Here is a 288,358-nt window from a genome sequence, read left to right on the forward strand (position 1 = left end):
GCTTCTGATAGTTCCAATTCAAAAATAAACTTGGATGAAAATTTTTTGTCGAATACAGATTTCCGGACTGGATAACAATAAGGTTGAAATCATTCTAGAGAAAATATATTTTTATTTTATTCGCAAAAAACCATATCGGTTGATTTGAATATGTTAGTCAACATTTAATTTCAATCATAAACTGAAGGGTTCGATACGTCTCAAGATGCAATAGCTCCATGAATCGTAGAGAAGGAGAAAAAGTTGAAATTGAACAGCTATTTATCGTTTCAATTTTCTCCGATGATGTCGAAAATTCCATCAACCGTCTGCCGTCATTGTAACGTTCTGCGAGATATTCTGGAATATAAATTTAATTGAAATTTGCGAGAGAAAATTCATTGAAAAGGATGGCGACGCTTGAAATGGAATTAATGAAATTTGATAACCGATCGGGTGGAAAATGAAATAGGGAGGAAGTTACCGCCATAGTAAGGATGGTGAAATTGATGTTGCCGCGAGTGTTTGTCACGTTTCTCTGCTTCAATTTAAACGATTTTTTTAATGGTTTTACACCTCAATAATTTTAGAATTACATTAGTAAAAATTGTGAAAAGTAATAATGGCAAGTTTAATGGACAGAATTTTGAATGCTTTGTGGATATACGAAAGAATTGTTCAGCTGTGATCGAATATAAGGATTGTGGTAAACCACAATTTTCTTCAACTCTCAAAAGTCTATAGGTATTATTTGAAAAATTGACAACTTTATATTCGCTTTACCAAGATTAATTTCTTGAGAAAATAAGTAAGTGAGTATAAAATTATAAAAGTTTAATGAGTCTTCTTGATGAAGGATATTTAATATATATCAAATAATTTGACAACTTTGTGTCTACAGATATATTATTGTGAAGGATTAGGCACAAAGTTGTCAAATTATTTGATATATATTAAATATCCTTCATCAAGAACACTCATTAAACTTTTATAATTTGATGTAATCATTTATTGATTGAAGAGTCAGTATCAACCAATTGATTAATTCTAAAAATTCTAAAATCTAAAGTCAAAGGTTTTCGCTATTTGTAGTCAATCAATATTATAGAGGATTTTTTCGATGTTCAGAAAATCAGGAATTTATATGGAGCTTTCTAAAATTCAAACAGGATACCTACTTTCTAACAAATTCCATTGAAATCGGCTCAGAAATTGACTCTACGTATAACATGAATTCATATGGCACGAAATCGTGGAGGGAAAACACCTCTAATCAATAAATCTTCAAATTAATTTAAATGAGAATTGGTTACTTCAAACAAACATGAAGTCTCAAATAACTCTTGAATTATTGAATTTGAGAACATAATCATGTTTGAACACTACCCTTAATCTCCTCCGTAGAATCCAACGCAATAAAAAAAAAGCATTCTAATTTGAAAATCAAAGCTATGAAAATTTGGTTCACAAAATTTTTGGCATAATATTTGAAACACACTATGATGATATTTCTTTAATTCAAGAGATGTGAGATATTGCTTCATCATTCTAATTCGAAAATTTGAATGGAGTTCAGACATAGGATATTTCAAGTGAAATTAATTCACATGATTGGGACTATGAATTTTCTTTTTTTTTATTTTTTTTTTATGTTTTGAAAGTTATTAGGACTAGAGGAAGGCGTGATTGATAATATTTAAGAAATGAAATGAAAAAAAGTTTTTTTTTGAAAGTGGGGTTATGGGTGAGGTCATGTTGTTATTGATAATTTTTCAGCAGGGCCGTAAAATTCTTTGCTTCAGGCGCCAAAATTACTCGCTCCGACCCTATATACATATAAATAAACTGAACAGTTGATTTGAATTGAGTTTCAATTGATATCAATCCCTATTACAACTAACAGTGAAATTAAATGTAAGCACTGTTTCGATAGATTGCACAAAAAAACCGTTTTTCTTTTATATTTTGGTTCCCACGAAGAGAGATATCCTGTAATGTTCAGAGAACATCCTGAGAACGAGAACCAAGGGAAAATGGTAGATCTCATTTTGGAACCATTTGCTTGAGGCTGGTCTCAAGAAGAAGCTAGATGTTTGGTTACCACACGAGTTAACGCAAAAAAAGCTTAAGGACCAAATTTCAACAAAATTGTCTCATTTTTGAAGCGGTTGGTGAAAAATATGGATCACTTTCGATGTCCAGCGAAAACTATCATGGTCGAAACTCGGTGAGCTGGCAGAAACGGCCAAGGAAGGCTTTGCTATGTGTTTGGTTGGATTGGCAAGGAATAGTCTATTATAACTGTTAACTCGGAACTGTACTGTCAACATTTGGATCATCTGAAGGAAGCAATCGCCCAGAAGCGGCCAACTTTGGTCAATAGGAGAGGAATTCTGTTCAATGAGGACAACGACAGGCCACACACATCGATAGTGATTCGCCAGATGTTCCGGGAGCTTGGTTGGTGGGGTCTTTTTCATGAACCTCATAGTTCACACTTGGCACCAATTGATTAACATCAGTTCCTGTTCATGGCGAAAAATTTTTCTGGAGAAAAATTCACTTCAACAGAGGCTTGTGAAAATGGACTGTCTCAATTTTTTGCTAGTAGGAACGAGTGTTTCTGTGAGATTGGCATAATGATATAACCTTAAAAATGGCGACAAGGTATCGTACGAAACGACGCATATTCGACCTACATCGGATCGTTCTGACTATGGTATTCGAAGCCTTGTTTTTCATGCCAAAATCAAATACATTGCATGAAATCCATTATGATTCCTATTTACTTCACTTTATTATTATGAAATGAATTAAATTCATATTATTCAATTCATGAAGTTGAATTTAATAAGACAGTTTATGGAAAATATTATTATTATAATCCATAAACTGTATTATTAAATTCAACGAATCAAAAGTAGAATAACATATTCGTAAATAATAACATATACTTACCAGATAACGGAGAAGTCCCTATAAATAGAGAAAAATATTATCGCTCTATTTCCCAGACCACTAATCGACGAAAATAATGTCCTTATATCTAACGTTCCACTCTGACCAACAAGCAGAACAGGAGATCCTCGTTCATCCTAGCTTATCTCCTCTATCATATACACGGATTATGTTTCATGAAATATGAAAAGCATTATATATTGAACACTTCCAGGCATATTTTACAGTATCTCGAAAATTATTAGGGTTTAAATCATTATACGGCATGCAGAGGTGAACTGCTGGACGCATTAAAGGAAGAGTTATGGTAATTGAATTGGGTGTACTGTGTCAAAGCGGTCAGAACACAAGAGGTCCTGCGACCTATGCCTAAATTATCATCCTGGCTTTTGGGGGTTTTTATAACCCCCGAAGGAATCACGTTTTTGTTGATGATATATGCGGCCTTTCTTCGGAGAAATATCGAGGAAACGCTGGTTTTGGATTATTTTTTCGATAACAGACCTCTATAATTGCTCGAGTAAAAGAAAATTTAATATCTCACCGTCATTTCAACTAGAATAGAGTTTTCGCATTCAATAAATGCTTATAATTTGGGATTCATCAAGTTGAGTATGTAGTTTGATATTTCAATCAACGCCAGCATTTTCAGCATTTGTGCCAGAATTGCTCAGAAACCAATAGATTATGCGAAAAATCCATGTGTCTCATGTGACTAGATCCTGGATGGATAATCAAATAATGATTGGGGTTTCTCAATACTAGGAGAGTTTATATTTTTCTTATTTTATATTTTGTTATGTTTCATAGTGATTTCCTCTGTGTTTCCACTTTAAAATAATTGATATTTTTGGTTCTTGTATGAAATAAGTTTCATAAATAAGTGTTTTTTCAATATTCCATCTCATTTCTGAAATCGAATAATTCAGATCTGAACTAGGAAAATTTTAGAATTTTTCTATTTTCGTGAATATTGGATCGCCCTGAACCATGATGATAATATTGAATGGTGGCAATCATTACGATTTTTTAACATTTTTGTAACCACAAAGAATTAATTCATAATAAAAGTTCTAAATCTCTGCTTAGCTCCGTCACACAGGATGATCAATAAATTTTGAACTAATGGGTAGTATTATTTCGAATTTTGCAGTTTGTTATTTGTTACGAATGACTTAATTGAATTTTCCTCAAATTGAAAAAACAGAACCGGACTAGCAAAATTTTGTTCTACATTTCCGGTGATTCGGATCACCCTGTACGTACATGGTATTCGCTGTTTTTTATTCTATTCATTATTCAGTTTGTTGATTGAAACTTTTTTCAAATGAATTCGTTTTATTCATGACCTTATGATTTGTAATCTTAACCTGAAACTTGAACACTATATTATCCCTTTTCAAGCATAAAAATTGCAAAAATCATAAGGTTCACGTGAACATTATAACAAGAGATAAATTGAAAATATTTGAACTTAAAAACAATCAATCATAAACAAAATAAATGAAAAAAATGTTCATTCAAATATTGTTCATTTCAATACATTTTTCAGCTTGTTGATGAAATTGATTTCTCTATTGTATTAAGTTTGAGATTTGATAATATAGCAAGCATCAATAATTCTTTGTTGCGATTGTGCCTTATTGTTAATCTGTACCGCATAGACCTCTTGTTTAAGCGCTCCCCATAAAAAATAATCCAAGGGTGCCAGATCGGGGGTTCAAGTGTTAGTCAATTATTCGAGCGCTTATCATGATTGTGTGTGCAGGAGCTCTATAAGATATGTTGCAACCACAATGTTTCCATCGGAATGTTTTCTAATAAACCAGGCAAATTAAGTTCCAAAAAATTTTTATAAATATCTTTTTCTGTCAAACTATTTTCAAAAATATGAGGACCAATAAAACGATTATTCTAGATACCGCATCAGACATTTATCGAGAATATTAGTTGGGAATTTTTTTGAATTACCAGTTTAGGATTATTGTGAGCCAAGTTTAAAATAAGGATAGTAAAGGCTGAAAAAAAGGCCAAAACTTGAGATAATTCGGTTGATTAGTTGAAGAGTTATTAAACTGTGAAATTACACTTATGAGATGAATATCACCCTGTAGGTATGTTACGTATAGCCTAAACGAAGGCACTAAGGCGATTGAAACCTCTTGATACGAGTCCTCCATGATACCCTCATTCATGTGGTATCCGTTTGTCGCATTTTTCCGAGACACCTTGTATTTAGATATGACTAATAAATCACTTGTCATAAATGTATACCTATATTTAACTAAACAGTTAGGTTATATCCAAGGGAGCAATTTCCACAGGAATAACGAGTGTTCAAAAGCTCCTGACTTTACTTCAGTGTTTTCTTCAGTATTTTTATACGTTATACGAACCAAAGTTCAAATTGGAGACATTCTTTCCATATCCTTCTGCCCCCAATTATCAATTCCTGTCTTCCGAAAACCAATTCCAACTATCGACCTGGATCAACGAACTAAAACAAATCTATCGTCAAACTCATTCTTAGATAAATGCGGATCCTTAATTTCCTATCAAATCGGGTAATGCCAATTTGAATTTTCCTGCTGACTGTGGAGTTCAGATGCAATATAATCTCTTTTATGATTTTCAATTCGCAATATCACTTAGGGGCGAGTCTACGAGATCCGCAATCAACACAATTCGCCCAGATCTCTAACTAGTTAGTTCTTCTGTTTTCCAAGTTTGATTGTACGCCCACGGGACTGACTCTCAGAAAGTAATAGGAATCCTCTAGAAATAATGGAAACCGGGGAGGACTTCCGTAATAACAATAATGAATTGGAAGTCTTGCAGGTTTTTCGAGAAGTTTTATGATGCCATATTTCGAAATGTCCCCATTAGAAGAGATTCGTTTTCTGGGAGAGTGTACAGTGAGGTTATTCCATGAATCAGAAGAGTCACATAGATGTGAGAGGATACTTCATATTACTTACTTACGCATGAGACATACTGAATCACTGCTACCACGAATTTTGCGCATTGGGAGATGTAAAAAAACGAAAATCGAATGGAATGATTATGAGGATGAGTGAAATACCTACTAGTCAAAAGTGATTTAGAACACAAGAAATGTGTGCTGAAAAAAATTTAAATGCTAATTCCCAGATTTACAGGAAAAGAAAAGGACAGTCAACCACATTTTTATTTGTGATTATTTCACATACAAAAATTATATTTCAATCAAGTCTGATCTATTTTCGTAAGTTATATCAGAGAGCATCTACTTTTTTCAACAAAACATGTTGCTGAGTAATACATATTTTGAAAACAAACATGAGTGTTGTAACTCCACGAAAATTGATACGAGAGAAATAGTCTCCAAAATAGCGTTTTTTTAACTATTTCTCTCGTTTCTCTCATCTTGAATTTCCATCAATCACAAACGAGCAATTTTGAATCACAAATGGTTTCTAGATGGAAAAACTATATGACACCTCCTGTCAGTAGTTTTTTCGACTTTACCCGCGCCTAAAGACACCAAAATACAATACCATGAATAATCAAGTTGGTAGTTAATTAAAACCTACATATTTAATATACAGTATGGTGCAAATGTATGGAATAAATTAATTTTCTCCCTCGTTTTCTCCCAAAATAACAAATTTTGTGTAAAATGTAAAACTAGGATGTATTACATGTTGAATAAGAATTATTATGATTTGAAAGTTGGTATATGAAGAAATGAAAAGTGAATTTTTATAGAAATTTGCCTGCAACTTCCCAATTCCATAATTTATGTTTGATAAATTTATTTCAAAAACTTATTCTTCTTTTCCTTAAGAAAGTTTTCGTTAGAATGCAGGCACTAATTTTGTATCAGCGTATTTCGATTTAAAAGGGGGATGAACTAAAGTGAGGAAAGTAATGAATTAAATATTTTTTATTGCAATTAAACACAAAATTTCACTAGGAAATATATTCATAAATTATGTGTGGAATGACCTTCACTATTCCTTATACAAGCACGTGCCCTATTCTTTATCTCTTCAGTTTTTACTTTCCACCTGAAATTTATTCTCAATGTTCTCCGCACTTCTCTCTGGCCAGGAAAATAATTTAAAGTCATAATCAAATTTGGTCAACGTAAAAAAAAATTAATGATAAATGAGTAAGTAAGAGATATAAGTAAGGTTAGAAGATTTTCTGGTTATCACTAAATATGGCTCATATCAGTCAAAATTCACCTCTGATTTGGAAAACTTAAGAATTATCTTCTCGATTGGATTTGTGTCGTAAAATTGAGATTTATGATTTCCTTTTAATCAATTGAGGTGTTGTGTTAGGGAATGTAATCAACCTGAATTGTATATTCCAACTAAAAAAACTAATAATAATAAAATCCCCCTTATAACCTAGACCACGAAGATGAAATAGATAAAACAGGAAATAACCCCCCTTCATAAAGAAATATCCAACAAACAACACGCCATATTTTCCGACCCATACCAAACAAACAAACACTGATCCTCTCCGTAATAAATTCCCGACATCTCGCGAAATTGTTACAGTCTCAGGTCTCCATTGTGCGTAACGTACACCCACGCACACCTATCTCCTTGAAAACCCCTGACAACCCCTCTGGATATTTCTCATGCACACTTGAAACGGCACCAGACGTAGGAATTCTATTTCTTGGAGGTCGAATTGAAACTTGAAAGCACGCGTCAAGTTGAGAGATAGATAATCTTATTTACGCAAACCCTTCCTTTGAACTTTCGTGGCTTGTAACGTATCCTGCATGGTCGGAGGAACGTCCTCTTTGACGTGCCCGGATCAATGGATAACGCCAACAAGATTCATTATAGATTCAGGGCGATACATCTATCGGATTACATAATTGATCTCCTATCTTTCCCTTGACAGGAAACTTGGAAGACGCACAAAAATATATAGATGAGATTCGATGCTTATACGAAACCTCTTGTGTAGAAGGTTGGAGCCATTATTTTGTCCTTTCTGATTCGCCAGAAAATAGGACATGGGGTGTCATTCATGAGTAATAGATTTCAATGAATGACAGTTAATTACTTACATTGATTATATAATTATTGTTTTGATGAACCAATAAAATCCGTAAATTTCCCATAGTTACGTCGGCGTCGTATCGATAAGTGAATATACCTTGACGTCGTGGTATAATCGTTTTGGTGTTTCATCTCCGGCCATATTGTGATCATTTCCCTAGTAACGATCTTTGTCGTTCGCCAAAAAAATTGAAATTCAACGTAACGTATACCACTCGAGCATAGACAATATATTTCGATCATACGAACCTTTTCACTCGAGCTGCGCTCTCGTGATGTTTCGCGAACTACGTCTCGTGAATCGGTGTATAATCGAATATTGTCTATGCCCTTGTGATTTTATAATTAATTATACAACTCATGTTCTGATGAACCAATAGAATCCGTAAATTTCCCATAGTTACGGCGTATTGGTAAGTGAATATACTACTTAACGACGTAGTATAATCGTTTAGGTGTTTCGCCATATTGTGATCATTTCCATAGTAACATTCTTGGACTTTCGCCAAAAAATAAAAGTCAAGCTCAGTGAAACGTCATTGCAGTGCTTTGGTTAGAGTTATTGGAATTATTCGTTATATAATCGTAACGAATACCACTCGAGCATAGACAATATATTTCGATTATACGAACCTCTTCACTGAACGTAGTTCGCGAAACATCGGTGTATAATCGAATATTGTCTATGCTCTTGTGATATTACAACTGATTACATAACTCATGTTTTGATGGACCAATAAAATCCGTGAATTTCCCATAGTTACGGCGTATTGATAAGTGAATATATCCTTGACGACGTGGTATAATCGTTTTGGTTTTTCGTCTCCTGCCATATTGTGATAATTTCAAAAGTAACATTTTTGGACGTTCGCAAAAAAAAAAGAAAGTCAAGCTCAGTGAAATGTTATTTTCAGTTATCGAGAGATCGAATTTTAATTTCTTTCTGTGCTATCCGGAAGTCACAGACTACTCCACACAGTTAGAAATCGCGGTTTTACCTCATTAAAAGTTCTTCCTTGATAACTTTCGAAGAATTCATTTTATACGTAGAATTAACTGAAATCATGAGAAATATAGGTTCTAATTTGAAAATCTCGAGTTTTGATGAATTTGATTTGTCCAAGTTCATGATCGTCTGATAAACACCCTGTACATTCTTGGTCCAAACCGGAAACACTCCTTCAATACTACGTAGACTACGTAGTTGCAGAATGAGAAATGAAAAAGGTTTTTCGGAAAAAAAAATTCTGCAGAATTTTTCAAAAAAGTCTGAGTCTTCGTCGCCACTATTTTTTTCATAAGAATCCCATCAACTCATGAACCGTTGAGTTTACAGCCAAGGTAAGGCATATTGCTGAAATTTTCATCAAAAAAGCTATTTGAAGATGCAATAATATAATGGATGCGCCAATTGAAATAAGGAAGTAGTAGTCTATTTCCTGTATAACCGAGGATTGAAGAGATCTGAGAATATTTTAGGCAGAAAGATCATTGCAAATAGTAATTATTTGTGAAATTTTTCATATTCATTATTAATCGAACTTATGGCAAAATAAGTGCTCAGTTCTTGAGTTATGGTGATTAGTTTAGCTGGATTAGAAAATTGAAATCTATTTTTCTCCACACTGAATTAAAAAAAAAATTGAAAGGAATATTCTTGTTCATTTCTGATGATCGTCTGCTATATTGATTCATCGCCTAAGGTTCTTATCGTTCCTCCACCTCAAAACATATTACTTCTGTAAATGATTCTTGTTTCTTCTTTTTCATTTCTTCGTCATAAGAGAGAATGAACATTCATATATTTGATGTTCTGAGATCACAAGAAAGCCTTAAAATGAGGTGGTATCAAGGAGAATTTATATATCAGAAATACATTAAAAAAATTAGCTAAGGCCAGGTCAGATGCTTTTAATTTCTAATTCAGCAAAAGTTCAATAAATTCAGGGAAATTTATTCAATTCTCAATTTTTGCGAAATATTATTCTTTAGCATTCTACTGAGTTCATTTCTGTTGAGGCAGCAACTTGAGTTTCTGCCTAGGACGACAGTTTGCCTAGCGACAGCTGTGCAAAGTTTCAAAGTCAATTTTTTCTTATAACAAGAAAGTTGAAAATAGCATAATATGCTATTTTTTTCTGAATTATATCTGTTCAAGTAAAAATAATATATTTATGACTATGAAGGTGTTCAGATCAGATGCTCAAAATGTCGTTTTTTCTCAAGTAAATGCAATCATAGCCATCCTAATTAATTAGGCGCCTACCTTCTCAACTTTTATCTATCTAATATGAATTGAGCTGCGAAATTATCGCATTAAGGTATAGGAAATACTTAGTACATAAAAAAGTTTTCAAATATTTCACAAATGAAAACTATACCTATGGAAGAGAAGATCTCTATACTTGAAGAAATTTTTTTGACAATGTAAATGCTGCCCTTTGCTATCCGTATTACAAAATTTACAATAAATAATAAAAAACTTGAAAAAACAAAATTCATGAAATTCATGCAAACCGATCATAAGACAACTGAGGTGTTCTATATTCAAAACTCACTGCAAATTTTGTGGCCTCCAAGAGCGTAATAGGTGTATTAAGTTCAAGTCAGTGCTTTTCTCAATTTTGTAATTGACTCACATCTCCGGTGGTTGGTCGTTGTTCATAAAATAGCTAAAGGTTCATCCTAATATTTTATGAGCAAATAATGGATCCAGATTTAATGAAATTTTGACAGAAATCATTCGAATATTTGTACGGACGGAAATCTGTATAGGTTGTTAGCGTAAGAACTTTTCAAATCTGCCAATATTTGAATGAAGACAATTTTCGGCGAAATCGAACAGAAATCGAATTGAGGAAATTACTCTGACAACCTGTATATTTAAGAATATTTCATAGCAATTTCCGGCTGGTATACTTCAAAGCATCGCTGCATCGGTTGATTCTCATTTTAGGCTTCGTCCATCCAGAGTTCGTTAACCAAAACTCTCATAATCTCTTGTCCAAATATCTGCTCAAGTCAAACACAAAGAGAGGGGAAGCGGAAGCCTTGAAGCTCGATGAAAATCAAACCAAACAAAAAATTGAATCTTCTTACAAAGTAATAGGGCCGCCTTGGGGTGCCGTCTTTTCTATTGATTGTTTTTCATCCTAAGGAAAATAAACGGCCTCTGGATACTGTCTCAGTTTCTCATGATTTTCCTGAAGGAAATTCCCTGAGCCCTTTGAGTGTCGATGAGGAATTATTTCGGGGGTCTCTGCAAGAGAAGTTCAAGGAAACTTCAGGGTTACTGTGGAATTGCAAATATATTGCAGGTTTTCAAACAAATAATGATGCGTTATTTATTGGGTGAATATTTCATTATGTATATGCAACAATGAATCAAAATCACATCTCACAGGAATATATCATTATTCTGAGTGACTTTGGTCAATTGATCCTCCTGATTAAGAGGAAAAATGGATTTTTCAAATCTTTTTTCGTCCTAGTCTCAATAGTTTCTGACACGAAAATCAACCACAATTCGTGAATTGTGAATTTTGCAGTGCGTTCTTTTATGTCGTTATAGTATTAGTAATTTTCTCATTTGAGCCGGGAATAGTCTAAACACTCTAAACTATAATGTCCGACACAAAGATTACGAATTCAACTTCAAACTCGATTCTGTGTGTCTGTCCGAATGTGGCAGTTGAGATAGGTAATGGGAATAATTCAACTAGGGGTTTCGTAATTTTCATCATTGAAAATTTTTTTCCTGTTAATTTCAAATCTATATATTCGATCCAGATGGAAAATCCTGAAATTGGATGTATAATCACAATTTCTAATCCTTTTCGAAATTTCTTAGAAATCGCTTGATCAGGACTATATAAAATCGAAGGAAAAAATTTAAAAAATCAGCCGATATTTTCGTGACCACAAAACTGATGCAGTTGAAATTTTTGCGTTGATGTGAAGAATAAATTGAAAAATGTGCGGAATTTCAACCTGATCGTATTATTAGAATCATAGAAAATTCATATAGAATGGCTCAGTCGCAGAACCCAAAGATTTGAATGTCGGAGTTCCACAGGGTTCTATACTGGGACCAATCTTATTTAAACTTACATCGTTGATCTATTCAAAAATGTAAACTCAGATAAGTCCTGCACTAAGGATATCTATGGACCTAGAGAGGTGCTGCGGAGGAAAACGAATTTCTGTGACGAGAGCATGTGTAACTAGTTTTCTGCGAATGACTTCCATCTGAATTCGAAAAAATGGACATAAAATCTGCATTAATCGAAGAACTCCTTTATATCATAGATTGTCCTCATCAGCAAAGTTTCTTTCACTCTTCTTCTGAATTGTCTACTACTAAGGTTTTTGACATCGCCTGGCAGTCGGTTGTACAATCTTAGGCAAGTTTAATTAGGACTTCTCTTTTTGTGCGAAGCTGGGGTAAAGCATACTCATTTTTTTTCTCTGGTGTTGTGACAGTGAATTTTTGTGTGTCTTTGTATACTTGGTTCGCATGGACATAATTAGCAAATGTGAGAATGAAGACAGAAAGAATTGTAAGTATTCCTTGGCGTTTAAAAACCTCTCTGCAGATTTCTGTCCTTCTCATGTTGTATAACGTTCTAATGGCCTTCTTCTGCTTCAATAGTACCCTCTCCGCTTCTTTGCTTTGTGCCCACATTATCATATCATATGTCGCCAATCAATGGAATGCAGAATAATAAACATATTAAGCAGTGTTCTGGTCTGCGGCCTCTTTGATGCGACGTAACATAAATATAGCGATTGATAACTTTTTACAGAGTTCGTCGATATGTCCGTTCCATTTTAGGGAAGGTTGGAAATGTAGGCCCAGGTAAACAATATCATTGTCACTAGATTCCTTCGTCGTGAATATTAACTTTTGGGTCTTATCTGCATTGAAGGCCAACGCATTTGCTGCTATCCACGAGCACGCATCCGCCTCAGTCATCCTGGTTTTCTCCTGCAGAGCAGCACGCTCTCCCGATCTGTTCAAAAAGCCGGTATCATCAGCATAACAGCATGTTCTATATGAGTAGATATTCAGAAATAGGTTGTTAATGAAGATCAGAAACAATATCGGACCTAGTATGGAACCCCGCGGGACACCAGATTTCAAATCTTTCTGATTGGATGTTTTGTTGTTGTAAACGACAGCCTCTTTTCTCCCCGTGAGGTAGGATCTAAATAAGTTATTGACTTTTTCTCTTATAATATAATGATGGAGTTTCTTTAACAGGATTTCGTCATCTACTGTGTCGAAGGCCTAGGCATTTATTATCTCCTCTAGCACTTCGATCATCGCTGCAATAATCGACCGATTTTATCTGAATCCATTCTCATAATCGTGAAGTACCGAATGCTTTTCGAGGAACCCAACGAGTCGGCTCTTCAGGATCATTTCGAAAACCTTTGACAGAGCTGACAATAGAGATAAGGGTCTGTAATTTGTAACATAGTCTGTGTCTCCTTTCTTGAAGACTGGACATACTTTAGCTACTTTCAGCTCGTCGGTAAACACCTCTTGCTCTATGCAATCATTGAAAATCTTGCAGAGTGGTGTGAGGAGCAAGAGTGTAATGAATCTGCGGCTAAGAAACTGCGTTGAAAAATATGTGGAGTCCCATTTAAAGAACATCAACTCTCCTCTTTAAAACAGTGATTGATTTCTATGATCTCTTATGAGTATCGTATTATAAACCATAGAAATTACCGAAGAAAAAAGTTTAAGTGTTTTTCGAATGTTTCGAACAGAAAAGAATATACAGCGAAATATTTGAAACAGTCATTTTTCAGAGACCCCCATGTAATTCGAGAACAGATCAAGATATCTTTGATCTGCTTTCTGATATTATTTCGAAAAAAGAGATCGGGGTCTTTGAAAATTTGTTCTTATAGTTTTCGAGATGATTTCAGTGAGCAACGAATTTGGGACACCCTGATGTACACGGTGACCAGATGGATGGTCGTACAGAATCGATTTTGTCCTCGAATTTTTTATTACTGAGTCGAAGCTATTGGGTCATAACACGAAAATTATAAAAATTTTTGTCAGAATGAGGGACCACGTTACTTAGAAAGAATTCGAGGGCAAAATCAATTTTGTCCATCCATTCATTTGTCCACCGTGTATACGATAACGGAAATTTGAAATATCTCGAATTGGGACCTGAAGTAACCACTCTAGCATATACGGAATACTTATATTTTTTTATTGATCATCGATCATCGATTGAGCTAAAATAGTCGTCCTAAGGTAAAAAACAAATTATCATAATTTTCCTAATTTTGATCTTGAAATTTTATCCGTTAAATACTCTGTTTGTTAATCAACTTTTTGATTTCCAACTATTCATCTATATCCGTTTATACATATATTGACTGTTGAAGTTGACAATATTTTGGAGAAATTTCGTATTTAAATGTGAAGAACTCCTAAAAGAGGGGCAAATCTGCTACAAATCACACTTGAAAAAGAATTCCTCCTCACTTTTCAATATTTTATGACGATAAAATGTTTTTTTCTTTCGTAATATTTCTGGTTGAAGAAAATTATAATTTCCTTCATTTAATAAACCATCTGTGGAGGGGCTTTCTTTTTTAAGAATGTTTGAGATTACCCTGTAGTATTATATACATATTTCATTCTGCTTGATATTTCAATTCATAATACAAATATATTTTTTGTCTTCCCTCAAACATTGAGTATTTACTGGATATTTCCGATATTTCTAATTCTTCAGGTTTTCCCAATTTAGTCGAACAATCCTGCTGCGAAAGGTACTCAACATAATATTGAGTATTAAGTTAGCGATTCCATATTTATATAAATAATTGTTAGTATATAGGCTCTTGTTGATATTCTTGAGTTTTAATTTCGAATTTAGGCAATGGTGCACATTGAAGTAGTAGATGATTTCTAATTTCATTCAGAGTTTGGCCAAAGATTTGGGATAAAGGACTTAGATTTTAGGTTAATGGCCATCGATAAATTTAAGTGAAAGTAACAGTTTCTCTGGTACGAATTCATATATAGAACACAATTACGACAAGTTGTCATTGATTTATTTCTTGTTCTTTTTGTGAAACACAAGTACAAATCGACATTTACAATTGAAACAACAATTTTAGAAAATTTTTATTTATTATTTGGTTGACGTTGACTCTTTAATCAACAAATGTTTACATCAATATATATTATAATTAACAGTTGAATGAGTATACTTCATGAAGGATAATTTATCCATCATCAAGTATAAAATCATTTAACCGCTACATATCTGTTCAAATAAACAGCGCCTGTTAGACACAGCCATTGGCAACAGAAGTCAAGATTATGGCGCAAATTGTAGCGGTACTTTCAGTTTCATACATTGATTCAAAATAATTTTTATACTGAAGCATGGAAGTTGGATTTTACAACCGGAGCAAAACTCCCATGCTTTCATTGTGATGAGCTTCCCCTTCCAATATACTGCTGTTGTCTCTACTTGTCGCTATAGTTTATGTTCCCCTAGGTCGTAAGCTTTTCAGGTCATGCGGACAATGCAGAGTTAAGTGAGTGTAGGAATCGATGATTAACGGTTCCTAACCTTCAATATTTCTCTCAGAAACTCATTTTTCTCGTGAGGAATTGCCGTACACCGAACGGTTCGGAATCAGTCCTCCTTGTTGATATTCACACTCGGGCGAATATTAATCGAGATGTTGGTTGTTGAAACGTCGTGGGGTGTGAAGAGATATTCTAAAATCTTCACGGCACTTGAGCCGGAAGCCTCCGCCAAACTGCTACGTATAGAGTGAATAATAATGGAATCTGTGCCCTCGTCATGTCTTTGTATTCACGTACCTACCGAAATATTTGGTCGAAAGACGATGGGGGGTGAAATTCTATATTTTAATTTCACTTTTCGACTCTGGAGAACGGGAGTCTTCGAAGAGGTTTCGAGAGATCCTTATCGGAATGGTCGAGATTATTTATGAGTACCTACTTGGAATTCACAGGTGGATGATGGATCGTTGAATTTTATCAGACTGACCAATATAAAATTGTGAACTCTACATTTAGGAGCATTTTTGTGTACGTTGATACTTTTTGAAAGATCTCTTATCTTTAATTTTGGTCTTTCCACAGGTGTTTTTGTTAGTTGTCGTCTATGGTTTGACAGTTGAGAATGTCAAACTGTGTTGACATTTTTGTTCGGTAAGTTTTTTGGCAATTCATCATGAATCGTTCAACGCCAAGACAAAGCTTCCAAATTGTGGAAATCTATTCGCGAAGATTGGATGGAGCACTAGATGGAGTCCACTTTACGGTCAAATTATTCGGCCTAGAGAGCAAGCAATTTTACTCTTCTCGATTTAAAACCATCAACAAGACAAAACATGTGATTACCGAAGAGAATATTGCTGCTGTTTGTTGAAGAAGACGCCGAAATGTCATCACTTCGCCGTTATCAAAGTTGATAACGGCGAAGTAATGGCATTTCCCTGTGGTCGAAAACCAAGGTCAACACTTGTTGGCCTTGGGAAATTTTTACTCAAAACTTTCGGCTTACGTGCCTATAAAATACAGCTCATGTAAGAATTAAAGCCAAATGACCATCGTTTACGACGCATTTTTGCTGGTTGTGCTAATTTAAATTGACCGAAGATGAGTATTTTTATCGAAGGATTGTATTTATGAGGATTATGATTAAGATTATGAGGATCATTTCTAGCTTCGTCAATAAGCAGAATCGCCGTTTATAGAACAAAAACAATCCTCGAGCCATTAACCAATCTCCATAGCATCCATTAAAATTGACTGTTTGGTGTGGTTTACACGCTGGCAGCATCATCGGTACTCAATTCTTTCGAAATGAGGAAGGAGCTGCAGTTAGGATGAATGGCGAGCGCTATCGAGCCATACATACAGGGTCTTTCACGAGGAACCTCACCCATATTTATACGGGAAACTACTGAACGTATTTTCATGAAATTCAGCACTTATAAGTATTTCACGATGCTGATGAAATCTAAAATATTTTCAAGGCATGAGCACCTCCGGTTTTTCCGGAAATGACGTCAACTTCCGTTTTTCAAATTAGAACACCATTTTTTTATTGCAGAAATAGATTCCTTAGAAAATTTCAAGTTATTTTGATGCAACATTTTTCAGTTTTGGTTGGAAAATTCTCTCTGAGCGGGAAAATTCGAAAAAAAAATCGAAAATAGAGCTCCGCTGAAACAAGAATAACTTCGAGGTTTTTGGATGGAAAATTTTCATTTTTGGGATTTTTCAAGATGTAAGATTGATGTATCCACTTTGAAAATCGAAATCGCGATTCATGATACAGGGGGTGAAAAATCGCTTTCAAAGTTAGGGATGACAAAATCGTGAAAAATCAATTTTTTTCAAATTAGAACCCCATTTTTTTATGACAGATATTGAATCTACGTTAAAAAATAATGTGAGTGTATGCATCACACCCTTGCGTTTAGTGGATATTTTCTGAGTTATTCACAAAAAACTGTTTTTCGTCTTGAATTTTCAGCTATTTCTTTTCCCTTCGCGCCAAAAAGATGAAATTTTCAGGAACTGTTACTTAAACCATGTTTTAGATTTTACTTCCCTAATATGCAAGAGAAAAAAGTTACAGGTTGTTCATAAATAGATGGCGAATTTTGATTCGAATTTGTATCGGAAACCTCTTTATTTCAACTAATCGGCCATCGGTTTTCTCTCCAGTGATAAATAAATAATTCCTTATGAACCATATGCAAAAACTTACCATGTTTTACATTCTTTTTTTTTCAATGATAGATATCATTAATTACATCTGCCAAATTCCTCTATATTCAGTAGCATTTTGTGTTTACTATTAATTTGGTGATAATTCGTATTAAGTTATAAAATCGATCACTATGCCTAATTTTACCAATGAAGATTATTTAAATCTCATTCTACTTCATGGAGAATGTAATAAAGTTGTAGATAGAACGATTCGACTGTTCATTGAGAGGTTTCCTGACCGACCCAGACCAACGAGAGTTACCATTAACAGAACCATGACAAACTTGGGAAATGTCGGATCTTTCGTTAAGAAAACTATACAGAGAAAAAAGTGTAGTAGAAGATGAGAACAACGAAATTACAGTTCTTGCATATTTTCGTGTGAATCCTCAAAATTCTCTCAAAGATGCCGAGATTGATCTGGGATTATCTCAATCGAGTGTTTGGAGAATATTAAAAAAACATAAAATGCACCCATATAAATTCAATAGGGTACAGCATTTGAAGGAAACTGATTTCGTCAGGAGAACAGAGTTTTGCGAAGCTATGATGATTCGATTTCAAGAGAATGAAAACTTTTTGGACTGTATAATTTGGACAGATGAATCTAAATTCACAAAGAATGGTTCTTTCAATAGGCATAACAGTCATTATTGGGATGAAGAGAACAACCACCACTTCAGACAATGGAACTTTCAAGAGACCTGGAGTTCCAATGTTTTTTGCGCCATCAAAAATAATGCAATTCTCGATGTTCACATTTATGATGAGACTTTAACTGGTGAGATAGAACACTACACCTGTTTGCATTATTTAAAGAATGTTCTCCCTTAGGAGATAGATATTCTGACATATTGACTCAAATAATTGAGCCGCTAGTACAGAACCATAAAGACTTATGGTATCAACAAGATGGCGCGCCTCCACACAATTCACTCAATGTGTCAAATATCCTCTATAGGCTATTTGAAGATCGATGGTTGGCGAACAATGGTCCACATCTTTGGCCACCACGTTCACCCGATTTAACTCCTTTTATGTTTGGGGTAGGATAAAAAATATTGTCTACTCAACTCCCCTGACTGATAAAGATGACTACATAGAACGAGTCAGAAATGCGTTCAGGTTTGTTTAGATTTTTAGATTCATAGTTTTGAAACTCAATTTGGTTTTTAAACACTTTTGCAGATCTCTTCCTCCCGATGAAATAAGAAGAGCAACGCACGAAGCATTCCTGAGACGTATAAATAAATGTCTAGAAATTAACGGTCAAAACTTTGAGCATCTTCTCTAGTTATAACTGCGAGAGTTTGCCATGGTTCTCCTAATGGTAACTTGAAGTCGGTTTCAAGAAGGGGTGAAAAATCTACAGCATGGTTCAAATAACAGTTCCTGAAAATTTCATCTTTTTGGCGTGAAGGGAAAAGAAATAGCTTAAAATTCAAGACGAAAAACAGTTTTTTGTGAATAACTCAGAAAATATCCATTTTAGGGCAAGGGTGTGATGCATACACTCACATTATTTTTTAACGTAGATTCAATATCTGCCATAAAAAAATGGGGTTCTAATTTGAAAAAATTGATTTTTCACGATTTTGTCATCCCTAACTTTGAAAGCGATTTTTTCACCCCCTGTATCATGAATCGCGATTTCGATTTTCAGAGTGGATACATCAATCTTACATCTTGAAAAATCCCAAAAATGAAAATTTTCCATCCAAAAACATCGAAGTTATTCTTGTTTCAGCGGAGCTCTATTTTCGATTTTTTCTTCGAATTTTCCCGCTCAGAGAGAATTTTCCAACCAAAATTGAAAAATGTTACATCAAAATAACTTGAAATTTTCTAAGGAATCTATTTCTGCAATAAAAAAATGGTGTTCTAATTCGAAAAACGGAAGTTGACGTCATTGCCGGAAAAACCGGAGGTTCATGCCTTGAAAATATTTTAGATTTCATCAGCATCGTGAAATACTTATAAGTGCTGAATTTCATGAAAATACGTTCAGTAGTTTCCCGTATAAATATGGGTGAGGTTCCTCGTGAAAGACCCTGTATATTAATCAGATGAAAATCGACGACATTTGGTTTTTACAAGACGGCGCAACAAGCACTAGTAACACCAATTTACAAAAAGAGAGATAAACGTGAAGCAGAGTATTATACTCTGGTTCCGATTGTGGCAAAAGTATGCGAAAAGATTATCTTGAATAGTATCCTCGAATTTGAACATAGCTATAGAGCAACCTTATTCTTGAATGTCAACACGGCTTTCTTCTTGGAAGATCATTCATTACCAACCTCCTTGAATGCATAAATTCCTGGTCTGAGTCTCTAGATAAAGCTTATACATTTGACGTTGTTTATCTGGATTTTTTTCGGGCATCTGACCGTGTACCCTATGATTTTCTCCTACATAAACTCGAACATCTTGCGATTCGCGGCCGCCTGCTTTCTTGGATTAAAGCATTTCTTACCTATCGAACCTTCCAGGTTCGGGTAGATAGATCTTTCTCTTAGGCGAGACCTGTTGGAAGTGCAGGGTTTTGTTTTGGGTCCACTATGTTTTCTCCTCTACATTTCTGATTTACCCAAGATCTTCAATTCTAGTGTTCCCAATTTGTCGACGATACCAAATTATTCGCTAACCCCAACGTGGCAGCTCATCTGATTCAGGAAGACCTGGAGAAAGTGAACCGTTGGTTCACCGTTGAAAGTGTGTTGTTCAGCACTCGAGTGCTCGTAAACCCCGTCTGTCTATATCTATCGCTACCTGTTGTAGTCATGCTGGCCTTGGTGTTATTCTGACAGAAAGCCTTAGCTGGTCCGACCGCATTCTTCAGGCGGTAAAGAACCTTATTCATGATTCAGAAAGCTTTTGGTGGATGTGATCCCTACACATGAGCTATCCTTCACAAACTTTACGTTAGACTCATATTGGAGTTTGCTGGCCTTGTGTGGGGTTCATCATTTAGTAGAGACTCAGCATTGTTGAAGAGCGTCCAGCGACGGGCAACTCGCCTACCCTACGTCATCTTAAGTCCCAGTTATAGTGAAAGACTGTCCATCATGAATTTATCTACGTTTAATGACAGGAGGCAGCATGGTGATCTCATCATAACTTTCCGTGCTCTCCACAACTTTTTTTGGGTTAACCTCAGTGGTCAGTTGAACCTGGACGACCATCTGCGAGGTCACGCTTACAACCTGAGGAAGGAGAGATTCAAAATATCGTAAAGACAGTTCTTCATATCAAACCGCGTGTTTTCTGGTTGGAACTTTTTACCTTCTTCGGTGGTGAACTCATTTTCTGTGAATGCTTTAAAAAAAAATAAGACACCTGGTTTCGTCGCGAGTGAGTGCTACTTCTGGAGCTGTGAATCTCCTTTTTATTTTGTAATGCATTCTTTCAGGTATCAGTGTATTTTTGCATATATCTAATTTTGTGGGTTTATTGGCTTGGTCTCAACTTTTCACCTTATAATAATAATAATGATGCCAAACAGGGCGCTTTACCAATTCATTGCAAAATTAGTTTAGTTTCAATTTTATTTCCAGAAGTGGTCCTGTTTACTGGCCCTCCTCATTCGTGCTATTCAACGCCTCTCGATTTCTTTTCATGCTAAAACATATGCTGATCGCCATGGTGCCAGATTTATTAGAAAAAGTAGTGGAAAGTTGGAGTGATCGAATGGACTATGTAACTCTGAGCCGCGGCGGACATATGCCAGAAATCATAGGTATATGCCATGAAATTATCTATATCAGATTATATGTGATATTGTGATGATAATAATTCATATCAACTATATTTCTGTTCTCAACCTCTCGAAAAAACACAACTTGTTTCGTTCATATATTTTAATTTTGATCGATTCGTTCATTACTCTAAAAAAATTGGAACCCTAAGACTTGGGAGTTTTGTTCAAAAACTAGATATCTGCAGAATAGACCAAGTTTGAATGAATGAATGAATAGAATAGACCAAGGCCAAGCAAACAGGGAACTTCCTAGCTAAAAGAAGAAGAAGAAGAAGAACTAGATATCTGGGTACCTCTGTTGCTTTTTTTCATTCGAGGACCCAAAAACTCATATTGAGTATAATTTTTGATCACTGATGGAAGACCCAAAATGATAAAGTTTGATCCTGTATTCTGTTTGCTCTTAACATTATCGCTATAGAACACAAAGAAACATTGAAAATTCTTCAGGTTGTAATATCATGAATATTACGAAATAAACCGTAAGCCACTGCTTCCAACAATTAGTGAATACATCTGCTTTTGGAATGAGGCACAGACAATTGTGTACTGATTCGTTGGTGTATATAAATCGATTCGATTCAACCTCATTGAAAAAACAACGTTTGACCTATCCCAATTGAAACCTCAGTCATAATTCATCGCCGAGTTAAGTAATTGCAAAAACGGTACAAGTCGTTTGCCAACAAATGGAGGTTGAACTATTTCTCGATTCCCCTTTTGCTCCCTTGATGGTATGTGTTTAATTAATTTAATCGAACAAATTTGTTGGACTGGTTCAACTCCAGGGCCGCTACCCTATGCTTCTTATGTTGTTTTTTTCAATTTAGGCTGTTGATTAAGGAAGTTTCTGGCAGTAAGAAGGATATATAAGGCTGAACACAATTGATACAGTTACAATTAAATTCGAGGAAATTCGTGGTGTTTTTCCGGGAAACCGGAAACAATAGTCACAAGAGTTCATCCTGCACTTGATGCGACTGCAGGAATTGGGGTGGGGAGACAAGATGAGTGTGATTTAAGCATTTATAGATAAAATATCCTTGCCATCGACAAAGGGAATATATGTGATCTAATCAGTTAAATAAAATTTTGGTAAAGTACTAATGCTACTTGAATTGCACAATATGGAAGAAATCACTTTAAGAAAGTTATCCATTTTGAGGTTCCAAAAGTAAACGTGACTGAAACACATTCATTTAAAATATTGATGCTTTATTGATGGCTAAAAACGAAATGGACCTACAACGACTACTAAACAGATTCCAAATAATACCCACAAAATTCAACATCAAAAAATCATTAGAAGAAACAGAATCGATGGTAAGATCGATGATAAGAGAACCTATCAGAAGCAATTGCCTTCAGTGACAAACCTGTCGAGTAAACTATGCGATGTACAGGGTAATTGTTTATATTTTATTCAATAGCAAACTCAGTTTATAGTAGTCCTATAAAAATATTTAATTGGGCAAATATGAATTCATTACTAGGAAATACAAAAAAGCATTATAAACCTAAAAATTTTATGTGAACGGGTATTTTTAAAATGGAGAACCCTGTATATTAATTTCCTAATCGGTAGATCTCTCTTCCATTGAAAGCCCATTGGCTTCCAATGTACATAAAATGCAGATCAGCACTGTTGACCATGTAGTTGTATATATAGGGTGTTTCCTAATTGAATGCCAATATTTATGGGGTGGTTTCCGGCCTATTTTAAGAAAAAAACTTCATATGAACGTCTTACCTTTTGAAATACAGGGTGGTAAATTTTCAAGAAGGCGTCATTCATTATTAATATCTACAATACATACAATACTTCAGATATTGTAATGAAATTTGTCATACATGTATGGATGAATCGAGAGGCATTTTTTTAATGTATCACTTTTTCTTAATTTCCACCAATGGCGTTCGTAAGTAATTTGACCTGCCTATTTTGGTAGACATTGATTTTTCCTGAAATAAAAACCATTTTTGAAATTCCCAATAATTTCTTAACAAGTTTGTCACTTGACTTGTTTCAATCCGATGCACGGTTTTCGCTCAAAAAAATGATACCGTTTCTCTGCATGATCATATCACCATGCAGAGACATACGTAGATTTGAATTTTTCAGATGAAAATTAAGAGGTCAAATTTGATCATAATTGAATACAGATTTCATTTTTTTTTCAGAAAACTTTTCCACCCTGTATCTCAAAAGGTAAAACGTTTGGGAGATATGTTCATATGAAGTTTTTTTCTTGAAATGGGCCCAAAAATCATCCCCAAAAATATATTCAATTAGGAAATACCCTGTATAAGACCGAAGCTTTTCGCTGCAGGTTAAGCAAACGTAGCTTTGAGTAGATTAAAATCGATTGAAGGTCTGCTTATTGAAGAGCTAGACTGTTATGAACGCGCATGCAATATTAAGGCATCTTTAATAAAAAAAGGCTCTGATTTCCATGCTCTGATGAGGCGAAAAAAAGTTCAAAACGTCGAAAATCCATCTATGCATTTTCATTATGAAACTCATATATTTAAAACCTTGTCGGGAGATTTTTTATGCAGGGACTCCAAAGTGTAATAGACGACCTTGAACTTGTGTTAACCACTAGGTTCATTTTCGTCATAAATACTCATTTATATTTGTCACAATCAAATCTCACAACAAGATTTCATCAATTGCATAATTTGAATGCATTGACGGATTTTCTTCGATTTTTTGTATCCTTTTTAGAGCATAGAAATGAAAATAAATTTTTAAAAATACTTTTTGACTATTTATTCATTAGTTTCCCATAAAACTACATATCTGTGACGTAACAAGAGAAAGTCCATAATACTTTATAACAACAACCACTCAAAGTCAAAGTTGATCAGTCACTATCTAATTCTATTTCATGAAATTAAATCAATAAATTTGTTGCTTTTCTTTTGGATTGATATCACGTCGATCACGGGATAAATTAATATTGGCAGCGTCAACGCTTGCGATGTAGAAATACTTTTGGCCCCCTAATGATATTTGAGCTGGTCTTCATAAAACATCATCGAACAGAAAAAATGGCCTGATGAAATATTCATTCACCCTTCGAAATATCTATTTCTCCTATCGCGTGGGTGGAGATACCATCGTGGAAATGGGGACTGTCAATACCGTGAAGAATTAGATTTTTTTAGGTGAGCAGATGAGTACTTCGGAATTATTTCCAATGAAGTTATTGCTCACTGCAAATAGTATCTAGGTATCCATCAAGTATTTAGATAATAGAGAAAGTTCTAGAGAGGTTTTTTATCGACGTTCAGCACATTCACCTTCGATCAGTTGTGGAAAGTAATAAATGAAATATGATTTCATATATAAAGGACGGAATATTGATTCGAACTCAAGTGTGAGTGGGTTAGGCTATTTCTGTTCAGGGGGAATAAATTCATCAATGATACAGGGGCGGATCCAGAGGGGGGGCCATGGGGGCGATGCCCCCCCCCTCGCAGACCTTATAAATATAAAAATGTATCCTGAATCTTCGAAAAAAATGCGTGGGCACTTAGAAGGGTGAAAGATTGGATATGATCTAGAATGGTTGAATGGATCTAGAAATGTTGAATGGATTGATATTAATGCATATACACAGGACCATTTGCAGCAGTCTGAATGTTGAAAATATTATCCAAAGATACGCTAGTCAAAAAAATAGGAGACTAGAATTTGTTATTGAGTTTTTAATATTTGATCATATGTTTTTATTTAATAGTGCTGTAAAAAAGGATCCATTATTTTTCCAATAGATGGCTTTAGTTATCTGTATCTCGCGTTCTACGAGTCCGATCGGGTTCCACTATATGGCGTTATAAAAACGAGATTTTGCTCTACAAAATAATTCTGACAGTTTTGTGATAAGTTGACTCAGTTAAGTTTGAGCGCGCCACAAAGATAAACACAAGCAAAAAAAATACGCTTTATTTTATAGTTTTTCTTAGATAGAGGCAAAAATACAAGCCAGGCTGCTGAAAATGTGAATAGTGTTTATGGACCTGATACTATAATAGTCAATCATGTGCAATATTGGTTTCATCGATTCCGTTTCGTAGTTTCGATGTCAAAGATGCACCACGCACTGAAAGGCAAATTGTCGTAAATATAGATAAAATCATGGACATTGTCGAGTCCTGTTTCGATTGCTCAAGAGCTTAAGAGTGCACAATGAACTGTTTGGAACACTTTCTGCATAAGGCTGATCTCAAGAAGATGCTGGATGTATGGAATCCACATGAATTATCGCAAAACACCGCATGGACCGATTTTCCACTGCGAATCACTGCAGAATCGCAACAAAATCGCCCCATTTTTGAAAGGCTTGGTAACTGGTGATGAAAAGTGGATCATTTACGACAAAGTCAAGCAAAAACGGTCGTGGTCCAAACGCGGTGAGCCATCGGAAACGGTCGAGAAGATTTTGCTGTGTGTTTAGTGAGATTGGAAGGGAATTATCTACGAAGAGCTGCTCCCCTAAGGCACAACTGTTAACTTGGATATTTGACCTAAATTGGATCATTCTTACTATGGTAATTGAAGCCTTGTTCTTCATGCAAAAATAATGGATTTCTTTTAACTACTCCTTATACTTCCATGCGCCTGAGTTTTCTTGTGAAATAAATTTACATATGTTAATGAAATATGTGAAATTTTTTTAATATAAAAATTTTGGAAACTGAATATGATATGATTTACAAAAATACATCTTTCTATGAAAAAACACAGTACAGTAGGTACCAACAAAAAAATTCCGCCATTTTGTTAACCTATATGAGCTGTGACTTTCTATGGCCCTCCCCTCAAACATCGGCAGGATCCGCCCCTGCAATGATATAAGGAAAGTAGTTTCTATGTTGTTATGTTAAACATTGCGATAGAACACTGACTGCCTAGGAGAAGCTACATGCTTAATTGAACTGTTTCAGCGATTACTAATTGGTGATCATGATTATAAAAAGTTCAATTATTCCTATATTTTTATTTCCTTTATTATGGTCTTAACAATTTGGGGATTACATTTTGTAACCACATAGTTTCGAACTTATTTCTCTTTCATCATCAGACACTGCATGGTTACACAATTATTGCCATAATTTTGTTATTAAAAACAAATCTATTTGTCATCTCCCAATCGGAATAAGTTACTTATACAGGAATGGAATCTCTATTCCGTTTCCTATGTGGCTAGCGCAACTAACACATTTCTTAACCATGCTTCATGCGAACCTATATTCTTATTTTTATGTTTGAAATGATAATTTGAATTTTTTTCTTCATAACAGGCCTATTTTAATTGGGTTTTTATTTACTTTCCCAATTTATATCGAATATTATCGATTATTATTAAATGAAAAATATTTATATATAAGGTGTCTCATCAAAAAATCAAGTGAAAAACTGAATATTTCTCAAACGGGTGATATTTTTGAAACACCGATACTCTTCGGAAAATCGGGGGTACCTATTCATCAAAAACATTAAGTCAAAAGTGTGCTTGCAACGAAAGGTATTGGGTCTTATTGCACAATATAAGAAGTGGTGCCAGACAGTTTTTATTCATTTGAACTGACTTTTTTCGAGTAATTCAATCAACTAAAAATTCAACTGTAGTCTAAATAAGAAATTTTTATGGAATAAAACGCATCAATTTGAGATTTTAAATTATTCAATAAAATTTCTGTAGGTAGAGTATAAAAATTAGGATTGTTATTCTCAAAAATTAGATATTCAAATAACTTTGCACAGTATCTTGTTTAGTATGAATACCGGCTTCCATTTACATTTATACCTACAGTTGAAATGAAATATTATTGAAGTTAACGTAAATCCTCTATCTATTATTTGTGCATAAACCAACTATTCATAGAAGAATAAAAAATTGAATTTTGTTGCCATTGTATCGTGGGGAGAAATGAAATATCCAATGATCTGAAGAATTATAAATTCAGAACCTATTAAATGAGAGAGCTAAATTGAGAAATTGAATAGAAACAAAACTAAAATAAGCCCGATCTAAAGAAAAAAATTTAAATTATCATTTTAAATATAAATATGACAATATAGGTGTATATGCAAAATTTTATAACATGTACGCAGAAAGCATTGTTATTAATTGGGGGAGTTGCGCTAGGAAACGGAAAAATGCTTCCGGGATACTGGGATGCACGTGAATCCGAAATGTCCAATATTGCAAATCAAAAAACGATGTATTGATCTTGAGTGTCACACAGGAATTAACCGTTCGCTTCATGAAATAAATCAGAAGCTGATCGTCTTTGCCCCTACCACTTTCGACTTTCGTTTGGCGCTAAATTCAAATGATTCTGGAGTATAGGTGTACCGTAAATACCACTTTAAGCTTCATAATCGAAAATATGAATTTGAATTTGCTGAACTTTGAAAAAAATTTTTTTTGGACAAATTTACAGTTGCACCATGTCTGATAAACATTAAAATAGTGAAAAAACTCGTTTTTCAATGGCCAATAGTCGTTAAAGTACTACACAGCCGTTCAGATTATACTTTCTGCTAGAAATGTATTGTTGCAATATGAAAATGGTCGAGTGATTTGTCCAGTGGGTAGGATCCGTATTCATAAGCCGATGTTCGGAATTTCGAGCTTCGGGCCTAAGAGGTTACGAGGAAACTCTCATCCATTTGCTTTTGCGTGAAAAACGAAACAGTTAGGTGCCTGAAGTACCTCATAGAACACAGTTGCAAACAGAAATCATCCGTTTCTCCTAACTCATACAATCTCTAAACTTCTCAGCTTTTACCGAGGCATTGAAGAGTGGGAATAGAAAACTATTTCATCAACTATACCAGAACTAACGCATATGGAGACAATTTCCATCGAATTCTAGGTTTTTCGATATCATGCCACAGAAGATTTGAAGTCGGCGGCTCATTGCAGTATTTTAAGTGCGTTGCAAAGCAAAATTTAATTATGATATATTGCTTCATTTTAGTCAATGAAAAATTTCGAAATGACTCTGAGAATAACTTTTTTTTTCTGTCTTGTGCTATGCTCACCCCTGAATAATTTATTGTCGATTTTCATAAGTTTGCAGCATTGCATTTTCAGAAAATCTTCAGTCCTACTGAAAGATAGTTAAGTGTCATTTTATGTCTCAAACTATTCAACTCGAATTGCATTATTTCCAATTCCCATTCGTACATTTCTTTATTCAACGGACGACACCTGCATCTTTCACATTTTTCACTTCACGACAAAGATGGCGGTGTCTGATTAAGATGAAAACAACTCCGAACAATATTTTCACCAAATTCGTAGTGAAAATTTTCCCGACGAGCGCCCGCAGGTTCTGTGATGGAAATTTTAATGAAATGCCTTCGTTACCTGCCAGATGAGGAACTATTAAAACAAAGAAAGTATTAAACTTTTCAGGGACTTGCTCGACATTTCCATTCTTGTCGAAAACAAAGGATAATTCCGCGCTAAACCTTTAATATTTCTTCCAGGTCGGATCCTTTCTTCGAATCGAGCTAAATTGGATTTTTCCATAACCCACTTAGCGCTCGAATTCCTAAGTCAGGGTATTTACACTATTATGACATGGAGGGTGTTGAAATCCTCACTAATGCCTCTTAGTCATGTTTTTATGTTCGAGCCAGGTATTATATTATAATTTTCATGAATGTTGAATTCAGCATGGCGATTCTCGACCTAAACGCTGCATTAATTACCCCCTGGGAATGCTTAATTGGTACGATACATAATTTGAACATTTTTTATCGGGATTGAGGCGAAATGAAAGGAGAGATTAGATTAGATGAAAAATAGTGGTTTGATAACAAAGCAGCCATTTGATCTTTTGTGCGTGATTATATACTTCTCAGCGAAATTTTTCTAAATGATTCAAGGTTGCAGAAGGACAAGAGTCGACGGACCCACGCAAGGACTTAATATACATTTACATTTACATGAGATGTGGTCCAATACACTGGTTGTGAGCTGTAACAGATTTAAATATGTCTGTTCAATTGAACCCCAAGAAATTTCACGACTTCGAATACTATCGACTGCTATTTCGTAAACCAAGAATAAAACAATTTTTGTGCATGAAGAAATCACGTAAAGGCAGTAGGTAGGGGAAATGCGGACAAAACGACATATGCGGACAAAATGAACTTTTGGATTTTTTCAAAATTGCGCCGTATACCTCGGTATTTTACAGTAATTCAGGTCTTGCTTGTGATGATGACAATCCTGCGACGAAATTGACATCCTACTGCCTGTTTCACTGGTGCAATAGCCACAAATGTGTTTTGGCCGGTTGCATTTTTTTGTTCACTTGGTTTCTAAATTGCTTGTGGAGAGTGTCATGACAATATTCGTTATATATTGAATGTATTCTTGTTATTACGGTTATGACGTAATATGACGAAATTGTGCTTCAATATTAAAAATACTATCCTGATGGACAAAACGACATAGTATGTCATTTTGTCCGATACATGTGAAGAAAATATATATTTGGTAATAATATAGAATTTTAAAGATTGATTTCCATGTGAAACTGATGAGTTCATTTTCATGTTATTTTGTACATGATGAGTTCATTTTCATGTTATTTTGTACATGATGAGTTCATTTTCATGTTATTTTGTACAGGGTGGGCAAATTTCGATGTTTTAGCACTACAACTTTTAAACCAGATGAGATAGACAAAATCTGATACCCCATTCTCGGTCTCTTTTTCTGAGAAACTAACAAGGGTAGTATTCATTTTTGGCCACCTTCTTTTGTTTTCGAGTTATAAGCGAAAATTGGAAAAATGGCGATATCGAAAAACATTTATATCTCCGCTAATACTGATGATAGAGCTCTGAAATTAAAACATTATACAGGCACTTTTTTACGTACAATCCAGTGGCGTGCTCGTGTTTCCAAAAGGGTTTCTAATTACGAAGCTATGACCCAAAGTTATGTTTTTCCAAATGGGAAAACTAGATTTTTGTGCCATTTTCTGAAAGCTAAATTTTTTCTGATTTCAAAAATTCATAACATCGTATGATTCGTATCAAAATGAATAACAGAAAATAGCCAAAAACCTTTTTTTACTCAAGAGTCTCAATATTTCTATGGTTTCAACTGTTGATAAGCACAGAAAAATTGAGCTTTCTATAACAAGAGCAGTGTCCTTCCGTCAATCTGATTATTTCTATGCTTTTGACTTATTTCTACAATATTCGAATTTATATTTATTTTATACAAATAGTTTCGAAAAGATAAACGAACTTGGAAAAAGTTTCTTAGGTAGCTTGAACACAGTTTCAAATATTCATCTATTGAAATATCGAGAAGAGGTGTCGATTTGCATTGCGCAATTGTTGTCATTATTAGGTTAAAAATCATTTCATGTTTGTCCCTTCGTAATTAAATTGTTGAGTCCAATCATATATGCATTGTTTCATATGCTGTTTAAAATGGATTGGTTCTTGTGCGTATTGATTCTGGAGACCTATGTAAATATTCTTCTGATACATGCATCTCAATACAATTCTTTCGATTGGAAGATTCGATCTTGTGGTTTCTCTGTTATTTCCAAATCAATTTTTAGATAAAAAATTTATAAAACATATCTAGATTCGAATTTTGTAGAAATAAGTGAAAAGCATAGAAATAATCAGATTAACGGAAGGACACTGCTCTTGTTATAGAAAGTTCAATTTTTCTGTGTTCATCAACAGTTGAAACCATAGAAATATTGAGACCCTTAGGTGAAAAGAGGATTTTGGCCATTTTCTATTATTTATATTGATCCGAATCATACAATGTTATATATTTTTGAAATCACGAAAAATTGAGCTTTCAGAAAATATACTTTGGATCATACCTTCGTAATTGAAAACCCTTTTGAAAATACGAGCACGCCACTGGATTCTACGTAAAAAAGTTCCGGTATAATGTTTCAATTTCATAGCTCTATCATCAGTATTAGCGGAGATATAAATGTTTTTCGATATCGCCATTTTTCCAATTTTCGCTTATAACTCGGAAAAAAAAGAAGGTGGCCAAAAATGAATACTACCCTTGTAATTTGCTCAAAAATGTTGAGCCAAACTGAAGTTACAGGCATTTCAATCAATCAGATTTCTCCCTTTCCCCTACCCTTATGTGATGTCGTAAAATCTAAAGTGACAATTCAAAAAGATAAAAAATTTTTCAAGGATTGCAGTGATGATATTTTTTCTTTAACTTCATATGAAACATTTTCGAGTAAAATTCATTTTTCTACTCGACGGTAGCTATTACGCCCTCTTGCGGTATGAACTTCAAAACAATTACCAGTGTGTTTTCTTGTATACTTTAGTGGTAAAAATGTTTATTTATATTCATTTGCCCACCCTGTACAAGTCAAAGACACACTCTGTATAATATATCGGTACAATTACATCTAAAATGAATGAAATATCAAATAGGGGATTCACATAGCTTTGAAGCCAAGGAATACCAACAACAATTCGTCAGTGAATAATAATGGGAGAACTGAAAAACCAGAAAGGAATGAAGTTTACAAATTGACTTATTGAACAAAAGGAAAAACACGAGGACACTCAAAGAATCATAGAACTCTCAAGAATTTTGAGACTGTAAAACAATTACAGTACCTAACACATATCTTAAAAATAATGCATATGGGTTTCAGAATAGATGATAAAAGTCGAAATTTTATTCACCTATGTATTAATGGGATTATCGATGAGATCAATAAAAAATATCACAGTTATTTTATGTTAAACACTCAATAATTTCATTGATGCTGATGATTTTTTTTTGAAATGTTCATTGAAACAAAAATAGAAAAAACAAGAACATGAACTAAAAACATGTTATAAGATTGAATTTAACGTTTATAACTTATAATTTGAAGTACTTAACCATTTCTTGATTAGAGTCAACATTAATCAAAAGATAAAATTTAAATCAACATATGTGAGAACAATATTTGCAATTATTATAAATGTTTGTGTTAAAATTTCGTTCTTTTTAAGAGCACTCTTTATGAGCAGACATCTCTATAATATTATAGAGTTGTCAAAATCAGCAGGTTTCATTGTATATGATAACAACAATTTCTGAGCACTTGGTTATTAGCATGTCATCGTAATCGAACTAAACGAGCCAGAAGTGAAGAAGCACCGAGATAAAAAGTGGATCATGTTTCAGAAAGATTTATTTTTTTTTAACGCCATGGGTTCTCATAACTCAAGCAAACGCATCGTGGAAGGTCGATAGATAATGATTTGTGATAAGTGACAAAAATGAATTCAATGATAAAAAAAAAATCCAGGAACCTTCGAGAAACCTTATGCCGATTTTTGAGATTCAATAGAAGTCTAACGATTTGATATAAAATTATTCATATCGCTAGACATCAACAGATGTTATTGTCAAATAAGGCAAGAGAACTAGTATTTCTATCATTGGAGGCTCATATCTTGATTACTTGCCAAAAACGCAAAAACTGAAATACGCATACATAATACTGTACTTTTCAAATGATGTATACCGAAGAAGATTTCTGTATTTTAAAAATACAAAAACATGCCATTAACACCGCCTCAAGCAGCAAGCTTACACTTGTTGGCAATTGCATTGTATAACTAAATCACTAGCGTGCCGTTACACACTCCAGTGAGTGTAGCATTAACAAAAAACTTCACGTGAATCAAATTTTATCAGTTTCCTTAATACGCGCTAAAAAGGAACTCGTGACTTACAGAGGAAATATCATGTAACCATAGAAAAACATCATGAATATCAGTTATTCCATTTGCATAGAAAATGTACGCATCGAATATTTACCATTCGTCGCATGTTTAGGGGAAAATGTGCATAAGTTTTCCATTACATCGAGCTACAGAAGAAGTTATGAGGAAAATTGAAATAATGGAAACACCGAACCCACCTCCTCCCAGCCACCCCCTACCAAGTTGTTCGCACGTATTTCACGTGACAATATCACGTGGTAGACGGCGTTACCGTGAACGCGCTGCATTATCGGAGGCAGAATTTTTTCGTCGAAATAAATTGACTTGTATAACTCATAACAGGTTCATATTACGTCAGGGTAGTTTGTAAAAAGTCAACACACGAATATTGCATGAATATAAATATACGGGGTAACTTGACTATACATATATGTATTCATTTCGAAAGTCTGGATTGCACGCGAGAATTTTTTATCTGGCACGTAACGCTTTCGGTCTTTTCACGCCATGTCGAAAATTGATGAATTTCCGAGAGATGTTTATTAAGATCAAAGTTCATGGTAATTTGCTCCACGTGAAAAGGGGTCGTTATATTTTTTCTGTCTTCTACACATAACAGGTCAATTGAAAAGTTCTACCATAGTAAAACCTTTTTTTCTGGAAAATTCGATTTTATTATTCAACATAGTTACCTTCGACGGCGATTTAGCGATTATAGCGATCTTCCAACTTTTCGTTATCATTTTTGTAGTACCATTTGTCCTTCGCTTCAAAATAGGCCTCAGTTTAGGCGATTAATTCTTCATTGGCGCTAAATTTCTTTCCAGCGAAAAGTCTTTTGAGATCTGAGAACAGGAAAAAGTTGCTGGGGGCCAGATCTGGCGAATACGGTGGATGCAGAAGCAGTTCGAAGACCAATTCATGCAATTTCGCCATTGTTTTCATTGATTTATGACACGGCGCATTGTCTCGATGAAAGAGCATCTTTTTTACTGAAATGGGGCCGTTTTTTAACAATTTCCTTCCTTTAAAGATCCAATAACGCTATATAATAATCGCTGTTGATGGTCTGGCCCTTTTGGAGGTAATTAATGAATATTTTACCTTGCACATCCCAGAATACTGATGCCATAACCTTGCCAGCTGACTGTTGTGTTTTTCCTCTGTTTGGATTAGGTTCATCGTGTGCAGTACCCTCAGCTGACTGTCGATTGGACTCCGGAGTAAAATGATGGAGCTATGTTTCATCCGTTGTCATATATCGACGCAAAAATTCAGGTTTACACTTAAACAGCTTCAAACACTACTCAGAGTCATGAATACGTTGTTGCTTTTGATCGATTGTAAGCTCGCGCGGCACTCATTTTGCACACAGCTTTCTCATGTACAAATATTCGTGAATGATGTATGATGTACACGATCAGATGATATCTTCACAATGTCTGCTATCTCGATCAACTTCACTTTACGGTCATTCAAAATTATTTTATGAACTTTTTCGATTTTTTTAGTCGGTGACAGTCTCTTTTGGGAGTCTACTGCGTTCACCTCGTTTAAACTTAGCATACAAATCAATGATGATTGATTTTCCTGGTGCAGACCCCGGAACGGAACCTCTTCATCAAGCCAAGATTTTTCTTCAAGTGTATTTTTTCCCTTCAAAAAACAATATTTTATCAGCACACGAAATTTTTTTTCATCTTTTTGCAAATAACAAAAGTAGCCAAGTGTAGCTTGCGTTGTGAGTGCACAACGCAATATATCACAAACTAATGGTCGGACTGCTGTCAAATTAGGACAGGTATCGTTTGATGGTTGGTACTAACTGAAAATCAAATGGATATAATACTAGCACCGCCATCTGTGCATCAGACCGGGGACTCTTCAATTTGCCTAATATCATCAAAAAGTACATGCTTCTATCAATCATTATGGTACCTATTCTTCGTCAATTGTATTGATACAAATGAAAGGTCAATGTCAGCAATTAGATAATATAACTTTCCTCTACAAAATTTTTTATGCCAATATTTCAGAGCGGCACAGTTATTTTTTCAAGGCAAATGATTGACAACAACTTGAACATACAAACTTTTCAAATCAGATTCCTTTCGAAATGTGACATTTTTGGAGATATTCTAAGCAACTTTTATATTATCTCCAAAATTTACAATTTTGAGAGCTAGAACGAAGGGTTAGAACTATTTAGGAGGACACTACAGGGATATCGAAAATATCAATGTATATCAATGTATCATACTCTACAAAAATATCGAGTCTAGCTACGCAAATTTGAACTTCATTATTATTTTTTTGTTTGATTAGTAGGCTGGTGCCAGATAAATAATTACTTTGTTCACTTGTTATGTGGAATCCTCGGTGAAATTATCACATAAGTTTTGTAAAACCCTGATTCCTGTTTGATAAGTAACGTCATATCAATTACATAATTATGCTGATACCAACACTCTACATAGCGTACAACTGGCAATGTCTATAGAAATTGTTCTAAAAATTTTAAGAAACTCCAGTGATGGTTTCACCGAGAATTTCACATTCCTGGCATTTGCCTTTCATTGCTATCAGCTATCAGTTTCAACTGTATGTATCGTAATGTTACAATTGCCCACTTTGGTAAAAATTGTCGAGTTAAGATTCTAAAACAAATTTATATGGATGATTTCGCTCATTTGGCATCGGAACTCACATTCATGTTTTCACAAAGAAATTTTTGATAAAATACAAATTTAAAATTTTCGACTTTTTCACTCTGAAAAAATTTGATTTCACTGCTTCTTGACTTTCTCCAGCAGATGTTCTTCATCCTCTAAAATGCCAGATCTCAACAGGAAACTGCAGTAATTCAATTCTTATTCACCGAGGTTTCCGTTATAAAGCCAGAAACTTACTTCAGATACAATTCCATCCACATTCTCAATTTCAACGAGCATGTATTTCAGGACCATGAGTGGTTTGATTTACATATTATGTTCTATTCCAGTTCTGTGATATATCAATCCCTAGGTAGGTTTTCTTTTTGATAATTCAATACCAAGGGAACTTCTTTGAGAGCATCGACCATGATATTAAAATGCATGAAATACAATTTACAGCTCTTCCTCGGATTGCTCACCAAGAATTTATAAGGAAACATTTCATTTATCAGAATATGAAACTGAAAGGATTTTTTTTTATTGTTTTAAAGAATAAAATAACCTTGCCTAACCTCAAATATGTTTCAATACAAACTGGATGACATTATGGTATCGAAATAAATTAGGTTTCCAGATGAGATCTTAACTGTTCAATGCAAATATCAAAGTAAACATTCATCAGGAATTTTAGTACAATTCTCGCCGATGTATTAAACTATCAATCAAAAAATCAACTAGTAACGGCTGGAAACTAAAACAACGTATGTCTTTGCTTAATTTTCCGGAAGATTTTTTCAAATCGTGTGGAATGAATAGGAGCGTAGAAAATCTTGGAAATTAAGTTCTGCCTTCTTTGAAACATCAGTTCCAATTGAAACTGAAAACGAAACAAGGAGTCGATGATTTTGATGCATTCATCTGATCGGACAAAAAGTTCTGAAACATGTAACGATACTATGAGAGGTTGCAAAATGGCGAATGAGCCAAGTATTGTTAGGGAATTAGAGATGCTTTATACTGTGGAGGAATCATGAGTGGATACATTTTGTACCGTAACTCTGTAGATCCACTATCTTATAAATCTAACTAGCCCATAGTTTCTTTTGGCTCATAAATACTCATAAATATATCTTGCCAACAGAATTGTCTGATCTGGCTCTTTTTTTTTCTCCATTATAATAAATACACATATTCATGAGAGTACCAGAGGAGGTTTACTCAAAGAATCACCAACAAGTACATCTACTCAAGATTCACAAGTTATTTCGTAAAGAACAATAATGTCATATATAGAACTATCTAATCTAGTACTCTCAATGGAATTATCTCAAATCACCTTATATGCACAGCTATTGATAACGGAATATAGTTTATAAATAGGTAATCATTGACGACATTTAACAAAGTATTGGCAATTCACCAATGCATTACAATTGTCTACCTTGTGGAGATATCACTATTGGGCTTGAACTTTAACCTACATTAAACTTCCTCCGCTTGAAAATCAAATTTTTTCTATGTTAATAAAATAAAAATTCCAAAAGACCTAAAACGTACACTTAACTATTTACATTTTCTTAAAGCTATGTTCTCAAATTTCCTTAATACCTACCATCTGTACATATTGTCCGAATTATTATTATTATCTATATGGAAGAAGTACGATTTTACCCTATTTCATGCACTTGATTCACTTTATCGTTTTTTTTCAACACAACATTAGAATTGTTGGCATTAATTATTTCGTATGGCCCGCTGAACAAAGCATCCACTCCATTATCAATATTCTTGTTTTCTAATAGTTATTTATAATACAAGTGCAGAAGGCATTGATATTCTTCCACGAGTTCAAAACTCAAAAACGAGCCACGAAGTGGCGAGTTTTGGAATGAACGAGTGGTAGAATGAACCTTCTGTACGAGTATTATACATTATTTTCTCTAATTCATTGCATTTTCATTGAAATTAATGAAATATTTCCATAAATATATTTTAGTGATTTTTGCATTGAAAAATGTTGGTTGGCAGAACTGATTTCTTTAAGGCAAATTCATGAATTGACAGATAAAGCCGTGGCGGAAAGTTCGGAGCACCAACATAGAATAATAAAATATAACCATGAAAACTGTGCGTTTCTGATATATTCTAGCACGATTTTGTTCTACAAGATGTGGAAGAATGAACGGAATTACCACAGTATTAGAGAAAAGTACCTTACCCCCTTTTTTGTAACTTATTACAGTTTCTATAGAAGGTTTGGTTTCTTTCACCAAATTTTGTTTTGGCTTTCCTAAGATTTTCGCAACTAATAGTAAGATCACACTGAATTGTAAGGTAACATATATGATAATCATTCAAAATCAATCGTCTCAATTCTGTATTTTCAATCCGTTTGATATTTCTAACAATGTTTATCGTTCAATTGCAGCATTACATATAAAATGCTTCACTCAACTTTTTTCCCATTTGAGATTTTAGGGATTGCTGTCATCACGGTATTAATTGATTGGAACCAACCGAATTAAATGTCTTCCTATGAACCAAAATTCAACTCATTTCGCATATTTCTGATTTTCATGAGGGCCGAGATATAGGGAGTGATACATTTTCAAATTGACACACTGAATCAGTGAAATTCAGTTATCTTCGAGTTTTTGTATCTGAAATATATCAAAATATACAGTGGAACCCAGTTGAAAGTGTTTTCATTTGAAGAATTCACCATTGAAATATGTAACTCGAAATAGCAATACAGAACAAAACAGAAATAGAATAGCTTGAATAGCTTACAAAAAATAAATCTGGTACTAAGCAATACAAAAACTCTAACATTCTAATAATTGCTACGAAATGTAGAGGTTCAGTTTTTATTATAACGAAATACTGCAATGATCACACTCTAATCCGCTGTAAGTTTCGAAAAGAATGTTGTCATCTTAGGAAACTAAAAGTTATAGTAACTGTTAGTTTTTGGCGAGTTTTTGGAGATGACATATTTGAGAAAACGTGAATTAAATGTTTGTGAAGATTCAATGGATTAAGTTGTGGTTACTACAACTCCAATAAAATAATATGTTCATTGTAAACTAGAAAAAATTCAGATAACATGATAGTCAACCGAAAAAACCTTCTCCAATCTTGTTCCATTATAATATAATATTATATTACATAAGATCGTATTCCTGCTTCGATGTCGTTACATCATTTATCACACCCGCAAACTCTACAAGATTAAATAGATAATTCATGTTTCGAATAATGCTGACAACGTAATAATGTCCTCTAAAATGAATTAAAAAGTCATCAATACAAATTCCAACTCGATAATTTCCCCCGGAGTGTTGCAGCGAAGATGGACACTTGTTCAATTATTCACAATTTGTCCGCTATTATGATGAATAATAACGGAACTTTTCCATTACAGTTTCGAAACAACATCACCTGCTCTGTCGGCAACTTTATAAAAACAAATGATTTTCTCACAACTGGGAAATTTACAAGGGGGATCCGAGTGATATATATGCTCGTATAAAGAAAACTTTTTCGATGCAGATGTTGAAACTCGGTATGTATCAGGAGAAGTAGTTCTACGTGATGAATTCGTTTTGTTGCGAGTAACATTGTGAAGTGAATAAACATAAGGATGTAGTCGAAAGAGAATTTCTCACTCGGAGAATATTAGAGAGCATTGATCGTTTAAATGGATTCTTTACGAAATTTCATACGAATATGAGCTTTCACGGGACGTGCAACAGGGATTGAATATGGGGCCTTTATTGTTTATGATTTATTTGATTTATTTGTATGATCTACTGGTCTCTCTTGGTTGTCCAGCACTACTTGAACAGCACATTTATTGAACAGCACATGCAGATGATTTGAAGACAAACCTGCGGATACGTGATATTTCAGATATGAAGTTACTCCAGTATGACAGTTTGAAATGAACTCGCAAATTTTTTTACAGAAAAAAAATATTTTTCCTATAAGTTCTATGAAAAGTAGCGTTTTCTTCATAGCTTATTCAATTTCAAAACTATGTATTGCTCATACTGTGGGAAATATTATTTCTCACGGCATTTTGCCCACCCTTCGCTTGGTAGACCAATGAAATTGGGCTTTTGAGTCGTTTCTATGCTAACGCAATAAATTAGCACACACTGTCAACGAAGGCTATTTTGATTTGAATCAGGTCCATTACTTGAATTATTGAAATTTGTGCAGTTGTAGGAAAAGTATAGTGTGCAACATGTGGAGAAAGTTCTTTTCTCGCTTGTGTGTTTGCGTCACTCGCCTTTCAGGCTCGTGCCTGAAAAAAAAAGTTGGACTTTCCCCCCTTGTTGCACAATATAATATTTTTTTATATCACTTTGAAAATTGAATAATTTTTCAAGCGTATCTATCTTAATTATTTCGTGGATAAATTCAGAAAATTTTTCATTATCATGGAACTACTAATTTTTCTAAAACATTACCATGATCCTATTGTCATTTATCGCTTTTTTATTTGATAATATTTCCATTTATTGATATTCTGAATTTTTAAATTGAATACACAAAAACTTGTATTTTTTTTTAAACTCTTGATGGCATGTTTTTTATTTTTTCATCAAAAAATAAAAATTTAAAAAAATGTTTGAATTCGTCATTGAAATAATTAAGATTCAATTAATAAGCCTTTCAAATTTTATATTAATTCAAAGTAATATAAAACAAAAACTATAAATTTTCTGTAAAAACAAATCAGTGAATTTATTCTTAACTGCAATACCAAGGTTTCTTTCAAAAATTGAAAGAATCGATTTAGCCATTTCCGCAGAGAATCAAAATGAATCTGCACTGAAGAACAGAATGGTAGTGTACCTACACCCTTATGGAGATAATGCTTTTGGGTAATTTACTCTAGACAGTCGTAATCATTGCATTATATAAATAATTATAGTGCAATGATTGCGACTGTCTATCTCATCCGATGGAATGCAGTTGAAATAATCATCTTATCCAGAAGAAACATGCAATTTCAAAATGTCTGTAGGTATTCGGGTGAAATAAGATAATATGCATCATATTCTTTGAAATCTGTCACTACGAAACAATTTTAATGTTAAGCGAAACCGATCAATAATCTAGAGATTAAAATGACCATATTCAAAATGATTCGACATACATATATCACATATTAAATACTATGAATTAAAAACACTCAAAATCCCCACAAATGCAGGGTTGGTCTCATTTGACGTAGTAAATCTTTTTCCATCTATACCAACTACAGAGGTCGAGTACTTAGTGAACCAACAACTAGATGAAAACCCTTCAATCACTGTTTATATGAAAGAAGAGACCATGAGACTTCTTAAAATATGTCTAGGGCAAAGCTATTTTAAGTTCAATGAAAAATTCTATCAACAATTAGATGGTCTGCCAATGGGTTCCCCTTCATCAAACTTGTTCAGTGAAATATTCATGACAGCTTTAGAAAAGAAAATATTCTCCCCTGCGAACGTTAATTTGACTGATTTTGTACTATACTGGAAGCGATATGTGGATGATATATTTTGTATATGGACTGGCTCAACTTCAGAACTAGAATCCTTTTTAGAATTGATAAATTCTTTTTATAGTTCAATTCAGTTCACTTTAGAAATAGAAGATAATAATAAGTGTTTAAATTTCTTGGATATTCAGGTAAAGATAATAAATGAACATCTTGAATTTAATATATACAGAAAACCCACTTTCTCTGATATTCTGATTCATAACAGCAGTTCACACCCTTATAAGATCAATATGTCAGCATTCCACACCCTAGTACATAGATTGATCTCAATTCCATTGTCAGCAATTAACTTCGATAAAGAAATTCAAATTCTAAAGGTGTTAGCCAGGAACAACGGCTACCATCCTGATATAATAAACAAATTAATTTTTAAAAAACAACAGAAGAGATTGTTAACTTTAGTATATTCACCTCAGTTAGAAAATCAAATGAAAAAATTTGTATACATCAATTATATCCCATCTCTTAGTGATAAACTTTGTAAAAGAATCAGAAAAAACGATATTGATGTTATATGTACGAATAAGAAAAATTTAAGAACAATGTTTTTTAGTGGTAAGAATCGGCTGAACATTTCACAGTTAAGTGGTGTATATAAACTGTTTTGTGATGAATGTCCTGCATTTTATATAGGTCAAACCGGTCGATCTCTTGGAATTAGAATTGAAGAACATAAAAGATCGATTCTTCAAAATAAGTCAACAACGGGTTTTTCTAATCACTGCATCACTTCCAATCATTTTATAGATTTCAATAAAACAAAAATTTTACACAGAGGTGATAAAGGTAAACGTTTGGATCTCTTGGAGTTTTTGGAAATATCTTCAGCTCAAAAACAAAATCTCCCAATTGTGAACGATCAATTAGTATTTCGCCTGTCTCCGGTTTTAACATCTGTTACGTAGAATTTATATGTACTTGTGTGTATATTTTATATTTAGTTTTGATAATGGGATGAAACCCGAAACGTGCATGTCAACATCATTACATTATTTATTTTTATTAAAATTTGTGGAACGTATAGTCAAGTGTTTTATTTATTTTATTGATATTAAATACTAAATAAAATGTGAATACGGAATATGGCAGAAAATACAACTGGCTTTTTTGATAGAGTAATTAAAGTTGTTAGTGAGCATTCATTTGTTATTTGGAAAATGATGCACAAGGTGTTTTATTTTGTGATAATATCCAAAATATAATTCCACAAGTCAGGCTGGCGGTACCTACTGATTATTATTGAAATTTTGATATTGATGATAGCTTTCATTCAATACTGAATTTCTCATTAAAATTTAGGGAGGTGTTCGAAATTTATGAGGTTGAAAGTTTTCAGTAAAATTCATAAACAACCCTGTTTCTCAGCACTGTTTCAGAATATCCAAATTGTCCTTTATCCTCATTGAAAGCAAATGCAGTTATTCTCAGTAAATTATGCATTTATGTTTTTTTTTTGAGAAAATTAATTTTAAGAATAGTCTGACTGAGGCTCATCGAATATTCTCAAATACCTATGGTGAGGCCGCTATTAGTGAAAGAACGTGCCGACAGTGGTTTCAACGCTTCAAGAACGGTGATTTTGACGTCGAAACCAGCATGGCGGTGGAAGAGTGAAGATTTTCGAAGATGAATAATTGGAGGCAATACTTGATCAGTTCGGACCAGCTCAGCGTAGTGTATTATGAGCTGTTAAGTTTATTTACATATTCGGATTCAGAATCGTTTGAGCTTTCAGAAAATATGGGAAAATATTATTGAGTATGTTTTTCAAGAAAAAATTTTCTGTTTTCTAGAACTGAAAGTTCGAGTGAAGAAACAATTGGTGCGAAACTGTCTCTAGAACTTCTTATTTTGAAAACCAGTCGAATTTGCAAAAAAAAATTTTTTTTGGAAAAATTGTTTTTCCTCAATAACTTTCCATGCCTTGGTTCGATAGTTTTTCCGATAACTTATTCGGATAGCCCGTGAAAAATACTATCATTGTGATGGGTCACTTTTCAATATTGCTCGAAGGATAAGCCGCAAAATCCAGTGGCCCGCTCACGTAAAACACCCTATACATAGGTTTCAAGTTGAAAAAGAGCATATTTTGAAAGAAATCAATGGATGTTCGTTTCATTGTGAAGAGGCAGATACCATTAAACGATAGAAAACTATATGAGCCAAATGGCCGCTATGGCTACGATTGCAATACGATATCCTTTCAAGGCAATTTTCCATGAACAATGCGCATATATGCGTCTGAAGGTATATCCTCGATAACTCCACTAATTCCATCTTGAATCGATTGCACAGCATTGGCATAGACCATGTCGACCCAAAGAACAAGTCTATAACTGTTATATTAAATCACAAGATCTCGGCCAATTGTAATCACCTCAGGAAATTTTTCTTGAAAATTCTGATTGTTTCGCTGCTTCTGGGGCACGTAGCGCCAATTTGTCGAGAATAAACTTTGTTCTCAAGGATATCTTCCAATTTCAGTTTTGAAAAAAATCATCGACAATCCAGGGTTTCCATTAACACAACGGGTTTCAGCTGCAATAATTTGACTTGTTCTTGAGCAAAGCACACGTTTTCGATTCTTCATATCACTAACTAGCCCCACAGCTCAAATTTTTTCACCAATTTTCAATATTGTCGGCCGAAAAGAAGCGTCAGACGACCAGTTTTGCGAATAGTAACTGTAAAATTTTTAACGTTTTGTATCAATTCGTTTTTAAAGCATGTATCATTCGAAAAAATGCTAACAAACAGTGTTCATCTAGATTCGAAATGAGAAAAATTGAAATCTCTTCAAATAGTCCATCATGGAATGTGCGAAACCACTCTGTTCATAACGATTCCGAAACAACTAGATCCGCAGCATTGTCTGTGGCCTCACCGCTCACCCCTGTCAAAGGACTTCTTTCGTTTCGTCGGTAAATGTTTACCATTTCATAGAGAACGGAGAATGAAACTTTGCCCTTCTGTGGTTCCTTTATTACGAGCTCTGAAGAACGAACTATTAATCCTTAACCGCCATGTTTCAAACGATGTACATTCCGGAGCTACACCTGAGAAGCGACTACATCCTCTGTATTGTCTGCTGCAGACAGGAAACCCCTCCAGAGCCCTACATCGCTTTCATTATTGTGGGCTCAACTGCCTCCATTAATTTATCAGCCTACTTTGTCGACCCGTTTCACACGATATGCCTTGTTAATGCGCCCGCAATATTTCACTTCATTAAACTATTTTACACTGACAAAAGCCAACTATTTTGATAACACACAATTATATAAATCCCCTATGGCTCATCGGGGCAATTTGCTGAACTTTGCTAATGGAAGCGTAGAAGGCTTTTCATCTTTATCACGCAGAGGAATGATCCCTTTCTTCCCGGTTAATATCCCGAAGTTTCGAAATATGCAGATTGAAGGTGTTACGATGAAGCGAAACTAATTAATAGAGGATGGGCGTACCTGCTTTGTTGTTTTTGCTGAATTATGTGAATTGTTACATGTAAGGAACAACAAACTAGGATAACCCCTTTCAGCCATTTAGTGTCTCATGCTTTCTTCCTTTATGCCATTATTGTTTGAAGGTAATTTTTGTATTGGTCTATATCAAAGAATATTATTATTATCTTTATATAGTTTCAATTCTAATTCTGGTAAATTTTCACCTCGTTGGAAGATGAAATGTCGAACGCACATAATGGTGATGATATATAATTTCACTGTACGGCTTCTCTACCTTCAGAATGCATCTTTTCTTTCCAGTATGCTTTAATTTTAGAAATTGAGAATATAATCAAAAACTTTAAAAATAAAAATTTGTTGGCATTAATAATATTTCAAATAGGCTCTGAACAAGGTTATTGCTATGATAAGCGAACATCTCACTCATACAGGGTGCCCTGATGGGCATTTCTTCCCATCAAGTTTCTGACATTTTTTGTTTATAAATATATCACGATCTCTGTTGTGGGGTTTTGGTGTTAACCTATGTTATAGATCTTTTCCTTTTGATATTTGGAGTTGAGTTTTACCCAATTTCTGTTCTGTTTCCAGTTCTTTTGTAGCTGACCTCTTGGTCTCTCATGATAGGTCACTAATCTTTTTAGCTCGTAGTTTGGATGTTGACTTTTCTTTTCAAAAAACTTTCCAGTACTTTCCTTTAGGAAATCTGTCAGTTTTTCACTCTAAGTCTTGTAATTGAGAGAATTGATCATTCTCAGATTGTTATTTTGGTTCGTTTGGCCCTTTCTTCCAATGAATGGGTCTGCTCATTGCTTAGTTTTGCAAATGAGTTCGAAATCGGCGAAATTTTTTTTTTCATGTGAAAATGATGCCAATGCTTTTTCTATGTTTGGTAGTCATTAGCAAGGAAAATGATGAGACACTGACCTGAAGTCAGGAGCATTTGAGCGCTCGTCATTTATGTACCAATTGCACTTTTTGAGATAATAAAGTATATTTATATACATAGATATCTATGCTATACACTAGCCTATACATGTAGTTTTCAAGGACGGAATTGGTGCATGAAACGAGCGCTCGAGTTACCTCGAAACTTTATAGGTTTTTCTGTTCAAGAATTTTGGTGCTTATGGACCAACAGACAACATTTTTCGACTCAAACTACAGGCATTATGTCAAAATGATATTGATTCTATTGTTCCTTGTATTCATCCAATTAACAATGCCATCGAGCATAAAATGTGTCGCTCATTGAAGGAAAATCCAGAATGTCTCACAATCTGGAATGATTAAATTATCAGAATGCAATACTCGGATGACAATAGGATAATTTTAGCGCAAACATACTCGTATATGATGATAATAAATAATTATTTTGAGGAAAACCCCGAGTATAGAATCCCCCCACTGTAAGAAGCAAACAATATTCCATAATGTAAAGCAAACATGAGACCAAAAAACCACATATAAAACAACGTTATGTGAAATTCGCAGATGTTATCCATCAAAGTATTTGAATTCATGAAACGAGATGGTGCAAATCTTCCGCACTTCCAGTTCATACAACACGGATGTTGCCTCATCTTCATTTCGAAAGAGCTCACATAAAGCCCTAACAACACACGGGGTTTCATTCATTACTGCTCTGAATATTGAATACTTAATTCTTTTGAAAGATTCACAAACCAAAGTGTCTTGTTGTGTTTAAGTTTTACCCGAAGATCTCTGCAACCTGGTTGTTCAATTGCTTCATTTGGAGTATGTAAGTAGTAGGAATTGAATAGATGGATTTCGTTTATTCCACCTTTGTTCTCTATTTTACAAGCAGTTCATCAAATACGTTTCTGAACCTTCGTTAGCTTATGTTTTCATTGTATATTATTTTCATGCATATGTGGTAGCGACGAGGAGACAGAAATATAATGTGAATTTATGTGGAATGAGGCTTTTCATAAAGATTAGGTATGTATATGAAACTGAAAGGACAAGAAAACATCGAATTCAAAAATTGAAACTGAACTCAATTATCATCAGTTTCCTTCTCCTATAAAATTCTTTTATCATCATCACAAGAAATATCAGAAATAATACATATGAAAGTCAACCGTTTTTCTCGTAGATAGTTGCTACCCTGAGAAATCATTTGATTCAATGATGCACTACTTAGACTCTAGATTCTTAGACTTCTTCTTCCTCAATCGAAAATTTAGTATTACATAGTTTGAATAAATTAATATAAGTTTTTGAATCGTATCAAAAACTGAATCAAATGAATGATCAGGCTTTCATATGATTCAAAAATATTGAAAATTTTTGATAGGATATTACATAATAAAAATGGTAAGACGCATATTACGCACGACTAGAAAAAGTTACGCATGAGCCGCAAAGCGGCGAGAGGGTAATTCTAGGAGGGCGTAATTTTCTTATAACTCAAGTTGTGTACTGAATTTTTCCTACGATCGCATTCATTTCCATAAAAAATAGGATATTATTATTATCATAGTCTTTGACTAAACTCCGCCTCGGCATGGTTAGTCCAACATCTAAACATGTCATATGTCTTTGTACATATTTCATTGAATAAGGTCGATTTATTATTATTATTATTATTATATTAAGACAAAATGTTTTGAATCAATTAATTGAATAACTACAAAGATCATTCAACTGTTATAAGTTACTTCAGTTTATATTAGTTTTGAATCTTTTGATTTCAATAATCATTAATTTTAATTTTGCAGTTATTAAAAACAAAAGAGTGCTGGTTGTTTGTCTGATTTTTTGTATGTCAAGAATGATATCATTGTTTTCTCTTATTATAGCAGTTTCATTAATGGCACATGTAATTTTTGATGAGTGGGCAGTCATGTTTTTCATATAATTATCTACATATTTAAAAATTAATCGATTTTGTAAATCAGCTTTCAATCCATGAATTTTCGATAAACTGTTTCGCATCTTACAAGAGATTTTGCGGGTATGAATTATATTATGGAGCATATTTTTCTCTTTCCATTATATAGGGTGGTGCACACCATTTTTCTGTTCCTATCTAAATATATACATTCACTTTTTTGTCATAATCATGTGTTATAGCCAATTTCATACTTTCTGACTCATACTTTCTGAGAGTATGAAAAGTTGATGAGGCTATAAGGATAACTATAGTGTGATGAAAAATGGGATAATTCGTTAAAACACAAAATGTTGAATTGAAGAATTACCGTCAAATTTCGACCATGTCGAAAAGTCAGAAAGACATTGCGAACTTTTACCTACCTTGCACCGGTTTTATATAGCATCTTACCTTAAAACCTAAGAGCAGTAAATTCTTGAACACTTTTCACCAGAGGAATCAAGACATGGATCAGGTCGCAAGATATTGAATTTTGGAGGAAAATTTTCAACAGGGTTAACTTTGTTTAGAACATTTGTTTTGTTGTACTTATATTGTATTTGTTTTATCTGAACTCATTGGTAGTTGTTTTTTGGAGTTTATGGTTTTTATATTATTCCCCCACGAACAAGTATATACTTTTGTGGGTTGTAAATTGTTCATTGATGCGTGCCTTACGAATTATTGGTATTTCAGAAACTGATTTTCGTTATATATTTTTTTGCTTCAATGAACTTATTATCATGTGTTATATGACATTTCTTGTTGAAAATTACATGTAAAATCTCGCCTTGAAGTTTTGGACTTTTAAAAGTGGACACCCTGTATATTGTAGTGAAAATATTCCATAGAATATTTTTTGTTGGTATTACATTATCAACATCTCTATCGAATAGTAAATCAGTCAAATCACTTTTCAAAATATTTGCTGATGGAAATTCAGAAAGCAAGGTTTAATTTTTCCATATGAAACAATTTCGATGGATAATTATGTAATATGAAGACAAGCATTCCAGATACCTATTGTGTTCACAGCGGCAGAATTACCATTTGGTTTAGCGGGGCATTGCAATCGAATGATCACTCCAGACTAGTCACCACCAAAAACCTTAATATCATCACATCAAATGCGGACCAACCACCCTGTACAATTATACCTTCAAGGGATGTCGTCAGCAAGGTGAATTCAAATGACGATATTAGTATTTGCATCGGGAACGCGAACGTCATCTGTCGTTCAGTGTGGGTCCCCACGACATCTTAATCAAATTTTGCGTTTATACCGACTGAATATTGAATGGGATTTTCGTGTATGGGGACACAGAGGTATCGCCAGGTCTCTAATAAACATTCTTGACATGTAGGGTATCCTAGCAAATTCTACAAGGGATTAACTCTTCAGAAATTTCTGACAATTTCAGCCTGGATGTCACCTGAGATGGGGATTGGCCAAATAACATCAATGCTGTATCCCTTCGCTTCTTTTCTGAAGAAACTGTTATTATAGTATAATATCTTATCCAACAACATAGATCACAATGGTTGATATTTCATACACATTCGACTGAAAGGCTTTTGAAAGGAAGAATCGACAAAAGAAGGAAGAATCAGAATCATTCTCTTTTGAAATGTTTATTCTTTTTATACTTTGTCTTAATCCAAACCTGAAGCTTGTATTGCATTCTTTATGTATTAGCTATCAAAAAACTTTCATGTAGAAGAAAGTATTCGGAAATCGTTGCATTATTCAGCCGTGAATATACTGAGGTTCTCAGAGTAGAGGTAGGTACCTTATAAAATACCCAGCATTTTATAATATAAGTATACCTGATTTGTAGCCAAATATTGCATGTCTTAGTAGTTATGATTTGTGGGTAGGGAAAGAGTAATAAATGTGGTTGTTTGTTATGATGCGTACAATTCTGGAAGAACGATCAAAGATTTTGCAGGAAACTAGTGAGTGAGTTGGCGTTTGAAAGAGATGAAAAAGGCATCTCTCTGAGCTGAACATAAGTTAATGAAAAATAAGCAATGTATTATCCATCAAGTTCAATATACTGCCTTCGAAGTAGGTCCCTTATGATGAAATGAAAATCTTATACCAACGGATAACTCAATCATAATATCATTTTCAGGAATAAAATTTGTATAAGCCTAATTTATATAAAAAGTTTATATTAATAATTCTTTCGAATTTTTATATATTCTATAGAGAAAAAGCAGGTGACTCTGTTGTTGAATTTTCGATATAAGAAATTGGAATCGTTATACAAAATTCATGTTTTTTTTTCACGAATCTCAATGCTTTAGCAAACAAAACTTCAATTGTTATTCTAAATTCAGCACATATTCTTTCTTCCGAAATATTCTTGGAAAGATTGAAATTAGATTATGGTGTGAAGACACAGAAATTCTCGATTTAAATAGTAATAATATCACTAATCATTTCATTGTCATATCTTTAATTGTGTTTTTGATATTTAAGAATATTTTTTTCATTCCCGTGTGAAAATTGAATAATTCATTAATCTTCATTATATGTATTAGGTAACAACATAAAATTCTATGGAAATGAAGACGTAAATCAAGTAGTTTAGTCTTACAATTATTTTGTGTTTTTCGTAATTAATGGCGAAATATAGTTTTCATGAACAGTAACTAGTAACGAAAAATGAAAATTTTCTTATCCTTGATGAGTGTCCATTCATATGTCCAAATGAGGAACAATAATGTGATATCACGCCAAGAGGGTTTCATTTTGAATAGCCCGCTGTATGTGGGGAGCTGTCATCTTTAGACGTTGGACAAGTAAAAACTACGCCAACTAAAAATGGAACGAAACACGCTTCAACAACGCATTGAAATTGTTAAAATTCACTACAAGAATGGTGAAATTTTTGCAGTTACAATTCGTAAAATTAAAGGATCTTTTAGTTTTGATCGTCGTAAAGCACCGTCTCGGCCGGTAATAGTGGAAATTGTTAGTTGTTGGGACAAGTTAGTGATGTGAATAATCGAAATCGTGTGTGCTTGAGAACAACTGAGTACAATGATGATTTACGCAAAATCCAGGTTGATTCCTCATCGATCTTGAGAATTAGGCCTACCAAAAAATATATTACACCGTATTTTGTCGGAATTAGAAGCTATTGATATGGACGTTTTTATTTACAACAAGATGGCGCTACGTGCCGCACAAGTAACGAAGTCATCATTTGTCCGTGTAGTCTCAGATCTTTATTTCTCTAGATAACATCCCGTAGGCATCCCGATATAAAAGCTGCTTTGTTACCTTGTTTTCGGTCCGTTGCTTTTAGGTCTCCTAGTCAAAATGAAACCTCTCATTGGAAAACTCTGTAGATGATAAAGATAAGCTTCTTAGGATAAGGCCAACCAACGATCATTTTCGTCCGAAAAAATTTAAAACACATGACTATAAAACTACTTCAAATTTCAATGATATCTTTATGATCTGAAGACCAAAGTTAATTTTGTTCATGGGCATGAAATTGACAACTAAAATTAGATCAGAAAGGCAAAATCTGCATGAGCTCGTATTTTTAAATCTCTATTTTGAAATTTTTAAATTTATTTCAAACGGAGTTTAAGAATTCGATATATTCAATAGTTCTTTTTTTCTCTTTCACAAATCGAGTAGTGGAATGTATCTCTAATTAGATGAACAAGTAAGTAAAATCTTCTGACACCACATCAGTAAATTTCACTTATTTGTTTTTTTTTGTGAATTCATCAGAGGATAGTTAAATTTGTCATTTTGGGATAATTTTTCAAGTGATCTGAAAATAATGAATGACTTTTTGTTAAAATATACCCTTTTTATGTCCAATGACCTCTAAAATATGAATCAAATAATCGAATTTTTCTCCAGCAGAAAATAATTGGACGTGTTCTATTGCCAACGGGTATTTATATTGTCCGCTATCATAAGAACCGTTAACAAGCTCCACATTAACCCTCTTTGTTTCGAAAAATTAATGATATCATTGTTCGGCTCTAATGAAAATTACCCCGCATTGTTTGTACAATAGGTATTCAATTTGGGACTAATTAATTCAAAGATAGATACCCATTTGTTATTATATGATCAAATTTATGAACTGAATCGTAATCCGCGATCCTTCTGTTTTATTATTCGTACCATTCGTGCATACAGCGATGTTGGTTTGAAGCAAAAATTTGTCACTGCATCAGACATATTACAAATTGCAACAGGAACAACGCACGTTACGTCAAGTTTCCTTAGGAGTTTTCCCTCGAAATTTATGTTGTCGCTAATTATTCACAAAGTTTCGTTTTATTGGCCATAATTTCGCCAATTTACGACTTCCTGTAAGTGAAATCAGATTTCGTTGACGAGCTTTGCCATTTAATGCTACAATATCCTATCGTTAGTGCTCTTGAATGAGGTGCCCTGGTTTATTGCTTGAATTTTTAGTGGTTTTCCTCGTTAAGTTGAATGAACGTCTTAATAGTTGTATATGACGTGTTCGGATGGAACTCTGAGAAGTTTCAGAGTTCATAAGATTTTTACAATTTTTTTCATTTTTCAGGATGAAACTTTTAATAATAATAATGACTATTTTCACAATCAATTTTTTTTACAGAATATTATCTTCAAATAGATTTATTTTGTCCTAACTGATTTGCATTTGTATATGCATGAATGTCATTCATTGGTCATCATTGATATTTTCTCTCTGAATTCGCAGAAGGATCAAACAACATAAAATATAATACTCAGTATAGTATATCCACTTGGAGGAAGCTTTAATATTTCGTTTATACAGGAGTTGTCCAGGTTTTCAGTAATTCATTTGGGGACAGGTAATTTATTACCTAATAGTAGGTACTTTCAATAGAACCCCAGTATTTAGCAGATCGTGACTAGAAACATAATCTGTCGATTGGGTTGTTTTTATTGGATGAAATCTTAGAATATAGAGAGAAAGAACGGAAAATAAACATTTGTGCTCGATTCCGAATACAAGAGAGATGGAAGTTTAGTGTCACCAATCACAATAGAGCCCCCGATTGTGTGTGCGACCCATAGGAATGGAGAATCCTGATTTAATTGTTGAATGCTAAATATTAATCGATGAATAAATAGCTAAATCATTGGATAGACTATGGAATACTGATGGAATACTTCAATAAATGGAGATTCTAAGTGAACTCATCGAAAACAGTTGCAATCTACTTCGGAGGAACAACAGTAAAAAAAGAGAAAGCAGGAAACGTCAGAATAGGAAACCAGACGATAGAATTGAAAAAGAAAGCAAAATAAGCAAAATATCTGGGAGTAATACTGGATGAAAGAATGAATTTTAACAAACAGATAGAAGAAAACAGAAAAAAGACAAGGCAATTGCACGGCAGACTGTACCTGCTGCTCAACCCTAAAAGTAAACTTTCTTTAGAAAACAAGATGAACAAAATAAAAATACTGCTAATACCAGGAGTTACCTGGTTCAATACGAAAGACAATAATAAGGATTGTTAAGTAAGATTGTTGCAAAGTACGCTAAATTCAGTAATAAAAACAGTGGTTGGCACCCCATGGTATATAACTAACCAACAAATCAGAGAAGAACTGAAAATTGAAACTATTGAGGAAATAGTCAATAAACAAAAAAAGAAGACAATACAGACGAGAAAAGAGCACGAGAATAAGGAATTAAGAAAGATACTACAAATCAAAATAAGAATGACAGATAAGAGGAAATACCTCTTTCAAAGAACTAAATAGAAGAAAAAAGTGACATGAAGTAGGGAGGAAAGTCTTCCGATCAGACAACATCAGAAAATAGGAGAAATGAAATTAGAGGCGTCGGTAATATAAATTCCTGACCTTAAACAAAGAGAAGATCTGAGGTAGCTGAATCATTAAACTGGAAAAAACATTGACCCTTGTGAAACACGAAAAAATTTTTATGAATAAATCACATTATAAACTATTTTTGGGCATGAATTGATAATTTCGAAATTAATCAAATTATGTTACGCAACTACTATAGTGTCGCGTCAGACATGGAGTGACGAATGATGCCATCAAAACAAATGCAACAGTTACAAGGCGATTTCCGTTCCTCTTATTGATTTCCTAAGGATGAAATAGTCCACGTACCGCCCAGGTGCCGATTTGGTACTAATTCATCTTTCTTATAATTCGCATCAGTGCAGTCTGTAGGGGAAGTAATGAAATGAACAGTTCATCCGGTTTTAGTTCGTTGTATAACTGTTTTTTTTGTCATTTGGATGCAGTATATTCAAAGTCACAACAACGTGAACAATAACGTTTGGATGACGAATTTTCGCATTTTTCACCCGGTGGCTATGTAAACAACCGAGTTTGTCGCATATAGGGCAGTGAAATCCTGATGTAACTGCCGAGAGATCATTACATCCGTATGGTGTCAAGTGGAGTGATTGGCCTGTACTTCTTCGAAAATGATGAAGGTGTTACTCAAAACGTCATTTCTCATCGCTATAGCCAAATGATCACCGATTTATTTCTGCTTGAAATTAATTATATGGAATTGGAAGAGATGGTGCAATAAGCCACACACGTTTTGAATTTGTGGCTATAAAAATTCTCAGGGCGTAATTTTTCATATCGGCGATGTTATTATGAAATAAAAAAAAATGTAATTTATTACAAATAATCGGAATGTTTTTGTTCACCATTTCTACTTCAATTATTAGAGGTAAGGTGGAAGAATAGAGTCTCGGGACTTATTTTCAAGTAATGGTACCTGAGACAGCGCGAACTAAATCGCCCTGAAATCTGTGCATTTCTTTTGTATCATGCTTTCAATAATTAAAGGCTTTTATTATATTTTATATAAGTTTGACTTGCATTAGGCGTGATCAATATTCAGATAGTTTACCATTACCATTACTTTTGTTTACATGGTCATAATATTCTCATCGCTGCTTTCATTTCCATCCAACCACATCATCGATCTCCAATTAGTTCTTTTTGCCAGTAGTTCTTTTCATATATCTCAGAGTGTAGCCTGCTATATTTCTAGAGGGTTTTCATTTCTGTTGTTTGTGGGATGTTTCTTGTTCTTTCGTTATCTGATCGAGTTTCTATGGTATATGTTAGCAGAGGTCTTATGCACGTCCTATAAATCTTGGTTTTCATGTATGTACTTCTTATCCCATATCACTTTCCTCAGGACGCTAGCCGAAGTGGCTTTAAATGCTTGGTCTCTCACTTTATTTTTCTTGTTCTAACTCAATAGTTGGAACAACAACAAAGTAAGTAAGAGTGCAACTTACCAAGGTAAGTTGCACTACCAAGTAGTGAAAAGGAGTGCAACTCCATTATTCATCAATCATTCTACAGGATTGCCTTCAACTACATGTATATGTACTACTACAAGTATATATCTTAGGGATTCTTTAGCGATGACGAGTGTTTTGCTTTTCTTGGTAGATATTTGCATGTTGTATTCTGCAGACTTCTGATAGAGCGCGTGCAAGAGTTTCTGCAGGTCGTCCTCGTTGTAAGCTACGATCACTGCATCATTTGCATACCATATGATCTTTATTTCATCATTAGTGATTATTTTTCCTCTGACGGCTCTGACTACCGGCTTGATGTGAGGAATTTTGTTCATGTTGATACAATTGAGGGCTTAGAGACTGTGAATCATCGTGTCTAATTCTAAAGAGTGTTAGAATATTCGTTTGCAAACTTTGAATAATGCGTGATGAAGGACCACCCTTTCGGTAACGAGAAATAGACTGTATCGGGTTTTCGTGTATATTTTGCTTGGTTACAAGGTTTACAACTGTGGTGGTGCGGCGCGTAGTTACTTAACGAGCACGTGTTGATGACTTGAAGGTCTGTACGAGAAGGAAGGACTCTCTCAGTACTCTCGTACTAAGGGTGTAATTATTGAGACAGGAGGGGTTTGCCACGTTGCCACGTTGAGCTCAGTGGCGCCACATCTAATAATCATGTTTGACCACGGTATAAATTCTATACACTGTGGCTTGACTGTACAAACTTCTGGTTGAAATATTCAAAGTCATGGTTTAATAAGCGAGTTAACGAGTTCCTGACTATATATCAGTTGAATTTGTTCATGTTTTTTGTAATTGAATTATTCTAAATTAATTTAATATATATTTCGAAACCATTATTAATCCTTAAATGAAATCCATTGAAGAAGGAAATTAATATGAACAAAATTATAATATCATCGTGCCACAACCTCATCTATTCGATAAATTATTTTTTGTCTATAAAAACAATCTAATATTTATTCAACAAACTTGCTTTCAAAGATCTCGTAGAGTAACTGAAGGAAACTTTTATATGGTATAGAACTTCTCTTTTACTCTCCTGTGGAATAAGTATACAAATCAACATTTACAAAAAAAATGAGAATTTGGATAGTTTCGTTTTATTTTTTGATTGATGTTGACTCTAATCAATACATGATGACTCAAATAAGAGTCAACATCAACCAAAAAATTGAAGTCATGGTTATTTCAATTGAATTCGATCATTTATATACCTATTTCACAGAAGATTTGAAAAAATTATCTATGACTACCTGTTGAACTTGCTTTCTGTAAATCCGTACGAACAGTTTCTTTCGGAGATTCCCATGCACCTGTAACATCCATATCAGCTGCAACAGATGCTCTTCAGCCACATTCTACGAACGAAGAAAAATGCGTTGCGGAATATTTAACTGCCGCTCCTTTGAAGGTGAAATCTAAGCCCCTGAAGAAATTCACTCTTACTGAAGTTGGTTAGGCTATCGAAAAAGTGCAGTTGACAAATAATAGTATGAATGAAATAAGTAAATCTTCTCTCCATGCTGACCAAAACAAACAAGTTCGGAATGGAATGTGGTGAGAAATAAGAGCCGTAAACCAAGGAAATACACTGGGTATTCACCCAGTGTATTACTTACAAACTGGATGAATTAAAGTTATTATTAGTGGAAACAAATAGTGATGTGTTAAGTATAGCCGAGCGTTGCTGTTGTAGATAAATTTGTGGCCTTTCTGTCTAAATGCAATTTTACTGATCTTTATTATTATTGTGATATTGATATTTGTAAATGATATTCAATACTATTTTGAACAATGATGGATATCACCTGATATAATCCAAAGTAAATGCAACTTTTCAAAACTTCATTGACTGCATAGGCATATTGGTTCCTCTCTGACATATAATAACTACAAACAGACCAAACATCAACATCATAAGTCACTTATAAAGACCTCAAAATATATATTTTATATTTCAACTATCGTTTCTTCCCTAAATAGAAATAAGACGGTTTGGAATATTTTAAATAATCTTACTGGAAGATCGAGTGGTTACCGTAATGATGGGATTATGTGTAGTGATTCAAGTCAGTTAGCTAGTATTTTTGTAAAACATTTGTCCACAATTGCTGGTTCGAAATTGATAATTCGTTATGGAGATCAGTTATCACAATCTTGCACATTGACTCCTATGGTAAACAGTAGTTTTTTCTTCAATCCTGTTTCTAAAATGGAAGTTGAGGATGCCATTAACGATTTAAAAAATAAAAAGGCGTCGGTATCGATTTCATATCTGCTAAAGTTCTGGAGGCAAGCCAAATTATTAGTGAATACTTTGCATATATCATCAATGCTTCAATTACAATGGCGAAGTTGCCAAATGTTCTTAAGAAATCCATAGTAATCCCGTTATTGAAGAAGATCAATCTGAATGAAATAAGAGTGTTTTCCAAAGAATTCGAAAAAATATTTTTCACCAGGATGGTGTGTTTTTTGTGTATTTAACATAATCCATCCTGCTCAACACGGTTTCAGGAGCGGTTATTCAACCCAATCAGCTTCTGTAAATTTTTTCGTATCCATTTATGGGTGTTTAGATAGGAACCTGTCAGTGGCAGGTCTATTTTTTATTTATATTTGGCTTTTGTGACACTTTCTTTCGAGTTCATACTCGAAAAGTGCTATAATTTGGGCTTTAGGGGCGTATTCCTGGACTGAATGAAAGAACTATGTCTGTTAAAATAGGAACCTAATTATTCTGAAAATCGCGATATTGGATTTGGAGTTCCTCAGGGATTGGTGCTAGGATTCTATTTATATTTTTTATAAATGATTTGCCTGTAAAATTTAGCTTCTTTCTTAATAACGCTATTTGCTGATGATATGTCTGTGGTGGTTTCTGGCAGGAGTCCTGATGAACTTCAGAGTTCCTATGAATTTATTATGAGGCAATTTGTTAACTGGTGCCGCTCAAACAATTTGATGGTGAACGTTGATAAAACTGTATGCGTTTACTTCTCTATAAGAAATAATGAAATGAGTACCTTTAGTTTGGAATGTGGGGACAATACTATCACAACATCAGAAACTGCAAAATTTCTTGGAATCCATGTGGAAGGAATTTAAGATGGACTACTCATATTGACGTATTATGTAAAAAATTGAACAGTTCAGTTTTTGCAATCGATAGAATTGGGAATGTGTGTATACCATAGCCTGGTATATAACATTATAACATTTTGCTCTGGGGAAGTAGCCCTGACTTCTCCAGAGTTTTTGTAGCTCAGAAACGGGTATTACGTACAATATTCAACCTCCATATGTTGGCATCTTGTAATCCAGTCTTTATTGGGAATGGAATCTCAACCCTACCCTCTATATACATTTTCAAATGCTTGCTATATGCAAAGGAAAATGAAGACAGATGGATTAAATTATCAAGTCATCATAATTATGTAACTAGAAATATGCAATTTAGGACATAGGACCCATAAATTTGAATGCTCTTCATTGTACCGAAGTATCAAGTTATACAATAATTTGCCACCATCTGTGAATTCTGTTTCAAATTCTTCAAAAAAGAAATCAAGAACCTACTTTAAAAAAAAGGTTTCTATTCAGTGAATGAATATTTATGTCACTCCTTAGTTGTTTAGTTTTCTTATTGTGACCTGTCCTATACACCATGTAGTCTCTTAAAGGATTAAATAAAATTATTATCATTATTATTATTTCAGTGCTAACTGAAAGAACTCGTAGGCTACTACTAATTCCTAAAATGCAAGTTCGTGAAAAAAAATACAAACTGGTAAATTCAGTGAGTTTTTTGGACTGTAGGACACTGATCTTGAATAATTTTAATATTCTGTGAGTTCAAACAAAAAAATTAAATAGTGGAGATTTCAGCACCACGATGATAATTTCGATATTTTTTTTATGAATCTCCATAATTTAAAGAAAAATTAATTTCGAGGAAGAAATCCTAGTAAATGTAACGTTCGAAATATAACTTTGATGTTTTCGCCAACGTCAATATTAACGGATCGTGATCTACAGGCATTCATCCACTACCTTCTCGACATCTCAACATGCCAAGCCATAAAAAATACAGATTATAGAGTTAAACCCCGAACACACAGGTTCGCAATACGCAAATCCTACAGGCACGGGATTTACCACAACAGAAATGTTCCGGATGTTTCCCACGGTATCACAATGAAACATTTCCGATGGAAATTCCGACAGTAGAGTTTCCCTTCCTTTGGTCGCCCAACGCGCAGGCGCAAGTTTAAATGGAGTTTCCTCGCATCTTCTGCGATAGTTTTCCTCCGACTCCGAAAGTCACCGGAGGGAGGTTTTCCTGAAAACTTTGCGTACCGTCATCACGGAAATCGGGATATCACAGGAACGATCGAAATATTATAATTTCGTGATAACTTAATAATCGTTATAGTAGATTGGGGGAACTTTTGGAGTTTATGGCTTCGATGAAATAGCGTGCAGCGCGTGTTTTCATAATGTGAACACACGATGTATTATAATGAGTAGTGGGAATATTAAAACAAATGTGTATTTTTTTCTTGTAATAGGTAAGTTTCTGAACGAAAAAAATTTTGATTGATGATGACGATATGTAATTATGAATTTTACTCTTTTTTTATTTTTCATTAACAACGAAGATGACACGGAAAATTCATTCAAATTTATCTGGAATTTTCTGTGCAATAAGAAGAAAAAGTCATTAATTAATAATTTGATTTTCAGAAGAAAATAATAACATTGTGATACACTATTTTTCTATTGGGTTATATCTCGAGAATTTCAACATTTCAGTATGAAGAGTTCACTTCACGGAAATTTAAATTTGAAGAAAATTAATTGGTATATCAATAATATTTCAGTGGAAGAAAAAAGCATTTAAATATTCTTCGAATTGAATCATTTACAGTTGTGAATAAAAACTATACCCTACTTCCGCTATTTTTATTTCTACGATAATTGTTTCGTCATATCATGATTTCTTTTGGTGAGTATTGCTGGATATCTGAAGAAGTCATGTTATGACGAAACAATGCTAGAAATAAAATAACGGGACCAAAATATTGTTTTTTCATCATTTCAAAATGAACTTTCGTCAAGTAAAGACCGAAACAATCAAATAAGTAAAAACAGGAAAAATTGTCATCATAATATGTTTATCTGACTTTGTGTGATTAAGTTGTGAACAGAAAACAATTTATTTCTCATTTAGACCATTTCCTGATGAAAACTAAAAAATTTGTCGTCCTATAATGTCGAATAATTTGGATATGGATGCTCAATTGCTTCATTGATAATTGATATTGCATCAGTTTCTAAGTTCTTCTGTTGTTATTTGTTTCAATCATCTTCTGTTAGATTTTTTTCTCATTTCTTTAATTTCTCACACGAAAACTAAAAAATCAGTCAGTATAATGCTGAATAATTTCGATAAGGTTGCTCGATGTCCTTACTGATACTTCGAAAAAAAATTATAGCAAATAGGCATCAGTTTGTCAGGCTACCTGTTGTTATTTGTTTTTTCATAATCATCTGTTTCAGAGATATTGTCAACTATAAAAGAATATTTTTTAGTCCATTATCCATAACTATTATGTATATGCTCTGTTCAAGAGCATGTTTTTAATTTGCAATTTTAGTTCTTTGTTTCTCACCTGTAAAAACACATAGATCAGTTTGACAATGGCTATAACTAATTGGGAGATTCCTTTTCTAAATTATGTCTCTAACCAACTTGTGGTGTAATACAAGAAAAGCTTTTTGTGACGAACTAACAAATGTTATTGAATTGAAAATTCCCCAAAAAATGTTCACGGCTGGTAGAATTTTCTCCTTGAATGAATCATTCAATTGAATAGCATGGGTATAATAAATAACAAAGGGTCAATAAATGCAAATTGAATTCTTCGAAGATATAATAACGAATGAGAACTAAAATGAATACTCGAAGATCTGATTATTTGTACGATCTGCTAGCCTAGTCAATGTATTAATTTAAGCTAAATATCTTTGATCAGACTGAATCTTCTTATTATCTTATTAACAGCAATATGAAATATATCGAAAGACTGAGCACCTTCTCATTGAATTTCGGATATTGAAATGGTATTCACATATTTCAATTCAGAAACTAGATTTATTCGATAATCGATCAGTTTACTCATCTAGGTTTCATGAACATAAGTGTACATTCAACGAGGATAACTGAAAAATTACTTTTATAGAGAGTGTTTTAATGGTAAATGCAAATATTAAAAACGCTTCTAGATATACTACATTTATTGCTTCTGAGTGTCTTTTTTACTCAGTACTTGTAAGTACTTGTTGTTCTGATAAGAACATAATTGATTAACTAGTGATTTGATTGGAAAGTGATTGTTCTGTCGGTTGTCTCGTCACCTCTCTTTCCTCTATTTTTTTCTTAGTGACAGTAACTCTGATTTCAAATTGAAGAAAAATGTGTAATAGTTTTTCGTCCACATTGATGACTTGTCTTGAAGGCACAGTCAATTATAGATCCATAAAGTTTAGTCGTTTGACATGGTCTTTGGATGTAAACCTTGTCTCCTACCCTCCAACATAAACACCCTGCTATTTATTAAAGCAGTTAAATTCATGTTATTATTGCTACCATCGTGTGGTAGAACATCAGCATCAAACCCCATGATTGATTCACGATTATGATAATTTCCTATTAACTGATACAGTGAAATGTATGAGTGTAGAAAAACTCTTTTTTGGAATTTCTTAATTTTCTCAGTCGAATTTTTGACCCTAGGTTGGTACCTTCTCAAGAACTCCTAGAAAAAAGCTTGTAAAATAAAAATTACCCCATGCAAAATTTAAAACGCACCACATTCGTATTGTTTTTTTCAAATTTGTTTAAGTTTTATTAAAGGTCACGTAAAACTTCATAAAAAGACAGCACGCGAAGCAATCACTGGTAGTCTAATCACATACAACATTCTAACAAGGCTGTAATTCAATTTTTCAGAGTATGTCGTTGTAAAGTGGTAGAAATACCATTAAAAATGGAAAACGATATCAGCCAAATGGCTGCAACGGCTACGTTTACAGCACAACCTTTATTATTTTTATGAAATTTCCATTGACCAATTCTCACATTTGCGACTGCATGTCCTCAATAACTTCACGAATTCCATCTTTAAGGCTTGAATCGGTCGTGAAGCATTGGCATAGATATTATATTCCATGCGGCTCAAAATCTGAAGGTCATCATAAAATCTCAGTGGCCAATTGTGATCACCTCTTCGAGAAGAAATAGGGACAAGACCTTTTCTGTAGTAGTAAAATTGCGATTGTTTCGTTGCACCTGTGGAACGTTGTTGGAAACAAACGTCGTCCTCATCAATATCTTTCATCAACTCCGACTATAAAAAATCAATAATCATAGCTCCGTAGCGCAATCCATTCACTGTTAGAATTGCACCAGCCTTCTTTTCGAATATGTGAGGTCCAATCACACCACCACCTAAAAAACACACCAAACGATTCTTCACATCACTAACTTGTCATGGACCCCCATTCTTCTATCCTCCTTTCGTTTTTGGAAATGTTCTTCTTTTAGAGCAATCGTAAGTTTCTGAGCACTTCAAGACATATTTGCAACAAACCCAATTCTGGCGGTGAAACGGATAAGATATGTGCGATACTTTAATAAAAAATCCGTGCAGATCCGTCCTTTCCCTTCAAGCCGCCTATCCGATGCCATTGTTAATGCTTTTACTTTGAGGTAGGTATTCACTGGCGAACCGATCTTTTATAAAGCAATGAAAATATAATTAGTTCCCAAGGTGGACACGCCCGAAGTGGCTTGAAGCTATCTTAGGATTTTTCTGTTTTCCCCGGTTTTGTCCCCGGTTTCTTTTCCAGTCTCGAAGGAATTAATTAGTTGCTTTGGGGAACTACTCTAGATCGGGCTTTGTATAGCGGAGATGTACACACGTACACACTGAAATACAGTAGCTGCGAGTGCGATCTCAGGTTTTTTGCGTATCTTCTGAAGTGAGTGCCCACCTTTAGGAGTTTATATCACATACCAGTTATGAGAACCGGTTGGGTTTTATGTAGATTTTGTTACTGCGTTCCTTTGCCAATTCGGCACAGCACTGCTAATTTTTGATATATAAGCGGATGTAACCTGTGACCGAAAATTTACTTTCCAATTTATAGGATAAAACCTAACCACTCTACCAACCTACCATATAGCACTGTTAAGAGAGGTTTATACCACGTGGCTTTCTCGTAATCTGCCAAAGTTGAACTATACCTCTCTCAGCGTTTTTAAGAATTCACCACATTACAGGATGATTGAGTCAAATTCAAACGTTCCTATGATTCACCGTCTTCTTCCACCATATGCAAGAATTCGAAATACGTTTTTACGTCTTCATTTTTAATGTTAGAAAAACCGTTTTTTCATCCTATGACAAGACTTTTTGTATGATATTTTGATGTGAAAATTCCTAAAAAATAAATGTATGTTCGGAAAGTTATATCATGCATATATTTATTAGGTATTCAATAAAAAATTCATCTGTTCGCTTTCGTTTTTATTTCGCAAAAATTAATGAGTAAGTACTTTCCGCAATAACGTACTCTTGAAAAAAATATAGGTTAAAACCTCATATAAATCGATATAAATCGATTTTCAGTCTTTGACAAGACTTTTCATATAATACTTTTATGTGAAAATTCATCAAAAAATTAATGTTTGTTCGGAAAGTTATATAAGGCGTTTATTTATTCTTAATAAAAGTTCATCTGATTATTTTGGTTTTCATTGAAAAAAAATTAAAAATGAGGACTTACCACAATGACGTAATCTTGAAAATAAATAATAGTGAAAACCTCATATAAATTGATATGAATCGATTTTCAGCCTTTGACAAGACGTTTTATATAATTTTTCATGTGAAAATTCATAAAAAAAATAATGTTTGTTCGGAAAGTTATATCATGGATATATTCATTCTTCATAAAAGTTCATCTAATTGTTTTTGTTTTCATTTCAAAAAAATTTATAAATGATTACTTTATGCAGTGACGTACTTTCGAAAATTAATATTAGTGAAAACCTCATATAAATCGATATAAATCGATTTTCAGCCTTCGAAAAGACTTTTTATAGGATATTTTTATGTGAAAATTCATCAAAAAATTAATGATTGTTCGGAAAGTTATATCATGCATATATTTATTCTCAATAAAAGTTCATCTAATTGTTTTTGTTTTCATTTCAAAAAAATTTATAAATGAGGACTTTCCGCAATGACGTACTCTTGAAAACCTCATATAAATCGATGGACTCTAGCGTAAAATGAAGCTTACCAATTTTTGAACTGATCACTGAAACCTCATTTACCTCTCTTAATTGTTCGCCCAACAGCGAATCGTTGAGCAGACTCTGGTAACAAGATAATGTCTCACCTGATTCGGGGCTGATTCCTGATTTTTAGTTTTTTATACGGTACTTTAACCAGTCATCAGATAACATAGATCTCTATTTTGTTTCAGGAACATTCGCTTTTGTCGCGTGTGTTAAAATAAATAAACTTCAAGTGCCGGAAGTGATACAACATGGAAATGCTGCTGTGTTGGACTGCGATTTTACACTGGAAGAAACTGACGAAGACTTAGTGGTCAAGTGGTTCTTCAATAAGAATAATAGAACACTAGTCTATCAATGGATACCAGGTGAGTTCAATCAATTATGGAGCAAATGAAAATAAAAAAAATATTGCATTAGCCATGCATGTAGGAAGAATGAAGATTACAACTGGAATTGCTTGCAATTCGACTTCGAAAATAATTCATTCATCCTTAGCTCATATCATATTGTCGCAATGTATTGTGTGGTATACCGAACCTTTCTTCAGCAAATACTATAAGTTTCATAGGAATTACATAGAGAGTTATTTTTCTTCTTTGTGTGCCAATCAAGACCCCTTGACGTTGGCGATTAACATGGTGTATCCTTATACTGACTTATTACCTTGCTTTTGTTTGAATGCGCCAGTAAGGTTTGTTAATCGGCAGATCCGACCAGCAGTTCAGTATTTATAATCATGGGATATATTTTTTCCAAATAATTCGAAAAAAAAAGAACCTTTTTCGTAATGTTCGATATATCTGAAAGTATTCGACAAAATTCGCCACTTTTGTGTCAAAAAATACGCGTTTCCAATAAGTATAATCTGGAAATTTCGGTTCATAGCGGCATCAGCAAAAAGAAACTACGATACTTTCTAAATACAGATCAAGTAAACATATCCATATACAGGATGTGCCATGGTCAATGATACCCTAGACTTTTACAGAGACAGAAGTTATATCAAAAAGTACTAACACCTTCGATTTTTCAAATCCTGTATATAACTTTTGTCGAGTCTTTCTCGAGCCAAATTACAAGGTGCGTTCCCTCCCAGGGGTTTGGTGTTTCGTCCCGAGATCGCTGTTGGACTCGTCAGTTAGGCTATCCAGCGACCCCTGCCCAAGACACACGCTTCCTCACCATCGTGGAAAGGTGAGACTGTTGCGTTGCAATAAACCCTTTAAATCCGCTGGGGTCGAAGTAGTTTGGTGCGAAAATCCACAGCGCCAACTGCGAGCAGACAGAGTCACTACAAACTTTTTTCGAATTGCCGTAGCCTCTTGATTTTAATTGATTGATATACTTCTTTTTTGTGCAAAACATAGATTCGATCAAATTTCACTTCGGAATCCTAGAAAGCTGATATTTCAGATATGGATTACCGATATCCCTGTTTCATTTACATTTAATAAAATACGAACTACAGGATTATTCAAAATCACAGGATTCACCTTTCACTGATAATTCGATGGAGTAACTTTTCTCTCGTGGTAATTGGCGTTGAATCAAGCGCGATCCCAGGGGGGGGTCAAAGAAGTTGATATATATATATATAAATAATTGAGATGGCTGCGGCAATACGAACAACGTAAAACATGAAATGCGAAGCATTTTGAAAACTATTCATTTTAGGTATTCAATTCTACTTCAGGGTTTCCAACAGACAAAAAAATTCTCCAGAATTAAACTGACGTTGACATATCTTATGTACTTAATAACTTGATTACTTCAAGAAAATCATCAGTGATGGACAAAATTTTCTGATCCACTCAGTCTAGTTTATTCACCTATCTGCTGAATGAACGATCGAGTTGGTAATCAACTATTCCGGAATTTTAGGAATCTGGATATATGCAGCTTGATAAGAAATAAATAAGTACATGAGATATGACAGTTTGAATCAGGAGATGTTAACATATTCAATCACAATTATCACAAATACACACACAAAATATCTGAAAACGAATGAAATTCCACCGATCAATTTTTGGAAATCACTGAAGAAATTGATATCTTTGGATTCACCCTCACCCACCCACATCTTCTGTTCCTGAATCATTTATCTCTATAGTTGACTTCTATCGGCTGTATGAATAACCGATGCATACTTGATTTGATTTATATATTCGAAAAAAAATTTTTCACGATGGTCATTTGAAATTTTTGAGGGATTATTTTAAAACCTTATATAATCTTAACGGTTTTAACTGAAGTTAAAGCTTAGTTCGCTGGGCGTACATTTTTCCCTAAAAATTATGTGTATCCATGAAAATCACAGTGAAATTGGATGTGAGCTTCATGAGAAAAGATGAGGAAATCAATTTGAAAATTTATACAAATCCATTATTGCAATATTCAGATTTCAAAATTTTTCAAAAGGCATTTGGCTCACCAGTATTCGGAGATAGGAACGTAGAAAGGATCTTTATAAAAAATTCAATTAATTCAAAGAAGATCTTGTAGTTCTTCGAAAATCAGTTGAAGTGAATCAACTTCTACTAAGCTGAATATGGAAGTAGTCCCTGTGTAATATATTTTTTCGGCAACCGTCCGGGAAGTGCTCACTTCCCGGACGCTTTTTCTCTGAGAAAGTAGCATTTCCCGGACTAGGCCGGAAAAGAATCATAGAATCCATAGCAACCGAGATAACGGCTGACAGTTCATATGAAATTAGTTGTCAAAAATTTGCATGTTTTTTTATCGCAATCGCAATAAAATATGGAAAGCAGCAGCGATAGTGTTATTCTACATGGTTGCCGAAAAAATATTGTACGCAACACGCCCGAAAATGGTTTTTTTGGACTCACAGACTTCCAGGACTCGCTTACGCTCGTCCTGGAATTTTGTCTCTTCGTCCAAAAAAATCCTATTTTCCGGACTTGTTACGTAAATTACTATTATTTTATACTAATGATTCCATGACAATATAACAAACGGTAATTCGCAGAGCGTTTTGAATTTCTTATTGTCCAGGGAAATATTATTGTTGAAATTTTCCATTGCACTCATTTCGTCTATTTTCCTGCAGATTTGAAATACTATCCGAAATAATTCCCTGAATGCCTCAGGCTCAGGGAAACTTGCCAAAATCAGAGAGCTGCAGACTTGGCAATTGGGCCAATTCAATTCAATATGATTTATTGGTTTCAGATTCCGAATACCATATCCCGAATTCCATAATTAACTGAACAATATTAGTAAAGCTGTGCGGTGGAACTGAACCAATACGCCATGCTGTTTATATTATTTGGGCAATGAACAGTTTTAAGTTGATATCTCAAAAATCATGGAAGCATTCAGAGACAGAATTCATAACCTCATCTTCAGAGATGAATAGCAATTCTGTCTGTGTATGCTCGATGGTTGCAGAAGGCTAAGATGGCATACAGAAAGTAGTTATATTGGGTTTGTTTTACACAGAAGTTTGTGTTTCAGGGTAGTTTGCCTATGATCATCGTTCAGCCAAGTATTTTCTTATAAAACATTTAACTACTGTATGTAGGTACAAATATCCTTGAAATAAAAAAGAAAACTCTATACCTAGTTATGAATTCATGACAACATTTGTTCTGGTAGTGTACGAAAGGAGAGAAAATACTTCAAATGACCATCAAAATATCTTAGATTTCCTTTCAAACTAAAAATATTCACATAAAAATTTCAGAAATTGTTGCATATTTCTCAATTTGAATGAAACAATTTATTTGGCAATCATATTTTCAATTTGTTCGAAGAATCATCTACGTAGCTTCAAATGCACTTCGTAATGTAGATTTAATATTGCTCCACTAATTGATTGTTATCATTTATAGATTATGTAGTTGGCCTTGATGACATTCGAATTATATCATATACCTATACTATGTTAATTTTAGAAATTAATATTCATTAATAGATGATCCGCATCTAAATCACAACCCTTGCTTCCTCAATAACCCATTATCTTAGAACGCAAGGTAACGTTGAGGCACAAACCCAAGAGTAAGTATTTGCAGAATATTTCAGAAAAATCCAACCATTGAAAAAAAGTTGAACATGTGTTGTGCCCCACCATATCTTGCATGCACTAAGAAACACGTCTGGGCATACTCCTAATTAGAAAATCGATTTCCATGTCGTCCAAGGCTACATTCATCTAGTGCCTTCTGTAAGGGATGGGGTGAACGCAGTAATCTATCCATAATATCCTAGACGTGTCCAAGTGGTGAAAGATCATGAGATCAAGGGGCAAAATCAACTTGATTGTTGAGTTTGGTGAACATGCCTTTCCATAGAAAATAGATATCATTTTTCACCGATTCGCATTATCACCCATGTACAGAAACCATGCATGCCCAAAGAGAATATTTATTCATCGCTAATTTGTCGAGGCGTTCCCAAGCCTATCTCGAAGGTATGCTATGAGTATAGCGGAGTTTCATTTCGGGATCACTGATGGAATCATCAGGCTGGCACTCAGTGATCTCTGCCAAATAAACCTTCTACCTTCATAGCAGAGCATGTTGAATCTGTGGTTTGGTTTATATACCAAGCGGTGCCAATTTAGAGAGATATGCTCAGCCTACGACGCCATCCCCTGAGCCCGCACCAAGTCAGTACACACTGTACTAACGATTTATCAGAGAATGAGGTACGGCGGTATATTTGAGGAGAGAGAAAGCACAAGCTAGTTGTGGGGGCGGAAAAGCAATGCTTTGAGTGCCATCGGCACTGTCACTGCGAAGCCGCAATATGTGGGAGTGTAAGTCGTGTCCTGCGCTGCACATGTTGACCGCTTATGTTTTATAAAGACGCTAGGAGCCGTGGCGTTTAGAAGGATAATGAATCGCCATCAGAAGACACAATTTAGTTTTTCAGTGCATCAGTTGAAGAATATCTTTTTTCGGCCATAACTACAGAACGCCTGAAGCTATCGCTTTGCGACCTTATGGTTTTTTCATACAAATTTGATGGGATTTCTGTTTTTGTCAGAACCTCAACACACAATTTGGTTTTTCGCAATGCATCAGTTGAAGAATATCTTCTTTCGGCCATAACTCCAGAACGCCTGATAATATCGCCTTGCGACCTTCAGGTTTTTTTATGCAAATTTGATGTAAATTCTGTTTCTGTTAAGAAAATCCTATCATTACATTTGAAATTTCGGAATGAAATGAACAAATAGTGAACTTCTGACATAGCGCCCTTTATAGAAAGCAGCAAAAACAAATTTATCTTGAGTATATTTTGTCCTCAATCAACAAGATGTTATCTTTCAGACGAGATCTAATTTGCTCAAAAATGTTGAGCCAAACTGAGGATACAGGCACTTCAATCAGTCAGATTTCTCCCTCCCACCTACCCTTATTTGATGTAGTAAAATCGAAAGTGATAATTCAACAAGATAGAGAATTTCCAAGGATTACAGTGATGATATTTTTTCTTCAACTTCATATGAAACATTTTCGAGTAAAATTCATTTTTCTACACGACGATAGCTATAACGCCCCCTAGCGGTAGAGGTATGAACTTCAAAACAATTTCCAGTGTGTTTTCTTGTACACTTTAGTGGTAAAAATTTTTACCGCAAGTCTCTACGATGAGCGGATCCTGAGATATAGCCGCTTACCTCGCTTAGTTGGCCACCCTGTACATAATAGGTATTATTGGTAACTTGTGTATTCTAACGATTGGAGAGTTTTATCGGCATCCAAAAAAATTGTCATTCATGAAAAGGTTCATATGATTTTCATGGCGGAGCAGTGCCACAGAAACTGTTATCTAGTAAATCGATTATTATTACTGATCAAAATATTGTTATTAAGAGGTCAAAGTGATTTCCGAATACAATAAAATTTAGTTGAATTTTGGTAAAGATGAAATGGTTTATATGATTTTCATGTTGGGGCAGTGCCACCTCCTCCCTATATTTTAAGTTTTGAAAAGTTCTGGAACATTATGGAAAGGAGATTACTCTGTTTACCTTATCCTCCACGGACTCTAAAGGCACTTCAATACGAGGTGCAAATGGTCTGGGATGACGAAGCTCAAGAGGAAATCGATCATCTCATTAGGAGTATGCTCAAACGTGTTTCCAAGTTAAGTATCTACATAAGACATCGTGCAGGCCCAAACTGTAATTAAATTTTTATATTTTCTTTTCAACGGTTGGAATACTCGGAATTTTTTATCAATTACTAACCAAACTCAAAAAAAAATTTGGTCTCCCAATCGATCGCTCTATCGTTGCGTCACAATGTCTTTAATTATACAGACTTTTGAGCTGAAATGGGTCTGTACTCTAAATATATATACAGGGTGTTTCGAGTTCGACGGCCTATTAGACGTTTCTGGAGAACGGGGCCGATTTGAAATCTAAAAATGAACATTGTTCATGATGCCCTATTCAGCTAAAATATTTTCCAAGTTCCGGTTATAAAAGAATTGAAAAAAATGTTTTCAAGAAAACTTTATTTTTCATTATATATTTCAGATATTATCAAGATTTCCATTCTCAATTACTCTTCGTTAAAGTTATTGCGTTAGTCCTCATAGTTTTCAAAATATTGAGAAAAACCGTAAAAGAGAGAGAATTTCCTTAGTCTTAATTACGTGAATTATTTTTACTGTGAATATCCAATGCGTATACTCAATTCACTTTCTCAAACTAGAATGATGTTGGAATATCGTGCATATTTTGAATTTGAAAAATATCATCACAGTGTGTTTCAAATATAGTGCCAAAAATTGTGAACAAAATTTGATCATAACTTTTGATTTTCAAATCAGAACCCTATTTTTAGTGATTTCGTTGGATTCTGCGGTGAAAAATAAGGGTAGTTGCCAAATCCAACAAATCTCGTCCTTGCATTCAACTCAGGAAATAGGGATCTTGGCTTCAGGACTGCTAATAGGGTGAATAATACACTCAGTTTCAACTGTCAACGTTTCGATCCTATTTGGGATCTTCTTCAGGACTGTAAAAGTATTTATTAAGAATTATTGGACAAATGAACAATCTGGTTACAACAATACGAAAAAAAATACACAAAATCATTTAAAAAACGGTCTTATAGGCTTATACTATACTTCTATATACAATCATCAATAATAGTGAAAGACAAGAAATGACTAGGATTCAGGTGGAATTAGGTTATTTTCTTTTCGATTTTTTATTATATAATTATTATGAAATGAATCATACTTTTTCCTCCACGGTACGAATAAATATAAACACTCACCAATTTAGTCATATGTATTACGATGCGGGTGGAGTTGTTGAATTCCATTAGACCTATGTTGAGGTTTTCTATTTCGTCAATAATCTTATTTTTAATAGTTGGTTTTTGCCACGAAACTTATGCGGTTGTTCTCTTTGCTTGGCTGATATGATACTGGTGTTTTGTATTCGAGTATAAATATGTTATCATTGGATTTTCAAACATGTTCTGATGATATTCTTACTGACACGAATTCATTATATTTATTTGATTTCTCTTAATAAATTGTTGTAAATTATACTTAATTTTTGAGTATCTGTTCTAATATTCATTGTGTCATGTATGGAAATGTGTATCATTTCACTGATACATCTTTTATGATAATTGCATTCTTTATCCAAAATTTTCACTTCATCAAAGTCCAAATAATGATTTTCTTGGAAGTGGTGCACAGCTAGAGCGGTTTTCTCATTTTTGTCTACATTCTTTCCCTGGCAATCGTACTTATGTTGACGTATACGATTTTTTAGGTACTGTTTAGTCATGCCCACATACGATAGGTTGCAATCTTTACAAGGAATTTGGTAAACCAAATTAGATGTCATTAATTTCGGAACAGAGTCTTTTAATTTTGTGTATATGTTCTCTAGTTTTGTGAGTGGATAGAAAGCAAGCTTGATGTTAGATGCTTGATTTTTTATCAAATTACCAACTTTTTCCGATAAACCTTCAATGTATGGAAATTTATAATAGATGATTCCATCTTTTTCCCTCCTTTCTGTATTAATTCTTGTGGTCTCAACAAATTTGTGTTTATAGGAATGCATAATTTTATTTATTAGCTTTCTGGGGTAATTGTTCTTTCTTAGAATATTTTTTATTTTCATTTCATTCACTGGCCAAAATTCTTTACTGCTGAGACTGTAACATCTAAAACATAGGTTCTTTATGGTATTGTTTTTGTGGATTTGTGGGTGGTGTGAAAAGTAATTGAGAACTCGGTTGGACGCAGTTGCTTTGGTATGCCAATTGGTCAAGATTGTTCCATCGTTTTTTCTGATAAGCTGGACATCTAAAAATGCTATTGAATTATCTACTTCCTTTTCTAAAGTGAATTGAATGCGTGGATGGAAAGCATTGAATGTCTCGAGAAATTCATCAATTTTGTCATTTGGAACAGCTATGAACGTGTCATCTACGTATAACTTCAACACTGGTATCACAAATCCTCCTTTACGAACATCACTACAAATCATTGTAATGCAATGAAGAGAAACAACAAAAAGAACAACTTATTCTTAACAAACCTTATTGCAACAAAAAAATTTCTTCAGGATCATCCTGAATGCATGGTTTCCAAATCAGACAAGGGAAACAGTACGGTTTTTATGTACAAAGATGATTACATGACAGCTATGAGTGAATTAGTGAATGATGAAACTACTTATAGGACTTTACGCAGAGATCCAACCTCAAATTTTCAAACAAAAAGTAACGATTTAGTTAAAGACCTTTTTAACCAACAAATGATAAGTGAACCCACAATGAAAAAACTCAGAACACACAACTCCTTACCACCAAGATTGTACGGACTGAGAAAAACGCACAAACCTAATCTGAGCATGCGACCAATTGTCAGTTGTTTGAATTCCCCCACATACAACTTATCCAATTTTATTCACCAAATTTTATCTCCTTGGACTACAACTTTTGACTATAATGTGAAAAATTCTTTGGAGCTTGTTGAATTCTTAAAGACAGTGCAACTGCCCCCAAACTATGTGATGGTGTCACTGGACGTCGTTTCATTGTTCACCAATATACCGAAGCATTTAGTTTTGCAAATCATAAAAGAGAACTGGTCACATATATCAGCCTACACAGAATTAGATAAAACCATGTTATGTAGGATTATAGATTTTATTTTCGAATCGAGTTACTTTGTGTTTAATGGACAAATATATTTACAAATTGAGGGCTCTGCGATGGGCAACCCAGCGAGTCCTACTTCAGCAAACATAGTGATGAATTACCTTATTTCTAAATGCGTTAAAAAACTTTCATTTGTGATACCAGTGTTGAAGTTATACGTAGATGACACGTTCATAGCTGTTCCAAATGACAAAATTGATGAATTTCTCGAGACATTCAATGCTTTCCATCCACGCATTCAATTCACTTTAGAAAAGGAAGTAGATAATTCAATAGCATTTTTAGATGTCCAGCTTATCAGAAAAAACGATGGAACAATCTTGACCAATTGGCATACCAAAGCAACTGCGTCCAACCGAGTTCTCAATTACTTTTCACACCACCCACAAATCCACAAAAACAATACCATAAAGAACCTATGTTTTAGATGTTACAGTCTCAGCAGTAAAGAATTTTGGCCAGTGAATGAAATGAAAATAAAAAATATTCTAAGAAAGAACAATTACCCCAGAAAGCTAATAAATAAAATTATGCATTCCTATAAACACAAATTTGTTGAGACCACAAGAATTAATACAGAAAGGAGGGAAAAAGATGGAATCATCTATTATAAATTTCCATACATTGAAGGTTTATCGGAAAAAGTTGGTAATTTGATAAAAAATCAAGCATCTAACATCAAGCTTGCTTTCTATCCACTCACAAAACTAGAGAACATATACACAAAATTAAAAGACTCTGTTCCGAAATTAATGACATCTAATTTGGTTTACCAAATTCCTTGTAAAGATTGCAACCTATCGTATGTGGGCATGACTAAACAGTACCTAAAAAATCGTATACGTCAACATAAGTACGATTGCCAGGGAAAGAATGTAGACAAAAATGAGAAAACCGCTCTAGCTGTGCACCACTTCCAAGAAAATCATTATTTGGACTTTGATGAAGTGAAAATTTTGGATAAAGAATGCAATTATCATAAAAGATGTATCAGTGAAATGATACACATTTCCATACATGACACAATGAATATTAGAACAGATACTCAAAAATTAAGTATAATTTACAACAATTTATTAAGAGAAATCAAATAAATATAATGAATTCGTGTCAGTAAGAATATCATCAGAACATGTTTGAAAATCCAATGATAACATATTTATACTCGAATACAAAACACCAGTATCATATCAGCCAAGCAAAGAGAACAACCGCATAAGTTTCGTGGCAAAAACCAACTATTAAAAATAAGATTATTGACGAAATAGAAAACCTCAACATAGGTCTAATGGAATTCAACAACTCCACCCGCATCGTAATACATATGACTAAATTGGTGAGTGTTTATATTTATTCGTACCGTGGAGGAAAAAGTATGATTCATTTCATAATAATTATATAATAAAAAATCGAAAAGAAAATAACCTAATTCCACCTGAATCCTAGTCATTTCTTGTCTTTCACTATTATTGATGATTGTATATAGAAGTATAGTATAAGCCTATAAGACCGTTTTTTAAATGATTTTGTGTATTTTTTTTCGTATTGTTGTAACCAGATTGTTCATTTGTCCAATAATTCTTAATAAATACTTTTACAGTCCTGAAGAAGATCCCAAATAGGATCGAAACGTTGACAGTTGAAACTGAGTGTATTATTCACCCTATTAGCAGTCCTGAAGCCAAGATCCCTATTTCCTGAGTAGTTGCCAAACATGATTATGCTCTAAAATTCAATAATTCAAGAGATTTCATTCATTCGTTCTATCAATATTTCTATTGCATTCATCGTGAATATGGAATTAGATATTTATAATAAAAGTGCAGAATTTATTGATTTTCTTCCAGAAAATGAACGAGTGGTAGAATGAGTCTTCTGTACGAGATTCAAACATTATTTTTCCGAATTCACTGCGTTTTTATTGAAATTAACGTAAATTTCCATAAATATCTATTAGTGATTTTTGCATTGAAAAATGTTGGTTGGCAGAACAGTTTTCTGTATCACAAATTTGACAGATAATAGATGAATCCGTTCCAGTTAAGATGTCTAAAAACATGGTGAATGCACTCGTCAAATTTTGAATGCAATGACATTCCACCAAATTGCAAATATTAGTTTTTGTTCGTGGCGGCGCCGCAATGTCCTACTTGTCATTTCGATCTTTTTTCGTTGTTTTTGATTGGATACATTAATTAAAACCCGATACTGACCAATCAAAAGCGACGTGTAACCGAGTATGATCGTGCAAAGTCGTGAAACAAAACACGAAACGTTTACTGGAATGAATTCAAATATTTGTAATAGAGAGAGTTTATTGGTATTTCAATTATAAAAATAACTTCCATATATCATAACTATAATGAAAGATATACATATAGGTACATAATGGCACAAAACTCGTAGGTAAATAATAAATAACAAGAATCTTAATTTGTTAATAGCGCTACCTACAGTTGACATAACGAAGCTTAACTAATATTTTCAAAATTGGCAAAACAAAAGCTAATCAGTTCATACACCTGGTTTTTAGACATCTTAGTTCCAGTCTATTTTGTTCCACAAGATGTGCCGGAATGAACTGGTTTGCCACATAAATTAGAGGAAAGTATATTCAGAATTTTGTTATTTGAATATCGGAAATTCAATTCGTGAAATGAAATTATTGTAGCTTTGATAATGAAAACACCTGTCACATGTAAAGTAATTAGAAATTTAAATTTCTATGCACGGTCATAGAGTATCATTGCTAGTCTGTCTGGAAACAGATCGAATGAAATTGATCCTACGTATAACATAAATTCATGAAATCTCGAATAACTCTTGAATTATTGAATTTGGGAGCATAATCATGTTCGGACACTTCCCTTATTTTTTACCGTAGAATCCAACGATATCACAAAAAAAATGGGTTCTAATTTGAAAATCGAAAGTTATGATCAAATTTTGTTTACAATTTTTGGCACAATATTTTAAACACCCTGTAATAATATTTCTTAAGTTCAAGATATGCACGATATTCCTACATCATTCTAGTCTGAGAAAGTGAATTGAGCATACGAATAGGATATTCACAGTAAAAATAATTCACGTAATAGTGACTATGGGAATTCTTCCTTTTTTTTCGGGTTTTCCTTAATATTTTGAAAACTATAAGGATTAACGCAATAATTTCAGCAAAGAGTAATTGAGAATGGAAATCTTGATAATATCTGAGACATAAAATGAAAGAAAAAGTTTTTTTTGAGAATTTTTTTTATTTTTGTATAACCGGAAGTGCTGGAACTTCGAAAATATTTTAGCTGAATAGGGCATTATGAACAATGTCATATTCCGAATTTTTAGATTTCAAATCGGCCCCGTTCTCCAGGAACGTCTAATAGGCCGTCGAACTTGAAACACCCTGTATATATATTTTTTTGAGATAGAGGAAAACAAAAAATTATCAACTTTCAACAACAAAGCATGTGTAGAGGTAATCTCAGTATTATCAGAGGAAATGTAAACGGGGCATCATACATTTCAACTTATGATACAAGAGAACAGATAAAAACCTCAGCAAAAACTCTGTCTCCCCGTATAGGTGTAGTGACTGGTTTGTGTATTCGTTTACAAAATAAGGTACCATATTTATATTGAAGGGCTTCCTCTTCATCCAAAACAAAATCTTCTCCATCCTTTCTCTTCACCAACGGTTGACGACTATATAATTAAATCCTAAAACAAAAAAAAAGAACCAGAAAGGAGTACTAAATATTAGTTTCCATTATATTGATTTGAATTTAGCGACCCATTTCAAAAAAAAATCTGAAACTGAATGGATAGTTTGGAAACCACCATGAAATTTATAAATTGGACAATTATTCACCAAGTGGTCAATGGTTTCTTTTACTCTAAATGATTAAGTTCGATTCACTGAGAACGAATCCTATCTGAAATTTGATTCCGTTAAGCCAGTTGTATGTATAAGATGATTTTCGAACGGAAAGACCTGGTAATAAAATTAAACTTCTCACGGTTGGTATATATCTTTATACATATACCTATTTTTAGTTGGTTAATGAGCAATATACGACTTGGGTTCTCTGAAAATGTCCATTAAAAATTTGATTATTTTCATTTAATTGAATAATAACAAGATTTATGTTAATCGTAGGACCAAAAGTATCGAAAATGAAAAAAAAAGTACCCAATACTCCAGTGACTACAAAACTGACGGAGTTTCCAATTCAAATGCATATGAAATAATAGCTCCATATTCAAATTTCAAAATTCTCATATAATAAAAAGAATAATAAATCTAAGGAGGATGTTCCAATAATTTCTTGAGTAGAAGCAGGGGCGTTATACCTATAGATAAAATAACTATTTCAATCTTTTCACCAAATTTCAGAGCAGTAAATTAAAGAAAAAAATATATATATGAAAGTCAATAAATTCAATAAATATGCTCCTATGGCTACCCTTACAATGTTTAATCACTGAATATTCTGAGGAGATCATAATATGTACCCAATGAAAATAATTGTTAGAGATGATTCGAAGGAGATCATTTCCGATGATATCTCTAACAATCTTCTAATCCGAACAATTGTTTCCTCAATGTGCCAATGGAACTCCTAAACTTCGAATATTGAAGTGTGAAATAAGAGAAACTGTATCCAAATTCCGTTGGAAATTCCCAGGGAATATTCGGATTCTGTCGAGTCTACAAGAATTCTAGCTGAACCGAATGTTCCTGACTGCCCTCATCTCATTTCCGACATTTTCAGAAGTTATGCTTTATATCTTTAGAGAAAAAGTGTCATCGGGTGCAGAAGCAGTTGACATGATGGAAAGGGGGTTATTCAATATAGTAAGCATGTTCCGAGAAGGCGTGGAGACCTTTATTGTATTTAAATGTTAGTTCGGGGATCTGGGTACTACATAACCAACTCTTTTCGACACATTTATTGAAATGTACAATCTACCTTACTCAAGTATTAATTAAATTTGATTATTTGTAAATTAACATGAAGACGTTATCAATCAATATCGATACTTCTGTACAATACTTCATTTAAAGTCAAATGGTTCGTTGTAATTTTCTGTTGTTGAAGGGGTTCCGAGGTAGCTTCCAAGTTTTGATGATATTTAATTGAATACATTCTAATTTCATAATTGAAAAATGGTATCGACTCATAATGTATGGTGTAGTTGGATATATGTATACCATGGCGAATCTACTATTGAGCGTAGTATTTTGGATTGAAGTGATTACTACAATAAACAATTGGAATGTTCCATTATATCACTTATGTCTAATTTTTGACATAAAAAGTTTTTTTATAATATTTGGATTGGATTGGAGTTCTTAGCACATCCCCATTATTGAATATCGTATGTCCATATCGGTTCAATTTTTGCTTTATAGATCAGTATGTTATTCTGAAGGGACAACTTCGATATTTTATCTTCCAAGTGAAGGGTTGGTCCAGGTGTACTTATGCCAAGACATTTTGTTTCCGTTCGTATTGGTAAAAAATTTCCATTTATTTTGACTGGAGGACAAACGTTTACTTGAATTATTCATTATTTAACGACTTCACCTCTTGTTGAGAAAAGAACTAATATTTAACAACCCTTATCGACTTCATGGATCAGAGTTGTTGAATGATAGTTTTCTCTTCTTTAAGAAGAGGCAACGTCGTGAAATTAAAAAGAAATTGATTTTGTCCTGTTACTTAGAGGTCTTTACCTTATACAATGAATTGAAATTGAGCCACAAATGTGAAGAATGTGTCTGGAAATAAAGAAATAATTATTGGCTCTTCCACTGATATTCTGTTTTACACTTAATTCAAATCAGGCTCTATTCAGACGGCTGGAAATTGCAAATGTCAAATTTTAAGGTTTTTCAAAATGAATCTCACGCAAATACAAGCATATTTTTTTATGTACCGTTTTCGAATGCATTTACCAAATTTGTATAGACGACTCAATTAGAAAGCATATAAATGCTACCTAGCTTGTAGATCTACATAGTTGGGAGTTAAACATCTAGTGATTGCAGTCAATTGATCAAATGAACTGATAGATCCACAGCAAATTTTCTCCACATATTGTATTAAATGAGACCCAAATTTTCCTAGACGAACAGAATTATGCTTTTTCAAACTATAATTAATATTAATATTTATTGATGATGACCCTCTAATTCCGAAAATAGCGGAAGAAGAATATTGTTTCTATTCATTATTTCAACCCTGTAATGTAAAGACCGAAACATTCAATTATTGTTTTTTTTTCATTATAATAGTGTATCCTACTCATTCTAAAATACTAAACGAAAACTTCAGGTGAATAAGGACACACTTGTTTATTCACCTTTCAAAAGATGTATACCTGAAGATAATAGAATTTCATGAATGTCATACTATAGGCTATAGTCCTAGGACCATTTTTTCCAATGTGAAATATCAAAAAATTCTTGAAACCGAAACAATAAAAACTACTACTCTGTAGGAAGTACTGTCGTGATGAAATATGTCTTTGATTTCTCAATTCGATTTTGTTGAAGAATTACTGAATTAGAAGGAGCAATACGATATAGTGATCAATTGTTGTACCGAATCACATGTTTATGTTCTTTATTTTCCAAAAAAAAGTTTTGCTCATCGGTCGAATCTTTCATTCAATGTTTTGATTCTACATTTTCAAACCATTAGGTGACTATGAATATTTGAAATTGACAGAATGAACTGAAATAATTCATGGCAATTATGAACTTTGAGTATCCAACATTTAACAAAGGTGGATTATTGGAAACGTTCGAATTTTTTCATTTCTGTTACGCACATGACATGGGGGACAATCATCCCTCTCAAAATAACGTTGAGGTTTGTATCACAACAAATCCAATCAATGCAGAGATATTCTGTCCTTTCAACCTAATAAGTTTTTGCAGAAATCTGTGAAATCGGATATATTTTCAATTATGTTGGTTGCTAAACCTTCCTATCAGAAAATGGTTCAATACGTCGTTAGAAGACGAGATGAACAGCTTCATCAAGAATACAATATCCCTTTCCCGAAAACATTTCACAAGGCACTTTATTTCCAATTCCCTTATGAAATCCTTATGCTCAGTTCGAAATAAAGGATAAACCTCTAACCACCCTTTTTAGATTACAGGATTTCGTTGGTCGCTACATCTTGCAGATATGGGGTTGTATTATCCTGTGTACTTGGTCCGAAAATAACTGGGATTAACTCGCTATATCTACTCCTTCGTAGCATATTGAATTTCTTGATCAACTGCTCTTGGATGGTTTTCGAGAACCAATTATGGCAGCTTGAATTTGGATCAATTCGGAAGTATGAAAGGAATTATTGAAGTGTGGAATCTATTCTGAAAATATTTCTTTCATTATAAGTTCTCGGGGATCAATGTTAGGTACAGACTTGAATGAGATTATTCTTTGAAATAGAAGTTATATTTTTGGATTCATACAGATGAATTAGTTAACTTCATCTGATTATTTAATAAATTTCCGGAATTCCTAAGACGACCCATGTCTAAACTATTTAAAAATTCAATCTTCGCGCTTTCATTCTTCTATAAAAAATATTGAAATGTTGATTGAAATCCTGTTTTTCCGTTATTGAGTATACTTCTTATCTTATTTTTTCAAATATCAAAATCAACTATCTTATATACTAACTGACAAAAAAACGGCAACACCCAGAAGGAGCTGTTTATCCAACGCGATTATCTATAAACTTCCCAGCACGTCTCGGCATTGATGCAATGATATGGTCTATTTCTTCTTGAGGGATACTATTCAAAGCTACCTGTGATTCATGTCTCAGAGCCGATGAAGTCCGTGGGGGCTAGGATAAACTTCCAAGCCCTCTATATCCATGATATCCCAAACATGCTCTATGGGCGAAAGATCGGGGAATCCGGGCGGCTATGGCGAAAGATTCACATGGGACGCTCCGAAAATGTTCAAACTAACTCAAGCATTATCTTGCTGAAATTCTCGAGCTGGTTCAGTTGAGGGAAAACATATGGCACCACTATTTCTTGTAGGTTACCTCGAATAAAGATTAGAGGTGCATGTGCAATAACACTCCATACCATAACGCTTACTGTCCGCTGTACGTGACGCTCAACATCAAACTGAGGTTCACGTCTTGTTCCCGACGTCATCTAACACTTCTTCGGCCATCATGTGCACCCAAGGAAAATCAAGATTCATCAGAAAAGACGACCTGATGACATTCCACTGTAATCGTTGCCGGCCGTTAATGGCCATAAGTACCGATAATATCTAGCTGTCCGTACCTTCCGTAGCGATTTCTCGAAATGACAACCCCGCCTCCCGTAGACCAATAATTGGATAGTAATACGATAATTTAACTATGCAATTAGTTAGAAAACTTACCCAAGAACGCTCATAGAAACGAAAAGACAGAACGTAGAAATTTCAGATACGGCATTCTCGCTCTGCACGGCAAAATTAACATAATTTCATTCAAATTTGAATCAACAAAATCATCGATCCATTGTGAAAGAATATGAATGATTTTGATCAGCTCACTATATTCAATATTATCGATGATATTTAACTATGTTGTCATTTCCCGCAGTTCAGAACATTGAAGTACACATAGTGCAAAAATTGAATGTTAACTAAAATCAAATACAGTCTCAGGTTCTGGCAGACTCGAAAAGTAGTTTATTATAAGCGATGAAGATAAGGAGAGAAATTGCATGATACACGAACTAGAGTGAAACAGTTCGACAGACCAGTATAATACCGTTTAATGAGTATCGTTTGAAATCCCAGAATGATGGATGCGTTGAAGTCCAGTTACGTGTTTCAACTATGGATTTGGAATAATTAAGATCGAAAATGTGGAATAAGCAGTTAATCATCCATTTCGAATATGCTGACACGAATATGCTTGTTGAGAGTCATTTCCTTCCTTCTGTATCCAAACAATTTTCGGAAAGCTAGATACTTAGATAATGTTCTACACCTATGAAAAAATCTGTACCTTCCCAAGTACATAATGTATAATCGGAATGAAAAACATTGAGAATTTTATTCTATGGTTCAAATTTTTTCTCTCTGATTCGCTCTGATAGGTGATTGAAAAGTTTGATTCATTTTAGCATGTTTGTTTAAATTTTGTGGTTCTGTGAATTGGTACTTATGTCTGGTATCATACTTGTAATATTCAGAGCACTTTTTTAGCCTATGTTTATTTTGACAAATGAACAACAAGGAATTGAATGTATAAGTCCCAGAAAAATAAAGTATTCGATACTTTTATCCTTTGATGGTCCACAATACTCTCGCGGTGTCAAGTCGAAACTCAATCTATTCTTCTAATTCTTCTAATCTATCTAATTCTTCTATCCTATCTAATTCTTTACTGAGAATCAATCTGAGATCAATACCAATATGAAGATTGAGAGTGTCAGTGTGAACCGTCATATATAAACAAAGGTTCAAACATTTTATTTTTTTTAATTTATTCATTCAATAAACAGTACAGAACCTTCTTCATTCAAGATTATCTTTCACCATACAAAAGTCATACCATTAAACAAGTACAGAAAAAATACATTGATCTATTGTTTCAGTTGCGCATTATTACTGTGAGAGACTGACCAGTTTTATCAAAGAACTTTCAGAAACGTCACAAAGGTTTATGGCTTATTTCAGTAAATACTGTTTAATATATTTCGCGGAAAAAACTTATCATTATGGATACTATGAGAAGGATTGAAAAAGAAATTCCTCCCTCATTTTGAAAACTCAAAGACAGCAAATAAATTCTGCTGTGTTGCTTCAGCTTCCACCTATCCTTATTGGGATAGGTGCTTGATATTTCGCAAATAATTCGATGATTTTCTAGCGAAGGTATACAGGGTGTTTCCTAAACATGCGGCAAAAATTCAGGGGGTTGTTCCTTGGACTATTCTAAGAATATTTTGTCCTTTGATGATTTTTGAAAAACCTATTTGTTTCAAAGATATAGGGGAAACAAAATTTCAGATAATAACATTTTATTATGAAAAATTACATGAAAATTCAACTCAACCTACAAAAACTGTTGAAAATGACCACCTCTAGTAGCGATTCATAATAGTCAAAGATAAAATGTTAATTGCTAATACATCACAAAACGAATTCAAATGAAAACCGTGTTTAATCTGTATTCCTTTACCATCTGCACTTATCAATTTTTAATCAAAAAAATGACCGTTTTTAGTAATTGGAATGTTGTTGAACAAATTTAAAAATAACTTGTACCTACTTAGTAAACACAGTGCGGTACGCATTTTCATTTAAACTATTATTAATTTTAAAAATATGAAAAATGTTGTTCGCCCTGTATCTTCGAAACAAAGAGGTTTTTCAAAAATCATCCAAGGACAAAACATTCTTAAAATAGTCCAAGGAACAACCCCCTGAATTTTTGCCGCATGTTTAGGAAACACCCTGTATAATACGAAAATTATAAGCAGCAGAGGAAAATACTTCAAGAAGCTTATCCTCCATCTAATAAGACCTTTCATGATGAGTTTCGAATCTCCAACTTTGAGGCGTGAACTCCCCGAAACTATATTGCAGATGCTCAAGATACTCGCTTTGGAAGAATGTCCTATAAGCAACCTTAGGAAGTTGTAGGTATTCTTTTCTCCAAAGAAAAAGAACGTAAATCGAGGGATATTAGTGAAGTGTGCTGAAAGTTCATTTGTTTGAATCTTCACAAATGAAATTGTCTAGTGTGTGTCAAATTGATATTTCAATTTATTTTTTTATGAAAGTGTTTGAGGGGGACTTTGTTTGAGTAACTTTTTCTGTTAAAAAGAATGAATTCTTCTCTTTTAGATCGATCTGCGATATTACTTATCTGTTTAATTCTAAAGAACGCCAGTGTACCAGATCCCAATAGTTAACTATGTAAGTGTAGCTTTCAAAAGTTACTGAGCAAAATCCGTTCAGCAGCCCAAAAAAAAGATACCCGGAAGCAAGATCATTCAGATCAGATTAGCAACAAATTCAGTGAATAAATACAGGCATCGATTAAAGTCAGAAATATATTGCCAAATTTTAATGAACTAAACTCTAAGCTAAGTTATTGATATTTCATTTCTTTTTTACTATAAATTCCACTTTCATTTTCTCTCCTCCAAAAGAGGAATTTGCTTATGTGATAGTGGCCTCGACTGTATCTCCTCGTTGATCATCTCTTGAGCAGTATTTTGGGAATTCAATGAACGAATTACGAATCGGGTCATCACTTGACCCGGTTTAGGTTGTCGTTTCCGCCTATTCCTATTCTCTTCATAAGTAACACGTACAAAGCATCCATAACCGATGAGCACCTGTGTTCTGCAAAAAAAATTTTTCTATGGTTATGTATATGAGAGCAAGGTTGACCGAGTCAAAGAGTCCTGAAATTATTACTTTATTTTGGAATGTCGAATTTCGTCCGTGTTGTAAGTCGCTGAGCCAGTTTTTTTTCGATTTCCAGTTCTATTGAAATTATTCCAGCAAGAACTCCTGCAGCATCTGTTGATACTGAGCTATAACTTTTTGTTTGTATTCAAGTAATGGTGCCATAGATTGAATCGTACTTCCTGCTGACCTTTGAGTAATGAATTATATCAATCCAGTGGTGGGGTGGGATCCTTCAAATGTTTTATTGATAGATACATTACCTAATCGGTACTCCTCCTTTTCCCTCATCATAGTTTTTATGATGAGGCATACGCATAGCTAGGATTTAGTTTCCGGGGCGTTTTCTGATTCAGACTGCGGCTGCGCGAATTGGTCGACAGTCATGCCGCACGACAGCTCGCCACTTTTTATTTCAATAATTGGTGACTACCTAGTATATTTTGGTTTAGTACTTCTTGTTCCATTCTTCCATTTCTTCCCATTCTTTGCGGACTTGTTTAACTAATGGAGTAAGGTATAACTTCTCATCTTCGTACTTTGCCCATTGGTCTTTGGGCAGAATATTCTTCTGAAGAGACAATTGTGCAGCTCTAATCAAACGATAATTCCTCTCATCAATGATTTTTGGATCTAATCTTTTGAGGGCTTCCCCCACATCAGCTCTCGAATCATCGAGCAGATCATCCCTCAACAAACCATATTTATTGAATCCAGACATGTTGTACACGAATTTTTGCCATGCTTTACTAACAAAACGTTTTTGCATGTGCATTACAGACATCTTTACAGTATTTTTCAATTAAATATTTTCTCTTTACGTAATACAAATCGTAGTTGTCTTATTAGTTATTTGGAAATGTCTACTCCACATTTAGGTTAGTTTTTGAACCCTCTGGGGGAAGGGTAATGATTATTAATTGATTTTTTTTTCAACATTCTTCTTGAATTTTATATGGTTCTGATCTGTATTCGCGATCAACAAGAAATGTTTCAAGATGCTTTCGATTGTTATTCTACATCTTAAAGAAAATTTGTCAATTTGATCCAACCAAAAGTTTCAAAATTGGTACGAACACAAATTTTTGAACGGTCATAGTTTTGGAACCGCTAGTCGGATTTTTTTCGAATTTTACGAAACTCCACATTCGAGATCCTAACCCTACACTTCTCGAATTTTGTTTTTTGTTAACAAAAATATAATTTCGATTCGTAGTGTTGAGAGGAAGTATAAAAAAATAATAAAAAAATTCTAGAGTTTGTATTATGTTTTATTTTTGAAAAACATTAGTATCAAATTTGATACATAATGCATATGAGAATACATGTTCCATTTTCAAGGATAGTGGAAATTAACAAAACAATTATTATTCTTGTTGAGACACGAATGAACACCAAATTTTGAACATTTCAAATGAGAGAATGATTTGCAAGAAGGAAATTTACATCTTTGTCTCACATCATCATAGGTAGGCCAGTGGCCAATAGAATCGGTCCTGACGTCCTTCGGAGGAACATGCGAAAACACTGTGGACTTTTTCTTTTTCGCAACAAGCATATTTTCGACGGAATCCTTGCTATTTCTAGCCGAACATCAACCTGTTTGAGCTTTTGCTTACCAATGCTCTTGTGGAGCAACCATGTATTTACTAAGGTCATGTCGACTAAATGGTAAAAAAGACGAATATACAATTTCTTAGATCTAACTTTAATTTTATTTCTGCTAATATAACTGTCCATGGCATTGTATTCCTCCCATATGAGCATTGTATTCCGGGACTAGGTTTGGACAATCAATATTCACATATTTTTTTGATTTTCTGCCCCACCTTCTCACTTCTTTTGGAGGCATTTTCCCTTTGAGTGTTGAAAGAAAAGAACTGGCTTATTATCTAGCCATACTACAGATGTTATGTCAACTCTATCGATATTGCAGATATATTCATGCGAAGAGCCTCTAGGTTCTTTCATCAACTCTTTTTCAATTCAAATATGCGCTATGTATCAAATTTGATACAACTGAAATTATGTCGAATATAATAATATCACATGGTATAAATGAATGAAATTATGTTATATTTGATATATCTTACCTTTATCGAAGTAAAAACAGTTTTTATAATGCAACTTTACGAAAATTCGAAGGATAAACAGATCTGAATCACCTCACACTGGATATGATATCAACTAGCTACCTTTTTGAAACATAAACATGCCACAGATGGTATTAGCGCGCGGAAATGTATTATGAACCGTATTGAATCTTAAAATAAGGATGTATCAAATATGATATATGTAAGAAACTGCTAAATAAGATAACTTTAAATGAAGTTTATTTGGTTGTATCTGATTTGATACAATAGGCAGTGTAGGGTAAGTTTCAAAATTGGTACGAACACCAATTTTTGAACGGTCATAGTTTTGGAACCGCTAGTCGGATTTTTTTTTAATTTTACGAAACTCCACATTCGAGATCCTAACCTTCCCTGAAAGTTGTTCTAATATCTACTCTAGATCCTTCCGTACGAATGTTATGCTGTATATCTCATATAGTTTATTTATGTATTTATGTTCTGAATAAACTCTTATTATTATTATTATATGAACGGCTATAGACGGATAGACGGACAAATCAAATCTGAGGACTTTTTCATCATCAGTTAGTCAAACCTTATGTTTCGTGACCATTTCCGGCTCGAAATGTTGAAAATCCAGACAGTGTAACGAAATGATGAATCAATCGGTTCGAAGAATGAGTGTTAAAAAATCTATAAACAGTTTTACTTACAAAAGAATCCCACAAAATGTATATTCAGGTTTCGAATCAGAGTCCGGTTTTTGAAATGACAAGCCTTATAGAATTCTGTAACGATTCATGATATAATTTTTTTTTCAGCGTCCAAAAGCCGGCCTCAAGTGTTAGGCATCCTAAAGGATCGTCTCAACCTGGAATATGCTGCAAGTGTGGATGCAAATAGTATACATAGAGCCTTACACATTCTTCAAGCAGGGCCTGATTTATCAGGGGAATACACTTGTTCTGTGTCAACTTTGCAAAGCGAAGATATCAGAACGAAAAGTATGCTAGTATTTGGTGAGTATTGATTTTGGTAAAATTCTGATGGAAAGTTGCTCCAGTAATGCGATTATAACTATTGCTTTGTCTTTTGAAAGAATGTATTCATGAACTGCGATAATGCAATGAAACATTAGGACTAACTCATACTTTCCATTTCTTATGGGTTTTGAATTCTTAAACAAATTATGCTGTATACAATGAATATATGAAAAATATTGAAGCGATAAACTGTGTTTGAAATAACATGATATTCGTTTAACCCAATTTGATATCTGATATATTTCGTTGAAGGAATGATTTTGTATCTCAAATTATTTATGAAGCTGAATGTCATTTTACTTTTTTTTTGTGTATGAAAACTACTTTATCGTGCTGTTTTTCGGACTGTTTTTCAAAATGTGGAGATTCATTGAAGTGTTTTGTGCATAATGTTTTAGAAAATAAATTCCTAGTGTTGTACCAAAATTTTTGAATTTTTGAAAATATATAATGATATAGTTATAATTTGATAAAATTCAAAATGCTTCGTCATATTTTGATAATTTTTTAAACGGAAAGCTAACCTTGTCCAGAGCAAATGTCAAATAATCATCTAACTTTTATATTTGCTGAACGTCAAGTATTTAAAATTTTCAATAATTCTTTCATGTCTAGATTTCAATGAGTTTTACTGATTTCAAATGAATAAGTTCCAGAAAGGAGTCTCATACTACGCCGCCTTAGCTCAGACGAAGGCTCGCTGAGGGTTCAATGTATAGCAGAAGGAGTTTTCCCTACTCCCATTATATCATTATATTCTCAAGATAGGTGAGTTATTTGAGATGAGCTTTTATTTTTCAAGTGTATTTCTGAAAGTTTTCGAAGATGATCTAACATGAGAATTAAAACTCTCTGGTCTGAGATGAGTTGTTACTATTTTGGAAAATCTTTTATGAATGAGCGAATTTTTCAAGCTTATGTAGGATATCTGCGTTCCGTTGTTATTTTTCATTGAAATAATAGTTCTCAGTCAGTCGATATTCTTGATTGATCCGCTAGAGGACTAGCAACTACCTATATTTGGAGGTGCAGTTGAACCACCACTCGTACATAAAATCAGAAGTTCATAAATTATTACTCAACGCAAGTTCTCGCTTATTATTAATTAATCGCCTTACACCTTCCCTTGAGGAGACAGTGTCACTACACACTCCGCCACCAGCACCGACGACCTACCAGAGGAGCAGGTGCGCAGGTATACTTAGGGGGAGAGAGTGCAAGCGAGGTCTGAAGGCGGAAATGCTTGAAATAGTTATTTATGTCGAAGAACCTCAAATGGATCGGTTTTGTGATCAATGTATTTTCAGTTTCCAATACTTCTTGTGAGTTTCCTATGTTTCTTGAAAGTGATATTTCATATCAATACCAATCTCGATACCATAGTTATTGTTGTTGATTTATTTCGATATTCTTCTTGAATCTTCTACTGTTTTGGTTGAGCGATTGAAGTCATATATTGCACAAAGCTTGATATTATTTTACTACATCTAAATACAAATTTTCGTGTCGAGCCGATATGCTGATGAAAATTTAACAAGAAGAGAAAATTTCAAAATTTCTGGGTTTGTTCGTCGATAGCTGTCGTGTTTAATAATGGACGGACAAAATTGAATTTCAAGGCGGATCCGTCGTCGTTTGAGATCATATCAAGCTTAAAATTATAGACATTCTGATGAAAAGATGAAGGGATATGTTCAAAGAACGAGCGCACAAAAAACTATGAAATTACCATCGTTACGTGTTATTCCCTGTTAATTCACGTTCTCGTTCAAAATAACACGATATCTAACTGGCCCAACTAGATTATATCCAAGCTAGTACATAACGGAAGTGTTTCGTTCGTTATTTGGATAAGTTCCATCAGCTACGTGATCCCAATTACCAAGTTTCGTTCGTCGTGTATGGGTATGTAACTGAGTAGTTGGCCTGTTGGCTGCAAAGACTAGCGAGATTTCAGGAATGATATCTTTTAATTGAAGCACGAACAAATAACAATTACTCGAGAAAATATAGCGCTGTAATTTAGCCGTAGGTGGGTTATTACCGTTAAAACGGAGTCTTTTAGCGCCAACCTGGGATATTACAGGGTATATTGTGGAATGGATGAGGGTGGAGATTTTCTTACGTTTATGATTTCACGTGAAAATATTAGAGAGCTGATGCATGTTCGTTTATCTCTCAATTTCGGGTTTTCAAGTTGTTTCGCTAGAAGGCACTGCACATTCAATTCACATTATGATTTTGTATCAACCTTCTAGAAAGTGAAATCATAGATTTGTATTAAATTTTTATTTATACAACGCAGAGTGATCAATTGAACAACGCGCATATAGTGAGATTGAGGGTGAATGAAGTACATCGAGTTGCTTCTAAATGGTAATTTAGAATGATGATCGAGTGGACTATGTAGTTCATTCGATCGTTCTAATTGTTTTTTTTTTTTAATGAATCTGGTCGTAAAGCGTCAATGGTGCTGGTTTTCAATGCTGGTTTTGTCGGCATAAACCAAAAAGCTAACATAGCCCCCTAAAAAGAAATCGAGCTGCGTTAAGTTTCACGAATGACGGGATCAGTTTACAGGACCACTTCTGGAGATAAAGTCGTCACCAAACTGATTTTGCAAAACATTGATGGTTAAGACACTCTTTGGCAAACTGCGATGTCTTGTTGGAACCAAATATCGTCGATATTTAGCTGATTGATTTTTGTTCATTTTCAGTCAGCTTAGCTTGATAGCTATCGCCATTCACCCTAAACACAGATCCTTTCCCATTTCAAAAGAAATAAGGACCGATGATGCCACCAGCGTGTAAACCGCACCTAAAAGTCAATTTTGTTGGATGTAATGTTGTTAATGACTTGAGGATTGTCTTTCTCCATGGCAATTTGGCTCATTGATGAAGACATTTGACCAGAAATGAGCTCCATCTCTAAACACAATTCTTAGGTAAAAATTCTCATCTTCGGTCAGTTTCAAATTAGCCCATTCAGCGATGATTATTTGGCTTCGAATTTTGCACGAGCAGTATTTTATACTTATGTGAGCCAAGATCCTTACATAAAATTTTTCACGTAGTCGAAGGACAAAGGCTAACAAGTTGAGAATAGCGACATATCGACATTTTGGCATCTTCTTCAATACTTCGCGCTTCATCACTGATATTCTTTTCGGTATTCACATTTCTTTGTCCAGTTTTGAATCGAGAAGAGTAAAATCAGTAATAAGTGCGATTCATCAATAATATTGATGAATACATTATTTATTTTGGTACTTATTCACCCAATATGTAGAGAATATCAATAAAGATTCGATAAACTGATATAAGATTAAAAGAATCACATTATATTCATTCTTCCTAGAAGCTAGCAAATTCAACATGCACATATCGATCACAAAAACAAAATCAATGGCCATAAGCGAAGAACCAAAACGATGCAAACTTGTCATTGCAGACCAACCTATAGAACAAGTTATGTCGTTCAGATATCTTGGCGTGGAGATATCCTCGAACCAAGATAAAACACACGAGGTTCGTAAACAGGCAGATAAAGCATGCAGGGTTGCCAGTGCACTTCACGACGTCATATCGTCGGCTAAGAGTGTAAATCTGCTATGTCCATAATGAACAATTTCACAGGAGACCGAAAAAACCGTACAGTACAGTGTTATAATAATAATAATAAAGGTGTTTATTAATGAAAATACATTCAATAAACTCTATTGAATGTATTTTCATGAATAAACTCTCTTATTATTATTATTATAACACTGTACTGTACGGTTTTTTCGGTCTCCTGTGAAATTGTTCATTATGGACATAGCAGATTTACACTCTTAGTCGACGATATTCAACAACAAACATATGAGTAAACATTCGAAAGCCAGGATCTACAAAACTTGTGTTTGACCCATCATGACGTACGGCATAGAAACTCGAGCAGTTAACAAGAGAACAAAATCCATCCTAAAAACGACGGAAATGAAGATACTGAGAACCATATCTGGGTACACACTGAGAGATAGGAAGAGGAACACAGCCATCCGAGAGGAATGCCAGACTCAGGACATAGTTAAATGGGGAAGAAAACGACGACGATATTGGAACGACCACGTCAGCAGAAAGGACGCAGGCAGAATTGCTAGGATAGCCCGAGGCGAAATCCCAGGTACCAGAAGACCAGTCGGCAGACCCCCTAAGCGCTGGAAAGACTCCTGGATATCTACATCCACTGAGGACTAAAGTGGAATATACAAGCCCTCGGCTTAAATTAAGACGAAAAAGAAGAAGATGTCTAATGAACATGCGCAGAACCTGATTTGCACGAAGAATTGAAAGTCTGCCAACTTATGACTTTCTTAAACCACTCTTATGTCCTTAAGTCGCGTGCATAAACATTACCATAAAAAGAATAAATTCATGTTAAGTTAATGATTAAATTGTATGAGTGAATTCGCCATTAATCGATGTCTAATAACTCAACAACGGTATAAGATAGGGGTAACATATGGTATATTTTTGAAATTAGGTAAAAAAGACCATTCCAAAATTTCAATAATATACAAGATATTCCATTTGAAAAAAGGCTAAAAAATTCCTGAAATCTGCACGCCACTCGGTTTTTCATAGCATTTTATCAAAATTTAGTCACAAGCACACAAATTTTATTTTCAACTTTTTTTCTGTAGGCAATAATAACGCTGATAAGGGGTGGGTAATTTATAGTGAATAACGCCGTACTACATATTATTTTGTAAAGAATGGGGAAAATTGAATTATGAGAATGAGGGAGTATTTTTAAAGATCAGGAAAGAAGGCCGAAGATGATTTTGAAAAAGTTAAAGTAAGCGAATTAGAAAAAATGTCTCTATCACACAAAAATATGAGAGTATAGGGATATGATAATGCGAGTAATGATTCCAATCCTGAAATGAATTAAATTTTTTGTGCTGTTTTGAAATTGTTGGATTATTGTTGAAGAATATATTCTTCAAAATTTTTCAGAGATTCCTTTTTTGATTTCTTGCATAATAGACGTTAAGGCATCAAATTAGGTCTTCGCCCATGGCGATAGTATAGGAAGCGACGAGTCTGCTCATTTCCAACACCAAGTAGCAAACATTTTCTGGCATTTCGTACAACCAACTCTCATCCCAGTAACCAAATCTCACGAGTTTCCAAAACTCGATGTCCTTTTCACTCCTCGGGATGATAGAGCTTTGATTCGACTTAAACTGTACAACGCAAAACGGAATCGCGTTCAAACTCTGTTGCATCATAACCCTCCCAAGAACTTTCCCAATCCGCCACTGCATCGATCGTCGATTAGTTTGTATCTAAGTTTGCCAAGTGGCGTCGGCCAGCTCCCCCAGGTAAATGCCCCACACCATCCCAAGTCCTTCAGTTCTCGTGAGCCAACGCTCTTATTTACTACTTGGGCCGCACGACCGGAAGCTCTTAATTCCTTCCGCCACAATACGCCTCCCGACAGCTCCAACGGAAGAACAATTGAGAGGTCACCTGTCAAATGGGCGCTGTAAAGGCTGAGTTAGATGAAGCGGAAAAACTCTGATTTTTCCTCTATTTTCGTACTCTCGAAACGGGCATCGATTGCGGACAACGGAACGGTTTGCGGAATCGGGCTTTTTCGTATATGATTGACCTGTTTTTTTTTCGGTTGGGGGGATTGGAGTGCCTTGTGGGCGTAGGAGAACGTCATCGACATTCAAATCAGTGATGGATTGTGTTGCATGCGGGTTTATTCTCAGGAAAATGGGTTCTTCCGCTTGGATACAGCGTTAGTATGGATAATATTGTGTATGATGTTTCTGAATGTCTGAGAGTTTCTTGGTGTAGACGGTCTATTCTTAGGTGTATCATATTTCTGTAAGCGGAGACGTTTTTGTGTGGGGTACTTATTTTCTCCACGAGTGCTATAGAATATACTCCTTTTCAATTTCGAATTCAATCACAAAATATTAGTATTCCATCACTTGATATAAATAGGAAAACAGGGAGAGATGACACACCTTATGGAAAATGAGCCGGAAATCTATTGTTTTGAACTGATCGTGGTCCTAAAATCATAAATAATTTTTTGGTTATTAATCTTTTACATTATAACATCAATATAAAAAAAAACTAAAACATTCTCCAAAAATAAAATAAAATACTTACAAAATTCTGATTTTGGCAATCTCTCCCGCATTCCATGGGTGAGACGACGCATTAGGTTTGGGAGAGATTGCTCAAGGGGCTTAACATAACACCCTTACTTTTTGGCAATTGTTTCATTCCCACAGGACATACAGTAGTTTTTAAAGGATGTGCACGTGTCATAAGGCCACCTGCATCAATTCACGTACTGAATCCATTTCACTGTAGATTTGGTATTTTCGTAGCGCTCCAAGCAACCTAAGCATTCATTTTCATCAAAAGTGAAACGCTACCCTCGTAAATCATGAGAGTGTTTTCATCTTCATCTTCAAAAAGTCAAAAAATACAGTTCTCGATTCCATTGGCGTTTATACTGCAAAAAGGCGTAATCCTTTCGAAAGCGGTCCATATAGAATGATTCTATTCAAAAAACATAAATAACTAGATCAAATCAAGGAATTTCAAAAAATTTCCTGCAGTAATTCAAAACTCATAATATCATTAGAAATTCAACGTTGAGATATATGAAATGAGAAATCTCTTTAGAGCTTAATGTTTATTTATATAATATGTTTAGTTTCAGAGTTCAATCAACGGAATATTATCAATTGTTTTTTGAAAATTGAAACGTAACGTACAAGTTCACTATCACGTCATTGTTCATTCAAAAAATGAAATCAATCGTACCTGTATTTTGGAAGTTACAATGTTGTAGATTAGTACTGGAATATCACTGGCATGAACAAGGTATCGAACACCCTTACCCTATGTCCTACGTCAGCGACTAATCTTACGACACGAGCGACGCGAATTTTACTACGCGAGCGATGCGAGCAGCGCGACTTTTAGTGTCCTACGTTGAAATCTACAAACACGACACGGCGAGACTAATATATGGTCGAGGTTGGGATTGTGCATTGCGGAAGATCAGTCACGCGAATTTCGCGCAGAAATATTGAATAATCAGATCGCGGACATCGCGTGAAATTCGCGTCAAACAGTTTTACGACCGATACGATTGTACGTAGGACAGCGCTATTATATTCCAAGGTTTGATAAATTCGCTTTGGTCGCGTCGCTCGCATCGCTCGCAGTAGTTCGCTCACGCAGGACACAGCGTTGTTATTCCTCTGTGTGAGTGGAAAAAAGTGGTTCAATTTCGCAAGAGTGTGCATTCAAACCCGAGCATACTTCCCTCTGTGTGAATTGGGCTTTTAATGCTTGTCATTATATTCATATATGTTATTATTGAAATTATAACTCTGCATCAGCAATAGTTGCATTGAGTAACTTGTTGGTATAGTGTCGGACGGTCCCTAGCCCTCTTGTGGAAGAGTGAGACTCACTGGTCACCGAGGCCCCATTCTCCAAAATATATTGTAAAATGTGAGCCGCACAAAATAAATAGTGACCAGTAAAGGCGGCCACTCACGATCCGCCCATGTTCGAGCGTTCGGATAATTTTACAGTCGGGCAGCTCGGGACACTACCGCACGACTGTAAATCAGAGAATGAACTTGACTGCCCGACTGGAATCTCTTGAAAGCCTGCTACCAAACGCTCGAAAAAACGCTTCGTGAGTGCCGGGCATAAGTGTATCACTTCCTCCTTAAGCTGTATTCACACCAGTCGGTCGGGTTGTGTGGTCAGAGAATTCCGATTTTCGATGATTTTACACTAGGCCAGAGGAACGCGAAAGAGATTTGGATTCCAGTTCAAGACAGCAAGTTGCCGACGGCTTTGAGCTCAGGGTAATAAACATGTTTATTACTCTGATACAAAGGTGCCGACGTTGCCTTGCCCTTCATAACGATAATATTTACAGCTCGAAATAGCGGTGCGCTCCGATTCTCTTTGAATTATTCTCAGCCCCGACCTTCCTTACCTGGTCTGAAAGGTTTTTCTACTACAATTTGCATTCAATTTCCCGATCACCCTGGTGTGAATGCATCTTTACCACCCCTAGTATTCGACCAAACTGATATAACCTCAGAGTAATAAACATAGATAGAGGGAGTATATGTCTTCTTCAGTCAGAAAATTTTGCCCCCAACATGAACTATCAAATTTGACAAGAAGCGGGCGGAAATGAAAACATATCAGTGATACGATATTTCACTCAATTCGCGAGTTTCTCCACAAAGAACGCACTTCTTATATCCTATAGTGAATCAACGTGTCATATTAACTCAAAATACATATATTGAAATAAATACCTGAATGAAAGTTTATTCAGAAGAAGGTAACAGAAAATCATTCAGATTTTTTTGCAATGATCACAAATTATAATAAATTTGTAAAATAAACAAAATTTTATGAGCATAAATTGCAGAAAAGAAATCGACCTAAGCTAAATAAAGAAATGTATCTTGTGTGCCAATTATCTCTCCCCAAAGAATTAATATTTTAATTCACAGGCTATGAGATGAAGGCGGTGGTAGCGGACCGAAGAAGAAATCCAGAATGAAACCATGTGTAATGATTTTTTTAGAACAGTTCACTTAAATAGTTCTGGTGCGTTAATTAACATTTTTTTATTTTGATCTTAAAATTTGTAGGATTTTGATAACTGTTTTCAAGCTCTGCAGGCAACCTTTTTGTGAAGAATTGGACCATAATATGATATGAATTTTTGGGTGACGTTTGTAGGTTTGAACGGAACACTTAAAGTATTTTCCCTTGTAGATCTTGTATTATATTTTTCCAGTGCTGTTTCAACCTGATAACTTATTTTATTAAAATAGGTAATAGCTGAGTGAACATAGAGATTTCGGATATTCAATACATTGAGGTCACCATACAAAACATCTGAAGATAATCAATATGGTATTTGAAACAATATTTTTAAAGATGCAGTCTGGGTAATTGATAGCTTTTTCAAGGTGTTGTTGTAGGCACATCCCCATACTACAATGCAATATGTCAAATTCGACTCTATTAGTGCATGGTATAATGTTTTCAGCAACTTATAGTTTTCAATAAAATTTATAGAATATGAGAATATATTTCCAATTTTTTTATTTAACAAAGCAACATCCCATTTTGGGTGATTATCCAACACAACTTCAAGATACATTATTTTGTCAACTTTTTTTATCCTAATGCAACAACATATATTTTATCTGAACAGTTATTATTATGAATTCTGATTTCATTTACAATCGGCTGATCTACTGACGTGGTACGAAATGTCATAAAGAAAGTTTTTTTTTATAATTGAGGCTCAACAAGCATACCAACAAATATATCAGAAATTCAGAAAACAAACTTCAAGCGTGCCAAACGACGTGAAACAACCGATGACACTAGGAGAGCAAAAGTTAACAAACCTTGGATTTCAGCAAGAAGATTCAGAAAATAATAAATATTCTGCTTATTATATATTCTACAGTTCGGAAAAATATTGGATTCCGAATATTCAAATTTGTATATTAAGTTGGGAATCACTCAAATAAATATATTTCATTCAATATAATATGCATTCATAATGATAAGTAAAATTGTGGATCTGAAAATATATCACAATCCGACAACTGAATCTAACCATGTTTTGGGTACATGTAAAAATTGCTAATACCTTCTCTATCTATGTTATTACTCTATGGGTATAACATAACATTCTATCTGAAGTAAATTGACGTTTGACGCTCACAGAACAGCCGTTCAGTAAAAAAAAATTAATTAAATACTAAAACTATCAACATGAATTCAGATCAACTGAACGTCACTGATTTTCCGTTTTCCAATATATTCAATGAACGTTTCTATTATCTAAATTGCTAAACCTTATATATATTAATTACTGTGTGCCATGAATCGAATAGATAAAAATGAAAAATAAATCTCATGTATCCAGCATATACGTATTTGCGTACAATTTTGAAACTACATATGCTATAAAATGAGATTAAACAATATGAAAACCTTTTCCATCAAACTGAGGATTAATTTTTAATTGGAATTGCGTTGCGAACTTTGAACTATATGTAGACTGCATATTTTGTGATTGTGACGTTATTGAATCAGCGAATTTTCCGTCATTTCAAAAATATAAATATCTGATCAGAATAATTCGAACTTTTAAAGCTTTATAGGCTGGAATTTCAAAATTATCAGGTTGGTTTCTGTGGTCTTGCATTTGCATGAAATAAATTTTCACTAGAAAATAGGAAAAAGAATTATATCGTTTCAAATAGTTCAATGGGAAGCAACTCATAATATTGAATAGATTAAAGAATTTTCCACCAAATAACAATATCCCTAAATTCTCCGGATAGGTACTCAGTATGTACCTACATATACTGGGTCCATAAAGTATGGAACAAATCCATTCTTAGCTAAACAGACCATTTTATGAAATAATCCTGAAACACGTCGATTTTTTATTTTAATTTATCGTATTTTAAAATAATAATTTAATATGCAGGGTGAATAACTTTCGAGTAATGACGTCACCGTCATTTTTTTTTAAATAGAAACCCCTGTTTTGTCTCAATTTTCGGATTACTCTAGCTGAGTTGATTCCAAAAATGTATCACATGTTGATTCCAATTGGTGCAGGGTGGACAAAAATAATAAATAATAAAAAATAATTTTTACTTCAAATTAAATCTAAACAATAATTAAAAAACGATTTCAGTATTTTACGAATACCAAAAATATTGTAGTACTAAACTGTCATTGAACACCAATAAATTACTAAACAAATAATGACATTTCACGAAAAACTAGACGACTATGTTTTTTTTGAATTGATAAGAAGTAATTTCTTTCATATTCTGTCTGCTAGACCACAAGTACCAAACATGTTTGGAAACAGCTCATTTTTATTAATATAAAAATCTAACAAACTACAGGGTGTTACATTCAAACCAATTACCGCTAGACAATAAGTATTTTTGATAATATTGTTAATTTAACTAATAATAGTATATTCTAAAACAAGTTGCAGAATGGGCTCGCTTCCATTCCAAAACGAATGCGAAATTCAAAAACGATCGACGAAGAGCGAGTTTTGAAACGCATGTGTGTTGGAATTGCCTACTGCAACGAGTATTAGACGACATTTGCTCTATTTCCATGAAGTTTTGTGAAATATTGTCGAAATTCGATGAAAATTTCAGATTATACCTACATGATAGTGACATTTGTATTGTATCTTGGCACTCTTGGCAGTTGGTGTGACTGTTACGAAAATTGACAGATTGCGGAATTTCAATTTGAATCGTACATTTCGAATTTTGAAATAATTTATAATTACGCAATAAAATCGTCAATTATGTTTGACGAAATCGATTTAACACCAACAGAATCAAAAAAAATTGCGAATATAATGTCGCAAATCATTTCACTAAATCCAAATTATATTATTTTGACAATTTGACGTGTGTTGAATTTTGATAGGATTGGAAATCTGTGTAGACAACCACAAAACGAAAAATATAACTGAAAACAATGCTGTAATGAGTTCATTACAGCACTGTTTTTAGAACTTTAATGAACTCATTACAGTTCATTACAGCACTGTTTTTAGAACTGTAATGAACTCATTACGATACTGAAATAGAGAAAGAATGTTACGCCTTACTTTATAAGCACACACAAAACGATTGTATTTTTGTCCACCCTGTACGAATTGGAATCAACATGTGATACATTTTTGGAATCAGCTCAGCTAGAGTAATCGGAGAATTGACCCCCTTGACCCCCTCCCTGGGAACGCGCTTGACAGGTTTAGGATCATTGAAAACTGAAGGAGTCAAAATGTTTTAATATTAGCGGATATAAAGTGTTTTACTTTTTAATCATATTAAAATGAATTTTCATCATGTAGAGACCGAAACAATCAAAATTTTTTTTTCTTCTCAAATCCGTGAGTGTAGTAAGCAAAAGAAGATACGAAACTATTATTTCAATTATAGGTACTAAATATAATAATATGTCGTACTTACAAACAAACAAAAATTGAAGAAATCAAATAGTCAGTCAACACTTCGAAAGCTTCTTTTCCTCGACATTTTCGAATGTTCTTTAAAACAGTTCCTTTTTAAACACCAGCAGTAATCTGCCATCATGTGCAAGTCCTTTCTTCCTTGATAGCGGTAATTTTTAGGTAAATAGTCTAAATAATGTATTGTTTCGAGTTAGATAAGTGTCGCCTGCCAAAGTTATTCAATGATGTAGGGGTGATGATTCTTTGAAAAAAAAATAATTATATCATTTCTAAAATCAACAGTTTCACTAAAAAAAAAGGTCTCTTGGTATTTTTCATGGAATGTAACGTTTAGTTATTGAAATAAAATCTGGCCCATTTATTTGATTATATCATTATTTCTACATTCGCATGTTATGATTAATAACAAAATATACGTGAGAGAAAATCTTCTTTATCTTCTTAGCACATAAGGAAAAACCCAATTAATCACTTTTTTTGAGAAACCCATTCACTATGACAAACACACTGGAAACAAACCGATACAAATGAGCGTTATTGTATCAAGAAATGGATGAAAATCAGTTATGGAAGAATAATAGCGAGTAATACAATAGGGTTGTTTGTTCAATATCGATTCCATTCTGGAAATAGAAAATTACTCGGATGTTTAATTCAAGCTGTACGCTTGTCAAGCAACTGACGAGGGGGTAATTATATAATATCGGATATCCCCCTCAGAGCTGCTCGATTAGTGTAATGAAATTAGTAAAATGTGTTTCCATTATCTTTCCGATCTCCCTTTATAATTGTGAACAAAATAGTTATTTATGCAACGAGGGTATTGAATAAGATGTTAATCCCTCGAGGACAATGATCTCATAAACTAGCAGGTCTATAGCCTTCATAACGTTGGAAATACCACGTGTTTGAAAAACACTCACTCGATCAAATGATTCAAAATTAATATTTATTTATTATAAAAGAAGAATAAATTCTTTACAGAAAATTTATAGTTTTTGTTTTATAATACTTTGAAATTTGAAAGGTTTATCATTCGTATCTCAATCATTTCAATGACGAATTTCAAAATTTCTGAAATTTGTACTTTTTGATGGAAAAATTAAAAACATGCCATTTGGAGTTTGAAAAAAAAATAACACGTTCTGTTTATTTCAATTTGAGAATTCAGAATATCAATACATACATTGAAATATTATCAAATAAAAAAGCGATGAATGAAAATTGGATAATGATAGTGTTTCAGAAAAATTGATCGTTCCGTGATAAAAAAAAATTTTTGGAATTCATCATTGAAACAATTGAGATCCGATTGAAAAACTATTTTTTTTTCGAAGTGTTATAAAAGAAAAGTAATTTTAATGAAATAATTTTGAGAGATAATACTGAATAAAAAATCGTAGTTTCCAGATAAATAATAATCAGACCATATTGAAGCATTTTTAACTATTAACTCCTCAACATCTCGAATTGATGTGAGTGTTTCAAGTCATGTTTGTTGTTATTTTTGTCTTACTGAATGTATATTTCAGCTGCCTGAAGATGGTCACAATGATGACCGAAAGCTAGGATGGTACAATAAATGAGATAGATCTTATAGAGTTTGACTACCACACCCGACATCCTTAAATTGTCAATTTACTGTAGTCGATATGAATAAGTTGTTATAAAACAAAAACTATGAATTTTTCTGAAAAAAAATCTGTGAGTTTATTCTGAACTATAATACGAAGGTTTCTTCCAAAAATTGGAAGAATCAGTCAAGCCATTACTGCACAGAATCAAAATGAATCTGCACTGAAGAATCTAGTGAGAAAAGTAGTGTACACCCTTAAGTTCTTTTCTACCCTCACCTCTCCTGCATCAATAAACTGCATGGTCCATCGTCCTAGACTTGGTCGTGTATTATATAAAGGGTGCTCCTAATCCTGAATCATTAAAAAATGTTTTAGGAACATTAATCAGCAAACGCTTTGTTTTCGAGATAAAGAGTGTTAAAGTTTGATTTTTTTTTCTAATAGCACCTTCTCTTCACAAGACATTCAACTTAAATTTGGCCGAGATATTCCAACTCGATATTTTCATCATGTGAATATGTAAAAAAGTGTCCGTGAAGTTGCAACCCACTTTTTCGAAAATGAAGAATTTTTTTTTTTGCATTCGTTAGTAACTGTTTGTAATACGAAAATTTTTGTTTGTAACCTATAATGAAAAAAAATCATTCCTACCCACTTTTTCCAAAATTACATATTGTTCTTCAGCTTCCGATAGTACCTTTTTCGTTATCAACTATTTGTAACACGAAAAATTTCGTTTGTAACCTAAACTATAATGAAAAAATAGAACCCCTAAACTGCGAACTTAGCAAATTCAGTTTGAAAGTTCATCAGTTTCTTCGATTTTTCTCGAAAAAAATTTCAGTTTGAAAGTCCATCGTTAGTAACAAAAATTTTCGTTTGTAACCTAACCTATAATAGAAAATTAAAAACCCTGAAATAAGAAGTTAGCACCCACTTTATCAAAAATTATATATTTTCATTTTACTTCCGATAGTAACTATTTGTAACACAAAAAATTTAAATTTCGTTTGGGTACTACCTTCGCATTTTAGGAGTGATATTTTTTCATTATAGGTTTGGTTACAAACAAAAATTTTTATGTTATTATCGATGGACTTTCAAACTATGAATTTTTTTCGAGAAAAATCGAAAATAATCTTGAAGTTGGCACGCCAGCAGAATGCGATATATTTCTACCAGTATCCTTGAGGTAAAAACGAAAATTTTTGTGTTATAAAAAGTTACTAACGAGTTACTAACGAATGCAAAATTTTTCCATTTTCGAAAAAGTGAGTGCTAACTTCTCAGACACTGTGATATGCTACTTTCGAAAGAAATAAACAGGGTTATATTTTTATCTTCTTTCTGGAACAGTGCTTGCTTCGTTCCTCCAGAACTCTTTGTTGGACCGCTGGTAGTTCAGAAAAATGTGAAAATAAACTTTGGTCCTGTACAACACTTTTTGGTTTCTTGTAATTTTGTCCTACCGATTTTGAGAAGAAATTTTCTAATCATTTTTAGTAATCGTAAAAATTACCAAATTATCATTAAGATTCATTTGGTAAGCTGAGATGAATAAATTAAATATAAGTTTTGGTACTTATTTACCTGATCTGTAACGAAGATTGATAAAGATTCGATGAACTGAATCATCACAAAAAACTAGGACTACAAGTAACACCCTGTATCTCGAAAACGAAGCATTTGAAACTCTTTTTCTCAAATTTATACTTGGAATCTCATTTTCCGAACAATCTGTGTTGCAATTATGAAAAAACATAATTTGGGAATTTATTTCTTGCAAATACTGCGTCCAAATGTCTACCGTGTTCACGAGGCTCCTTCAATCTTATCTGGCTTGTGTTTTTTTTAGAGCTATAGAACTTTAAATTGCAATAAAATAACGATGGACTATTCAATTGACATACATTTTTTGATCCGCAAGATAATCTTGTGGCATTACATTTTAAATATGATTTCTGGCATATGACCGCCACGGCTGGCTCGGATGTAGTCCAATCTGGACGTCCAATTTTCGATGACTTTTTCCAACATTTGTGGCCGTATATCGGCAATAACACTGCGAATGTTGTCTAGCGGTGTTAAATCACATGATCTTGGAGGCCAATTCACAGGTCCAAAACGTGAAATTAGGCGGTCACCAAACGTGTCTTTCAATAAATCGATTGTGACACAAGCTGTGTGACATGTTGCGCCGTCTTGTTGGAACCACAGCTCCTGGACATCATGGTTGTTCAATTCAGGAATGAAAAAGTTAGTAATAATGGCTCTATACCGATCACCATTGACTGTAACGTTCTGGCCATCATCGTTTTTGAAGAAGTACGAACCAATGATTCCACCAGCCCATAAAGCGCACCAAACAGTCTGTTTTTCTGGATGTAACGGTGTTTCGACATACACTTGAGGATTAGCTTCACTCGAAATGTGGCAGTTTGGTTTGTTGACGTAGCCATTCATCCAGAAGTGCGCTTCTTCGCTAAACAAAATAAAATACACGTAGTGCGCGATACGTATTCCGCACAGAACCATTATTTTCGAAATAAAATTGCACTATTTGCAAGCGTTGTTCAGGCGTCAGTCTATTCATGATGAATTGCCAAACCAAACTGAGAATAAATCACTTGACAGCTGTTAAATCGGTCGCCATCTTGAACAGGAATGCCAACTTAAAGTTATATACTTCGAAAAAAAACACCCGTTATAATAGTTCAAAGTTCTCAAGCTCTTGAAAAACACCCATTATGCTCTATTGGATATACACAATCAACGCTGCTCTTCAAATGAAGAGTTCTTCTAACAGAAAGAAATGTGTGAAAAGCTCTTCCATGTTGTATACCAGAGGGGAAGTGAAATTCTGTCAATTGCGTGTGCTTACACGAAACGCCTTGAGATATCGATAAATTAATAGTTGGATACGTAAGCAATTGGATTTTCATGGTCCCATTATTCATTTTAATATCAATTCCAATTAACGCAGAAGGTAGGGTTGAAGGCCAACGCAAACATCCATTACGCGCTGACTTCTTCGACTTGCAATTCGACAAACTCCGGTGCGTCCCTGTATTCCAGAAACCGGTGAGTGTTTTCTCCATTTTCCCCAATTAACTGAGCGAACGTGTTCTGTTTACTGCAGTCGGTGCATAAATCTGTCAGGAGGAAAGCGCTACCATTCAAGAAGGAAACGATTCCGAAGAGAATTTAGAGGTGGTGTGAGATGAATGGAGGGAAAAAGCGCTCTCTGTTCCGGAGCGGCGATCTTTCCTTAATTCCAAATGAATTTCTGAGTTTGGACAGGTAATATATCGTGCCGGTTGTGTTATTGACCATCGGGGGGAACGATCGAATGATTACATATTTCGCGAGCTCACTACTTCTTGGGAAGTATAGTATCCCTTTTAATGTGGATCAGTTGCTGCATGTGACCTTTTTTGTTGATATAAAAAAACAATAAAACACAATTCAACGTTAATTATAACATATCATCCTTACTCTCTGACATTTATTTCGATAACATACACATTTGTGTTCAACATTATCTCATTCTTCATGTTGAATATAAGTATCTCTTAATAAACCTTTTTTGGTGATAATGAAATATCCATTTTGAATCCATAATAATAATACAGGGTGTTTCCAAACTGAACATGAACCTTGGAGGACGTGTTAGTATGACTCATTTGCTGTCGTTTGAGCCATATTTAGTGATAAACAAAAATCAACAGTTGACGAAATATTTGACTTCTTGTGACTATCAGAAGATTTCTCACCTTACTTCATTTTCAGTCAATTTTTTCTACGTTGACTAAATTTTATTATAATTTTGGATTATTTTCGTGGCCAGCGAGAAGTCCGGATCTAACACCGTTAGAAAGGATGAAGCAGCGAGAGATTGAGAGCTAATACAGCATATTTTTGCTTTTTTCATACATATCATATCCTTTTCTGATGAGAATATTCCAAAGTTTAAATCAACTGGGTAAACGTAGAAAAAATTGACGAAAAATGAAGTGTGTAGAGAAATTTTTCAAAAAACTCCAATATCTAGGAAACTGTTGATTTCCGGTTATCAATAAATATGGCTCAATCAATAGCAAATGAGTGACACTAACAACTCCTACAAGGTTCACGTCTAATTTGGAAACGCCTTGTATAATCAAAATCAAGCAAGCACCTCAGACGTCTACAATACAGTGTGAAGCAGACGAATCAACAACTTTACATACGCAGACGAATCAACAACTTTACATACGCAGACGAATCAACAACTTTACATAAGGAGTAATTTTTATACTAACACCAGACAATTCAAGAAAAACTACAAAGATGGAGAGAGAAACCCCTACATGGACGATATTTCAACGAAGTGAATCAGGATCATGTCGAATTTGAAGCCTTGAACTATTGAGGTGCGAGATATACAGAAACGGAAGGATTTCTTTTAGCCATCCAAGATCAAGACAAGGGCGTAGATCTTTTTCTTTCTTGGGGGAAAATCAAAAAAAAATTGACGACAACGTTTACTCATATCTGTAATATGGGAAAAGAAGGTTTGATAACGAAGTTTCAAACAAATTACTCGAAATAATTTTTTATTAACAATTCGTTTGTTCTCATCTTATACTAGGTGTTGATGAATTGGAGTTTCGAAGGAAAATGAGAGATTCCTTCGGTAATTTTAAGAATAAAGTGTCCCATTCACATGATCCCGCAAACGTTTGTCTTCGAAGTACAAAGTGTTTCTTGGAGTCCTACTTTTTTGTGATGCTTAACCACTTTATCGAATCTTTATTAATTTCAGCTACAGAGTTGGTAAATAAGTACAAAAACTTATTAATTAATTCATTTATCACAGCTGCCTAACTGGATCTTTATAATAATTTGGAGTTTACTGAGGAATACTATAGAGAGCTGTTAGAAATTTTTCTCGAAATCGATAGCAGATGCGACAAAACTAGAACAAACAAAAATTGTAGTAATGAACCAGAGTTTCTTTTAAATTTTTCTAAACTACTCGTGGTTCATAAAAAAATAGTTCTGGAGGAAAGAAGCGGGCAACCTTCCAGAAAAAATACACCCTCTAGATTTGCATCCAAAATTAGCATATCACATAATGAAAATGGAACATCTATGCCAATTCAAGTCAAATATCTTGTGAAGGGAAGGTGCTATGAGAGAAAAACTTATACTTTGTCACATGTATTTCAAAAACAAGGAGGGACTTATGTTATAGTACTTCTTTTCTTGAAATAATCCGAGAAATATGTCATTTTCATTTGTGCCTCCCATTTAGGTACACCCTGTAAATAAAGTCAATTTAAAACTGATGTCTTCACAAATAAATTGCAATTTGAATGAAACACAATAAATTGCGAAACAGACCACACAATTTTTAATGCGAATTATTCAGTTCAATTATTTGATAACTACAGTATTGAAATGTTGTGACGAGAATGATACAGAAAACGACAAAACACCACTTACGAGGGTAAGTGTATACCGATGGCGAATTAAAAAATCACAGATGGCAAATAAGGGGCGATGCCGGGAAACCGAATAGATAAAGGAAAATAATAAACCTCAGACAGAGACGAGCTCGTAGTGCAATAAAAGTATTCATCTCGAAAGTGATAATAAACCCATAAACCGTAAAGGGGTCTGATTTCTTACTGACGTGTCGATTTCAAAAGACAGTAAAATAATAACTGGTTCATTTCATGGAAAAATTTTCGTTCATCATCTTTGCGAGATTTCTCAAATTTCATATTTTGGAAATTTTTGGGGGTAATTACCCCCAGTTCCCCCCGCCCCGCCATTTCTTCGCTCTTGGATCAAGTGACCTCAACGAGAAATTCGATCATAAAGGATCGAACTATTATTGACGATCGATGGCGATATGGGCGTCCAACGAATGAGACAATCCAACATATCACGTGAGGATGTCAAATGCTTGCAGGAAATGAATATAAAGAAAGACACGATGCAGTAGAGAAGATACTACACCAAGAATTGGCAACTAAAATGAGAACCAATTCAGTCTGAGAAAGTGCCATACTACAAGTACCGACCGGAGACAATCCTGGAAAACGAACGCTAAAAACTGTACTGGGATCGTACAGTACAGACTGATAAAACAGTCTCTCACACCAGACCAGATATAACACTAGTCGATAAACATCAAAAAACAGCAATATTCATATACGTAGCAATACCAAATAACAACAGCATGCGTCAAAAGGAGGTCGAAAAAAAAAGTATAGGGAACTCGAATTTCAGATGAAGCGGCCGTAGGGAATGATATAATAATAATAAAGGTTTTTATTCAATTAATTTCATGAAAGATAATCACAAAACTCTTACAAATATAGAAATAATTGAAAGGCCGAGATCCAGCACACTGCATTGAGCGTACCTAACCCCCTGATTCATTGACAAAAAAACAATTGAAAAAAGCACATCGTAACAACAATCAACGAGAACTATTCCAATTATCATCTCAACAATAGAAATAGTACACAAAAATCTCAAGAGAAATATCAAGCAACTAGCTGTTCTTTAAGGTACTGCAAGGACAATGAGAAATTGGGTATCAATCTGATTCCTATAAAGGGAACCTAGTCTAAAGGTGTTAAATCATAAGATCTCACTGGCCAAATGTGATCAACTCTTCGAGAAATAACACCACTTGCAGAATTGCAATTGTTTCGTGTGCCACATAGCATCATCTCATTGAAAATATGCGTTTTCAACATCAATATCTTCAAATTCCGGCTTCAAAAATCATAACTCATACCTCGGAAGCACGGTCTATTGACTATAACAGTTGTACCCAGTCACATTTCAGAAAAATTTAGGTTCAACCGCACCTTCAGCCTAAAAACCGCACCAAACAGTGACACGTTGGGGATGGAGAGGCTTTTCAACTACCATTCTTGGATTTTCCTAGCCTCAAATGCATATTAACGTAGCTTTCCGTCCGAAGCATTTTGTTGCATTTTAAGGATTCAATTAGTGAATATACGACGTTACTGGTGCTGCTCGCTGGTGATCGACCGGCTTGAGTTCTTGTGTTAACTAACTTCAAAAGCCTCAAGACTCAAGTCTACATGCAAAATGCGGTGTAATGTATTTTGTACGAGGGAGGTTTGATAAATCAGTGACTTTTTCAATAAAACAAATTTTTTTTGGAAATTTAAACATTTTATTTATCTTCATAATTATCTTTTAGCTCGATACATTTAGTCCAATGTTTTTCAAATTTTTTCATTCCCTTCAAATACTAGGTTTTCGGTACTCTCAAAATGAGTGTTTGTTTGGGTAATGACTTCTTCATTCGACTCAAATCTCTTACCGCTCAGCCATTTCTTGAGGTTTGGAAACAGAAAATATTCGCAGGGGCTGAATCTGGAGAATAAGCTGGATGAGATAGCAGTTCGTAGCCCAATTCGTGGATTTTGGCTTGATCAGCACACGAAATTCACTTTTTTCAATTTTCTAAAAATTCACGAGGTTGTCTGCTTTGAACGGCTCTAAAACAGCAACTGCACGTCGTTACTTGCTCAAAATTAGAAAGCTGCCCACTGATAGATTACAGTTGACGGCAGCACTGATGCATCTGAAGTAACTGGGCGGGAAATTCAAAAAGTCACTAACTTATCAAACCTCCCTCGTAGAATTTTTAATTCTCGAGATCCACGAGAAATCGACTAGCCTGGGTTTTCCTCAGAACTACGGGCTACAGGCGCTACAGCAGTATTTGTGATGACGCACACGGTTTCGATTTTTCACACCACTACTATATTTCCACCAGTTCCACGATTGCCGGCCTAGAAGTTTCTTTATACCAAACCAAAATTTCTTTTGTTTTGCGAACTGTGACATTTTATCATTTATGTAGTGACTCTTAACGATTTCAATGAGTTATAAAAGCATGTACCGTTCCATTTTGAACAATGACATAGTTTTCACTTGTCGAATATCAAAAGATTACAGGTTCAAAAGTTGAAGTTGCCTAGATAGCGAGCTGTTCAAAATGAAATCTTTTATTGGAAAACCCATTACGAGGAGAAGAAACTGAAAAACATCCGATATCCAATTCATCCTGAATTCCGGCCCGTTTGACCACAAATCATCCCTGCCTTTCCACGGTAATCACACATGGAGATTTCCTGCCAGTTGGAGTCATTTCGCTGAATGGCCCATCTGTCTATTCACCGAAATACCGATCTAACCGACCTTCCGTGCCGTTGTGAGGTTATTAAAGATTCGAGCAAATCCCTCAAGAGTCTCCCAATTGGCTCATAACAACCCATTCAGATCTCTCGGACTTTGGGAACGAGACGTTTTGAATACCGAAAATCGATCTCATCTCGCATTCCTCACAACCAGTGGCGTTACCCTCTCTCAAATATCTTACGGAGAACAGAATGGTCAACACTGAAAAATTTTTCGTGTGGCGATATAGAAAAGCAGGTAGTAATCTTTTCAAAGCACTATCTACGAGTTAGAGTTCTGTTGGTGGAGAGATATGCATCTGCACATCCAAGAATTTTGTAGGATTTCAATTTTCAAAAACTGAAGGGTTTCCTAAAAACTCCGAGACTATTCCTTTCACCATCTTCGGTTAACTAGATATCACTGATAACATTTATAACAAAAAATTAGCTCACACTATATGGAACAGTGGCATGAATTATGGAAAACTACCCAAGACGACAAATACAACCTGATGTCAGATCTTTCTACTCTGCTATCAACCTTTCGAGAGAGCAGATGACCAAACTACTTCGTCTTCGTATAGGTCACATCCAACTCACACAGGGATAGATATCCACTCTTCTCAGAAGATTGTGGGAAGATTGAAATTTTACAAGAAGATTGAACTTGTTATATCACATATTAACGGAACTCCTAGTCACTTTTGATCTATGAAAAAACATAAGCATCCAACCTATCCTGAAAATTTCTAGGTTTTACCGATGGACGATGAAATCTTTTTATGTGTATTCTACATCAGTGAGTTGAACTATAACACCATTTCCGGTACAATATTCCAAAACTGCAGTGGCTGCTTATGAAGGGATCAACCTTCTTTGGCAAGTCTGTCTCGAGCCAAGTTAAATGTGCGCCCTCTCCTAGGGGTTTAGTGCGTCGTTGACGACCTCCCTGGGTTTCTATGAATGAGTAGGGTAGTGAACAAAAGATTTGCATGGTCGCAGTTCCCGGAAGGCTTACCGAAGCAAAACGACCCCAGTTCAAATAATAATAATAATAGCTGGTGGACTCTTCAGTTAGGCTATCCAGCGATCTCTGCCTAAGACACACCTTCCCACACCATTTGGGGAGAAGTGAATCGGTGCTTGAAGGAAAACAACTGTTCCTTCAAGCACTGAATCGGTTGCTTCGAGTCGACCCCTTTAATTACGCCGGGGCCGATGTTGTGTGGCGCATTACCACCATGGCGCCATCTCTGAGCAAACCGAGTCACTACACTTCTTTCATTGCTGTCAATCTCGATTTTCACATCTTTTCTCATGTCTCTTACATCAAATTCCGCAATCGTTTCTATGGAATCATAGAGTGCCTTCAAAGGGAAATAATGATAATTTCGCACTTTCGTTTCTATGGAGATAAGGACATTTTAGTCGCCCCTCACGAAATTATATAGAACTTCCGCCAATGTCTCATCCGAGACGCCAAATAATCTTAAACAAAATCAAAATGGTGAGCAAACCAGTATTTTCAGGCATCTCAGAGTAATAAACATAGATAGAGGGAGCATATGCCATTTTCATTTTGTGTAAATTTTGTCCACAACATGAACTATCGAATTTGACAAGAAGCGCGCGGAAATGAAAACGTATCAATGATACGATATTTCACTCAATTCACGAGTTTCTCCACATTGAACGCACCTCTTATGTCCCATAGTGAACCAACGTTTCATATCAACTCAAAATATAGTGAAATAAATACCTCAATATATTAAGAAAATAAAGTCATCATTATTATTATTAGATATATCTGAAATTCAGAAAACAAATTCAAAGCGCGCCAACGACGTGAATCAAGCGTTGACACTAGGAGAGCAAAAGTTGCCATATTTTGGATTTCAGCAGGTAGATTCAGAAAATAATAAATATTCTGCTTGTTATAAATTCTAAAATTAGGAAAAATATCGGATTCCGAATATTCAAATGTGCATATTCAATCGGGAATCACTCAAATAAATATATTTCATTCGATATAATATACATTCATAATGATATAGTAAAATTGTGGATTTGAAAATATATCACAATCCGACAACGTAATCTAACTATGTTGGGGATATGTAAAAATTTGTTCTTTTTCCGTGTGATAAATTAACGTATTTTCCTGAGTACGTTTCCATCTACGACACTGTACTCCGCCGTTGTCAATTCAGCCCTTTATGAATCTGGGATTCAATTCCCCGTAATCTGAGTTCATTCTCTTTTTCAGGGAACTGACTGAGGCCCAGGTAACGTCAAGACAGCGTGGGCAGCTGTACGACATTTCAGCGACAGCGACATTAGAGGCTCTGAAGGAGCCCGAGGAGTTTTCCTGCGACCTAAGGATTCCCGAGGCGAACTACACGGTTCGCAGAGAGACAGTTATTTACCCCGGTGAGTGGCTTTGTGGTATTATGGGTCGGAATCCGGGATATGCATGCCTCATGCAAATTTGTTTTTCATTACGTTTATTCTCGGATGCGAGCTCCTATTGTATTTGTTTGAGATGAGACGGTATTTCGGATATTTTATAAATATAGGTATATTTGAAGAAAAAAAAGTTGAATATAAACAGTAGACCGACTAACGAAAATATCGATTAATATGGCAACTAAAATTTCGTCCATAGTTAACTTCAACAACATTCACAAAATAATATATAACAACTGACATAGAAACTGCAACACCTAAAAGGAGCTGTGTAAATTTAAATTTTTTTTGGAAAAAAAATGGTATAACGAAGAGTAAATGATTGAAATTTGGAGAAAAATATCTTGAAGGTTTTTTCATGTGAACAATTTTAGTTACTTAAATATTGTTGTCGTTTTTTGCAAGTTTTTTAAATTTCGAGAAAATCCAAAGTCGATGTTTAGTTGATGTTAAAATGCCTAGAGTACGTGTACGCGGAATTTATCGCCAGCTAAGTGAATTTCAAAGAGATCGAATTATTGGTCTACACGAGGCAGGCTTGGCATTTCGGAAAACCGCTAATGCTTCGAACAGAAATCCAACTACTATTATGAGATGTTGTCAAGCGTGGTTTGATAATGCCCAAAATCGAAGAAGAGTAGGCACCGGACGTCAAAGGGTCACAAATGAAGTTCAAGATCGACGTCTAAGACTTATGGCCATTAGAGATCGATTAGCGACAACTCTTTGGCCGAAGAGTGGTTAGGAGAACAAAGCCATCCTGTAACTGTCCGAATGGTTTACCGGCGAATAAGGTCTTTTGGACTGCAGCACTATCGATCCCATCTTGTGTTACCTCTGATGATTGACAATCGCAACGATTACAGTGATATAGAGAATTAGACATGGGACATTGGAATGTGGATTGACATCAGGTCGTCTTTTTTGATGAATCTCGAATCTCTTCGAGTGCACACGATGGCCGAAGAAGGGTTGGACGACATTGGGGAGAAAGACGTGAACCTCAGTTTGATGTTGAGCGTCCTGTACACCGGATTGTAGGCGTTATGATATAGGGTGCTATTTCCCATGCGAGTAGGTAACCTTTAGTCTTAATTCGAGGTAACATGACAGCGCTGTGTTACCTTCAAGAAATAGTGGAGCCATATGTTCTCCCTTACCTTAACCCGTAACCACAGACGAGGGGTCAAATTTACCCTTTCCAGGTTTCAGATTTTATATTTCTCCTCAATTATGTCTACCTATCACCTATTTTATTGACAAAATGCATTGATTTGAATCTATTGAAATTAAAGGATATTGAATATTAGATAGTGAGGGAATATTGAATACAGATGGAAATGAAAAATTTTAGATTTTTGAGATAATTCCGATATTTCTATCGAGGGGGTCAAAAAGACCACACGTTATTGCTGCGTGGCAATTTTTTCACGTCTGTGGTTAAGGCTCGAGAATCCAATATTTCATCAAGATAATGCCCGACCTTATGTTGCCAGAGGTAGCTTAAACTTTTTCGAAGGACCCATATGAATCTTTTGCCATGGCCGCCCAGATTGCCCTATCTTTCATCCATAGAGCATGTTTGGGACATCATGGGTAGAAGGCTTGGAAATTTACCCCAGCCCCTACGGACTTTGGAGGCTCTGAGACAGTGCAGTGGGTAGTATTCCTTAAAAAGAAATAGAACTTCTTATTGCATCAATGCCGATATGCGTTGGACAAACACATTATTTACAAATTTATTGAAAAAATTGTAATCCCTTCGTTTTCTACTATAAATTTCAATCATTTACTCCTTGCTATACTATCTATGTTTCACAAAAATTAAATTGAATTCAAACAGCTCCTTTTGCGAATTGCAGTTTCATTGTCAGTTAGTATATTTATTCCGTTTGTCATGTTGTCTGAAGAGGCTTGTTCCACTGAGGACGATATCAACAACATAATGAAGCTGTCTGGCCATTGCAAAATTCTTTAGATATTAGACCAAGATGATTTCAGCAGACGTTTTGATGTCGACGTTTGGGAAGGAATTCTCAACAATGTTTTGATGTTTATAACAGTAGATGTTATAAATGTTCGTTTGGGTGCTGATTTGTAGAAAATATTTTGGAGCACAACTTTTCTGACATCATTGATGATCTAGAATTCAACGTTGATGGAAATATGTGGTATCATCACAATCATACGTCACCACATACAGAGCCATCTCTAGGGGGGAGGCCGGAAGGCGGTGTCCTAGGGAGGCAAAATTCAAGGGCAGCATTTCAAGCTTTATCAACAAGAATCATATATTGTATAGAAATTCAAAGTACCAAATGAGATTTAATTCGGTCAGCAACAACAGGAGGAATACCGACAAATTGAATTAATATCAAAACCTTCAAAGGTGCCGCATTATGCGTTATACTATACTCATAAATATCCAGATGTCGCGTAATACCCTCATATTGCTGTTTACGAGTTATTGACGCTAAAAAAAACACATGCACTCATCAGGCTTGTCGGCGTTCACTTTGCTAAATGTTACCGAATTTTTTATCACCACTAGGAGTGGCTTCTGGATTATTTTTCTTTTCAATTCTCTATCAGAATGTTGATTCCTCAGAATGGAATGCAAAATATACGAGAAACAATTCCAATTCACCATTTACATTTTATCCTTCTTAAAAAATATAAGAAGTTTTATTATTGCATACCACATACCATTATAGGTATTATAATATTATTAATTTTTTCATCAAATTGAATAGTGTTTGACGTGGGCACATTCGAATTCAAAATAATGGTTCATCCGCATAATCTGATTGTTCCACTCGATAATCTCAAAGAAAAAAAAACAAAATGTTCAAGCTTTTTATGAAGTCAAATGTGAGCAGAAGAACCTGAAACCGCAAGGCCTGCTCCAGAGGGGCGGCAAATAATGGACGGCGGCAATATCTACTTTTCCGAGAAATCTGAATCCCTGGGATAATGAATGGAATAATAATAATAATAATAATAATAATCCTTTATTCATGCTTATATCTTACGATTTACATTCGTCATCTTTACAAATTTGCTGTTACCTATATTTGCTTAGCAAAGAATTCTTCCAATGAATAAAAAGTATTATCAATGAGATATTTCTTAATGGTAAAACGGAATTGTTCCTTTTGGTTTCTCATTGATTGAGGCAACTTGTTATACAGTTTATATGCCCAGAAGTTCGGACCATTTTTTGTTTTTGATAATCTGAAGAATTCATTTCTGACCTCCATGCGTGCTCTGGTGTTATAATTGTGAACATCTGCATTTAGCAGTTGAGTGTGGCTTTCATGAATATAATTCAGACATTCGTAAATAAACACACATGGAACAGTCATAATTTCAAATTTTTTAAAGGAAATTCTACAATCCGCCTGATAGTGTAAATTATCCATAATACGGATAACTTTTCTCTGCAGTGAAAAAATTTTTCCTGCATGTGTGGTGTGACCCCATACTAAAATACCATATTTCATTAAAGAGTGACACAGAGCATGGTAGGCTGTCAGCAATGTTTCAATCGAGACTTTAAGTGCTAGAGTACGGATAACAAAAATATTTTTGCTAAGTTTTTTAGAGAGTTCCTCACAATGAACATCCCAAGTGAGCTTAGGGTCCAAATGTAATCCTAAAAATTTTACATTTTCTTTCAAGTTCTCATCTATAGATCTTAATGAACAAACTAAAATATTAGTTTTTTCTTGATTCTGCATCAATTGATTCGAATTGAACCAATTTTTTGCACTCGACTGTACCCCACGCGAGTCCTCTAGCAGCTGACTGAGCACCGGTCCACTCAGAAGGAGTGAAGCGTCATCCGCGAATAAAACACATTTTACTGTGGTTGGTAGACATGATGGAAAGTCATTTATATAAATTAAAAACAAGATCGGTGCTAGAACCGAACCTTGAGGTACTTCTAATGTGATATTCTTCAAAGTTGATTCCTTTCCACCCACTGAAACTTTTTGGCTTCTATCGGAAAGATAAGATTGGAGCAGTTTTATACTGCTCTCCATAAAACCATAATACTTGAGCTTAGTCAGAAGAATCAGCGGTGAGACACAGTCGAATGCTTTGCTCAAATCTAACAATGATACCAACGTATAATCACCCCTTTCAAAACCTTGCATAATAAAACTGATTAGATTCAAAATGGCCGAAGTCGTACCCTTATTTTTTCTGTAGCCAAATTGGCAGTTGGAAAATAGTTGATTATGTTCAAAATATGACATTATCTGCATGTTCAGAGCTTTTTCAAATATTTTAGAGAATAGAGGCAACACTGAAATAGGCCTGTAATTTGACATATCATCCTTATCGCCATCTTTGAATAAGGGCACCACCCTAGCCACCTCGAGGTCAGTGGGAAAAATTCCATTTTTAATACATTTGTTTATAATTTTTGTGAGAGGTATAACAATAGTATTTATATTGCGTTTTAAAATCTTAACAGAAAGTCCATAAATATCCTTTGATGTAGAATTCTTCGAAGAGTTGATTATATCTCTTACATCACTATAATTTAGTACTCAATTTTCTGTGTTCAAAATTAACATAGTTAGAGCTCGGAATATCTTTAACTATGTTGAGTGCCACGTTAGAAAAATAGATATTGAATTCTTCAGGTAGAATGGATGATGTTGTAGGTACTTTATTATTTCTATAATTATTAATAATTGTCCAACCTGCTCGAACTTTATTATTAGAATTTTTCAAAAAATTTTCCGTGGCCAATTTTTTAGCAGATGCTAATAATAATAATAATAATAAGGGGGGGTAGGGAGGGTAGCGGTAGGTGAATTCCTAGCGATTCACCTATCAGGAGAGTTGAATCGACTCCTGCCCACCGCAGATTCCAGGAGCTCCCTGACCCGGGAAGCTGAAACCTGTCGAAGGGTCCCTGTCCAGGGTAACGGAAGTAGCCGTGTGGAAAGCAGCTCAAGAATTCTCCCACCGTAGCTCTGCGGATCGTAAAAAGCGATCAAAGGCCGTCTCCCCCACGACACGGGGGAACCCATGAATGATGGTGAATTTGAGGAATAGGAATATAGAGCCGCTGCCTGAGGTTCGTCAGGGCGTGTCTGGAGCCGGCGCTGGACATGACAGTATGCGGGACGTCGGTGACAGAGTGCTTAGGAGACGGGCGTCTGTCGAACAAAATGCTACGCCTCCACAATCTCAACATTCTAGGAGAAGAATAACACGAGTTTCTCCGACCGCTGAAGGTGCTGCGCAGGATCCCCAACCAGCACTCACCCAAGCAGGTCTACTAAGAAGACGCATGAAATGGACAAGTTCGATAAATGAAACGATCATGCGCATATACTATGAAGTGACTAATATGGAAGAGGATAAAATAGGCTACCGGCAAAAATTATTTGCAGAATTCCAAAGAAACTATCCCGAACTCCAAGTTTCTGAGCAAAGAGTAGCCGACCAATACCGGGTCATATTGAGAAATAAATTTGTACCCGATGAGAGACTTAACACCATAAAAAATGAAGTCCAACTGAGGCTACAGAATAGAGACCTCACTAGCAACGAAAGGACAATTGAAGAAAACTACGATTGTGCTGAAAACCAACAGAACATCAATGCACAAATGAACACTGAGGAACAAAACAACGCAGATGTGATAGCAATAAGTGATGCTCAACGACGGAATATATATGCTGCACCCGTCGAAAATCCAGAAAAAGACCAAAGAGAACTACTGGAGCGATTATCTGCCACAATGAATAGATGCGTTATAGATTTTGAGGGCACAGATCCATTGAGACGACCGATTCTACCAAGATTGAGGACATCCAAGAAACTATCTCATCTTCTGGTCATGACCAACAAGGAGATTATACCAAAGTATCTTTCTGACTACCATGATCTCGAATCATTACACCTCATCATATACTGTGCAGCATTTTCAATAGCAACAGTGCTAGGTGTGAAGCCAAAACCTAAAAGTCAGCAACCAGCCAGAGAAAAACAACAAAATAAACCACATTGGCAAAAAAGGCTAGAAAATAAAGTGCACAGCATCCGCCAAGATATTGGGAGGCTCACCCAATTTGCAAAAGGTTCGCCGTCTAGAAAATTACAAAAAATGGTGAATATAATAATGGATCGTCACCGGCAACATACAACATATGATCCAAACAATGAAAATGCTCAACAAATTTTAGACACACTGAAACAAAAACTTAGTGTGTACTCCGAAAGACTCAGAAGATACAATGAGAGCTATAGAAGAAAACAGGATAATATGATTTTTGAAAACTCCGAAAGAAAATTCTATAGGATGTTAAACAACAATATGGCAGCAACACCAGGAAGTTATCCAATCGTCGAGGATATTGAGAATTTTTGGACAGATCAACTGGCTTCACCAACCCCCTACAACTCCCAGGCTGATTGGATAAGAAGTGAAGAGAAATCCTGTGAGACAATAGAACACATGCCGCATAACGCAGTTTCTATAGAAGAATTCCATGAAATATTGAAAAACGCACACAATTGGAAATCACCCGGCCCAGATGGAATCCACAACTTTTGGTTGAAGAAATTTTGGTGTATACACGGCAGGCTAGTTGAAACCATAAATGAGGTTATGAGGAATCCAACGGAAATGCCCAAATTTCTAACAACAGGGACCACATATCTCCTACCGAAGGATCTGCAACACACAGCGGATCCATCGAAATACAGACCCATTACATGTCTACCAACAATATATAAAATCATCACATCATGTATAGCATCTCGTATCTACAAGCATTGCGAGACAAATAACATAATGACAGCACAGCAGAAAGGATGTTCCAAGAATGCACTAGGATCGAAGGAACTGCTGATCATAGATTCCATCATATGTAACCAAGCCTTCAAAAAACACAGAAATCTTTTTATGACATATTTTGACTATAAGAAGGCCTTCGACTCTATTCCACATGGGTGGCTGACAAAAATTTTGGAAATATACAAGATCGATCCAATTACAATAAACTTTCTGAAGTATGCAATGTGCAACTGGAGAACGAATATCGAACTCTCTACGGCGAACATAACTACTAAAGAGATTCCAATAAAAAGGGGAATTTTCCAAGGAGATTCATTGAGTCCCTTATGGTTCTGCTTGGCGCTGAACCCCCTTTCTAAACAACTGAATGCTACTGAAAAAGGTTTCAATGTCAAAGGAAATGGAAATACCATTGCACTCAATCATTTGCTATACATGGATGACCTAAAACTTATAACAGGCAACAAAAACCACTTGCAAAATATGGTCAAACTAGTGGAAAATTTTTCGAAAGACGTGGGGATGAAATTCGGATTGGACAAGTGTCGTACGATTAGCGTAGTGCGTGGAAAAATCCAAGATGAACCGATAGCTCTCTCCAATGGACAGGAGATAGAAGCAATGAAATCGGACGATTTTTATAAATACTTAGGAATGAAACAAAACCGACGAATAAACCATCAAATAATGAAGGAAGACTTAACAACTGAGTTCATTAGGAGAATCAACAAAATTTTAAAAACAAACCTCAACAGCAAGAACATGACGAGAGCCATCAACACATATGCATGTTCAATTCTCACATACTCTTTCGGTATCATTCCATGGAGCAAAACAGATATGGAAAACCTGCAACGCAAAATGAGAACCTTGATGACGAAAGCACACAAGCACCATCCGAAAAGTAGCATTGAGAGGACGACACTGCCGAGGAATAAAGGAGGCAGAGGTCTGCTGGACATCATGGAACTTGCCCATGGTCAAATTGAATGCCTACGAACATACTTCAAAGACAAATCAGGCACGTCAGAGATCTACAAAGTACTGTGTGAAGCAGACGAATCAACACCTTTGCAACTGCACAAGGAGCAATTGTCATACAACCACCAGACAATCCAAGAAAAAATGCAAAGATGGAGAGAAAAGCCCCTACATGGACGACATTTCAACGAGGTGAACCAGGATCATGTCGACATTGAAGCGTCGAACTATTGGCTCACATCAGGTGCGATGTATCCAGAAACGGAAGGATTTCTTTTAGCCATCCAAGATCAAGTGATCTCAACAAGAAATTACTGCAAGCATATCATAAAGGATCGAACTATTACTGACGATCGATGCCGTTATGGCTGCCCAACGAATGAGACAATCCAACATATCACGGGAGGATGTCAAATGTTTGCAGGAAATGAATATAAAGAGAGACACGATGCAGTAGGAAAGATACTACACCAAGAAATGGCAACTAAATCAACACTAATTCATTCGGAGAAAGTGCCATACTACAAATACCGACCGGAAACCATCCTGGAGAACGAACGCTATAAACTGTACTGGGATCGTACAGTTTTGACTGATAAAACAGTCCCTCACAACAGGCCAGATATATTGCTAGTTGATAAACATCAAAAGGCAGCAATACTCATCGACGTAGCAATACCCAATAACAACAATATGCGTCAAAAAGAGGTGGAAAAAATTTCAAAGTATAGGGACCTCGAATTTCAGATAAAGCGCCAGTGGGGAATGATATCAACGAGAACTATTCCAATTATCATCTCAACAACAGGAATAGTACCCAAAAATCTCAAGAGAAATATCAAGCAACTAGGTCTTAGTGAGTATATATGTAATATAATGCAAAAAGCTGTTCTTTTAGGTACTGCAAGGACGGTGAGAAAATTCCTAGGAAGCGAAGGACAGGTCCAAGGATCACGTGTGAGAGGACCAGAAGTTCAACGAGAACCAGGGGGACCACAACGACCGGACACGACCGAGCTCTGCCCTTCTGATATTTTAAATATCTGGGATTGAGTGAATGTTCCTCTTAGCGAGGAGTGAGAAGCCGACGGCGAGGAGAAATCCTACGCGTATAGGCAAAAGTCGGGATAATAATAATAATAATATTTATTGATCCTGTGGATTGTAACATAACAATATAGAACAAGTCAATTACAAGGAAAAAAGGCTCAAAAAAAATAAACAAGAAAAATTACATAACAAAAACAGCCATCCTAGCTCTAATGTAACTCATTATCATTGAGAAACTCTTGAACACAATAGTAACATTTTTTTATTAATAAATTTCTTACAGTATGTTTAAAGTCAATTTTATTCTGCAGTTGCTTAATCGAATTAGGTAACTTATTATATAATACAATACCCATATAGGCAGGGTCATGTTCAAATATGCTCAATCTATGTCTAGGTATAGAAAGCTCCCCACTGTGTCCTGTAGGATAATCATGGTAGTCACAATTTTTCCTGAATCATGATACTTTTTTCTGAATCGATTTCTTAAATTTTTCATTTCTAACTGTTTGAAATCGCGGTACAATTCGTTAAGAAAATGTAAGTGATTTCTCATATTTTTCAAATCCTCCGTGAACCAATTAATACCCAGCTTATTATTTTCACCAGTCCTGATCAACCTCTCAGGAAAAGAGAAATTAAAGACATTTATAAAGAACTGATGAAACATGTGAAAACATTGATTTGGGTCATCTACAAAATCGATAAAATCCCAGTTCATATCAGACAATATTACATGCATTCTATTGAATCCTATCTGTGTGAGAGGCCTACATTTTTTAAAGATGGTCTCATTGAAAGTACACGGAAGTTCTACTATTAATCTTTGACCCCTATGATCCGAAAAGTCCAAATCGATTATTTCCGTCGCATAACATCTAAAATTGAAATTTATGAAAATGTTATCTATACAATTTTTGCCTCTAGTCGGCCCATATATTGTTTGCTTGAAACCGAAAGTCGAGAACAAACATATAAGATCATCAGACTCTTTCGGATCACCGAAGTTCACATTAAAATCACCTGTAATTATACAATTTTTCCTCAACGTAGATAGAATGTTCAAATTTTTCTCAAGTTCATTCAGAAAAACTGATAGATCTCCTGATGGCGAACGATAAAGAACAACTACGTTTAGATCATAAGCAGGTAAATAAGATGCAGTGATCTCGATATCTTTCTCTATACATACCAAATTTTTTATGGTTGTACTATTCTCACTTACCTAATGCTTTATTACATAATAACATAACTCCACCTCTTATATAATTCGTTCTGCAGAAGAAAGATACTGTGTTCCATTCTTCCAATTTGAAGACTGACGACTCCATTTCGTCAAGCCAATGTTCACTCACACACAAAATGTCACAATCACTCAGTATAAACGATTCCAGGTGGTTAGATTTATTTCGAATTCCCTGGGCGTTCAAATGCACTATTCTTAATTTTTCATCTCCACTTGTTGGTCCTATTAGATTGTCATGCTGGGTGACCTCTGGCGCTTTTGAAAAAACCGTGAAATATATGCTCCTTTCGGCCAAATGTTAGGGTTCATAGCTTTCTCCAAGTTAACTAAATCGATCATCACCTTGAATGAGCTATAATATTCTGGATATTTAGATGTCAGCTTTTCACATTTTACTTCTGGAAAATCTTTTCGTAGATAATTTTTGATATCATCCACTGTCGTGCTAGGGGCAAAACAGGATACATGAAGGAAAGCTTTTTTTGGTACTATATAATAATAATAATAATAATAATAATCTTTATTCATTCCCTTCAGACATATAACAAGTATGTATGGGACAAGTCAAAATACAGTAAACAGAGAAATACATTCTACTAAAATAAAAAATAAAAAAATATTATCTTAGCTATCAGTTTTACAAATTATCATCAATATATTCTTTAATACTATAATAAGCTTTGGTATATAATAGCTTTTTCATGTGCTTTTTAAAGGCAGAATACTCAAGCATTCGAATCTCTATTGGTAGATGATTATAAAGTTTAATCTGCTGATAATATGGGGAACTCTCATATTTAGAAGTTCTATGCCGAGGAATAGAGAGAATACATTGTTTCCTGGTGTTATATTTTGTACCATCAGATAACTTCGTGAAGTTGCTGAAGTTTTCCTTCACATAAAGAAGACATTTATATATGTAGATGCAAGGAACTGTCATAATTTCATAATTTACAAAATAAGGTCTACAAGAATCAGGCACGTTCACCCGAAATATCGCTCTGAGTACCCGCTTTTGGGCAATTAAAATTCTGAGTACACTCACCCACAATAATATGTTGTAATTCAAATGTGAGTGAAACAAGCCATAGTAGATATTTAGAACAGATTGAATGGGAAGTGTGTCTTTAACTCTACTGATCGCATAGTACGCCTTATTTAGTTTATTACTCAAGTGTTCGATTTGAGTATTCCAACTTAGCAGTTCATCAACATAAATTCCTAAAAATTTCACAAATGGCTTTGAAGTGAAAATAATTTCATTATATATCAAAGTTGATGAAGAATTCTGAGATCTCAACTTGAAAAATATCCACTCAGTTTTGTCAAGATTAACAATTAGGGCATTCTGACGACACCAGTCATTGAAACTTTGCATCAATAAGGCACACTTTCTCAATAACTCATCTTGGTTTCGAGCCGATATAGCAAAGGAGGTGTCATCGGCAAACATAGCGATCAAATCTGCTATTACATGATCAGGCAGATCATTGATGAATAGAATGAAGATGAGCGGTCCCAGTATTGATCCCTGCGGAACACCCAAAAATATGCTGAACAATTCAGAACAGCAATCACCGATTTTAACAGTCATAGCTCTGTCAGTTAGGAACGAGTGTATCCATTCCAGGAAAACACCCCTGAAGCCTAAATTATATAGTTTATTCGCCACAAATTCAATGTTGAGGCAATCAAAGGCGCGTGAGAGGTCGAAGAAAAGGCCGGCAACACATAAACCATCATCTAAACAGCGATAAACATAATCGACAAATGAAAGTGCAGCTGTCTGTGTTGAATGTGCCCTGCGAAAACCATGTTGACTGTTTTTTAATAGCTTGTGTTTATCAAGGAAGTTTACAATTCGATTATACACTAGTCTTTCAATCACCTAAAAAGTCCACAATCATTCACATCTTTCTGACCAATCAAACCAGTATTCTTGTTTTTGCCTTTTCTGTTCCGATGGATTTTTTGAATCCATTCAGATTCCACGACATTTTGCTGCTTTATATTTACTGATGTCGAAGGTTCAGTGATTTTGGTGTTCAATCGGGGAACAGATTCCAATTTTGATTCCGACCTATTTACGTCTTTCTGTGTAGGTTGTTGACAATATTTGGTGGAATTTGTCATAATTGAGTTTGCAGATATCATAGCAGATATTTCTTTATGTTGTGAAGATTTGTTTTTATTTGCACTTAATTTTTTTCCATTAGATTTATTCTGAAGGTCACCTGTTTTAGTTCTTGTTTCATTTGAATTAAATTGATTCTTGAACAGATTGAATTGTGTATCAAGGGTTTTAATTTTCTTTTCTAAAAGAACATTTTTCGACGACAATTCATCAACAATTGGAATGGAATTTTTCATAGTGCCCTAATCATTTGGATTGTTGGATTTTATTTCTCGTTGAAGAGAAACATTGGACGATAAGAGATGAATAAGTTGTATATTCGATTCCCTAATATTAACAACCTCTTCTGATAGATTTTTCAATCCTGAAGAAAAACTTTTTACTAATTTTTCAATTTTACTATCGAACAATTCCTCCATTAATTCAATAGATGTTTTCTCCGATTTCTTAGAGCAATCCTGGCAAAAATAAAACAAATTCTTCTTTTGTAGTACAGCGGCCCTCATTTCGGTTGCTGTTAAACCGGAACAAGATTTGCATTGTTTATATGCACACTTATCGCAAGTCGCCAAATCTGTCACAGCAGACAATTTACACTTATCACATTCCATCTGGAATGAAAATTTATCGACAACTAGTGGTCTAAAAATGAAGGTTTTTCGTGAATTTCACTAGGGATTACTACCCCAATCACTTCAAGAGTTTATTCACCAAACAGGTCTTATCTTTAGCAACATATCGGTAAAAGTTTAATCCCGAATTATTGCGTATATCACTAAAAAAATTTCAATTCACACAGAGCGAGTTTAAAACACGTCTATATATATACTTCATTATTAATTATTGGAATTAATGTTCTTATTTCAATGAAATCCACGATTTTTTTTTACAAATTCACTAATCTCGAATATGTCTGCAACATGTATTCGAATTGAAACTAATGGTTCATCCGCATCATCCAGTTGTTTTATTCGATCATATTAAAGCAAAAAAAAAACAGAATGTTTGAACGTTTAATGGAACTCAGCAGAAGAATCTGAAATCTGAATTCAATTAATACATTTCATCATTTCTTCATAAGAATTCAGTTGAGCACGTTTGGTTTATTACATTCCTAATGTTTCCTATGGTTTCCTAAACCACCTATACAACTCAAATTTAAGTCGATAAACAATAATTTCACTTGAAATATCTGCCTAGGGCGGCAGTCTTGCTAGCGACGGCCCTGACCGGCCTGACCACATAGAAAGAGACAAATATCTGCTTAATTAAATGGAAATTACCCAAATAAATGGATAGGTCGAGGGGGACCAATAAAATGACCACCTCTTTCACCGGATGTCAATATATTAGAATTTTTATTTATGGGGACATATGAAGCAGCTTCTGTTTCATGTTGAAATGTCAGTATAGTATGCAGGGTGTTTCATCATAATGTATCCTGTTTCGATGTATTGGCAGACTAGAAATAACTTCTCTGACTTCTGTCATCGTCTTCATGTTCTGTATCGTTTTTTATATTTTCATTTTAATTTTTCCCCGGTCGTACCATTATTATTATTATCATTATTAAAAAAATCATATATGGTCGGGAAGATGACACCGAAAATTTTTTGACCTATAAAATATACCTCGTTTTCGAAGCATAAGCGCGATACAGGGTGCACAACGTAATTTCTGAGCAGTATTCAAATGAGTGTCATCAGTTATGTAAAACCTTTGAGGTTACGATTTCTGGTTACATCATATTATTTTTGAGTGCTCAATTCAAAAAAGGTGAAGAACCCTGAAAGAAATTTCGAAATGTCGGAAAACCTACAATGTCCATGATTTCTTTTTTTCCAAATTAAATTTCATTTTCTTAATAAATTCAATTTTCTATCATAAGAATTTCTGTGAAGTGTTCAGAGAAATGTTCAAGAATAAGGACGGCTCTGGCGAAGTCAAAGTGAAGAACATATTTGAGAAGAATTTAAAACACATTTTACAGATTGAACAAGAGCAGTAGCGAATCATTTTATTGTTTTTTTTTTCTGATCCTGTGAAAAATTTGGAAACATTTAGATATACCTCATTAGCAAGCTAATGAAACATTGAATTGATGTTTTTCACCATAATTTGAACCCCCCTTTAACTTTGTTACTGAAGGAGGTACAAAAAAATTTTTTCTACGAAAGTTTCACGAAATCGACTAGTGTCTTTGAAATGATTTGACAAAATGAAATATATACAGGGTTGGCAACATATTGATTGCAACTTCATTTTTCAAATGGAACACCCTGTATATTTTTCTTTATTTGACTAGCTCTTATTCCCCCTATTTCAAATTATAACGTATGTTTGGCCTATCTCTCTCATTCTGAGTATCACAGAGTTTCAAATTTCAAGAACCACCTGGCAATCTCAGTAATCAGTTTTCAAGTGGTAGGCTGCGATAAATTAAAATGCCGTTTTTGAGTTATCTCGTTGGCTACGATATCTGACATACGTTTGTCATTGAATGAAACTATTCATCAAATATGCACTACACAGAAGCAGAAAAATTTGTAAGATTTTTCACTTTATGTAAAGAACAATAAAAATAAGAAAGCTGCATGGAGAGAATATATGGAGTTGCATCCAAATCATCCAATTCCAAAAGAAAACACATTCATTAATACTTACAACCATGTAAGAGACTTAAAAAATTACTGAGCTTGCCAGGTGGTTCTTAAAATCTGAAACTCTGTGGTACTCAGAATGAGAGAGATAGACCAAAAATATATTATATATTTGAAATCGGGGGAAGCTAGTCAAATATAGAAAAATATACAGGGTGTTCCATTTGAAAAAATGAAGTTGCAATCAATATGTTGTCAAATCATTTTAAAAAACACTAGTCGATTTTGTGAATCTTTTTAGAAAAAATTTTTTTGTACCTCTTTCAGTAACAAAGTTTGAGGGGGGTTCAAATTATGGTGAAAAACCCGGTACCTACTTCGTGCGACAATGATTTTTATTTGGAGTATTCAACTGATTCAGAGAAAAAATGTGACTACGTAACACCAATTATTTCTAAAATGCCATGAGTTTTGGGTAATCATTCTCCTTTCTTCAGTAAACCCTCATTTTAAGCCTTCAAGAAAGCATGAATTTTCACATTCTAATCGTTTTTACACAATGAATTCTTTTTCGAAACAATTCGGATATTTTCAGAAAAATCGAAAAATCGCTATAGCTCAGTAACCATCCAAATTTGACTCCTAGTTGACTGAACTTAATCAGTTGCAAATAACCTTTAGTATGAACTTTTCAAGGATCACGTCAAATTAATAAACACCCTGTATACTGTGCAGAGTTAATATTGATTTTAACTCTTAAAGTTTGTTCAATGTAATTCTTGAATAAACAACACATTACTGACTTATGGTTTGATCATAAAACCGTATGGATGTTACAAAACCTTCTCAGTCGGTTTATTAGAGAAAATCAACATAAAATTCTCTCTCGCGATAACTTCAAAGCGATTGTATGAGGTTTATCGATCCAGTCGAACTTCGTGCATAACGTCGAACTATCCCTATAAAAACAATTTTCAAGTTGACAGTTGCTTGAGACTTACACAGATAGGTTCAATATTGACCCAATATCGGAGGATGAAAGCTGTCCTGAATGTCGTTGTTAATTCAACCCTCCAGGGATGTCAGTATCGATTCATTCTCAATGTAACATTTTTCGTTGCTCAGAAATGTCGACGAATTTTCGCTTTATTTCGACAATTTCTTATCATAACGTCCTGAACTTTTACGAACCTTTCCTTATTTCTTATCTCGTACAATAGGTACGTTCGGTGTTCTGATTCAGTCACTAGTCAGCGTTCGAGATTGACGTTTAGTTTTTAGAATTTGAAGGTGCATGTTTCCATTCTATGAAGAAAAAATTAAAAATTAAGAATGAATTTTATTATTTTCACCAGTGGCCTCTGTATGGGTCTGATGGGAATATTTTTGGAGAAAAAAAATGTACTACACTGCTTTTTTCCTAACTAAAAAATCATTTTTGAAAGTCTCAATTTTTTTTAAACAAATTTGATATCTTGATCCTACTTTTCCGGCGCATGGTTTTGTCTTCAAAAAATAAAAATCGCTTCACTTCAAAGGCAAATTTGCTAAAAGTGTCATGGGGTTATTTATCTATAGAAATTGTGTTTTTGAATATATTCGGGAGGATTGAGATGTAGTGGACTGTATTAATTTTCATGAAGTTCAAAAATACCTTCAAATACTACCTTATTCCTAGTCCTAACCTTAAGTGTGATTATTCTTGAATCGATGAAATTTGTTCCATTCACACTCAGGCCAGAGTTCCAGTGTTCTTAATGCCGGAAAATCGTCGATCTTGAAGTATTTGAAAATGTGAAAATGTTGAGAATGTAGAATAATTATATCGCACTGAAATACAGGATCGCCGCAGTCGAGAGTTTTTCCTTTTAATTGAATTTTGTAGCATGTGTTTTCAGAACATATGTCCTCCTCGCACATCGATGAAGACGAAATTTGAAGGCATGTACGGTAGAATACTGAAGGAAAATGATTAGTTGAACTTGATTGGAAATTAATTGAGAACTATTGTATAAAATTTTGAATTTAAAAGAAATAATGATATGTTATTGAGAAAAAAAATTAGAATAAATCTCGCATGGTCGCAACATTTACATTTGCATTCAATATTAAATAATACTTAATCAGTTAATGAATGTGAAAAATTTATATTCAATTCAGTAAAGATAAAAATGCTTGATAAATTTGAACTGAGTTATGTAAACTTGTGTATGTAAGTACTTCCATCAAATAAAATAAAACTACTTTTATCCCCCCTAAAATTATAATTTGGAAATTATTATTGTCATTTTGGAAATGAATGAGAATTTTGAACTCAATTTTTGAATTCGGAAAAATCGTCGTTCCATTTTTAACTGCAAAAGTATTCAGTGTATTAGCCATACAAGCACCACTGGTGAAAATAACAAAATTTTTTGTATCCATATCAGAAATTGATGCAGTGAGAATGTGTTTCAAATTTCATAGGAATATCGGAATAGCATCATTGTGGTTATAACAAAATAATTTTTTTTTTCTGTATAGTTTACCACTTTCTCAAAAGATAGCACGTTCATATGAAGATTTTTTCTTGAAACGACTCCAAGAATCGCTCCCTAAAATATTAAAATATCATTAAAGAACATCCTATATAATTATGAAAAATAATCATTTCAAGGTTCATGCATAATTTCGTGTTGATAGCTTGAACAGAATCAAAGTTAATTGATATCGAGTTTATTTTGAATAACAATTTCAACCTGTGTTCGAAATTTTCAATGGATCACATCAACCGAACTATAGCAAATACAAGAAATACGTATATATCACTGAATCATTCATTTTATAATAACTTTCAATAACACTGAATTATATCAATTTTATAATTTTTGAGATCGAACAACTAATTCAACTACACCATCTCAAAATTTTCACAATGACACTTCCATCAAAATCCTTTGTTATATTTTCCAAATATCCCTTATTATTCATTCATTGTCGTCTATCTGAATATTTTACTAAAATGTACATGAAACAAACTGAGATTAATTTTACCTGAATTCAGATTGTGTATTTTGATTTAATACTTTATAAAATTACTGGATCCATCAATTTCAATACATTATAATGAATAATGAAAATTTTAATTGAAAATCCAAAACAATATGGACCTATATGTACGAGATTTTCTCCTGTGAAGATTACTGGGGATGAATTACCTATAATAGGATTACTATTGAAATATTGAAATAATATTTGATATTACCTTTTGATGATTAAAATTGAATTATCTTTTTATTCAATCTGTTTAGAAGCGGGATTTTTTATCAAACTGCTATGTAGTCGATCAAAATCTCTCTATTGACTGCGTTCATCGAAGAAAGGCAGGTAATTGTATTATCCACATTGTTTGAGCTAACATTCGAACGTTTCGATTTACGAATGGTGAATGTATGCGTGCTTTGATTCCGACATTTCAATCAACTTAATGCGAATATTCAGCTCTGGTATTCGAACAGCAATATTGTATATCCAATCAATGAATCGTTTTAGAGTAGTTTTCGTTCGAATGAAAACATAAAAACTATTGAAATCTATCCAGGAGCGGACAAATTGCATGAAAATCAACATTTTACCTATAACGATATAACTTTCCATTCACGTCCTATATGTATAACACAATGAAAATGAATACCCACCAATTATTCGAATGTATCTTGTCAACAAATAATGTATACGCTGTCACGATTTTATTTCGAAAGTCCCATCATTTAATATGAATTTTGCCTGCTATATTCACATGATATAATTTTGTTTCGAACGTTATATAAATCACCCTCGTATATCGAATATCAACTTACGTTCCTATATTACCCATTTCATTTCTATTATATTGCAATCTGGAACGTTCATTTCAATAATGGTTGTATGAATTTAGGTAGGACTCAGTGAAGGGAAGAACATGTGGTAATATTCCAATGATACACAGCACAAATATTCATAATCTAGAAGAGAAAACTAAAATTTAGTTCACAATCAACATTCATAAAATGATAAACGCAAATCACAAATGCAAGAGTATTGGAATGAAATACTTATTTGATGCAGTGGTGTTATTTTTTCCTGAATAAACCACATAATCTTTTCAATTTATGGACCTACACTTCGTAGTGTGATTGTGCAAAAACCAAAGATGAAAAGGAATCACTAAGATAAGATTTCTCACAGAAAAAAGTTTCTTATTCTGTTTCTACATGAGCCCATAATAAAAAAAATCAGACATGAATTCGAAGGTTGGATGATAAAGGAATATAATTAAAAAAAATAAGTCCGGAAAAAAAATTAATGACATGATAATGTAAATGTCGTATTACCTACTCAAAAAAATGTTGGATCATATTTGAATTTCAGGACCGATTGTTGCGTTAGTTCAAAAAATTTTGTAATATATATTCAAAATTTTTCAAACCACCCACTATTTGCGTATTTCCCGAATAATGAAAAGCCTTTTTTTAGTTATTGAAAATCCACATCTCACTCTAATAAATAATAAATAAGATAAGAAATTCAGTGTAGTATAAGACAACTGTCTTGAACCAGTTTGGCAAATAGTTTTTCCGTTCAAAATATTGGGGAAATTCAGAGTAAATAATTATTAATTATTTTCCTATTATTGAAAATTATTTACAAAAAAAGGATCAAATCAAATTTACACCATTTTTAAATTGAAAAATAATCGTTTCGCTAAACTCACTTTATCAGATCCTACATTTCAATTCTTTCTAAGACGTAATGAGTTGCATCGGAGCTTATAGCTGTGAATATAGAGATTTATTGAAAACACCCTAACGGCTCTTTTGATAAATAGTTAGGTATTGGTTTGTCGGTTTTTCACCTGAAAGTTGACTGGAACACCAATTGAAGATTATAAAAATATTTTTTTAGGAGCAATATCTTTTTATTCTCTCCATCTAGAAATTTATTTTGGTATATAGAATTTCGTTTCTACTTATCATTAACGTTTTTTTTTATTTTCTCTCTCTGATTTGATAAATAATAAAAGTTGGTGAAGGTACAGTGGAACGAAAGGCTATTTTTGAATTGAAAAAATCATGAGATTTGGGGTTGATAGTCATTAAATTTTGATTGGTGGTTCCCTGAACAGATCGAATTAACAATTAGTCCCGATAACTGTTATTTTCGGATTTTGATCCGGGAATAATCTGCTACGAGAAAAGGTTCTACACTCTGATGAATTTGTAGTCAAATTCGAAGATGTGAATACGATAAATTCTCAGATTAGGACAGTAAATTATCGTAAATTTGACTATGGATTCCGTAAATACGGTCGTCCCACATATTGTTTTCCTGTTAATTTCAAAATTGCAGATTGCATCAAGACGAAAATTTGCATTTGGAGGTAAAATGACAGTTTCAAGCGGATCACGTCTATGGAACTATAGATATTTCAAGAAAAATACCTAATATTTCCGGGATTCCGGACCAATGATTCCACCAGCCCATGAAGCGCACCAAACAGTCAGCTTTTCTGGATGTAACGGTGTTTCGACATACACTTGAAGATTAGCTTCACTCCAAATGCGGCAGTTTTGTTTGTTGACGTAGCCATTCAACCAGAAATGTACTTCATCGCTAAAACAAATTTTCTGATGGAAATCGGGAACAACGGCAATCTCATTTTGGGCCCATTTGACGAATCTACGCCTTACTTGATGATCGTTTGGCTTCAATTCTTGCACGAGTTGGATTTTGTAAGCACGCAAACCAAGATCCTTCCGCAAAATCTTCCATAAAGTGGATGGACACAGATCCAATTCCTGTGCTCGATCGCGGATAGACTCATTCCGATCTTCCTCAATGCTACGCTCTACAGCAGCAATAGCTTTTTCTGTACGCACCGTACGGCGTCTCTGGGGATGCGAGTTATCAATAAGAGTCAACGTGGTGCGAAAACGTTCCATGGTTAATCGAATTAATTACTCTGATGGACGATTTTGTCGACGATAAAATGGACGTAGTGCACGATACGTATTCCGCACAGAACTATTATTTTCGAAATAAAATTGCACTATTTGCAAGCGATGTTCAGGCGTGAGTCTATTCATGATGAATTGCCAAACCAAACTAAGAATAAATCACTCTACATCTGTTAAATCGGTCTCTATCTCGAACAGTAATGCCAACTTAAAGTTACCTTAAAAACTTGTTCTTTTTCTTATCCTTTCTTTATTTTACATAGGTGTACAACTTTGATTCCGTCATTTTTTTCCGAAATTCGAGGTTTTTTTTGTAGAAAACTGGTTATACATTTATGATTCGAAGTATTTTCCATCGCTGGCCACTACTTCCTTCCATTTTTTGGGCTACGTATGAATCCCGCTTTTGAAAAAACTGGTTATATTTTGAAGCGATCCACGAATCCAATTTTTATTTCTTCATAAGGCCGGAAGTGCTGGTCAGCCAGGTCGTTTGCCATTGATCGAAACAAGTTATAGTCCGAGGGAGCAACGTTTGGAAAATACGGCGGGTGGGGTAGGACTCTCCATTTCAACTTTTCCTTGACCACTTTCGTAACATGGGTTCGAACATTGTAATGCTGTAAAATCACTTAATCATGTCTCTCGTTGTATTGCGGCCGTTTGTCTCTCAATGCTCGGCTCAAACTCATTGATTGCGTTCGATAACGATAGCCTGTGGTTGTTTCAGTCAGTTCAAACAACCCATAGTACACTACGCCGAGCTGGTCCCACCAAATACTGAGCATGACCTTGGAACCGTGAATATTCGGTTTGGCCGTCAACGTGGAAGCATGGCCTGGATATCCTCATGATTTTCTGCGCTTGGGATTATCATAATGAACTATTTTTTCGTCTTCAGTGACAATGCGGTGCAGAACTCCCTTCCGTTTTTGCCTCACAAGCAAACAAACGCCGTTCCACATCTCTCGGCTTCAACTCGTACGGCCCCCAATTTCCTTGTTCCTGAATCATTTTCATGACTTTCAGGCGTTTTTGAAAAGATTTGTTGCGTCACTCCCAATGATCCTGCCAATTCTTGTTGCGTTTGACACCAGTCTTGATCAAGTAACGCCTCCAATTCTGCATTTTCGAAAACCTTTTTCCTTCCAACATCATGCTGCTCTTTGACGTCAAAATGACCGTTCTTGAAGTGTTGAAACCTCTCCTGGCACGTTTTTATTTTGATAATGGCCTCACCAAAGGTATTTGAGAGCATTCGATGAGCATCAGCCGCAGATTTTTTCATATTGATGCAGAAAATTGGAACCCCCGCAAATGACGAGAATTTGGCCGGTAAGCTGACATATTTAATCGAGAATAACTTCATGATGGAGAGACAAATCGACTTATATTTCGATGGCGTTTATGTTTACAAAATAAACTTATTGTATGACATCTGCGATCTATTTATTTCGACTTACACTTAACCCTACATCCATCTATTTCAAAACGGCGGAAGCAAAGTTGTTCACCTAATATTTTTTTTAGAAACTCTAAATAAACTCCAAATAAATTCGAGTGTGCCTATGCCTTTTCAAAACGAAGTAATAATTCTGAGTAACATCAATAAATATCAACGACATAAAGCCCCGGTACGTAGACCTCATAGCGTGATCTGAAACGAATGCATGACATGGAGAAAAATCCCAAGGCTTTCAAATGCAAATGAAAACCATACCGAGTTATATTAACAATCTCTTTTGTTATTCGCAGAAATTAATTTAGATAAGGGAGTATCTTGAAGCCATATTATTATAACTTGGAAAGCAATGAAGCAGACAAAAGAAGTAGAAAATTGGTACTCCGATCATATCGTTCTGTCATAATCAGAGAAATGGTTTTTAAGGATGGAATTAATTTAGGAATCCCATCTTGACGATTCAGGGTTTGCTATTTTCGTTTCATAAAGAATTATAAAGTAAGAACCTTCTCATTGAGTGAAAAAACAGACCGAATTTTCCTGGTTTGTTATTTTTAGTTAGAGTGTATTCAGACATGAATTTTAGTTCAGGAATTGTGAAGGGAAGGAATTAGTTTAGAGGCTAGTTAAATAAAATTCGTAAAGCCTCAATTCGAGGGAGTCTGTACGTTGGTGATGAGACAGCATTTTCATTCTTAGACACTTTTATTATTATTAAAGAATTCATCTACATTTTGGTTAAGATATAAAGACTCCTGTATACTTTACAATTGATTTTTTATTGAGTATTCTGAGATATTTCGTCTACACACTTCATTAGAATTCAGTTTATGTGCATAGTCCTCAGCTCTTTGAGGATGATTTTTTTTGGTAATTTTGAAATCTAATTCAAAACAGGATCAACGTATCTACAGTTATTTTTACTTTTTCATAAAAAGCCATACAAATTTGAACTAATTCAGTCATACTGAAAGAGCTGTGTAAGTTTGATTTATTAGTGTTTATAATAAACGATGGAATTGATCCGAAGAGATGACAATTCCTATTTTCTCGAAATTTTTCATTCAGTTTCTCGAGAAGTGTGAAAACTGAAATGCAAATTAATCGAATGTTTTTCAAATTGTTATATCGTAAATATAATGACAGCACTTGTAGACGGAAGCATGAAAATTATATCTACAATACCAAAAATTCAAACGCTCCAAATTTCAATACATATATTGAAAATTTCATTTCGAAGTTTATGAATACAAATGAAAATATAATTCTCCTGCTTAGAAAATTTAGTTATGAAAAATAATTGCTATAGCAACGAATATATGAATATCAAATTATAAATTGAACATCAAAGAATCAGATCGAAAATTTTTATTCAGCATAAGCGGTTTTTTTCTCTATATGGAAATTTCCTATAATCTTCTACTTCTTTTGCCCCTATAATAAAATAATGAAGCCACACAAAGAATTGCTCAAATACTGGACTGAAATCTATGGTCGTGTCCAAAACGTCCAAAGCACCAACCAACTCAGATATGCAACCCGAAATTCAATACTTCAGGAAAATAGAAGATTACAGAAACATCATAATTTCGGTCGTTTGCAAGAAGGAATTCTATACCTACTGACAAGAGAAGTTATCAAAAACCGCTTTGCAAGAATCGGTATAATTTGAAGTGTACGAAAAAATACTTAAGGTTACTAGTTAGATAGTTCCCATTGGGAAGAATTCCAAACCGAAACACTTCACTTCATAATTTGTGCACTTCTGAATTACTACAGCAAGTATAGCAATTAGCGAATTTTCTTTTTTTTTTTCTTGTCTGGGAGAAAACGGTTGTGAACCCCCTTTGTCCCAAAAAACTATAAAAATACAATCACTGAAACGCATGCAAGAGGTCACACAGCGGACTAGGAGAGTCCGGATAGAAAATATAAAACAAAAACAAAATTTTTCGATTGAACGATTTTGGTTCACGTATTGATATGTGTAATTTTGACGAAGGACATTTTATTTTCTATGGGAATTCAATTCCAAATTGAGGAAAATAAAATTTTTCACAGGATTTGAAGGAGGACTAATTAATATTTCGATTCCACGTGACTAAAACGGTGGTAAAATGAACATTCATAGCTCATGATTCTAATAATTACATGGAATGCTCGGCTAGCTTCTCTTGATTATTCATATAGAAGATTAAATTAGAGGAGGGTAGAAAATTCATCCGACCTCACATGAACCTTAACCTAAAGATCTATTGTGCATCCCCGCGTTTTTTACCAGTCAGGCAATATCGTCCCGACGTTCTTCATCTGGGGGCTTCAACCATCACTTGTTCCGACTTCAAAAACTAAGAGCCAAAATGTAGCCTTTTCCGGTGAACATCCTCATATTGTCATAGCAAGTCAAGCAAGTGTTTGGCTGTTTCAGGCTGTGTCTTCAGGCGCTTTTCAGGTGTTTTTCAGATGATACCTCACCAGATAGTGTCCCGTGACTTCGCCTGTCAGTTTTCCCAGTTCCTGTTTACTGGATAAGAGAACTTTTTCCCCTTAACTCAGGGCAAAAAGAAAAAGGCTCCACTGATGTCGCATACTATATATTTTTTTGCTCTTCGGTAGTTGCGTTCTGTACAGAGTGCAACGCTTTTTCTCATGGCAAAGATTTCTGCTTGGAACACGAAAGGCAGAAACAAATTGGTATGGCAAAATGGATTGAGAGGACGTGTACACCGGCTCCCACTCTTCTATGGCAATTTTTGAACCATCAGTATAGAACATCGCAGACCCTTTAAGGAAAACCTCTGCATTTTATGCCTATTGCTCACGACTTGGAAATGTCGTGTTGAAGTTTTTCTGAAACTCTGGTCTCAGTAGTGAGTTATCTATGACCACATCCAGGAGCTCCTTGTATTCATTTAGAATGCTGAGATGCCCTGGGTCGTCGCCAATTTTCAGTTCACGCTTCTTTGCCACCATGAGAGTTCATTTGGCTGCTTCACTTTCCAGAAAGAGGAGGCAGCTCCAAGATAACTTGGATCGCAGCAGTAAAACAAGAGCATGATGCATCTGTTTGTCTTGCTCTTGGCCACCAGCTGCTGTTTTGCAATCGAAAATATATCGCCTAACATATGTATATCATAGGTGGAATACCATAAAGAATTGCAGAATATTTGAACCTGTAAAACGGTCAAGTTCACACTGGACATGCATAGTCAAGAGTAAAAATCACCACCACGTGGCTGCTCAGTCAAAAATGAAATTAGAGATACTTCTTCTTACAAATAATGGATTTTTATAAGGTTTTCACATTAATTCCTTGAACAATATAATAAATGGAAGAAAGTAAATATTTTCAATTTGCGAATGAAAAATATGAAAAAAAAAATTTTTTTTCGAGAAAAAAATTGATGATATGTACTTTGTACAAAGCACTGATGTATTTTCAAAGTATTTGTGAAAAAGAAACTACCAAAAATCATCACAAAAGGGGTGAAACTAAAATTTCGTGAAATTCTTAGTACAGTGCTGATCTCTAATATTTGGCTCTGAAAAAAGGAAGGATATGAATTGAATGCTCAACTCCGTACACCCTACGAAGTTTGGCTATCGCAGGAATGCCAGAGGGGAAATGAATAAGTACCAAAGTTGGACTGATACACGAAAAACCACGTGGTAGTAATCCCTCTTAACGCCATTCGTTAATAACCATGATGAAGATGGCAGTCTTCAACTGTGACTGAATGATACATTGAAGAATCGATTAACAGGAAAATAGAGGTATCTAACGAGTATCTAATGATTTACCAGTATCGCTGACGAAAAGTTGCCCGATTCAACCGATTCTGCAGTAGACCATTTTGAAATGCATGAACTTCTAAAACACTCCCAATCGTTCTATTCATAAATTATGTCTAGAGTTGTTCGACACAGGCTTTTTTGCTCCATAGAAAATTCCCCGAATACGTCAGCAGTAATGAACAATCCACAACAACTTATGAGCAGAATGTGATCAAATCAGAAAACAAGGCGAAATTTTCCAAGTACCTACATATATGCAATCGAAGTTCAACAGTAAAGTCTCGATCCCTATAGTCATTGAAGAACATGGTATCCTAGCAAATAATGAGTCTGAGTCAGTTGGTATTCTTGCTAACTCCTTTTTCTCTTCCTTGAGATGGTGTCTTATGCCTGTTATCAACAGTCCCAGAAACGAGAAATCATTAGAGAGAATTACAGTTACTGTGATGTGTGTCCATGTTGGAGGAATATCTTTTCGGATTGGATATTACTGATGGATTTTCGCCAACTCTTTTCAAGGCATATTCAGCTTCACATAGTGGATCATTTTTTGGACCCATTCTATGGGTTATATACCTTCATCACGGCGGCAATCGACTGTTACTCCATTTTTCAAAAAGGGCTATAAATTTGAGGCCGAAAACTTCGTGGCCAAAGTTCTTAAGAGAGTAATATGCAAACGGGTGCTTCAGTTCGTATTGCAGAAATCCATTATTCCACCCTAGCAGCAAGGGTTCGTTCCAGGAAGATCAATTATTACCAACCTTCTGAGATGCCTGATTTAAAAGTCATTGAATGCTAGAATTCCGAAGGATTTAATGTATCTCGATCTTGCAAAAACATTTGATCGAGTGCAAATGAGGAGACTACTTCATATATTGGATCATTTTGGTATTTGAGGATTTCTAGTCAAGTTCATCGATTCATTCTTATCAGATCGTTCCTCCGTTAAGGTCGGTAACATATCATCGTCTTTGAGGGAGTGCTGAGCTGTGTACCACATCTTGAAGGTTTTCTCGATTGACCTTTCCAATCAGTGGCTTTCAATCGTCTAATTCATTGAAATATAAAGCGACTACAGACATACCAACAGAATTGAGCTTCAAGCTTCATCACACGAACACTGAGAATATTTCAATTTTTTTAATAATGAATTCAATTACGACGGAATTCTTGGGGCTTGCTGCATCGTAACTCAGTTCAGATCGCGAATGAAAACGGTCGGAGACAATGAAGAGGCAGGTACGATATTTCTCTTTTGTTTTGACAGAATAAACTGGAAGTGAAAAGTTTAAGTTTTTCTTCCGTAAATTAGTTTTCCAGCTTGTCGGGCGAATACATTAGCACAATGGTCTCCTTTATTCAAATTAAAATTCAAATTTTGCCAGTACCCGCCGAGATTGTTGGAGACAATGAGATATGACCCTCCCAGTCCGCCCTGGTGGGTTCATCCTCCCCCTTAAGGGAAGATAGATGTGGAAAATAATTATACACAGCAAAATTATTCACGAGAGCAGTTTAGTTTTATATCTATGGTTTAAATTTGCCCCGCATCCTGAATACGAGTTTAGGGATTTTGAGTTGACGCAAATATTATGAATTAATTCTGAAAAAAAAAAATTGGTGCCCCAGTATAACGATCCTGTAAAATTGCAATTTGTTTAATATTTTTATAGCTGATATATTCCTTGGAGGCTATAATAAATATTTTCTGAATGTTTCAGCTATAAATGAGAGGTGGGTTATGAATTACTTTTGCTAAGAAAAATTTGCTGTCTCCTTGCAGAGACTTGAAAACATCAAAAAAGATTGGATAGTTTTCTTACATACGAACATATTATGTGAATAACGATATAGTAAAATTATATCCTTGTGTGGTGGGGTGAAAAAAAAATTTTTTATATTTAAAAATTCAAAAGTGATCACACAACTTCTAGGATGTCAGAAGAGTAACTTTCTAATTGATTTGAAATAAAGTATTAATTGAAACATTTCTAGATTTGCGGGAAATGATTAAGGCAAATAGTAAACTACTAGCTATCCTTGGAATGGAATATCCAAAGTCCTTTGGTGAAAACCAGAATATTTCGATTATGCAAGGGCTGTTCAAGTTTCCAGAAATTCCTTTGGAGCGTTTTTATGGACTAGTTTGGATATACTACACTATGAAAATTTTGCTGTCGACTGCAGATACTTCCATCTATAAAAATGGGTTGGCAATTTTTACTAAACTTAAACATATGTAAATGAGAACATATTGAAATCATAGCCTTGTACGTTAGGGTCAAAAAACCCTAACTAAAACTAAAATTCAAGAGTTGAAGAAGCAAAAGCGGGATGCCTTCCTAAACTCCGATAATAAATAATAGTTAATTTGTTTTTTGTCTCTGGAAAATGAGTTCAATGAACCGCCAGGTCTTAGACTATTTCATACTTTTTTTGATGTTGGTACTTAGAACTCTCTTGTCAAGGTTTTATCTATTATCTGCAAAATTTGTGATACAGAAAACTAATCTGCCAACTAACATTTTCAATGCAAAAACTAAACGATATATATGGAAATATTTCATTAATTTCAATAAAATTCAAATTTGAGGAAATAATTTGCAATACTCATAGAGGAGGCTCATTCTAACGGTCATTCATTAAAAATTCGGCATTTCGTGGTTCATTTTTAAAATTTTAACCTGTGGAAGAAAAGTACCTTCTGCACTTGTTGTGCGAAACACTGTTGCGTATTTTCTCTATGGAAGTGATGTAAACCGTTAAGGTCTTTTCTCTCTAGTCCTATAATGAATTACTAAAAACGATTTTTAACGGAGTACTTTCTAAAAAGGAACTCATATTGAGATGAAAAAATAAACATACCAATGTGCAGGACTGATGCAATAATAGGTGATAACCTCCTGTAAATACCATACGTGTTGATCTGTTCTTATAACATATTAAGTAAAAAATAGATATATTGGAATGGATATACCATAAAACTTTTTCTACTCCATCTACAGAAAGTCACGAATTTAGTACATCTTACTAACTGTAACTGCCTTATTCAAGTAGGGTGCAACGTGAACCTGTGCCGTTTATTTTACGTAAACAGAAAGCACGATCAACAACCAATATGCTTGGATCTGTAAAGTAAATCGCACGACGAATAACCAATTAGATAAAAATCTTTAGTAGTTGCCACGGAAACGAATTAATAACACCATGAGTAGCCGATACCTTTTTGACGTTTCGTAATTGTGTCTCGATTTGCCACCAGTTTTTGGATTTGCAAGAATTTTGATGGAAATGATTGCGGTCGTAGAAAAAGTAAAGTACACAATTCGAGTTTTAAGACGATTACACACTCCTTAAATTACACGAGGTGTTGTTTCTAAAGCGTCATAATAAAAAATACAAATCAGATAAACTGACATACTTAAATATCGAAAATTTTGCAAAAAACATATAGGATAAATGTAAAAAATTGTAACCAATAGATCAAACACCGAAAGCGGAAATCGTGAAGAGTACAGGAAGGAGCCTGCTTTTCTTCACTAGTAATACTAGTATGGTTTCAAAGTTTAATCTTTCGAAATAATAAACAAAAGTCTCAAATGTTATACCTATAAACAATTCTTGTACGATGAAAAACCACCTAGTAAAATATAGCCCTCATATTTTTTCGAGATATTTATACAAGAATAACATTAAGCCGTAAATATGAGCAGTAAAGAGCGTGTCCAATATTTTCCTTCAATCTCATTATTCATCGCGTGCTCCTGTTGTACTATAAGATCTCGAGATCTCACGTTATTATATGGTGGAAAAACGTTTTTTTCTGAAACTCAGCCGGGTCACGAACATCGTGAATGTTTGCTCCATTTACACTCATTAAGTAGGATATTGCCAACGGTTTCTGACTGCGAAAAACCCAGTTCCCGAATGGATAGCGTGAAATCAAAATATTCGGCCCATAAAAGCTTTTTTGCAGATGTTTACTGACTTGATACAAGCGTCAGGACTTATAATATCGTGAAGGCGCTTGTTTTATGTGCGATCCTCAAGAAATTTAGTTTCGCTTTTTTGAAACCAGATTCTGAATTTCAGTTCCATCGGATTAATGAAATCGACTAATTTCGAGTTATTAAAGTTTGGTCAAGGTCGTAGCTCGCTATACCCTTGTTAGATACGGGCAATAACTACCTTAATTTCTCCCGAAATAATAAATGTCATTACGCTGGCGAATAATCTTCAAAAAAATTATTTGAACGCATTTTGAAGAATCAGAACTGTTTGAATCTCCCTATTCTATTTTATCGACTTGATATGGTACTATCCAAGTTAGTTTTCCAGATTCAGAAACAAATTGTGTAGACCATATTACGGAAATTCTTTGAAATGATATATCGAGTATTTGGAAAGACTGTCGGATTTCTTTATTCATCTTTGGATGCAACACATTCCATTCCATGTTAACTCTGAAAAATTCATAGGGAGGGATTCAATTTTCATTCGACCATCTTCAAAGGTTAATTATGGAAAATAATTAATCCAAACAAAGTACAATGTCATTTGACATTAGATTTTCAATAAGCCCATCTAACTTTGAAATCCTAAGTTATTTTTCATTGTTGCAGGAAATGAAGGACCTCCTATTCGAAGTGGTAAAATGATGATCATATCAGCATGCATACTGATAATCTGCAAGTCTCTCCCTTTCAGAGGTAAGCTCAGTCAATATCCATCATTTAAGACAACGAAAATTGTATAATGACCTTCTTCAGTTATATCAGGTATATTAACGGGTTGAGGTTAGTAAAACCAAAGGTTTATTTGGAAAAATGTGCCGACGTTTCGATTTATTTGAAATCTTTTTCGGGACTCTGAAAGATTCACAATACACTAATTAACCAAGCACAACAATATCATTATAAAAACACAATATACAATATTAAAATCAATTGGAAGCCACTTACATTTCCAGTTGGCCTTGTTGGTCATATTAAGAATTAAAAATCGTATTTTACGATGCATGAAACACAGAGCGATACAGTTAAACCACAACTGATTGTTATCGAAGAACAGGCGGAACATCAAAGAAAGCAATGATATGACATATGCTGTACGACCGAAAGGACGAAATTCAAATTTCGTTATTTATTCAACCCTTTTCTTTCAGTTTGCCAATTAAGTTGAAATACGCTGTGTTCAGGTTGTCAATATCGGTTCTTTTGTTACTGATCCTTTGCACTGTTTAACCTACACCATTTCATATATTAAACGCTTTATCTAGTTGTTTTCAAAACCTATAATAGAAACTTCGTCGAAATTAAAAGAGTGCAATTCCTTGAGGGAATGTTCCGCTAGTGCTGTATTATTATCTTTCTTTTTAAGGGTATTGTGTATGTTAATGCTATCACGATGATGTTCGGATATTCTAGTTTCTAGATAACGACCCGTTTGTCCAATATACACCCGGTCACAATCCCGACAAGGAATTTCATAAATAACTCCCGACATCATTAATTCAGATGTTGATGTCTTCAAGTTAGAAAAGAAATTTCTTCTAATTGTGTTCAGGGATTTTAGTGAAATGTTAACGTTCCTCGATTCAAGCAGTGTTTGAATTCTCTCTGAGAGCCCTCGAATGTACGGAATGGAAAAATACAACAACATACAAAAATACTTGGTGGGTTCGTTTGAATTTTCAGGTAACTCCTCTCGATCATTTGTACTGTTGAATAAGATTTTCTTTATGATGGTGGGGGGATAGTTATTTTTCAGCAGGTACGACTTGATTTTGTTCAAATTACCATTTTTCCAAATAAGCCTCTGGTTTTACTGACCTCAACCCGTTTATATACCTGATATTAAAGATAACATTCGTTCAGTTACAAGAGCCTCATTTATCTGAGAAACGGATCGCACAATTTTTATAATTTTGGTGTCCAATGATCTTTTGATATTGGCGATATTATGGTGGTATATACATTGTTGTCTCTACTTTTCCTTCTTCTAGAATAATAATGAAATTTATTATTTGAAATGGATCAACCTGTATATTTTGAGCCTTTTGAAATCCTTAATAAAAACTGAATATTTTTTATACAATGCACTCTAAATGCCACAATTTCGGAGTTGAAGCTTTTCAATTTCGTCTAAATTGAAAAAATACAGATGACTATCTTGACTAAAACTTTGATTGACTGATCAACTGGTTGATTGAAGTTTGAAATCTGTTGAAGTGTCAAAAATTAAATGGAACTTAACATAGAAATGATTCGATTGAGAAAATCATCACGATAAAAGTTTTATGAACCCACCATTTTGTCTAGTAAACATAGCAAAAGAAGTGAAGTCTGCTGGAAAAAATTCCGAACTTGATGAAACTTCTACAGGTTGTTCGGGGGTACTGTTGGATGACTCTGTCAATTTGTTCAACACGAAAACCCTGTGATAACTTGAGGAGGGCAGAAGAACCTCAACATCTTTTGGTCATAACTTCTGAACTAAGTAGTTTTTGACCAAAACGTTAATTTTCGAAGTTATAAAACATTAAAATCTCTACAATTTTATTTCCACGAATTTTTTCCAAAACCTTGTATCATCGGAGATATAGGCGATCAAAATTAGAGGAATTTTCTCCGAATGACAAATATTGTAAAAAACAAGGATTTGGGCCCTCTATTAAAAACCTTCGTTTCTTTAGTAATTACATATACTTATCACTCATCAATATCAACATACAAAAACATGAGGAGGTTGACTTTGACATGTCAAAAAGGAGTCTAAGAGTGAAATCTTCCTCACTCTCGTCGTCAGTATCAACTTCGTTGGTGCCATTCGAGGGCTGTCTTTACATGCTGCGCCCACACAGTGCATGCATTCTGCGGAACCGCCTTCTTCAACGACAGCCAGCGGTAGTGCACCTAGTTGTGCACATGCAGCGTACAATGCGGAGAGCTGTTTTGGGCCAGCATAAATTTTTGTGATAATGGAAATCATACCCATAAACATCATAAACATATGAATGAATACTGTTGACCCTGTCACAAGAATGAATATATTGATACCCACCTCGTTTGGTAATCTTTCATCACAAAGCAGCTTTTTATGTGACCCTTGACTTTCCATCCAAATTTAGACCTGTTGGTAAGTCCTAAATGAATGGTTCATAGCGGCATTTCTGGTTGGTGCTAGTCTCGCAAGTTGGTATTTTGGCTTTATCACGAAAGTGGTAAAAATTCAGAACCTCAGGTCATCGAGGTTGTCACGTTCAATGTTCCCTCCATTCAGTTTCAACAATAACTTTTCTCCAACTTCAGCAATTTCAGCTGGAGCTGCCTGAGGATCCTTGAAAATCTCCAACATTGCGGAGAGGCTGGGATTCATTTTATACAGGGTGACCCGGGAAGAATGCGACAAACGAATACCATAAATTAAAGTCATCATGGACGACTCGTAGCAAGAGGTTTCAATCGCCTGAGTGCCTTCGTTTGGGATATACAGGGTGATTTTCATATTATGAGTGAAATTTCACTATTGAATAACTCTTTAACTAATCGCTCGAATAATGTCAAATTTTGAAGTTTTGTCACCCTTTGCCTTCCTTCAATATTTCTGAATTCGAGTAAATCAGATCCGGACTAGAAAAATTTCAGACTTTTCCTATTTTCGTGCATATTGGATCACCCTGTACGTGAACATTATGATTTTTTTCCGTTTTCGGAACCACAAAGAATCAATTCATAATAAAAATTCTAAATCTCTGCTTGGCACGGTCATACAGCGTGATCAATAAATATTCCCTTATGAGTGAAATTTTTTTTATTTCAATAACTCTTCAAGAAATCCACCGAATAATTTTTTAGGTTTTGTCGCCCTTTACTATCGCCTTCCTTCAATATTTCTGAAATCAAGTGAATCAGATCCGGACTAGGAAAATTTAAGACCTTTTCTATTTTCTTGAATATTGAATCACCCTATATGTTGATATCATGATTCTTTTTCGTTTTCGTAACCACAAAGAATTAATTCATATTAAAAATTTTAAATCTCTGCTTGGCGCCATCATTCAGAGTGATCCATAAACATTTCTTCATGAAAGAAATTTCATAGTTCAAGATATCTTGAATTTATCGGTATAATTATTTCGAAAATTGCAGTTGTTTCACCCTTCACGAATGTCTCACCTTAATTTCCCTCAAATTATTTGAGAGAACTTTTAATCAACAAACTGGATACAGAATAGAACAAAAACAGCAAATAAATTGAAAATATTTGATCTTGAAAACAATGAATCAAAAATAGAATATTTTCAGAACAGCAGATATTGTTCAAAATGATATTCCTCCATTTTAATATATTTTTGAGCACGTTGATATCATATAGTTGTTTCACAGATTTCGCTATCTTATTCAGTTGAATCGGTTGTACTTCTTTCATGAGGGAATGATTACACAGGCCAACAAAATGAAAAAAAAAATTTGGTGCCAGAAATCTAACATCTGATTTTAGATGTTTTTAATGTGCTGATTCCAAAAATGCCACCAGATTTTTTCTATCAGCTCTAGTTTTTGAGATACACGTTAAATGATATATATATATGATATGATATCTTATAAGAGACCTGAATCTCTCAAAGGAATCCGCTGAATTACTTGCATCCAAATTAAAAGAAAAAAATCTACTTTGTCGAGGTACTAATATTACATTTTATCGTAAAAGAGATAAGGATCTGCTGCCTTTTTTCACTCAGGAAAATGACTTGGTATTCTGTAACAATATAAATGGGCTCTTAGAAAAAATAGGTTTGCCTGAATACACTCCAGATGATTGGCGCCTTTTTATTGACAGTTCAAAACGTAGTTTAAAATGTGTTCTTTTACATAAAGGTAACAAATATGGCTCAATTCCTATTGGTCATTCTACTACCATGAAGGAAGAATATGAAACAATAGCATTAGTTTTGAGAAAAATTAAATACGAAGAACATCAGTGGTCATTTTGTGTTGATTTAAAAATGGTTAACTTCCTCCTTGGACAGCAGAGTGGTTATACAAAATATCCTTGTTTTTTGTGCCTTTGGGGCAGCAGAGCTAAAAATGAGCACTGGGTTAACAAAAATTGGCCTTCAAGAGATGTCATGATTCAAGGAATACAAAACGTGATCAACGAACCTTTGGTTTCAAGAGAAAAAATCTTACTTCCGCCCTTGCATATCAAGCTAGGCCTAATGAAGCAATTTGTGAAGGCCTTAAATCGAGATGGAAATTGTTTTGGGTATTTGTCACGTAAATTTCCTGGCATTAGCACGGAAAAACTAAAAGCTGGTATATTTGATGGTCCTCAAATAAGGCAACTTGTTAAAGATCCACAATTCACCACATCAATGAACGAGGCTGAATCTAACGCTTGGAATTCATTTGTTCAAGTAGTACAAAATTTTCTTGGCAATCATAAAGCAGAGAATTACGTAGAATTAGTGAAAACTATGCTTTCAAATTTTAATATTCTCGGCTGTAACATGAGTATAAAAGTTCACTACCTCCACAGCCACCTAGATCGTTTTCCAGAAAACTTAGTTGATTGTAGTGAAGAACAGGGGGAAAGATTCCACCAGGATATTAAAACTATGGAAGATCGTTATCAAGGACGATGGGATAGCCACATGATGGCGGACTACTACTGGAGCCTTCAGCGAGACTGCCCTAGTATATAAACTCCATTCTAGAAAATCGTATGAAAGAAAATTTTTATGTGATTAGTGACTAATGTAATTATGTAAATTAAGTTTTTGCAATAAATACTTAAATCCATATGTCTTTGTTTTTTTTCAACTGTCACTAGTAATATTATATATTATAACAGTTATAACATAAATTATATACACAATTTTTTAAGAAATCTCAAAAACTAGATCTGATAGACAAAATCTGAGAATTTTTTTACATTCTGCATCCAAAAATTACTCAGGAACAGTTAAAAAATCGCAGGCACCAAAATGTGTGTTGGCCTGTGTTATTGGTCACCCTGTATGACGGTGTCAAGCTGATTTTTAGAATGTTGATTATGAATTAATTCGTTGTGGTTACGAAAACGAAAAAAATTATGATATTGACGTACCGAGTGATCCCGGAGTTAGTCCGGATTTGATTTATTCGATTTCAGAAATATTGAGGGAAGGCGATAGTTAAGGGCGACAAAACTTGAAAAATTGAAATTATTCGGTGAAAAATTGAAATTATTATGTTGAAGAGTTATTTAACTGAAAAAATTTCACTCATAAGGGGAATGTTTATTGATCACCCTGTATGATCGTGCCAAGCAGAGATTTTGAATTTTTATAATGATTCTTTGTGGTTCCGAAAACGGAAAAAAATCATAATTTTCACATACAGGGTGATACAATATTCATGAAAATAGGAAAAGTCTGAAATTTTCCAAGTCCGGATCTGATTTACTCGAATTCAGAAATATTGAAGGAAGGCGATAGGAAAGGGTGACAAAACTTCAAAATTTGAAATTATTCGGTCGATTAGTTAAAGAGTTATCGAACTGTAAAATTACACTCATAAGATGAACATCACCCTGTATATCCCCAACAAAGGCACTCAGGCGATTGAAACATCTTGATACGGGTCCTCCATGATGACCTTAATTTATGGTATTCGTATGTCGCATTCTTCCCGGGACACCTGTATATCCATATCACCATATTTTTTACAATACCACAGGGTGCTGAGTTGGTATGGTCCTGTATGTCCTGAGACCCGTGTTTGGAAGAGTGGAAAAAACAAAGAAAGGTTGGTGTGTGACCCCTTCCACTTTTCTAGAAGTAGGCTTCCATCTTTGAAATTCCCAAAGCATTAATCTAAGTAAGGACTACACTGTCGTACTCTTCGGAAACTAAAACAGCAGTAAGCAAGTTCAGAACATCGTCTTCTACTCCCTACTCGACTTCGATCACCTAGGTTTTCAGTTCACTCTTCAACAAAATAATAAAATTCACCTTGTTTGTGTCTGCGTGATGATGACTGAGGTTGTCTTGGAAAACACAAACTTAGTGGACGGGTTCAACAAGGAACGTTGATCACGTTTTACTACCTTGGTACTTATCCCACCATCAAAAACCACCATGGCATTACTCTCAAAGTGCCTTTTGATGTAGTCCTCGTAGTTTTGACTGACTTACTGGAATGATTATTCACTTGATATCGTCCACTCTATGGAGCAGAAACCCTCCATCAATAATATTGCTTTTTTGGGCACCGAAGTCTACTTCACCGGCAATGAAATGGAATGCATCGTACAACCTTGTTTTTTGCCAATTCGGTATCTCGGTTGATATTAGGTCTAGGAAATTGTTTGTGGGTACAAAATTCTAAAAATTCAATGCGGTACAACTTTGAAAACGAACTTTTTGTCCGAAAAATACTTAGCTTGCAAGTTATGAGCAAAAAACTGAGGGGTGTCCGAAAATGTTCGGGTTCTTCGGCTCTCCTCAAGTTAGCACAGGGTCCTCGTGTCGTGTTGGATGAATTGATAGTCATCCCAGAGCACCTCCGAACAACCTCTAGATGTTTCTTCGAGTTCGGAATTTTTTGCAGGTGAAATGTACATATCTACTGGACTAATTAGACTGCTAAAATATTTTCATCTAAAATTCCTAATTTTTTTATTACTCAAATATGGACATACCTCTAACATAAAACAAATATTTAAAGATTATTCAAATTAAAATCATATCCATCTATATATGTTATTTTAACATAACTTTGACGAAGGTAATTTTTATAGTTATAACTCCGAAATTAGGGTATTTAGGTATAGGGAATATGCTATGAAAAATATTTAGTATTTATTATGGATTACAAAAGGCAAAAAATATACAGGCTTATCGATTTGCAACGGAAAATTCTATTATTATTCAGCGAAAAGGAAAGTAAGAGACACACTTGTAAATACAACAACCATATCGACAAGACCCTTGCACCTCAAAAGCTAATTTTTCAAAAACTAACATCTTTTCATCAATGATGTAAATTCCAATAGAAATTTATGTATGAATTTAAGCTAAAACCCTATTACATGAATGAATTCAATAACATGTAGCTCATACATTGTATATCTGTATTGACACTATTCCTTTTTGCTGTTGTTGTAGTACCTAGTACCTAGAAATAAAGATATACATATTTCTATACTGAATCGTACTATCCGTTTCCGAGATGAATGAGGCGTTCGAAAATTAAAACTTCTCTGTATGTATTGAGGAATACCGAAAAGTAACAAGGACTCTCTTTTCAGAAATCATTAAAGGGACCTGGTGATCTACAAAACTGATCTAAGATGAGCATGATTTACTACGTTATAATGAATAAAATATCGATGTTGAAATAAATATTTTTCTTTGAGACGTTTATATTGTTTTCGCTGAATTATATTGGGAGAAATAAAGTCAATTTATAAGAAATGTACTTCCTTATTCCTGAACAGCCTCAACGTTAAAATAATAAACGGTTCCATGAAATGAAGTCCTGGATTGTTCAAAGTTGAGTATTGAATGCATATTTTCAACAATAACAAATATCCAAATTAATAAATGAGTTCTGCACTTTTCAGTTGTGATCGGATCAATTTTTGCTCACACCTGTAATAGGCATCTTCGGAGGTTTCGAGGTTGTAGATTTCTTCTCGACTTGAAAATTGTGGCACAAATTTAGACAAAGAGATCAACATTAAACTATTTATTCTGCATTTGGTAGGTTAAGAATAAATTGAAATATTCTCATCTAGATTATGGCTACCCGTACAAGAAAATTGGAAATTGTGTGCTTTAGAACAAAAATTGAATCAAAGTAAAATACTCATAAAAAAAAGACCCGGCAGATATTTAGTCCTTTTACAAGAGAAACGATACGGCAACGAAATTATCGGTTGTAAGTCTGAATTTCCTATATCGATAATTTCATTATAAATTTGAACTTTGTTCCATTATTAACTGTACACTTTTGCTTGATAAATTGTATTTTACATGTAGACTCTGTATATTCCATGAATAAAAGGCCAATTGAAAAACCCCGGTCTAGGTCTAGCATAGTTAAACATATTTTTTTGACAAAATTCGAATTTATTATTCAACAAAGTTGCCTTCGAGGGCGATACAGCGATTATTGCGATCTTCCAACATTTCGATATCATTTTTGTAGTACGATTTGTATTCCGCTTCAAAAAAGGCCTCACTTTCGGCGATTACTTCTTCATTGGTGCTAAATGCCTTTCCAGCAAAGCATTCTTTTGAGGACTGAGAACAGAAAAAAGTCGCTGGGGGCCAGATCTGGTGAATTCGGTGGATGCAGAAGCTATTCGAAGGCCAATGCATGCAATTTTGCCATTGTTTTCTTTGATTTGTGACACGGCGCATCGTTTTGAAGAAACAGCACCTTTTTTTCTTCAAATGGGGTCGTTTTTCAACAATTTCATGCTTTAAACGATCCAATAACGCTATACAGGGTGGCCACTTTCTCAATGGGATTGTATTGGTAACTTTTAAACCATAAGAGTTAGAAGGTCGGTCAAATCGAGAAAAAGTTGCATGCATAGAAGCATTATCAAGCAGTTCAAACAAATCGAGATTATCATGGCCGGTTTTCGAGATATCATAAGAAAATCAAATTATGTCATTTTGATTTATTTTTTTTTCCCACTTTATTTCAAATATTATCAAAAAATGTTACAGGAATTTCTTATTCGACAGTAAATTATCCTCAATTTGACGTAATCAGATTTCGTATCCAACGTTTCGTACTCTCTGGGCCACCCTCAACCTCATTTTTTTCAATACGGACCTGCATATTTTATGACATTTTTCGAAATAACTTTTAACGCTGAATTCAACGATATCTCATACAATGTCATTCAAAGTTGATTTTCAGGTGATTTTGACCCTCGATCAACTTCATTCTACGGTCATTCATAATTATTTTGTGAGTTTTTTCGATTTTTTCGTCCGTGGCAGCCTCTTTCGGGCCTCTTTCGCCTTCTTCATTTCACCACATTTGAACTAATCAATGATGATTGATTTTTCTGGTGCAGACTCCGGAAACTCTTCATCAAGCCAAGATTGTGCTTCAACTGTATTTTTCCCTTCAAAAAGCAAAATTTCATCAGCACACAAAATTCTTTTTTTTCCATTTTTTTTTCAAATAACAAAAGTAGCTACACTCACAACGCAATATCTCACAAGCAAATGGTCAGACTCTCGTCAAATTTTGGCACGTATCGTTTGAAGTTTGGTATACTAACTGAAAATCATATGGATTTAATTCGAGCACCGCCATCTGGACATAAGACCGGGGACCTCTCAGTTGGCCTAATAGTTTGATATGTTCAATAAATGGAAACCCTAAGTCTAGAGATTCGTCCTCTTCGTCATCATCTTGCAGTAACTAAGACCGACCGTGTTGCCCAAATTCACTAGTTTTGCTTTAAAAATGTTCAATCATTCCTCATTTAACCCTTGCTTGGTGCCAGAATGGAGCCTCTTGTTGCAATATGGTAGGTAAGTTTTTATTCCTTTTGGTCAATTTCAAATTGCCGAAAGAATATCCTCCAATTTTTTCAGTGTGACCAAGAAATAATAATAATAATGAGTTTTCAAACAAAAATTTAGCAAACAATACAATTCAAATGGAATGACATATTAAGTAAAAATGTATAAATTCATTTGACATTTACTTCGATAGAGTTTTTCTTTCATTCTCGCATGCACATCTCACCTTATCATTATTAAATCTGCATCATAACAATATCATCATAAACATATCATCATAAACAATATATATTATGTTTCATGGGATCAGATTCCAAGGCATTTCCACCCTTTTCTTACTTACTCACTCACTTACTTATTTTTCAACGATTTCATCATAATTGTCCCAGAAAAGCATTTTAGAAGAAATGCTCATCACATGTTATGGAGCCAGTCGGAAAACAATATGAAACAAAAACACAAAATGGGGACAAGAATCCTTCATCTAGATATCTCTGATATTTCTAAAACATCTTGATACAAAAAAACCTCGATACACTTAAAAATTTAAATTTCCTTGAACAACATACATTGACTGGGTGTTTTCATACTAAAAACAAGTTTCAAGTAACCTATTATTTTGTAATTAAAAGTAACGGTCAATTTAATATTCAACAGTGCGTGCTAATGCTATATTTAGTGATTACTTCTTGTTTGTTTGAAAAAGTTGCAACGTTTTTGTGCGATGATGACCTTACTACTTAGGATGCCTTCAGTGAGTAGTTGAATCCATTTATTGACAAGAAAAATTGCATACCTAAATATTTCGACGTATACCAATAATTTGTTAATCATTCTATATATATAATGTGAATTTTATCCTTTATTTTCTAATAATGAAGATGAGAAATCGTTGTTCTGAACAAATTGAAATTTAATATCTTAGCAGACACAAGAATTTGTGATAAAATTTAATCAAAGAATTCGAAAAAGCAACTCTGATTCCTTTGTTTTCTAGGAATTCAGGAAATAATACTCCATGGCATTGTTCTGGAATACTGTAGACTTCATTACTTCTCTATAAATATAGGTTTGATGATGAGAATGAATTTCAACAAACAGTGTAAGTCTGTGTAAGCGCTCCAAAAATTAATTAAAGTGGAAAATTTACCATCAACTCCTCAGAGTAATGAGAATTCGAGTCCAATCGAAATTTCACGGAGGAGAATCAAATAGGAAGTTCATAAAAGATGACCTCTGGATATCGATATAGAAAATCTATCGGTAACTTCATGTAAATTATATTTTTATTCGGAAAACTAGCGTATTGTTATTATGATACGCTAGTTTTTTTCTGAAAACAATTATCATTATAATAAGCTAGTTTTCCGTATATAAGCTTGTGGTGTCGATTTGAACTTTTTCCTCCTTTTTTGCATTTGAAACTGACTGTTTGATCTGTTGTCGCTCAAAGATAAAAACATACTCTGAAGTTTACAAACAAAAAACAAAATAAAATTGATCCCTTTCATTTGGATTGATATCCTTCCCATTGGAATATCGCATCACCCGATGAGGATTTGATCGTTTAAACCATCAATTAAACTGAATGCTGTACAGTTTAAGCCCAATTCAGATACTTGTCGATTAGTATTCGAAAACAATTGCATTCAAATGATTGCGCATGGATTTTCATCCTAATTGGACGGAGTGGTTAATGTTTATTCCTTTTTGAATAGGTGTATTTGGTAGAGGTCAATTTATTTATTGAGAAATGAACTGAAGTGATTTCCAATAAGAGGTTTCATTTTGAACAACCCGCTATGTAGGCAGCTGCCCCTTTTAAAGCTTTTATTTTTCGATATTTGACTAGTAAAAATTTGTCATGACTAAAAATGGAATGTGATAGAGCGGATCGCAGAACTAAAATGGCAATGGGTAGGACATATGGCGCGAGAACATCCAACAAACTGGCTGACACACTGGCGAGTGGCGACCAAGAATGTCAAAGCGAAGCACAGGTAGACAACAGAAGAGATGGCTTGTTGACATAAAGAAGCAAACAGGGAACAAGTGGTTTCAGACGGCACAGCATGGAGAAATTCGAAAGAGGCCTACGTCCAGGAGTGGATGACATGTGGCTGATGAAGAAGAAGTAGAAAAATTGAACGATACATTCTTCAGCAATGCATTGAAATTGTTAAAATTCACTACAGTTCACATCATAACTGAAGCCCTTTAGGCTCGTCGTGAAGCAACTTCTCGGACGGTAATAGTAAAATTGGTGAAAAAATTTGAGCTGTTGGAATAAGATTGTTATGTGAAGAATCAGAACCGGGTACGTTATTCAAGAACAACTGAGAATATTGCTGCTGCAGCCAGTATACTTGACGAACACCCAGGTTTGTCGATTTCTCGTCGAAATTGGGAATAAAGCATTCGCAGACAACTTTACGCCACATTGATGTGGACGACGTTTAATATCAACAAGATAGCGCTACAATTTTGCAACAAAAGTTTTTTGGGCATGTTATTTTCAGAAAAAATGATCAAAATTGGCCATCAAAATTTTTGGATTAAAACTTTTTTGAAGCACTTGAAAGGTAACGTCTATACCAATACTCCACAATTGATTGAAGATCTCAGATATAGAATTCGTGACGTTATCGAGGATAGACGGCCACAAATTGGCGAATTCGTTACAGAAAATTTCATGGAAAGGAAAAGCGCACAACCGTAGCCGTTGTGGCCATTTTGCTAATGCTACTTATGCTTATGCTTATTATTTTTATCAGTTATATTGTGTAGTCTGCACATAAATAATGATGAAAATGAGAAGGAAACTTAGAAAAAACACTTTCATTCATTGAACTCCTTGTATGAAAGATCCAAAAATATCAACTTTTCAAAATTAAAACACAAATCGAATCACTATAAATCCTAACAAAATGAAAAAAACAGTTTCTTAATATTGAGAAACCTCCAAACACTGTCTGATTACATGATTTGTCTTTTAGGTTCTGCTAGCTCATTGTTTAGCTAGCTGAACCCACGATTTATCCGACAATTTGAGAGCAACAAATTTTTAATAGGGTAATGAATTCGCCTAAAATTATGGCCAAGAAAAATTCGAAATTCCAATGTGCTTCGGCTAGCATTACTGGGGTTAAGTTCTGTTCCCTAATAACTTTGAGATTTCCAAAAGAATGGTATTACTGCCAAAGATGTACAAAATAAAATGATTAATAAAAAGATTCTTTGAACATGAGTGTTCCAGGTTCTAGTTAAGATTCATATAACACGTAAATTGTGCATAAAAATACTTTTTCCTGGTGAACCAGTGTTAGTTTGAAAATAAGGAAAATTTTCTTCATTTCCTACAAAACTCTTTGATTTCAGTTATTTTTTTTGCTTCGAAAAAGTTTAAACTAACTCTGGCAACATGAGGTGGGCATTATCTTGCTGAAATATTGGCTTCTCGAATCGGTTAAGGTAAGGGAGAACATATGGCTCCACTATTTCTTGAAGGTAACTCTGCGCTCGATATACTACCTACCTACCTCGAATGGAGACTAAACGTGACCTACTTACATGTGCAATAGCACCCCAGACGCTCAACATCAAACTGAGGTTCATGTCTTTCTCCCCGACGTCTTCGGCCATCATGTGCACTCAAGTAGAATCGAAATTCATCAGAAAAGATGATCTGATGCCATAACACATTCAAATCTTGACATTTTCTGCACCACTGTTATCGTTGCCGGTGATGCTCAACCGTCAGAGATAACACGATGGGGTCGATAATGCTGCAGTCCAAAAGACCTCATATCCGGTGGTAAACAGTTACAGAATGACCTAGTTCTCCTAACCACTCATCAGCCAAAGATCGAGAGTTGTCGCAAATCGGTCTCTAATGGCCTTAAGTCTAAGATGTAGATCTTGAAAATCATTTGTGCCCCTTCGACATCCGGTGCCTACTCTTCTTCGATTTTGGGCATTATCAAACCACGCTCGACAACATCTCATAACAGTAGTTGGATTTCTGTTCGTACGGTTAGCGATTTCTCGAAATGACAACCCGCCTTCCGTATACCAATAATTCGACCTTTTTCAAATTCACTTAGCTGGCAATAAATTCCGCGTGCACGTTCTCTAGGCATTTCAAACACAACTTAACATCAGCTTTGGATCTCCTCGAACAGCTGGTTTGTTGTGAAATCTGAAAAACTCGCAAAAAACGACTACAGTATATAAGCAATAAAAAATTTTTACATGAAAAAATCTTCACGATTTCTTCTCTTAATTCAATAATTTACTCCTTGCCATTCTATCTGTTTCTTCACAAATGAATTGAAATTTAGACAGCTCCTCCTGGGTGTTGTAGTTTCTTTGTCAGTTAATAAATGACGTTGCTAATTGTACGTTTGAAAAAAAATCTTAACAGAATATACTTACTCAATTGAGATATATTCTGTTTTTTTTTGTCCCGTTCGGCATCCATTGAAAACAAAAACCTCTGACTGACTGAAGTTACCAAAGTTACAAGTTCTATGAAAATAATGACAAGATCAAACGTCCACATTTATCACCGCCCATGTTAAATTCCAAACATTGACGAATATTTTAACAAACACTTGATACGATAAGAGTTATAAAAAATTATCAACCGGTAACCGAATATTTAGTAGAATTCCTGCTTTGATCAGTGAAATACATATTTAACTCGTGATTTGTTTATAAATTTGGGATTGCAACTAGAACAAATTAATGAATATCAACTATAATATTTACATATTATGAAAACCATATTCAGTTCAGCCACTTGACAAACTTGAACTGCGTTTTTCTCTATTTCCCTCCAATGATCTTTATCTACTAGATGAGCACGATACAGTGATGGACGGAATCATTGTGATTAAATTTTCGCCAATTTTTGGGTGTAATCATAGTAACGAATTTTTTGTCCCCATAGACCTATAATAATATGGACATTTGAGTGGTTTCTACTCACTGCGCTTCACGGATAATCGAAGAGGGAGAGGTGTTGAGAAGGATGGAATAATTAATGGCAAAACATACGAATTGGCTATAAGAATAACGAGTTTTTAAATGTTTTTTTTCCTACGAAACTTAGCGTATTCCTCATAGCTTACTCAATTTCAAAACTATGAATGCTCATACTGTGGAAAATATTATTTCTCACAGCCCACACCTCGCTTGGTAGACCAATGGAATTGGGCTTTTGAGTCGTTTCGTATCGAAACGCAATAAATCAGCACTAGTGGGAAAAGTATAATGTGGAGAAAATGTGGAGAAAGTCCTTTTCTCGCTCGTGTGTTTGCGGCACTCGCCTTTCAGGCTCGTGCCACAAACTTCCACACTCGCGAGAAAAGTTGGACTTTCCCCACTTCTTGCACAATATACTATTTTTTAATAGAAATATTGAGTTATTCGAGTGGGAATAGTATTGAAGAAGCTAAATGGCTATGGGATTGAAGCGTTTTCATTTTTTTAAATAGAAATATTGAGAGATTCGGATGGGGATATGTAGTATTGAAATAGCTAAATGAATTAGGAACTGTTTGGTACACATTTTCATGATATCTAAAATTGGTGAATTTCATTGAGTGCCAGGTATCTGAAAAAAATATTTTTTAATTTATCTTCCAGAGTTTTTAGATAATCCAGTATATCAATAATATTATTGATAATTGAATTTTTATTCGGTATAATGTAGCTACAAGTAAAGGGTGTTTTTTTTTAGCTATAGAACTTTAAATTGCAATGAAACAACGATGGATTATTCGATTGACATTAATTTTATTTATCCGCAAGATAATCTTGTGGCATTACATTTTAAATATGATTTCTGGCATATGACCGCCACGGCTGGCTCGGATGTAGTTCAATCTGGACGTCCAATTTTCGATTACTTTTTCCAACATTTATGGTCGTATATCGGCAATAACACGGCGAATGTTGTCTTCCAAATGGTCAAGGGTTTGTGGCTTATCCTCATAGACCAATGACTTTACATAGCCCCACAGAAAGTAGCCTAGCGGTGTCAAATCACAAGATCTTGGAGGCCAATTCACAGGTCCAAAACGTGAAATTAGGCGGTCACCAAACGTGTCTTTCAATAAATCCGACGGAGAGATTCAAATTAGGGCTTCGAAACCTGAAACATGGTTCTCAATATTATAATTGTATGGCTCCTTCCTTCTTGACATAATAGTTGTCTGTTTTGAAATGATTACTACATATTACCGCTGTGGCAGAAGGTTTTTTGTCTTTATCCCCCATTTCATCAATATCTCGAAACCAGTGAAAACATCCAATAAAATAAACGATGAATCACTTCTCGTTTTCTCACCTATGAAATGTCACGTCCAACCCTTTTTTGTTTCTAAAAACACAATTATAAGCTGAACACGAAGCAGAGATACTTAAAATTGTTTATTAGAACTGAAATAAGTAGAAGAATTACAACAAACACTTAGTGAATCCGATCTTCACAAGAAAACACACACAATCAATTCACGAAACCAATGTTTTGCTATTAGCATTTCCATCCTTGTCACAATACACCGATTTCAATGATCTCTACCTAGCGCCCAGTATATGTTATTAAAGGTCTATGGTTATCCCCAACTAGATCTGAGAACAGTGAAATTGCAACACTCTAATGTTTTTTCCCTATTTCGGTGTCGTAATGAGTTCATTACAGTACCTACTAAAATCAGTGCTGTAATGAACTCATTGGAGCATTGTTTTCAATTATATTTTTTGTTTTGTAGTAGTCTATATTGACTCCCGATCCTATCAAATTTCAACACACATCAATTGTCAAAATAATATAATTTGATTTCATTAATGATTTGCAACATTATTCGCAATTCTTCTTGATTCTGGTGGTGCTAAATCGATTTCGTCCGACATAATTCACGAATTCACGTGCGTAATTATAAACTATTTCAAAATTCGAAACGTACGTTTCAAATTCAAATTCCGTAATCTGTCAATTTTCGCCAGTCACACCAACTAAACAAGATACAATACAAAGTTCACTAGGATGTATGATATGAATTTTCCTTTCAATTTCGACAATATTTCACAAAACCTGACTGAAATAGAGAAAATATCGTCTAATACGTTGCAGAAGGCAATTCCAACACTTAAGCGAAAACTCGCTTCTTCGTCGCTCGTTTTCGAATTTCGCATTCGTATTGGAATGAGAGCCCATTCTGCAACTTGTTTTGAAATATACTATTCGAACACTAGGTAGATACATTTCTTCTTTAGTTGATTGAAACTAATCAGGAATCCTCAGACAAGACAAAGCAGATCTATAGCATGATTAAAAAGAGTTAAAATCCTCACTAATGATCCCCGTATCGTTTCTTCAATTATTATGTGCTCATAAACTCGGATAGCTCTTAATGTGACAAGATACAAGCCATCAAATTCATTTGTGCTCGTTTCAGATCTGATTGCTCTATCAAAAAGACAATTAAAACGAACGAAATGGTACGTTCTACTGACTAGGACCGTTGGAGGAGTGTAGTAGATAAAACGTGTCATTTGCATCATTAATCTCTAATGAGACAGGTAAAACTGAAAAATATGCAGCATCACGTCCTTATTATCAGGAACAAAGGCCCAAGTATGGCTTCGTTATCTCGGTCTTTTTATGGTTGCACTGAAAGTGTAAAGGATAAAAGACATCGCAATTTGATTTAATAACTGGCAAAGGGAGTCCAATCGACCGTAGGGAATCCACCAATACCTCTTTCGGATCAAGGTTTCACTTTTCAGTCTTTTTTTTAGTATTTCAGTATGTGATTACAGAAATAGATATTTAGGTATGTTCGATAGATATTTAGGTATGTTCGAAAGATATTTAGCTTTATTCGAAAATATATAAAATAAAAAAATATAAAAGTCTCGGGCGATTATTCTGACATTAAATTAAAAAAATTTTAAAAGCACTTGATGTGAAGTCACAACATTACTAAATTCTTCTTAAGGTCATTCAAGCTTACAACGAAACATACCACTAGGTACAAATATTTATATGATTAAGATTGAATACTTCTTTTCTTTTGCTATTCTATCAATTCATTCCAGATCAAAAGATTGACATACTTTCAAGAGGGCCATAATTGTTTTAATGTGAAAACAAATGAAGTGAGTTGAAAGAAACAGAATATTCACTTGTAAATATTTATATTGAAAACTTCCAGTTTATTTTCAATGCCAAAATCAAGATGATTCAGGTACTAGAATCAGCTATGATGTACACTTCATAAAACAAATTTGATTACAAGTGGAGCCTAACTTATCCATTTTCCGTTGAATACATAGCCATTTCATTTCCATATTTCCGTTCTGATGGTTTCAAAAATATTGATGCACACCAATATTCTATCGACATATCAGAATCAGATAGTTGAAACAAATGAAATGCTTCATTTTATAAAGGAATTACTAGCGATCAGATTGCACATTGATTTATTTTGGATCCACACAATACTTGGGAAACAGCACTATACGGAACAATATTCAATTGGGTTTCTTCAAATCTTTTTTGTCATTGTAGAGAAATTTCAAGTTCTTCTTCTTATTCTTCTATCCTTTATAATGTGCCGGGCAGGTCGCCATCTACACATGAAACATATCCAGTTGTCTAAAACTTCTAACTTTCTAGGTGGTTCTTCAATTCTTCTATCGACTCGAATCTTCAGATTACTCTTCGGAGGGATCACCAACAAAAGGACAGGTACATGTTGTCTATATGTAGGACGTAGGGTTGAAACAGCGCCTACCTCAACTCAGATTCTCAAAAAGTATAGAAACTAAAGGTCTGCCAGGTACCACAGTTTAATTTAAAATCTGTTTAAATGTTGAAGGGGATTGGGTTTTTGGAACCCTGTTTAGCAAGAGCGTATGCTCTTTCATTTCTCTCAATGTTAGTGTGGCCCGGAACCCATACCAATTTGATGGAGAAATTATATTTGTGGAGATATTGTAAGTTAGATCTGATGAAAAGAGAAATATGATCGTTCTAAGCCGAAATAGACCTGTTGGCGATCTTTTCCAAGGAACTCTTCGAGTCAGAAACAAATTTCAAGTTCAAACTACGAACTTTCACAGAATAATATCATTTATTCATTAATATTAAAATGTAATGTTGAATGGTTGCTAATGTACAAAATGAAATGAACAGCGATAATAAATGAATGGTAATAAATATCTGAGCTAATATGGGTGGTTGCGAGCTTAATTCGTTATTATTATCGAGAATGAAACAGAAAATCAAGATAAAAAAAAATTCAATCTTTATCGTCAACGATATTGGGATAACCCATTTATTCTATTTTAAATACTATTTCATTCAACTAATGGAATGTGAAAAGTGAGTTAATGATGGTTTTTTAATAGAGTAGCTCATTTCCAAGGTTCATATGGTATAGTTTTATGCTTAGAAAACTTCAGAATGCAGGTTTTCAGGGGTGACATAGCATTACGAAAATTTAAAATGGCTATATCTTTTCATCAACGCCGAATTGGAAAACTTGGTAAAGGAAAAAGTGTTCCTTATGACATCAAGAATCTACTTTTGAAATATATGTACATGTTGAAGACTTTTCTTTGAAAGAGTTATTTTCTGCGCTGGAAATCTGGAGTGATTAGAAGTGGATATCATTCATTTATTATATTTGGAGATGTTTTCATCTAACTGTAGATAAGGTTTGATAGAACTACTATTACCATGTCCTTCTATTTTAATAAGTTCTTTTTCCGATACACCTACTTTAGACATTCGTGCAAAGGAGATGGCTCGGGGAAAATGATTTGAAATTGTTTTGTTTTTTATATTTAAATTTGACAATTATGTAGACTTTCTGGTCCATTTACTGATTTCATATATCATTATTTCATAGTTGACATATTTTTGTAGCAGCCAGAAGTTTTTTTCATCTATTGTTAGGATTTATTGTCAGAAATAACGTATATATTTAGAAATTCATGTTTTTGCTTCTTTCAATCATTAGTTTATTTAGAAGTCTCACTAGGCAACGAATTAACGTATTATACTCGTAGTTGGATACTAGTCGTTGTTGGCACACTATTTTGCGACTCCCTGTGTGATTTTTGTGAAAATAGTATTATATTGCATTTCACCACATGGGGTATCATCATTTCCAATTTCCTTTTGAAAATTATGAGTTCGAACGTTTTTAAAATCATTCATTCGAACATTTCTAAAATCAAACTACACTGCTCAACAATTGATAGGGATCACTTACTTGTTCTAAATTTATTTCTGAAATATTCGCTCCAAGATTATAAATTTAGTCAGATATCAGAGTATTTTCAGTTGATAATATGGTTCACTTGAGAAAAGAATGAAAAAATGGAAAGTTGGAGAGAAAAAAAGACTTTATTAGGAACACTCAAAATTCTGTGTTTGAATAACATAAAAATTTTATGATGAAACCACAAGAAGGCTGAAGTTTCGGTTAAGCTAGTACCTAGTTAGTCCCCCACGAGCTCGTCTCAAGCATTCTACCCTACGAGGCATACTTTCGATCAAACGATTTATAAAATTTTGGGGCAAATTCGTCCAAATATCCCGTAAAGCGTTAGAAAGGTCCTCCAGGTTATTGATCGGTTGTTCTTAGGTTGACAATTGTCTAGACATCTCAGAACCAGACATGTTCGATGCAATTCATGTCTGGAGAGCGAGCTGGCCAGTCCATCCTATCAATAGCATGAGTTTCTAGCGCTTCATTAACCAGACGACTACGGTGTGGACGGGCATTATCGTCAATTAAAATGAAATTCTCGCCCACGGCAGCCGCAAACGGAACAATTATGGGTTCAATAATCATATCGTAATATCTCTGGCTGGTCATGGTGGTGTTCTGCAGAACAACCAACTCTGTGCGTTGGTTCAAACAAATGCCTCCCCATACACATATAGAACCTCCGCCAAAAGCTGTTGTGCGTACCATAAACTGTTCTGCATACCTTCGACCTCCTTCCCTTCAAGCAAGAATACGTATATCGGAGTTGACCAAACGAAATCTAGACTCATCCGTAAATAAACATCGGCTCCAATCTTCAAGTGTCCAATTGCGGTGCTCCTCAGCTCATTGCCGTCGATGAACCCGGTGTTCCCTATTCAAACGGGGATGTTGTACCCTCCTACGTGCTCTCAAACCACGAACATGTAGTCGTCGTCTTACAGTCTGGTTCGAAATTAGAACTCCTGTTGCAACTCTCAGTGATCTATTGAGCCGCGACGCCGGGTAAGTGGGATTTCTCCCAGCATTGGGGATCAAAAGACGATCTTGGGCAGCTGTTGTACTGCGCTGCCGACCTCCCCCATGAACATAAGCTACTGAGTCGTTTTGGATGAACCTATTCCAAGCCCGACTCAAGACACTTTGCGAAACATTCAACCGCCGGGACACTTCTCGCTGGGACAAACCTTCCTGTATCCACCGTATGATTTGGTCCAGTTGCACAGGAGCCAAACGTCTTCTCGGCATGACTGATAAGCTGATATTGTTCTCATTTCTTCAATTATTGTCACCTTATGTGTTTTAACGAGAGAAAAAACAGATTTAATAACTAATACCACATTGCTTTTCACTCCTCCTGTAACAGCCTACAGATAATAATCGATTTTGTGAACAAGAGCCGATGAAGTGAGGAAGACTTTGATATAATCAACTCAAAACATCTTACTTTTTCCTTAGAGAACATTTAATGTACAGATATTCACGAGATAACTTGAAAAAAATACAAATGAAGAGAAGTTCATAAGTGATCCCTAGCAATTGTTGATCAGTGTATTTCTCTTCAAGATCTTCGGATTTGAGCCAGATTCAGTTGTGAAGTAGGTACTTTGGGGAACATTTTGGGGATGTAACTCATAAGGCTTATTAGCCGATATTCTGAAAATTTTCTTGCTCCGCTCTGGTCTCTAGAAATTGTGAATTTGGTCAATTTTACCCGTACCCTGTAAAATATCGTATGAGCTACATACCAACCGATTAATTCCGAATTCTAGGCAAATAACGTTTATATGTTACAGCTCTGAGCAATTTTCAGAGCGGAATTTCAGAAGAGTTGAATGATTATTTCGAAGAAATCCTTCAAATCGAGGAACTTGGAAGAACATCAAAAGTCTATCAAACCTCATTTAGATATCAAATGAATTCAATTTATATGGTTTGGACCATGAAAGCTTCATATTACAAAAAAAAGGAAAGAACGCTATTATTATTATTGTAACCATCTCATCACAGTGTTATTGGAAAATATCGAGGGATGAATTTAGCCATGCCACGTAAGCCCTATGGCCTTTTTATCAACAGTTTTCCGAATGTGAATTATTGCCTGAACCTGGGTTCTCGATCTGCAAGGATGAGATTTTGTTACGAGTATTATTTACCCTATCGAATTTCAATGCACATCCCGTTCTTCTCGCCGATGAGGTTACTTTCTAGTCATCCCACGTTTCCAGAACCCATTCGATGAAGATTTTCCCCAAAATTGGTTTTGTTAGTGGGATAAGAAGGAAAATATTCAATTACTTCCTTGTAACGAACTCATTGAGAAGCAGATCCCCTGCTGTTTATTAAGACGACAGTGATATTTGAGTCTAGGATATACCTAGTTTGATGAATAACGTTTTAAAATTGAAATTTTCATTACATCTTTTATCAGGCCTAATGTTGGATTCGATATTTTGTCACAACCTCAATACTCTTTATTCAAATCTACTTAAAATTTATTATTTGATACCACTTATTGGTCTTCCATCTTAATCCTGAATCCGTCAAATTTTACTCGGAATTAAAATTAAAATATATTTTGTTTTCAGATGAATATTGCTTAATTGAGAAAAAAATAATTCGAAATCCTTGTTCTGTTTGAACTTGTACTGTTTGAATGATCATTATATTGATTTGTCATTTTGATGCTTATTTATTATTGAGTTTACTTCTGTTGATAGGATAATTCATAATAATTTTTGTTTTATGATTTTTGATTTATTTTTAATTCCACTTCGAACTGGTCAGTTCGAATTATTGGATAAATATATTGAACACATTTGGTTCAATCAGCTTATCAAATATCAGAATTACTCACATTTTCATGTATCATCTTCAGAAATTTAATCTTATAATTGAATTCCTTATCAGTGAGTCTCCCCTGATAATTTGTAATTATATTTGGCGAGTGTAAAATATCACAGTTATTTGCAGACTGGGCTCCTAGAGTCCTGGCATCTAGGATGAAATCACGTGTTGAATTTAAATTTTTTTTGTTTTTTTGTTTATTTTTTACCAATTCAATCGAAAAGATATAACTCCATATCAGTAATATTATTACGTATCTGCGAAAAGATATCTTCCTCAGTTCATTTGTTTTTGAAGCCTTACAAAAAATGGTTCAAAAATATTGAAATTATATTTCAAATGCAGGCTACTTATAACATTAACATAAATATGATGTAAGAATTAATGCATGATCGGAAATAACATTCACCTGAGCTATCGAGCGATATTCACAAAAAGGTAAGCTCGCAGTACACTGAGACAACGAAATGGGGAAATTAAAATGGAAATTATAGATTTTTGTGTCCTCAAAAGATCATTGGGATTTTATAATGAAAAAAAGGGCCTATGAATGAAAAGAATTCACAAGGTGAGATTTCACATTATTTTTTGTCGGTGTGTGATTTTTGAAAATTAAGTTTTTTATATATATTATAATAATATATCACATTATATATCGTATGTTAGGGATATTTTGTGAATAGGAATGTTGCGTCATATAATGAAATCAAATGAATTGAGGACCGTTTTAAAAATACCAAATTTATTATTATTTATTTTCATTATCTTGTTCAATAAAATTGATTTAAAATGTGTTGATTTTTATTGACTAGCACGCGACTACGAACGCCAATCAGGGCAATTTGACGTCATAGCACTAAAACGTTTAGAACATAGACAAACTAATCTTATCTAGAACTAGTTTATCTATGGTTTAGAACGTCAGATGATATAATCAAACCGACTTGACTGTCAATATCAGCTACTATAAGTTCAGTTTGACGGACCGTTAGCACGCAGTGATCATAGATAAACTAGTTAGTTTGTCTATGGTGGTGACTCTTTTATGCAGTGACCTTACCATAATACCGTGACAGAAACTTTTTTTATTTATTATTTTTTTATTTATTTTTTATTGGTAATTTCTATATTTTTTTCGTGTTTATATAGGGCTTATCTACAAATTAAAAGCAATTCCAAAATATAGACAACGTCCCTATAATATATCCTGTATAATCTATATAATAAACTAAGTTTTCAAAAATCACAAAAACGGAAAAGAGATAATGTGAACGCAGAAGCACCTTGTGATTTTTTTTCATTTATAAGCTCTTCACTCAAGTTATCACATCTAAAATCCTTTTCTTAAAACTTCTTGAAATAGGTCTAAGTCCGAAAAATTTGATTCATACATATGAACAGGACTGAGATATCTCTAAATTAATCATGAAACGTGTTATTCTTCCTTAAATATCATCTAGAAGGTCAGGAGCTTCAATAAACTGCAGTAATCAGTCATAAAAATAAAAAAGAAAACGAATTGATTATTTATATTAAAAAAAATTATTTGCAGAGTTTTTTTAATTGAAAACCATTTACTAATATTTTCATTGGCTGAAGGACTTCGATCGATGGCCTTTTGGATTGTTCCAATAAAGAACTGTTAATAATATTTTCAATATATATCGCAACAGTTAATTATTTTATTCAACTAGTCTCTACTAGATGTATTCAGCATTAGCCATATACTTCAATTCTCCTCATGGGAAATAATCAAGTTGGTCAAGATCTGGAGATCGAGAAGACCATGAAACGGGTCTTCCTCGACCTATCCATCTATTTGGTTAAGTATTTTCAAGGTAATATCTCACTTCTGAACCGAAATGAGGTCCATCCCCATCATGTTGAAAATATATTCCTGTAAAAAGGCCTTGTAGCATGCCGGATTGAAAATTTTTTTTAAGAAATCAAGTGAATCGAACTTGCCAAGCGACCGTCAGAAATTTGAGTATTAAACACATCATCTTTGGTGAACTGAGCTTCATTTATTTCCTTTACGCATAACAATTAAACGAACATTATATCAGCATATGTTTATACCCTGTAGCTTACAGATAAACCATATTATTATTATATATTCTTAATTTGTTTATTTGATCATTTTGATAATTCCTAAATTTTACAACAATATGGAACACAACCAATAAATAATTACTATATCGAATTTCAGTTGCCATCATGTTTTTTCAGAATAGAAAACGACCACAAAAAATGCTTCGAGAGATTGATATTTTGTCTTTGAGCATATTTATTTCTGCTGTTTATTGTTGTTTCACTGTAGAAAAATTCCATATATTAGCAAATAATCATCTATACTCGACGTTCACTGTGTTTCAAAGAAGATTTTTACTCTTCATATTCATCACGACTTTTACAAGATACCTCACTCCCGAAAAACTTAATTTTTCTAACCTCATCCAATTTCAGAAATTTATTAAAAAAGAGTATTAGATGTGATAACTTTGAATGATACCGCGCATTGAAGCTGAATTTATGTCCTTTTTGAAAATATAAACAGTGATTTTTAAATCGAAATACAAAGTGATATATTTAACCTGAACTCATTATATGAGAAATAATGAGTCCGGTCCTAGAATATTGAAATGATTTATTATTATATTTCTGACTCGACCTCGGCATGTGTCAATTATATCCCAAGTTCCAATAAATTCCGCCACTAAGTTTGGTTGTGATGATAGTTTAATTATTTACATAAATATGCAAACTCACCTTGTGGCTTTCTTGGGAAAGGCAGAAATTAATTTTTTGCAGTCAATCTATACTCACCTAGTCCTACTCTACCTCTGGTAAGAGCAGTTATAGGTACATCCAGGAAACCCTGTGGATACAGAATTTTAAATGACATTCAATAAGAATTCATTCCATGGAATTGCTGGCTAAAAAACTTCCAAAATCCAAATGCTGACGATGATAAATATTCACGAGCTCCCCCTGCGAACAAAAGTTCAATCATCCAAAACCCCATAACGAAAACATTCTTTAGCTGATCCTCAAAAACCCTGAAAATTTCCAATATCACACGCCGAAAAAGGCCCACATCGGAGCATATTCAAAAGAACAGCAATATGGCTTTTTCAATTTGGATAATTCGATTGCATCATGCATCGCAAACTTCAATAGGCCAGCAAAAATTGTTATCCCGCCGACCTCGCGCACTATCTGGATTTCGACTTTGATACAATGCGGAAGCAGCAGGAGAATAAATTGAAATTTTCATTCATGAAGAAGCACCAACATGTCTGCAGGGATAAGGCGGGATAATGGCCATTGTGCTGAAAGGGTATGTGAAATACTTGAGAGGCAATTTCGGCAACAATATATTATGAGGAAGATACACAAACACAAGTGCAATATATTTCCTGGTGGCGAAGGAAGGGCAGGAGGTATAAGAAGTCTATACATACTTCATGTATTTCATATTCTTTGCATTCTTCATTATGAAATACGATGCTGTTTTCGCTACTGTGGGAAAACGAAATGCTTTGCCCCTTTCAACTCTGGTAACTCGATGAGCATAAGAATGATGTCTCATCGTAGCCATTAATGTTTGATGAAAAGAACGAACCCGTGGAAATAACAAAAGAGACGACTTGTCTGTTTTTATTTTGAATTTATGTCAACATTTTATGGGTCGTGTCAGATCATTGACAGATTTATCATTCAGGATGATATTTAAATTAATAGTAAACTCCCTCCTTTGGGTCTGATTTTATTAGGCAGTGTCTATTATTATTCTTTATTCGGTATTTTTCAATATTGTCCCTTTTTTCAACGGTTGGTATATTATACAGGGTGATTCCTAACTATGGTACAAAGCTTTAGAGGGTGATTCGTTAGGTAGTATTTAAAAGAAGTCGTACGAACATATGTTCTGAGTTGCTTTCTTCCGAGATGCAGGGCGTATAAATAAGGTAGGTATTTGTAAATTATCGTAATTATTCTTGAACCGATTTGGTTGAGATTTGGTAAAGTTAGTCGCAATAATAAGACCTTTATTTAGCCCTAACCAGATTGAAATTGTTAGGTCCACTTGGCGTCTCAACTGGGACTACAGCCAGAAATAATGAGGAAAAAAATACGATACTGATCTCTTTTCCGAGAAAAGTAATAGCCACTCTATTTCATGTCATGACCACCTGGTTTGGAGAGCAGCTAGAAGTGATAGTATATTTTCATATCTCGACAACAAAGCTTGATATGAAGAAGATACACCAAAGTGTTGTATAATCAGTTATTTAATTGAAAAAAACTAAAAATGTACGATAATTTAAAAATACCTTAATTTTTTTTAAATTTCATCTCTCAGAAACAAGGCAAGTCCGGACAAATGTTTTTTATTAATTTGATTTATTTATTAATTTATGTTAATAAACCTAATATTGTATCAAAGAGAAGAAGCACAAAAACTTTAATTTGGGCTGCATTGTCTTATATATGGAATATATGTTTATTTGAGGTATATCAATGAGAAACATTTAATATTTACTATATGTCGAAAAGGAGGTATATATTCGTTTTTTATATGCTTTTCAGTTCACCTAATAAAACTCCAAAAAAGTGATGCATAACATTGTGTTGAATTTAATAATTTTAATTGATTTATTTGAAATAACGTCAATACGTTACTTCAAATAAGTCAATAAAAATTATTAAATAAATCATCAACACATGGGTGATCAAGCAAAAAAATAAGATGAAGCAAAGAGAAGTTAGCAATTATACAAAAAGAAGTTGAAAATTTATCGCCCCAAATCGAAAAAAAATTTGCATTCAAATTTCTCTATTTCTAATGAAAAGTTTTTTTTATTGTTATGTACGCATTTTTTACAATTGAATATTCCATAATATCATAATATTCGATGGCAAACAGACTCTGAATAACACCAGCGCCCCACCACTAAGCTACCGTGGCAGTTAAAGTTCCAACCGCATACGAGGAACCGCTTCTCCTGGAATCAAATGTTACTAGTATCCTCGGTGGCTTAGTGGTGAAGCGGGGGTTGCGGTTTCGGTCCATGCTTGAGGAGGTACTTTTTTCGGGATTAAATTATTGTCTGTTAGTCATCAAATATCATGCTATTATAATTAATTTCAGACATCAACCAATTTTTCTGATGGAAAATTCCAGTTTTTCATCACAAACTTGACAATTTTTTTGAAATAGAGTAAGTATTGCCTCAAACCATGACCTCAAGATCAATAGTATCTTCATCAGAGCTCTTTTCACTACTATATCATTTACATCCTAGCCTACAAGCTTCAGAGTACTAAGGAATATTTTTTTGCTTGCTTTGATTATTCGAAGTGACTAGGTTGAAATTTAGTTTAAACATGTTAAATAACCCTTCGAATTATCATGCCAAACTTTAAGAGAATCATCCAATCAGAGCTCCTCACCTTGATGAACTTACAGACAACAATGACATCATGATAAATTACATCTCATTTGGATCCCCAAACAATGGGCAAGAAGAGACCGATATCAAAAATTCCTTCCGAAATAAAAGACCTACGATAATTTTGGGAGACTTAAATGCGCGGCATTCTGACTGGAATAGCAGGAAAACAAATCCCAAAGGAACAAAACTGAGTGCTATAGCAGACAAATGTAATCTGTTAGTACTAGATCCAGAGATCCCACTCATATCCTCGAAACCACAGGAACGATGGACGCACTTGACATAGCATTAATGGAAAATATATCAGCGAATTATGAAATAGAAACCAAGATGAATCTCTCATTGGATCACAGCCCAGTGATCTTGACCTTAGAAATCGGAATAGACAGACTACCCACGGTCCGAAAATCAATTAATTGGACAAAATTCGAAGAAATCATTCAAACAAAAGTGTGAAGATACAAAATAAAGGACAGCTAGACGAGGCAATCGAGGATCTAGAAAAAAAATGATCGAAGCTGAAGCACAGTCCACCAAGATAAAAAAAATACCGAAGAAGAGTCCGCTCCCTCTAGACGTGAGAATTTGGTTAGAGGAAAAGAAAAAGGTGAAGAAACATTATAGACACACTTTGAACCCCGGTGACAAAACTATACTCAATAAATTGACCAACGAAGTGAAAAACAGAGTCAGGAAAGTGTTCAAAGAAGACTGGGACAAGAAGCTAGAAGAAGTAGATACGGAACACCAATCACTGTGGAAAATGACGACAGCACTAACTGGAAAAAAAACGAAAGCGAAGATACTAGCACCAAAGAAGTACCTAACTATCACAAATGAAAAAAAGGCAGAGATGTATGGAGAATCACTGGATAATCAATTTAAGCCGAATGCAAAAATCAACGACGACCAATTCAACCATCAGTTGAAATACACGGAAATATAACAGACGACGATCACAATGAAATGAAAGAAGATCCAAAAGAAGTGACTCAAGAAGAAATTATCAGAGCATTGAAAAATAGAAAAGCATAGATGGAATACACAATCAAGCAATTAAAAACTTGCCAGTAGAAGATCGAGAATAAATCGTTCAAATTGCCAGATTCAAACTAAAAATTGGATAATATCCAAACAAATGGAAAACGGTGGTACAATCTCAATTTAGAAGAAAGTAAAAAGCAAAAAAGACCCAACGAATTATCGACCCATTAGCCTTTTATCGGCAATAGTAAAGTGGTAGAAAAATTAATTCACAGAAGACTAACAGATTTCCTGGACGAAAATAATGACAGATCACTAGTTTTGGTTTCGCGAAGAGCATTCAACGATTCATCAACTGGTACGACTAAAGAAAAATATTAAGGAGCAAATGAACCTCTTTACAGATACGGGTGCAATATTCTTGGATATAGAAAAGTCATTTGATAAAATGTGGCATCAAGGTTTGATATACAACATGAAGTTGTTGAAATTTCCAATCAAACTTCCGAGATTAATACAATCGTAACAGGCATATATATATATATATAAATAAGAACAAAACGAAAGTTATGGTGATAGGAGACCCTGAAGAAATAAAAATAAGGTTGGATGGGACAAGCATAGAACAGGTAAAGACCTTTAGATGCTTGGGAGTGGAATTGAGTGAGGACGGGAAACAAGACATAGAAATCAATCGCAGGATAGAAAGTACAATAAAACTTTACCACATCATGAATAGCAGTTTCATAAGTAAGAAGGAAATTTCCCAAGGCACCAAGATAAAAGTATATAAGGCAGTTTATAGACCGACATTGACCTTTTCCTGCGAGTCATGGGCATTGAATAGGAGACAGAAAAGTAGAATCAAAGCAGTAGAAATGAAATACCTCAGAAGAGTGAAGGGAGTAACAAGATTGAATAAAATAAGGAACGAGTCAATATGTCAAGATCTGGAGATAGAGCCATTACAGGATTTTGTAGAGAGAAGACAACTCAGCTGGTGGGAACATTTAAATAGAATGAACAACGAGAGGCCTGCGAAGCAAATATGGCAGGCCAAAATCCAAAAGAGGAAGAAGAGAGGAAGACCAGAGCAAACATGGAACAACACCATCACCGAAATAATTAATGAGAGAGGACGAACATGGAGAGAAGCAAGAGATATGGCTGTGGGTAAAAGAGCATGGACCAAATTCGTACATGGGGGAGAAATCCAACAATGAAGAATTGAATTTTTTTTATTTATTTGTTAAATTGTTGAAATATTCTTTTATAATGTAATATTGCACCCTACACCATTTTCATGGTAATTGGGTTTTTTGATAATATATATATATATATAACAGGCATATAGAAAATTAAGGGTGAATATCGATAGTACAAGGTCGATGACCAGAGAAATTGAAGCTGGAGTTCCTGAATCCTGATCAACTTTTACATGGCAGCAATACCAAAAAAGAATAGATGCAAGATAGTCCAGTTTGCAGATGACACTGCCATATAACACAATAGAATTACTAGGCAGTTACAGATAGACCTAGATAAACTGATGGAATACTTCAATAAATGGAAATTCAAAGTGAATACTTCGAAAACAGTGCAATTTACTTCGGAGCAGTAAAGAAATAGAAAGCAGGAAACGTAAAAATAGAAAAACAGACGATACAATGGAAAAAGGAAGCAGAAGATCTATGATTAATACTAGATGAAAGAATGACCTTCAACAAACATATAGAAGAAAACAGAAAAAAGAAAGGTAAAAGCACGGGACACTGTACCCGCTGCTCTACCCCTTAAAGTAAACTTTCCTCAAAAAACAAGCTGAAGATAATGAAAATAGTGCAAATATCAAGCATTACGTAATCAGGAGTAACCTGGTATAATACGAAAGACAATAATAAGAATCTGTTTCAAAGTACGCTAAATACAGTAATCAGAACAGCGGTTGGCGCCTCATGTTATATAACCAACCAACAAATCAGAGAAGAATTGAAAATCGAAACTATTGACAAACATAGAAAGAAGACAATAGCAACGCTGAAAGAGCATGAGGATAAGGAATTAAGAAATATACTACAAATCAAAATAAGAATGACAGATAAAAGGAAATACATGTTTCAAAGAACCAAATAGAAGAAAAATGTGACATGCAGTAGGGAGGATAGTTTCCTAATTAGACAACAGTAGGAAATAGGCGAAATCAAAGTAGAGGCGTAGGGAATAAAATTTCAGTCCTTATGCAAATAGAAGATCTGAGAACAGTTCTGTGGTCTGTAACGGCACATGCATGAATGAGCGTTCCAAATCTCCTTATGCCAAGTCACTGTTTTTTTCACATGCACTAGTAGGACTTGCTATATTTCATTTCAAGTAATCATCTCTGGATAATAAGATCCGGAATCAATCAAAGTCTAAACTAACACTAAATTGATATACAGTCATCCCACGCCACGTATCACCAGCAAGTATTCCCACCATCCACCAAAATACCAGCGCAATCATTCCCTATTCAAATAAAACTACAGACTCCCGCATATGCCAGTTGAGCCGGATGCATTAGATACGAAAACACCTAAAAAACCTCATGTACATCGCATCACCTTCATATTCAACCGCATTCCGCAACAAATATCCAGATATTTCTCTCTTGGCCGTTTTATATGCGTCCCCAGGGCTACGTGTTTGATTTCAGACCACGGATTGGTTATAATTCATTTTATTTGTGCATGAACGTAGCATCTGCTCCCCATCGAAATATTCATTTCGTGTTCATGAGATACAAAAAGGAATTTCCAATGCACGTCTGATTGTCTGTTTATCTTTCCGACAACCGACGTCCTCGACGTCGTCGTCGTGTCAACTGCAAACAGCTGTGCTGACGCGTTGGTTCTATCGGGGGCTAAGAAATCGACTACGACGCTTTTTTCGCAGGGAGGATTGCTGGAGATAAATTGACGGGAATTTACATACTTGTGTATTGAGGATGTCAGTGGCGCGGACTGGAAATTGATTCCGTCTGAAAATATGAGATGAGAAAGAGTGTATTGGGTTTGCTGCTTCTGAATCACCCAATTTTCCAACAAGAATTATTGATTCGTTTTAACACGAAAACATAGCTATGGGTAAGTAAGGGGAAATCGGGATGAATCAATACTTATTAATTCGTTGCGTTGCACACCCTTTATCTATAAAGCAAAAAAAAAAATATTCTCCAAACAGTGTGTGACGGCATTTCTTCAAGAAACGAAAGAAATGTTAATTGTATTAATGGTATTCTAAAAACGAAACATACGGGACAACCGGCGTTATGAACTCATTTCAAAAAAATCCTCGGTCATGACGATTTTTGATTCGAGAGCTACAACTTTCAAGTTCAAATTCACATCCATATCGCTTCAGCCCTTAGTGTTACAACCCCAACCCCTAAATTTCGAATGGGGAATATAAGGTAGATGATAACTCTATTGAAAGGTCTTTTTATCCTGAGTTCAGCATATTAAATTTTTTCTTATTTGATCCATTAGTTTTTATGATATTCATATTTGAATTTCGAACAACACACACATTTTCCCGTCAAGCATTCTGTGTAATAAATCGAATTGATAATTCATTTATTCTGTAGTTTTGATGCAATCCTTCCATCAACAATAAACAAGAATAAAGGTATATGAATGTTTATGGATTTTAGGCCTACAGTGAAAGAAAACGATTTCAAAAGGCATGTTTCGAGAACTTCCATTTAAAAAGCAACATAGATTATTGCTGGAACACTGTAATATAGTAAACTATCGGGTAATTAAATGAATATCAAATTAATTGTTCAAAAGGTCCTCCTCCCTAGCCCATACACAGAGATTCTGCTCGAATCTAGTCTTCCCGTTGGGCGGCATTATTGGCGTTATTTCCCATTTTTTTTAATAATTCGTAGACTTAAGGCCCGGTGCACACATCCGACTTTTGCAGTTACGACACCCGTTGCGGTGTCGTACCTATTCAATGCACACTACATACTACACCGGCGTGGTTGCGGAGCCGGATCAATTCAATGCGCACTAGTTTCCCATTCAGCATCGTGAATGTAATACTTTCTGGACTTATTTGATTATAGTATTTGTTGGATCATAAAAATTTAAAACTTTTCCAGTTTTTCATGATTTCTACGAAACTGTCCTCATATGATCTTGAAATCTCTAGCTGTTTCAAAAATTGAATTTAAATTTTTATCAATAAGAGTTTGAATAAGACACTTTATTACTTTCGCAATAACTATAGACAATGATAAAATCATTCGGAAGAAAATATATAGGCTACCTGCGGACTCACCGATCATGAGAAATAGAGATGACTTGTTGAAAATCCTGTTGTTCGAAGAATTGATGAGAACAACATACTACTACCCAATAAATTTTTCTTATGACATCATCTCATTTTAGTTTCTTCAATGAAGAACTCGATATCCAATTCCCTCATCTCTACCATTGTGCGAACTCACGACAAAAGTCGTATGTGTGCACAGGTCAATATAGAAAAGAGTACTGAGAGATCGCATGTACGACTGCGGCCTAGAGGGACATGCTACCAAAAAACGACCGCATGGTGGCAGTTACGACGTCGCAACGGCACGGCGGGTAGTGTGCATGCTCCCATTTGATTCTTTTTACCACAGGCCGCAAGTACGACACAGCAACGGTGTCGTACGGTAGTGTACATGCTCCCGTTTGATTCTTTGTACCACAGCCCGCATGATGGCAGTTACGACGCCGCAACGACACGGTGGGTAGTGTGCATGCTCCCATTTGATTCTTTGTACCACAGCCCGCAAGTACGACACAGCAACGGTGCAGTGCTGCCAACCCTACCTAAATTTAGGTAGATCTACCTAAATTCGAACTAATCTACCTTTTTTGAGCTCGATCTACCTTAATTCAGCTCCACGCGAACTTTACGGTTTTAGATCAACGACAAACCGTTTTACCAGTAACGTGACTATGAAAAAAATCTATTCCTTATTAACGCTGTCACATCTTAATTTTTACGCACGCCATTGGATACGAAGATCTCAGGAGATCAGCGGCGGAGTTTCAGAAACATACAGATGCAAAGAAAGGACCGAAATGGGTAATGAACTAATAAATAACGATGGCTGCGCCTCAATACGCACTTGCTTGATAGAAAAATAGCGATAGTAAATATGGTTGCATGTACGTAGGAAAAATAGATAGGTTCGTATTGCTCGCAGATTAATTGAATCGATCCTTATGCTTAAAAAAAAACAGAATAAAATAAGATCGTCGAAAGGAATGAGATGAGACCCTCTGAATGCATCGAAGGCTGCCGTCGGGAAGCAATAAAAGACCCTTTTGGGTGTTAAAATAATAACAACTTTCTTCAAAGCACGCTGTTTTAGTAGAATTGCTGAATCGGGATATTGCGATTTTGAAGAAACAGAAAAGGTGTCGTTTTGTATAGGTAAGTTTTTTGCTGAATTTATCGAAAATATGGGTGCCAGGAATAGTGGAGGCGAAGGAACAAGTCGTGGTCCATTACCGAAGAAAAGAAAGTATTACCAGACCTATAAGAGTGATTGGAAAAAAATAACATTATATTATATATATTTAAATTTTAATTTTAAATCATTACATAAATACATATATTTCTTTGTTTTTCAATTTTTTTTTATTTTGTAAATTCTTATATTTTTTCATTAATTCATCAATATTTATCATTAATAAAGTATAATTCTATGGATTCAGTTCTTTCAAAACTCCTAAAAAAAAAGGAAAAAATAATCTACCTAAATTTGGCAACATCTACCTAAATTTCGAACCTCTATCTACCTTTAGGCCCGGTGCACACATCCGACTTTTGCAGTTACGACACCCGTTGCGGTGTCGTACCTATTCAATGCACACTACATACGACACCGTCGTGGTTGCGGAGCCGGATCAATTCACTTCAATGAAGAGCTCAATATCCAATTCCCACTCTGCCATTGTGCGAACTCACGACAAACGTCGTATGTGTGCGCAGGCCAATTTGGAATAGAGTACTGAGAGATCGCATGTACGACTGCGGCACAGTTGCGGCCTAGAGGGACATGCTACCAAAAAACGACCGTAGGCTGGCAGTTACGACGTCGCAACTGCACGGCGGGTAGTGTGCATGCTCCCATTTGATTCTTTGTACCACAGGCCGCAAGTACGACACAGCAACGGTGTCGTAACTGCAAAAGTCGGATGTGTGCACCGGGCCTTATTTGAGCTCAGTAGGTTGGCAGCACTGCAACGGTGTCGCAACTGCAAAAGTCGGATGTGTGCACCTGGGCTAACTCTTCAACTGCTTCTAGCTGCGTAGCGTGGATTCTGCTGTTTAGATGACTGCAGCGAAAAAATGGAACGGTGAAATTTTTGTACAAGCTTTGAGACGTATTTTATTTTGACGTGCTTTTTTGGATGCACTTTATTATTTGAATCTGCTGTGCGATTCTTGCATTCATTATTTTTGAAAAATAAATAAATTATTTCAAGTCTTTCTACCAACGAAACATTTCTGAAATGAAATATTTTTACCTTAATTGTTGATGAAAGTAATAGAAAGTAATTATTCAAGACAGTTAACGATTATCATCGTACCACAGAATAAATTAGTGAAAATTTGATTAAATCACTTACCATGCTTGACGGAATAACCAGTACCTACTGTAATAAATTCAAATTTGAATATTTCGAAGATGAATTCCAATGGAAAAATAATAATTAATATGCTGTAATTTAGGGGTTGGTGTTCTAAAACCAAGGGTTGAAGCGAAATGGTTGTGAATTATATCTTGAAAGTTGTGCCCCTCGAATCAAAAACCTACGTCTTCAAGGATTTTATCGAAATAAGTTCATTTCGTCTGTTATCTCGTCTATTTCGTTTTCAAAAGCTCATCCTGTATATCATGTGTTCATCATTCAGAAATCTTTATTTTCAATTCTTAAAAAGGTTTTTCAAAAGCTTGTGGATGGTGGAGGAGAGTAAATCTGTTATTTATTTGGTTCTGTGATTGCAATATTCTCGAATTATACAGGGTCTAACTGAACGACTACGGAAATCTTAACAGGATGTAGATCCAAAGAATCTCTACTTGCTATAAAAAATCCTGTTTATGGAAGTTTTACGATTTCCGAGTTATTCTTTATCATTACAACATGGAATTTTTCTTATTCATTTTTGCAGTGGAATATTATTGAATATTTGTTTGTCAAAAAATGTCTTCCTAAAAGTTCTGATATGAACATTACTCACATCCTCTCTCTAATAACTTCGAGAATTCATTCAATGTAAAAATTAGAATAATAATTCAACAATATTTCATTGAAAACATAGATTTGAAAAGTGTTGAATTGTATTTGAAGAGCAAAAATTTCTACTGAGGGTAAAATAAGTTCATTAAAAAAATTGTTCCTGATGCGGCAAGACTTTCATCATGGTGATTTTTTCACATCTGCTATAGAATCTTTTTATATACATTTTTAGGGTTTGAGTGGAAGAGCAGGGGTGTATGGCTTCATCACCATCTGAACTCCGCCCTGTGATTGATTTTTCTGATATTTTTTTTGGAATTGTAATATCTTTATTCTCTTCAATAAAGACATTATTATTATTTTTATTATTTTTCCTGAAGTTTGAGGTTGTTTTGCGGGATATACTGCATAAAGATATATTTGTATTCCTTTCGATTTATCTCAATTTGTGAATAATAATAATAATGAAGAAAATTCAAATATTTATTATTTATTTATTAAAAATAATAATAATAACTAGAATGATCTTCGAAAAAATGTCAGTCATGTCCTGTTATAAACTAATCCATTATTTCTATTGTGTTTTATTTCCTATAGTATTGTATTTATTCGTATGCAACAGTGGAATTTTCATGACTTGAAAAATACCTTGACGACAATTTGTGAAGTAAGTTTGGGGACTGTTTCGACCTTCAGGCATAGAAACACTTAGTTATAAAACACTAGTTTTTCTTATACTTGAATTCAAGTCATCTGAAACAAATAAAAAACTTCGTATATAATAATATTTTATCAAGTTAATGCATTCTCAAATTACCTATTGTATAAAACAGGAGTTTATTAAGATAAATAAATCTGCACTAAATTCTATGTGAAGAGAGACTCAGCTATGATGAGTTAGGTTGAAATAACGAATGATAAATTAGTGGAGTAAAACCACTGTTGAAAGTTTACAGCATGAATAATATTATACCGCTGACGTTGAATTGGCTTGGCGCAGTGGAGAACCAGCTGCCTCCTTTTGAGACATTTTTCGAGCGGTCGTTCTCCGAACAGATCATTTCTTCAAGAAGACAATTCAACTCACTTGAAATTTTGAGGTTAGGTTAAAATCTCATTAATGGTCAAATCCCATTAGAAAATTTTGTATTCCTGATTATTACGAAATACAGAGTCGATCGAGATGAAATATTATTTCGATGTGGAATAACAGTTTCAAGCATCAAATAAATTTAATGTCAATCGCTCAACTGGAACCAGATAGAATACAAGAAAAATATCGTCAAAAATACTCTGTGATCACAGATTCTACCGAGTTGAGATGTTGCGAGCAGTTGATGAGCAACAAACTCAAGCTCGATGCGAAAATTTTTGAGGATAGCAGCATCAGAAAAATATATACAAAATTCAGATAGGATTCGAAACAAAACAATTCAATGAAAACAGATCAAACCTAGTGAAAAATTTGTATATGAATGAACAATGATGTAAACAAAACATTATGTGATCGCATCATTGGAACAAAGAACTAGATTTAAAACGAAAATGGTTCAATAAAAATAAACCAATAATTATTTTACTTTTCAAATCAATGAAGGAATGAAAAAATGAATGAATAAATAAACGAATGAATGAATAAATAGATAAATAAATGAATGAATAAATTAATCAATGAAAGAGTGAACGAATAAATAATTAAATAAATGAACGAATAAATGAATGAATAATCGAATAAATAAATGAATTATTGAATGAATAAATAAATGAATTATTGAATGAATAAATAAATGAATAAATGTGTACGAAACGTAAAGAAAATACCACAAATGATCATCATATCATATAATAAATTTCCTTTCAAGCTGATAATAGTCACATAAAATTATTTCAACAGGTATTTCATATTTCCATATTCATATCGAAGTACGTTGTCTCCAAAAAAGTCTGGATGGTTGTATTCTTTTGAAGTGATCATAGCCTTCGCAATTGAAATTGGATTCTCCAAATTGGCATCGTCTTCGAGTAGACGTTCTCTTATATTAGAATATCTGTTATCTATATTTGATATAAAAATATCTCTTATGAGAAAATCACGTGAAATTCCAAATTCACATTCATTCGATAAATTTATCAAACATGTGAAAAACGTGTCGATTGTTTCAGATGTTGATTGTTTTCGATTGAAAAAATTATGTCTGTTCAGTCAAATTTCTTTTTGGAACAAAATGATTCGTTAGTATTTGAATTACCTCATCATGTTCGACGGATTTTATGTCAAAGTTGAATGAATCATAAATTTCCAGTCCATCAGGTCCTATATTATGAAGTAAAATCGCAACTTTTACCTTTTTTATACCTTTGTAGCCATGTTGAATTCTTCAAATTCTTGTTAATTTCAGAAAAGGTATTGTTGACGACATGGCTCTGCCGTGTTCATGTCATGACATCGCCGGCATGACTTTTTGCTCTCCTCCATCACGGAATGTTGAGATTAATACACAATCACTATTCAATCAAAATTAACTTTGATTTTGAAGAATTAATGATTGTTTTTTGGTTTAAACATTTGACTTTAAGGTTTAACACCTGAAACCATGTTTCTTATTTAGATATTATATTGGGGAATGGATAATAAAAATTTGACTTGTTCTTTATGACGACTCTATTCAATCCTACAATTGTATCAGGTTGGCTGCGTCTGAAGCGTATATTCATTTACATATATGCGCATGACATATATACAGTAGGTATACTATATTACCGTAACAATATGCACGTTGAACTGTAGAATTAATATTTCTTACTTGATCGAATGTCATCATATTTAATTTACGTCGGTCATGAGGTCATTAGAATTATGTTATATATACTTTGTTAGTTTAAGAAATAAACGGTCATTGAGACATGATCCGCATTTAAGTCACAACCCTTGAGTCCTCAAGAATCCATTATCTTAGATCCCAAGGTAACGTTGAGATATTAAATCAACAAAATAAATAAACAAATAAATACATGAATGAAAACATAAAAAGTATGCATTTTCCACAGTCTTCATTCAATTTTGAGTGAAACTCGTTTTGAATCCGGCAAAACTAACCGTTTTCAAGATGATTGTGCTTTTCTGAATACAAACATATTAGTAATGAAAAATTTGTTAGGCAGAAATGAATTTCACAATGCCAATTACTGGTTCAAATAAGAGCTGGATATTCAACCAAAAAAATAATGACACTTTCAACCGCTTTTGCTTTTCGGAATATACTGATTACCCATTGAAGGGTTTCGACACCATATGAATACTTCTGCAAGAAAGCAGCCTGTCGTGAAAGTGTCATTATTTTTTATGGTTTTTTGTCCAGTTGTTATTCGGACTATTAATTGAAATTGTGAAATAATTTCTGCCGATGAAATTTTAATTACTGGTATGTTTGTATGCATGAAAGCGCAGTTTTACAGAGAACGGTTAGTTCTTCCGAATTCAAATTAGTAGACATTTTTTACTCCAATTTCAATTGAATAAGAATTGCGAAAAATGCATAATTTTACCAGTGGCTTGAAAAATTGGGGAGAAAAGGAATTATTATGCCAACCTTGTACGTCACTGGTGGCAACTGAAAATGTAATTTTTTTTTAAATAAAGCACCTATTCAACACAAAAATTCTTTCAAATTCAATTGAAAAATTTTGCCGTTAAAATTCTGAATGAAAATTACTTTTAATTTTTCATATTCAACACCTAGTACCTCTGCAACGAACTACGTTTGACAGAATAAATATTAAGAAAGTTCTATATTTTTCAAGGAGAATGTTCTGTTTCAATTTCGCACCAGTTTCAAGACACCTTGTATAAAAGTATGTATAAAAGACAAAAGTTAAGAGGCTGAATTTCTCATTCACTTCAGCCCGAAATCAATGGATAAATACTGCTACGCATTAATATTGTTTAATGATCATTTTAGTATATTTCCAATGAAACCGTACCGATTACCGAAAACGAAACTCTTAATGCGAATTAAATGCCATGGCATCATTCAACGGAAGGCAACTACCAATTTGTGTTAGCGAATATTATCGAAACATATATTCTGCGGTCGGAGCTAGACGATAAGATTGTTTATATTGTAATATACCAAATGTATGTGAATCTCTAATAATTGTAACGATTGATAAAAGGATATTCAAGTTGGAGACGAGCATGGATCTAATACTATTAACTACTAGATGCTCCTCTAAGAGGATAATAAACACTACAGAACTTTGACACCAATGTTCAAGAGAGATAAGGTTTACGGCGTCGAGTCAAACTGAAAACATACCATGCACGAGAATATCATTGGAAAGTATCACCTATATTTATCTGAACTTCAAGGGCGTATTATCTTAATTTCAACATGAAAATGATGAATATGTTTTCATAAAGCAATATTTCAATTTTTCTCTTGAACAACACTCCAGAAGTTTCATGGACTCTTACCTTAGAGGGCGCGAAATCTCAGTAAACCTGAATGGTCCCTGCTCTGGGTGGGTGGGTGGTGGCAAGGTCGGGTGTTCCGCAGGGTAGTGTTCTAGGACCACTTTTGTGTACACTTTACATTTCCTCATTGATAGATAATATTCAATGTAATCATCACCTCTTTGCAGATGATCTACAAATCTATAAACAAACTACCATTGAAAATTTCTCTCGAAGTGTACAACTAATAAACGATGATCTTTCTAGAATATCTGCGGCAGAGGATATTCATGCATTGTACTCATTATTAACCCCACTAAAACCCAATCAATTGTCATAGGGACCAAAAGAGGCTTGAATTCGGTTGATAGGCACCAACATCAGATCAACCTTAACGGTGTGAAGATTCCCTATTCTTCAAGTGTCAGAAATCTGGGACTGACTATGGATGAAACAGTCTCTTGGGATACGCAAATTGCCACCTTGAGTAAATAATTCTTTTATTGCTGGAGTTAAATTTGTCTATAATTCAAGGAAGTTCGATCACGTCAGTCAGTTTAAACAAGACCTAAATTTGTTGACCATGAAACAACGCCGCATTTGGCACACGCTGCTCTTGGGATATAGGGTTCTGGAATCGCAGGAACCTTTTTATTTATGTTGCAATCTGCGGTTTCTTGGAGATACCGATCGTCAGACAAAAGCACTTGATAATTTCACTTTGAGAATACCTGCACATCTCACAAATATTTTCTTTAATAGTTCCTCAGTAAGGTTTCTGCAATTTTGGAATCGTGTTCCAACAGAGATTGTCCGAAAGCCTTCTCTCAGTTCGTTCAAGCTTAGTCTTAAAAGGTATTTAGCTGGTACAAACTTTAATATGTGAGTCCCTATATGTCTATATATATATTTTTTTTTTCTAGAAATAGTTCTTTAGATGTATCTCTCCCTTCTTTTCCCCGTCCCTCTTCTTATTTCCTGCTCATCGTCCAGTATTCAGTCAGGAGTTATTTCAATTTTTGTCATGATTTGTTTTTTGTATGTGTATATTGAACTTGAAAAACTCAAATTGGTATTACATTAAGTTGTAGACTATTCTGTAAAGGTTGGCAGGAAGACATCGCTTTGCGATATGCTCGCCTTTTACACTTTTTTTCGACAAGCTATTGTACAACCTTTTATGCAATAAAGAGTTCTAATAATAATTATAATAAGAAACTTAGGCACCAAAGGTCTATCCTTGAACGAATGGAATTTCGAGTCATAAATTCAAAGAATTAATTACAACTCCTCATGGAAAGGAAAATCAAAAAAGTTGCATGTGATTGGTCGAAAATGTCACGTAGCATTATGTTCATAAAGTTCCTCTCAATTTCATGAAAATGAATGAGGAAGAATTAAGTTATTTCCCTAAAAAGTGTAAAAAGTGATACTTTTCCGCAAGAGACGGCATTTGACCGAACTACGCGAAGCGGATTTGAAATTGTTTTGTTTGAAATGACAACGAATACATTTGACAAAAAATTATATCAAAAGAGGATCGAATAAAGGATTAAATTCATGGCATGCCTTTGGCGTTTACCTGTGTTTATTTTGATAAACACAGGTGTACATATAGGTTAATAATATTAGCTCGTTGGCAAGGTGGAATTAATAGGTGTTTTTTAGAAGCTTGAGAACATTAAATCTATATGTATCTACATGTAAAAGAGGATCTATGGATATTATGTTTGGGCATCAGGTTCAAACGACTGCATCGAATTGAATAATTTTTTTTTTATTGTGTTCATTGTCGATATAAGAAGGTTTATACAACAAAATGTTCCAAAAAATCGTACGGAAAGAAAGAGGCTTTGATTCTTCCTCCTACCGAACGAGCAATCATAGAGTATGATTTGACACTTCGAAGGATATATTTCGGGTTGCCTGACAGAACGTGTAAAGCCAACTAAAGTCAACTAATAATATTATAAATTATTATAATCTGGTAGATAATTTCATGGCATTCAATTCTCGAATAAGATTTCTGGTATATGTCTGCTGCGAGTTACATAGTCCATTCTTTCCGTTCAATTTTGCCCATTTCAATTGTAGCTTGAATATCGGCCCCCAATGCTTGAAGAGTGGCTAGTTTGTCGGCATTAGCCATTGAATTAAAAAATAACCGAGAGGCGTTATGTTGCACGAACGAGGGAACTAGTAGTGCACCACTTTTGGAAATGAAGTTAGGTCCAAATTGATTTTAAAATAAATTGATGGTTGAACGCGCTATATGGTAAGTTGCATGTTTGCCAGTCTTATTGGAGTTAAATGTTGTCGATGTTTAGCTGATTAATTTTTGTGAACAAAAAACCAGTCAGCATGGCTCGATAACGCCCGCCATTTACATTAACCGCAGTTCCTTTATTTTTCCGGAAAAAATAAGGACTGATGATTCCCCCTGCGTTTGAACTAGTATCAAACAGTCAATTTTAATGCATTTAATGGTGATTCGTTAATGGCTTGAAAGTCTTTGCTCCATATATGGCAATTTTGCTTATTGACGAAGCCATTTAACCATGAATGAGCTTCATCATTGAACAAAATTCTTCCGTAAAATGTTCATCTTAGGCCAGTTTCAAACAGTAGTGACGCCAGCTGTCAAAAACAGGGGTGGCCGGATTATTTTGTTTTTGGGGAGGGGGGCAAAATTAATCGAAATTATAGTTTTGCTGATCTTGAAATTATTTTAGTCTTGGTATGTCAAATTTTAAGGGGGCCAAGAGAATTTTAGGGAAGAGGGCGGCCCCCCTGCCTCCCTATCGTCGCCACTTTTTTCAAATCATCCTAATCAGCGAAAATGCAACATCATCGATGGTCATTTGCCTGTAATTCTTGCCCCGTCTTTATTCAATATGCACCACAGCCAAGATCTTAAAGTGAAAATTTTCACGTAATCGAAAGATTAATTCCAATGAGTTGAGAATGGCAACGTATCGAAATTTCGGCCTCTCCTACATTTCACGCTATAGCAGCAATATTCTCTTCGGAACGCATATTTCTTTGACTTGTGAAATTGTGAAATGATGAATAACTGCACGAATTGCTTGCTGACTAGGCGTGAAATGAACTTCGCCAATAGATTTATTTTTTCCAAAATAAATTTCTATAATTTGGAAACGTTATTCTGGCGTTGAACGAATCATGATGAATTGATTAACCTTACAGAAGAGAAGTGTCAAAACAGTTTTACATTCTCAACTGTCAAAACATACACAAATACTATCGAAACTTCTCATGCAGCTAAAATACACCCATTCATCTTTGTTCAATTCGAAGAAGTTTCTTCAGGATAATAAGTATTTTGTTTTTCCGTTCGTACCACTCTTTTACGGATTCCAGACATATCCAGCTCACTATGGTTGGAAATTGATGAACCCCCTTTCAAATCCTCCTTTTCCCCTAGTGTATACGTAGCATTATCCTCTCTAACGAACTCCCAACAACTTCTGCGTTCCACCAGGCAGAACCACGGACCCCATAACGAAGAACTAACAAACCCATAAAGGTCACATCGCATAAGACGAACAGGTTGCCAATTTGCGACGTCGGAGAACTGAAAGATATAAACGATGCCACGTCGGGATCCGAAGATAAATATACTTCAAATCGAACGCCCAGGAGATCAGACAGACGCATATCTGTGATAAATATCACGAAAACGAAAATGAATATCGATAATGACGCCAGATATTATTCACTTCCGGCCCGAGACTTCCGGATAGTGTCAGGTCGGATCGTCTTTCTCGTTTTGTTGATGTACGCGTAGAAAAACTCCCGCAGAAATTGAAATTAGAAAAAATAATCCTTGGTAATTTTTTCAGTCATTGTTCATCGTAAGTTGTGTTCATATAAAGTATACATAGTATTGAAAATTCTCCATCTTTCACAAAATATTCTTGTCGAGATCTATAAAATCTCAAATTATGAATTAGTTATTTTTTCATTAGGAAAATATTGAAAAGAATAGTCTGGATTGCTGCATTTCAATTCAAATAGATTGTCTCAGTATTCAAATAATGTAACAATTTGATGATAGGGGTTTTCCAATCTACAGTTCTATTTTGTTATCAAAAGAAACGAGTGTATTTTAAGAGAAATCAATTGATGTTCTTTTCATTATGAAAAAGATTTTATAACATTATCGATGGAAAACGATATCAACCAAACGGCCGCCATGGCTACCGTTGCAGCACCAAATATTTTTCATGAATTCGCACCTTTACGACTTTTTTCTCGATAACTTACGAATTCAATCATTAAAGACTTGTATTGTGTAACAGTGTAAGAATGGCATAGAACCTATCTAATCTGAATATCTTAAATCACAAGATCTAGGTGACCGATTGTAATCACCTCTAACAGGACAGGACCAAGAAACTTTTCTTAAAAATTACGATTATTTTGCACTGTGTCGCACGTCTTGATTTTGTCAGAAACGTACCCATTTGGATAAAAACAGCCATATCTTTTTTCTTTGAATGAGAAATGACTTGTGTGATACCTCTTTGAAATCACTATAAAATAGACAATTCATTGGTGTAATGTGCAGCAGTAGCTCGGTACATTTTTTTTCCACTACGATGGGCTAAACTTCATGAACAAAATAATCCACTACCAAAATTTCCAATAAAAATATTTCTCATAGCCCCCCTTTAAAATGTTCGGAGGATTTTTTTAACGTAAACGTTAAAATCATTCTTCAGCAATATTTTACTGAAAAAATTAACCAAAAAAAAGTAAAATTGTACCAACCGTAAGGACAAAACTATTGAAAGGGGCAAAAATTCATTATTTTCAAAAAAAAAAAAATATCTCGAAAACGGTAAGACTTTCATTATGGGAATTTTGTCATAGCAGGTGGGTTATCCTTTGATCTACATTCTCCCTCGGTTTGACGTGGTCTTTACGGGACATCCTGTATATAGGACTTATAGGATTTTGATTCCCTACATCACTAGCTTGTTCCAACAGCTCTAATTTTTTCACCAGTTCTGCTATCGCCGACCGAAAAGGTGGAATAGTGATTTATTCCATGAATATTTCTGTTCAGGAATTCAGGAATATCGAAAAAACAAATTTATGTCTGGAAACTTTCCTGATGTGATGAACGAATTGATTATATGAGTAAAAAAACGATCGATTGTTGGAGCCATTTTTTTAGGATTCAAACCGAAACACGATCATATTCTGTACTCTTTCAATTCCTCAGATTAATTTTCAATTCCAAAAGAGAAACAGAATAAAAAAGATATTGCAAGCATTTGAAGGTGTGATCAACCCAGTGGGCACAGGTACGTTAAAATAATGTTGTGAAATGGTTGTGTAACCAACCAATTATTATCAGTAAAAATGTCGCGAGAAACAACGTTAACTTCCTCGAAGTATATTCATTAATTATACAAAATAACGTTTAAAAGTATAAGATAAAAATTAGTTTCAAAACTAACCGTTGAAAAAATACGTTGAATATATCTTCATAAATTGGTACGTATCTGAATTATGTTAGATTCTGAAACCAGAATGACGAAGTTGAAAATTCAACCGGTAAAGTTGATTTCAACGATACAACGTCAAATAAACGTTGAATCAACGTACTTGTGCCCATTGGAAAGCAAGTAATAAATCTTTTGCGTAGTACTTGTCTAGCACTAGTAGTCTAGCTGCATGATAGCTGACTTTTCCCTAGAACAGCTACCTTTCAATAATGAGATGAGACAATATTATACGTTAATATTCAATCAATTTTTCTCTCGTAATATTCTTTCGTGATTAAACCAAATTAACGAATTAATGAGAACGAAATTATCTGCTAGAACTGGTAGGAATGATGAGACGACAATGAAATCCCAAGTGATCGCTAGTGAATTGCACTCGACCAATGTTCTCGCTTTCGTCATCTGGCCGTCGAATTAAAAGCCTGAATAATTCTTCCCTTATTCGCTTATTCCGCTAAGGCGACGTCGGTTCCGTAGACGCGGAAAGCTCGTCCCAAATTCTCCGTTGCACAATTTCCTTTTATGTCGTCAAATTTTCACTTCATGTGATGCTGGAGAGGATCGAACGCTTGATTGAAAGCTTTCGGGATTTGTCGCCTGAGAATTTCGGTCTGAATTTTTGTTGGTTGCGGGTGCATCCATGGAAATTTTTTGTTTTGCACTTTGTTCGGGTATTACGATGTGCCATTGCTCGTTCTTTCCGAGAATTATTGGGAATGCTGACGTCTGAGGTTTTCAAGCGGACGGAATTGGGCGGGATTTTTCCACGTTTATATTTAACTTGATAGTTATCGACAGAACGAAAAGTTTTTCATGAGAAAAATTAAACTTTCTTCATTGACAAAAAGAGAAAGACTAAGTTTCAGATACAAAACCCCAGCAAAACCGACAGCATTCCCTATAATTAATTCTTGGACAGAACGAGCAACCTGACACAACCTAGGATTGGTCGAAAAGTGAAAATTTCTCAGATCACTTCTGGTCAGATACTTCTAAAGAGTATTCCAATAATATATTTTATTTTGAATAGCCTTGATATCAGAACAATTATCACTTTCGGAACTATCATCTTTTGACATTTGACAAGTTGAAATTATGCTATTACTGAAAATGAAAAGATATACATTTCAAAAACTCGATGAAATCGTTAAAATTCACAACTGAGAAGGTGAAAATCTTGCAGTAAAATTCGCAAAACTGAAGCACTTTTGGGTTTTCGTGGAGCATACCTTCGCGACCGCCAATAATGAATTTGATGGAAAAATTTAAGTTATTGCAAAATGTGAATGATGTGAAGAATAGTAACCGTATGCGTCGCTCAAGATCAATTTAGAATATTGGTGCTGTTGCCCCAGGTTTGTCGTCTTGTCGATTCCTCGTCGACCTTGAGAATTAGGCATTTCGAAAACGACAGTACTCCGTATTTGAGAGACCTTGGTCTCGAGGATGTTGAAATTCTGTTAACATAAAAACTAAAGCCGGTTAATCAAAATAAACTCGGAAAATCCAAGAATGATTGTTGAAAGGCCTCTCCAATCTCAATATGTCACTGTTTGTTTAGGTTTTTGGACCGATAGTGGTATTCAGGGCCGACGCTAAGGAATAGGCAACGTAGTCGGTCGCCTACGTTCAAAGGCGTCATTTCAACCTTGATCAACAAAAATTACATTTGTCGAAATTCAAAATAACAAATGAGATTTCATTCAGTCAGCGACAAAAGAAAGGAATACCGACAAATTTAACTAACCATCAATATATATCATTATATATAATACTCATGAATATTCAGATATGTTTCGATCCCCTCATAGTGCTATTTACGAGGTATTAACACTAAAAAAAAATACATGCGCTCATCAGGCTGGTCGGCGTTCGCTTTAACTTGCCGAATTTCATTGCCACTTGGGGTTCTGGATCATTTTCTTTTCAATTTTCTAATCAGAATGTTGATTCCTCAGAATGGAATGCTAAATATAAGAAAACAATTCCATTTCATCACTTCTTTCTCAAGAAATATAAGAAGTTTTGTTATTTCATACCACATTCCATTATTTCATAATATTTTTAATTTTTTACATCAAATTATCTAGTGTTGGGCTTGGGCGCATTCGAATTGAATTATCATCCGATTGTTTCACTCCATAACCTTAAACAAAAAAAAAACAAATTTTCAAGCTTTTTCTAAAATCGAAACTGAGCTAGGAACCTGAAACTGCAGGGCCCACTCTAGAGGGGCGGCAGATAATGAAAGAGTGGGAATTTTCTACTTTTTCTGGGAAATCTGTGTTTCTGAAAGAATGAATTGAATATATATTTTAGATTTGAAAGAATTTCACTTTTGATTTTTTTATCAGATTTACTATCTTAAACATCTTTGCATCATGAATATCTGTAACATCTATTCGAATTTAAAATAATTGTTCGCATCATCCGGTTGTTCAATTAAATCATAACAAAAAAAAAACGAAAAATTCGAGCGTCATATATTGTCAAAGATCAGCAGAAGGATTTGAAACCTAAATTCAATTCATATAAAATGAAATGATTTATTGATCCTCTTTGACACAAAGTGTATAGGATAAGTCTAAAAAATACAGATATACAATGCTAAGATTAAATCTACATCAAGTTCGTATCTATCAAATATTCATTTATAGTATAATAGGCTTTTTTCGCCAATATTTCTTTCACCGTTTTCCCAAACTCTCGCCCATTTAGTGCCTTCACCCTTTGTGGTAAATGATTGTATAGTATTATGCCCTTATACATAATGGAAGACTTAAATTTGGTGGTTCTATGCACTGGAATAGCGAGAGTGTCAGTACTTCTGGTCGAATAATTGTGGAAATCAGACAGGATGGTAAATCTATTTATATTATTTTTCACATAGATCAATGCTCTATACATATATATACAAGGAGCAGTGAGAATTTTGTTATCTTTAAAAGTTGTTCGGCAAGAAATGCGTGGATGCAGACTAAAAATCAAGCGTATTATACGTTTTTGGGACACCAGAACTCTGTTAAAATCAATAGAATCACCCCAGATCAGAATGCAATAGTCTACAGGGTGTTTCCTAAACATGCGGCAAAAATTCAGGGGGTTGTTCCTTGGACTATTTTAAGCATGTTTTGTCCTTGGATGATTTTTGAAAAACCTCTTTGTTTCGAATATACAGGGCGAACAACATTTTTCATATTTTTAAAATTAATAATAGTTTAAATAAAACTGTGTTTACTAAGTAGGTACAATTTATTTTCAAATTTGTTTAACAACATTCCAATTACTAAAAACGGCCAGTTTTTTTCCTATAGGGCCATCTAAAATCATTAGATTATACCACTCCAGTAGAAAATGTGGAAGACTTGCGAAATCGGATCATTGTTGGGTGTAACTTAATAAGAAATGATCCTGGTGTTTTTGAAAGGGTTCGGCAGTCAATGAGGAGAAGATTGGATGCTTGTATGCTGGCTAGAGGTGGTCATTTTCAACAGTTTTTGTAGGTTGAGTTGAATTTTCATGTAATTTTTCATAATAAAATGTTATTATCTGAAATTTTGTTTCCCCTATATCTTCGAAACAAATAGGTTTTTCAAAAATCATCAAAGGACAAAATATTCTTAGAATAGTCCAAGGAACAACCCCCTGAATTTTTGCCGCATTTTTAGGAAACACCCTGTATATTACTATATACCAAGCCATAATAGAGATTCAGCAAAACTTCAAAAGGGAGGGAATTCTTCAAACGGTATATAATGTAGAAAGATGAGCTAAGCTTCTTACAAATATTTTCAATAAGATGACACCACCTCAAATTTGCGTCAACATAAACACCCAAAAACTTGACAACTTCTTTCGCTTTCAATGATATGTCATTGTAGCATATATCAAATGTGCTGTCACTCGCAGTTCTTAGTGAAAATCGAATACATTCAGTCTTATCAACGTTTATAATTAGTGCATTTTCTCTGCACCAGTTTTCAAATTGGTCTATCAGAGACTTGCAGATGGCTTTGAGATCCTTCAGGTCTGAAGCAGAGACAGCAATTGAGGTGTCATCAACAAAAATGATCAATTTGATCAAGATTGCTACCAGATGTTCGGGTAAATCATTTATAAAAACAATGAAAAGCAGTGGTCCCAATATAGAACCCTGCGGAACTCCTAGGTCGCATACATGCCTGCTTGACCACTGGCTGCCCACCTTTACAGACATGGTACGCCCTGTAATGAAGCTGCAAATCCAATCCAGGAAAACTCCTCGAAAGCCCAGAGAATAGAGTTTACTCAGAATGAATGTGGGTATAATACAGTCGAATGCTCTCGAAAGGTCGAAAAACATACCTGCCACATGGTGACCCCTATCGAGAGACTCATAGACGCTCTCAAAAAACTCAACAGAAGCGGTCTGGGTCGATCTTCTTTCCCTGAATCCATGTTGGCATCCCGTCAACAGGTTATACTTATTGAGGAATCCAGACATGCGATTTAGAACTATTCTTTCTATGACCTTGGAAAAGACACTCAGCATAGAGATCGGTCGGTAATTGGAGATATCTTCGGCATCATTTTTTTTATGAATTGGTATAACCGAGGAGTGTTTCAGTGAATTTGGGAAAATAACAGATGATACCGAGAGATTGATTAATCGAGAGAGGGGCTCAGATTTATGTTCGGAAATCGCTTTTACTATTTTAACCGATATGAAATCAGCACCAACACTCTTTTTATTTTTTATTGACCTGATCGTATCCAAGACTTCGCACTGACTTACGGGATGAAAAAAGAATGTATGTTCATGTAAGGAAGATGTTGTGCATGAACAAGATACATTATTCCCATATCGTCCAGCAATACTTCTGCTACAGACGAAAAGTGGTCTGCAAAAGACTCAGCTATAAGTAGAGGGTCAGAAACTTGAACACCAGTTATATTCAAGGTCATGTTCAATCCCTCATAATTTGGTTCCCGGCCAGTTTCCCGTCTGACTATGTTCCAGGCTGTTTTGCTCTGGTTATCCGATGAACATAAGAGTTTGGTATGAAATTCAAGCTTAGCATATTCTAGAAGCTGTCTAAAGTGTTTTTTAGCGTCTCTGTATATATCAAAAGAACGTTGACTCTTAAGATTAACATGGAGCCAGTACAGATTTTTGAGATTTTGGCTAGCCATTTGAACATCTGACGTAACCCAACCCGAATTTGGACGATTTGAGACATTTCGATATCTTAATGGACAGCAGATATCCATGTAGTAATTTATTATTTCCATGAAAGAATCATAAGCTGTGTCAACGGCAGTGCACAAATAAACAGTCTGAAAAGAATCTCGAGAAATAAGTGAGCTGAGCTCATTTAGATTGTTAGCTGAAATATATCTACATAATTTATTAACTTTACTCTTGTTCGGCGGCTTAACAGAAATACAACTGAAGGTGAAATTCAGAAAAAGTGCTTTGTGATCGCCAATATGAGATTCAAAAGTTGACGTTGAACAGTTTTCGGTGGTTACATTGGTTAGTATATAGTCAACCTTTGTAGCTGATATACGGCCATTTCTGTCGATAAATACTCGGGTTGGCTCTAAGTTGGTTACAATTAGTTGAAAACAGTCTAACAAATCATTGAGAAGCGATTTCAGTCTGGAACTATCCTTCAAAAAGTCTATATTTAGATCACCACAAAGGAAGATGTGATTCACCATTGAGTGGCACTGCTGGAGAATATATGAGGTCTTTTCTAGAAATACCTGGATGTCTCCTGTAGGCGGCCTATATACACTGATGACACCAAATTTAACCCCACCAAGAACGAACTTCACGGCAAAGAATTCGCATTCTAACTCCTGTGACACTGCCGATATGTTCAAGTCACTAACCTGAAGACCGATTCTAGATTAAATCGCGGTTCCACCATGCTTACGTGAAGTTCTACAGAAGAACGACACCAATGTATAGCCAGGAATCACCATAGTAGTCATCCCATCGGGATCACACCAGTGCTCAACTATGCTCACTATGTCAATTTTTTCATTAGAATTCAGTTGAGCAGGTTTATTGTTAATTGCATTCCAGTTATCCTAAATCATCTATTGGATTGAAGTTTGAATCCAAGAAATACTTTAATAAAAAAGTGTGGAGTTTTTCACACTTCCACACTGAATCTTTGAAAACAATTTTCACCAAACCAACATCCCCTCTCACCGCTCTTTTGCTTAGTACAAAATCCCAAAACTGAAAGGGTTCCGATTTGTATTTTTGCCGGTAGAAACGCTTGAGCAGGGCTGGAACCCGATTATACAATATTAATATTTTTAATTATTCCATAGCTTTTGTGGCATACTTATTTGAGGTTATGCGCCTGAATCGAACGCAATTTTCATAAAACAAATGAGAGCTATAAGAACACTAGTAGGGATCACTAAAACCACTTCTTGTAGAGAATATTTCAAAAAGTATGAGGTACTGACCTTTTGATGCCAATTCATTTATGCTTGTTTCAATCATATTCATGAAAATAAGAATAAATATATAATTATTATTATAATAAATATAAATATATAAATATTATTATTATAATATATAATTATTATTATTAGTGGCGAATTACATCAGTGCGCCACATGGAGGAGAAATGATCTTTACATACCAGACCATCAGAACTCTCAAAAATGAAAAAAGTTCAGGTATAGATAATATATCCGTCAACGTGATGAAAAGTATTGGAGTTCTTATTGCTGATCATTTCGCCCATCTGATTAATGTTTCGGTTGATAGGGGGAAATTTTCTACTTTGTTGAAAATGGCTTCAGTAATTCCTGTTCATAAAAAAAGGATCCTCCTAATATAACTTATTACCGCCCCATTTCAATTTCAAGCGTTTTTTCCAAAGTATTTGAGAAAATTGATTTTGGCCGGATGATTACTTTTTTGTTTCGTTTTGAAATAGTAACAGACAGCCAATATGGCTTCAGAGAAGGTAGGTCCTCTCAAACAGCTGCTTTCTCATTTGTCAACTTCGATTATAAAAAATTAGACGAGGGGCTTTTCGTTGCAGGCCTCTTTTTCGATTTGTCACGTGCTTTCGATGTTCTCTCATGTGAGTTCATAGAGAGTAAGCTATACAGGGTGAGTCTTTGACTTGTACATATATTTTAACCGAAGATTCCTGAAGTCAAAAGAAACACTTTTTTCCTTTAAAATTTTTTTCCGATTCGACCCGGTTACAAAGATACAGGCTGTTGAAAATCGATAAAAAAATTTGATTTTCGGCTATATCTCGTAAATGGTTCTATTGAAGGAAATGATTGTTGGAATATGGCTATTCCTTGATGTGATAAATCTTTACCGAACACAAGATTCCCTACACATCTTTCAGTTTCTTCATTATGAACATTACATCCCATAAAAATACCAGAAATTCAAAGAATCCAACTCTCAAAAGTAATTTGAACGTGCATTGAAGTATATTTGGCTAACTCGCTCTGCTCGCCGAAGGGGCTCTGCCCCTTGGACCCCGTCACTATGCCGGTAAATCCTTCACTGGGTATCCCTCTAGAAAATAAAAGATTTTTTTCGGAAACCTTGTATCGTTAGCTGATTTTAGACGATTCACTCGGTATCCTATGCTGATTCTAGGGTAGAATTCTATATGACTTCTTTCCTAGAACATACCATTTCGCCCTTGCTCACATGAAAATATTTGATGCAAATAACTTTCCATGACGACAAATCAAGGGCGGTCCTAGCCTTAAATTTTGAGGGGGTTCGCCGTTAAGGGTTTCGAGTTTTTCTATGGTACCAAATCCCAGATTACACCGATATCGAGCTTAACCTCTCAAAAATATTTATATTTAGATATTTATATGAATATTTATACAGGGTGTTTCATGTTCGAAGGCCTATTAGACGTTTCTGGAGAACGGGGCCGATTTGAAATCTGAAAATTCAGAATATGACATTGTTCATGATGCCCTATTCAGCTAAAATATTTTAGAAGTTCTGGCAATTCCGGTTATACAAGAATAAAAAAAAATTCTTCGAAAAAAACATTTTTTTCCATTTTATGTCTCAGATATTATCAAGATTTCCATTCTCGATTACTCTCTGCTAAAATTATTGCGTTAGTTCTCATAGTTTTCAAAATATTAAGAAAAAACCGTAAAAAAGAGAGAATTTCCATAGACACTATCACGTGAATTATTTTCACTGTGAATATCCTATGCGTATACTCAATTCACTTTCACAAACTAGAATGATGTCGGAATATCGTGCATATCTTGAATTTGAAAAATATCATCACAGGGTGTTTCAAATATTGTGCCAAAAATTGTGAACAAAATTTGATCATAACTTTCGATTTACAAATCAGAACCCTATATATTTGTGATTTCGTTGAATTCTACGGTAAAAAAATAAGGGTAGTGTTCAAACATGATTATGCTCTCAAATTCAAAAATATTTCAGCTGAACAATGTCATATTCCGAAATTTTAGATTTAGGCGTACAACTTTGCTCCTGCCGTTTTGCAATAGCTGGCTGTAACGGTAAGTGGTAGTCGAAATAAATATATCGTAGATGTCATACAATAAGTTTAGTTATTTGTGAACATAACGCCATCGACATGTTAGTCGATTTGTGTCTGCATCATAAAGTTATTCACGATTAACCATGTCAGCTTACGAGCCAAAATCTCGTCATTTGAGGGAGGTTTTAATTTTCTACTGAAATATGAATAAATCTGCGGCTGAGGCTCATCGAATGCTCTCAAATACCTATGGTGAGGCCGCTATTAGTGAAAGAACGTGCCGAGAGTGGTTTCAACGCTTCAAGAATGGTGATTTTGATGTCGAAGACCAGCATCGCGGTGGAAGAGAGAAGGTTTTTGAAGATGCAGAATTGGAGGCAATACTTGATCAAGACTCATTTCAAACGCAACAATAATTGACAGGATCATTAGGACTACAAGCCATTTCAAAACGCCTGAAAGTCATAGGAATGATTCAGAAACAAGAAAAGTGGGTGCCGTACGAGTTGAAGCCGGGAGGTGTTATGAGTTGTTAAAACCGACTGAAACGATCACAGGCGATCGTTATCGAACGCAATCAATTGAGAGAAAAACTGCCGCAATACGACGAGAGAGTAGATGAATTGATTTTACTGCATGACAATGCTCGACTCCATGTTGCGAAAGTCAAGATATACTTGAAAAAGTTGAAATGGGAATTCCTACCCCACCCGACGTATTCTCCAGACGTTGCTCCCTCGGACTATCACTTGTTTCGATCAATAGCACACAGCCTGGCTGACCAGCTGACCTATCTTATGAAGAATTAAAAACTTAGATCGATTCGTGGATCGCTTCAAAAGATGACCAGTTTTTTCAATTCGTACGCTGCCCGAAAGATGTGAGAAAGTATAGTGACCAGCGATGGGCAATATTTCGAATCATAAATGTATAACCAGTGTTTTACAATAAAGCCTCAAATTTCGGTAAAAAAATTTGTGCGCTTATGTATTTGTTATATTATAATATATTTATTTACTTATCACGGTTTTAGCCATTCAGGTAGAAATTAAAAAAAAAATAGTAAATCTATTGTTTCATATGAAAAAAAAAGAAGACAATTGGCAAGTATAACACAAAATCTAATTTGGTCTGTGAACCCTTTGAAAACCTTGTAATCACAGCGTCCTCGTCAACATCAATGTCCCTGTATATGTTCAGGAGGACTAAACTGAATCCGATGCCAATATCGAAAAAAACACAATAACACCATATGAACTACCATTTATTCATTACGGAAATAAACTTGCCGAATTTTCTGCTCGAATAGCTGTGCGAAAATTATGAGTTTCCATACAGTTTTATAATACGTCATAATCTCAAACAATCTATTAATATGAATTTCCACCAAGTAAAAAACCGATCCCATCAAGAAGATCTGGCATTCAGGCAACGTCGCAGATTATTTCGCATCTGACATCTGACAGTCGTTACGTAATACGTATTAAACATGATGGCCGCCGCCATATATAAACAATCGATAAAACCATCGATTTTGACGAAAAAAAGGCATTTTTATTTCAGGGAAAGCTTGAAATGTGATTAATTAATCATTTCTAACGAGAATCAGTTAATAAAATACAAGAAAACTAGCTATTAATGTGGATAACCTCACCTTCATTAGGCCAATTTCACAATTAAAAAAAAAACTAGCTCGATTAAGGAATTTATGACACCGGATTCGTGATCTAAGACCCAAAATAAGTAGATAAGTCTTCAAAATTTCATCACTTTTGAATCATTATTAAAATTAATTCTATATAGTAAACATTGTGTTTCTTTTCAGAAGATGGATTATTTTCGTTTGGATGGATAATTATACAGGATATTTATTTGTCGAATATCAATTAGAAGTGTCTAGAGATGTTGGACCAATTCAAGTCTGAAAATTGAGATTAAAGCTTCAAATTATTGACTAATTTGTAAAGAAATACACAATATTTGATCAACAATTATATAGGGTGTATATATTTGAAGTAGTAATTAGACATTTTAAAATCTGAAATTCTCATTTCTCTAGAAATGGCAATTTCTTTCTTCTTAAAAAAATTTGGGAAAAATGCATAATCAAAATGTGAGAATTATTATCAGTCAATAGAAATACTACCTGAAATAAAGAAACTGCATTCAATGTTTATTTTCAGTTTTGACAAATTTTGAATTTACATAATCATTTGATAAGATCTATGAAAAGACCTACAGTGAAATTTTGTTTTAGGAATATTCAGTATAGCTATAATAAACTGAAAAGAGGCAGAATGAATAGATCTACCTTTCAAAAACTCATGTCTAATGTTGCCTTACAAGCAATCCTAATAATATCATATATTGGTGTAACATCTTTGAAAAATCAGGTTATAAGAAGTCCCTCATTTCCGAGGTTCATCAATACTTTTTTCAGTTGAGCAACAAATTATTCTTCTATTTCATAATTTATTAAGAAATACAATATTCGATCAACAATTATATAGGGTGTATATATTTAGAATACAAGGAAGGACACCTTTTGAAATCTAAAAATTTGGTTAATAGTAGGTTATTTTCCATAATTTATAATATTGAAAGACCAATTGGACATTCCTGAAGAACTAAGGCGTTTTTAGAATCTGAAAATTGGATCGATGAATTTCGCATACTCTTCTGTTGCATATTTCTTGAAGGTATATGGACAAAAATTATTTTTTTGGGTTCTGGTGAATGATCAAAGGGATACAGGTAACAATTTCATTAATACCAGTCGCGATGTAGTTATCATAGATAAGGGATGATATAGAAATTTCACTAGATAATTCTGATTCAGTGGTGGACAGCTGAATTAAAGCTTAATCGTGATGGTTCGTTATGTTATAGAGCAAGCTTGTAGCTCTGGGTTTTACTCAGAAGTAAATTAAACAGGGCAATATATATAGTAAATGAAATTTTGACAGATATAAGTTAAAAAAGATCAACAATTGAGCATTGTATTTACATGAAATCAAACTGCTAACTGTTGTTACATTGTACGTGGATGACTTTTTTGTTTTAACAAATGTTAATTCTGAATGAATATATCTGATAGAAAATTTGAGTGATAATTTTATCATAAAGAATTTAGGGAAAGCTCAAAATGTTTAGGGATGAATATCACTAGAAATTATGAAAAAGGTAGTATAGTAATTGTTTATATTCTTCAAATATGTATTGCAATAATTCAACATGTCTAATTGTAAACATGAAAACTCCTTTGAAAACTTAATTGAAATTTGATTCAACAAAAGACAGTTGTAATGATGAACCATATAAGAAATTAATAGGTTTATTAACGTCTTAAGTAGTATTAACTAATCCTGATAAAGCATACTCTGTTAATCTCTTGAGTCAATTTAATAATTATCTCATTATTGAACACTGAAAAAGTGCAAAATTCATTTCAAGATGCAAGTAAAAAAAGATCATTGTTCGATTTTTACTTCAGTCAGAAGATGTGTTCAGTATTTGAAATGACTGCCTCGGTACTAAAATTGTATCAGCCAATACTATTGACCCATTTAGTGGTACACTGACTTGATTTTTTTCAAATGTTAACTTTGGATCTCAATTAATTAATAATTTAATTTTTACCAAAATTAAAAGCAATGAATAAATCAGTAGGATAGCATTTTCGAACTGGCCATAGAGCAATTATTCCTATAACGATTGAAAACTTTAGTGAAATAGGTATCTACATGTTTATAAGAGTTCAATCATTCAGTCATGAAATGGAAAGTTTTAATGAATAGTTACTTTTTGAAGTATTTTATACCTACATTGAATTGCTGGAAAATTGATACCAATTTCAAAAGTAATTGCCATGTTGAAATTCTTCATGTAGTGAATGTTCCTTTAAATTTTATTTCTGTCGTTACATTTTGACTAGTATTTCAACTGATTTTTTATATGTATATCCTAGTATAGCTATAATAAACAAACTAAAAAGAGACACAATGAATAGACTTGCCTTTCAAATACCCATGGCTTATGTTACCTCATAAGAAATTTTAATATCTTGGTGTAACCTTTTTGAGAAATCAGGTAAAAAGTTTGAGTCTCTAATTTCCAAGGTTTATTAATACATGTTTCAGCAAATAATATAATAGATAATATATAGTTGAAATTATTCCTATGGAAGATTTCACAACGATTTTACTTATTCATTATAAATTCAACAGCACTGCACTCAAATTCTTCAAAAACGGATTGGTCCTTTAAATTTTTGCACTCTTCTGTCGTAAAAGTGTATATTTTAGATATTCAAAAAACACATGGAAATTTTTGAATGTCATCTGACTAACTTGGCTCTTTTTCCAGTAATAAAGCCAATTGTGAATTATCTATAAGGAGTTTTTCTATCTGTTTAATACATGATCAGATGAAGCTTCTGTTCTCTTTTGTAGTTCCATCTTCTGTCGCAATAGATTCAAATTCTAACGAAAGAGAATGTAGTTTTATAGTTTGTGGAAAATAAACGAAAAATTCCTGAAATAAAGTAACATTCATATCCAACTGAATGATACAAATACTTAAAACAAACCTGAAATGAGGAAAATGCATTCGATGATATAAATGTTCATTTCTAAATTTTGACAAATATCTATCGAATTTTCGATTCGCCGAAGACTTTGCATTTTATCTGTCGGCATTTATTTAAATATTGAATAACAATTTTGGAAACTGCAAACTTTTTCAAGAACTTTCATATATCGAAATGGAATATTTATTATTAACATGACACTGACAGCCAAATTGTCCACAGATACCACAGAAATATGGGACTTGAAATGTCAAAATGATCCGAAACACCCCGTATACTCGAAAACCGCGGGGAGAATCGAAGGTTCGGGATTTTTCCCGGGATCTCCAGACGATTTTGAGGGGGGTCTTATTCTTGTCATTTTTGCTCTAGATGGTCCCGTTTGGGCTGTGATTTTACGTTTAAAGTTTGACGTATATGTGCAAGCGGTTTTATATATACTTAGACTCGCTCTGCTCGCCGAAGGGGCTCCGCCCCTTGGACCCCGTCACTATGCCGGTAGATCCTTCACTGGGTATCCCTCTAGAAAATAAAATATTTTTTTCGGAAACCTTGTATCGTTAGCTGATTTTAGACGATTCACTCGGTATCCTATGCTGATTCTAGGGTAGAATTCTATATGACTTCTTTCCTAGAACATACCATTTCGCCCTTGCTCACATGAAAATATTTGATGCAAATAACTTTCCATGACGACAAATCAAGGGCGGTCCTAGCCTTAAGTTTGAGGGGGTTCGCCGTTAAGGGTTTCGAGTTTTTCTATGGTACCAAATCCCAGATTACACCGATATCGAGCTTAACCTCTCAAAAATATTTATATTTAGATATTTATATGAATATTTATACAGGGTGTTTCAAGTTCGAAGGCCTATTAGACGTTTCTGGAGAACGGGGCCGATTTGAAATCTGAAAATTCGGAATATGACATTGTTCATGATGCCCTATTCAGCTAAAATATTTTAGAAGTTCTGGCACTTCCGGTTATACAAGAAAGATTTCCATTCTCAATTACTCTCTGCTAAAATTATTGCGTTAGTTCTCATAGTTTTCAAAATATTAAGAAAAAACCGTAAAAAAGAGAGAATTTCCATAGTCACTATCACGTGAATTATTTTCACTGTGAATATCCTATGCGTATACTCAATTCACTTTCACAAACTAGAATGATGTTGGAATATCGTGCATATCTTGAATTTGAAAAATATCATCACAGGGTGTTTCAAATATTGTGCCAAAAATTGTGAACAAAATTTGATCATAACTTTCGATTTTCAAATCAGAACCCTATTTTTTTTGTGATTTCGTTGAATTCTACGGTAAAAATAAGGGTAGTGTTCAAACATAATTATGCTCTCAAATTCAAATAATTGACACGATCATTAGGACTACAAGCCATTTCAAAACGCCTGAAAGTCATAGGAATGATTCAGAAACAAGAAAAGTGGGTGCCGTACGAGTTGAAGCCGGGAGGTGTTTGAACGGAGTTTGTTTGTTTGTGAACAGCTGCTTTCGAGGCAAAGACGGAAGGAATTTCTGCATCGGATTGGGACTGGAGACGAAAAACGGGTTATGAGTTGTTAACTGAAACGATCACAGGCGATCGTTATCGAATGCAATCAATGCGTTTGTGTCGAGCATTGAGAGACAAACCGCCGCAATACGACGAGAGAGTAGATGAATGGATTTTACTGCATGACAATGCTCGACTCCATGTTGCGAAAGTCAAGATATACTTGAAAAAGTTGAAATGGGAATTCCTACCCCACCCGACGTATTCTCCAGACGTTGCTCCCTCGGACTATCACTTGTTTCGATCAATAGCACACAGCCTGGCTGACCAGCACTTCCTATCTTATGAAGAATTAAAAACTTGTATCGATTCGTGGATCGCTTCAAAAGATGACCAGTTTTTTCAATTTGTACGCTGCCCGAAATATGTGAGAAAGTATAGTGACCAGCGATGGGCAATATTTCGAATCATAAATGTATAACCAGTGTTTTACAATAAAGCCTCAAATTTCGGTAAAAAAATTTGTACGCTTATGTATTTGTTATATTATAATATATTTATTTACTTATCACGGTTTTAGCCATTCAGGTAGAAATTAAAAAAAAAATAGTAAATCTATTGTTTCATATGAAAAAAAAAGAAGACAATTGGCAAGTATAACACAAAATCTAATTTGGTCTGTGAACCCTTTGAAAACCTTGTAATCACAGCGTCCTCGTCAACATCAATGTCCCTGTATATGTTCAGGAGGACTAAACTGAATCCGATGCCAATATCGAAAAAACCAGAATAACACTATATGAACTACCATTTATTCATTTCGAAAATAAATTTGCCGAATTTTCTGCTCGAATAGCTGTGCGAAAATTATGAGTTTCCATACAGTTTTATAATACGTCATAATCTCAAACAATCTATTAATATGAATTTCCACCAAGTAAAAAACCGATCCCATCAAGAAGATCTGGCATACAGGCAACGTCGCAGATTATTTCGCATCTGACCATAGACCTAATATCCATATTAGGATATTAGGTCTATGCATCTGACAAACGTTACGTATTAAACATAATGGCCGCCGCCATATATAAACAATCGATAAAACCATCGATTTTGACGAAAAAAAAGGCATTTTTTGTCAGGGAAAGCTTGAAATGTGATTAATTAATCATTTCTCACGAGAATCAGTTAATAAAATACAAGAAAACTAGCTATTAATGTGGATAACCTCACCTTCATTAGGCCAATTTCCCAATTAAAAAAAAAAAAAAATCACAATAAAAAAAAAAACTAGCTGGATTAAGGAATTTATGACAGCGGATTCGTGATCTAAGACCCAAAATAAGTAAGTCTGCAAAATTTCATCACTTTTGAATCATTATTAAAATTAATTCTATATAGTAAACATTGTTTTTCTTTTCAGAAGATGGATTATTTTCGTTTGTATGGATAATTATACAGGATACTTATTTGTCGAATATCAATTAGAAGTATCTAGAGATGTTGGACCAATTCAAGTCTGAAAATTGAGATTAAAACTTCAAATTATTAACTAATTTGTAAAGAAATACACAATATTTGATCAACAATTATATAAGGTGTATATATATTTGAAGTAGTAATTAGACATTTTGAAATCTGAAATTCTCATTTCTCTAGAAATGGCAATTTCTTTCTTCTTTAAAAAATTTGGGAAAAATGCATAATCAAAATGTGAGAGTTATTATCAGTCAATAGAAATACCACCTGAAATAAAGAAACTGCATTCAATGTTTATTTTCAGTTTTGACAAATATTGAATTTACATAATCATTCGATAAGATCTATGAAAAGACCTACAGTGAAATTTTGTTTTAGGAATATTCAGTATAGCTATAATGAACTGAAAAGAGGCAGAATGAATAGATCTACCTTTCAAAAACCCATGGCTTATGTTGCCTTACAAGCAATCATATTATTTAGGTGTAACATCTTTGAGAAATCAGGTTATAAGAAGTCCCTCATTTCCAAGGTTCATCAATACTTTTTTTCAGTTGAGCAACAAATTATTCTTCTATTCCATAATTTATTAAGAAATACAATATATGATTAACAATTATAGGTATATATATATATAGGGTGTATATATTTAGAATATAAGGAAGGACACCTTTTGAAATCTAAAAATTTGGTTAATAGTAGGTTATTTTCAATAATTTATAATATCGAAAGACCAATTGGACATTCCTGAAGAACTAAGGCGTTTTTAGAATCTGATTATTGTATCGATGAATTTTGCATACTCTTCTGTTGCATATTTCTTGAAGGTATAGGGTCAAAAATGATTTTTATGGGTTCTGGTGAATGATCAAAGGGATACAGGTAACAATTTCATTAATACCAGTCGAGATGTAGTTACCATAGATAAGGGATGATATAGAAATTTCACTAGATAATTCTGATTTAGTGGAGGACAGCTGAATGATGGTTCGCTACGTTATAGAGCAAGCTTGTAGCTCTGGGTTTTACTCAGAAGTAAGTTGAACAGGGCAATATATATATAGTAAATAAAATTTTGATAGATATTAGTTAAAAAAGATCAACAATTGAGCATTGTATCTACATAAAATCAAAAAATAACTTGCTAACTGTTGTTGCATTGTACGTGGATGACTTTTTCTTTTTAACTAATGTTGATTCTGAATGAATATAATATCTGATAGAAAATTCAAATGATAATTTTATCATAAAGAATTTATGGAAAGCTAAAAAATGTTTAGGGCTGAATATCACTCCTTTGAAAACTCAATTGAAATTTGATTCAACAAAAGAGAGTTGTAATGATGAACCATATAAGAAATTAATAGGTTTATTAACGTTTTTAGCAGTATTAACTAATCCTGATAAAGCATACTGTTAATTTCTTGAGTCAATTTAATAATTATCTCATTATTGAACACTGAAAAAGTGCAAAATTCATTTCAAGTTGCAAGTAAAAAAAGGTCATTGTTCAAGTTTTACTTCAGTCAGAAGATGTGTTCAGTATTTGAAATGACTGCCTCGGTACTAAAATTGTATCAGCCAATACTATTGACCCATGTTAGTGGGTTGATTTTTTTTCAAATGTTAACTTTGGATCTGAATCAATTAATAATTTAATTTTTACCAAAACCAAAAGCAATGAATAAATCAGTAGGATAGCATTTTCGAACTGGCCATAGAGCAACTATTCCTATAACGATTTAAAACTTTAGTGAAATAGGTATCTACATGTTTAATCATTCATTCATGAAATGGAAAGTTTTGATGAATAGTTACTTTTTAAAGTATTTTATACCTACATTGAATTGCTGGAAAATTGATACCAATTTCAAAAGTAACTGCCATGTTGAAATTCTTCATATACTGAATGATCCTTTAAATTTTATTTCTGTCGTAACATTTTGACTAGTATTTCAACTGATTTTTTATATTTATATCCTAGTATAGCTTTAATAAACAAACTAAAAAGAGACAGAATGAATAGACTTGCCTTTCAAATACCCATGGCTTATGTTACCTCATAAAAAATTTTAATTTCTTATCTTGGTGGAACTTTTTTGAGAAATCAGGCAAAAAGTTTGAGTCTCTAATTTCCAAGGTTTATTAATACATGTTTCAGTTGAGCAGCAAATAATATAATAGATAATATATAGTTGAAATTATTCGTATGGAAGATTTCACAACGACTTGACTTATTCATTATAAATTCAACAGCACTGCACTCAAATTCTTCAAAAACGGATGGGTCATTTATATTTTTGCACTCTCCTGTCGTAAAAGTGTATATTTCAGATATTCAAAAAACACATGGAAATTTTTGAATGTCATCTGACTAACTTGGCTCTTTTTCCAGTAATAAAGCCAACTGTGAATTATCTATAAGGAGTTTTTCTATCTGTTTAATACATGATCAGATGAAACTTCTGTTCTCTTTTGTAGTTCCATCTTCTGTCGCAATAGATTCAAATTCTCACGAAAGAGAATGTAGTTTTATAGTTTGTGGAAAATAAACGAAAAATTCCTGAAATAAAGTAACATTCATCCAATTGAATCAATAATTATACAAACCCTTCAAACGAACCTGAACTGAAAATGCATTCGATGATATCAATATTCATTTCCAAATTTTGACAAATATCTATCGAATTTTCGATTCGCCGAAGACTTTGCATTTTATCTGTCGGCATTTATTTGAATATTGAATAACAATTTTGGAAACTGCAAACTTTTTCAAGAACTTTCATATATCGAAATGGAATATTTATTATTAACATGACACTGACAGTCAAATTGTCCACAGATACCACAGAAATATGGGACTTGAAATGTCAAAATGTTCCGAAACACCCCGTATACTCGAAAACCGCGAGGAGAATCGAAGGTTTGGGATTTTTCCCGGGATCTCCAGACGATTTTGAGGGGGGTCTTATTCTTGTCATTTTTGCTCTAGATGGTCCCGTTTGGGCTGTGATTTTACGTTTAAAGTTTGACGTATATGTGCAAGCGGTTTTATATATACTTAGATTTGAAAAATAAAAGTATTCTTCAAATTTTCTTGTACAAAGCGCCGTTTTCGAGTAACTTGATCTTAAAAAAAAATTATCTGTGAAATTCAAAAAATTGGCTACTTTGGCTAAATGCAACTCTGTTCTGTTGTGGAAAAAATCCACAGAAATGAATATTTACTATGATGTCATGTCCTAGGTTTTAGAATTGAAGTACTAGCCAACTTAGTTTGAAAATGAAGTTAGTTGAATAAGCTCACCTCAACTCCTCAATTTGATTACAAATTACTGACCTTTTGCACAGCTCTGATAATAAGAAGATACTTCATTAAAATCAACAATTCCCCTTTTTATTGGAATCCCTTCAGTAGTTTTGTTCGCCGTAGAGAGTTTGATATTCGTTTTCCAGTTGCACATTGCCTACTTCAGAAAGTTTATTGTAATTGGATCGATCTTGTATATTTCCAAAATTTTTGTCAGCCACCCATGTGGATTAGATTCGAAGCCCTTCTCATATTCAAAATATGTCTTAAAAAGAATTCTGTGTTTTTTGAAGACTTGGTTGCATATGATGGAAACTATTATCAGCAGTTCCTTCGATCCTAGTACATTCTTGGAACATCCTTTCTGCTGTGCTGTCATTACGTTATTTGTCTCGCAATGTTTGTAGATACGAGATGCTAAACATGATGTGATGATTTTATATATTGTTGGTAGGCATGTAATTGGTCTGTATTTTGATGGATCCGCTGTGTGTTGCAGATCCTTCGATAGGAGGTAAGAGGTCCCTGTTGTTAAAAATTTGGGCATTTCCGTTGGATTACTTATAACACCATTTATGGTTTCAACTAGCCTGCCGTGTATACACCAAAATTTTTTCAATCAAAAGTTGTGGATTCCATCTGGACTGGGTGATTTTCAATTGTGTGTGTTTTTCAATATTTCATGGAATTCTTCTATAGAAACTGCGTTATGCAGCATATTATGTTCTATTGTCTCACAGGATTTCTCTTCACTTCTTATCAAATCAGCCTGGGAGTTGTAGGGGGTTGATGTAGTTAGTTGATCTGTCCAAAAATTCTCAATATCCTCCACGGTTGGATAACTTCCTGGTGTTGCTAACATATTATTGTTTATCATTCTATAGAATTTTCTTTCGGAGTTTTCAAAAATCATATTATCTTATTTTCTTCTATAGCTCTCATTGTACCTTCTGAGTCTTTCGGAGTACACACTAAGTTTTTGTTTCAGTGTGTCTAAAATTTGTTGAGCATTTTCATTGTTTGGATAAAACGTTGTATGTTGCCGGTGACGATTCATTATTATATTCACCATTTTTTGTAATTTTCTAGACGGCGAACCTTTTGCAAATTGGCTGAGCCTCCCAATATCTTGGCGGATGCTATGAACTTTGTCTTCTAGCCTTTTTTGCCAATGTGGTTTATTTTGTTGTTTTTCTCTGGCTGGTTGCTGACTTTTAGGTTTTGGTTTCACACCTAGCACTGTTTCTATTGAAAATGCTGCACAGTATATGATGAGATGTAATGATTCGAGATAATGGTAGCCAGAAAGATACTTGGGTATAATCTCCTTGTTGGTCATGACCAGGAGATGGGATAGTTTCTTGGATGTCCTCAATCTTGGCAGAATCGGTCGTCTCAATGGATCTGTGCCGTCAAAATCTACAACGCATCTATTCATTGTGGCAGATAATCGCTCCAGTAGTTCTCTTTGGTCTTCTTCTGGATTTTGGACGGGTGCAGAATATATATTCCGTCGTTGAGCATCACTTATTGCTATCACATCTGCGTTGTTTTGTTCCACAGAGTTCATTTGTGCATTGATGTTATGTTGATTTTCAGCACAATCATAGTTTTCTTCAATTGTCGTTTCATTGTTAGTGAGGTTCCTATTCTGTAGCCTCAGTTGGACTTCATTTTTTGTGGTGTTAAGTCTCTAATCGGGTACAAGTTTATTTCTCAATATGACCCGGTATTGGTCGGCTACTCTTCGCTCAGAAACTTGGAGTTCGGTGTGGTTTCTGTGGAATTCTGCAAATTATTTTTGTCGGTAGCCTATTTTATCGTCTTCCATATTAGTCACTTCGTAGTATATGCGCATGATCGTTTCATTCATCGAACTTGTCCATTTCATGCGTCTTCTTGGTAGACCTGCTTGGGTGAGTGCTGGTTGGGGATCCTGAGCAGCACCTTCAGCGGTCGGAGAAACTCGTGTTATTTTTCTCCTAGAATGTTGAGATTGTGGAGGGGTAGCATTTGGTTCGACAGACGCCCGTCTCCTTAGCACTCTGTCACCGACGTCCCGCATACTGTCATTTCCAGCGCCGGCTCCTGACACGCCCTGACGAACCTCAGGCAGCGGCCCTGACGAACCTAAGGCAGCGGCTCTATAGTCCTATTCCTCAAATTCACCATCATGCATGGGTTTCTCCGTGTCGTGGGGGAGACGGCCTTTGATCGCTTTTCACGATCTGCAGAGCTACGGTGGGAGAATTCTTGAGCTGCTTTCCACACGGCTCTGATCGTACCCCTGGACAGGGACCCTTTGACAGGTTTCAGCTTCCCGGGTCAGGGAGCTCCTGGAATCTGCGGTGGGCAGGAGTCGATTCAACCCTCCTTAATACCATTATTATTATTATTATTAATAACACAAGCACAGAAGGCCACACACTATTTAGCGATCAAATTGTACTCCCAGATGAGATCAAACTCTGCAGATGTTATGGGAAATGCCTGAAATACTTCCTGATATCCAAGTGTTATTACTCGGTTGATGAATATCTGTCAGAATTCAAGTGAGATAAATATTAAAATATTTTCTTATACAATTCTGTTTTGTAATGATTCGTTGAATATGGTCGATTCGAAAAAATCGAAATCTGACTTTCCAGAAAATTCCAAAAAGCTTTTTGATTGAATTTATTCCTGTCTATTCGGGCACAGTCGTTCGATGAAAAATATCGCAGGGGAATGTTTTATAAATGTTTAAATAAATTTTCAATGTGTACGATTCAATCATTCGGTATGGAACTGAGTAAACAATATTTTTTCAATTTGAGGAATAAAATGGATGTTGATCCCATTCCAGTGATCAAAATGCAGGGTAGGTTTACATATAATATATGAATATTGTGAAAAATTCAGGATAGATATGTGATATATGTATAAGCATTGTGGAAAAAATGGAAAGCCTAGTGGGAGAAAAATGTCAATATTGTCCGAATTAGACTATATTTTATTATATTGTTCCAAGAAGTCACTTATTATATGTAGTATGTATGTCAAATTTTAAATAAGGTCTGTTAGCTTACAAGTTCATAAACTATCGATGAAATCTATATAAAATTAAAAAAAAACATTAGTGTGTAATTTTTCAATATTCAGAGCAGAAGTACGCAAAATTTTGCGGCCTGCAGTTGGGAATGATATTATGATCTTGAAAATAAATATATCCAGAAGTAATATTATAAGAACAGATGACTCATCATGTATGATATTATGCGATATTGAGTAAATTGGACTATTTCTGTTTTTTAATCGTGATTTGGGGCAACTCCATTATTTGTTAATTTAAGGTAACAAATGTCCAAAACGTCGACAAGGTTCAACTGGGTTTGATTCACCTATCTCATAATAGTCGAATTTAGCCAATATCTTACTAACAACAAAAATGTAATATGGATCGATATTGGTTTGGATACACTTGTTTAGTCTTCAAAACTCCAATATCATGAATACACAAGTGCTCGAAAGCCTCTTCGCCAATTTGGTTCTGTTCTAGAATTTTACAGTCTGGATGAACGAAATGGCGAGAGAACCCATGAGTTTAGTACCATAGGATTTAAATATAAATCGATATATGTAGCTATATACACCTCTTGTGCCTCCGAATGTGCAATCAGCGCTTGAATACTTTAAGCTTCTAAGCCAAGTTGGTGCTCTTGATTTTTGCAATATGAGTTTTTGGTCAAGAAAGAAACTTTCATCCCTGCAGAAACATAATGGCGAAGGAATACAGGAGATTCAAAGAATAAATAAACTTCGAATAGACATCGATATAGGTCTAGGTATACTTGTTTGGTCTCCAACTAATATGCATCACCATAGGTATACTCATCTTTAGTCTTGAAATCCGATATAAGCGCATAGATACACTGGTAAGTACCTAGGCCAATTTACCCATGATATTCATAGGGTAAACAAACTTATTACCTACTTGAAGCAATATAAGTACACACATAATGGAACTGGCTGAAATGTAAGTAAATCGTTGAATAGAGGGAACTTGTTGTATCCAGAGGTGCGTAGTAATCAATCTCAACCAACCATGAACACCAAATTCAAAGAGACGGCTTCAAATTGAAATCCGGAGTACCATTAGGACTATATATTTTCTTACGACACCTAGCGTTTAACAACGCAAATTATTTCTTCTTGTGGTTACTCCAAAAATAAAAATCTGCGTACATTATCTACTACCTCCACCTCGCTATCAAGCACATTATTTATATTTCACTTTCATCGATCAGAAGTGTGAAAACGCTCCAATACCGTGGGGTATATACTGATTCAACATTATGAAAAATAATATCCCAACGAAGAACAAATGTAGAAAAATAAAAATAACGGACCAGCAAAAATCAGTTTAATACACAACGTGTTGTCATCAGAGGTGAGTAGCAATAGACTGGTTTCGTTTTTTGAAGCTCATCGGTTGCTTATAAAACAATCAACAATAATAATCAAATGAATTTTTATGTATTGTTCATTTCTTCAGAAACGAAATGGCGAAGGAACACATTGAATTCTTAGGTGGAATGAACTTATAAAATTGCAATATGGTGCGGCATTTTCGAAATTTTTTTGTAACAATACAAACAGAAAACCAATTCCTGAGTAAATAACAGTGAAATATTGAAAATCCGCTGAAAATTTTACGGTTGAATGACAACAAAATATTACCTAGAAACTGAGTGGTACTTACCACTTAGCAACAGAAATGAAAATGAAAAAGCCTATAATTACTCAGAAAATCATAAAGGAATAATACTTGAAATATTAATGTGACGTCAATGAAATTGACGTACCTACGCCAAGAAGAGCAATAAACAACAGCAAACTGACGACGAAAGATGTTGAAATAATTCCATGGAGCAATCATGTGTTGTGAATGACGTTTGCATTTCTGTTATCGACGGTTATTTAATGTAGCAAAAAAAAGTGCAAAACAAAAATTTGAAAATGAAATCTGAATCGAAAAAACCAATTGTCTGAGAAGTTTAGAAAGAATTCAAGAAGAACCGATTACTCTTGCAAATGGATAGGAAATAGAAGAAAGGAAATCGGATGATCTTTACAAATACCTTGGAATGAAACAGGACCGACGAATCAACCACCAAAAGAATGAAATAAGACTAAACTACTGATACTCAGTACTTTGACAGGAGCTAGGACAGGTGGTGAAGAACAAGACTAAGTTGAACCAAATGGGATAAACTGAACAACTGCTGAAGATGATAATAAAACAGCACAAATATGACTGTGATGATAGGTTCCGGGATAGGGATAGCTCCACAGCTTTAGCGGCCCCTAGATTGGCTGAAAGCCAGAGAACTGACACCCAAGAACTGAGTCAAATGTACAGAAATTTATTGTTTCTATATCGCGATTCCCGTGCTCCAGCATGAATATCATGCATCTGTTTTCATTGTTTACATGCTATAACAGCTGCTCTCAATTAATAGATCAACAAGTTTCAATGATAGTTACGATTTCAAAGTTTAAATTGAAAATTGACAAAGTCTTAGCTTGGTTGCAATTTTTCCGACTATCAGTAGAAATAACAGCTTTTATGTCAGACCGAATGAATTTGGTAAGTTTGTTTACCACAGTTTTACCTAATTTAATTCATTATTATTGTATATTATTATGTGTGTTATCTATTGTATATTTGTCATATTTATTGATTGATATTTGTTTTATACCACAATTTATCTGGATTGCATTATTTTGTATATATGCAATTTATCATTGTTATTTGCTGTCATTCTAATTGTTGTATTGGATTGTACTGATGAATATTTGTATTTTTCTTGTATACAGCCTTGAAAAAGTTCGAATATACGGACGAAACGTCGTCATTTAGTTCAACTTACTCTTGTTCATCACCACCTGTCCTAGCTCCTGTCAAAGTACTTAGTATGAATAACCAAGGACGTGATTCTTACTTCACTTAACTACTGAGTTCGTTAGGAGAACTAAAAAGATTTTGAAAACAAACTTCAACAGCAAGAACATTCTGAGAGCCATCAATGCATATGCATTTTCAATTCTGACATACTCATTCGGTATAGTTCCATGGAGCAAAACAGACATCGAAAACCTTCAACGCAAAATGAGAACTCTGATGACAAAAGCAAATAAGTACCCTCCGATAGGCAGCATTGGCAGGACTACACTGCCAAGAAATAAAGAAGGCAGGTGTCTGACGGACAGCATGGAACTTGCTAATGAGCAGATAAAAAACCTGCGGGAATACTTCAGAGATCAAGCAAGTAGATCAGACGTCTATAGGATACTGTATGAAGCAGAAGAGTCAACACCTTAACAACTTCACAAGGAGCAATTTTCATAGAACCACCAGACACACCAAGAAAAACAGCAAAGATGGGCAGAGAAGCCCCTGCATAAAACTATGATACCGTTCTAATAATTTAGTCTCCAAAGGCACAATAGGTGCATAAATTGACGTTTGCTCAAGAGGTCCTAATGCCAAGTCAGGCCTCTTCTTGATTTTTCAATATTAGTTTTTTGTTGGGATGTATCACTTATTCCTACAGAAATAAAATGACCGAGGAACCCATAAGATTCTGAGGTGTATGGATCGAAGTAGGTTAAGCGATTGACGTCAGAAAATGAAATATTTACTGTCGGAGAAATGTCCTTCATAAAAATAACAAAACTCGTCAACTCGTTTCGTTTATTTTACCTTCTATAATTTCTGCATATTATCAAAGAACTTTTCAACGCTTTCAAAACTTTCAGATAACTTTTGACACATCACGCTCAGGTGGATCCACCTCAATAATTGAGAAGCATTTCCAAAGTCCCCTGGAGTGGAGTAGAAAACGTTGTTGTAAGTTCTCAACAAACTTTTTAATCTGGAGGTTACAGACGGTTGAAGCAAGATGTGAAATTGAATGGAAGAGTCAATTAAGCGTAGAAATGTTGTTCTGATATCAGGAAATGTACCTTTATCGATGTAGTTCAAGGAAGGTGGCATTCTGGAATCGACGTAGGGTGAACGTTATTAGTTTTTGATGGGTTTTGAACTAATCGAACGCAGCTCTATCGTATTTGACGGTCGTTTCTGTGTTCACTTCTTATCGTCTCATTCTTATTGAATACATTAGTGCTGAATACGGCGCGGAATTTATGTTTCTTAATGTAGCGGCGATCATTGTTATGTCCATCTTCATTCGGTTAAGTGCACATTAAAATGTATTGACGGGTCTGATGAGTTCGTTCAAGCTGTTATTTGATTGTCAATTTTATACAGGCGTATTTTTATCAGATATGCCATGGTGTTGCCTAGCGAGCACAACAACATCTAAGAGATGTTGAATGTAAAAGATTTTCAGACTTTGAACCTCCACACCTCTACACTGAATAACAAAAAACAAATTTAGCAGATTAATTAATATAGCAAAATCATAAGATTTTCTTCTTTGTAATCTATAGCTGAACCATTCTTTGGCATAAAAAAGTCCTTCTTTGTAATTGAGAATTTTTTATAGTCCACATCTACAAAATAAAAACAACTAAAACAATAATTGATGGAATATATTCATTCATTTATCTATTCAAGTCTCATATATATCTATATGATGGTTAAAATAACCGAGAAAAGGCTGCATGAAAATATCGGGAAGATTCATGTTAAATATAGCTCCTAAACATGTTGATGTTATTTATTTGTTTTGGTATTCGAATATGGAATAATATGGAGTGCAGTTAAAGGAAATCCATTATTTTTCCATGAATAACAAGGCTTCAGTTATTATGCCTCTCTTATAGAAGCCCTCGTCCCTATTGACAAAAAATTGAGACGTTCGATTTTCGTAAGCTTCTGTTGAAGCGAATTGTTCACCAGCAAAATTTTTCGTAATGGACAGGAACATATGATAGTCACTTGGTGCTAGATCAGGACTAAAAGGTGGATGAATAAGGACATCCCAACCAAGATATCGGAGTTTCTGGCGAGTCACTATCGATGTGTGGCCTGACGTTATCCTGAACACAATTCCTCTTCTATTTGCCAAATTTGGCCGTTTCTGAGCGATTGCTTCCTTTAGACGGACAAATTATTGACAGTACAGTTCCGAGTTAACAGTGCCGTAGGGTAGCAGCTCATAGATAGTTCCCTGCTTATCCCACCAAACACACAGCTTGGGCACCATTTCTACTGGCTCCCCGCGTTTCGACCACGACCGTTTTCGCTTGAGGTTATTGTTTTTTTCATCACCAGTCACCAACTACTTAAAGAATGAGTCGATTTTGGTTCGATTCAGCAGCGATTCGCATATGGAAATTCGGTCCATGAGGTTTTTTGCATTAACTCGTGTGCTACTCAAACATCGAGCTTCTTCTTGAGACCAGCATTATGCCAATGGTTCCAAACGATTTTTTATGCAATATTTTGCTGATGGGTGATCGAACTATATACAAAATAATCACAACAACGTTATTTGACAATTCTGACTCCAGCCTACTACTCAAACAAAAAATAAAAAAAATAATCAAAGGACCCCGCATGTTTAGTATGGGAAATGGCTCTCCGTGAATTTGGCTGAATTTGATATGTTGTAGTTCTTGATGAACTGATCAGAAAAGTCCTTAGCCACAAAGCTCAAAAATGGACAGTTTTCGAGATATGGAGCTTTGAAAATGGATTTTTTGCAATTTTCGGGGTTTTTGCTCATCAATCGGGGAGCTCTCATTTCTGGTTTTGATGGAATTTGGATGTTCGGCGGCCAGAACCCGACTGAGAAATGATCTTCCTTGGTTATATTAGGCACCGCCATCGATAATTTTTTATACACTGCTCCACATTGGCCATGAAATGAGATACAAAATCCAAGATCTTCCATACATCTTTTCATGCCACAAGATGACGCCAGAATAATTCACATGACCGAGAAACGACATATTGTGAGATTTTTTTAAGAGAGACCATAATAACTGAATCCTCATATATCTGATGTCCAATAATATCAAATATGTTAGCCGAAATGTTCATAACCAGGCATCGCGAGCTGTAATGGTGGAAAATGGGAAAATCATAATCATATATCCTCAGGGATAATAATTGTGATCACTTTTGATGTCATTTACATATGATATGTGATTTGTTTCTCACAAATCTCGATAATCTGACAATGGGGTGCCAAGACATTTTCCTCAGAATGTCTCGAAATTGATGATAGCATCCCACAGACAAACGAATCCGTGAAAATGTCTGCAGTTTTGATGCAATATAGTACTATACGGGTAGAATATAGAAGTCCAAGTGTTGGAAGCTAACTATGAATGGAACTTCCGATATTAGTAGCTCCCTAGTAATCCTGAGGAAAACCCAAATTGCTATGAAGATCCAGCTAGTAAGCTATAATCAATGAATTAATTAAAAGTTTCGGGATTTATTTACCTACTCTAAAGCGAAGATTAATAAAAATTTGATAAACTGATATAAGCATCACTAAAAAGTACGACACACTAGAAACACGCTGTATCTCGAAAGCAATATGTTTGCGGGCTCATATTCAAGGAATTTTTCATTCTTGAAATTATCCCAGGAATCTCTCATTTTCCTTCGTAACTCTAATTAAGAAATACCCAGTATAAGGTAAGAATAACCAAATTAGTGATAAAAAAATTATTACGAGTAATTTGGCTCAAACTTCAATATCAAACATTATTTCTCATATTACATATATGAGTAAAAGTTGTCGGCAAAAAATTTTTTTTCGATTACCACCCCCAAGAAAAAAAAGATCTACGCCCTTGTCTCCGTCTCTGAATCAATAAAGAACAGAAAAAAATCTGGAGACACCATTAGAATCTCCATATTGAACAATGGCTACAAACCAAATTTCGTGAAGAAACAAATAAGTTATACACAGAAAAAGAAAATCTCGATTTTAAGTAGTTTCGAGATATCGCGAGAACCAAAGGAGAACTCATCTCTTAATAACGCAACTATTTCGTAATTTGAGCCACCTCTTATTTCAAACAGTTTTCGATATCCCTTTAGTGTAGGTACGTCTAAATAGTTCTAACTCTGTATAAAAAGGTTGTGGAATGGAATTTATTTTCAAGGTGAATTAGATCTATCGAACATTGGGAGAATGTAAATCAGGAATGTTCCCAAATATTTATAAACTTCTGAAAATATTGGCAACCATACCTGTTACATATAAATTCCGAAGAGATACATTTCCTTCCTTAAACGCCTCAAAACCGATTCGAAAAAATTCTCAATTCTGGAGAGAGTGAAGAGAAATAAATATTGAAAACGAGAAGGTCATCTTTTTATTTGCCTCAAAAAAATCCTGAAGGCTCAATATCATTTTGTGATATGGATCAGAGAATTTATGAGAATTCGTTCATTATTAGGGTCAGTTCAGATGGTCGCGCGTAAACGCGCGATCCACAAACCGCGCGACTAACGCTGTGTCCTACGTGAGCGAATTATTGCGAGCGATGAGAGCGACGCGACCAAACGCGATTTATCAAACCTTGGAATATAATAGCGCTGTCCTACGTGCAGTCGTATCGGTCGTAAAACTTTTTCAGGCGAATTTCGCGCCCTGTCGGCGATCAAATTATTTGATATTTCCAAACGGAATTCGCGCGATCTTCAGTAGTTCTTGTTGATGCAGGCACGTTTACTTCGACCGCTCTACAATGAATGATTTAAACGAAGTTTTAATACTGGCTGTTAGAAATTGCGGTATATTCTGGGACAAGACTGATAAAAGATGTCATAATCGACTGTTGGTGGATAGAGAATGGAGTAGAATTGCCGATGAACTGGGGGAAACAAGTAAGATTGACGAATAAACTATAGTATTATATACACTGAGAGAAGTGTTTATTTGATATTATCGAAAATGCATTATAGTTAATGAATCATTTATTGGATCTAAGGTCAAACAAATATTAGTTTCATGGAAATAAATAATTCATTTGAAATCCCACCAATAATCATCATTTATTATTACACTTCAATTATTAACGCATAACTTATAATAATAATGCTGAAGAAATATCCATTTGAAGGAAATAAACAAAGTTGAGGTTAATATATCATTGAGTAATAATAAATAAACCTTATTTATATGTATCCATGCAGATTGAAAAAACTATTTTAATTCAGTAAAGGTTAACGTATCATATTTCTTAGATTTTTTTTTTTTGGTTGTTTCTATATAGTCAAATGTTCACTATGTAGTCAAATGTTGTAGGAAGCAATCTACAATAACTGAGGAATAAATTTGGAGAAGTCCTTAATTGTTTATTTAAGTGGTGAAACTCTCCAAAATTCATTCGTTTCAAAAAAATTTTATTTGTTGGATTTCTCTTTCTTCCCATTTTTCTGCGTCTTACAATTAGCATTTTTAAAGCCACATTTTCACATATGAATAATTTACGTTTTCTTGACCACCTCATTATAACTGTTTCTCTACAAACGTATGACAACGGACTGCTTCCGCAATGCACAATCCCAACCCAACCATATTTATGTCGCGTCGTGTCGCGTTTGTAGATTTCAACGTAGGACAAAAAAAGTCGCGCTGCTCACATCGCTCGCGTAGTACATAAAATTGGCGTCGCTCGCGTCGTAACATTAGTTGCTCACGTAGGACATAGGGTAAAAAAGATACAGAGGAGTCATATACATATATGGTCGCGCGACATCGCGCGTATGACTCCTTTGTATTTTTAGTCGCGCGGTTTGTGATCGCGGGTTTACGCGCGATCATCTGAACCTAGCCTTATACAAAATAAAAGATTTTCCTCCATTTCCTCATAATTCCTATGAAGAAAATATAAGAGAACTGATGCCAGCTCAATTATAGTAGGGATTTTGAAGGTGAATTAAAGAACGCTGATCGTATGGCGTGGTTATATGTGGGCAGTGTGAGTAAAAATACCACTGTCCACAACATTGTAACGCTCCTTTTTGCCTCACTGTGCGCCTCTGCCAATTGCCCTTCAGCACTTTTCAGTAGTATCTCGAACGCCAGCCAATTTTAGGGAGAAATTGACAAACCTTACCAGGGTAGCTTAGTGAAGACAGGATTCGGTGTCACCTAGGATGGTAGCGGTGACCAAGTAACAAACAACGCAACAGAATTAATAGGTTTACTGATTCAATTCTACAATACAGACAATCTCAGCAAAAACGGGAAATCAGAAAAAGTATAAACTGTATCAATATGTATACTTAAATTCGGTTACTGAGATAATTTGTACTGTCTACCACTACTGTGTCCTTACCTCACCAATCTAATGTCAGTCAGAACCGTTGAACAAGTTAGTCGGATCCGGGAGCCGGGATATGATAAATGGAGATCGAGAATCGTGGATTTTGTAGAGCCGGGAAGGAATGAAAACTAATCCTAACGCGTTGAAAAACTCCACCGGTACACCACCCTCTCGTTGCCTCTATCAAATGAAACCCTTGAATATTCACTCGTAAGAAAGTCACAAGTAAAAATTAGCAAACTCCCCAGAAAATGACTAACAAGTAAGTTAACTGATGAAAATGGCGATTTTCGACCTCAGAAACGGATTTGTAACTATTGGCGTTCAATTACCAATTTTACTATTGTTCAATCACTTTGTAATTCCTTAACCAAAATGTCTTTTTCCAAACTAAACTAAACTATACTACTGCCTAAATCTCTAAATCTGAATTATTACTAACTAAACTAAGCTACTGCCTAAATCTGAATAACTATCTGAATTACTACTAACTAAACTACCGCCTAAATCTCTAATACCAACTACTGAATTGCCTAAACATGAATTTCCGATTTTGGGTCGGTTACACCCTTTTATAACTTCGGTGCGGGACGGTGAAAGAATTCAGCCCACGTGACTCCACATGTCGACAAAAACCTCGTTTTTCGAGAAAATTCTCTTGGCGGAACGTAATCTAACATATGGAAAAATATATCGGCGGTAAAAACGCCGAAATAAATAATTTCTTATATTATTTCATTCGGATTATTCGAGGTCCTGGTCGGTTGAAAAACATAAGGCATGAACTTTTTCCATTATCGCGGTGAACAATTAATAAATTATTTCCAATATTTATGGAATATATCAGAATGATTAATTTGAACGAAAAACAATGAAATATTCTTTAGACGGAGCCTGATCATTCCTATGGGAATAATCAGACTTCGTTACAACATCAAAGATTTCCTGGAAAGTCAATTTGCTAACAACCAGTCGAAGAAATTGAAAAACATTAAAGTAACCATATTCAAAATAGGTCTTTCAGAGTTGGTTTCGGACAGAATATATTGAAACAGGTGGTTCGACATGAAATTTGGCCAAGAGGTGTTATAATCCAAAAAGAAAGTGAACAAGAAAGAAAGAAAAAAAGAGTTTTAAATTATGCAAATATCCTATCTTACAGGCAACGACTGGTTCAGTATTCATGGACAGAAATACTAAGTAACGGATCGGCAGAAGAATTATTCGGCAGGCTATATGACATTTTTGTTGGGGAATTTGATTTGTGTTTTCGAACTAAATAAACGTCGAAAATTCTTTCATTTCACAGAAGAACTATGTGAAATGAAAAATCATTTAGATGCACTGGCAGTACGGGCGGTAACTACCAAGGATGAGAAGGACTATCAGATCTATACAGTTTACAAGCACCGCTATCATGAATAAATATCGAGAGTTACCAAAGAAAGAAATACCCTACATATTGAAAATGCCGACAACAAACAAAAAGCGATATGGTCCGTTATCAGAAGAGAAAGCAACAGAGAGAAGAAGAGCAAAACACCCGAAACCACACTTAGTGCAGAAAACTTCAGTAAATATTTTTTAAATTAGGAGAAACCATTGCCAATGAAATATTGCCGACGAATAAAACAGCACAGGAATATAGGAGGAAGGCAGTAATGAATGAAAAAAAATCATGTTTCTTTCATCCTACCTGGTCTGAAGAAATTGAGTTGATTATAGGCAGTCTCGAGTCGAAAAAACCAAGGATATAGATGACATCTAAACCAAACTCCTGAAATAGGCAAAGCAGAAAATTAAACTTCCCCTGGCACAAGTTATAAATAGATGTTTGGAAGAGGGGGTATTTCCCAAAGACTTGAAGAGAGCACGAGTTGTTCCTATATTTGAAAAGGGAAATGCAAATAAGCACGAGAACTATAGGCCAATATCAATATTGCCGGTAATGTCGAAGGTCATGGAGTTGGTCATGAATAAGAGGTTGGTGGATTTCTTTGAAAAGAACGAATTATTTTCCCAGCATCAACATGGCTACAGGAAAGGGTAGATCTGTTGTGTCTACTATTTGGGAGGTTATAAAGCTTACAACATCGGCTTGGGATGACTGTGATATGGTGGAGTTGGTGTGTCTTGACTTGACAAAGGCCTTTGACACTGTCGACCATGGTGTGTTACTCGATAAATTGCACAATTATGGAGTGGTTCATCAACTGGTTGCCTCTTACTTGTCTGATAGGGAGCAGGTAGTCACTTGGCTAGAACGCAGATCAGAATTAAGGGTTATTAGGCCAGGCGTCCCACAGGGTTCAGAGCTTGGACCGATCTTGTTTTTGCCGTAAATCAACGACTTGATGTGTGATATAAATACATAAGGAGGCACTATTTATGCTGATGATACTTCAATAGTGGTGAGAGGGAGAAGTGTCGGTGATATCCGAGAACGTGTGAGACAGGTGCTGGAGGACATTAGAAATTGGTTTCAAGATAATAAATTGAAAGTAAATGAGAGCAAAACTCAACACCTGTTGCTTTCACATTCGGTACCTGCAGCACAACCTATTGAGTTTCTCGGGGTCCATATGGAGAGAAAGCTGGGTTGGAAAACTAATATTGATGCACTGACATCAAAACTATCTGTTGCAGTGTTTTCAATAAGAAGAATGACAATGTGTGCTTCCATTGGCGTAGCTCGTCAGGCATATTTCTCGAATTTTTATTCGGTGGTTTACCAGACTATCCTCTTCTGGGGAGCGTCATCTGAAGCGTTGAGAGTATGTCGCCTTCAAAAAAGAGCAATAAGAGCCTTCTATGACCTTGCCCCTAGAGATGGATACAGACAAACTTTCTTAGAAAAGGAGATTCCAACTGTACCTAGCATGTATATTCCTTCTTGTCTCAAATATATCCATGGAAACGTCCACCTGTTTCCCAAGAATTTGGACAGGCACTTCTACAACACACGGAACAGGGAGGCCTTGGAGACGCCTTTCCATCGACTGGCATCTGCTCAGAAATTTGTTGATCACTGGGGTTCTATTTTCTACAATATCGTTCCAGATTATATGAAATCCCTGCATGATAGACGATTTAATGCAGAAGTGAAGAAAGCGCTGCTTATAATAGCAGTGTATGAGGTGACCAAACTTTTTGAGAAAAAAATGTTTTTAAATAAAATTTATGCCGATGTTTGTGAAATATGTCAATGTTCAAATTGTCATTTACACTTATATTTATTTGGTATCTCCTAAGGAATTCTCTCTACCTACTAATATACTAGATAATGCCAATGTTCTTTCCTTACGAACTGAAGTCCAACATCCTCACAACAACACCGAGCAGACAACACGATGCCTCCCGTTTTCCGAAAACAGCCATGTACAGCACATAGATTCGGATTTCGACCTGTTTTTATTTTCATTACAGACGGCGAGAACATCGGTCAGGTTCCGACCCCGATACATGATTCATTATCCTTTCCGAGGACGAGGCACATTGTATTTAAACCATTAAGCCGAAACATTTTTCTCCGCAATCCTCGGATTTCGGAACGAATGACTATTCCACGCTAATGAAAACCTATCTGCGCGTCTGGTGATCCATACAATAAATCATTTCGACGGCTGCCGTTCGCTTCGGCATGCCAAATTGACTGCCTCATACAAAAACATCGCAGCTTTTGACCCCGGATGCGTCCTTGCCGTCTTCCTGTAAACGCCTGCTGACTGGAAACTGGCATCAGTTTGGATATACTGAGTGCGGTAGATGTTGATGGAAATGTAACCTTAATTTTATGTGGGACGCTAATTTTTGTACCTTCTTCTAATACTGGGTTATCAAAGTCGTGATCCGGATCTGACAACACAGCCCTCGTCATTCGAAGCGTTATACAGGGTGGCCATTTGAAAACGAAACAGACGAGATTACAGACGAAATAAAGTTTTTCGATAGAAATGCTCGGACAGGTCGATTTCTGTTTCAAGGGGGACAACAACTTAAGATGTAGGTTACGGACGCATAGCGCTTCAACCCTTGCTGCTACAACCCCCACCCCCAATTTTTGAATAGGGAAGATGGGGTGAGTGATACCTCAATTTAAAGGTATTTTTATACTGATTTCAGCACAGTAATTGTTTTTTCATTTTATGCATTAGTTCTCGAAATATTCATGCGTTAGTTAGTTAGGAAGGAAGCCACAGTCGTGGATGTTTTGAAGCTCAAAATGTCGATTTTTCACAAAACACTACAAGTGCCATGAAAACACCACTTCATTTTCAAATACTTAGTTGAGAATATTTCGAGAACTAATGCATAAAATGAAAAAACAATTACTGTGCTGAAATCAGTATAAAAATACCTTTCAAATGAGGTATCACTCACCCCATCTTCCCTATTCAAAATTTGGGGGTGAGGGTTGTAGTAGCAATGGTTGAAGCGCTATGCGTCCGTAACCTACATCTTAAGTTGTCCCCCTCGAAACAGAAATCGACCTGTCCGAGCATTTCTATCGAAAAACTTTATTTCGTCTGTAATCTCGTCTGTTTCGTTTTCAAATGGCCACCCTGTATATTCCGTTGAAGGTTAGCCATTCAACACTATGAATGGATCTTCTATTTACTACTCAAGGAAAAAAAACGGCAAAGAAATAGTATAAACGCACATTAAACCCCGGTAACGAAACTAAACTGAATAAATTGACCAACGAAGTGAAAAACAGAAGACTGGGACAAGAAGCTTGAAGAATTAGATACGAAAGAACAATCACCGTGGAAAATGACGATAACACTAACTAGAAGAAAAATGAAAGCGAAAATAGCAGAACTGAAGAAGGGAAATCAAGTAGCTATTACAGACGAAGTAAGGCAGATATATTTTGCAGAATCTCTGGAACATCATTTTAAGCCGTATCCAAAAATCAACGATGACCAATTTGATTTTATTCGAGTTGAAATACATGGAAATATAACAGAAAATGATCACAATGAAATGAAAGAAGATTCAAAAGATGTGACTAGAGAAGTAATTGAAGAAATCATCAAAACATTAAAAAATAGAAAAGCACTCGGACTCCAAAATCAAGCAATCAAAAACTTACCAGAAGAAGCTCGAAATGAAATCGTTGGAATTGCTCTTGAATCATACTTAAAACAGGATATTTTCGAAAAAGATGGAAAACGGCGGTTACAATTCTAATTTGGTAGAATGGAAAAGACAAAAAAGACCAAAAGAATCATCGACCCATGAGCCTATTATCGGCAATAAGTAAAGTGATAGAGGAGTTAATTCACAGAAGACTAACAGATTCTATAGGAGAAAAGGAAATAATTCCATATCACCAGTTTGGGTTTCGCAAAGAGCATTCAACGATCCAGCAACTGATACGACTAACGGAAAATATTGAGGAACAAATGAACCTCTTTACAAACACTGGTGCAAAATTTTTGGACATAAAAGTCCAGATAAAATGTGGCATTGAACATTTAGAGTTTAGACAACAGTAAGATATCGGGAAATTAAAGTAGAGGCGTATAGGGAATACAAATTCTAGTCCTTATACAAACAACAGATCTGAGTTCTATTGCTCAATTCGGAAAAATTGTGATAACTTAAGAAAAAATGATTCTTTAGTAAGTAGGTTTCGTGCATCATAGGCAGATTATGGTAGACATAATAGTCCATCTATGCGTACAGTGAAAAAATTCGAAAAGACTGGATCTGTAAAGGGTCTATACCGTTTCAGCGATAAGTTCAAAAATTAGTTGGCTTTATTATTATTCCATTTCAAAGAATTGAGGAAAGTATTTATTTATTAATTTTTTTTCTGAAATGAAAAAAAATCGATGAATTTTTCATTGTAGAAAAAGGACGGAAAATCAGAGGAGCGTTTGACATTGCTTCAATCATCCTGAAACAGTGGTACAGAGAACATCAACATTGGAATGTGGAATGGCCTCAGGTCGTCTTTTCTGATGAATCCCGATTCTCCTTGGGCGCACATGATGACCGAAGAAGGGTAAGACGACGTCGGGAAGAAAGACGTGAACCTCAGTTTGATGTTAAGCGTCATGTACACCGGATAGTAGGCGTTATGGTATGGGGTGCTATTGCACATGCAAGTAGGTCACCTTTAGTCTTTATTCCAGGTAACAAGACAGCGCTGCATTACTTGCAAGAAATCGTGGAGCCATATGTTCTCCCTTACTTCAACCGGCTCGAGAATCCAATATTTCAGCAAGATAATGCCCGACATCATGTTGCCAGAGTAAGTTCAAACTTTTTCGAAGCGACCCATGTAAATATTTTGCCATGGCCGCCCAGATCACCCGAACTTTCGCCCATAAAGCATGTTTGAGACATCATGGGTGGAAGACTTGGATGTGATTAACTCATGAGTACTGAATGTAATGGCTGATTTTCGCTGTCTAATTCCACCAGCCTGGACATTTTTTCGATGTCTGCAGTAATTGCAATTTTGTGTTTTCGCCATCTAATCGGAATATCTATGAGATCTTGCTGCAATTTCGGTCCGGTGTGAAGGATGTCATAGAGACTGAGTCCAGTACTGGTTTTTGAACTCGCATCGAATACACCTCTTAATGTTGTTGTATCGCGTTCTTCTTTGATTACAGGCTCATGTGGAATATGATATCTTGACATTGAATTGTTGGTACTTGCAAAAGTCATGTGGCCTAGGTCAATGTATTTCTCCATGGATTCCTTGTTTATGATGCTGAGCTTTTCATCATTTTCCAACTTATTTTCTATTTGAAATAGTCGTTTCTTTGACCTGGTTTGAGATTCATCAAGCTGAGCTCAATATTTTTTAAATGGGATTTTCACAGTGTAATCGTGTTCGTTTCTCTGAATGATGTTAGTACGAGTATAAGATGTTTCGACTGAGGTATCATCGTGTATTCCGGAAATTCGTGGGTTGTGCATTCTTGCGAGTGTTCTGTGACACTAAACCATCATTCAATTTGGGCCATGAGTCATATTGTACAGTAAGTATTGGAGTGGAAACTGCTGACAAATTTGTTCTTGAATAGTTTCTTGTTTCTTCCATTTCAATTGCTTTTAGGATATTAATTTGGATTTCTTCGTATTTGTCACTTGCTTCATTGAACTGTCCGCTTTCCATATATGATCTGGAAACTTTCGATCGATTTCGATTTGAAGTGAAATGATATCATACCATCTTGTTTCCATAGTTTGTAGTTTGATCTTCAGAAGTTCAATGTTCTCTGATTGTTCCAGAAAGCCCTAAATTTTTGGCCTTTATTTCTAGAACTAACAAGTATTTATAACATAATTCTAGTGACGTCAAGACCAACGTAAATATGATGACAATAGATTTATTGATGCAATATAAATTCCACAGTTCACCGGAAATATGGAATTTACTTGGTATTTCTCTGGTTAACGTACTTCGAACAGAAATGAAAATGCTGATTTTATAAACAAATTGAAGGCACACATCCTTCAATCTACGTTTGATTAAGAAATATGAAATACCTTCTGAAATTATTTTTTGTGAATATTATTAGAAAATTATGATATATGAATAAGATTTTCTGTAAGTTTCGTACACCCAACCTATAATGAAAATGTCACTCCTAAAATGCGAAGTTAGCACCCACTTTTTCGAAAATTGAATTTTTTTTTTTGCATTCGTTAGTAACTCGTTAGTAACTATTTGTAACACAAAAATTTTCGTTTGTACCCCAAGCATACTGGAAGAAAAACATCGCATTCCACTGTGATGCTTTTTTCGTTTTTTTGATTTTCCAGAAAAAATAATATTTATTTTAAGTCTATCGTTTGTAACTGTTTGTTACACAAAAATTTTCGTTTGTAACCCAACCTATAAAATTAAATCTTTGTTTGTACCCCAAGCATACTGTTAGGAAAACATCTCATTTCGCTGGGATGCTAACTTCACGTTTTTTTTTTCGATTTTCTGCAAAAAAAAAACAAGGACAATATCGTTTCTGCTCTCGAAAAAATTGAACAGGGATAAAATAGTTTCATGGATAGGTATAAGTGCATGACATGCTCTCATGAAAAGACGTTTGAACGGATATATGAAATCATTTAATTGACTGAATCTGCTCATACAAACTTTGAATGTACGTTTCTGGGATCGCTGCAAGGACACTATGATTGCCTGATATTTGTATTCTAATGAAGTATTATTGGAACTATATTCAGCAGTCATCTTTTTATCGATACAACTGAAGCATTTGAATATAATGTAATGTACAACAAAATATTATTTTTAGAATAAAATTTTACTTGAATCATGTGAGAGTTTTTATTTATAGGTTATTTTATAGTCAATTTTTGAAAGCAAGTTTCGGCTAAATGAAATCTACTACTTAAAAATATATAATTGATTAAGTGAAAGACTTATCACGTATAGGGATATCCGCGTATACCATTCTTTCATGTACCTGCTAAATCTTCCAATGAAATGATTGATAAAAATAATATATCAACTGAATATAAGATATATTGTGTCGAAAATAATGAATTTACTGTTTTTTTGAATATGCATTAAACAAGAAATATGTGTATGTAAATTCTATAAATAAAGTAACTCCGAGTGCGATATCAGGTTTCCTCTAGAAAAGAAAATTTTTGTGTAGTAGATGGTTATTCTCGAAGACTCGAAACAAAAACAATCGAGAACTGTTAAGAATATAATAATAACAATAAAATGGTTTATTCTGTAAGCTATAGGGCATAAACATATAATCACAGAGGCGTGAGCTTTTACGATATATGGGTACTAAATTTCCATATAAGGGGTAGTATTGGTTACTATATTCAAAATACAAATATTTACTAACGAAGAACTATTGGGAGCAAAAAATTGTGATTTTCAAAGGATAACTAGTGATAACTTCGCTTTTAGGGGGTGTCATTTTTCCATTATACATAGGTTAGGTTACAAAAATAACTTTTTGTCTAACAAACAGTAACTAGTATGGACTTTCAAACTGATTTTTTTTTGAGAAATTTCAAAAAAATCGAAAAAAATTGTGAAGTAAGCATCCCAGCGAAATGCGATGTTTTTCTACCAGTATCTTTCAGGTACAAAGGAAAATTTTTGTGTTACAAATAGTTAGTAACGATGGATTCTCAAACTGAATTATTTTTACAAAAAAACGAAAAAAAAAGTTAGCACCCCAGCGGAATGCGATATTTTCTACCAGTATCCTTGAGGTACAAACGGAATTTTTTTGTTTCAAATAGTTACCTTCTAACGAGTTACTAACGAATGCAAAAAAAATTCTTAATTTTCGAAAAAGTGGGTGCTAACTTCGCATTTTAGGAAATTTTTTTCATTATAAATTGGGTTACAAACGAAAATTTTTGTGTTACAAACTGTTACTGACGATGGACTTTCTAACTAAATTTTATTTTCGGGAAAAATCGAGAAAAACGTGAAGTTAGCACCCCAGCGGAATGCGATGTTTTCTACCAGTATCCTTGAGGTGCCGGGTTTTTCACCATAATTTGACCCCCCCTTTAACTTTGTTACTAGAAGAGGTACAAAAAAATATGTTGTCCACTCTATATATATTTCGTTTTGTGAAATCATTTCAAAAAACACAAGTCGATTTCGTGAAACTTTCGTAGAAAACATTTTCTTGTACCTCTTTTATTAACAAAGTTAAAGGGGGGTCAAATTATAGTGAAAAACCCGGTACAAACGAAAATGTTTGTGTTAGAAAAAGTTACTAACGAGTTACTAACGAATGCAAGAGAAAATTCTTGATTTTCGAAAAAGTGGGTGCTAACTTCACGGACACGAAAAAACTTTCTGTAGAATGTTTTTGTTTCATGTTTATAGTAATGAAGAAGTTATGAGAACTTTTCATTTCATGGAATTTTCCAATTCTTCCTCATATCTTGAAATCAATCGAATTATAAGGTTGCGGTTTCCAAAAAATCAATTCTTTCAAAAATCGAGCCCGAAAATGTGGCATACATTCTTTTTGCTCGAAGGGATTCAGAGATTCCCTCAGTAGACAATGCATTTGGGACACCCAATACATCTGTAAAGTTTTCTTTCATTTGGCAGGAAGTTTAGTTTAAGGAATAAGTTAATGATTCATCCTTTCGTATTTGCTCTCTAGGCTGAATTGCACTTAAGATATTCTAATTTCATTATTCAATCAGGTCATGAAAGCTCTCATATCATGGTATACTCAAGATATTTGTTGACTACATATCACGAGTAGGCCGTACAATATTAATTTTGCCATTACATCATACTGAATTCGAAGAGTAGCACATTTACTCCACAGGAATGATAGACCATTAGGCCTCAATGAACCCATTTTGCAATATCTACAATAAATGAATAAGTGAATTTTCACAGGCCTCAATATTGACCTTCGTTATTGTTACATGTTACCTATTTAATTTCAAACTATGCTAATATGAATATTACAAACTTTCTCGTATAAATTCGGAACTTTCAGCAAACTCGACCCTAGCCAGTGTGAAGCACGCGCTGCTGACGGAGTTTCTAACCATTAATACGGACAAACATCGAAAACGAATTTACTAGGATATTGAAAGCTGTAACGCAATGAGTTTTGATGGGAGAATTTGCACATAAAGAGATCGCTACATATGTCGTTGTGCGTCCGTAAACATCCATCCTGAAATTTATGGACATTTACTGCAATTTGACTTGGTAATTCGAACCGTAAAAGTGATTTCTGCCATCAAAAATGCAGTCATTACTGGCTTTTATTACGATATGCATCAGGAAGAAATGAGGACCTGATACCAATTCATTCGACCTATAGAGGCGGTTGTTACGCTGTCCGCTATGGATATTGGAAATTTCAAATTCTTTGAGTCAATTAAAATAGAATTATCTCCTTCCATCCCAATCCCATGTCAACCCAAAAAATGCATTGTATATCTTCAAAATGTATATGGCCTCAACTTTTAACTTCTTCTTTCATTTAGTGCATGAATTTTGTCATGAAAATGATATACTCGTATGATATACCTAACCTAACCTATCCTTCACAGAAATGTAATTTCTCAAACTTATATACCAAACGTTCATGAAGAACGACTCAAGATAATTTCATGAGCATGATTAGCCTCCCAAATTCAATAATTCAAGATTTTACGAAATTATGACTAGAAGAATACCGCTAATGTGGGCCGCTTTTGGAAAACTTGTACATATCCTAAGGAATACCAGGTATACCATTAAAACTCGAACGTAAAGCTCCTGTATCTCAAAGTAATGACCTCTTAAAATACTGCCCTCAAATTTAAATAAGCTCTTTTAGTTTACCAGGGGCGGACTAGAAGAATACCGCTAATGTGGGCCGCTTTTGGAAAACTTGCACATATCCTAAGAAATACCAGGTATACCATTAAAACTCGAACGTAAAGCTCCTGTATCTCAAATGTGGCCACATAGGGATGGAGACCATAGCTCTCACAGTAAAAAGTGCAAAGAAACTAAGGGTAGCACAAAGGGCAAAGAAATGGTCAACATATCGTCGAGAGAACAAAAATCAGGTATGTCATATAGGAAATAGCGGTCAAGGGTGGAAAGAGGCTCAACATATCGTCGAGATAACAAAAATTAGGTATGTCAAGGAGGAAAGAGCGGCCAAGAAGAGTGGAGAGAGGTTCAACATATCGTCGAGAGAACAAAAATCGGGTATGTCATGGAGGAAATAGCGAGCAAGGGTGAAGAGAGGCTCAACATATCGTCGAGATAACAAAAATCAGGTATTTCAAGGAGGAAAGAGCGGTCAAGAGTGGAAAGAGGCTCAACATATCGTCGAGAGAACAAAAATCAGGTATGTCATGGAAGAAATACCGGTCAAGAGTGGAGATTGACTGGTCACATAGCCAGACAAGACAGCAGCAGATGGACACTAAGAACATTACAATGGAGACCTCGAGGAACCAAGAGAAGTAAAGGCAGTCCCAAAAGAAGATAAGTGGACAATATCCGAGAGAAGGCAGGTGAAAACTGGCTTAGTATAGCTTGATATAGGCAAATGTGGAGGAATATGGAGGAGGCTTTCATTCAGGAGAGGATGGTGGATAGCTGATGAAGAAGAAGAGTAGAGTCAATTCCTCAGCCGATTTCAATGAAATTTGTTTCCGAGTATCCTATTTGGTTTGTAGACAGTCCCATATGATTTTCAGCTTTTCGAAATATCGGAAAATCTTGAAACTTAAATAATCTAACCTTCCATAGCTACACCTATTAATAACAATGGGCAGAACTACCTTACAAATTATTTTTAGCTCTTTCCAAAATAGTCAAATTACAATAATTTGAAATGGAAAAGACTCAACCTCTTCCGAATTCAATTGAATTCTTTTACGCCTAATTATTTTCCGAGTGAAATCGCATTCAAAATATTCAGATAAAGTTTCCAGTCGGCATCTGAATCAGATTCAGATGCAGAAAGCAAATCGAGGTAGGTATTCCATCATTTTGAAACATGAATGCAAAAGAACTAACTGAATTAAAACAACTTCGATTTTATCAAGTATCACACAAGTCCAACCAAGTCATCAACCAGAATGACTGATTCACAACAACCCCTGAGCTTCAATTCAAAGAATACTGAAAACCATTCCGGTGATCGCCAATATGCAAACACACTTCGTTTATTACTCAGTTTGCAGTATCTAGCAATGTGTAGAATCGAGTTGCATTTCAATATGCGCTCGGGCTCATAGCAATAAGCTACCATTCATAAACAGTCTACATGGATAAATCTATGATAAGTGCCTTCTTCGAAAGATATCGAAAATATTTATTTATTTATTCATTTTTATTTAATAATTACACCATTCCACAGCCTAGGCCAATTACAGAATGGGAAAACAATTATACAAGAAATGAAACTTAAAAGTTATTATACTGAAAATAAAAAACATAATAAACCCAAAACAAATCAAAGGGAGCCTGGCTTGAGCGAAAAAAAAAACTCATTGAGAAAAAAAGCTCATGCCTAACTACCCAAAGTGAAGCAGTGATCTCCTTATATCAGATTGATTACAATGAAAAATATCAACAATATGCTGGATGCTCATGTAATCATGACATATACGATACAGAGGCGAAAAAAGAAGGACGTTAGAGCGTGGAAAAGGTAGATAAAATGTAGTTGGGCTGTGTACAGGAAGTCTAGGAACATGAAGATCAACTAGTGATAGCAAATAGGGACAGTCGATTAATGAGTGAAATAAAAAAATAAAAAATAGAAGAGTATACCTAAGTAGGTACGACGCCGCTCTGAAGAATCAACTTAGAATCTACTCAACAACGGTTTGGATAAACACCATCGAGCTTAAAACTAACGTACTTCAAGAATCGCCTCTGTATATTTTCCAAACCTCTGATGTGTACATTATACCCAGGGCTCCAGACCACGCATCCATACTCAAACTTTGACCTCACAAGCGCATTGAATAAAACAAAATATGTACCTGCATCTCGGAACCATCCTGAATTTCTCATGATGAAACCCAGAGTCTTGAAGCCACTCGAAACAATAGTACGCACATGGGACGTGAAACAAAGTCTCTGATCGAACAAAAGGCCTAGATCTCTATACTGAACGACTCTGTTGAGAACGTGACCATTTATGTTATAGGGGAACTCTACTATTGATTTCTTACGGCTAAAGGAAATCACATTACACTTTTGAATGTTAAGGGGAAGCAAGTTTTTGCAACACCAGTCATTGAGCACATCTATGTTACCCTGGAGATCCTAGCAATCCTCAACACACTGAATTCGACGGAACAACTTGCAATCATCAATATAAAGTAAAGTTTGGGATGACAAATGGAAACAAATATCATTTATGAAAACTATAAATAGTAGTGGACCTAATATATATCCCTGGGGAACACCAGAAGACGCAACGAATTCAGTCGATCTGTAACCCAAACATCGAACCCAAAGTCGCCTATTCGTAAGGTAAGATTCGAAAGTCAGTCCAAAGGAGGACAGTTTTCTAAGAAGGATACCATGGTCCAGTAGGTCAAACGCTTCAGAAAAGTCTGTATAAATTACATCAACTTGAGAACAATCATCTAAAGCAGAAGTGATGTACTGTGTTATTCACGTCAAGTTCGTGATGGTCGTTCATGATGGTCGTTGGTGATGGTAATTCAAAAGCTCTGACAGACAAAAAAAAATACGTCAAGTTTAAATATTGCTATAATGAATATTCTGCTGAATTATTGCAATTTTCGAATTCCTTTATAATTTCCTTGAAAAACTGCTAATTATTATACGATTTTGTTTATCTATTCGCCTGAAAATGAGCTGGTTTTCCTCATAAATTCGACACCGTAGAAAGCTGAAGCGAAAATTCTCCTTGAAAAAATATCATAAATTGAAAACAAATTTTAATTGAAGCGATTATAAGGTAGGCAGTAAACTCAGATCCACTTTATCTAAATATACTCCCGTGAAAGGCAACAAAACCGAGTAGAAAACAGCAGAAGGGTCGTTAAAACTTGAAACTCAGCAATCTTTTAGTGCTCAAATTTAATTAATACATCGTTGGAAGAGAACCTGATGCCTTCGTGGAGTTTTCTTTTGAGCCGTTAATTTGAGGTTATGCTTCTGTTTGTCGTAACCTTCTCGGATTCTGAATTTTTATTCTGGTGTGGGGACTATGAAGAGTTAGAATTCCTGATGGCATTGGAGTGTATATGTATAGAAAGAATTGTATATAACTGAAGAATAATTTAGTGTCGTTCGTTAATGAGTAATTTCCTTCGATTTCGAATTCTCGCGAAAATACGCGAACATTTTCTTGAACTGAATGACTTATTCCTGATTAGGTAATTTAACTATAGATTTCATGAAAATAAAATAATATTAAAATAAGATTTTGTTTGTTCTGGTCCTGTTCAGAGATATTTTTCAAGTTTCAAATATTGTTTTTTTTTCTTTTTTTTTTGATATGTTGTTGGGTCGGACAGCCAAACCACGCTGAGATCCCTGGAATTGTGCTGTCAGGGGTCTCTGCTGACTTGGGAGTGCCGTAACACCATAAAGCAACTGGCCAGAGGAAATAAAGTGATTCTACTATGGGTACCAGGGCACTGTGGGGTTGAAGGAAATGAGAGAGCGGACGAGCTTGCAAAAAGTGCATCAAGGTTAAGACCTGTTGGACCTGAGCCTTTCTGTGGGATAGGAAAAGACCAATACAAAGCTGCGGTCCAGCTATGGGAGTTGAACAGTAGGACAATCCACTGGACTAACACTCCTAGACTTGCTCAGGCAAAGAAATTCGTGAAGATTTCACCTACTTACACCAGAAAACTCCTGAAGCTGTCACGAGCGGAGCTTCGGGTGATGGTGGGACTGCTGACGGGGCACTGTCGGTACAAACATCATTTGTACCGTATGGGTAAGTCAGCAGACGAGATTTGCAGGCTCTGTGGATCGGAAGTAGAAACTTCTGAACACTTGATATGCAAGTGTCCTGAGCTGGCTGGCCTAAGAACCATTCACATGGGCAAGCCGGTCCTGGATACCAGAGAGGTAATGGCCAAGGCCCCTAGGGAGGTTGTCAATTTTATTAACGTCGTTGACGACCTCCCTGGGTTTCTATGAATGAGTAGGGTAGTGAACAAAAGATCTGCATGGTCGCAGTTCCCGGAGGGCTCACCGAAGCAAAACGACCCCAGTTCAAATAATAATAATAATGTTGTTGGGTTTGCGTCACAACGTTACCTTGAGTTTTAAGATAGTGGATTTTTAAGGACTCAAGGGTTGTGACTGAAAAGCAGATCATGTGTTAATGCACTTTATTTCTTCTCAGAAGAAGATTAACTCCCTAAACGAAAATTATTGTTCAAACAGAATGCTGTAGATGAAAATAAAATAGAGAAATTAACTGTTAAGAAGTGTGGTCGGAAAAAGAACAACTACAAAACAGAAAATCTCCGAGTCCGGACAACATCCCAACTAAACATCTGAAGAACGGCGGAGAAAAGTTGGCCGAAGAACTAACAAGACTCTTCAATGAATCATTGAAAAAGAGCAAAATGGGTACCTAAAGATTGGAGAAGCAGCATTAAAATACCGGTTATCGAATTATAGAAAATATCCCTGCTAATACCACGATCAAGCTGTTCATAAGACTCCTGGGAATACATATTTCCAATAAAATAAGTTTATCCGAAGAACAGCCAAATTCACTTGAACTAATCCATAAAAACGCAAGGCCAGATGTATCTTTGAAGTGGATACCGCGATCCGCTAAAGACCTGGATTCATTTGGAAGTATTGTTTGGCAATAAATTCACTGGCCCAGTGGCCCCAAAGGAATTTCAGGAAACTTGGACAGCCCTTGTATAACCGAAATATTCTGGCTTCCTTCAAGTGACTTTGGATATACTATACCTACTCCTACTATTAAGCTCCTTCAGTTAGGAATTTCCAACAACTTGTAAATATGGATTCCGACCAAAGCACGGATAGAAGCACATATTCCATATCAAATTAACGCTCATCTCGTGAAGGTCGGTTCAGACGCATTCAGTTATGCTAAACACGAAGGCACAAACCGAAATCGCCGTGAACGTATTTAATTAAATGAAAAAATCATTTATTAGGAAGATAAACGGGATTAGCGGCAACCTTTTCGGGCCGGATGATAATCCTTGTAGAGGTTTTATGCGTATGTGTTGGCTTTTTCCTCTTTCCTGTTACACTTTTTCTCGACCGCTTTTTATCATCTAACATTTCCAGGTCTCCCCGGGGAATCCCGTGATTAATGCTAGGTCTCCGGGTTGGATTTCACCCATTATGGGTCATTATAACCACTGTGAGAGTGGAGAAGGAAGATCGCACAGCTGTTGCAGTGACGGACTTCAAAATTTTGATGTGCGTTTTTTCGATTGTTTGAGTATAAATTCGAAGGAAGTTGATTGAAACCTAGTTGAGAGATGGCTTCCTATTACTCGCAACTTTGATAAAAGCTTAAGAATAAGTTTTCTTTTATCTGATCGATTATAGAAATTTCAACATTCTACAGTTGTGAATTCTTTCCTTTTATTCCATAAAATTTCCGAATGTTCTGACGCTTGAAATGAAAAACTGAATGAACTGCTATAATATTATTTATCAGCCAATATGTAGAATACTTTCAAAAGTCACTATATTGAAACTATTCATGAATGAATGATTGATTAAACTTGTATGAAAAATATAGATACATATTTGTTCACTCAAGTTTTCCATCTTTTATCTGTTGAAGTCATGTTTTTATACCATTTGCTATTGAATTACATGGAGTATTTTCCTCTAACGGCTTCAATTCACCCACAAACTACCTGAAACGTGAAATAAATTTTAATTCGTTAATTTTAAAACTTCTCTTTGAGTAGTTAAGAGCTGAAGAAATTCTTAAATTTACTCTTCTAAATGAAATTTTCGATTGAATACTCAGTAAAAATATATGAAGGAATTCGAATTCATAAGATTTTCGGATAACTTATTGAAGAACAAAAAACAGATATCAAATTTCCAATTTCAAAATAGAATATAAATGAACTATAGATGCAATGCCAAGACTTTGTTTACAGATCTTCTTTATATAGCTTGATCTGCAGAGAAGGTAGATTCATATAATCCTTATGATCATCATCGTCGAAACATTCAGGTAAAAATCCATCAATTCCCCATTGAAAATGAAAATAGTGTACCTTCTACCTTTACCCTCGACTATTTCCCTCGTCGTAATTTGCACCAATCAGAAACGAGCAATTTTGAATTACAAATGGTTTCTAGGTGGAAAAACTGTTTGGCAGGACCTGTCAGCAGTTTATTCGCGTTTACCCGCGGCAAAACTTGACAGTTGTTGTCACCAAAAATTACAATACATTTGAAAACAAACGTAATTATTATTTCCAAGGACACCAGAATTAAACCTTATCTGCAAATGGATAATGAGCACTACTCCAACATCATAAACACCCTTAGAAGTGACGCCTCAGAACCTCCAGCTAAAAAGCAGAAAACAGAAGATCCTGCAGTCACTCCTCCCGCTTCTCACTCAACAGATTACATTAATTATGTACCTACACCCCACATCTTCAATGAATCAACGAAAGTTTCAAACAATACCCCTACCGTGTACCAAAATTGCAATTTATATTTTAATTATACCATAAATAATTAAATTTGTAGTATTTCGGATGAAATAAAATTGAGTATCTGTTTTTCAGTTTTCAAATTAATACCTATGCATGCAGAATAATCTGTTACTCAGGAAATAGTCTTGTCAAATACCATTCGGGCATCTAATTTTTCCTGTGAAAAAAATCGAAAAAACACATTGCAAAGTAATATTTTTTGACAAAAAGCATTCGTGCAGGTGCAAAAATCCTCGTCTTCGACTCGGATTTTTGTTGCCACCAGCACTCATGCTTCTTGTCAAAATATTACTTAGCAACGTGTTTTTTCGATTCTTTTCGGAAAAATTAGATGCCCTTATGATATTACTTACGAAAATACTTGGCAAACCTTTTGGGTTTTTCTTTCTAGAGACCACTGTTTAATAAGACTGCCATTTTCAAATAACCAGGTTTCATCCAGATAAATGAATTTCACATTTTGTTGCAAATATTCTCTGTAGTCACCATAAATTCGTACTCTATTGACTATATTCTTCTGATTATCAATAGGAATTTTCTTTTTATCGACTGTTTTGATCTTGTAACCAATTAATTTTATGTAATGTTGTCTTTGTTTGATTAAAATCCAGATGCTTTTTAGTCAACTGCTATCCAGTCTGATATAATCGTTGCTTTTGATTTTGGTAACAATAATATCATTCCTTGATTCTTTGTAGATTTTTCCACTAATAATCCAGGCTGAAATGGCTTGCCTTCTTCTTTTTCTGACAGTACTGGCAGAAATACTCAAAATAACTAATTGATGGGTATTCGAAATTGATACAGTAAAGACTTACCATTTTCCGGATCAAAAGCAATAACAATAAGATAAATTGAACCAAATTCAATATTCTGTCAATGACATTTTTAATACCTACCAACCCGAATTCTCCAATTCAAAATATTACTGAATGAGCCATTACCAACTTAATTCCGATTTTCCACAGCCACCCGGGATGTTAATAATTCCTGAACGGACTATACAAGGATTATCTTCATTTTGATTATATAAGATCGGGACAGCGAAGATCTTTGTCATTGTCGTCTGGAAAAAACCAATTAAATACCTCGCTCTTCGACAAAAAAGACGTCGAATCAACAAGCCCATCCGAATTGGAACTGAGGGAGAAACGATAATTTATTCATTCATGAACAACTTATTTTTTAAAAGGTACCTACCTGTGGAGTCAGTAGCGTAACTTGATAAACAAAGACCATAGTATAAAGAAAATGGAGTATGATTCTAGTATTTGAATTAATAAGGATCCCGACGAGATCTTTTCAAAAGGGTTCTTAATTACGAAGCTATGACCCAAAGTTATGTTTTTTTAAATGGGAACACTATATTTCTGTGACATTTTTTGAAAGCTTAATTTTTCCTGATTTCAAAAATATATAACATCGTATAGTTTGTATCAATATAAATAATGGAAAATGGTCAAAAACTTTTCTCACCTAAGTGTCTCAATATTTCTATGCTTTCAAATGTTGATGAGCACACAAAAAATTAGCATTGTATCATTGCCACAGTCTCCTTCTATTAGTTTCTTCATTTCTATGCTTTTTACTCAATTTCTCACAGAATAATGGATTGCTATCATAGAGATTCGAGCTTCGACTGTCAAATCATCAATCAAGGTGTCGACTGTACATCTTCTCTAAAAATTTTATACTCGTTCAAAGTTATTTCTGCTCAATTGTTATCACTATTAGGTATTATTTCTTGTTTGTTTCTTTCCTAATTAAATTGTTGATTTTAATCATATATGCGTTTATGTCATATGCTATTTGAAATTGATTGTGCGTATTCATTCTAGAGACCTATAGAAATAATTTATCAATGCATTCATCTCATTACAACTATCTCGATTGAAACAGTCGATGATGTGGATCTTTTCATTATTTCCGAAACCATTTTGGAATGAAAAATTTATAAAATATATCTAAATCCGAATTTTGTCGAAATTAGTAAAAATCATATAAATAATCAGATTGACGGAAGGATACTGCTCTTGTTATAAGAAGCTATATTTTTCTGTGCTCATCAACATTTGAAACCATAGAAATATTGAGACACTTAGGTGAGAAAAGTTTTTGACCATTTTCCATTATTTATATTGATACAAACTAAATGATGTTATATATTTTTGAAATTAGGAAAAATTAAGCTTTCAAAAAATGTCACAGAAATATAGTGTTCCCATTTAAAAAAACATAACTTTGGGTCATAGCTTCGTAATTAAAAACCCTTTTGAAAAGACGAGTACGCCACTGGATTCTACTGTATAATGTTTAAATTTCAGAGCTCTATCATCAATATCAACGGAGATATGAATCGATATCGCCATTTTTCCAATTTTCGCTTATAACTCGAAAACAAAAGAAGGTGGCCAAAAATGAATACTACCCTTGATAGTTTCTCAGAAAAAGAGATCGAGAAGTGGGTATCAGATTTTGTCTATCACCTCTGGTTTAAAAGTTGTAGTGCTAAAACATCGAAATTTGCCCACCCTGTACAATGACAATATTTCTACTTGTTATGTTTTCTAATTATTTGTTGTTAATTTTCGATTTCAATTGATGTGGAATTTTTGTAAAGGTAATTATTCAGTTAAGAATTCTATTTTTCAGTTTTCAGGAGTTTCCTATCGATGATGTTCTTTAGAAATCCTTTATATTTATGATTATTCAACACTTTATTGGTTTTATACTGCTGCATCCATAATTTTTTCTAATGCATGTTTTTTTGAGAGGTTGGGAACTTCAGAAAATAAAACATGATAGAAAAGTTGTTGGAATTAATTTTTTATTATTAAAATCTGGTAAATAATTTCATGAGATCAATTTTCTTAAAATGATTTCTGGAAAATGTCCGCCACGGCTACGTAGGTCGAAGGACAAAGGCCAACAAGTTGAGAAAGGCGACGTATATTTTCTGCGTCTATTCAACATTTCTAGCTGAAGCGACCATATTCTGTTTGATACGCACATAACTTTGTGATAGTAATGATATTGAATCGAAAATAGTACGTCATTAGAATGTAGTTGAACTTTGGCAGATCACGAAAAAGCCACGTGGTATAAACCCTTTAAAAAATAATTGAGATCGAATCAATTCAAAGTAGATTTCCTGTTGCAAATTTTATTGAATCTTTCTCATAAATTCTACATACACTAGGGGAATAATTTAGAGGAAAATAAAATTCGAATTCGAATATGGCTGTACTTTCGATAAAATTAGAGCAATCTGAATGTGAAAAAACTTTTTGAAGCTTGAAGTTTATAGTTTAGAGATCTCCTGATCAATTCTTTGAGCACAGTGTATCACTCAATGCTAATGAATACAGTAAGAACTATTTCTGCGAAATTTTTTCAGTTTTTATTTTTGGTTGACAGAATTGAAAACTTTTTTTCAACTCAATCACTTTACGATCCTTCAATTTTATTGAAAATTCGATCGAATGAAACAAAGAAACCGCTCCATGGATTGAATTGATATTCTGTGAGATTTTTGTGGCGATACTGAACTGTGAAACGCATACCTAACATTGAAGGTTTTTTCGAAATTTTCAATTCAGCGTTTGATTTTCCAAAAACACTCTGTGAGCCCTTTTTTTCTCAACTTTTCAAATCAATGTAGAGACCGAGAAATTTTTTTTTCAAAAGACCAATGCTAACTCCTTGCAGCGGAATTATTCAAGATTTCGAAACATCCCTCAAATTTTCTGTGCAATAATTTGTTACCGAGATATTGATGATTAAAGACAAAAAGGTCTTTTTCAATTAAAAGTTCGATATTTCAGCGAGAAGTACTCGTATCGAAGTTCTGAAAAAAGGAATTTTAAGCAGAGTGGACAAGTCTTTTCATTTATATATTGGTTGAGTTGGAAAAAATTTTCCCAAGTCTGTGTGCCAAAAATGGAAACTGGAAATATTTCGCAGATATTTTATTTACAGTTTTCATTAAGACTGAGCAGTAGGTACACGTTGTTTGTAGAATTTCTTCATCATGCGATCTCTAAACTTTAAACTTCAAGCTTCAAAAATTTTTTTTCAAATTGAGATACGACCATTTCAATCAAAAATACAGCCGTTTGATAAACCGCCAAAAATTTCGAATTTTATTTTGATCCTTTAATTTTTTTCACTAGTATATATCACCTAGTGGAATTTCTGTCGAAATGGTCCCCATCTAAAGAAACAACCCTGAGTCCGCTCAGTCCCGGAAACAGTTAAAATTCAACAATTTAATTTCCTCTGGACACGAGCTGCATATATGGCCAATATCTCGACCAAGTCCGGTCACACGTAGCCAATCATTCATTAGGGGTGGCGTCCCTCCCCTCCTATCACGCCCCGTTCTCCCAAACTTATATAGCCGGTCTAATTATCGCGAAGTGTACAGTGCTCCATCTCCTTGATGTATCCCTCATCCGATGACCCCATAAATATTCCTGCAGGACGTAGAATAACTGACAACGACGGCGGACGAGACAGCAGGTCTGGAAGTGTTCTTGGAATTACTCACACGGGAAGGTGAGGACAAAAAGTTGGTTGCTCATAATTTCCGTCCTCCGGTGGTAATAAATTGTTCCAACCTCTCTAATGAACGATGGACATTAGTCAGAATTTTTTAAGTTTGTTTGTATGTTCATCTCTTAACTGATTGCGTTAGAAGTTTGTGATTCATTATTACACCGGTGGGTCTCATGAGTTTAAGAAATGAGTGCCGCATATCTATAGATATCATTAGATATTATGCCGAAAACGCCTCGTATTTTTTTGTACAAAGTGTCAAATCCTTGAAATATCAAGATTCCATGATTCAATGTATCTGTTTTTTTATGCTCCATTCACTATCTATCATTTTAGTCGAACACATATTCAGAACATCTAGAAAATGTTCTCCTCAATTGATTTATGTACATCTATCTATCTGTCAAATACACACACATCGAATTTTGCAATTCTATCATTATAATGAATGAATTATATAATAATAATAATAACATAATATATTATGTGTTAAACGAATTCAACGTAGATTATCAGCCATGCGTTTGAGTGATAAATTTGAGGTGTGTCATTTCTGAATGCATTTTTTATTATTATTATTATACATAAAAAAGAGCAGATGACTAATCTTAAAGTGCTCAAATTAAAAAAAAACACAGAAAATGGAAATAAAAATTGAATCTACAAGTTTATAGGATTGTCCAGCCTGTTCTTGAAGGTGTTCGTGTTTCCTATAGATATGCATTGCAGGACCAATATTTTTCCATTATGTTTCAACTCTCTTCTGAAATACCAACTAATATCGGATTGTTCTATTTCAGAATATTCCGCCTTTGAGGGTACGGAATGGTAGAATTAGACACTCCGCAAATTAAAATGCAATGAAGAATGAATAACTATCTTCTTTTACTTACTTATTACTTACTTCTCACGTTTTTTTCCAACAAGACGGCGCTACGTGCCACACGAACAACAAATCGATTGCAAAATTGCAGAAAAAATCCTAGCCGTTTAATTTCTCTGGAAGAGACCGAAATATTCTCATTTAACACCTTTAGACTTGTTATTTTTCAATATAGAGGATTAGAACTATTTAGAGGTCCATTGCAGGGATATCGAAAACCGTTAAAAAGACAGAGTGGCTTGAATTACATAAAAGTTGCGTTATTTAGGGATGAGTGTGTTGGTGTGAACAGATCCGAAATATCTCCATTGGTTCCCGAGATATCTGGAAAAAACTGAAAATCGAGATTATTTTTTTCTGCATAACTCATTTGTTTTTGGAGATAACTTCACGAAATTTGGTTTGTAGCCATTAGCCAATATAGAAATACTAATGGCGTCTTCAGATTTTCTCTTTTTCATTGATACAGAGACGCGATAATCAAGTTATGATTTCACATAACAACTTTTAAAATTTGCGTACCTAGACTCGATATTTTTTTAGAGTGTGATACACTGTTGAATTCGTAATTTTTTGCTTCATCACCTCATAAGAAAAACCAATATGGCGTCCATAAGAAGAAAAAAAATTACTATCGCGTCTCTGAAACAATGGAGAACGAAAAAAATCTGACGATACCATCAGAATCTCTATATTCAATAATGACTATAAACCAAAATTCTTGAAGTTATCTCCAGAAACAAATGAGTTATACAGAAAAAAAAGATAATCTCGATTTTCAGTTTTTTCGAGATATCTTGGGAACCGTTGGAGATATTTAGGATCTGTTAACACCAACACACTGATCCTTAAATAACACAATTCTTCTGTAATTCAAGCCACCCTGATGTATCTCTAACAGTTTTTGATATCCCTGTAGTGCCCCTCTAAATAGTTCTTACCCTGTATACACCCCAAATATCAGTATGTTGTCATGATTATTGTATATTTCTTCTCCAAAATTTTTCTTGAATTATTAATGGTTCTGGCGGTGTTATCCGCCGTAATGTCGCATTCAATTCGAAAATATATTTTGTATATCTACAACTCGTTGTCTGTTTTGTGGTTAAGAAAATTTTGGGTGATGTTTTTCGATATTCGTCTTGACTTTCCGCTTGTTCTGGTGATGATACATTTTGCGTGATGCTTGGAATTATGACGTCATATCTAAATGAAATAATTCATTTCGATCGAAGCTGATTCTAAAATTATAGCAACAAATGTCGAAACGTCATAGGTATGGATTTTTCATCTGGATTGTGCCCTTCAACTACCTTAATTGCGACATTAGCGATCCGAACCTACATTGAAAATTTTGGGTAATGGGGGTTCTGTTTTGAGAGATTTGAGAGCTTTAATTAATAATACAAGACAAATATTAATGGCATGATTTTTTCATTGATATAATGTGGTAGATCATTAAATGGCATTCATTGTTCAAATAAGATTTCCGGCATATGTCCGCTTCGGGTTCGAGTTAGGTACATAGTCCATTCGATCAGTCCAAAGTCGCATGAATATTGGCTTCCAATGCTTCAAGAGATCGTGGTTTGTTGGCATAAACCAATGAGTTAACTTAACATAACCCCATAAAAAGTAATCGAGCACCAAACAGTCAATTATTATAATGGATCAATGGTGATTCGTTAATGGTTTCATTTCGCTGTTTTGCTTATTAACGAAGCTATACAACCAGAAATGATCTTAATCACTGAACACAACTCTTCGTTATTGCTGCTCATATTCGGCCAGTATTAGCCACAACAACGTGAACGATGTTCATTTGTCTTTAATTTTTGCCCGAACTGTATTTTATAGGCACGTCAGCCAAAATCCTTAAGTGAAATTTTCCACGTAGTCGAAGAACAAAGGCCAACAAGTTGAAAATGGCGACGTATTAACATTTCGGCTTTTTCTTCAACACTTCTGGAATTAAACGATTCATGATGAATTGACAAACCTTACTGAACATAAACTTATATTCGTTTGAGACTTAACAGAACAATTTTACATTTTAAACTGTCAAATCATAGACAACAACCATCGACAGTTCTCATGTAGCTAATATAACTAATCGCTTTGTAGGTCTTGCCATTCGAAAGTTAGTTATCGTGTTAACGTCCAGATAGACGGATGAATCTAATAGAATTTTAGGATGAATTCATCCTCAGTGAATCGAACTTTATCGTTTAAGATCATTCCTGTCTCACAACTCGAAAATCAATGACTTTGTAACGGAATGATAAAGCGATAGACTCGGTGAACGAAGGCTGAAAAATGTATAATCCAGGTAGATTGTCGAGGACAATTCGGATAGAATCATCGTCGACCAACTGTGTAATTGTAAATTATGACCATCCCTTTCCATCACCCCTCCATTAATATCGTTCTTTCAAATCGAAATGAATGATGAGATTAGTCGTTATAAGATTTCGCTATCATTCCGGCAAAATTAAAAAACTTTGCACCGTCTCCGCTCCAATTCCAGAGGAGTATCAGGAGTGGCCGTCTAATAATCCTGAACTAATTTGGGGATTAATCCGGCAGCTACTTCTTATCTTTTCAGACGTGCAGACACTCCTCCAAGAAATAAGCAAACACGGCACGTAGTTTGAAAAATTACTTTTTTGTAATTATTACGAGGTGACTTGAAACTAGAATCTGCAATGAAGTAGAATATAATTTGTTCATCGATAGACTATTGATATAATAGATTTATATTAGGTATGTTACGGAGCTTCGATTCCGATTAGTCGGAACTTTCGATTGAAATTACACATCCGAATTCGGTTCCGTCACTTTTGAATCAGATATTGAAGAAGTCAAGATACTGAATTACTTGAGAAGTCAGCGGTCAGAGCAATTCAGATCGACTGGCAAAGCAGGAAAGAAGCTACATCCTTTTAAAGGAGATTACCCTGAATCTTAGATATAGCAATATCTGCATATCTTCAGTAACTCCATTGATACACACACATTGAAGTTAACAATACAAATAGAAAATAAGTAACCAGATACAAATGAAAGATTTGAAAATTTAATAACCTAACTTTGAACATGTTATTTGCAATAGCCACATATATGGGTCCTGAAGGTTGAAAATTTTGAAGCTCCTGCAGCAAATCAGCAAATATTGGCTTCACCAGTTTTGGTCCAGTGTCCATACAATTTTGTCAGATATATCGTTAAATGATATCGATGAAGATGATAGGTAAGATAAGAGGAACATGTGGTTTTGAACAAAGTTCTTATATTGAAAGGACTATCAGATGAATACAATTCATTAAAAAAATATTCTCATTAGTCAAGATCCATCATTATGAAGGAAAATGAAAACAAAATACTGGAGCTCGATTTCCCGTCAATATATGTCATGTGCGCCAAGCTCAGCGAACACCTTTTCAGTGGTGTAATCTATGACTCTTCGAGACCTAGATTGACTGAAGGTAAAGCTATGAAGCTTTTATTGATCAAGTATAAAAAGGTTGTGGATAACACTGAGCAGGTGAGTCATTTTTGAGGCAATTGAAATAAGGAAACGGAAAAAAATTTTCCGGTACTTTAATTCACTTTCAGAGCGCTAAACGAGAAAGAGAATCTTTCATATTCGAATCTTAGATATAAAAGTTGATATTTTTGGTGAGATATTATGAAACAAATCATTTTGGATAAGAAACCGGTAGTAGTGGTGATCTAACTTCGTTGAAGCCGTTCGAGGAACTGAAATTGATTAGAACTTTGACACAGAAGGTGGGCTGAATGGTGCAGTGGGGAAAGTAGCTCTAGTAGAGACCTTGAGGTTTCGGATTAATGTAAACCTATGAACAGTAGTCATTAAAACGGTAGTACTCATCAGCACTCCGATGTATCGCGCCTTAATCTCGATCATCCGAAAAATTAGTATCATATAGGACTCTTCAATATTGTCAAGTTTGCAATATTAATTTCGTTCTGCATTAATTGTTAAATTGTTAGAACTTCTTTCTGTTGAAGAGCTTAAAATATTCGTTTCCTCCATCTAGTCATTTTCAGGTGAAGAATTACCAGCGCTGAGCCTGAAATCATGAGAAGGCTTGGTAGAACGGGAACACTGAACACAACCAAACCTTCCTCCTCATGAGATATTGAATCTACCGAATAGCGAAATAAGGCCTAAAATGCATTATCTCTTGAGCGATTACCTAATAAATGTCATGAAACTGTTTGTTATTTTATTCAGATGATTTGATGAAACGACCCTCCTGAAATTTGGCATGAGTATTTAAAGAATTGTGTTGCACATTAAAAATTAAGTTCCAAGAAGCTACGGAAATTTTGTCTTTTTTTCTATATTCTGCTTGATTTTGTAAGAATCTTGGGGTACGAAGAGCTTGAAATTATGGACATACATATACATGTGCAGAATTTTGAATCGACTGAATATATGCTCACAGAAATATTAGGTTTATTTATCTATATATTTTTCTTGGATTTTTTATGATTTTGATTTTGCGATCAACATGGAATTTAGGGGAAGATTAAAATTGTCATTTTATGTTAAAACCCAAAATATCAGCACGATTGAATCTGTTCTCATTAATATTGGATATTTCTTTCCAAAATTCTTCTTGGATTTTTTAAGGTTTTGATGATGTTGGAATTTTGTATTTGATTAGAAATTGTTATTTCATTTATATAATACATTCAGTGTTTGTTCGCTTATCCTTAATGAATTATCTCTGATTCTGATTAAGATGAAATTCTGAAGAAAGCTTCGAACTGTTTTCCTCATTATAATGCAATATTTCATTTTATTCGTGATTGAATGGCTCTACTAACGTAATCCCAAGTAGGATTTTGTCTATCGATGAAGTTCTGCATGAAACTAAAAACAGTTTTCTTCATTTGACCCCACCGTCTGTGTGTGGTCTTCATCACAATTGTTCTATTTTAATGCGTTTCAAATAGAATTTCTTTTTCCATATATGATCAAATTGAATTTGTGCTCCAATTTCTACGACATGCACACTTCAAAAGTTTCAAATCAAAATTCTCTATCCTGTTCACAATCGGGTATACATTTCTCTCACTATCGGTCACACACGGCAATTTTTGTCAAATTCAACTAAGTATTTATTCAATTGAATCGTGTAATATCTTTCTCATTTCAGTCGAACCTTCTCAAAATTTGTATGCCTCCTAAATCATGGTTTAAATTTATATATTTTGGGTGCTAAATAATCATAAAACCACATTCACTCATTTTGTATTCTATTTGTATACTCTTTTTGTTGTACCCGTGGTCGAGTCCTCAAATTATAATATAATAATATAATATAATATAATATCAGGTGTGTGAATAAGTCTTTCCCGTTTTTTGTAAGAGATGGCGCCACCAATACTGTGCGAGTATTTAATGGTTACATATGTCATAATCAAAGCTTATTCATCTGTCAACAATTCCACACTAACACATTAGTTGAAATTTTTTCGCATCATAAATTTTTGAAATCGTGAAAATGTCGAAATTTGAGCCGAGTCGACGTCATTTGCGGGAAGTTTCACTTTATTGGTTCAATTTGAAGAAATCTGCTGCCGAGGCGCATCGGTTGCTTCAGGAAGCTTATGGAGAAGGTTGTGTCGATGATTCAAGTGTTCGCGGATGGTTTCGACTCTTCAAAAGTGGCGATTTCGACGTGGAAGACAAGGAGCGTTCCGGGCGGCCGCAAATCTTTGAAGATCAAGAATTGGCGACTTTGCTTGATGAAGATTCGTGTCAAACGCAAGAAGAACTTGCTGAAGCATTGGGAGTTGACCGAACAACCATTTCCAAGCGTTTGAAAGCCATGGGAATGATCCAAAAGCAAGGAAATTGGGTGCCGTACGAACTGAAGCTGAGAGACGTCGAACGGCGTTTTTTCACTTGCGAACAGCTGCTTCAGCGACATAAAAGAAAGGGTTTTCTGCATCGTATCGTGACTGGCGATGAAAAGTGGATCCGTTACGATAATCAGAAGCGAAGAAAATCATGGGGACTACCCGGCCATGCATCATCATCGACGGCCAAGCCAAATATTCATGGCGCCAAGCTCATGCTCTGTATATGGTGGGACCAGCTAGGTGTGGTTTACTATGAGCTTCTGAAACCGAATGAAAGGATCACAGGCGAGGTCTATCGACGACAATTGATGCGTTTGAGCCGCGCACTGCGAGAAAAACGGCCACAATACTCCGACAGGCACGACAAAGTTATTTTGCAACATGACAATGCTCGCCCACATGTTGCACAGCCGGTGAAAACATACTTAGAAACGCTCAAATGGGAAGTCCTACCCCACCCGCCGTATAGTCCAGACATTGCTCCGTCTGATTACCATCTCTTCAGATCGATGACGCATGGCCTGGCTGACCAGCACTTCCATTCCTACGAGGAAGCCAAAAAATGGGTGGATGACTGGATAGAGGCCAAACCGGTCGAATTTTTTCGTAACGGGATTCGTATGTTGCCAGAAAGATGGGGAAAAGTTGTAGCTAGCGATGGCCAATACTTTCAATAATTCATTTGTAACCATTTTTTCACAATAAAGGCTCAAAATTTGAAAAAAAACGGGAAAGACTTATTCACACACCTTATATAATATAATATAATATAATATAATATAATAATATAAATATTATTAATTATTTTGTGCACAAACAGTAAACGAACATCAAAAATATTCGAAATTTAGTATAGTTGTTCCCTCGAAAATCTGATGGGTTTTCCATATATAATCCTCAATATCCATTTTTGCACTGTAGTTAGATACATTATATGACATTCATAAAGTTATCCTTATCCCAAAATCCCATAGTTCATCTGAGACTGAACCATGAACCAATCATTTTCAAATACCTAATCTACAATATCTACATACCGTTTCATCTATTTAAATTTGTACATAAGTCCTTTTAGTTTTTGTATTGAATATTCTTAATGTTCCTTCCATCTCTTTTGCCTATGAATTATTACAACAAAATAGTTTATTGAGGTGGTCTGTGGTATTTCGAAGTCCTGCTCTCTGATCAGAGGAACTTCGAAAATATATGATGAGACTGGATCATATTTTCTCTAAATCAAGTTCAAGGTAAGGCAATTGAAATTAAACAAGTTTTTCACCTTAACGAAATCAGATCGAACTATATCTTCCAGACCAAATCAGGTTGTAGCGTGATACTGTATAACAGTATATCATTCTCAATAGATACTTATTATTTTGCCATCACATTCCAGGTGTTATGATTTTTTTTTACTTCAAACATCTTACATGTTGATCGATATTCTCCCAGCAATTTTTAATATTTATGAAATTAGGTAACTCTAACTCCAAGCATTAAGTTCAAAATTTTCGATATGGTTATTAAAGAATTCACATATTATATAAATAATTCACATTATCATTAAAAACACTAAGTAATAATACTGGATGAAAGAATTTGTAATATATTGAAAAATGCTAATCGAGCCAACAGATAATTCGAATCAGAGGCGTCCAATTATTTAAGAGAGTCAACAAGCCTAACTTTTTTCTAAGTTCTTAACAATTATGATATTACCCGACTGTATTTCTGATGTATCAAGATGAACTGAGAAGTCTTCTTGGATCTCGAAAATACGTAAGGTTGTACGATGATATTCAATTTTGATTTAATCGATACTTCATTTCTTGAACCAAACCTAACCCTAATTTCCTGGCAGATGGTACCGATAAATGAGTCAGGTTATAGGCCATTTTGTGTTCATTTAATATCAATCCTGATGGAAAAAAGTCCATGATGCCCTAAGTATCCAATTTAACGTTATCGTTAAATCAAATCTGCGGCTTCGGCTTGAGTCAACGAAGTTTTCCAATCAAGGGGATTACACTAAATTCGCACCGTAGATCATTGCTCATTTTCAGAGAAATAAATAGGTTTATAATCGGGCATAAAATATAAAATACATTAAACGTTGACGTCGATAACAAGTTTCTAAGATACCGATACATTTTAGGATACGAAGTTTGATTGAACTGATGGAAAACGTGACTTCGATTATGATTAGATCATTGAGATTTTTAAGGCTTATTTTGAAATTTTTTGCAACGATCATTTCATCATCATTGATGATGCCTTGTTAGTAAATTACAGGTCGAAAATACACAACAATCAAATTAAAACACAGTAGAATAGTAAAGTAGCATAAACGATGTGACAACAAAAGCTATTCAATTCACAAATTATCTGAAACAATCGGCATCAGAATTCAATACATATGCATTAATATTTTGTTCAACTCTATGGTTTAAAAAGCGTGGGTACATGGTTTATGATCAATGGTATCGGATCAAAGGGCCATCTGGCCAAAGGTTTTTATGGACTACTTCAAGTCTTCAAGTAATATTGGAAGAAGTATACCAATAGCCTCCAATGGCCTGAAAATGTTGGTGTAGCAAATAGCAACTATAGGTATATATAGTTTTTCTGCGAAATTGCTATAAAAGGAGAATAATGAACATTTGTAATAACTATTTTTGTAACCCTTCTGAATATTGGAGATTATGTAATTCATAAACCCAATAAAAAAACCAATCCTCGTCCTCGTCGAGAAGTGTTTCAGAAGCTAAAAAAAAAATTAAAGGAGGTCAAAAAATGTGTCGATACACATTATACCTCATTGATCCCATCAGCTCTCGAATTATTAGGCTCAATTGAGTATCGAACTTGATTCTTCGTTTATCACTAGAAACATAATTACAATATTAATAAAATAACATGAATAAGACACTTGAGTATACGTTTCACAATTTGTTTTATTTAAACATAAACGTTGTTAGTGGTTATTATATTATTATACTTATTAATGTTCTAAGTGGAACCCATACTTCTATTACATTTGCTTGTTTCGTCTCCTTGAATACCTTCCAATACATTCTCAATCTTCTCGCGAGGAATCGCTATTGTTGGATTTGTCATTTGTTCCGTTGAAGCAAATAACAGAATCGATCTTTATTTTGAGATCATTAACTTATAATTTTTGCAAGGCTTGGTATTCAAATTTAACATCATTGTATTCGCTTCTCTTGACTATTTTATTAACAGCAGTGCTTGATAAATTCCATTCATTGGCCACAGTTCTCGATTTTTTTTTCTGGGTTCAATTGAATTTGGGTCAGAACATTGATATCGTTGATATACTTGTTTTTGAACACCAGTAAATTCGGATAAGGGGTAAAATCACCTGAAAATCAATGACATTGTATGATATATCGTTGAATTCAGCGTTAAAAGGTATTTCGAAAAGTGTCATGAAATATGCAGGTCCGTACTGAAAAAAATGAGGTTGAGGGTGGCCCAGAGAGTACGAAACGTTGGATACGAAATCTGATTACGTCAAATTGAGAATGATTAACTGTCGAATAAAAAATTTCTGTAACATTTTTAGATAATATTCGAATTGAGGTGGGAAAAAAAGAAATTTCAAAATGTCAGAATTTACTTTTATTATGATATCTCAATAACCGGCCCTGATAATCTCGATTTATACAGTAGATATTATACTCTTCAATCAGTTTATAAACTTTATAAGAAGGAGTCAAGGAAAAAACATCGAAGCATTTATTTATTATAAATGAAAAATCAAGTACATCAAAGGCGCGTAAGAGATCGAAAACTACCCTTGACACAAATAAGCCTTTATCTGAACTTTCAGAAAAATTTTCAACAAACCCAAAAGCTGCCGTTTCGGTAGATCAACCAATCGACTCTTCCAAAAAAATCCAAATAATCGCCAATTACCTTGAATATTTCCCTCCTGTCAAAAATTCTATGTATATGGAATGCAATTATCGAAAATAACAGCGAATATTTCCCTCCTGTCAGAAATTCTATGTATCTGGAGAACAATTATCGAAAATTACAGCGATAATTGCATTGTAGGAAGCGAAACTGCACTGCGATAATTGTCCTGTTCATAGATGCATAGTTTCTATGCATCTTACACAGTTCGAATCTATGGCAATTCCATTCTACATCAGTTTGACAGTGATGTAACAGTTTATTCGGGAAATATTCCCCCGAATTACACTCTTGCATCAAAATGACCGGATAATTTCGCATTCCAGCGTGTTTTCTTTGAAAAACTGCATTCGGTCATTTTCATTTTTGGAGAAAGAGCCCTCCACCTTCGGTGTCGGGCTCTTTCTCCAAAAATGAAAATGAACTCATGCAGTTTTTATGACAACACGCTGTCATGCAAAATTATCGGTAATTTTGATGCACTTGTGCAATTACTTACGATAATTGCATTGTAGGAAGCGAAATAGCACTGCGATAATTGTTCTGTTCATAGATGCATAGTTTCTATGAATCTTACACAGTTCGAATCTATGGCATCTATGGAATCTATGTCAGTTTGACAAGTTAACAGTTTATTAGGGAGATATTCCTCCTTATTACACTCGTGCATCAAAAAGACCGGATAATTTCGCATTCCACCCTGTTTTCTTTGAAAAACTGCATTCGGTCATGAACTCATGCAGTTTTTATGACAAGAAGCTGTCATGCAAAATTATCGGTAATTTTGATGCACGTGTGCAATTTCTTTCGAATATTACATGAGTTCATTTTTCATTTCTGGAGAAAGACCCCGACACCGAAGGTGGAGGGCTCTTTCTCCAAAAATGAAAATGACCGAATGCAGTTTTTCAAAGAAAACACGCTGGAATGCGAAATTATCCGGTCATTTTGATACACGAGAGTAATTCGGGGGAATATTTCTCGAATAAACTGTTAACTTGTCAAAGTGACATAGATTCCATAATGAGTTATTGGTTTGAGACCTTTTTTAATGATGAACTATTTTCTTGACAGGGTTGAAGGTCAGGTTGTTGGAACAAAAACCACCTCTCAGACCATTGCCGACATGTTTCGACTTTATTCTAAAATCTTCTTCAGGGCTCTATAATAAATTACAAGATTTTTTAAAACACTAATAAATAAACTATGTTGGAATATACAATGGGACATTACAATGGAATAAATAATTACATGAATATCTGAACAGTGCAATGCAAAAAGGATATTTTTAAAAACAAATAGTGAGAGAAACATTGAAAATAATTCAGCTCAGCTTACAGGTACTTGATGATTTTACATTAAAAAGGGGAAACCAATTACTCACAGTCTATTTTGCGGTTTTTTTGTCAGAATCATGAAAATATATGAAATAAATATCACTTTTGGACACCATCAAATTAGAATTTAAAACGAAAAACTGATAAAACGGGAACAGACCACTCCGATACTACATATGCTATAAGTAAATAATGACTAATGTTTATATCTACATAGATGACATTGACATTCAATTTGAATAATTAGTTCAAGTTATTTTTCCTTTTATTTTGTTGATGAGATAGTAATAGGCCGTATTCAAACCTTCAATGTCTGTTCTCCTGTTAATGGATTTTTCATCTTGTTTTATTGAGATCATTTCATGTAGTAAGCGTTTCTTTAAAATTTTCTGGTGTCCCAATATTATTATCTGAGCAGATCAGAAGAACTATTTCATCGCTTGGTGTCGACATAGCTTTTCGATCTGATAACACTAACACAAAGCTTTTCTCAAGGTTGAAGAGTACAACTCAAAAATAATTGTTGAGTAATGTTATCTACAAGATTTGTTGCAGGGCTTGTCAGTCTACATATATAGGACAAATAGGTCGGTATCTTAAAGACAGAATCTCTGAACATAAGAGAGAATCCCCCAACATACTCAACCCTCTAAAAAAGAAAAAGGAGAACAACACCGCTCTAGCTGAACATGTGTCAAATACACTCCATTCTTTTGATTTTAACATCGATTCAATAAAAATATTGGGACACCAGAAAATTTTGAAGAAACGCTTACTTCATGAAATGATTTTCATAAAACAAGATGAAAAATCCATTTACAGGAGAACACACATTGAAGGTTTGAATACGGCCTATTACTATCTCATCAACAAAATAAAAGGAAAAAAACTTGAACTAATTATTCAAATTGAATGTCAATATCATTTATGTAGATATAAACTAAGATGCATAGAATACCTGGTGTGTTTACTGATTCGATTTTGTTTCAGACTTTTTGAGAGACCCACCTGTTGCTTTGGTGGTCTGCTTCACCAGAGTGCTGTAAGGTGGCGCTCTTTAAAATTTTTCGAATTACCGCATCTGCCTGGTGCCGTTTAAAATGGGAATACTGATTTTAGACACTGCAAACATTCACAATAAATTACAATCAGTTCATATCGAATTTTTACTCAAATGAATGGAATATAATGACAGACCATAGAATATAAAATATTATTGTTCTATACTCAAAGTTCACGACAAGAGCGTAGAAATAGGGGGATACTGGGGGTAATTACACGGTGCTCCTAAATTGGAGATACAAATGAAAATGACAGATTTCCGGATCATTTTAAGGAAAAAAGTCCTATAACATGAGTCCCCAAACATTTTGTTTTGAGATACATGTGTTGAAGTTCAAGTTATTTTCTCGTATAACCTTCCCTTCACAAGATATTTAATATGAATTGGCCATAGATATTCCAGTTTAAAGTTTTCACTATGTGATATGCTAATTTTGAATGCAAATCTACAGGGTGATATATTTTCTGGAAGGATGCCTGCTTCCTTCCTCCAAAACTATATTTTGGTGAATGACTATTAGTTTAGAAAAATGTAGAAAAAAAACTCTGGTCCAGTACTACACTTTTTGGTTTGTTATAGTTTTGTCGTATCTGCTATCGATTTCGAGAAAAATCTCTAGTAATCCTCAGGAAAATCCAAATTATTATAAAGATCCAGCTAGTAAGCTCTAATGAATGCATTAATTATAAGTTTTGGTATTTATTCACCTAATCTGTAGCGAAGATCAATAAATATTTGATAAACTGTACGACACACTAGAAACAACCTGTACCTATATTGAAAGCAAAGCCTTTGTGGGCTCATATTCATGAAACTTTTTTTTCTCATAATTATCCAAGTAATTTCTCATTTTCCTTCGTAACTCTAATTTGAGAACAAGGTAAGAACAACCGAATTAGTAACAACAAACATTATTTCGAGTAATTTGGTTCAAACTTCATTATCAAACTTGTTTTTCTAAGATATGAATAAAAGTTGTAAAAATTTTTTATTCGATTATCCCTTCCCAAGAAAAAAAAGATCTACGCCCTTGGTTCACAAGAGTCGAGAATTGAGGGAAATGTCAAATGTAAACGATGTATGCGCCATCTGAAAAGCCCGCGATCCCTCGAAATCAAGTAGGTATAAATTCGAAAAATCTCCCGTTTTGTCTGAAAGTTTTACAGGTATAAGTAGACACACCAGGTATTCTATGCATCTTAATATGAACTAATTCGGGGGAATATTTCCCGAATAAATTGTTAAAACTTGTCAAACTGATGTAGAACGGAATTGCCATAGATTCGAACTGTGTAAGTTGCATAGAAAGTATGCATCTATGAACAGAACGATTATCGCAGTGCTGTTTCGCTTCCTACAATGCAATTATCGCTGTAATTTTCGATAATTGTTCTCCATATACATAGAATTTTTGACAGGAGGGAAATATTCACTATTATTCTCTGTATATATAAATTTTATGATTATTTGAGATTTCTAATTCATTCGTACTTTTCCATAAAAATTCTTATTTTGGTCTTTTACTGTTCGGAGTAGGCTAATAGATTCATAAGGTGCGTTAACCACATGAATTGAATACCGGTGTCGTGTCGTGTTGATGTGAAACGAGCCTTACACTTTTGAGGAAAGCTCTCGATAGCAGAATGTGATTATACGGATTTTGTATTTTACAAATTCCAAAATGTACACTGTGAAAATTTCACAGGTGTTTGAATATTATATTCCTTTTGATTATTGGAAAAATGTATTATCGAAAATAATAAAACAAAACATAAGCATATAAGATGCAAATGCAATCAGAGCAGAAATATAGAATTCGTGAAAAGATGAGTAGCTGAGTATATTGCTCGAATTCAAGACATGAATTTTTAATTCAACATCTTGCAGTTCACTTTAATATCTCCGTAGAAGCTTGACACATTTCAAAAGTGACGTGGACTGAATTATGCACCTTTACATAGAGAACAAAAAAGCGACATCATTCGATTGAATATTTTCAGGTAGATGATTTTTCACTAGACTGCTGTATGTACCTTTGAAATAGCTGAAACGTTTATAATTGCCAAAATAATACTGAAGGATGAAATAGAAGCATATTTCATTTATGATTTTATGAACGAAAAATGAGTATTGACTAAGCGTTCTTCAAAATTCGAACGAATGAGCTGTTCCCAGTACATCGATTAACTTTTTTGGATCCTAAATAATCTAACTGTTTCGAAGAGATATCCATTATTTCAGATGAAAGCTTGGAAGACTTGAAGTACACAAATAAAGGAACACCAGAAATTTCAATTTCTCTCTGCCGTCCGTAAACATTGGTTGAAAACCGAGGTGAAAACCAATTAGTTATTGGAAAATCGAATTTCATTGTTGACGTATATTGCTTCCGAAAGATATGAATGTTTATCATCTGGAATTGAAAACCCAAAAATTGATGAGGGAAGTATTTATCGAGCTCTGATCATATATTTTTTGATTCATTGAGGATACCAGCTTAGCTAGGGGGTGGAATTTGTGGCTGTTACCAGTAATGACGGTCACGCCGTTAAGAATCTATTCTACCTTCAAGAAACTGAAAACGTATTCAAGAAGTACAATATAGGATGTTAGAGATTTAAGGTACGAACAGACCGAAGCGGGACTGCGGGAGCGGGAACGGGAGTGATGCGTTATTTGCGGCAGCGGGCAGATTGTATAGCATGCACACCAACGCGATAATAATAAGACAAGATTAAACGTAGGCATCTAAAATTATGTATGAAAGTGACAGTTCTTCGGGAGAAGCTCTACTGCTTTTAGGGCTTGCAGAAGAGGAGGAAATTGAAAGGTTTGCGATCAATTACTCATTAGAGATATTATTATTTCCCCAAGATAATGATTTGAATTTGCTTCCTCAAAATGACTGTTTTCGATAATTATTTTATTGTAGAAACCAAAAAATATAAATATGAACACATGCTATTAACAAGGAGCAACTTCTCTATGGATAGTATCATACTCTCATGCCTCAGTTGATAGAAGAAAAAATTTGTAAACAAGAAACAAATTATAGTAAAGCGATTGATCCAGAAGAACGTTTAATGATTGCGTTAAACAAGATGCAACTGCAGCTTCTGTCAATTCATCTGAATTTTCTAACTTTTCATTTTCTTCCTCGTTTCCATCAAATTATTTTTTAATATCATTATTTATTATTATTACTTCATCAGTATCATTTGTATCTCCTGTGTCGTGAATGTTAGATTCTGTGTGAGCAAACCCCTCAAAAAATATCGTAAAAACTCCATATTTGAGGCCCCCTGCCACTGTTTGTAGTTTTTCGTGGCAGCTTGTCCTGTTTTGGTTTTTGTATTTCCAATTGCTGCTAGAAAATAAGTATTTTTGATAATATTGTTAATTTAACTTATAAGGAATGTCACGCGTTCTTTATGAGCACACACAAAACTATTGTATTTTTGTCCACCCTGTACCAATTGGAATCAACATGTGATACATTTTTGGAATCAGCTCAGCTAGAATAATCGGAAAATTGAGACAAAATGGGGGTGTTACATTTAAAAAGAATGACGGTGACGTCATTACTCGAAAGTAATTCACCCTGTATATTAGATTATTATTTTAAAATACGGAAAATTCAAATGAAAAAATTGACGTGTTTCAGGATTATTTCTTAAAATGGTCTGTTTAGCTGAAAATGAACTTGTTCCATACTTTAGGGATATAGTGTATGTATTTGGAGTTATTTCCATGAGATGGATAAATAAAGCAGAATTTATTGACAAACTTTGTATGATATAATTAGGCTGTGGATGAATATATATTGGCATAACTATATATGCTAATGTATATTTGGGACATTTTTGAATTTGAGAGCATATTTAGTAATTTTCTGTTTTATCGTTTTATCATCATACTTCAAAGATGAAATTTGTTTTCAATCAAACATGAACAGATCGAATTATAATTAGAGTTCGAGAATATATTTGGCAATCCCAAACAGCTTCTATGCCTTTTTACCTTACCTCCTACCCAACCTTTATGAAATGGAGGGTTCGGAGAAAATATTTATTCCAAGGGCTGAAGGACCTCGGTCGATTGCCCTTTGATAACTTGTTATCAATAAAGATCAGTTATTATTATTATATCTAGTCCGATTGATAACATTCACAATATCATTCTAGTAAGATAGATAGGGTAGTGGTTTGAACCAAAAGTTTGTTCGATTGCTGCCTGATTTTGAAGAGCGAACATCTCATGATCTCAGTGTGGAAAACATCGAAAAAAAATATCAGTTAGTGCAGTTTTGAACCAATTTGCAACTCTACCGATTTTACAACTGATGGCAGTATGTTGTTTTGAAAATACTGTGTCAGTGTGACAGTAGCAACGCAAATTTTTTGTGAAAAAAGAAATATGAATTACTGAAAATGTTTTCAATAGGTTAAGTAAATTAAATAATAGTACTTAGTTCTGCAAAAAAAATATCTTCAGTTTCAGATGAGTTCCATACGGGAAATCTATTTAGAACTTGTCTTTTTGGTGTTTTTTGTGTGTTTTTTCTCGTTTTCCATGTCATTTCATCATATTCCACCAATGTAGTAGTTATTATTATGTTGCATATAGAAGAATGTTCCATATTGTACTTTCGATCCTCAAGAACACCAAAACAAAAACACGGCATTCCATATGGACAGCTTATTCCCTGTCTTCCATCCAATACAACAATACAGAACAAAAAGAAGATTTTTGGGATGCAGAAGGCAAGAATCATAGGCGTAACGAGAAGGATAGTTAGATATAGATAGATAGATAGATAATTTATTGATGCTCCTTTACAAAAATTCATTGTATTGCACACGTCACAGGATTCAATAAAAAATACAACTTCGAAATGGCATAAATCATTTCTCATCATTGTCAGAATATAAAAATAGTAGAAATAACTTAATAAAGTTATACAATTCTTAAATGATACAGAGTATCATTGTCAAAATATAAAGTCATTACTCAATAAAGTAATAACTATGAAATGGTATAGAGCATTGCTCATCAATGTCAGAATATAAAATATAAATGCATTACTCAATAAAGTGATACGACTATGAAGAACGCATGCTGCCGCAAAAATTCACCGACAGTTTGCTTATACTTTTTGAGACTGAGCCTCTTCACGTCTTCAGGTATCTTATTAAAAAGTTTATGAGAAATGAAATTGGTGCATTCTTGGATTTTTCTGATCGCATATACTTAGATTTTATGTTGTTTCTATATCGTGTGTAATAATCATGGGTATCACCAAACTTCGGAAGATCCCTGTTATTATTATGTGCATAAACAAGACATTCATAAATATAAATAGAGGGAAATGTTAGGATTTTAAGTTTTTTGAAGGCGTCTACGTAATCATCCCTGTAGTTTAAACCAGCAACTAATCTAGCTGCTCTTCTTTGCAATCTGAAAATACTTTCCCTACTAGAACAGTTACCCCAGATCAATACACAGTATCTCAGATGTGACTCGACCAGACTATGATAGGCAACCTTAATAACATCCTTTGACACAATGTTGGACAAGTTACGGAGCATAAAGGTATTTTTTATTATTTTGGATGCTGTTTCATTGGCATGAGAGATCCAGGTGAGACTTGGATCAAGATAAACTCCCAGAAACCTTACCGATTCACTGGTAGTATGATTTGAAATCCCTCTCGAATTGAACAACATAGTTTCTGTCTTTTCTGCATTGCAAACTATAGCATGTTTGATACAAACCATTCCTTGGCTCTCAGCTCTGCCGCTCTCGCAAGCTGTTCAACCCCATGCAGTTCTCGATGCCCCACTGTAATTCCAGAGTCGTCAGCCCACAGTAGGTGTTCATACATAGCCATGAAGTAGAAGAAATAATTCATAAAGATTATGAATAATAGGGGTCCTAATATGGAACCTTGTGGTACCCCAAAGTTCCATATACATAACAATACAATTGGGGACATAACCCCATTGATTGAAACAAATAAAATATTTGAATTAAAGTTAAAAAAAAATTATAAAAAAATAAAAGATTTCGCTTTATAATAATGGGGTAATACCCCCCTCATGTTTTAACTCTGGTTACGCCACTGGCATGGTGTATGGTGATTGGAGCTCGAATGCATGTCTGTTCTGCATAAGCTAATTTCTAAGGATACAGGAATGTGTAAATCTTCAATTTGCAAAACAAATTGAAGCGACTCTTTTTTTGCCCTACCACTCTTCGGCAAAGTCACCATGGTCCATTATAGAGATTGGAGGTATATATGGCAGGAAACACTAAGGGCCATATTGATAATTCCATAAGTGTTTCCTGCAAGAAACACCGCAATCCTTTGATAGCGTGTGCAATTTCAAAATTGGCTGAGGATGTTTTGTAGTGAGGGTGAACAGGGTGATTTATTAGCTCACCGAAAAACTTAGCCATAGGAAAGATCATATAATCTCAACAAAAAACATTATGGGAATATTGTATTATCAGTAGTAATACCCCTAAGGCCTTGATAATACCGAGATAATTATGTCATAGAGAATGCTGAAATCGTGTTGCTTGATAATAGCCCGATGCCGAAGGCCGAGGGCTATTATCTTTAAGCAACACGCTTTAAAGATTCTCTATGACAAAATTTTAAGTATTGTCACTCTCTTATTATTATTATTATCAAGGCCCGAGGGGTATTCGATAAGGGATATAGGGAATTATCGTAAGTAATTGCACAAGTGCATCAAAATTACCGATAATTTTGCATGACAGCGTGTTGTCATAAAAACTGCGAGTTTTCCACCTTCGGTTTCGGGCTCTTTCTCCAAAAATGAAAATGACCGAATGCAGTTTTTCAAAGAGAACACGCTGGAATGCGAAATTATCCGGTAATTTTGATGCACGAGTGTAATTCGGGGGAATATTTCCCGAATGAACTGTCACATCACTTGTCAAAGTGATGTAGAATGGAATTGCCATAGATTCGAACTGTGTAAGATGCATAGAAACTATGCATCTATGAACAGAACAATTATCGCAGTGCTGTTTCGCTTCCTACAATGCAATTATCGCTGTAATTTTCGATAATTGTTCTCCTTATACATTTTTGACAGGAGGGAAATATTCGCTGTAATTTTCGATAATTGCATTCCATTCACATAGAATTTTTGACAGGAGGGAAATATTCAGTTATAATATCACAAGAGCATAGACAATATTCGATTATACAATTCACGAAACGTAATTCGCGAAACATTACGAGAGCGCAGGTCGAGTGGTGTTTCGTGAATATATTGTTTCGGAATATATTGTCTATGCTCGAGTGGTATTCGTTTCGATTACATAACAAATGATTTCAATAATTATGACCAATGCACTGCATTTTGATAATTCAATGACATTTCACTGAGCTTGATTTTTATTTTTTGGCGAACGTCCAAGAATGTTACTATGGAAATGTTCACAACAATGTGGCAGGAGGAGAAACACAAAAACGATTACATCACATCAAGTAGTATATTCACTTATCAAGACGCCGTACCTAACTATGGGAAATTTACGGATTCTGTTGGTTTATCAGAACATGAGTTGTTTAATCGCTCTAATCCATATGTGATTGGATGAAATTGGACACATCACTCAAAATAAAGTAATTTGATAGGTTACTATAGTTAGTAAAAAATTACCACGAAAATAGCACCAGGGGTATATGCGAATAGTATCCTTCACAGCTTTTCGAATGATTTATCAGCATAAATCACTCGAAAAGCACAATACCCAGAAATATTTCCACATAATATTATTAAAATATTCGAACTATCACTGTATGTTTTCACTCCAACGATACTTTTACTAACCGCTACAATCCCCTTCCAACCGGATCCAGTTAGAAACGGAACAAAAAAATTCCTCCCTCACTGCACGAACCTTAAGACAGAAATATCACCTCCAAACAGGAACACGGCCGAATAATTTTATGTATAGAGCACGGTTAAACATTGGAGATATGAGGATAGCTCCAGGAGGGATGCGAGTTATTTTATTTACCTTCATTCCACTTTCTCGCGTTCTATACCGAGTCTCCTAAACGACGAAAATATTTCACCAGCTGACGATGTTGTTCAGAATATGTGGAGATTTCGTCGCGGATAATATACGTAATGAATATTATTTTCTTTCTGGCTTCACATTCCGGGCTCGTAAAGTGATGAAATAAGGTGGCATTACGTTTTTTTTATAGGGCGAGTCGAGTAGACACTCGCAGACGATGATAAACTATAACATAATATAACAGTTAGGTTGGGAAGTCCTTCGTCGAATACATACATTTTTATACGTAGAATTGTTGTGGATATTCCGGAGTTGAATGTCTGCAGGATCAACACAAGGACACTGTTGTGTTTGGATATTTCAACGAAACATTACTATCGACATCAGCATACAAAATATGAATATAATCGTTAATACGTACCCGTAGAACACACGAGAACGTCAGACTATGTTCAAGACTCATTGATAAAAAGTCAATGCAATTTGAGAATGACTGCTCTGAAATCGACCATCAACCTTACAACATTCATGAATATGAATGTAATATAATGTAATCAGTATCACTATTCAAGGAAAATAATTATTAATATAAATATCAGTATTATTACAAAAGTCAATATCAGATCGAATCTGCTGAATTGTCTGGAAAGTATCTAAATAGGCTGTGATTTCTTTGGAATGAAAATGTGAATACAGATCACAAAAAACCATGGAGGATGTGAATTTTCAATTCCATTTCCTTGGTTGGCCTTGCTTTGCTCATCATTTCATTTGTTCAATATAAGTACTAATTGACTTCAATATTGCAACTGTTATTTTATGCAGTTGTGGAAGCCTCTATAATGTAACTCAATTCGAACAATTTCAAATGATTTTTGGATAATGGCTGGTGAAGGAGATCATTAATTAGAGTTTTCACCTCAAATATTTCAGTGAACTGAGGTTTTTGGGGTCCCACTGTTTTTATTCAAGACCAATTTTCTTATGTGGAGATTATGCTGCGAGGACAGAGCAGCGTAGAAAATTTGGCAATCACCATTTCTTCCTTTTGAACGACATAGTCCAGGTGGACATGAATGTGAGTTTCTTTTACAAGATGACTTTAAGTATTTTTTTAGAGGATATAAGATCCGTATATTTGGCAGAATGTTTTGAATAATCTCCGTGACAAAAGAAGATCAGTGCTTTTTTCTTTGTTTACTTTTGCTGCACCATTGTTCCAGATGGTTTATGTCGTCTTGAAGGTATTTGGTTGCTAATAGAAAGGCTTTTGACTTGTCATGGGAGCTGAAAAGTTCGGTCAGACTGAAGAATGTCCGCAGTGTATGCTGAATAGAATAGGAGACATCACAGTACCTCTAAAGGGACTCTGCCTCCGAGATCTCTAGGGTCAGAGATTTTATTGTCAAAAGTCTTAGAATTCTCGAGAAATATTGCACTGGTTCCCTGCATCCATTCAAAACCTGTTGGTTCATATTCCACGATTCTGAGCAGGTGTGGTGCTTTGGATGAATTCCAAACTGTTCGTCTGGAATAATGTTCTTGAACTCAATGATGTCGACCAAGCGTGAGCGGATAATTCTTTTGGCAATTTTCTCAACTAATGACAGAAGGTTGATCAGTCAGAAATTTGAGGAAATTTTTGTTTCTTTTGTATCTACAAAATGTCTTAATTTTAGTATATTATTATCGAATCGATACATGAAGAGAATGTTTCACATAGCAATTGCCAAGATGCCTGTTCTAGGAACCACGGAATCGACCTTAGTTAGTTAAAAGAGAGACTTCCTACTCAAGTGCCATAACCTTTTAACTTGATATTCAGGGGATATCCACAGGTTCAGGACCAACCAAAAAAACAACTTCTTAAAACAAAATCGACGTTTCGTCGATATAGGTACGTCGACTTCATCAAGAATAAAAGAAATAGAAACAGCAATAATAGAACAAGAACTCAAATAAATCATAACAGTTATATTTTACCTAGTTCTGTTAGTTGTTTAAAATATGTATGAATTGCATATATGTAAAAAGTAGCAATAGTCAAACAGTCAAAAAAAAAAGTGAATTCCATCATGAGAATTTGAAGAAGATAAATCAAATATTGAAACTTAATAAATCCTTCTCTTCTGGTTAATAGAATCATCAACTAGTACAAGCCTCCATCTAGTAGAGATCGGTTGGGCTCATTTTAGGTTTCCTTTCGTACCGACATTGTCCTTCAGAATATCCAACTCGATCCGTAAAGTGTCCACAAATTTTAAGCTAGTATTTTACAATCTAAAGAGTGTTAAATGACTCTTTTCCAATTTGAAAGAGAAAGCTAGAACTCTTGATCGTTCTAACGTGATATACAGAATTGCTTGCGCAGATTGTAATAGATGTTACATAAGACAGACGAAACAGTTGCTCTCAAATAGAGCCTAACAACATAAAAAATTTAGAGATTATGAAGCTAAAAAAGCGCTGGCTTTACACTCTCTCAGTACAGGACATCAATTCAAAAACAGATTTCAGTTTTGGATTGGGGGAGAATCTGGATTGAGAGAAATTTGAGCGAGATGATTCATAACAATACCGTGAATCATAGGAGTGAAACTCAATGATAACATCAATCGTATAATCATTTGATTTCATTATTCAGACAATTCATGTACCGTTGAGGTGAACTACTAGTAGTTGTTTTGTTGGATCGTTTATGCGCCCGATGCGCGACATTGTGTTTGTTCATCGTCCATGTGTTATTGTTTTCTTACGCTCTGTGTTATTTTAGATGCTATTTATCGAATTTGAATGAAATACTTTTTGACTGTTTGACTCTTACTACTTCTAACATATTTGCCATTTCTACCTACATATTTTAAACAACTAACAGAACTAGATAAGATATAACTGTTATGATTTGTTTGTGTTCTTGTTCTATTATTGCTGTTTCCATTTTTTTTAGTCTTGATGAAGTCGAAATATATCGACGAAACGTTGATTTTGTGTTAAGAAGTTGTTTTCTTGCTTTGTCCTAAACCTGTGACTATCCCCTGAATATTAATATGGAAGGACCTAAAACACAAATTGAAAGCTTTTAACTTGATTTTCCGTAAATTCTCAATCAATGAAAGTATTAGTTCTTCATCTCCTTAGTTGAAACTAGTAACTTCGAATAAAAATAGATATTGAGAATCGGATAACATAATTATATAATAACACGTAGCTGCTCGAGCTTCAAGGGTATTTTTGCGATACCATAGGGACCAGGGGGCCTTTCTTCCATTTTTTTTAGTTGCGAAAGGATTATTCGATATTCCTCCGTGATAGTGGGCTCATTGATGTTTTCTTGTCCGGGCGTTTTCCTTGGGATCTTCTTCGCGTATTTTTCCACTTCATCCATGTAGTCTGGGCCTTCATTGGAGTTGGAGGCGGTCAACAAAGTACGGTGTAATGCCGTTTGTAAAATGCAACGTCTAATTTCCAAGATCGGCAAGGGATCGATAAACCTATGTTTTCGTCAATACTACGGGCTACAGCAGCAATATTCTCAATTGTTTTCGAGCGACGCACACGGTTTTGAATCTTCACATCATGGACTTGTCCCAGCAGTTCAAATTTTTACCAGAGTCACTGGTGCCGACGGAGAAGGTGATTGACGACGATCCAAAAAAGGAAAATTTTCACCATTTTAGTAGCGAATTTTAACGAACTCAGTGCCTTGTGAATGTTTCATTTTCAGAAATAGCGTAGTGTTAACTTATCAAATGTCAGAATATGACTATTCAGAATGACAATTCTTATTGAAAAATCCTATTATTACATCTCATATGCTTTTTTGATGATGGGATGCTGAAAAATGTTTTGTACCCCCTTGTGTTCTGATTTCAATCTATTGTTGATGTCAATGAAAACGAATGTTTCCAAAGTGAATTGAACAAAAGCAATTTGATACAGTCGATAAAGAATAAAATGTAAGTATTACTTTAATGATGGGAAATATAAAAACAAAAACGCGAAAATGAATATTCCTATGATATCTCCGCCGCAATTCCCAGCAAAAACCAGACAGCCAACCCTAGAATTTCTCACGCTCAAAAACCTTTCAAATGTTTCATTTGGCAATTAAAGAAATCCTAACACCTATAAGTCTCGATCAATTTGAACCCAGATCCATATCGGAAATGAAAGGATAATAGCGACCGAAGTTGGAGCGATCGAGACCACAATTAACTCTGTTATTTCTTCCATGAAATAGACGCATGCACCAAATTTCACGCACTTCCGCTAGACGGAAATTGAATTATTATATTTTTCCTCCTACCCGAAACTCGGAAAAACTCTAAGGAGTTGAACGATGCGGGGTATTTTGATGGAACACGCCATGAATTGGGGATGATTTTTATCATACCTACCACCCACCACTTATCGATTTCGGACAACGGATTGACTAGAAAAACTTTGTCAACGTTTTCTGAAGAGAGGAAGGCTGCCTAATGCCGAGAAATAAATTATAGGTATTTTCTGGAATTTTTCTCAAGTTCCAGAGTACTTTCACTTCCTCCAAATAATTTTCAAAATCCTAAGATTTGATCATTAATAAAGACTTCAAATTTTAGTCTACCATTTAAAAATACGATGTGATTTTTTTGTTGGACAGTTTCCTCTGTGCAAAATTCGATAAGATCTGTCACATTTGAATAATTTCTTGTTCAATAATTATAGGTATTTATGGCTTTTTTCACATTCTATGGCATGGTTTATATACTTGAGAGAACGTAAATAATCATCACAAAAATTGTTAAACTTTTTATATATATTTGTCAAATATGTGCTATCAATTTCACAGGTCAGTTGAATAGAGTTAGATTGAAACCATAATAAGAACTGAGTTGAACCTATATAAGTATCAGGAATAATAAGGAGAAAATAACCATTTCTGGAGGTTATTGTATGCCTCAGGGAACACCTCCCGAGACAACGTGTCCAAAAGCCTCCCTGTTTGTTGGATGAACGAGTCCTTGAAAAAATATGTTCTGCAGTTCTCCAAAGTGACCACGAAAAGAGACCGAACTTAGGTCCAGTTTCACCAAATGCTTTAATCTTGACTTGGCTCTTAAGTGAGGCCTTAGATCACGATTAATGTAATGTAGCGTTTCACCATATTCCAAAGCGCCATTTAATCGACCAATCGCGATTTAGCACTAATCGGCCATTTTTGGAGGATTACAACCTTTCAAGTTGAGATTAATAATTATTTATCAGTATGGAACTCTTGTCTGTGTAATTATTTTTCCGGAAATTTCTAATTTTTGGGTCAATTTTATCAAAATATGACTATATGTATAGGCTTAATATATTTCCCATTTGAAATACACGTAAACTTTGTTTTTGTGTTTTATGAAATTTATGGCAAAGAATAATTTATTGATATGTTTGATTGAAATATTATTCAAGAAGCAGTTAAACTTGTTAAAAAAAATAAATAAGTTAATAAAATTACTTATATAGTTTTTTTTCCAGAATATGTGGTTTTGTGAAATGGGATAATTTCTTTTTAACTTCTGCAAGTTTCCGACATTTCGAAGCACATCACTCGACATTTTCGGCAAAAATTAACTTTGTTTTTTGTTTACAAGATGACAAATGTTTTGAAATGTTATGAGTTATGAATGAATGACACCTGACACCTAGCGCCAATGGTGATCATCATTGCTAATACGATACAGAACACTATATAACTTTTTGTTCACAACGTTGCCAAATGGTTTGACTATTTAAACGCGATTTGGTTAATCGCGATCATCTTCGGACGGGTTGATGCATGGTGAAACAGAAAACACTGTTAAGCCTGCTTTAGTAACAAGCGGAGTTTAATCAATCTGGGATCAAGTGCTGTTTGGTGAAACTGGGCCTTAGAAAATTGAGATAGATATCATATTATTATCGGATATACTGACAAATCCATTTTTGAGAATTTCGAATATTATCTTTCCATTTTTGCATCCAATATCAATGTTTAATTTTCATGGGAATAGCCAGTAGATACAAAACTTCGACGTTGAAAAAACTTTTACAACGGATCGATTTCTAATCCATAACTTCCGAGGAAATTAAAATATTGTTTTATTTATGATATGAATTTCCATCATAGTCCACTCAAACCATTGAACTGATGTAATGAGCTTGAATCCAAGGTAAATGTAGGAAAGCTTTTCCATTAGAACTGACCTATATCAGAATAATAAGCGAGGAGCTTCAAAATGCCTATTATCTAATAGCCTCCACTGCTATTTAGAAGTTATAGGTTGAGAGATATTTTTTACTGTACGTCACGCTAATAAATTTTCGATGGGATTGTCCGGACATTTGTTGATGAGTATATTCATTTTATCGAGAAATCACTTTTTCATCTGAAACCTTAGCTTACCTTAGTTATAGTGTATATATCATGAGATTTTTTTGTGTTTTTTTTTTAATTTTTAATTCATTTCTATTAAAAGATGTTTTTTCTCTATATGGAGGGCTTTCACTATGTTCCTGCTGTCGGGCAGGTTGTCAGAATTTTTTTTTCTCATGATATCGGTTGTTGAAGCGATCTTTATTTTCGTACGGTTGATTATTCGGTTTTATTCATTTAAAAGTATTTGTAACGATCATTCACCTCATTTCTTCCACAAATTCTTCATGAATTACTTGTTACATCGTAGTGGCTACTTGAAAATTCTATAAACCACCGTTTCATTTTCAATTCTGCCTGACATCAGGCTCATTTCTCAAGGAGAGCCGTACGGCTCTCGATCTCGAGCTAAAGCGTTTTCCGCTCGTACATGGAGAGACGTGCAGCTCTCGGTTCCGAGCGGAAGCCTTTTTCGGATCTATACATCCAACTCTTTGTGAGATTATAATATCTCTGTGACACACATATGTGCAGTTGAAGAAATATTGAGAAAACAAATTTGTTGTATTTTCGAATATGATCATATGGAATTCAACAATAACAAGTGATTTTATTGAAAATAACTTGGAAATACCTAATTTTTTATGACCCTGTTAATACATTTTAGGGAGAAAACAAAATAATTTCAGTTCTCCGAGAAGATTAATGTTCTTTCAAGGAAAATGTACCTATATTCCCTATTTAAAAAATCTGCTAATCCTTGCAATCAAAATCCAATGTCATATTGAATATCTGCATCCGATGTCCCTGTAAGACCAAGAAATTCTAATTTGAAAAATGTTTTGAAATAGACTCTGCAACGATTTTGCAAGCTTCATTCCATGTTACGCTACTGGAATTTTCGAAGACGCGGTAATTTGACAATTAATCGTATCATATCGTATACCATCGGTCGGAACGCAGATGCGCGGATCTAGAGAGAATCTTCTGAAAGATTTTCAATGATTATTGAGACTTCAGCAAGAATACGTATCTAAGATTTAGATTTCAGTTATTATTAATTTAATTTGAGATTTGGAATCTGATTTATCAGAATTGTGTCGGGATTTTCGGTAAGTGTTAACATGAATATTTGTATTCACCAGTAATAATCTCACCAGAACGAATCAATTTAATTTGAAACAGTAGTTTTTTTTAGAGTCATCCATCTTGTCGAAACGTATTTCAGGTTTGGTAGAATTCTTTTTGTGTCAAATAATGTTAGCAAAACTCCTTCTCAGGTTTATTTGATGATAAATGTAATGATCTCTTTGTAATTTCTTGGTTAGAAATCCGAGAAGGAGTTGTAAATTCAGTTAACATATTCTGATATCGTTGTTCATTTTCTCAAAGCACCTCCCGTGGGATTGGAACAAAGAAAACCTCCCGTGGGTTTGGACAGAAGAAAACCTCTCGTGGAATTGGAACAGCAGAAACCTTTCTTGGAATATCAAGAAGTACTTCCTTGACATACAGAATTTGGGATAGTACGTATGTTAAACCACTTTAGTTCCTGAATTTGAAAGAATAACTGCGTAATACCTGGCATTATCACATCAACTTCGTTGAATGGGGATTGGAGTACTATAGCTTCCTGATAAGATCTGGTGTTCAGAAGGCTGAAAATAATTTACAGAAGAGGTTCCATCCTAATAGCAGAGTACCTCATTTAAAACCGATTTAAGTTAAGTTTTCATTTCATTATTTGTTTAGAGTGAAAAGGATAGATCATTGTATATTTTAATTTTGTTAAATTTATAGAAACCTGGGTAGGGGTTTTGTTGCCAAATAAGCCAGGCCACCCCTGGAAATTAGTCTTTAGAGTCTCATGGGCAATTGTAACGTTACAACTCTTCCCAAGAAGTTATATCAGCGTATCTTTCAAATTGGGTCATCCTGTGAATAATTCTTCGGTTCGTATGTATTTCACTGAATTCCTCTTATATGGCTGGAAGGAGCATTCTTTTTAGCATATTTCTATGGAAGAATTTTGAAACACAAGTAATAGAGTTCGCCAATTCCTAATTACTAATGCGAACAAAAGCTAAAAAGCTTTGATTTAACATCTCAATTTTGTTGTCCACATTTCCGATCTGTATAGATCGAAAATGAGTCAAAAATGTGTACCAAGCTTTCTGGGGGTGATAGTACATTGAAAAATAAGTATAGTTTGATGAATAAATTTACGGCCCAAGATGCATATTAAGGGCGATATATCCAAATTTGATGAAATAAAAAAAAATTTCCGGGTAACTTCTAAACGGTGAATGCCATCAAACAGAAATTTCTTGCATGAAAGTATGTTGTTGTAATATATGTTTTTATAACACTTTTACAGTTTCGGTATTTTTATGAAGTTTGTTTTCAGAGGTTGACTCATGATTATTGGAACATCTTCTGTTATATTCGTTTTTGGAAAAAAAAACAGAGGAAAACTACATGAAAAAGGTACTCTTATACAAATACATAAAATTGATCCGTTTTCGAGATATTTGAGTTCTTGTAGTCACATTATGTCAGCAGATTCATCGATAACGATATTATAGCACACCGAGAATAATTCTGTATTTTATTTTACCGATGATATAACCTTGATGTGCCGTTGATAAACAATAAGTACCTAATAATTAGTCTGCCCAAACAAGGTTTGGATAATTAACAGTTAGAAATTATTTTCAGTAGGAGGAATTTTTTTCAAATTTTATCAACTTTGGAAGGATACATATACTTCCATTCTCTCCCTTAATATGAATGTAAGTTTGAATATTCCTGCCAAATTCAATCATGATGCGAGTCATGAGTTAGATGTCATATTTTATTTAATCTATAGTTTATAAAATATCGACACTCGTACTGATTCAGGTTTGTAGTTTTTTAGAGTAATTAATACTTCATTATTGTAAATACTTCTTTCGTTTCAGTTATTAAACTATATCAATACATGTTTGTTTAAATTTGAAGATCACCTCCAAAGATAGAACCATATTGAAAGTTCCTGAATTCGAGACTTATAAATCAATACAAATTTTCAATATTTCATAAAGTAGATTGAATGAAATATGACATCTAACTCATGACTTGTGCCATGATTAAGTTGGAATATTCAAACTTACATGCATTTTAGGCGATAAGTTTATTTCGAGGTTCATTCATCAAACTATTTTTTTTTAATGTACTATCACCCCAAAGAGCTCGGTACACATTTTTGACTCACCCTGTACACCTCCTCTAAAACCTCTTCAAATCGTCAGTTTCGTGACGAAAAAAACGGCAGAATCAAACAGTTGAGGTTATTTCCGCGAAAAGATTCGTTTATTGTCTTTCCATTCTCTCGCTTTGTGTCGGTTCGGGTAGGAATAACCGCGAGGAAAACATTTGACGGCAGTTAGGGGTACAAGCGGGGATGAAATACGGATATGGATGCGAGAAGGCGTTGATTCGTGACGGTTTGAATAACGATTCCGATTCGCACAAACGAACGTCGCTGTTTTCATGTTGAACTCGGTCTAGACTCAATGAGGCGGAACGATAGTTCGCGTGAAGTCGCGGCTTTAGGAATTGAGGGATATCCGCAAAATGAAGATATGCGGAAGATTTGGATATGTCTTTCATCTGCTGTTGTGTGAAATGGTTCAATTCATTACGAATGAGAGATCTCATGGTATATGATACACTTTTACGTGAAATATTGGACTTTCTCTTTCGAACATCAAATCATCGATGCGTGTATACCGGGTGATTTTTCAGTTGAATCACTCGAAAATATCGAAAAGGAAACTTTTTTTTTATAGATTCGTATTCTGTGGCAAAAAATACGAAAGTTTTCTACGAACAATTTTTCACGATTCGTCACATCTGACTAAGAAATCGAATTTGCATTATTCGTCTAAGCGACCTTGAAGTATACCTGATTCACATAAGAATTTAGTCGTAAATTGTCATTTGGCTAGTCTTTCCCAAGCCAAATTACGTAAAAGGAACTCAACGGATTATAGTGTTTCGTCTCGAGATCGCTGGTGGACTCTTCAGTTAGGCAATCCAGCGATCTCTGCCTAAGACACCGTCTCACACCATCGTGGAGAGGTGACTCTGTTGCAATGCGGCGCCTCCCTTAACTCACTGGGTCAGGATTAAAGTGTGACACGATGCCTATAACGCCACGTCTTGGTTATAAAGACTGACCACAGTCGAATTGTCCGTTGAAACTATGGAAAACCTTCTGCGCATAAAGATAGATGGCTTGACTAGATTTCAAATAATATTTTTCAATTGATACATCCTCACAATGGAAGTGAGTTATCAATGACAGTACAGGGTGGGCAAATTTCGATGTTTTAGCACTACAACTTTTGAACCAGAGGAGATAGACAAAATCTGATACCCACTTCTCGATCTCTTTTTCTGAGAAACTAAAAGGGGTAGTTTTCGTTTTTGGCCACCTTCTTTTGTTTTCGAGTTATAAGCGAAAATTGGAAAAATGGCGAAATCGAAAAACAGTTATATCTCCGCTAATACTGATGATAGAGCTCTGAAATTAAAACATTATACAGGCACTTTTTTACGTAGAATGCAGTGGCGTACTCGTATTTTCGAAAGGGTTTTAAATTACGGAGTTATGACCCAAAGTTATGTTTTTTTAAATGGGAACACTAGATTTTTGTACCATTTTCTGAAAGCTTAATTTTTCCTGATTTCAAAAATATATAACATCGTATGATTCGGATCAATATAAATAATAGAAAATGGCCAAAAACCTCTTTTCACCTAAGAGTCTCAATATTTCTATGGTTTCAACTGTTGATGAACACAGAAAAATTGAGCTTTCTATAACAAGAGCAGTGTCCTTCCGTCAATCTGATTATTTCTATGCTTTTCACTTATTTCTACAAAATTCTAATCTAGATATGTTTTATACATTTTTTATCTAAAAATTGATTTGGAAATAACGGAGAAACCACAACATCGAATTTTTCAATCGGAAGAGTTGTAATGAGATGCATGTATCAGGAGATTATTTACATAGGTCTCCAGAATCAATACGCACAAGTACCAATCCATTTTAAACAGCATATGAAACAATGCATATCTGATTGAACTCAACATTTTAATTACGAAGGGACAAACAAGAAATAATATTTAACCTAATAATGACAACAATTGCTCAATGCACAGTCGACACCTCTTCTCGATATTTCAATAGATGAATATTTGAAACTGTGTTCAAGCTACCGAGGAAACTTTTTCCAAGTTCGTTTATCTTTTCGAAAACAATTTGAATAAAATAAATATAGATTCGAATTTTGTAGAAATAAGTGAAAAGCATAGAAATAATCAGATTGACGGAAGGACACTGCTCTTGTTATAGGAAGGCTCATCAACAGTTGAAACCATAGAAATATTGAGACTCTTAAGTAAAAAAAGGTTTTTGACCATTTTCTGTTATTTATTTTGATACGAATCATACGATGTTATATATTTTTGAAATCAGGAAAAATTAAGCTTTCAGAAAATGGCACAAAAATCTAGTGTTCCCATTTAAAAAAACATAACTTTGGGTCATAGCTTCGTAATTAAAAACCCTTTTGAAAATACGAGCACGCCACTGGATTCTACGAAAAAAAGTGCCTGTATAATGTTTTGATTTCAGAGCTCTATCATCAGTAATAGCAGATAAATGTTTTTCGATATCGCCATTTTTCCAATTTTCGCTTATAACTCGAAAACAAAAGAAGGTGGCCAAAAACGAAAACTACCCCTTTTAGTTTCTCAGAAAAAGAGATCGAGAAGTGGGTATCAGATTTTGTCTATCTCCTCTGGTTCAAAAGTTGTAGTGCTAAAACATCGAAATTTGCCCACCCTGTACATGTACTGAAAACAAACAGTTGAGAAGAAAACAACCGAATTTTATGTCAATGATCAACGGAACGGGTACCTCAAGGTAATTCAGACGAAAAATTCGAACGATTCGTGAAAAATTGTTCGTAAAAAAGCTTTTGTATAATGAACATTTACTTCGAGGTTCATACTCAAAACATTTCAAACCAACAGGTTGGGTTAACTCATTGACTTGTTTATTAATTGAATCAGTTTGAAGAAGTTTGCTTACTCATAATAAGATTGTGATATATAAGGTTGTTATATCTGGATATTCCTCCTGGGAGGGGGATATATCCCTCATATCCCTCCTCCTTGGGTACGTTACTGCACGGTATGTCACATATAATTATATTATTATGAGATCCACATCGACCGAAACAGCACAAGTCAACATAATAGAAGAAGCTCGGCCAACGCCGTTCTTGGAAATGTACGCGATAGTGCTGAAGTGCAAATTCTCTCTGTGAACTCATAAAGCTTTCTTTGTAGATTTCAGGACAGACTTTAGTTAGTTATGAATCAGATTTAGAACATCAAGCTTCGTTTTGTAACTCACGTTTTTCCCAAATCTTAATCTGTAGAATTATTAATTATTTATCCAAGTGTTGTAATTCTTAATTCAAAATAGAATAAATTCTTTTTAAAAACAGACTTTAAGATACGGAAAACATAATTGGCGCTGCGAACAGGATATCGCAACGGGGTTTTAGTTCGAAACTGAAATAAGTGTCCGCTACGGATTGTGTCCAAGGAACTCCCGTTGAGTTTCAACTCTTGATGTGATATCCAGAACCATCATCAACCACCCCTTCAACCCAGAAGGAAGCCAACCACTTCGATCCAGAAGGAAGCACCACCCCTTCAACACAGAAGGAAGCCAACCACTTCGATCCAGAAGGAAGGACCAACCACTATAGGATGCAAATCTTGGTGTAAGTCCATCAACCCCTTTTTCCCTCATTTTTTCCACATCAGTCCTAATTTCAAATGACAGATAACTCATCTCAAGAATTAGAAATTATCGCTGAAGACTCAGAAATTCTAGAGCTAGGAGCAAATTTTTTACAAAATCAATCGATTAGAAATAATAGATTTCAACCTTATCGTAGAAGAACTTTAACACATTCCGAAATGAATAACCAAACTTCTTCTAACGTTATACCTACCGAAGTAACTAACGTTATACCTACCGAAGTAATGTCCAGACAGGACTTACAATTACTATTGAATTCCATACCAGAATATTCACCTGGTCAAAATCTATCGATATTCATCAATGAAGTCGATAATTTACTACTACATCTGCAAGGAAGATTAAATCCTGACTTGAACTATGCGTTTAATTTTTCTATAAGATCAAAATTGAAAAATGAAGCCAGAGATTTCATTGCTTTCCAAAATGCCTCTGATTGGCCTACAATCAGAAGAGTTCTCTGGCAAAGGTACGGAGACCAACGTAACGAAGATTTATTAATTTCATCATTAAGTCAATGTGTACAACATAGAAGTGAAAATTATTTAGATTTTTACAGTAGGCTATCAAAAAATTTAAATGATCTCCTTCAACATCTGACCTTAAATATTCAAGACCCAAATTATCTCTTGTACAAAAAGCAGGACATTCAAAATTTAGCCCTCAAAACATTTCAAATTGGAATTCTAGAACCTTATCGATCCTATCTAAGTAATTTCGATTCAAATACCATCGAAGAATGTATAAATAGATGTAAATTTTTTGATAATAGAAAACAAGAATGGGAATATTGTGAATTCCTACGGAAATCACAAGAAACGCCTAAAAAACCAATTCACATACGCCCACAACCATCAAATTATCCAAATCGTTCAAATCATTACAATAATTTTACTCCAAATTATTTTAATAACCCACCAAATTTTACTAATCCAGCAACAAATTCTCAATTTAATAACAATTCTAGAAACCCACCAGGTTTCCCTCACTCAATAAATAAACCGATTTCAAACAATCAAAGATTCCCCACGAATCGCGAAGTTTTTGGAATCAAACCCGGTTCAAATATTTACAAAAATCAACCAAAACCCACGCCTATGTCAATTTCGACTAGGAATACTTCTAAACAACCACAACAAACACCCATGTCAATATCAACAAGAACATTCCAAAGAAATCCAAATCAATCACAACAACCAAAATTTTATTCGGAAGAATTATTTAATGTTCAAACCGAGAATGATGATCCAGAATGTTATGAAACGGAATATTATAATGCGGAAATTGAACAACAACCTGATTGTGAGAATTATTACGAGGATGGCGAAAATTTTCAGATGAATGCCTCGGAATCCCAAGAAACTTAGACTTAAATTGTGTAAAAATTAAGTCAAAATTGCCCTATATTTATCTACCCAAAATTGATCTTAAAATTTTAATTGATTCGGGAGCAACAAACTCCGTCATTAATTCGAAACCTGCCTTCGAAAAATTTTTTGAATATTTATACAAAGAAGAATTCAGTGTTTCAGGCTTAGGAAATACTATTAAAGCTGACAATAATTTGAGCATTCCACTCTTATACGAACTAGGAATCTTCGATAATATCCATCTACATGTAGTTGATTGGCATCAGAAATTCGACGCTTTATTAGGTACATCAGATCTACAAAAATTAGGTGCAAACATCGACTATAAAACACATACTTTAGAAATTAATAACATGAAAATTCCATTCAACCTTGCATATTCTTCCACAAAATTAAAACCGAAAAAATTCGAAGCAAATAATTTTGTTAAAGTACCTGTCACTATAGAAAACGGTGATGTTTTATTACCAGAATTAAATTTTCAAGAATTTTCAACTCCAGAATGCATTGCTCATGCGAAAAACGGATTTTGTTTTATACCAACTTCAAAACCAAATCAAAATAACATAGAAATAAATTTTTCTGAAAGAATACCTGTGACATCTCTTTTAGAGACTGAAATATCTACACCTCCATCAGAAAGCCAAAATTTTAGAATTGCTAAAAATATTAGCACCTCACACATGAATTCTGAAGAAAAACGAGAAATTTTGAAACTCTGTAGTAAATTCAAAAATATTTTTTATAATGAAAATTCCGATCTTTCATTCAGCAATAATGTAAAACACAAAATTCGAACAAAAGATGAAGAACCAGTTTATGTTAAATCTTTTAGACACCCCCATCACATGAAAAAAATCATTCAGGAACAAATTCAAAAATTATTAGATGACAAAATTATACGTCCATCGATTTCACCCTACAGTGCCCCAGTTTGGATTGTTGATAAGAAAAAAGACGCATCTGGACAAAAGAAATACAGAATGGTCATTGATTATCGACGTCTTAATGAAAAAACCGTAGAAGATGAATACCCTTCACCGCGTATCGAAGAAATTTTAGATAACTTAGGAAAAAGTTGTTATTTCACAACAATCGACATGGCAAAAGCATTTCATCAAATTGAAATGGACCCCGAATCGATTGAAAAAACCGCGTTTACAGTGAATAATGGCCACTTTGAATATGTTAGAATGCCTTATGGTTTGAAAAACGGCCCAAGTACATTTCAACGTTGTATGGATAACGTACTCAAAGAATATCTCCATAAATTCTGTTTTGTATACATGGACGACGTTGTCGTATTTTCCAAATCCTTACAAGAACACATTAATCACTTAAAATTAATATTTCAAAAAATAAAAGAATTCCACCTAAAAATCGAACTTGACAAATGCGAATTTTTAAGCAAAAATGTAGAATTTTTGGGACATGTGATAACCCCGGAAGGAGTATCCCCCAACCCCTCAAAATTAAACACTATAGAAAATTACCCAATACCTCGTACAGTGAAAGAAATCAAATCATTTCTAGGTTTGGTAGGTTACTACCGCAGATTTATTCAAAATTTCGCACATATTGTCTCACCTTTTACTAAATGCTTGAAAAAAGGCGCAAAAATAAACCCTGATGATCCCGATTACGTACATGCATTCCACTTATGCAAAGAATTATTGACAAATGCCCCAATTTTAGTATATCCAGATTTCGAGAAACCATTTAAATTAACCACCGATGCTTCAAATGTTGCTATTGGAAGTGTTTTATCACAATCAAATCGACCTGTAGCTTACTATTCAAGAACTCTAAATTCATCTGAAAGAAATTATTCGACTATCGAAAAAGAATTACTTTCAATCCTAGATTCTACGAAACATTTTAGGCCTTATCTTTATGGCCAACATTTCACAATTGAAACCGATCATAATCCCCTCGTATGGCTCTCTAAAATCAAAGAACCAAATTCTCGACTCATACGTTGGAAACTGAAATTAGAAGAATTTGATTTCAAAATCATTCACACCAAAGGCAAAGAAAATAAAGTTGCCGATGCTCTTTCTCGTATAGAAATACATAATCAAGAAAATGAACCACTTCTATCTGATGTTGATTTAAATGTAGAACTATCCTCTATTTTACCAAATGTGAGTGAACTCCCTGAATTAAGCGATGAAGAATTAGAAAATATTCTCAATCCCCAAAACGATGAATTATCTATTCCAAATAATAGTGAACAACAAAATTTAAATGATGATCAAAATTCCGATACTGATGCTACCATTCATTCTACCCAAGAAGATAATGGAAAAGTCATTCCAATTACAGAAAAATCAGTTAATATCTATCCCAATCGAGTTATTTTAAACATCGGTGAACAATTCAATTTGAAATTTAGTAAACCCTTCGGAAGAAACACGTATAGCGTATCAATACGACAAAATTGTATTACAGATGATTTTTCTAAACTTTTCAAAGAAATTCTCAGACCAAATGAATCTTACGGAATTTATTTTAGAGGCAATAAGCTGCGTTTACCTCTCGTTAGATTTTGTAAAGAATCATTTAACTACTCTGCCAAACTTTTTATTAGCAATATCTACTTATTGGATGTAATTTGCGAGGAAAATCAAAAAGAAATTATTTCCGAGTATCACGACAAAAATCATAATGGAATTTCAGAAAGTCACAAATTTTTATCAAAAAAGTATTATTGGCCGAAAATGAAAAACAAAATCACTGAAATCATAAATAAATGTGAACTATGTCTTCAGTCAAAATACGAAAGACACCCTTATAGATTGAAATTTTCTGGCCCTCTTCTTGCAAAGAGACCATTTGAAGTAATACACATCGATACTTTTTCTTTTCTTAATTCCAAATTTTTGACAATAATAGACCTCTTTTCTAAATACGCCCAGTCGTATCTCGTTAAAGATGGTACAGCATTAACAATCCTCAACAAATTACGCCATTATTTGGCACATCATAATATTCCTCAAAAAATTGTTGGTGACGAAGGAAGAGAATTTCATAATAAAACCTTTTTAGAGTATTGTAAGTTGAATAAAATTGATTTACACTTTACTACTGTGAATAACCCAAGTTCAAACTCTCCTATTGAGAGATTTCATTCAACACTATTAGAAAAACTCAGAATTTTGAAATTGAAAAATCCAAATGAAAATCCTTCAAATCTTATGATCACTGCAACTTTGATCTATAATCAATCAATACATTCAACGACCGGATATTCTCCATTTCATTTACTTTACGGTCCGTACGACAAATTACCAGAATTTGACTTGAACATGACAGTTTACGAGCAATACAACGAAAAAAGAAAGAAAGAAATAATACCATTTTTTGACCATATTTACGAACGGAATAAAGAAAAAGGGCAGAAAAATTTGAATAGAATAAATGAGAATAGAAACGATCCCCCAAATCTAGCACAAAGAGAAGTCTACGTTGAAAGAAATAGACCCAGAAAAACTGACCCGCCTTTTGAAAAAGTTACAGTTGAACGACAACAACAAAATAAAATTAGTGGTTTAACTCAAAAATCTAGAGAAACCACAGCTCATATCAAAAAAGTCAAACGACTAAGAAAAAATGTTTGTTCTTTTCAGGATACCAATGATCCTCCTGATACAGACCCAAATCAACCAGGCCCTTCAGGTCAACAAAATAATCAGTAATGGATACTTTGAAGAACCCTTAAGTCAGGCCAAAATTCTTGATCATTACCATAATTTTCTCTTTTTTATAAACATCACGAATTTACAAATCAATTATGATCAACTTAATTACAACTTTGATGCACTGCAGAAAAATCGAACTACTGATGAATTATCTCATAGAATTTACCTTCAATTAAAATCGAATTTAGCCCAAATTGAACAAATACTTCATAAATTCATTAACAAAAAAGTTAAAAGAGGTTTGGCTAATTTTATTGGCAAAGGCATAAAATTTATCACAGGAAATCTAGACGACGATGATCTGAAAACTATTAACGAGAACATAGAAAGTCTCCATCAAATTAAAAACTCTGAAATTGAAAGAATTAATAAATTAACTTCTTTTGCAAATCATTTAACACAAAGGTACTCAGAAGATTTAGCTTTATTGAATGATAATATTCAACATACTAAATTACTTTTTCAAAACATAAAATCAACGGAACAATTCAGAATGACTGTTGAATATCAAATACTTCAAGCAGAAGATCTATTGAATACTTTCTTGATGCTTGAAAGAACTATCAGTTTTGCAATGAAAGGAATACCAAATTTAGAACTCATAAAAATCGATGAACTTCTTTTGATTGGAAAGTATCTCGAAAAAATTTATAAACCACAACAATTATCTCCAATCGATCACGTTCATCTCTATAAAACTATAGAGTTTGCTAAAATATCTGTCATAGGAACGGATGAATCCATCAGCTTTCTCCTCAAAATTCCTATTCTCAAACAGATCACCACAAACTATTCCCGAGTGTACCCTCTACCTAACCACCAAGATATTGCTGTAATACCTCCGAAAAAGTATTTGGTCAGAATCAACTACGAAGAATACTGGACCAATGAAGCCTGTATTTCCACATTAGGCAGTTCCATTGTCTTATGTCTTCAACCACCAGTCAAAGAAGCCTGCATCCTGTCATCACCAGACCAGTGTCAAAAAGTGCTCATCAAAGACAACTATAAAATAATCCATACACTTCAGAACAAACAGCTTCTCACCCTGTTTAAGAATACGCAGACAATACTAGAAGATTGCCATGGTATAATTATGAAAAAATCCATACAAGGAATAAATCTGCTACATTCAGATTGTACCATCATCATCGACAATTCAATATTTGAAAACACTGAACCAATTTTTGAGATGAAATTTGAAAACATTTCGAAACTCCCATTGAGTTACGATTATAAAATGGAACTTCAGTTTAAACACTTAAGAGAACCTACATCAATCCTGCAAGAAGCTGAGAAACTTCAAAATCAACCAATTTATCTACACCCAATAACTCAGCTCACGCATTATACCATAAGCGGAATTTTACTCTGTTTCATAATCATTGGAACAATCACTGTCATGATAAACAGAGTAAGAATTAGAGACCTGTTATACAATCCGAGGAAAATCATTCGCATCGACCTCGAGAACAACCCAGGTGATCCCACTGATAACGAGGACGTTATCTGAACTAAGGGGGGAGGTATTATGAGATCCACATCGACCGAAACAGCACAAGTCAACATAATAGAAGAAGCTCGGCCAACGCCGTTCTTGGAAATGTACGCGATAGTGCTGAAGTGCAAATTCTCTCTGTGAACTCATAAAGCTTTCTTTGTAGATTTCAGGACAGACTTTAGTTAGTTATGAATCAGATTTAGAACATCAAGCTTCGTTTTGTAACTCACGTTTTTCCCAAATCTTAATCTGTAGAATTATTAATTATTTATCCAAGTGTTGTAATTCTTAATTCAAAATAGAATAAATTCTTTTTAAAAACAGACTTTAAGATACGGAAAACATAATTATATAAATGCAAATATCTGCCATAAATCAATTTAAAACACAAATAACATAAAGGAACATTCAAAACAATACAACAAAGCTAAAATAGAGTAGAGGTCAATATGTCGTTCATCGTGTACGCAGATCGCTCATTAAGGAAGGACTTGATCTTCTTCTTGAATGTTGCGCCATTCAATTAAGTGATCTGCTCAGATAATCTGTTGTAGAATCTAATCCCATTATAAATGTGAGTATTCTGTGTGGTTTGTAGCCTATGCTTTGGGGTTATGTACTTGCTTCTGAATCTTGTTTTATGGTCATGTATTTCGGAGTGCTTGCAGAAGGTGTCTTTCCTATCATGTATATATAGAAGACATTTCAACACATTGCAACCTGGGTACGGTAAGTATACCATATTTTTTGAATAGTGGCTCGCAGCTAGTCAACTGGCTGACTTTGGCCAACGCATCGTAGTGCTTTCTTTTGTTGGATGAACACTCTTTCAACCTCCGGTGATGCACCCCAGAAGATGATGCCGTAGGTCATTTTGCTGTGAAATTGAACGTAGCATGTCAGTAGAGCTTCCCTCTCCGTCAATGTGCTTCGGATTCTTCTGATTGGGAAAATTGCCGTGGATAATTTTCCGCAAAGATCGTCAATATGTTTTACCCATGAGAAATTTCCATTTATTTCCATACCTAGAAGGGATATATTACCCGAGTTTTGAGTTTCTTTAGTGGTTACGGTAAGTTCCTGTGTTTTATCTTTATTCACTTTTAAGTTGTTGGCCGTGAACCAGTTTGCAGCATCTTGTACCACACCTCTAGACTTACATTCAAGTTGATGGGCATCTTTGGGTTCATTTAAGAAGGAAACATCATCGGTAAAAAGAAGTCTCTCTTCCGTCTCCACGTTACTCACCAAGTCGTCTATATATATAAGAAACAAAATCGGTCCGAGCATTGATCCCTGAGGCACACCAGAGTTCATTTTTCTACTAGAGGACCTTTTTCCCTCCAGGTCCACAATCTGGTACCGATCCTGTAGATATGATCTGAATAATCTCAATGCAGAGCCCCAAAGACCCACATTTTCTAGCTTACTCAGCAGTCTTTGGTGGTCCACATAGTCAAAGGCCTTGATTAGGTCTATGCTCGATATCTTAAGCTCTTTCTCCTTATCAAGTGCACAAATTATAAAATCGATCATCTCAGTCAGTGCAGTGGTTGTGGATCTACCTCTCCTGAAGCCATGCTGATGTTGGCCAAGCAGAGAGTGGCCTTCCAGAAACGCCACCAATCTCTGTCTTAGGAGGCACTCAAATATTTTGAATAGAGCTGGAACAATAGATATGGGTCTATAATTTTCAAGTTCATCTCGATCACCCTTTTTATACACCGGGATTACTCTGGCGACCCTGAGTTCTTCAGGGAAGTAGCCCTGCTGAAAACAACCGTTAATAAGTTCCGATAGGGGGCTGGTTAGACACTGGATTACTGCTGGATATTACCGGTTGGAAATCATGAAAGAATAGGGGTGTTGCATATATTTTGAAATTGCTTTTAATTTGTAGATGAGCCCTATATGAACACGAAAACAAAAAATTTCCATGAAAAAATATAGAAAGTACCAATAAAACATACGTAAATCAATAATTTCAAATTTTGAAGTTTTGTCAGCCTTTACTAGCGTTTTCCTTCAATATTTCTGAAATCGAGAAAATCCGATCCGGACTGGGAAAATTTCAGACTTCTCCTATTTTCGTGAATATTGGATCATACTGTACGTGAACATTATGATTTTTTTCCGTTTTCGTAACCACAAAGAATTCAATTCATTCATAATGAAAATTCTAAATCTCTGCTTGGTACGGTCGTACAGAGTGATCAATAAACATTTCCTTATGAGTGAAATTTTTTTTGTTCAATATCTCTTCAACTAATCCTCCAACTAATTTCAATATTTGAAGTTTTGTCACACTTTAATTTCGCCTTCCTATTTCTGAATATTTCTGAAATCGAATAAATCAGATCCGGCATAGGAAAATTTTCAGACTTTTTCTATTTTCGTGAATATTGGATCACTCGGTCATATTTTTCTGTGGGGACCATGTTTATGAGGAGGCTGTGAGAGGTATGAGATCGGTGTATGCTTGGTTGAAAAATAGTAAATTAAAACTGAATATAGATAAAACCAAGTTCATTACATTTTCACTTACAACAGCTGGTCAACCAGATTTTGATTCCATACCTGTTCACTCTCAATGTTGCACATCTATAAATTGTGACTGCCAGGCTGTTGCCAAAGAGAGCTCCATTAAATATTTGGGCGTAT

At 34.5% G+C, this 288,358-nt stretch overlaps 3 protein-coding genes across 4 annotated transcripts; 2 read left to right on the forward strand and 1 right to left on the reverse strand.

The window, feature by feature from the left end:
• The first annotated feature begins 59,563 nt into the window (after nucleotides 1-59,563).
• Nucleotides 59,564-151,272, forward strand: LOC123678268. Of its 2 annotated transcripts, none has more exons than XM_045615235.1 (7): nucleotides 59,564-59,818; nucleotides 64,806-64,985; nucleotides 88,152-88,349; nucleotides 89,024-89,141; nucleotides 112,544-112,707; nucleotides 143,435-143,521; nucleotides 151,107-151,272. In XM_045615235.1, the coding sequence occupies exons 1-7, from the start codon at nucleotides 59,770-59,772 to the stop codon at nucleotides 151,127-151,129; spliced, it is 819 nt and encodes a 272-aa protein (XP_045471191.1). In that variant the 5' UTR covers nucleotides 59,564-59,769; the 3' UTR covers nucleotides 151,130-151,272. The 2 variants fall into 2 exon arrangements, with proteins under 2 accessions (XP_045471191.1, XP_045471192.1); XM_045615236.1 differs by having other exon boundaries at nucleotides 89,030-89,141.
• LOC123678269 (cytochrome b-c1 complex subunit 7-like) lies at nucleotides 85,690-86,114 on the reverse strand. Its single transcript, XM_045615237.1, has one exon. The coding sequence runs from the start codon at nucleotides 86,037-86,039 to the stop codon at nucleotides 85,704-85,706; it is 336 nt and encodes a 111-aa protein (XP_045471193.1). The 5' UTR covers nucleotides 86,040-86,114; the 3' UTR covers nucleotides 85,690-85,703.
• Nucleotides 151,273-173,499: 22,227 nt separating the features above from the next.
• Nucleotides 173,500-174,153, forward strand: LOC123678646. The gene has a single exon (XM_045615780.1). The coding sequence runs from the start codon at nucleotides 173,500-173,502 to the stop codon at nucleotides 174,151-174,153; it is 654 nt and encodes a 217-aa protein (XP_045471736.1).
• Nucleotides 174,154-288,358: the final 114,205 nt, after the last annotated feature.

The sequence above is a fragment of the Harmonia axyridis genome, chromosome 4 (assembly GCF_914767665.1).
Source record: "Harmonia axyridis chromosome 4, icHarAxyr1.1, whole genome shotgun sequence".
Lineage (NCBI taxonomy): Eukaryota > Metazoa > Arthropoda > Insecta > Coleoptera > Coccinellidae > Harmonia > Harmonia axyridis.

Coding starts and splice junctions, on each gene's coding strand:
- LOC123678268 (XM_045615235.1), top strand. CDS start 59,770: ATGAGTAGTGGGAATATTAAAACAAATGTGTATTTTTTTCTTGTAATA. Junction 112,708..143,434: donor AGAGACAGTTATTTACCCCG/GTGAGTGGCTTT, acceptor TCATTGTTGCAG/GAAATGAAGGACCTCCTATT. Junction 143,522..151,106: donor CAAGTCTCTCCCTTTCAGAG/GTAAGCTCAGTC, acceptor CTCTCTTTTCAG/AAATCATTAAAGGGACCTGG.
- LOC123678646 (XM_045615780.1), top strand. CDS start 173,500: ATGGTGATAGGAGACCCTGAAGAAATAAAAATAAGGTTGGATGGGACA.
- LOC123678269 (XM_045615237.1), bottom strand. CDS start 86,039: ATGTCTGTAATGCACATGCAAAAACGTTTTGTTAGTAAAGCATGGCAA.